Genomic DNA, 288,358 nt, shown 5'->3' with positions numbered 1-288,358 from the left:
GTCAGTTCAGTTCAATTTTATTTTCAATGTTTGCTTAATTAATTAATTAATTACTTGGCTTTATTTGGTTACCCATCTCACAATACTTGAATCTAGGTGGCAGAGCACCAGCACTAGCAATAGCACTTAGACTTATATACTGCTTCACAGTGCTTTTTTCAGCCCTCTCTAAGCAGTTTACAGAGTCAGCCTATTGCCCCCAAGGATCTGGGCCCTCATTTTACCTACCTTGGAAGGATGGAAGGTTGAGTCAATCTTGAGCCTGGTGAGATTCAATCTGCCAAATTGCAGTCAGCTGGCAGTTAGCAGAAGTATCCTGCAGTACTGCATTCTAAGCATTGTGCCACCATGGCATACAATAAAAATGATAAAATAGTAATATAAAAAACCACTTGACAATTAAAACACTAGTATGTATAAAATGCAAGGAGAACATTAATTATTACAAACAATGGACTCATCTCATCAACTCACCATTCCCTTGAGACTCCCCAGACCTGTTAACCAGCAAATGTTTGGTAGGAATAGGGTCAATCTCACCTGTGTGTGTGGGGGTGGGGGTAGGAATGATGTTCCACAGGGCAGCTGCTACAATAGAAAAGGTCTGTCTCCTGGGTCCTGCCAGGTGTAGCTCCTTGGCAGATTGATCCACCACATACTTCTCCTACTAGACCCAATTTCCCACCCATTCCCCATGTTTATATTTCCTCCTCCAATTAAATGAACATTTAGAGGAAAAATTTGCAATAGAGAAGTGTCCATATGTTATTAAACATTTGAAGAACTGTAAAATGGTTCTTAATTGATTCCTTTCTGAGATTCTGGACCTTAAATACCTGAGCTGGCTGAAGAGTGCAAAGATTGAACTTTTTGGAAGGGCACCAGCTTGGGGAAGGTTGGGGAATCAACGTGAGCCATCAATAAAATGTCTGTCATATTGCTATGTCTTCCCCTAGTGTCTTCCCCTTATATTTTTCATGCTTTTCTACTTGTGGAGGAATTGTGGAGTCAGAACAAACCCTATGGATGCCTTGGACTGCTATTTCAGAGGTCCATAAAAGCTGTAGATAACATGGCTACATTTCCACTTTGTAACATTACTACTTCCCTGATGTTTTTCCTCACTGTCAGCAGACCCTGCCATGGCAGGTGGTGCTTTGGTTTTCTCCAATGTGACAAGTTGGAGGTCATTTATGGAAGCCTCTAAAATGGCAGGTGGTATTCTTCTAATTCAGAGTTTGAAAGGGTTGCTGAGTGAACATGTTGAAGTGAAACCAATGACTCTCACGGCACATGTAATGCTTTGTCTGTCTGACAAAGTAAAATCCTCAGGGCCATGAAAGTCTGTACTACAGTATATTTATTAGGCAACATGTCCCACTTCCCTTGTGTTTACTTGTTTCTCCTTCTCCCTTCATAAATAAGAATTGCTTTGAAAAAATAAAAGCTTGATTCTTATTTTTTTTAAAGTGAAAATATATGAGCAAGAGTGCTGTTCAAGATGAATCAAAAAATGTTCCCTTTCATTATCCTAAGACTTTGAGGATGCTATTCTTAGAATCATAAAATTGCACTGTGGGGATTCTTTGAAGGTGAAGTAGTTGAAGAAGCCCTGATGCAGGGATTAGCAAACTTTCCAAATAAGAGTTGCACATTATCTTTGTACCTTGGTTGAGCACTGCATAGGGTGTGATTGATGACACTAGAACACGAAATATGACATTTCCATGGTTTTTGTCCATGTTAAGGAAAGGAATGATAAGCATTTTCATTCTTAGCAAAATACAAAAAAAGGTTAAAAAGTTAGGCTCACCAGCTATGGAGAGTTCTGGGATTCATTCCTGTCCTAAAACTATGCAGAACAGGAAAATTAAAAGAATAACCAATTGAAAAAGACTCTGGTCATTCAAGGGAGGACATGGAAGAGCTGTTAAAGAGCTGCACTCAATATGCAACAAAATTTGGAAAACTCAACAGTGGCCACAGAATTGGAAAAGATCAGTTTATGTTCCAATTCCAAAGAAGAGCAATGTCAAAGAATGTTCAAACTACTGTACAATTGAGATCATTTCACACACTAGTAAGGCTATTCTCAAAACCCTACAAGCTAGACTGAAGATGACCACAAATATAAGATAGATTTAAAAATAACAAAAACACTAGAGATCAAACTGCCAACATTTGCTAAATTATGAAAAAAAACAAGAGAGTTCCAGAAAAAAAAATCTACTTCTGCTTCATTCACTAAATTAAAGCCTTTGATTGTGCAGATCACAATAAACTGTGGCAAGTTTTAAAGTGATGGAATACTGAAATTGAAGCTCAAATACTTTGGCCACCTAAGGAGAGGAGAGGTCCTATTGGAAAATGCCTAATGTTGGGAAAGACTGAAGTCAAAAGGAGGTGGGGATAGCAAAAGTTGAATGGTTCGATAATAGAATAGAATTCTTTATTGGCCAAGAGTGATTGGACATACAAGGAATTTGCCTTTGGTGTATATGCTCTCAGTGTACATAAATGTCATCAATTAACTCAAATTTGGGCAAACTCTGGAAGAGGACTGGAGAGCCTGTCTTGCTATGGTCCATGGTGTCATGAAGAATCTGACATGACTTACTGACTGAACAACAAATGGAAGAGTGCTATTCTCAATGTTACACTAATAGGCTTTGAGAATAACCTTAGGAGAAAGGAGGAAGATTTGCAGATTAGACAGTGGTCTGGTAAATGATATCTCAGTCCAAAGGAGGGATGGAAATGGATAAAAGATCTCAAAGGGACCTTCTCTAGTTCTCTGAAAAGCAGGGAAGGAGGAAGTGCTTTCAAACTTGCAAGCTTTCAAACTGAAACCTTATAATAAAGATAGCATTAGTACTCATCGTTTTGGTTTCCTATGTGGACTACTTGAAGATTTCACACTAATTTATGGCAGAGTCCCTTGGGAGTGGGCGGCATACAAATTTTATTAAAGTTACAAAGTTACAAAGTTATCCCATGTTGAGACTTTACAAGCAATAAAAGGTTTTTTTTTTTTTTAACTGTGAGTACAGAGTGAGGATATTATCTCCCATGATATATTGTTCTTAGGGAACCTTGTTCCTCAGATGTAGGTATTATTGAGCTTCAACATGTAGACACTTGCATTTTGTGTGACTTTGCAGTTTCTCAATCTACTCCTCTTCTGATTTTGGTGTGGAGTCTTCTGGCTCAAGTGTCTCAATCTGACTTGAGCTATGTGCCCCAATAACCTCTATTTCACTTGTAAACCAATGCTGTGAAATGTCTATATTGTCTTCCTTTTCCTTTTACCTGAGGATAATGTTTTACAAATGAAGTACTGACAAAAAGAATATTATACCTTCAGCTATGACCGACCTTACTTCTGAAGCTATGTTTGACTGGACAGATGGTTTTATTCTTCTGCTTTGCTTTCCTTAAAGATAAGGGGACAATAGTCCTTCAAATATCCATTTGATGCTTTAAAATGAAACTTGTTTCAAGCCTCTTAACTATCCTTCTGATCAACATATCAGTAACTATCTCAGACACAAGTTAGCAGCGCCTATAAAAGGAAGCTAGTATACACTGAACATGTAGGTCAAGGCTGCCTTTCACATTCATCCTCGCTTCTGCAGGGAACTTCTAATCTCAGCACATGTGCTAGGTTTTTGTGATAGCTTACGAAAGAGGCTACTGTCCTATTCTTAATGACCTTCATACTGTGTTCCCAGAAGAACAAAGTGGTAAGGAATGTAGAATTTTAATTTTAAGAGGGATTCAACCATTTATATTCATCTCTGACATTTCATATTCATCTTTCCTGTTCATGAAAAATCCCCCATTTTCTGAATCTACCCTGGTTTAGTTATAAAGCTTAGAGTGCTGTTTTCTTCCAGTTCATTGGCAAAACGTAAGACAGGACAGGTGCCAACAGTAAGAAAAAAATCTCTTCCTCACCTCATGAGACTTCTCCTTCTGGAAAGCTATGAGGAACTAACTGGCTTGCTAAGTGGAGGAAGATTTACTGCAGTAAATCCAATAAACCCAGCCTTGATACCTGATACCAGCCTGTGAATGAAGAGACATTTGCCTATTTCGCATAATGGCCAACTACCGAATGTGCAAATGAAATGTTCGTCCACATGGCATGGGGATTATGTATGAAGCCAGACTGTGAAAAGCAGTGATATCACTTCTTCAAAGCCATATACTGCAGCTGGTTTGCAACAAAACTGGAAAGTAGAAAATAATCATTCTATTAGCCATGGGAACTGCCAAATTTGAACTTCAGTGGGTGTAAGAATGAACGATAATCCCATGGTGAGAAGGCAATTAATTAGTTTTAGTGATTTCATTTTAAAATGTAATAAAGATTCTTTTCTTTGTTGTGATGAATGTTTGGGAAGCTTCTGCTGGGTTCAAAAAATTCTGGAGAAGTCTGGTAGCATCTTTCCAACTAATCCTTATTTTTAAAAGACATAGGTTTTCATGGGCTGCAGCTTATGAACATGTATTACTTTCAATGCAATGTGTTAATTGAATAAGGTGCTGTTGGAATCTTTCTGAATTTTACCATTGTAGATTAACATCCATCCATCCATCCATCCATCCATCCATCCATCCATCCATCCATCCATCCCTCCATCCATCCATCTATCTATCTCTTCCATCCATCCACCCACCCACCCATCCATCCATCCATCCATCCATCCATCCCTCTATTCTAGTCTGTCTGTCTGTCTGTCTGTCCGTCCGTCCGTCCATCCATCCATCCATCCATCCATCCATCCATCCATCCATCCATCCATCCATCCATCCATCCATCCATCCATCTATCTATCTATCTATCTATCTATCTATCTATCTATCTATCTATCTATCTATCTCTTGGCACAGGGAATTAACTTCCATAAAGATTCCTAGAGCTGGGACTGTTTAATTATTGGGAGAATTATTGTGAGATAGTGAGCGGCATCTGTAGAAGGCTTAAGCTAGAGGAGGAGAGAATATTTGGACTGAGTACCCCAAAGCATAAGAATAGTCAAGGGACTTTGTAAATTGATCATAATGCAAGGTTTCTGATGCTGAGTAATGCAGTTGGTTCTCCTAGTTCTGCATGGTGTACTGTGATCTGCAGCAGATCTTTCCCTGCTATCATTTTATGTGGGGATTCTAGGAATCAGATTTACAACTGTGTATGTAGAATACCTATGCTCTCATCTTGATATACAGCCTTCACATGCCTCACACAAAAATGACAGCTAGTAATTGCACATTCATACATGCAAGCAACAATAAACAGTTAAGACATCAACTTTGTTTTTGAAAAGGAAGGAAGGAAAGAAAGAAGGATATTGTTTCAAAGTATCTTTCCTGATTTTTTAATACTTTCACTTCAACAAAACTGAATCCTTGGCTACAGTCTAGTGGATTGGATTGGATTTGGATTGGATTTACTTTATTTATATGCCGCCCTTTTCCCTGGGGGGACTCAGGGCGGCTCACAATCCAGGGGGAGGGAAGAACAAAACAAGTTACACACATAAAGACAATACATCGTTAAAAAGCGCAATAGTCATACTATTCGGGTGGGTAGTGCACCCAAAAAAGAAAGAAGAATCTTTATGTTACTGAAAAACAGATTCCAACTGAGCATTAGAAAAATCTTCCTAACAGTAAGAACTGTTCAACAGTGAAACCAATTACTCAGAAAGGTGGTAAGCAGATCTTTGTTGCATTATTCAAACCAGGCTAAACTGTCTTCTGCTATAGATGCTTTAATTTGGATTCCCGTAAGAAGCAGGCGTTGGAACTGATGCTCTAAGGAGCCCTTCCAACTCGGGTATTCCTATAAGGAGAACACTGTATGGTTAAAGATAAAGTTGATTAAACAGAAGCAAATCTGTTTTAAGTTCATATAGATCATGGTGGTTGAGGAATTCTGGGAGATAAGTCCACATATCTTAAAGTTGCTGAGATTGAGAAATACTGATATAGATGGCAGGTTTTTCTTTGAGACACAGTTTGGTTCTCACAGCAGAAATAAATCCAGCTCTTTAATACAAACATTTTCACCAGGAAGTAGAAAATATTCAAGAATTCTCTCCTATTTTTCTCTCCTTAGTTCAACTCTCTCCCTATAAAGGTTAAACCTGATATGATAATTTAGATAGAGGAAAAGTTCTTAGACTAGCTAACAAAAACAAACTTGTTATTTATCTTACAATATCCTTTTAGGATAGCTACTGTTTAAATCAGCAGTAGTGTGAAAGCTTCAGGCCCAATATATAACTTTAATGATATGCAAATTTAGCATCAGCATTTCCAACCATGAAAAATGCCATTATTTCAAGTTCTCTTCTCATCATCCAGTGAACTAGAGCAGCATTTCTTAAACTTTTCAGACAATTTTCTTTTAATGAAGAATATTTATCTGTTCCCTGAAAAAACATATTTGCATGTGGCAGCATATTACTCCGATGTTTGGAGCGAGATTTATTTTTAAAAGGTTTAGGGTCAGTATAATTTCCAGCTTATTTGGTTATTTGGTTTTGATTTTAGCCAGAGCTGAAAATCTACCTTCATAAAGGGATGTGGAAGGAAAAGGCAGCAAAATATTACGTGCTCCTTCACTTAAAAGCCCATATTCTCATCTAGCAAGTACTGTGTTTTACCTTCTGATGAGAAATGATGTACAAGTAGTCCTTATTTATTGTCCATCCCTGTTGGCCTTTCATAAAACCTTGAAAACATGGCTTTGCGCTCAAACCTGGGGCCCTGGATGTAAGTTTGAACAGTCTCCTGGCTGTAAGGTTGATAGGTTAGAACATGTCAAGCTGCCCTTTGTCTCTATCTTTTGTTTTATATTATGTAGTTTGTGATTTTTTTTTTAAGCTGCTTAAACTCACATAAAATTGAGGTGGTCAACTATATAAATTGTGTAAATGAATAATTTTAGTGATCATAATTGCAACCAGCAAAACTTCCTTGTTAAGCAAAGCAGACACTAAGTGAAATTGTCACTGTGTTTATGATCTTACATCAGTTTTCCTTTGCTTTACCAATCCGTGTAGGTTATAAATGTGAATATTGGTCATAAAGTTATTCCTAAACCCAAATGGTTGTTAAATAAGGCAGTTGTTAAACGAGGACTACAAATCATAGCAGCAAGGTTTGGATTTATTATTTCCTGCCTTTTTCGTGTAAAGGGGAAGAAAGTCTGCAAACTGGACTGGCTGGTTGTTTCAGAAAGAGATACTAGAGTTGTTATCAAAGCGAGAACCAGTTCCCAAACGACATTTGAATTTACAGATCAGTGCTTCCTTCCTTCTTCCTTTATTTTATTTATTTATTAGTTTGTCAAACATGTACATGATAGCAGGTATAAGTATGAACATGGACATGAACAAAGGAAATGAATACAAGTAAAAGGGGACAGTAGGCACACTTCGGTCTTATTCTTAGATCAAAGCCAAGAAAAACAAAGCAAAATCCAATCAGACCTTGGGAAGAAGGTTCTCCATGAGATTCACCACCCAGATGGTGGAAGGCTTTGAAGATCTGACTTTTCCAGGCATTGGTTTAAGGTGGGTAGAGCCCCTTATGGGTATGTGACATGTTTGGTATGTGACACAAACAGATTCACCATTTTGCTACTGTTATACACTATTTTTGATCTTCTATTTATTTGTGTTTTTGCTGTGAACCACCCAGAGTCAACTGGATCTGGGTAGTACCCAGTGAAATAAAATAAAAAAAGCAACACTTTTTAAATTTTTTGTCCCCTTTAAAAAAATAGTATACAGTGCTGTATTGTATTGGGATTTTTTATTTCATTATTGTTCCCCATTTATACTTTGGTTCATAATTTTTTGTTTGGACTCTATCTGGCAATTTATTTTCTTTTTTCTTTTTTTTTGCATAGGGTCCTTTAGACTAAAGCTGCTTGTTATATTTCTGTATATGAACCAAAGTGTTAACTACCAAGAGCCAACCAATTTCTTGATGAAAAAGTGATTTGTGAAAATATATGGAGTTCCCCATTTTTCCCTGCCATCATTTCAACTATCTTTAATGCATAGGGGGCATTTGGTGAAAATATTTGTCATCTACAAATCATAGAGTTTAATGAAAAAAAAATCTGTACAGAACCAAACTGGAAAATGCTAGTTTGAAAATAATTTATCACAGGAGAGAATGCAAAAACAGGTGGCTTTTTTCTTGAATACCACAATCCAAAAAGTATCCATAAAATAATATTTAGTTTGGAAGATGCCTGATTGTAAGATGGAAGTGCTGTCAGAAGCCCCTCCCTCCTAGAAGAATGAAATATTTTGGGAATTATTAAAAAGGCAGAATGTTATATTTCCCTAAATGAGAAATAGAGAAACATGTTTTTAAAGACAGAAAGCAAACTTTCTTAATAGCCCCCAGCAGATATTTTGTGCCCATTAAGAAAGATTGGGCCAGCCTATTCAGAAACTAGCCTGTCCCAAGCAAAAACTGAGGAGGCCAGCTTTTAGAAATAATCCATTTAGAAAGACTGGGTCAAGACAGAAACTCAGATAAACGAAAAGAAAAGGTTGACAAAATTAGCCCAGACAAACACCTAAGATTTGCATTTCCTGTTTTGCCTATAGAGCCAGCTACGACCCTTACATAACCCCTACATGACCCCTTAGAAATCTGTTCTGATCCCCCTTCTCCACTCGTTAACAGATGGCAGTCAGACAGACTTAAAAGGAAAAAACTTTATCAGCCTCAGCTCACGCTGGCTGCGAGCCCAAAAATAAACCTAAATAAAGTATCTGGCAAGAAGATAACAGAATGCAAAAACAAAGATCTCTTATGGCCAAACCAGGTGTACAGAAAGAAAGCAGATCACTTCTCCAAGTGCCTCTCACAAACAAACCACGACCGATGAACAATGAACCATGAATGAATGACGAACGTTGACTTCTGCCACCAGGGCGTGGCACCATCAGTCCTTTTATCTCCAGAAGACCACACTAATGAGCCCCAGCTGCATTGTTATTCCTGCATCCCGACTCAACTCACTGCAAACTTCTGCTGAGTCACAACAGAAATCTGACAACAGCCAATAGAATATTAAATGACATGTTCTTGCACAAGAACAGGAAGCTCAAATACAAAGCCCAAAGAAGGTATAAAAACCCACCTACTCTCAACTCCATTTTGTCAGCTGCCCAGAATCACATGTCATTTTGCTTCATCAATAAACCATCTTCTCCATCAGTCTCCATGTTTCCAGTTTCTTTCACCCAGCTTGGAACTGAACCAGATGGATTTTTCTACCAACAATGCCATGAAAAATTTGGTCACTATAACTTACCTAAAATCTTATTTTATTCACTATATGTCTCCCATTCATGTTATCTGATTCTCAGTTTCTACTAGCTGAAATGGTTAATTTGAGAACATATCTTTTGTATAGTTTATTACACTAGGGAAGAGATCATTTACAGGGACACATTTTATCAATTCATCAGAGGCTTCATTTCAAAGCAAGCTGGCCAAAAACCTTCTGTGACAGCATGAAATTACAGACTGACTTAGAACAAGTAATTGCTTTTGCATTAATGACCTAAATGTGACATTTTGAGTATATATTGTTAAAACCAATGTGAAAGAACTCGCATATAAAAGCAAACATCTGGTTCCCTCCTTAAATAGTTCATAAAAAGCTTCAACTAAATAATGTTTCATGAGGTAATCTTTCATTATTTCCAGAGATTAACATTATCAATGTGGAAAAAGAGATTATCATTAAGGGCTGAATAATTTACTTGGCTTGAATGGAAAATGTAAAAATGTGACTTTAATTGTGAGAAATACAGTGAAAGCCGGGCTCTCCCTGAGTATGAATGCTGATAATATAAATAAGCAGTTACCACCTAACAATATGTAAGGCATGTTGTGTCCATTAAGTGTGTTAAAAACAGGGAAAAGAAACACTAGACTTACATTGCCAAAGAATAAGATGGCTCTCATTTTAACAGGGAGCAAAGCAGGGGTGAAATGCTACCAGTTCAGACTGGTTCACCCAAACTGGTAGTAAAAAAATGCTAACGGTTCAGGTGAACTAGTATTTACGATGATCAGCTGTGACGTGCAATTTATATTAGCTAGAAAGTAGGATTTCCTGCTTTCTAGCTAATCTAATTCATGTGGCACAGTAGATTCTCCTTACCTTTGGAGGTATGCTCGATAGCAGGCTCCACCCCCCGACTTCATCACGTCCAGTTCTGTGCATGCGCATACACTCACATTTGTGAACTGGTAATGAAGGTAAGTAGATTTCACCCCTGGAGCAACCAACTGCTGTGGTTTCGGTCTAGCATTCAATAGCTATCCATCTAGCTGTGCTGTACCGAGTTTGAGCCAGCTAACGAAAGAAATCTAACATTAATGGTTTAATCCTAAAATAGAAATCTTATCCAGTAGAGATAAAGGCTGTGATTCCCAAATGGACTTTGGAGTGTTCAGACTACAATTCTATGCGGCTCCCCTTCCCCTTTGTGAGTCTAGAGTAGTTTTTCTTTCTTTTTCCTTCAATTCTTTTTGGGCGCATTGTAGAACAAAGCTGCAATTATGGCTGGGGGAAAGAGGATGAGGAACAGCAGGTCAGCATCTCTGCTGGTATGGATGTGTGTTTTAGACAGGTTACACTGTATCTGCAGAAACTTCCCACTGTGCTTGCAGCTCTTTTGCCGACTGGGGGAGGGAAGGGGCTGACTGTATATCAATGGTTCCAGGTCTCATCTCCAGCGTTAGAAGTGATAATGATGCAGATCTGAGACAGTCTGAAACCCTAAACAACTCTTGTCAGTTACTGTAAACAGAACTGAGGATAAAATGGTCTCCAGTTCAGACAGTGAGTTACTTCTGAGTAAACTTGATGAAGTATGAGTTGAAGTGAAACCGAAAGAAAAGCAAAAAAGAAAAAATTCCAAAAATCATTTCCCTTTAGGCTGATTTCATGATGTTTTAACTGAATTAGTATTTTCTTTTACTCCCTTATGTGGGTGATCCTGAGATGTTCTCACTTCTGCAGAAATGGAAATATGCCTTTAATGACTGAATACTTCTAAATTTCCTTTAAATGTAGCAACCAATACAGAGGGCATTCAGACTCCCTAGACTCCCTAACTATGGAAACCTGCGGGGTTCAAAATATGATGCCTTTTTTTTACTTTTTAAAAATGTTGAATGGGAAATGTATAAATAATCTGTGTTGGCATTAAGGCAACTGATCTCCAGGAACAAAGCAGATTTTCCATCTTTAATGAAACACGTACAGGTTATACATGAGTGCACCTAATATTTTCCCTTTTGACTCAACCGTAGCAAGCATCTTCTTCAGAATGACAAATGATGCTGTTGCTCTTAATTAGAACAGCTTCTCTTGAGAAGCCAAAGTATGGATATAGAACCCTTAATTGTTTGGGTTCACAAGTGATGGGAATTTAGACAATGTAGCTTGTGGTACATTGTAGTATGAAGACATATTAAAAACTTGGTGAAACGATGAAATCATAAATCCGCTTCTTTGGAAACCATATAAATAATAATAAAAGGACATATACGGCATGACTGCAGGATGTCTACAGGATGGGAGGTTAAATAAGCCAAGAGGGCATTGACAATTGTTCCACTGAAATTATGCCTTTTAAAAATATCCATTTTGCATATAAAAGGGATTGCAACCACAATGTTTTTTTAAACTTTTGGACCCCCTGTGAATGCCTCTGGTGGTAAGTTACTACTTTTTAACAATAAAGACCAGGTTGCAGATTCCAGCTATTTCATCTGAATTTCAATCCTACTGCTCCTTTGGCAGTGATATTTAATAACATGATGTTTCTGAACATGGAAGTCTTCCATTCTTTTAGTCATGATGTTGAGTAATCATCAGTAGCCTTATGCTCCATGAATTAGTCTAACCTCCCGTTAAAACTGTGTTAGTTGACACAATTAGCACCATGCAAAGCTTTGAAACACTGCTGTGATTCATTTAATCACTTCTTTGAAGCCACTTTGTAAAAGGAAGCAAAGCAGCAAAAACAATCAAGAGGCCTTGAAGAACTTCATGCTTATGGAAACACTACAGAGGTTCAATGGTTTTCTGCGGCATCTTGGGTTATGATAGTCACTCTACAATGTGGCAAAATAAGAATGATGAACAAATATTATGGTCCACATTCAGAGTCCTGCTTTGCCATATTCTCCCTATAGCACTTATAGCACTTAGACCTATAGCACTTATAGCACTTAGACTTACATACCGCTTCACAGTGCTTTACAGCCCTTTCTAAGCAATGTACAGAGTCAGCCTATTGCTCCCAACAATCTGGGTCCTCATTTTACTCACCTAGGAAGGATGGAAGGCTGAGTCAACCTTGAGCCTGGTGAGAATCGATCTGCCCAGCTGCTGGCAGCTGGTGATCAGCAGAAGTAGCCTGCAGTGCTGCACTCTAACCACTGCAGCCCTATGGCTCTTGTTGCAACCAGGAGGAAATTATGTTGGCCTAAGTCTTGTTGCCCTCAAGGTGCATCCTTGCTATTCATCTGGCACAAGTCTATGCTATGATACTTTCCATATAGTTTTAGCTCACAAGACCATAAGAACTGAAACTGGTGGTTAGTTTGGCTGAAATTCTAGCCCTGTCCATCACCATCCAACATATGAAAAAGCTCCTCCAGTTTGCATGTGTGCAGCAGTCTGGTTACTGCAATTTTATTCTTTTTCTTTCTCTTTGTTCCGAATGTCTCTTTTTATTCTTTGAAACAGTAGATTGATTGTTTGTCTATCCAGCCACTCAACTGCTTGGTGTCAACAAATGTTTGCGTTCTTAATGTCAAAGCCTTGGAAGAGATATTCAGATGCCATGATGTCTCTATATCTACAAAGTTCAGAATCATGCAAGCCAAGGTATTCCCTATGAAACTCCGTGGAAGCAAAAGTTGGACTTTAAAGAAGCAGGATAAGACTATTGATGCTTTTTAAACAAACTGATGGATCATTGAATAAAGTAACCCAGAGTTCTCACTTGAGGTGCAAATCACCAGGCTCGAAGTATCCTATTTCAGACATATTATACAAAGATTCAAGTCTTTAGAAAAGGGTTTAATGTTGGGAAAGGTGGAAGGAAAGAGGAGAAAAGGAGAATCAGCAGGATTCAGCAGGTTGGACTCAGTTATAATATAAGTACACTGTTTGGAGATTTAAAGAACAAGTTAGTAATAGATCATAATGGAGAAGGTCTATGTGGTTGCTTAAAATCAAAGACAACTTGATGGTACATAATCAATCAATCAATCAATCAATCAATCAATCAATATCTTGGATAGCCTCTAACGATTCTCTAGATGTGTACAGGTGCTGGATAAGTCCTGTTGAACAACTGGACTCTGAAAAGGGGGTCTAACTGTGGAAGTTATAAACTGATTTAAGAATATTATATGAAGAGAGGAAGTGAGCAGCCAGAGAAGAACTGGGCAGTGGAAAGGAAATTCCCTGTTATCTCAGGGACATTATCCCTGGTCATATGAGGCTCTTCACAATCAAAACCATCCCTGGTTTTGACATCAAGCATACTGAATAACCCAAAATATGCTGGCAGATTTCAGAGAGGGTAACATCATCAGGCAGGTTTCAGTGATACATGCCAGACTGCTGCTTCATCCACTGCCAAATTGTGGAAGCAGGTGGTGTTATCAGGGAGTGATCTGGAGTGAATCATCAACATCTTCAGACCAAGAGTGCTAGTAATTCAGGATGGGACAATCAGATTGGAAATGGAGATCACCACCAATTTGCAACTTCTCTTCTCTTGTAATGGCCTATGCCCAATGCAAACATCTGTTGGGGTGATGCTGTCACTTTCTCAGCTCGCAGACTTTCTGCTGTGGCAACTACAAGCCTTAACTCTGCTCTCTTACTCTTGGGATAATAAAAGGTGAGACTTTTATGGCCAGCCTACCAACACAACAGGGAGTTTCATTTATGTCTTGGATACTGTGAATATGAATTAAAAATGCTCTGTACAGTTGGAATAGATTTCCCTCCTTCAATGTTGACTGAATAGGTGCCAGTTTAACACTAATGTTGGCCCAAACTTTTGCTGCTTTAAAGTAACATAGCCACAATTGCCATTTGGTTCTGTGGCTTTCCTATCTCTGTAATGTATCTTATTCTGCTGCTGCTATTTTCATTAGCTAATTAACTAATATAGATTATTGCCAGCAAGACACAAACTTGTTACAACTGAGTCCTGCAGATGATAAAGAGGTTTTTTTCCAGAAGAAGCCATGTTGCCCAGCCAGGTATACCATTCCCCTGGCACCCTAGAAATCCCATTGATAAAAGGCAAGAAGCAATATCATCTCACAAGGGAAATAAATGGACATTCTTCAGGGTTGTTCCAAGCCTGGCACTCTAAAAATTAGAAGAATTGTAGAAGAATTCGAGCTTATTTTTGAAACAGTTGCTGAAAGTTTATATTTTTTGAGTGAACCCTTTTTCAGCATTTCTTCAGCCTATTTCTTTGAGACTGTCTACTAGAGAATTTGGAGGTTATTGTGTTATTCTTTCCTCATGCCAATATCTTTTCCTAGATGTGATTCAGAAGAGAGAATAGTTCTTTAAAAAGTTACTATCGCTGCTATTAGGTAAAAACTGAAAATTCAGGCATCCAGAAGCATCCTCATTAGAGCATATAGATGACTCTTTCGTTCTCCTGAATCAAATCTTGAATCTCAAAGCAGCTCAGATCAAATCAATTGCCCTCAAATCTTGAGGCATAAATATGAATTGAATCATACTCTTTTCAAATTTCAACTCTCCCATTTGAATTGAATCAGATTGATTTGCACAGACCACCATAACCTGAGGCATAGAACTTTATGAGTTCATTTTTATTTTTTCCTTTTTCCTGTCATGCACCAGTTAAGTTCCTGGACTGCTTTTAGGGGGGAAAATACCCCAAAATCCAGTTTTTGGACTTTCAGAAAGTTACTTCTGACAATTCCTAACATGATACGCCTGACTGCATTTCATGGCCACTGTCTGGAAATTGCTCTAGGATTTGAGAGAGAAGGTGAGGCTATGACTGCTTATGTAACAGTTTTATGCTGTAAATTACAGCTCAGAGTTGTACAGTTTATGACTGAAAAGATATAATGGCAAAATGTTCTTTGCAGTGCAGGGGAAAATAAGGTTTCTGGATTCCTGAACCTTGGAACAACTTAATATCAGGTTATCGAGACACCACCTTTTTATATTTGTAATTGCACTTTTTATTTACAAGGTATTTCACAATATCTAACTGACCTTGTCTGGTCTTGAAAAGTATCATTATATCTCATGTACTTGACTGAGAGACAACTAGAAATGTGAGATCTACAGAGTGGAATGAGAAGTTAAAAACTGTCTCAGAAGAAGACAATGGAAATTGTTTGCTTGCCAAAATAGTTGGATGGATCTGCCTCCCCAAATCAGGAGAAATCTGGCAGCCTCTTTTCCATCACCATTTTTAAAGGTATTTCTTGAGTTGCAGCTCATTTCTTCAGATACAAAGGGTGGCTAGACTTGTTGTGGCCTGCCAGCAGAGCTAGCAGCAGAGTCAGACAGTGAGGAGGTTGGGGAGGAACGTGAGCCAGTCCTGGAGGCTGGGGAAGGCTCAGACGTGGGCTCTGTGTCAGAGGCAGAAGTAGGGCCAAGGCCGTCTGGCAGTTTTCAGCTGACTTCGGAGCTAGACAGCAGTGAGACAGAGGAACAGCTGGACCCTGTTTCCAGTGTGCACATGCAAAGAGTTGCCAGAAGAAACGAACAGCTAAGAAATCAGGATTGACTTGGGAGTAAAGGCACAGGTAGACAGTGATTGGCTCCTCCCATAGGAAATAAAAGAGGAGCAAAAGGGGAGTGGGCTTTTGTAGGAAACAATTCATTCGTTAGTTCGTTTCAGGAGTGTGAAGTTCTATCTGTGAATCTCAGAGACTCTGTGCCAAATCTTTCTTTGCACAGCACTGCTTTTGGAAAATATTTACATGGCAGCTTTCCAAGCCAAATAAGGTCTGTGGTCATAAACTTCACCTTTGAAAGACTGTTTACCAGGTCTTTGGTGAATGTGAATGAGAGGAATTCACATTCATTTAATAAAAGGGGTTTTGTCATGACCAGAAATCTGCTTTGTGCTTTTTGGGGAAGCCTAGGCCAGAACAACACTGATACAGCATTTAAATTGGGGTAACGCTGGAGGGGGTGGGTGGGGGAGGTCAAAGCAACATATTAATGCAGTGACAGGTTACTTGTGAGAGTGAAAGTACCTTATTAATTAATAACTTTAATTAATTACAGGTTAAAGCTTTCCTGATGGCCTACCATATGGTAGTAAGAGCAAAATGCCAGTATTTCTCCAGAGTGTCACTCAAAGGCTCTGTTCAACATCACCTTGTTCCTTCTTTGGAACAAGGGCTCAGATGATCCTATTCAGGGACACATGAAGAAGTTTGTGCAACACCTGACAGAAAAAAATCATTCAGGTTTGCTCTCGGTTGGAGTCCAAGTATGGTGCAAGGCCCATTAGAGATCCCAGGGAATGGACTTCTTTGTTATCTGGGAGAAGTTTGATCCTGTTGGACCTGAGGAAGTGGACAGGGTCCTTGGGGCTGTTCGCAGAACTTCTTCCTTATTAGATCCCTGTCCCATCTTGTTATTGAAAGCTTCCAGAATGGTAACTTCTGAGTGGGTGCACTGCAGGAGGAAGTGTTCCCAACACCCTTTAAGGAGGCTGTGGTCTGCCCCTTCCTTCAGAAGCCAACCTACTAGATTTGATTTGATTTGATTTGATTGCACTTATATTCCCGGAGGGACTCAGGGCGGCTAACAAACTAAGGGAGGGAATACAGACAAGAGGAAAAAAAACAAACAAGCAAACTACAGAAAGAATTTAAAAACAGTCAACAGCCACACAATTCGAGCGGGGACGGGAACTCGTCAGCCCCAGGCCTGTCGGAACAGCCAGGTTTTAACGGCTTTGCGGAAAGCCTGAAGGGTGGTGAGGGTCTGGATCTCCACGGGGAGCTCATTCCAGACAATTTTCATCCAGTTTCCCAGTTTCACATAAGGTTTTCTGGAGAACAATTGATTGAAAAAGAGTATACACATTAGAAATAGTTCAAATAAAAATGGACACTTTAAAAAATATAGGGGAAAATACAGTATATGCAAAGTTCAGTCCAAATATTTTTGTCAGTGTGACTAACAATAAAGTTAAGCAAGACCTGCAAAGAATGAAATGAGGTATTTTGTGAGAGGAGAAGTGGCAGAATCACTTTCTGGATGCCTTCCAAAGCCATCTAAGCTTCAGTCCTGCAGCCACAACTCCTATTTGGGAGAAGCAATCCTTTGTTTTCTTTCCTAAATCAGATGTTGCAAAGGATAACAGGCCAATGCCATGCAAAGGTTTGTATTAAGACGGTTCAACCTTCTGTTCTAATCAGCTACGAGCTGCCTCTAGAGCTGGCGGACATGCTTCATTTAATTTTCCCTTTCCTTGTTGAATGAATTTAATTATGAAGCTAATTTTAAACCCCTTCTAGAAAATAGGAAAGGGACATGAGACATTACTGAGGTTTGGAACTGTCTGTTCTGTATCTGTGAGCCAATGGAAATTCATAGGATTTCCAAAATAAATACAAAATTGCATCTTCTATGTTTTTAGAACTACTTTGTGAATGAAATCACTTATGTTCACTAACTGTGTAGAATCCCATAAATTGACAAAGGGGCTATCTTATGATGTCATTGGGCTTGATTTTAACACCCTTTGTCTTGAGTAAATTTAATTTCACCCTATTCAATGAAATTATCCATCCATCCCTTTATTGAATTTGGACATTGCTCAAGGAAATCCACTTCTTCCTTGGGGTTAGATAGTAACAAGTAGTACAGCTGGGAATCAGAGCCCTGAGAGGTTCTCTTCCAGAGGTTTCCTAGCCTATAGAAGAGGGTAGAGCTCTATGGTGTCCAGGTTCCAATAGTCCCCTGTCCATAGGCAACGTACAACAAAAACTAGTAAAATTATTATAAAATAATATCTACAAGGCTAGAACTTCTGGCTTTTGAGACTTTTCTACCTCCAAATGGCTTGTGAACCAAAATTTTACTATGTTTCTGGATTCATACGACATATTAAGATGCTGATTAGTTCCTTAAATTTAATACAAACACACAGACCCCTATTTTCAATGTATTAACCATTATTGTGAAGGCTTTTCAAATGGATTCTGACCACACCTTAACAAGCTGTGTTACAATTGACTATAGTGTTCCATATTTCATTGCTAGAGAAGACTCTTGAGAGTCCCTTGGACCACAAAGAGATCAAATATGTCAATGCTAAAGAAAACCCAACCCTGGCTGTTCTTGGGAAGGACAGATACTGAAGCCGAAGCTCAAATGCAGTACTTGGGCCACCTAATGAGAAGAGAGGGCTCACTGGAAAAGACTCTGATGTTGGGAAAGATTAAAGGCAAAATGAGAAGGGGACAAAAAAGGATGAGATGGTTAGAAAGTGTCATCAACACAATGAATGTGAATTTGGCCAAACTCCAGGAAATAGTGGAGGATAGGAAAGCCTGTTGTGCAATGGCCCATGGGGTTGTGAAGGATTGGACATGATTTAGCAACTGAACAACAGTAGCATTCCATAAGTACCAGGTTTCCAGGGGGATATTTCAAAAGTTACTTTGCTGGTAACACAATCAGTGGTGAATTTCAAGTCTGTAAACTTGGAAGACTGTTGTGTAAACTACAGATAAAAGATTTGACAAAACTTCTAACAGGACTGGCTCAAAATGCTCAGCCATAGTGTGGACAGCTCACATTAAGAAAACATGACAGTGTTTTTGCTCAGTTATAATTTCAGGTTGCATATCTGAAGACCCATGGTGGCGAAGTGGTTAGAATGCAGTACTGTGGGCTACTTCTGCTGGTTGCCTGCTGCCTGCAATTTGGCAGATCGAATCTCACCAGACTCAAGGTTGACTCAGCCTTCCATCCTTCTGAGGTCAGTTAAATGAGGACCCACATTGTTAGGGGCAATATGGACTGTGAAGCAGTATATAAGTCTAAGTGCTATTGCTGTCTGTATTTCCTTTGCAAAAAAGATCCTAAATTTGACTTCAGAAACCCGACTTCAGGTTTCTTGATGGATTGCTTTTCTTTTTTTTTATGCTTAAAGTCATGCCAGTTCTGTCAGGTCTACCTCTCCTTCCTAAGATCATAGTGGTTCTGAATAGAAGGTGGTTTTATACCATTAGCTGTCACAAAGCACCCTGACCATGTTTTCATCTGTCATACATTAATTCTAGGTCATTCAATAGATATCCAGAGGAAACACATTTTTAGCTTTTTATGATTTTCCTGTGACAGTTCTGAGCCATTAGTCTGAAGATTTGCTGGAGTTTGGCAGATATAATGAGCCATCCCCTAAGGACTAATGCGTTATTGGCATAAGTTTAATTTCAGATTGTTACCAACATTATTCTGAGGAGGAAGAGGATTTGGAGGTTCTTTTCCCCTGGACTATAACACATTTGGTTTTGATCATATATACAGATACAAATCCTAGACTGTCATAATTGACCAGGAAAGAGTTTTACTGATTTTTGGTCAGAAGTGGGGGTGGGGGGGGAGACTCTTCTTATTCCTAAAGAAAGCTGCAGAAATTAACTTCCAAGCTTGATTATTTGTATCATCTCTGCCAAGTTCAGAAAACAGGTAGCTATTTAATAAATTAATTGTTCCTTCAAGCCTGCTGCTTTTAAAATGGGAAAAGACATGTGACCATTTAACATTGGGTTTTGGATTTTTTTAAAAAAAAATCAAATTGTGTCACAGAAAACATCTTTACACAGTGTCATCATTGCACTTAATGAGTAGTTTGATGGAGTGATAGACACTGGAAATTTGGCTTCTAAAGGGTTCTGTTTGAAGAATTCATATTACACTCAGGTGTTTGCTTCTAATGGTATGAAATTTTGGTTTTATTACTATATGAGATTCATAGGACAAAGAGTGTACTTAGTAGCCATATTAATACAATACAATAACAGAGTTGGAAGGGACCTTGGAGGTCTTCTAGTCCAACCCCCTGCCTAGATAGGAAATCCTATACCATTCCAGACAAATGGCTATCCAATATCTTCTTAAAGACTTCCAGTCTTGGGGTATTCACAACTTCTGGAGGCAAGCTGTTCCACTGATTAATTGTTCTAACTGTCAGGAAATTTTTCCTCAGTTCTAAGTTGCTTCTCTCCTTGATTAGTTTCCACCCATTGCTTCTTGTTCTACCCTCAGGTGCTTTGGAGAATAGCTTGACTCGCTCTTCTTTGTGGCAACCCCTGAGATATTGGAAGACTGCTATCATGTCTCCCCTAGTCCTTCTTTTCATTAAACTAGACATACCCAGTTCCTGCAACCGTTCATGTTTTAGCCTCCAGTCCCCTAATCATCTTTGTTGCTCTTCTCTGCACTCTTTCTAGAGTCTCTACATCTTTTCTACATCGTGGCGATCAAAACTGAATGCAGTATTCCAATATTGGTGTGTCACAATTCATTGTTAGTAAAGTATAACTTAATTGTGCTGTTCTGGCTGCTATTTTGACTTTTTGAACTTCCGCTTCTCTGTTTTCTCTTTTTCGGAGTTGCAGACTTGACAATGCTGAACAATAGTGCACGTGGTAAGCAATTCCAACTGATGAAGCACCATGTCTTGAAGCATTTCATGGGAAACATGAATGGGAAAATTTGATTGCTATCATGTCCTGCTTGGAAGTATCTCAACATTTTTTTGTTGGAACAAAATGGTGGACTATCTGGCAGGAGTCTTTTCATAGTGGACAAGGTTTTTGGAATTTGGAACAATTTTTTTTTTAGGAATTTGTTTCTTCTGACAGACATCTTTTTAAAACATTGGATTGAAATTGGAAAGGAATTTTGAATGAATCTTCCCCTTGCTAACTTTGTTCACTGTTGAACTAGATGGAAGCTCTTTTTACCTCTAATATTCTGAATAATGTGATACTGTTAGGAGTTTTTGTTCATCTTTTTATAAATACATGTAATAGTTATATCATTAAGAAAGAGATGACGTCAAATCCCTTGCTAACACAAGGTATACTACATCCACAATGTTTCCCCAATCTATTAAGCTAGAGATAAATCAAAAGGAAATCAGGTTAGATTGGTGTGAGTTGTTTCTGACAAACCCATGCTGACTCTTTTTAATTTCTACATTCTTCTCCAAGTTCACTTTTCCTTTCTCCATTTTAGTTCCAACTCAATGTAAGGACTGTCTGATTTTTAAACTGCTTTGAAAGTGAAATAGATAAATGTGTTAAATAATTAATATGTGAATTGCCCATTTATTCCTATTCTTAGTGTCTTAGTTATTAGCTATTTACTGATTTATAAGAGATAATCTTCCTTCCCTTCTTTTGGAGATTTTGATGAGAAACTGTCAAAAGCCTTTTTCAAGTCCAAGTATACAATTTCTGTTAGATGCCTGCAGAGTCATCATTAATTTTTATAAGCAAAAACATATCATGGCAGGGGATCCACATATATGCAGGATATCTAGGTATATAATTGGACTGACGCTTTGGGAAATTCAAGCTGTTTTGGCCTTTGCTTATGCAAAATCAGTGTAACAAAGGTTGCAAATTCCTGTGGTGATGGAAATTATCCTTTCTTCATTCTAGGGCACCTGACTATTAAGGAAACCATTTTATCATATCCATCTTTAACAGTAAAATAGATAAAATAATAATATTAGTACTGTACACTTGTTACTTCTTTTTATTACTAATTTCAGGCAAGCTCATTGATAATTAACAGCTTGTTTTATCCATAAATTTAGTAAAAAGAAAAAGTGAAGGCTAGAATTAATTAGAACAAAAAAAGTTTAAATTTTCCCCAGTGGCAATATATATTTAATAAACCTAATTTGATTAATGCTGGCTGTTATTTGTTCTCTTAGTGGTTGTTTTTATGACTAGCTAATATGCAGAGACTTAAAACATCAGACTTACAGTATGTGGACCAGAGATGGGTTACTGCATGTGCAGAAGCATTGCATGCATGAATGCGCAGGAGCGTGAGAGCAAACCCGTAGTAAAAAATTTGAAAACCCACCACTGATGCGGACTATTTGCTTGATCTGTGCAGCAGTGGTGGAAAGATTTTCACAAAAAAAACAAAATTCTTTCTATTAATTTCCTTATTTATTGATTTTCATTCCTTTTGCTATTTTGGTATCAAATTCATTGATATCTGTTGCAATTTTATTGAGCCATTCACATTATTGCAATTACACCGAAGTCACCATACTCTGTATCTGCACATCTCTGTATATGAAGCCAATTCAGAGTGAAGGCTTTGCATCCTCTCTGTCTAAATGGATGAATACTTTTAAAAATATTCTTCCAGTGACATTCCCAGGGATCCACCAGAGGAAAAGTCACATTTGTTCTCATCAGCCGTTTAAAGCTGTCACTCTACTCTCATTCTAACATGTGAATTAGGAATTACTTCAAAGAAATAGCATGCCATTGTTTACAAAGGGTAATCTTAAGAGTTTATATCAGTGGTGCATTTCAGCCGGTTCCATCTGGTTTTAGTGAACTGGTAGCGGTGGAAGCAGGAGGCTCCGCCCACCCACCCAGATGTCATCACATCCCGTTTTTGACATTCTGCCCATGCGTGGAAAGTCCTGTGCATGCATGGAAGTGACGCGCTCACATTTGCAAACTGGTAGCCAAGGTAAGTTGTTTTCACCCCTGGTTTCCATCAAGCAGGGATTCAATGACCATCTGGTTTGGAGTACTTCCTTTCACATGGCCCCAAAAGCACATCGTTCCTGAGCTGATGTACTTCAGTTTCTTACCTTTCCTAGAGTTAGAAAAATAAACTTGCTATGCACACCCAGGCAACACATGATGATCATGATCTTGCTTTTAAGAGGTAATTATCCACTGCACCTGTGGTCAGTCAATAATTGTTGGACTTGAAAGACTGTAAAATCAATGTTCACTTCAAAGAAGTTAAAATGTGTAGTAAAGGGAGAGCAGGAAACCTGAAGACCCAGCTCACCACACTCTAAAGCCATTGTTACATTTCTATTATTTTTATTTAAACTATACTTTAGTGTGTTAAAAAGCTGCTTCTGTATTAGGAATTGACAAATATTTGCTAGTTGGGGGTTATAGTTTATGATTTTATGAGTTCATGAGGTAAAAGTGTTCTATTTTTCCCCTGAGGATTTTTTGGAACAAGGGAAGATGGTATTAATTAAAATGGTGCTTAACCCTGTTTTAGAGTCATCCTACATTTTTCATAAGGGACACGGTGGCTCAGTGGCTAAGATGCTGAGCTTGTTGGTCAGAAAGGTAGGCAGTTTGGTGGTTTGAATCCCTAGCACCGCATAACAGAGTGAGCTTCCGTTATTCATCCCATCTTCTGCCAACCTAGCAGTTCGAAACCATGTAAAAATGCAAGTAGAAAAAATACGGGCCACCTATTTGGTGGGAAGGTAACAGTGTTCCATGCACCTTCGGTGTTTAGTCATACTGGCCACATGACCACGGAGATGTTTTTGGACAGCACTGGCTCTTTGGCTTTGAAACAGAGATGAGCACCGCTCCCTAGAGTCAGGAACAACTAGCACCGCCCCCTAGAGTCAGGAACAACTACAGTTTTCACATTTTTCCTGATTCCAAATGATAAGAAACTATAATTTAACAGCGCAGCCTGGGATCTCGTGGGGCCTTGAGGCTACCTGAGGTGTACAGGTCACAAGCTGCTAATTTCGATCAAGGCTTCTAAGTAGGCATGTTGTATGTAAATTTTCTCCATTTGGCAATGCAGAAGTGGATATTTTTCCATCAGAGTTATGAAATCCAAGCGGCCTGTGCAAAATGTGATTCTTAGGACTGTTGGTTATGGCCCCCACAGTTACTTCTTTTGCCAGAAAGAGAATTATTAAATATATGAATCATAATCCCTGACATAGCTTCTTCTATAAAAGGTGGACACAACCAGAGGAGACATAAGGTTGTTACTACAAAACAGGGCTAATACAGGTAGCCCTTGACCTATGACCCCAACTGAGCTCAAAATTTCCATTGCTAAGGGAAACATTTGTTAAGTGAGTTTTACCCCATTTGAAGACTTTCCTTGCCACAGTTGTTAAGTGAATCACTGCGGTTGTTAACAATCGTAACATCTGCCTTTCCCATTGACTTTGCTTGTCAGAAGGTTATAAAAGATGATCACGTGAACTTCGAGACACTGCAACCTTCTTAAATCTGAGTCAGTTGCTAAGTGTCTGGATTTTGATCACATGACCATGAGGATGCTTCACCAGTTGTAAGTGTGAAAAATGGATATGTCACTTTTTTCAGTGTCATTGTAATTTTGAACACTAAATGAACTGCTGTTAAATCAAGGACTACCTATTGTATATTGCATATACGAAACTCACTGAATGCTCTCATGCGATGGACAATAATTTCTTATTGGTGTCATCTTTTAACTCTCTCTATATATATATTTCTTTAAATGTGTTCCTCTTATATTTATTTCCTATTGTTAAATTTCAGGGTTTCCTCCCCCACTATTAATTGCCATTGTATTTTTACTTCAGTGGTATTATTGGTGCTTGATCATATATTGAATAATGTTCATGTACTCTTGTATTATAAATGAAGTTTTGGTAAAAACTGTATTGTATTGTATACTTTATTTGTATATAAACTATGTAACTGTTGGAAATCTCAGAAAGAAGCATAGAAACTTTTGGGGGGCTGCATGCAATCCCCCCTCAATTAAGAAAGAGGGCAAGTGAGAGTAATGAAAATGAATAAGAGCATAATTTTGCAAGGTGTATTCCAAGTGGTCAAAATAAATTCAGTTTTGTTTTGATTTAATATACTCTTGTACTTGTTATGAAAGAGAAGCTCTTGTTGACTCAACAGATTTAGATCAGATATGAGTTCTGTGCCATAGTGGATTCCCCCCCTCCAATTAAAATTGAATATATTTTGTCAGATCTGCTTTTAATAGGTCTTTTTTAAAAAATGAATCCATTTATAACAATCAACATGCAAATGGTCAAAAGGTGAGGGTTAAAACTCTCAATATCTCCATTTTATTCCTATTTTTAAACTACTACTTCTTCAAAATTGCCAGGCTTACAGGCAAGTTTGAAGAGGTACTTACAGGCTTTTTCATGATATCAGATCAATGGTGGGATTAGGAATGATAAGTCTTGGGAGATTTTTGGTACAAGAAGGCATTAAATTAATTTTGAGATGCACCAGGATATTTAAAGCGAAGATATTGCAATTAAAAACAACTTTATGAAGTTGCTGCTAGTTCCATGATCAATTACCCTACATAACTAACTTTTTAGAATGTTGCAATCAGCATTTTAGAGATCTGCTTCTGCTAGCTATTCAAAACCAGCTTTGAAAAATGTTGCCTTTTTTGACCTTGCGTCTTTCAGAGAGAAAAAGAAACCAACACCCCCCCTCCCCACTCTTTTTATTCCGCTCTTCATGCAAACCTGAAAACCTATTAGTAATGACTTTCCCCACCTTTTTTTTTAGCCTTTATGCCAAAAATATAGATTTAATCTGACATGAAACTTGCTAATGAATTTGGACAAGGCTGTCTCATTAGCTCTTTGTGCCTTTCCAAGCTTGCAAACTGGTGTTTTATAAGTTCTCAAGTCTTGGTCTCAAAGCAGCCTAATTGTGAGGGAAGCTCTGATAGGGCATCACGGAAGGACTCAGAGTGGTCTTATCTAAAGGACATATAAGGTGAGATATTTGCCTCGCCACACTGCTTTTTGGCCTTTATTTATTCCACTGCCTCTCACACTAGCAGGAGAAGGTAGGGCTGTAATGTCAAGAATATTAGTAGAGATGATGATCCAAAGAGAAATAAATGGAGCAAGATTTTTTTCCCCATTTAGCAAGAGTTATTTTCAATGGCCCTGAGTAATGATCATGCACATATTTAAGTATGTATATCACGGATGGGTTTCAACTGGTACGGCCCTACCAGATGGTGAAATTTAGCATGCCTTCCCGTATCTGTTGGTCAGGAGGCCCCGTACCGGAATGCTCCCTCCCCTCGTTCCCTCTTTCACTCACCCCGCCCATCTGTACCATCCTGCTGAAAAGTTCTCAGAAGAAGAACCAGAAGAAGAAAGAACTGGTGAGTGACTGGGGTGGAGTGGGGTGGGAGGATGTTGGGGAAGAGGGAAGAGGCAGAGGGGCTGGAAGTGTGTGTGCTGTACAAAGGCTGTGAGTTTTGAAAATGTCTGAGTGAATCCAGGAAGAGGGAAGAGGCAGAGGGGCTGGAAGAGTGTTTGTAAGGTGGTCAGTAATGTTGAAGACTGGCAAGGACAGCCATATTTCCTCTGTAAGTAGCTGTTTTATTGTTTTGTGTACTTATTTTATTCTTATTTAAGGAGTAAGTGCACAAAATAACAAATTTCCTTTTTTATATCTTCTTTTTATAGGTCATTCTTTGGGGCAAAGAATTCAGTGACATTGACTTGGCCACTCCCACCCAATAACATGACTGCCAAGCTACTCCCACTCAGTCACATGACTGCCAAGCTACTCCCACCCGGTTATATGACCACCAAGCCACTCCCACCTGGTCACATGACCACCAAGCCACTCCCACAAAACAGGCCACACCTACAGAATAGGTTCTAAATTTTTTGGAAACCCACCACTGATGTATATGTATATTTGAAAAGACAGAAAACATGATTATATTTTCCTAGGTAGATCCGGGTATCTTGAGAAAAGAGATCCAAAAATTCTTCCAAGTTTTCAGGACTTGAATTGGGATATTTTAAGATTAATTTGCAAACAAAACTCATACAAACATTCCAAACTGTAGGAAATGACTAGGCTGAGCCTAAGGGAGAGGTCAAAGACATCATAAGTCATGAGTTCCTGCATGCCACAAGAGCCCACCTCGAATGCCTTCTTAATTCCAGCTCATTTCCCTTGACCGTTAGATTGTTGCAGAGACCCTTAAATTTGCAATAAATCTTTATATAGGAAAGTGACTCTTCATCACAGTTATAACAGAGAAATAAAAATATACAAGACAATGAGAGTTTGAGACTTAATACCATACTAAAAATAGAAATTCAAAAATTGAGTTTACTTTCTTAGAACATTTTATTTTTCCAGAAAAAGCAACTGCCTGTATCATGTGTTGCCATGTTTCAATTTTCTAAAATTCCCAACTTCTTAAAATTTCCAGGCTTTCATCGGAAGCTATAGCAATAGCAATAGCAGTTAGACTTATATACCGCATCATAGGGCTTTCAGCCCTCTCTAAGCGGTTTACAGAGTCAGCATATCGCCCCCACAGTCTGGGTCCTCATTTCACCCACCTCGGAAGGATGGAAGGCTGAGTCAACCTTGAGCCGGTGAGATTTGAACCACTGAACTGCAGATAACAGTCAGCTGAAGTGGCCTGCAGTACTGCACCCTAACCACTGCGCCACCTCGGCTCGTACTACATGAGTTCTGCTCCTAGTTTCAAGAATTCCACAGCAAATTTTACCACAGCAAGGCAGTGGACTTGTGGCATCTGATTCTCTGTGTAGGTGACAAATGACACTTTTTCCTCGTGGAAATGTGTCTTCTGCCTCTAGCAAGAGTTTGTAGTATTATGTGAGCATAATAAAGGTGCCTCATTTTCAAGAATCTCATATGTTTAGCAATAGCAATAGCAATAGCAGTAGACTTATATACCGCTTCATAGGCCTTTCAGGCCTCTCTAAGCGGTTTACAGAGAGTCAGCATATTGCCCCCAACAATCTGGGTCCTCATTTTACCCACCTCGGAAGGATGGAAGGCTGAGTCAACCCTGAACCAGTGAGATTTGAACCGCTGACCTGCTGATCTAGCAGTAGCCTGCAGTGCTGCATTTAACCACTGTGCCACCTTGGCTCTTAGAAGGAATTATGCCATCTCTAATGATATAAGGTTGGATTTGTCATGGGTACTATCACAAGCATAAGGAAATTTGAGTGAGAAAAGTTTATAGAATTCTCCTAGAGAATATTTGCCATTGTCCACCATCACTCAATCTGCTTGAAATTTCAGACTGAGGAAGACGTCGGATGCAATGTATATAATGCTCACAAAAATCTGAAAATTAATCTTAGAGAAAGCTACACAAGCTTCCTGCAGATACTGTATGTCACTTGGCCATATTTTATATAACTACGGCAATCATTTTTTCATCATATTTATGGTTAACTAAACAGGGTATGAAATGAAGCAACAAAAATTAAATTACAGTGATTTAGTTATGTCGTGCTGTGTATATTTGAATTTGTAAAATCCTCCCTTAGTGCTTGCAATTTTTATTAGCAACGTTTTTTGTGCAACAGTCAAGTTCCAGATATTTTTTTTAAAAAAATTCCAGCTGTCAGTTACTTAGCTAGTATTGAATCCAGTGGTGGGTTTCAAATTTTTTTAGAACCTCTTCTGTAGGTGTGGCCTGCTTTGTGGGAGTGGCTTGCCAGCCACGTGACCAGGTGAGAGTGGCTTGCCAGCCATGTGAATAAGTGGGAGTGGCTTGGCGGTCATGTGACTGGGTGGGCGTGGCCAACTTGTAAAATGTGATGAAACTCACTTAACAATGCTCTTGCTTAGCAACCAAAATGTTGGCTCAGAAACTGGCATTTGAAGCACGCATATCTTAAAGCTATCAAGTTACAAGACCTTGCACCCCTAACCCTTTAGGGAAAAAAAAACCCAGGGGTGTTCAAACTTGACAGCTTTAAGACTTGTGGACTTCAACTCCCAGAATTCCTCCTCCAGTCATGTTGGCTCAGGAACTCTGGCATTAAAGTGTGCAAGTCTTAAAGTTATCAAGTTGCAAGACCCTTGCACCCCTAATCCTTTAGAAAAAACCCAGGGGTGTTCAAACTTGACAGCTTTAAGACTTTAAGGTTTAGATACAACTCTTAGAGGTGAGCGAGGCAATTGGTGAGCCAGCCAATCAGTGAGCGGCGGGCGGGGCAAGCGTGGTGCGGATGGGCAGGGGGAGGGAGCTGGAACCGGTTCTAAACAGCATGGTAGATTTGTGGAACCTCTTCTATAGAAGAGGTTAGAACTGGCAGGAACCCACCCCTAATTGAATCATATCAGTGACTGGATCCACTCACATTCAAATAAAGCGACATACAGTATCTGAATAAATCAATCCCCAGAAGGTATTGTTAGTTCATCCTCAGATTAGTGACTTGCCGAAAGGGGTTGTAGAAAGGAGAACTGGGAATAGAAAGACAATTTCTGCAACTATGCATTTATTTATAAAATATCCATTTTGCTTTTTCATCATGAAAATAGACCCAAAGTAGGGAATATTGTTTATTAAACTCTGGCATTCACTAAACATATTCTTCATACAAATTCTAATTAAGGTTCTCAGGATCTTCTTCTATTCAAATCCTCAGAAGATCTGGACTCCTAGATTTGGAAGCATTGCTCATAGGGAGATGTTGCAAGGCCACCCTAGAATGACAGCTGCTTCCCAGAATTGGGACTACAAATCCCATGGCTCACCAGGAAGTTTTTGAGGACAGCGGAAGGAGATGTTCTCTCCCCATAACTGCTGCCTCTCCAGGCAGACATTTTCCAAACTTCAGGCAACTTTTCAAGAAAAAAGAGAAGCAGAAAGCTAAATCCCAGGGCTAGGAAGCAATAGTAAGCAATGATGATTTTAAAAAAGCTACAAACTATAAGAGGCTGAAAAAAGTCTGTGGTAGAAAGAAGAGGCTTTATCACCTGGCATTAGGTCAATCTAGGAAATATGTATCAAATTTAACTAGAAATATTGGATAAGATAATTTCTATTTTGGTTATGTACAGAAAGAGACATCTTTGTGCTTTATGCTGTTTCTGGTCCCTACACAACTCTAGTAAATGCTGTGTCTCCTGGCCATCTCTGTAGAGCATAATTGCCTCTAAATATCAGCAGACTCTCATAATTTTATGATCCTCAAGAGCTTTCTATTTCCCTATGGACTTTTATTTATATTAACATGCTGTCTAATTGTAACAACTCTGTGTTTATCTCATTTACTATTTTTTTTCTTTTTGCAGGTGGCCACTTCAAATCAAAGAGAAATTTGTACCAAGTCAGGAGGTAGTGCTACAGATTTTTTTCATATATTACCCTTGTGATTTGCCAGAAAAATAGCAGCGTCTGTGTCAAATAGAGGTATACCTCACCTGTTGTCTCCCTCCAATCTTAGCTATGTGAGAGAGGTGTTCTCTCTCTTGCCAGGATTAGAGGGAAGCATCAAGTGAGGCATCCCTCAGATGGTAGTAGTAAGTCAAATTACACGTCGAGCAAAAGTCAGAGTTACAATGTGTAGAGTCAGTGTGTAGAGCCCTTACCTGGAAGGGAAGTTGGAGGAAAGATATGGAGGGATGTGTTACATATTAAAATGAGTAGCTGAAACTACTTGCTGAAGTTCTCACTCAAATCCGCTATTGAAGTGGGAAAATACTTTAATCCTATTGGTTAACTGGCTGACAGCCTCCTATAAAAGGAGCCCTGTCAGCCAGGCTGTTATTTGTGTTGTTCTGATGAACTAATAAAAGAGCTTTGCTTAAACGTCACTTGGCCTTGCTCCATTCTCGCCCAGAATCTAACAGGAGAACTGGGGGAGATAGGAGGAAGAGCCACAGCCTAGGGTTTGAATCTGAGCCCAAAGGTGGGATGGAAGTAGAGAAAGCATCTTAGAAGGGACCCTTTTTAGTTTTTAGGAGAGTAAAAGTGAGGAAATTTCCAGACTTCAGTTTGATGTCAGACCTTTGAGGTAATCCAGATAAGAAGCACCAAATATTAGTACTACATTTATGAAAAGTTAGAATAATAGAATTTTACAAGTTTGAAAGTACCTCTTCTCCCCTTACTTTCACTCTCCCCAAAACTAAGAGAGTTCCTTCTGAAATGCTTTTTCTATCCCATGCCTCCTTTGGGCCCAGATTTTGTTTATCAGGCTGTTGTTTAGGCTGTGGCTCTTCTTCCTGGTTTCCAAGGTCTTTCCGATGTACCATTATAGTTTCAGACCTCAAAAATTTCCCATTATGGACTCTGTGAAGTTGCTACAGGAACTGAATCACAATCAGTAAAGAGACAGGGTTAGATACAAACTCTTCACTGAACTACCTCGGTGCTAGATGTGACATTTTTTCAGGCTAACCAAAAAGCTTCACTAAATCTTCTGGAATGAAAGGAAGAACTGCTCCCATGGAGAAACGCAAGTTTTCCCAAGTTGTTAGTAACTTTTTTTTTTTTAAAAAAAATCAAATGCAGATATAACTGTTTATCCAGTGAGAAACGAACATGCTCAATTCTAGCTAGTTGATTGACTTCATGTAAGTTGCACATCCACCTTTGATTCAGTTTTTGATTCTGGCAACTACCTGAATAAGTCTCTGCAGGTTTCTTGGTAAGATATTTCAGACATTGTTTGCCATTATTTCTTTCTTAGGGTTGAGGGCAGTGGTGAAATTCATTTTTTTTTACTATTGTTTCTGTGGACGTCGCTTGGTGGGCATGGCAAGGGAAGGATACTGCAAAATCCCCATTCCCTTCCCATTGCAGGGGAAGGATACTGCAAAATCCCCATTGCCTCCGCTCTCCAGGGGAAGGATACTGCAAAATCTCCATTCCCATCCCACTCTGTGGCCAGCCAGAGGTGATATTTGCCAGTTCTCTGAACTACCCAAAATTTCCGCTACCGGTTCTCCAGAACCTGTCAGAACCTGCTGAATTTCTTCCCTGGTTGAGAGGGTATGAGTGGCTCAAGGTCACCCAGACTAAAACTCATTGTCTCCTTGTTTCTATCTTGATGCCTTAACCCCTACACCAAACTTATGTTTGATTTGCCATTGGAGAAATGTAGTGAAAGAGAAGGGACTGATTCATCAAACAAAATTGAAGCAAAACCACTCTACTATTTAGCATTTTAGTATGAAACTAAATTGAGGTTTCAATTTTTTAAAAAGTGGAGAGGTTTGAAAGTTTAAAGTTTTGAGAATACAGTTATTTTTCTGCAAAATAATGAAATGTAAAAGACTGGCCTCCCACATTGCTGGCTCAGCTGTATACAGTTACTATAAGTGAAGAACTCTTAGCTAGGTCAATATTTTAATTAGATCTATGTAAAAGCATACCAAGAAAAATAAAAAAATAAAATCTCAAGCAGTTTAACAAAATCATTTACCTCGGTAAGCTTTACATTTTTCACACATGAAGCACATAAAAGGAAGACCTTTAGTGTAATTAATGACACTCCTTGAAAGGATTGAGGCTTTGTTAAATAATTAACAAGTAGCCTTGTTTCATTTTAGAATATGCCAGTATAACTGAGTGTTTCATGTCCCTAAATGTTCCAGAAGCTAATAAATGTTAAAGAATGAGAAGGAATAATTTTAACTAGGAGAAAAAGCCAAATCTTCTCATAGCCAGACCACCAATCCGCTCTAAAAGAAATTAATAAGGCAGAAGATAAGAAAGATATTTCTTATTTTCTCCAAAGGTTTCAATCCTTCCCTGACCCACGGAACCACCTTCTATTTCTCTCCTTCATTCCCTGGATTCTTTAAAATACACTTTCATCTTATTTGGTGGACTTGGTTTAGCTGATTTTATCTTTCTGGGATCTCAGTGGGCCAAGTGTATCACTCTCTCTTACTTATTTCTTCAGCTTTGGTAACTTATTGTTCCTGGTCTGAAAAACCTCCTAGAGTTCAGGGCATGAGAAACAGCTGACTTCCAGGGAGATGATTGAATAATGGAGGACATTTACATGCACTGTTTATCACCCTGTAATTAACATAAGTATACAAAAAAACCTGCACTACAAGAATATTAATATGATATCCTTTGGCAAAAGGAATGTGGTTCTATTTTTTCTGACTTGACCATTTGTACCCTTTAAATCTGAGGAAAAAAACATGAGCTGGAGTTCATTCATTTGTGTCACAGTAGAGCAGGTGAAGATACTGGGATCCAGGGAGGCATTCTATTTTTTTATATTATTTAGTTTGTCAAGATAACACAAATAAATGAGTACAGTAGGTGACAGTAGGACGGACGGTAGCAGGGGTGAAGTTCAGCAGGTTCTGGAGAACCTGTAGCAGAAATTTTGGGTAGTTCAGAGAACTGATAAATACCACCTCTGGCTGGCCCCAGGGTGAGGTGGAAGTGGGGATTTTTCAGTATCCTTCCCCTGGCGAGAGGTGAGAATAGAGATTTTGTAGTATCCTTTCCCGGCCATGCCCACCAAGCCACACCTACAGAACAGGTAGTAAATTTTTTTGAATTCATCACTGGACGGTAGGGACACTGGTGCACTTATGCACACCCACTTATGGACCTGTTAGGAATGGGGTGAGGTAGACAGTTTGAGATTGAAGCTGTGGGAGTTTGAAGATGTTAACAACGGAGTCAGGAAGAGCATTCCAGGTGTTGACCGCTCTGTTGCTGAAGTCATATTTGCTGCAATCGAGTTTGGAGCGGTTTATCTTGAGTTTGTATCAATTGTTTGCCCGTGTATTATTGCGGTTGAAGCTGAAGTAGTCATTGACAAGTAGGATGTTGTAGCAGACAATTTTGTGCACTGTGCTTAGGTCCGACTGTAGGCAGCTTTAGTATGAATAGGGAGAAAGCCAGTGTCAGTTAGAACAATTTGTCAATGGCCATTGAGGCATTGGAGAGAGAACTGGTTAAGCTGCATAAACAGATGTGTGCCCCCTAAACTCCCCTCTGCTTTGAAAAGTAGTGAAAGATGCTTCCCCCAGCCAGTGTAGTGTAATGACTAAACCCCAAAGGTGTTTTTTTTCAAGAGACAACTGAACTTTCTGTTTTTTTCTTTGACGACATTTCGCTTCTCATCCAAGAAGCTTCTTCAGCTCAGAGCTGAAGAACTAAAGTGCTTGACAATGAAGGAGAGATCCAGGAGGATTCATGAGGAAGTTTATTCGGTCACTCTCTCTTAGCCCATCCTATCTCACACCGTCATTTTTATGGGGGAAAAGAGGATAAAGGAACAGTTTGTATGTTTCCTTGTGTTCTTGCACAAAAGGTGAAATATGAATGTAATAAATATGTAAGCCTTGAAATCAGAATCGATATTTCCTCCAAATTAGCATTTAATTCTTGGCCTAAAAGGAGGAGCTATGATATGTCATCCGAAGGTGAGAAACCAGATTTAAAAAAATCAATTGTCCACTAAAACAAATCATTTTTTTCCTATTAATTGAATTCCATTTAATTGGAAATTATGATGATATATAAAGTTATATATGAATGTTCTATTAATTAATCATTTTCACTGTCAGGAAACTCCCCCTTATTTCCAGGTTGAATCTCCCTCTCATGAGTTTTCACCCACTGCTTCTTGTCCTGCCCTCAGGTGCTGATGGAGAATAAATCGCTGCCCTCTTCCCTGTGACAGCCCTTCAAATATTGGAAGACTGTTATCATGTCTCCCCTGAGCTTTGTCTTCATTAGGCTAAACGTACCTGGTACCCTATTTCTTGGGGTCTCTAAGATCAGATTTCTAAAACTGGAGATATTTTTGGATTCTCTAATATTGGTGTATGGGAGAAGGAGGAACAGCATCACCTTCATACATGATGAAGCATGGTGGCGCAGTGGTTAGAGTGCAGTACTGCAGGCTACTTCTGCTGACTGATGGCTGTCTGCAATTTGGCAGTAGAAATCTCACCAGGCTCAGGATTGACTCAGCCTTCCACCCTTCTGAAGTGGGTAAAATGAGGACCCAGATCCTTGTGGGCAATAGGTTGACTCTGTAAACTGCTTAGAGAGGGCTGTAAAAAGCTCTGTGAAGCAGTATATAAGTCTAAGAGCTATTGCTAGTGCTATAGAATATTACTCTAAAATGGATTTTAACATAGAAAACTATGGCCAAGGGGCTAGATGTATGTTTTAACAGTCACTTTTTAAAAGTTACTGGATGGCTTGTTTTGTCTTAGGTTTCAGAAGATTTAAGGTGAAAGCAATAGAAGGAACTTGGAAGCCAGTTCTTTTTACATTGAAGTCACCATTTTAGAGCACTAAGTAAAACAAAATTAATTGTAACTTTTATTTTATTTCAACTTTTGTAATCTTATATAATTATTTATGGGTGTGTGTTCTGTCTGGTGGTTATCAAAGCAGACTACAGAGGAATTAGAAAACTTTTTAATTACTTTACAAATTTTGTAAACTTTAGAATGTATCGTTTTTAATCATTCATTTATATTGTTTTATTATGTTGTTGTAAATCACCCAGAGTCACTTAGATGAGATGGTGATGTAAAAACTGAATAAATAAAATGACTGTTATTTCAGCACTGAAGAGGCTTTTGAGGGTTGGGTGGGAGAGATGAATTGATGGTGGATTTTAATGAAGGTGTTTAAAGCCCATATGAATCTTAACATTCCTTGATACCGTGTTTCTCCAGAAATAAGACAGAATCTTATTTTCTTTTGACCCCCGAAATAAGCACTTGGACTTATTTTCAGGGAGATCTTATTATTATTATTATTATTTTTTAACAGAACTTTTTTTTATTTTTCTTTAAAAAAAAAAAACACAAATATGTCATCATTTGTCAATCATTAAAACATTGAAGTACAATTTTTTTTGTGTGTGTACCCCTCCCTCCCTCCACCCCCCCACCCCCCCTCCTCCTTCCCCCCCCCGACTTCCCAGAACCCGTACACGGTATAGAATTTTAACTAACACAGTCTAAAATCTATTGAGAAAAAAGAAATAAAGAAATTAATGACATTCTAGATTGACCTTAGCTTCTTCTTACTGAACTAACTTTAAACAATTTAAATCATTTCTGATCTTAAGCATAGGCTAACTGGAATTTCTTAGTCCCGTATTTATTTTGTATATAGTCAATCCATTTTTTCCAGTCTCGTTTATATCTCTCATTTGAATGATCTTTGAGATATGCCGATATTTTAGCCATTTCAGCTAAGTTTGTTACTTTCAATGTCCATTCTTGAATTGTAGGCAAGTCTTCCTTCTTCCAATATTGCGCCACCAACAGTCGAGGAAGCTGCTTCTGCTTTGCCAGCCAGGAGTTGACGCGGTAAGATTTGTCAATTTGCCAGCCTTGATTGGTCCCTGGTCTTCCCATCAGGCGGTCAAAAGCTTCCGATAGGATCTGTTTCAGGTTCTCCTGTTTCTCCTCACGCAGCCCCCTTACTCTTAATGCGAACTCCATTTGTCGGTACTGTATCATAATAATTTCTTTTTCAGCATTTTCCACTTTTTGTTCCACCACCTCTGTTTTCAATGTCAAGTTAGCATTGGCATCATTAAGAACCTCTAAAGTATCTTCCACTCCAGAAATATGTTCTGTTAATACAGTTACAAGACTCAGCATGTCGTCTCTAATTTTATCAACCTTAGCCTCAAATTTCTCATACAACTCCTGTTTAAGTCCTTTTATTTCACTTTTAATTTCATTTTTAATTTCTTCTTTCATTTCTTTTATTTCCTCTTTTCTCTCCTCTCTATTATCTCTAAATTTATCTTCCATTTTAATTGTCTGTGCATTAAGAGCCTCGCTTAGATTACTCAGAAAAAATTCTTTCGTTAACACATCCCCAGCAGGGGGCGTAGGAAGCGGAGGCTGCAGCTTTGTGCCAGGCACTGAGGATGTGCCCCTGGAAGTAGAGGGTGACGACTTCAAGTTAATATTTGGTTTTGAGGCCATTTCAAAATTTATCTGCCTGCAGTTAATAAAACTCTATTGCCTAAATAAGCAGCTTTAAAAAAAGAGGCTTTTATTTTGAAGTTTAAGGCTTGGCAAAACTTTCAGTGAGTAAACATTGTAACAAGACCATTCAGCAGATTCATCACCATTTAACTTCCAAATAAGCAAGGTTAATAAAGGAGTAAAATTCTTCTATTGTGAAACCAAAACAAATGATAAGCAATCTCTTTTGTTTTGCATTCTTTTGAGGGTTTGCATTGTCTAGCAAAAAGTGTTCGTTATTACCGGAGAAACCAGGCTGCTCGGCGCCATTTTAGAAGCCTCTGAGTAAATAATTTTTCGGAGGAGAAAAAGAAAAGAAGCTAAAATGTTGATAAGCAATTAATGTCCACAGTGAACGGATCCAGCTCGTGATAAGAATAAATCAAACAAAACTTTGATCAGAGTGGGAGAGACCTACTTTGTCCTGCACAAGGCAGTTTGAAGTTCCCAGCACGGACAGCCGTTCTGCCTTGGGCTAGCCCCCCTTTCCTTGCAAGCACAAAAGCTGCAAAAATCGAAGAGCATTTGCCAGCAAAACAGTTTCTTCTTTCCTTCTTGCCTGAAGGATAAGAAAACCTGATAAGACGTCAGATGGAAGATCCTCTAAACAGGTACGTAGCCAGGAATTCGGAGGCAGCTGATTTTTTGCTGCTTCCACCAGTAGGCTCCTCCCAGGAAGCCGGAGATCTTATTATTTTTGAGGTGCAGGAGGTGGCGAGCGTAGTCACCTCATGGCTGTTGCTGTGTTGCAATATTTTTGAGGAGGGCTTATTTTTTGGGGAGAGCTTATGCGCATGCATTCAAAAACCCAATTGGGTATATTAACCAGGGAGGCTTATTTTGGGGGAAACAGAGTATTTATGAATGCATCTAATTCAAAGGCTGCCCCTTCATTATGTATGATGACCTTAAAGTGGCCTGTTTGCCCAAATTATTTCTGACAATGAGAGAGCTTAGCTCCATTGATCTCAGCAGTTCAAAGAAGAGTCAGTCCATCCTGCTAAGATCTATTTTAGGATTTATAATTAAGCCCAACAAAAACCTCTGTCATTTTTCCCTCCAGGAGAGCCTTGCTGAAAACACTTGAGGTAAGAAAGGGAACAGTTATCCCAGCAGTGGGGATTGTATTCCATTCCATTCTGCTGAGATTGCTCAGTGGCTCATGTTAGATTAAAAGGAGGGGGTGAAAAGTGAGCAGAATGCTATTAGGAAACCAGGAGGAAAAGAGGGGATTAAAGAGCATTTAATATATGCAAGGAATTTGACTGAGTCAATGTGAATATTCTTTTACCTAGAAAAATACAATTAAGGGCTGTTGCTGACCCAGAAGAGTAGTCATGTGTGGTTACTATTAATGGGAAAAGTTGGTAGAGCTGACTAAGACATTTCCCCCACTAGTTTTATTTATTTATTTACACACAAAGACACAGAGACACACCGTACATAGCAATTTTATTAAGAATTATATTTATAGCTGAAGAAATGAATACATTTTTTTGAAAAACTAAAACCATAAAAAGTAAAAAGTGCAGAAGAGAAAAAAAGAGAAGTAAAAATAGAAAAGAAAAAAGAAAATTGTAAAGAAATATATGGTAATAAGGGAACTCCCACCTTCTTCATAAGTATAAGCAATTTTAGTAATTTATCACATTCTCTTAAAAGATAATAAAACAGAATAACAGAGTTAGAAGGGGTCTTGGAGATCTTCCAGTCCATCCCCTGCTCAAGCTGGAGACCATATAACATTGAATTGAATTGAATTTATTTCATTTATATGCCGCCCTTTTCCCCGAAGGGGACTCAGGGCGGCTCACAATCCAAGTCAAGGGAAGGGGTACAAATAAAGAATAAAAAAGACGAACAAAACAATACACAATTTAAAAAGCACACAACAACCATATCATTCGAGGGAGGGGGCAAAAGCTCTTTAGCCCCAGGCCTGTCGGAATAGCCAGATTTTAAAGGCTTTGTGGAAGGCCTGGAGGGTAGTGAGGGTTCGAATCTCCACGGGGAGCTCATTCCAGAGGGTTGGAGCAGCCACAGAGAAGGCTCTCCTCTGGGTGGTTGCCAGTCGGCATTGGCCGGCGGATGGAATTCGGAGGAGGCCTAATCTGTGGGATCTAATAGGTCTATTGGAGGTAATTGGCAGCAGGCGGTCTCTCAAGTACCCAGGTCCAATACCATGAAGGGCTTTATAAGTGACGACTAGCACCTTGAAGCGTATCCGAAGACCGATAGGCAGCCAGTGCAGCTCACGGAGGATAAGTGTTACGTGGGTGAACCAAGGTGCACCCACGATTGCTCGCGCGGCTGCATTCTGGACAAGCTGAAGTCTCCGAATGCTCTTCAAGGGCTGCCCCATGTAGAGCACGTTGCAGTAGTCCAGTCTAGAGGTCACAAGGGCATGAGTGACTGTTGTGAGGGCCTCCCGGTTCAGGTAGGGTGGCAACTGGTGCACCAGGCGAACCTGGGCAAATGCCCCCCTGGTCACAGTTGACAAGTGGTGTTCAAAAGTCAGCTGTGGGTCCAGGAGGACTCCCAAATTGCGAAACCTGTCCGAGGGGCGTACTGTTTGACCCCCCAGCCTGAGAGATGGAAAACTTGGCCAATTAGTGGGAGGGAAACACACCAGCCACTCGGTCTTATCCAGATTGAGTGCAAGCTTGTTATCCCCCATCCAGACCCTAACAGCCTCGAGGCACTGGCACATCACATCAACCGCTTCACTGAGTTGGCATGGGGCAGACAGATACAACTGTGTATCGTCCGCATACTAATGGTATTTTATCCCATGCTGTCGAATGATCTCACCCAGCGGCTTCATGTAGATATTAAACAGGAGGGGGGACAGGACCGAACCCTGCGGCACCCCATAATTCAGGGGCCTAGGGGTCGATCTCTGCCCTCCGACCAACACCGACTGTGACTTGTCCGAGAGGTAAGAGGAGAACCACCGTAGAACAGTGCCTCCCACCCCCACCTCCCGCAGTCGTCGCAGATTCCAGATTCTTCTTAAAAACCTTCAGTGACAGACATTATTAAACTGAACTTCTAGAACCATTCTTCAAAAATATTTATTTATTTTATATATATATATATATATATATATATATATATATATATATATATATATATATATATATATATATATATATATATATATATATATATATATATATATATATATATATATATGTCAAACAAGTGACTTTTGGCAGCAAACAATCCTAAAACAATTAAAAACAATATACAATATAGTACAAAATTAAATATATTTGCTAGCCAAGAAAAAAAAATGTCATCATAGATGTCAATATACTAGGAAATGAAGCCCCTTCATGGGCCTGGTCTTCAAGGCTCCCATCAGCTCTGAAGAGAGAATGTTCCAGAAGACAAGGACTACAGCAGAGAAGACACATCTCCTAGCAAATCACCCAACATTGCATGACTGACAGGACCAGTAGTGGGATTCAATTTTTTTTACTAACCATTCTGTGGGCATGGCATGGTTTGGTGGGTGTGGCTTGGTGGGCATTGCAGGAGAAGGATACTGCAAAATCCCCCTTCCCTCCAGGGTAAAATCTCTATTCCCTCTCCACCCCACTAACCTGCTTTCCAGCTCCGTTCTCCTGTGCCGGGCCACAGAAGAAGTCCCAGCCGATCAGCTGGGACTTGAAAGGCAGCAAATAAATGTGGGTGGGGCTAGCCAGAGGTGATATTTACTGGTTCTCGGAACTACTCAAAATTTCTTCTCCCTGTTCACTAGAACCTGTCAGAACTGGCTGAATACCACCTCTGGACAGGACCCATAGCATGCCCAACCTGCCAGAGTGAATTGGATGGGTAGAATTACTGGAAGAAAAAGCTTCCTCAGATTATCCAAGCCATGGAGGGATTTAAATGTGACAATCAGAACCCTAAATTGCACTTGGAAACAAACAGGCAATGCAGCTCACACAAGAGTGGTGTACCATTTACCACCCATGCAGCAACACCTGTTGATCCAAAGGTTACTAACAGCTCAAAAGCAGTTAACAAGCAATTTCTAAAAGAATACAAACTTTCAAAGGTACTGACTATAATTTGAGCACTTTGGCTGTTTCTTCATATTCCAGAGCTTTAAATCCACTGGAAACTGCTGTCTTGTCATCTCCCCATGATGAGCAACAATCTGGAGCACTTGTGGGCAATCTCAAGCCCTCTTCTTTTTCAGAGAGGAGTTTGAAAAAATCAGTCTAACTGCCAGCTCTTCATTCAACCACAGGTTTCAGATCCCCTTTTTGCGAAGCTCTCTTGCTCGCCATTTCTGCCTCAGAAGTCTGTTAATTCCCTCAAAAGTCGATGTACAGCATCTTCTAGCATAATCCATTACTGAGGAAATAAAATGCTTGTCTTCATCACTGCTGCAGTATTGTAACAAAAGCTGAATGACTCCAGGAGATTTGGTATTATAAGTCACTAATGGGATGCTACAGATCAAGCAGAGATGTTTTCCTATCAGGAACAGTTCTCCAGTTAGCAAACTCAAATATTCTCAGTTGGAAATCCCATCACCTGAGAATCTGCCATAGTGACGTAAAGTATGTGGCCTTGATTGCAGTTTTCCATATTCCTACTCCATTAGCTGTAGGACTTTGATTCTGTTTTTATGGTATGATGAACCTTCTGTATTAGGATCAACAAGATCCAAACACATATGTAAATAGTGGCTGACAGAGATACATTCCTTCTAAGCAAAATGATATCCATAGGAACAAGAAAAGAGAGGAATTATACCTAGATACTAGGGATGAAACCGTATATGGCAAAAACTGTTTCTGTTTCTTTCTAATTAAGCCATGGAAGGATCAGAGATGTTTTACCTGAATTCTGAAACTAGAGCAACATTAAATGAAATGAGGGCGACAGTGAACCCTAAAGCTTCAAATACATATTCCTATTTTAGAAGCCAGATGTATGATATGATGTGATGTGATGTGATGTGATATGATGTGATATATATGTAGGGGTCGCAGTGGCTGAGTGGCTAAGATGCTGAGCTTGTCGATCAGAAAGGTCAGCAGTTCAACTGTTTGAATCCCTAGCACTACATAATGGAGTGAGCTCCCATTACTTGTCCCAGCTTCTGCCAATGAAAGCACTGCAGTTCGAAAGCACGTAAAAATGCAAGTAGAAAAACAGGGACCACACTTGATGGGAAGGTAACCGCGTTCCGTGCATCTTTGGCATTTAGTCATGCCGGCCACATGATGACAGAGACATCTTCAGACAGCACTGCCTTTTCAGCTTTGAAACAGAGATGAGCACCGCCCCCTAGAGTCAGGAATGACTAGCACATATGTGTAAGGGAAATCTATATACATATACATATACATATACATATACATATACATATACATATACACATACACATACACATACACATACACATACACATACACATACACATACACATACACATACACATACATATACATATACATATACATATACATATACATATATCTACATGTATAAATATGTATAAATATGTATAAATACATATGTGTGTGTCTATTTGTGTGTTTGTGTGTTTGTTTGTGTGTATGTTTCTTAAACTGGGCAACTTTAAAATGTGTGAACTTCAATTCCCAAAATTCTATAGCCACTGCTGGCTGGGGAATTCAGGGAGTCAAAGTCCACACATCTTAAAGTTTCCCAGTTTGAGAAACATTGCTATATGTTGAGAAACATTGCTATATGTTGAGAAACATTGCTATACTTATGAGAGATAGTGTATTGTGCTGCAGCTATAAGCACAGGCATTGAATAATGTAAATGGACATTTATGGTGATCCCAATGTCAGTTCCTAAGATGCATGCATGATGTCCCCATAGTAACTCTGCAACAATGGCTTCATTTTGGTTACAGGTGAGTAGAGTCACAAACTGAAACAAAGGCACTTGGACTCTTGATGCCTCACATTTTATTTTTAAACCCTATTAGGAAAGGGACACTAGAAAAAGTAACAGGCCTTTCAGCTCTTTAATGAGATTTTCATAAGATAAAAAGAACCAGGTCTTAACTAGCCTACCTTATCACTAACTCCTGGAGTATTTTTAGCATTACTGAATCTCTTTTAACTCTCTCTGTAAAGCCTACCTTGCATTCAAAGATATATAAAAGAGGTAGCTTCAAAGATGCCAGCTGTATAAAATGTCATCATTAGCATTTATGATGTTTTTAGAGGATTTTTTATTTAGGCAAGGATGATTTCATTTCAGCATTGTTAAAAATTAATGATAAAAAGTAGCCCTCCTTTCCCTCAACTTCCTAGGAGAGAGGCATTTTCTTTCACACAATATTCCCCCCCCTCTTTGTGTGTGTGTGTGTGTGTGTGTGTGTGTGTGTGTGTGTGTGTGTGTGTGTGTGTGCTATTATTAGCACTAGGGAAGTAAAAGAGAACATTGGTTAAATGGCAGCACACCTGTACACATACAATGTTTCCTAAGCCCCTTTAAAGTAAAGCAGTTTCTGATTTCAGTTCTCAGGAAGGAGGAAAAGAAGGTCCTTAAAAGCAGTTGTCATGGTTATAAAATCCCCAAAGAAATGATAAGTCCCAATAACTCCTTGGGGAAAATAATGGCATTCTACAGAAGGAGCCCAAATCTATTTGCAGACACAGTGAAGATTATTATGACAATGTGAAGCACTATTCCATAAACACAAAATTATACTCATATCTCCATCTGTCTTCATTCTATGTCTCCAACATTTGCATATTGTAGAGGATTGGTCTCTTACTATGAAGCTCTTATGGCATCTCTGGACTCCTGCACAAGTGGATAGCTGCGTTCCTGTCAAACAGACAACAACTAGCCAAAATAGGGAGCGCCATATCAAATCTGGCACCAGTTAATAGCGGTGTCCCCCAACACAGTGTTCTAGGACCCACATTCTTTCTGCTTTACATCAATGACCTATGTGATCATGTTAAAAGCAGCTGTGTCCTATTTGCTGCTGATGTAAAATTATTTACCACCACTGACAATGCTGCTGTCCTACAAAGCAACTTTGACTTTGTGCCAGAATGGTTGTGCAATTGGCAACTCCAAATAAATGCTTTATCCTTCACATTGGCAATAAAAAATCAGAACACCAAATACAAGTTGTTTGGAAATGGATTCATAAATGACCCTCATTCTATCAAGGACCTAGGAGTACACATCTCAAATGATCTAAGTCCCAGAGCTCACTGTAACAGCATTGCCAAAAAGGCATTAAGAGTTGTTAAACTAATTTTGTGACGCTTCTTCTCCAGTAACATTGTATTGCTAACTAGGGCATACAAAACCTTTGCCAGACCAATTCTTGAATACAGCTCATCTGCCTGGAGCCACACTGTATAATGGACATTAACACGATTGAGCGCATTCAGAAGTATTTCATGAGATGAGTACTCCACTCCTCTACTCACAATAGAATTCCCTATGCCACCAGGCTTGAAACTTTGGGCTTGGGCTATCTGGAACTGTGCCGCCTGTGGTCTGATCTAAGCATAGTACACAAAATTGTCTGCTACAATGTCTTGCCTGTCAACGACTTCTTCAGCTTCAACCATGATAATACATGGGCAAACAATCAATACAAACTCAAGGTAAACCATTTCAAACTCGATTGCAGAAAATATGACTTCAAGCAACAGCATGGTCAACACCTGGAATGCTCTAGCTGACTCCGTTGTTACACCTCAAAACTTCACAGCCTCAGTCTCAAACTGTCTATTGTGGACCTCACCTCATTTTTAAGAGGTCTGTAAAGGGGGTGTGCATAAGCACACCAGTGTGCCTACCTTCCTTTCCTATTGTCCCCATTTATCTGTATTTACTTCCTTTGTTAATGTTTGTGTTCACACCCATACTTGTTATTTTATACATGTTTGACAAACAAACAAACAAACAAACAAATTATCCTGAAAGTCAAAAGCTTTTTATATAAAGTTCTAATTATGCAGACAAGAGAAGTTATTTAACCCCTTTTCTCTAACTATTATTCCAGTTATGACAGATCTGTAGAAAAATTATAGACCTACAGAAGAGTTCTCAAATTGGAATACTCTTTTGAGGAGGAGGAGGAACTAAAATGATAAATTGGAGTGGATCCTACTTTTGGTCTAACACATGATGAGACAGATCCAATATATATTCCCCCTTTCGTCATTCTATTAGTGCCACCATTTAAATTTTTCACAAGATTAATAAACAGATTGTTTTAGTGCATTCTGGGTAATTAAAATAGCAGTTCCCAGAATAATCATTCTCATTTCCCAGATGGACTAGAGAAGGGCTGTAAATAATAATTCAGTTCTTTACATGATAATAGACAATAGATTATATACTATATAGATGTAGATAGTTAGATATACATCAATATTTATCCATCATCCATCTTCCATCTTCCATCTTCCATCTTCCATCTTCCATCTTCCATCTTCCATCTTCCATCTTCCATCTTCCATCTTCCATCTTCCATCTTCCATCATCCATCATCCATCATCCATCATCCATCATCCATCATCCATCATCCATCATCCATCATCCATCATCCATCATCCATCATCCATCATCCATCATCCATCATCCATCATCCATCATCCATCATCCATCATCCATCCATCCATCCATCCATCCATCCATCCATCCATCCATCCATCTATCTATCTATCTATCTATCTATCTATCTATCTATCCATCCATCCATCCATCCATCCATAGATTATACAGATATATAAAATAACACATTGCTTTCTAGATAAATAGATGCATGGTAGATAATTAAGTCTTAAAGTTTAATTATTCTACCATCGTATTTTTACCATGTTGAAGAGAATCTTCCCAAAAGAAAAATTCTTATAAGAAGAAAATGAAGTTCGTTCCTCTAAGAAAGCAACATTTCCCTTGCCCAATCTCTTCCCCAACAGAGAGAGGGAGGGAGGGAGGGAGGGAGAGAGGGAGGGAGAGAGGGAGGGAGAGAGGGAGGGAGAGGGAGATGGAGATTGATTTGCCAGAAGGTAGTTTAGATCCAGTTTCTCTTAGTCCAGCCACCACAACCATGTACATCTGGAATATTTTATTAAGAATGGAACCACTCTACATCGTCTTCATTATTGATAGATTTTCATCTTTGTGATTTCATTTCATTTTGCTCAGATGCAATAAAGTTGTTCATTTCTGCTTTCTTTGCAGACACTATCTGCCCGTAATTGGCAGTCCATTTACTTCAAGGAGGTCAAATGATTTAAAATGCCTCTCTTCTGGCAATACCAAGGCAGTTGTAATTCTAAGTGATTTATTCAGCTGAAGCAAAAGGACAAAGAGGCAAACAAAACTGTTTAGTCCAGTACTGACCCTTTTCAAGGGAAACTATATAATTGTTTAATAATCCCCAGCATTTTCCAGGTAAATGGCCTGTTTACTTTTAATTACATAACCAGCAGAATGCTACTGTGTTTCTCCAAAAATAAGACAGGGTCTCATTTTCTTTTGACCCCTGAAATAAGCACTTGGCCTTATTTTCAGGGAGGTCTTATTATTTTTGAGGTGCAGGAGGCAGTGAGCATGGTAACCTCATGGCTGCTGCTGTGCTGCAATATTCTGGGAATGGCTTATTTTCAGGGAGAACTTATTTTCAGGGAAACAAGGTATTGTTAATACAATAGATGATAGAGAGATAGACAGACAGAGAGAAACATAAAAAAGGTGTACTGAAGTGCTGTTTTGTTTAGTTCAGAATGGAAGGGGGGATTTCAATGGTACCAGTACAGAAATTATCCTGCTTCCCCAGCCCACAGGGAGACCTCTCTGGTCCCTCTATTATAAGCTATCCAGGGACCCCTGATGGATTTGAGGGGGTTATTGAGAGCTCACACAATTCTATTCTATTCTATTCTATTCTATTCTATTCTATTCTATTCTATTCTATTCTATTCTATTCTATTCTGATTGATAGGTAGGTAGGTAGGTAGGTAGGTAGGTAGGCAGGCAGGCAGGCAGGCAGGCAGACAGACAGACAGACAGACAGAGAGACAGACAGACAGACAGACAGACATTGTCCCAAAAGTATTTTTTCAAGAGGCAACTGGACTTTCTGGTTTTTCTTTGAAGACATTGCAGTTCTCATCCAAGAAGCTTCTTCAGAGCTAAAGAACAACCTTGACCTGGATGACCAAGAATCTCCGTAGACAATTTAACATTATTTTGACAAATTTGCCCTCACTAGGCAGTAGAGCTTATTGTATAGCTCAAAGCCCCTCTTATATACAAAAAAAAAAAGACTCGAGAGATATTAACTTTAGCTTTTTCACTGGGGAAGTGTGCATGTATTCCCTTTCCCTTCCCTCCGTCACTGATATTTGCACAGCTGGGTCAACAACAGGCCAGAATTGAGCATAAAGGACAGGGTAACTACCAACAGATTTTTGTCAAGAAAGGCATTCATTTTCAGCTCAGAAAAATAAGGGTGGTGTGGTAGCTGAGGACAGGTTTCTTCTTGTCCCTGGCCTTTTGTTGGCCTAACAGCAGGCTTTCACCATTCAGGAAAGCAGCGGTGGGCTGTCTACAGGATCTTTCATAAGCAATCATCACTCTTTGTTATGTAGCTCTGAATTTGTTATTCAGCTCTGAAAAGGCAAGTTTTTAGGCCAAGTCAGTCTAAAGAAGGATGGTAATGGTGGCTGATGCGTCTTCACCGGTCATTAGTTCCTGTCACAGAGTATTTATATAATATCTGGCTCCCTGGCCATAGACTAATCCTGGCCAAAATTTACATTTTGGTTTCTCAAAGACTCTCTTGCCCCACAAACGAGGACTCTGTTTTTCCTCCGTGTTTTGTCACAGGATCATCTGTAAAGGGGTCCAATAAAGCCAAGATGATAGCTGTGATTCCGGTTTTCATCATACAGCTGCCAACGTGATATTTGTTTTAAATGCCCTCCCTCATTCACCCAACAGGCACCCTGCTTGAGAATGTATTTTTTTCCAAATTCCTCTGGGTAGGAATTCTCAGCATTTCCTTATTGTTGAATTTGGAGGCAACCTCCTCTTCTTTGGCTACCATTAAACTCCTTTAGCAGGGAAGTGGAAAGAAAGATGTCATTTTTAATTGATCTGGTTGTTTCATTTCCTTTATATTGATCTCATTGGTGCACTGCATTTCCTACTGCTGATTATTGGTTTGATGGAACCGTATGCTGCAAAAATAATATGCATCAGATGCAGCTGAATACCAAACGTAAAATTGAACTGGATCTCTTTGGATCAGGTTTTTGACCCCATGAAGCAAAACTGGATACTTTATGAAATGGCCAAAACTGAACTGGGATCTGTAGTGAAATATAATCCTAATCAGTGTTTAACAAAAATGAAGAGATGATCCCTAATATTGGAAGGAAATATTCAGAAAGAACTAATGTTTGGGACTGAGATCATCAATTGATAAAAGCAAATGAGCAACTTTTAAGCCAGTGTTTCTCAACCTTGGCCACTTGAAGATGTCCGGACTTCAACTCCCAGAATTCCCCAGCCAGCATTCGCAATTACATTTTCATCAATTATTTGGATGAAGGAATAAATGGGGAACTCACCAAATTTGCAGATGACACCAAGCTGGCAGGAATAGCCAACACTCCAGAAGATAGGCTAAAGATACAGAAGGATGTTGACAAACTTGAACATTGGGCACTATCTAATAAAATGAAATTCAATGGTGAAAAGAGTAAGGTTCTACATTTAGGCAAGAAAAACGAAATGCACAGGTACAGTACAGGTGGTACCTTGCTCAATAGTAGTAACTGTGAAAGGGATCTTGGAGTCCTAGTGGACAACCATTTAAATATGATCCAGCAGTGTGCAGCAGCTGCCAAAAAAGCCAACACAGTTCTAGGCTGTATAAACAGAGGGATAGAATCAAGATCACGTGAAGTGTTAATACTATTTTATAATGCCTTGGTAAGGCCACACTTGGAATACTGCATTCAGTTCTGGTCGCCACGATGTAGAAAAGATGTGGAGACTCTAGAAAGAGTGCAGAAAAAAGATGATTAGGGGACTGGAGACTAAAACATATGAAGAACAGTTGCAGGAACTGGGTATGTCTAGTTTAATGAAAAGAAGGACTAGGGGAGACATGATAGCAGTGTTCCAATATCTCAGGGGTTGCCACAAAGAAGAGGGAGTCAAGCTATTCTCCAAGGCACCTGAGTGTAGAACAAGAAGCAATGGATGGAAACTAATCAAGGAGAGAAGCAACTTAGAACTGAGGAGAAAATTCCTGACAATTAGAACAATTAATCAATGGAACAACTTGCCTCCAGAAGTTGTGAATGCCCTAACACTGGAAGTCTTTAAGAAGATGTTGGATAGCCATTTGTCTGAAACGGTATAGGGTTTCCTAGGCAGGGGGTTGGACTAGAAGACTTCCAAGGTCCTTTCCAACTCTGGTATTGTATTGCACATATGAATTAGAAGTGGGGTTTATGTTTGAGAGTGTAGTACAGAGAGCATAATCTACCTCAGCTTTCGCAAATACCAAGTCCTCCTTGAACGCACGTTATATAGGGAAACCACACTTTTTCACAAAATGTGTGAAAATGGACCCTTGAAGAATTGCAGGAAAATGCACTTAGCCAGTGTCCCAAGGTGGGGGGGGGGGCGCTCTGCTGTCAGGCACCCTCCTGAGTCACAGTTTCTGCTATTTAGTAGCATTGCTGATTTGAAACAGTAATCTCTTCAGGGAAAGGATCTTTTCTTATTTAATCGAAGCTAAGCTTAGCCTGGAAGGAATATTTGCCCAATTAAATTGGTGTTTCCTGATGCATTTTAATCTTTGTGCCGAACCCACTCTAATTGTGATTTTTAACCTTTTGTTCTGATTACAGTGGGGGAGGCTGTATGGCAGGAGGACGCAGTTTCCTTCCCACGAGACAAACAAGTGGGAGAAATATTAATGAAACAGTGGCGGTTTTGTTCAGCTTTCTAAAAAATAGCTGAGGTTAAACGGCTTCATAGGCTGAGGGTAAAAGGGATGAAATGAATTTACATAAGAGGGTGAATATAAAATTAACAAAAATGGAAATAGGTTGATTTTAAGGAGAATGTGGCCTAGTGGGGAGGTTAAAATGTCCCCACGATGGTTGCAATGATGTGATTGAAGCCCTGATGCTTTTTCCATGGGCTCTTTAATCATGCAATTGTGGCTGTTTCGATTACCCCCTTGGGCACCTCCACAGACAATGATGAGGGCTAGACTTGGGGCCACCATTTAGCACCATTGGACCCACCATTTAAAACACTCCTTAGTTCCTAGTAGCCCCCATATGCCTTGAGTCACAAGGATGTCTACACGCTTGTTCAATTTTCAAGGCACTTTCTGAGGGACACCATACTGGGTCCAGCACGAACCTCCACATTCAGCCTAAGATCTGCTTCTCCTGTGCCTTTTCTATTTCTTACAGTTTGTAGTTATTACACTTTGATTTGGTTTCAAAAGAGCTTGTAGTCTCAGCAATGGTGGGCTCCAAATTTTTTAACAACCGGTTGTCTGCCCTAATGACTGGCTGGGTGGGCGTGGCTGGGTGGGTCATGTGACTGAGTGGGCATGGCCAGCTCTATGTCACTTGTGTGGGTGGTGACTGTATGGGACAGGCAGAGTTGGGGAGGGAAACCAGGGGTCTCCGGTGGGTGAGTGGTGGGTGGGAGGAAACAAAGATCCAACCTGTGTGTGTGTGTGAGAGAGAGAGAGAGAGAGAGGGAGAGGGAGAGAGAGAGAGGGAGAGGGAGAGGGAGAGGGAGAGGGAGAGGGAGAGGGAGAGGGAGAGTCAGCGTTCCAAATATCGCACCTCCTACAGAGAAGAGTTCTCGACAATGGAAGAAGGGATAAGAACCTGTTGGGGCGTAGGTACACAGAGAGAGTGAGAGAGTGAGAGAGAGAGAGAGATTGTGTCAAGCTAGACTGGGAAAGCTGGCTGCACAAGGAAGAGAAGCTGAGAAAGCTGTTTTTTAGGGATTTTGGGCATTTGGGGGGCCATTTTCAGGCTGATTTTGGGGCTGATTTTGGACAGAAAAAATGTCCTGAAAATTGTTTGCTTTTTAGTCATTTTTGGGTGTTTTTCAGGCTGGTTTTCAGGCTGGTTTTGGGCCAATTCTTGGCCTGAAAATGGCCTGTTTTTGGTCATTTTGGGGCTGTTTGTTTTGAGCCATTTTCAGGCCATTTTGGAGGCAATTTTGGGCAGAAAAATGGCATGAAAATGCCCCCAAAATAGCCCCCAAATGGCCCGACAAACAGCCCAAAATGCCCCCAAAATGGGTGGGGCAGTGCCAGCTGGTGGTCCAATTTGCTGGTTCTCTGAACCGTGTAGAATCAGAACAACTGGTTTGGGCAAACCAGTGTGAACCAGCAGCAGACCACCTCTGTGCCCATCTCAGTGTAAGGTGGAGAGAATAGCAGGGCTGCTGCTATTCTGTGCTTGGGAGTGTCTTGGGAGAGGAGCAAGACAGCTTTCATTGGTTTCGTTCAATGTTTCAGAAGAGAAGCAACCAGTTCCATAGCACTTTGTGCAACAACACTTATGACCTTTCTCAAAGTAATAAAAAGAACACCAATAGAAGAGAATATGGGTAGCTCAGGGTTGAACTGTGGGATCCTTAGTGCTTTCTGGGATGGGTGATTTTCTTGCAGATACTTCATTACCAAACTAGGTAACACCATCAGTACTAGAAGGGTGTGGAGTTTGCTCTTATTTTTATATTCTAATGGCTCGCCCTGTCAGTGTTGGTGAGAGTGGTCTGGATGGTTCTTGATTAGGCTATTGTTTACTGTTTACTGGCTACAATACATAAAAAAAATCTTAGAAACCCACCAACAGACTATTACAACCATATGGCATCACTGAAGCACACAAACCAACCAAAGATCTCCAAAACATCCTAAGTAAACCAAAAGACCCAGCAGCCCAAGAACAAAAAACAGGAATTGTTTCTTCATACAGGACTATAACAACCACTTTACAGATTTCTCTTTATAGCACCTTGAAAGGCCAGCTTGTCTAACTATATCAGGAAATATTTCTTTTTCAATCCACCAAAATTCTATAGCTGACTTGCAAATCAAAACCAGAGACAGCTCAAATTGCCTGCATAAGGATTCTGTTTTCTAAAAGGCTTCCCAATAATAACTGTTTAACTGTTGCTTAAATCAATGGGTGTTCTTGGAGACATGGACTGCATAATGCCATTGAGCAGTACATTCAATTTATTGAATGGGCCAATGCAGCGGCTGGCTATCAGAAGGGCTTTTAGTTGTTAAAAATATCCACTTGCTGAGAGTTTTGGCTCAGTACCAGTAAAACAATAAACAAATGTCTGTAGATCAACATCCTTGACAAGGCTGTTAAACATACAGAGCCTTACATTTATTGATTACTGTGAAACTGGAGACAATACTAAAATGCAAAAGTGGCTATGTAAGGTGAGCTGTCTTCCCTATTCCATTGAAAAGCTGCAGAAAACATTGATACCGATTATCACAGCGGGTAGGGCAAAAGGAAGGACACCATCTGGCAGCAAGCACTATTGTGAATATACTTCTAACTATGGCAAAGTCTTGTCTCCTTTTGGCTGCTTATTAAAAATAAATTTGGTGGCCTTGGAGACTCATATCTGATCACCATCTTTGCTCTTGATCATCTTCCCTTTTGTAATAGTTCTGATGAATGGCAAATGCAAGAATCTTCTTGAATGGATATGCAGATGCCCTGAAAAAGTGTAAAGAAAAAGAATGTTTGTTTGAAAGCAAAACTCAATGGATGAAGACAGCATTAGGAAAGATGCTGCTGCTCAGTGGTAGATCTCATCCTTTAGAGACCCTTTGTCAATATAAGTTAGGGGTATCAAATATGCACTGCACTGAATGCTATGCAGCAACAGGGACCAAAAGCTCTCTCCATGCCATGGAAATGTGAATGCTCCGTTGGATATCGGGCATCTCCCTTCTTGACCAATCACAAATGATATCATTCGACAACATTTCGGTATGACAGCACTTATAGAGAAGATGAGAGAAGGCTACTCCGCTGGTATGGACAAGCCCAGAGAGCAGCACCTTCCACTTTGGTGAAGACTGCCTACCAACCAGAAATCAATTCAACCTTGAAATAAGGAGAAATTTTCTGACAGTGAGAACAATCAACTAATGGAACAGAAGTTGCCTTTGGAAGTTGTGGGAGCTTCATCACTGGAGGCTTTCAAGAAGAGATTGGACTGCCACTTGTCAGAAATGATGTAGGGTCTCCTGCTTAGACAGGAGGATTGGACTAGATGACCTACAAGGTCCTTTCGAACTCTGTTAATTTATAATCTCTGTAATCTGTAATCAATGGCCAGTGACCTTGTGGGCATCCAAAACAGAGATAGCAAGACATCATCAACAAAGATATACAAGCCACGGGCCTGCACCCTGGAGATGCAGCTGACCATGCAAAATGACATTCAATGATCCGAAAAGTGTGCCCTGCACCTGCTGGAATATGCTAGGAAGAAGAAGAAGAAGAAGTATCAAACATGTACTGCAAAATTCTTGATGACTGTTAGATAACAGCAAAGAGATCCAGAAAAGTAGCGCTTCTGGATTGAATTTACATATTCTTACATGGATCATATAGATCTACTTACTGTCATTGATCATTCAGATTAGACTAGTACAGTGTGCTTGTATGTGATTGTTCTAGAAAACGTCAGAAACTCCAGTTGTTGCAAAAGTAGCTTCCAGGCAGATTTCTTTTTGTTTTGCTTTAGCCAGAGCATAGTGCACAAATTCAGAACATATTGCAGCCATTTGCATTGGCTTGTTATTCATTGCTGGATATTATTCAAAATGCTGGTTGTTACACATAAAAGCACACATTGCTTTGGATTGGTGAACCTGAAAAATCTTCTCCTTTGCTAATGTGTTCATGCAGCAAAACTCCTCTGCCATTTCCAGCAATTTGGAAATGATGCTTGATAAACATTGCAAGCAATCATTCCAGGAGTTAGACTCAACTTTATGTGCGTGTGGAATAGACAGGAAGGGCATTTGTGGGGGAAATGATTGGATCTATCCATTTAATGTCTCTCTATTATTTTTCAATCTTAAATTGGTGCATCCTATTTCCATATCATAATAAGGACATACTGGAAAGAATATTTTACAGTTTTGCATGGAGATAATGAAGATTTATCAAAGAGTGGAATTGATACAAATGCTACAAATACTAATATTCAAGTGGAAATGTTGAAAAATAAGCATTAAGAGATATGGCTGCAAGTATATAGAGTGAAGCTGGGGAAAAATGTGAAAATATGAATATGATATAGTCTTCTGTGTTTAATGTTTGTGAAGACTACAGGTGAACTTTGGAAGAATATTGTTAGGTTCCACCTTTATCCTTTCTCCATCCCTGAGGGAAGATCAAGCTTTTTGTAGCTTTTCAGAAGATTGCTAAAAGGGTGGAGACAGTGGTGGGATTCAAATAATTTAACAACTGGTTCTTTGCCCTAAAGACCAGCTGGGTAGGCGTGGCTTGGTGGTCATGTGACTGTGTGGGAATGGCCAACTCAACATCACTTACATCGATGGGCGCTTCGCCTTAGCTGTTACAATGTAATAAGGCTTTACTGGAGAGCCAGTTTCTGTAAGCAGTTCAATAAAGATTAGGCTAGAAACAGCACCAGAATGTTTCCTTCCTGCCTTCCTTACAGGATTAGCCCTGTAATGTGAGAAAAAACAAATGAGATTTCTTCCAACAACCGGTTCTCGGAACTGCTTAGAAAGGCTGCGAGCTGGCTGAATCGCACCACTGGATGGAGACCTGCTGGATAATATTGGGGGCAGGATGTTCCATAGGGCAGGAGCTACTATGGGAAAAGGCTGCTAAGCACCCAGAGTGAGCCAATTAAATAGTAGGAATTCAAGGAAAGGTATTCCCACAATTTTTGCTTTATGTGTGCATTTTTATATGCATTTTAAAGCAATTGAATGCCTGCATGTATTTAACAAATGCCAGCAATTTTAGCTTATGTTTCCCTACTGTAAAGTACTATGCTCACTTTGGTGGTCCAGTTTAAAAAGTTATAAAAATATACCTTTTAAAACTGGAACACCAAAGTGAGCATAGTACAAAACCAAATGCATTTCATCTCACACGTGAATAAATTCACATGCAAATATTGATGTAATTTTCTCTGGCTTATCTATTTATGTCATTATTCAATTTTTGTGCATAGGTATAAAATAAGACCAAAATGGTTAAAATATATAAAAGACTAACTTAGACTTGTCCAGAAGTGTGCAACATCGATTGCATTCTGTTGCACAGTTATAAAGGCCCTCAAGAGTACATTGGGGGCAAGTGTACATGTGTGTGTGTGGTAGTCTGCAGATCGCTACATTCACAACAGACAGAAGTCATCAAGTATCCCCATTTATTCAAGCTATTTCTTGATCTTGCTGTACCCCTGCGCAGTCTATTTAGCAATTTCCACACTTCCCATTTTTCTTTGTGGCTGGGTGCAACTCCTCTACAGGAACCAGAGGTGGGTTCCTACCAGTGGTGAGTTCTGGATCCCGTTGCAATCAGTATGATTCAATGGGGCCCAGTGTTCTTACCTCCTGCGATGCCCCGCGATGCTTCCGCGATGCTCCAACTGCTCTGTGCCATATGCTCTGTGTGCGGAAGCACCGAAGAGCTCATATACAGGTAAGGAGGGTGGGTAGGAAGGTGAGCCCTCCAGAGCACTGTACTGGAATGGTACCCGGTGCTGCTGGCAGGCACTGGTACGCCCGTATCAGGGTGTACTGCCTGCAACCCACCACTGGTTCCTACTAGTTCAGACCAGTTCAGCCGAGTAGGTAGTGACTTGGCTGCCCACGCACCTGAACCAGTTCTATTGTGGGCAAACACCATCTTTATTTTTGCTTCTGCACATGTGCAGAATAATCTCCATTGCAGAAATGTAACTTTCCCCTTTTCTTGTGTTCTGTGCATGCACAGACCTTTTTAGGTGTAAATGTGCACGCTCGTGGAGTATGTGTTTGGCACGCACAAAATTTTTTGTCCGCCTAACCAGTAGTAATGTTGGTGGCAACCCACCCCTGACAGGAACTATCCAATGTTAATTTTTTTTGTAGCTTTCCAGAATTCCACTCTACTTTTAAATTTATTAATGCCTTCTGTCAATCTAAGGAAGCTTTTCCTAAATTTTAATCTCTGAGGAGCTGCTTAGTGGCTATAAAGAGGGCGCCATTAGGAAGATAATGATTTAAGCCTCCTCATATAGGAAGATTCTAGCCAAATTCATATGTTAAATTCTAGAAGGAAGTTAGAATTTGTATTATTGATTTGCAAATAAGTGCTTTCTTCCCTTACACTAACCTTTGTATTACATTGGCAGAAAAATAAATGTTTAATTAATGTTCAAAGAAGAAGAAAATTCCCTAATGTGTGATGGGGCACATGCTATTTTCCTAGTCACAAAGAAGCCAAAGCATCTGTCTGAATTGCTTAACATTTGTGGCACTACCATCCCTTTGTGATATTTAACTTTCTTAGCTTTTCAAACTTTAAACAAAGGGAAGATGCAATTTAGGGGCTCTTTCCATGAGGTTTATACGAAAAACAAGATGAGTGAACAACTAGGGACTCTGAAGATCAACGCAATTATATATGAACGACAATATCTCATGTATGAGTTCATGCACAAACACACATATACTCTTATTTTAAAAGGGAAAATGAGAGAGAAAAAATAGAAGTGATACACTAGGGAGAGCTATCATTTTAGTAAGTTATATTTTAGTGCTCTGCTAAAATCTAACTTGCAATTTCACACATTTTAAAAAACTTCTTGCAAATATAACATTTGTTTTAATGTTTTTTCTCATAATGTTTGAAAATGTCTTTTACATTTCTTCTGGGGATATTTTCAAGCTTCTGCCAACCTAGCAGTTCGAAAGCATGTAAAAATGCAGGTAGAAAAATAGGGACCACCTTTGTTTGGAAAGTATCAGTGTTCCTTCGGCATTTAGTCATGCTGGTCACATGACCACGGAGATGTCTTCAGACAGCGCTGACTCTTCGGCTTTCAAATGGAGATGAGCACCACCCCCTACAGTCGGGAACGACTAGAACATATGCGCGAGGGGAACCTTTACCTTCAAGCTTATGTTACAACTGGAGGTGGAGAAAGTGTACTGCTGGCATTGTCTTCTGTGACACATCTCCCATCATTCTGGATCTGACTATCTGAGAGACCGCCTCCTGCCAATAACCTCCCTGCGTCCCATCAGATCGCATAGAGCGGGCCTCCTCCGTATTCCATCCGCCAGTCAGTGCCGACTGGCGACCACCCGGAGGAGAGCCTTCTCAGTTGCTGCTCCGACGCTATGGAACAATCTCCCCGTGGAGATTCGTACCCTGACCACAGTCCAGGCCTTCCGCACAGCCCTTAAGATCTGGCTAGCCCGTCAGGCCTGGGGATAAATTTTCTTGCCCCTCCCGAATGCTGAGTGAATGTTGTGTTTTAGTACTTTTTGTTATCTCACACTTTTTTTTTTTTTCTGTATTTTGTCTTTCACTCCCCTTCCCTTACTATTGTAAGCCGCCCTGAGTCCCCTCAGGGAAAAGGGCGGCCTATAAATGTTAAATAAAATCTAAAAAAAAAAAAATTCTGGAACTTTTCTGACTGACCGTCATTTCTGATCTATAAAGAAAAAAAGCCTCTGGAGACTCTCAGGTTTCTGTATGCAAACAGAAATCTTGGTTTGGTTTTGATTTCACATCAAAACCCTCCAGTGGAGGTACTTTTGGTTCATGGGCTAAATGATTTCAGGTTAGCACTATAGTTAGCACTATGGTTTTCTATAGGTTTGCTCTACCCCATTCAAAACTGGTCTGCACTTGGCAGCTGTGGATGGGGAATATGGACAGAACAGTCACATCTTCTGCCTCAGTTGCAGCCGTTTCTGAATTGGGAATCCCAACTCACAATCACTGATATCCTAAAAGGTAAAGGTTCCCCTTACACATATGTACTAGTCATTCCTGACTCTAGGGGGTGGTTCTCATCTCCGTTTTAAAGCTGAAGAGCCAGCGCTGTCCGAAGATATCTCCATGGTCATGTGCCGGCATGACTAAATGCTGAAGGTGCATGGAATTCTGGTACCTTCCCACCAAAGGTGGTTCCTATTTTTCTACTTGCATTTTTACATGCTTTTGAACTGTTAGGTTGGCAGAAGCTGGGACAAGTATTGGGAGCTCACTCCATTATATGACACTAGGGATTTGAACTGCCAAAATACTTACCTTTCTGATCGACAAGCTCAGCGTCTTAGCCATTGAGCCACCACATTCTACTTTACCTCATTTAGGTTATGGTAACATATTCTGCAAGGGGGCTGGCCCAATTAGTGGAATGACTTATCTCCAGAAGTTGTTGGTGCTCGATCACTGCAGGCTTTTAAGAAGAGATTAAACAACCATTGGTTTGAAATGGTATAGGATCCGTGATGGGTTCCTATCAGTTTGAACCAGTTCGGCCGAATCGGTAGTGGCTTTGCAACCTGGGTCACTGGAACCAGCAGTGGGTTTGGTTTATTTCTCTGCACAGTTTGCTAGAATCACAAAGTATATTTTCCTAACTTGGAAAATATTAATATTTGAAAAATACAAAGGCAATTTATATAAGCCTTGTATTCACTTTTTGTATTCACTTTTTAGCATTTATTTTGCTTTGATATCTGTATTGCTTCAAGTTGTTCCTTAAGCCAGTGCTCACTAATTTATTTATATGCTACTGTTACAGAAGTTGCCAATTTTCTATAAGCAACTTTGTGATACAGATCAGCTCCCTGGTGCCAAAATAGCATCAGATTCCTTGGCTGATCATATGACATGCTATGAAACGTTTGGATATGGAGAGAATCATCTATGAAACACTTCCCATTTCTATTTATTATATAACCATAATTTATTCTTAGTAGTATTGTGGTATTATATCTATTTAAAGAAAAGGAAAAGGAATAATCTAACATTTAATGAAAACATGCAACGGAATTGATCTAGTAATATTAGGAATGAATCCACAATGCGAGGCCAGCAAATGAATTCCCTCTACTGCCATCATGTAGCTCTCCCTGTCATGTTACATCCTAATTCTATACAGTTTAGTTTTAATTGGAAGTAACATTCTGTGTATGTTCTAAAACAATTTATCCTACAATTTCACTACTCTTATACGCTCCCCCACCATTTTCGTCTAATTGCTGCATAATGAGGAGATAAAATAATCCAAACTAGCATGTTTAGTAGAATGTCATGCCACAAAGAATAGTGTAGTGTAGTGTAGTGTAGTGTAGTGTAGTGTAGTGTAGTGTAGTGTAGAGTAGAGTAGAGTAGAGTAGAGTAGAGTAGAGTAGAATAGAATAGAATAGAATAGAATAGAAGAGTTAGAAGGGACCTTGGAGGTTTTCTACTCCCCTGCTCAGGCACGAAACCCTATACTATTTCAGACAAATAGTTGTCCAATCTCTTCTTAAAAACATCCAGTTTTGGAGCATTTACAACTTCTGGAGGCAAGTTGTTCCAGTGATTAATTGTGCTAACTGTCAGACTGTTATGAAAGTCAGAAACATCTGACTAAGCCATAGCCAATTCCAGTAAATAGCCTTGAGCTAAACAACCAATGCTCTTATATTGTATTCTCTGCATTTTGAGACATATTCATAAGTCAGCAATAGTGCTTATATTTTGAAAACAGAGCTCCTGCCAATAAAAACTGACAATATTGGGCCAGACAGACCAATGACTTGGGTTAGTGTATGACAGGATCATATATATTTATTTGACATTGGGTCTATTCGATTATTAAACAATCTCCTCATCTGAAATATTTATGTACACACAAACACACAGACATACACACAGACGTTAAAAAAGGATGAGAAAGTTTATAATTATTTGTAGACCCATTATGTAACGGGAGGAGAATCAATCGGGTTTTTTTAATTATTATTTTCTTTCCGGCCTTTAGCCAGGGTGGATTATTTTTTGTATGTTCAATGTTAGATTTGTTTGATGTTGGGGAGGGGGGTTGTACACATTTTTTTTGTTACTATTGGATATACATGGTTCTGTTTCTTTTGTTCTATATTTTACTCGTTGATAAAACATAATACATATTTAGAAAAAAAAACAGAAGCAGCAAACATAACATGTTCCATTCTCCTGCCTTTCCTGAACTGGTTCTATTTCTTGGAATTAATGTAGCATCAGTCAAGAAAAAAATAATAATTGCATTGCTGGCATCAGCTAAGCTTCTTTTTTAGAGGCATTAGCAGCTTCAGAAGAGAAGAGCTTCTCCACACAGCTGAGCATGCTGGTTTTGCTTCCCTCAATAATTTTTTATTTTTAAAATTCTTTTCAGTTCAGACCAATTTGGGACACATGTCAGTGGATGGAGAGAGAAGCTGGTAAAAGAAAAGCTGACATTGAAAATAGGCTTGATCAGATCTGGGTTGAAGATTAAAAAATATTATAGAAAATTTTCCTCAAGTTGTCCCTACGAGGTAGACAATTGAGCAGAGTGTTTCACTTCAAGCCCTCTTCTTCCAGTTCATGTCTATGAAAGAGCATTAGCAGCCTACCCTCTGCTTCTCAGTGTGTGTTTGTGTGTGTGTATGCACACCACAAAGATACAACATGAAGGAGAGCTCAAAAATACACAAAGAGATGAAACATGTTACTTTCTCAGGCAGAAGAAAATACAAATACCTCCTATGGATGCTGCTGGTAAAGGAATTAGAAAAAAAAAATTCGAAAAGCCATGCTCAGCACGTATTCCTTCCTTTGTTTTAAAAAGTAAGTGCAATGCAGGCTACAAACTTCTTACAAAGTTTGACAGGTGGAAAATTCAGGACATATAAGGTAAAGGTAAATGTTCCCCTCGCACATATGTGTTAGTCATTCCCAACTCTGGGGGGGGGGGTGCTCATCTCCGTTTCAAAGCCGAAGAGCCAGCGCTGTCCAAAGAGGTCTCCATGGTCATGTGGCTGGCATGACTAAATGCCGAAGGTGCACAGAACGCTGTTACCTTCTCACCAAGGTGGTCCCTATTTTTCTACTTGCATTTTTACAAGCTTCCGAACTGCTAGGTTGGCAGAAGCTGGGACAAGTAATAGGAGCTCACTCCATTATGCGTCGCTAGGGATTCGAACTGCTGAACTGCTGACCTTTCTGATTGACAAGCTCAGCGTCTTAGCCACTGAGCCACCATGTCATATAATAGGAACTAAATCAATATTATGTAAGTCTGCTTAGAACCAAATCCACTATAATCATACTTAGAGCTGCACCCAACAAAGAAATGATTATAATATACAGAAAAATAGCTATAAGTTCTAAAAATTTTCACTTTCCATTCCAAACCTTGGCTACCTGAGTATCAGAACACTGGAGTAAAATGAAATCCCTCAACCCAGTAAAATATCTTCATGTTTATGAGCACTATCCCAGATCATTCATACCAAAAAGAATTTCCCTTTTGACCAGCAACAGATTGACAAGGATTCTGATTAATTTAACAGTAAGCCCTCTTTTTCACCTTCACCTTTATTTCAGAAATAAAGAAATCACTGGGGTGAAAATGGAATGGTGTGGGCATATTCTAAATCTGGTCTAGAAAACAAACTCCTGGGTTGAGCAAAGACTTATATTCCCCAATTTTATTTATATAATCTTCCTAAATCACAATCTCTACATGGTTTCAATTGCAGAGGCTTAGGAGATCTATGTGAAAATTAAGCAGATTGATGTTGCAAGTCTAAACTTCTCCATGCCAAAAATAGAAGAACCATGCTGTCATCAACTAGGCAATGGCCCAAGTGTCAAACTGCCTTCATTTCAGAAAATCTTCTTTTGGAAGAATGTTTTAGCCAGGGTGTCTTTCTCATTCAGTCACCTGAACTATAATTGGAATGGTAGAATTTAAGGGAAAAAAATGATTCCCGATTCATTTTGGAACAAGCATGCATCTTGTAAAGAGTCTGGTATAATGGTTAAGGCAACAGGCTGGAAATGAAGAGATTGTGAGTTCTAGTCACACCTTAAGCACAAAGCCAGCTGGGTGACTTTGGGCCAATCACCAGGAGGGCATGAGTTCTAATTCCTCTTTAAGTATGGAAGTTGGCTTAGTGACTGGGCCAGTCACTCACTCTCAGCCCAAGAAAGAAAAAAGCAATGGCAAATCACTTTCTTCAAAAAAAAAAAAAAAATCATGCCAGGAAAACAACAGGAATTTGTCCAAGCAATCAACAATGATTTGAAGGCATTTTTAAAGCACCTTGTAAAAATGCAATTTGTTTAATTCTATTTACATTCTATGATGCACCACAACTGCAAAGAAAAACAAAGGGCCTTTTGCCCATGGTCCCAAAGTCTTTTTTTTTTTCATTTCCACATAACAAGATGAACAGGTGGATAGTATACAACTGCAGTGCACTATAAATAACTATTATGACAGCTTCGAACAGGGTTGTCAAACTTAATTTAATTGAGCGCTGCATTAGGGATGTGTTTGACCTTGGGGGCCAAGATGGGTGTGAATGTTGTGGACGTGGCTGTGGTGGGCATGGCCAACTTGACATCACTGGTGTTGAGGGCACCTGTGGTGGCCACATACCAAGGCAGGACTTCCCTCAGACCCTCCTTCCTTCTCATTATAATCTCCTTCCTTCCTTCCTTCCTTCCTTCCTTCCTTCCTTCCTTCCTTCCTTCCTTCCTTTTCTTTTCCCTCCTCTTCATTCTTCTTTCTTTTTCCTTCCCCCCTTTCCTTCTTTTTTCTTCCTTGTTCTCGTCCCAGCTTTCCTTCTTTTTCTTTGTCTTTCCTCTTTTCCTTTCTCTTTTCTGGTCCCTTCTTGGATGCTCAAATGCAAAAGGGGAAACATTTCTTCTTTTGTTTTGTTTTTAGCTCGTTTTGCTAGCCTCTGCCAACGAAAATGGAGGCCCATCCCCAAGCTCCATTTTTGCTGGCAGTGGGCTGAAGGAAACTGTTGTGGTTGAAAACTGAACCTGAAAGGGCTGTGCGTAGCCTTCCAAGTGCCGTTTTCTCTGGCAGAGGCACCGCAGACCGGTCCTTCTCTGTTTCCAGGATGGCCTCGCAGGCCACATTTAAGCACCTGTGAGCCAGATACATCCCACAGGCCTTGAATTTGACACTCCTGGCTTAGAACAACTGTAAAACTGTCTTATTTTTCATTTTCTAGATCAGAAATGAAGCAGACTGGTTTGCAAAATCTCCCATAGGTCTCAGGCTGCAACGAGAATTAAATTTATCGAAGTTTCTTCTTTAGACTTCCTACTACGCCCAATCAAGCATCATATAGAATTAAACTGCAGGGATATCATTTGAATTTGTACATGTTTAGTCAGACAATTAATTGACCATTTCTGTTTCCAATCACAAAGTAAAACCCAAGTTAAAGCAAGTTCACGAAGATTGCCATCTTTTGATAATCACAAATCACTTCTCTAATGGTGCAAAATAACTTTAGTTTTGAATTTGACCCAAAGAATTGTGTCATTACTTTGGTTCATAACACTCAGCCATAGACCCAAAGATGGGTGAAATTCAGCCAGTTTGTAGCAGTTCAGATGAACCAGTAGCTTTGACGAACAGTTGGGAAGCGAACCAGTTCGCTCCGACAATCAGGCTAGCCCGCTCACCTGTCCCTCCCCTTTACTTACCTATATCCTCTCAGCTGATTTGCATGGCAGAGTGGATTGCCATGCCACAGCTGTGCTACTCCCCAGAAGTAACGTGGAAGGTATGTTTTGTTAAAACTGGTGATGCGCGTGGAGTGATCACTGAACCGGTTGTTAAATTGGCAGGATCCCACCACTGGACCCAAGTACTCAAACACACATATGCAAACCAACCCATGGGATGCATTATCTTTCCCACAGATATTAGCTTAACTGTTAAATACTTTTTCTGAGTCCAACCCTGAAGCTAAAATGTTACTATCCTAAACATGAAGTAGGAAGAAGTGGACATTCAAGGCATTCCACTTGTCCGTTTTGACCCCAGGAAAGTTCTTCTGAATGTTTCATAGTATTTAAGAAAGAAATATCACACTAACATATAGAACAATCTACTCTACTTGTGTTGGACTTCAAATGTTAGTTGGGCATGATAGAAAGTCCAGCATAAGGCAATAATAGGGAAAGGCCACTAAAGTACACTTCATTTCACATTTAAAATTTTAAATATTCAAAAAGCCATAGGAAATATTGTAACATTATAGGAATACATTTGAAGAATGGTATGAAAATAAATAATTGAGTATATTTAAATATGAAGGACCTCCTGGAAAGCTGCTACTGGTCATATCAAATAATTATGAGATTAGGAAAAAGGACACATAATTCAACCAGCAGCTCCTGTGTTCCTTTGGGAATAGGGATAGCAAAATGGGTTTGAACTCATGTATTCAGGATTAATGTTTGAGCATTGGTAAGATCTGAGCTGATTTTATAATGGAAAGAGGTAGAAGAATCATTTATGAAAATATGAGGCAAGCTTGGAGGAAATGATCCAAGACAACAACCACCTAAAATGTGATGATTTGTGAAATGGTAGGTCCTATGTCAGTCACAAGAACAACAATCTCTGGAACGAAAAATAAAAATAAAGCTGGAACTGTATTTTGGAGAATTAGCAGATCATTGGCAGAAATAGTAGATCATTGGCAGATTAAGATGAGTGGTATATTGAATTGGATTATGGCCTGGGCAAAGCCTTCATCCTGGCACATGATCTGCCACCACAATCACTGCTTCATTGGCTGTTTGGAGCAGCTTAATTTCCAGCTCTCTGTGCTAGCCATCTGTCTTAGGTGTTACCACGAGGAGACCTCAGAGCTGGGGTGGGCTTCAAAAATTTTAACAAGGGATTCTCTGCCCGGTTGCTGGGTGGGCATGACCATAGTGGGTGTGGCCTAGTCGGCATCCTGCACCATGGCTGGGTGTGTGTGTGTTTTTCCCTCCCCGGGCTACGGAGGCTTTCCTCAAGCCTCCAGGAAGGCAAAAATGGCCTCCCCAGGTTCTGAAGACCCTCTAGAGGCTAGAAACAGTCCCATTTCTGGCCTTCCCGAACTTCTGGTAGGCCCGTTTTTCACCCTCCCCAAGCCTATGTGCACATCCCACTTACCTGCATCCAAAACTGTCCTTTTGGGGACTCCTGGGAGGGGAGGGGATGGGTGGATGGGGCCAGCCAGGAATGGGATTTGGGGGTTCTCTGAACTGCACAGAATCTTAGCTGGAGGTTCTCCTGAACCCCTGCAAACCCCCAGCAGCCCACTACTGCCTCAGAGTAGCAATAGTGATTTCTCTGTGCCATGATTTTGCTTTGGTCAGCCTTATTTAAGCCAAGATTGTCTGCATTGACTGGCAACAGTTTTTCAGGGTTTCAGATTGGCGTCCCTCCCAACCTTACCTGGAGCTGCTTGAAATCTAGCCTGGAACTTCTATATATGAAGCTGATGATTTGCATTGAGTTATGCAACATTCTCTTCTTTTTGCTATGGATTTCTACCATTTTGATACAAAAGATAGTAGGACCTGTTGAAATCTAACAGAGAAATCTTTGTGATTAAGAACAGAGAGCAATATATTCCACTGTGAGTCTACTTACAGTGCAGAGCTTTGAGGAAAACAAGCCATCCCCAGCAAGCAATGCTTTTGAGAAGATAACATTGCCTGAAATACGAACTAGGAATCTGTGAGAGATGCTTACATATAATATTTATGTACATACATATAGGTTAAGATCTATCATTAGTTCCATCAAGTATATTGAAGAAGCGTGCATAAGAACTATCCCTACAAAACAATATTGCTTGAATTAATGATTTTTTTTTTAAAAAAAAGGTATTTTAAGACCATGTTTATAAGAAAAAAGTGCTCTTCTGCTATTTGTTATTAGCACCAGATATTTCTTATATGATAAATGTACCTTGGGAACAGGGACGTGCAGTCGGGGGATGCAGGGAAGACGGGGCCTTACCAGTGTCATGAGGAAAAGAAAAGAATTTTTAACATAATTAAAAAGGCTAAGGTAGTTGCTGCCAGACTCCAAGTCACAGTGACTCTGAGTCTCCTTAGTGCTAACTGTAGGGGGAGGCGAGAGAACTATGGGCCTCCTTTGCATAAGGAATTTTTCACCTTTTAACCCTTGCTCAGAGTTAAGCAAGGGTTAAAAGGCGAAAAATTCCTTATGCAAAGGAGGCACGTGATTCTCCCGCCTCCTGATCTGGGAGCAGCAAATCATGCCTGTTGCTTTTTTATTTAATTTTGTACATTTTCATCATGGCGGGCGGACAAGAGGAGAGTTGAACGACTTTCCACAGATGGAAAAGGTATGTGGATCAGACGGAGGGGGGGGATTCAAAATTATTGTAATTTAATTTGTAATTTTTTATTGTGAGGAATGTGTGTGTGTGTGTGTGTGTGTTTCTTTCTTCACAGCGGTGGGGTTGGAGGAGGCGGGGGGTGAGGCGGTGGAGCGCAGCAGTGGCAGGGACGTTCTTGCCGCTGTGTTCAACAGGCCAGGCATCTCGCGTTTATGTCCGCCATAAATGTGAGACGCCTGGCCTGTTGGACACAGCGGTGGCAGCGGAAGGAATGGGCTGGGTGGGCTGGCTGGCTGGGGAGCGGGGAATCATGGCCACACAGGTCCCGGCGGTAAGGCTTTAAAGTGGCGGCAGGGCCCCGGCAGCAGGGCTTTAAAGTCCCGGCACCATCCGCCATAGAGCTGCTGGGGCCCTGCTGCCACTTTAGAGCCCTGCCTCTGCGTCCCGGTGCTGTCCGCCATAGAGCGGGACCAGATCCCGCTCTATGGCGGACGGCGCCGGGACTTTAAAGTTCTGCTGCCGGGGCCCTGCCACGACTTTAGAGCCCTGCTGCCAGGCCCCAGCACCGTCCGCCATAGAGCGGGACCAAGTCCCGCTCTATGGCGGACGCTGCCAGGACTTTAAAGTCCTGCCGCCGGGCCCCTGCCGCCACTTTAGAGGCCTTTTAGAGGCCTTTTGCGCTTGCCTCACCGTACGTCACTGCTTGGGAATATTTTCAGAGGATGGGCATCATTATATAATCATTGTATGTTGGTGCCAACACCAAAATTAAATAGGTGAAATTTATAAGGATTTTTTTTTCAATTTTGAACCGGGGATTGGAAGCCGTTAAAGACTGGATGAGAGCAAACAAGCTGATACTCAACCCAGACAAGACCGAGTGGCTGTTGTGTTTCCCTCCCAAAAATTTGACCACCATACCATCACTCAGGCTGGGGGGACAAAATTTAAACCCCTCAGAAAGGGCCCGCAACTTGGGAGTCCTCCTGGATTCACAGCTAACCTTTGACCACCATCTCTCAGCTGTGACCAGGGGGGCATTTGCCCAGGTTCGCCTGGTGCGCCAGTTGCGGCCCTACCTGAATCGGGAGGCCCTCACAACAGTCACTCGAGCCCTTGTGATCTCTAGGCTGGAATGGGGCTGCCCTTGAAGAGCATCCGAAGACTACAGCTAGTCCAGAATGCGGCCGCGCGAGTGATCGTGGGCGCACCACGGTTCGCCCACATAACACCGATCCTCCGTGAGCTGCACTGGCTACCTGTTGGTCTCCGGGTGCACTTCAAGGTCCTACTCACCACCTATAAAGCGCTCCATGGTAGTGGATCTGGCTATTTGAGAGACCGCCTTCTGCCAATCACCTCCCTGCGTCCCATCAGATCGCATAGAGTTGGCCTCCTCCGTATTCCATCCGCCAGTCAGTGCCGACTGGCGACTACTCGGAGGAGAGCCTTCTCAGTTGCGGCTCCGACACTATGGAACAATCTCCCCGTGGAGATTCGTACCCTCACCACCGTCCAGGCCTTCCGCACAGCCCTCAAGAACTGGCTAACCCGTCAGGCCTGGGGATAATCTTATTTCGCCCCTCCCGAATGCTGAGTGAATGTTGAGTTTTATTGTCTAATTTACTTTGTGCACATTTCTTTTTTTGTATTGTCCCACACTCCCCTTCCTTTTTTGATTGTAAGCCGCCCTGAGTCCCCTCAGGGAAAAGGGCGGCCTATAAATAAACAAATCTAATCTAATTTTTAATCTGTTATGCAGTATCCATGTGTGTGTGTGTGTGTGTGTACACGTACACGTACACACACACACACACACACACACACACACACACACACTGTATATATGGAACAGTGACCAGTAATACAGTTGTCTTCATACTTACCCGAGGACAGATTTCACTGTATTTAATAGGACTTAGATGCATCAGATTGTGTTTCAAATAAACAAATTTCAGTGAATGAGGATATGATTACATAACACTAATAGCAAGCATTTTCCTAGAGTAGATTCTTTCTTGTTTTTACCAACAATTTTAAAACCTTTCATCCAGGTATTATAAGACGACTGCCCTTTTTCTCTTTTTTTTAAACAAAATTCATCCTTTTATTTTATAATAGATATTATAAATAATTGAAAGTGTGCATGCAGTCAACTGCATATTATACAAGCAATATCTATGTTAATAACTGTTTTCTTTGGCAGGCCAGAATCCAGCTGGACATGCAATATTTACATATCAAAATCCATTGTTCAGGTTCAAGTCATATTGAATGCAAGTGAAAATATATATTTTATATTTATAATTTATATATACACCTACACAAACTACAACTCTGCATTCATCTCTTTTTCTTTGGGTCTGTATCTATACAGACAAACAGAAACTCTTACAAAAGCTCTCACACAGACATGTGTTTGTATATCTGTGTAGGAGTATGCGTGCATGCCCATTTCACAGCATACGCTTGGTATACAAAGAAAAATAGGAATATATTAAAAGTGAATTTCATCCTTTTCTGATTCAGGTGAGACAGGCCTTGAGACACTAAAAATGTCCTGACAAGGTATTTGTGATGGTAGCTGAGGAGATAAACGTGATTTTGAAGATGTTGTCTGCGATGTGTTCTTTTCAGACAAGATTTTTAAAATGTCCGCCACCTGCTTCTCCAGGATGGCCATCCGGCTGCTTATTAGCTGGATATCTTCCTTGAGTTCGTGTTTGATCTCCTGGAGGGTAGTTTGTAAGGCTTGTTCTGGGATAGGGTAAAAGGGGTGTTTTGTATCTGGTTGACAAGGGCTGTGCTCTAGGGGGCTACGGTTCTCCCCAGCTTTGTCCAAACGAAGGTCACTTTTTGTGATCCCACTGTCACAGGAGTCTGTTTTCCTCAGTGGGTTTTTTGTTACATTTTCTGAGTCAATGTTCTTGGGGTCCTCTGACAACAGCCCCATAGACTCTGCCTTGGTGACGTTATTCCACTCTTCCTTTTTCTCTTCCTGGCCTGCCATGTTGTTCTTTAATCGAAGCCACCCTTTCCCATTGCCGTTTTTCATCCTGACAGGGCTGGTAACTTTGAGACATTTGGGGTCACCATTGCTATTAGGTTTGAGCTCTGTGGCATCCCTGTTGTTTGGTTTGACCACCTCATTGGTTTTCACATAGGACAATGATGTCTGGATGGGTGTAATTTGAGATACCGTGACCACACTTGTGCCAGTGATGGCAGCACCGTTCTGCATGGTTCGGGTGTCTACCTGGAGGGTATTCCTCTCAGGATCAATGATTGTCGTCCCTTGGTTCCGCATTTCCTTCTGCTGTTTGAATTTCTGGAAGAGCTTCCTGACAGGATGGTCCACCGGGATGCTCAAGGTCACTTCGTTCTTTTGTCGCAGGCGCTCCTCCTCTTCTTTCTTGACGTCACTGATTTTTCGGAAAATAATCTGGAATGAAGGGAAATAAACAAGTTATGTGGTAAGAAGGAAATCAACTTTTGTGAGTGAAGCAGCTATATCAGTGTTTCTCAACCTTGGCAACTTGAAGATGTCCGGACTTCAACTCCCAGAATTCCCCAGCCAGCGAATGCTGGCTGGGGAATTCTGGGAGTTGAAGTCCAGACATCTTCAAGTTGCCAAGGTTGAGAAACACTGAGATATATTTTCAGCATGAACATGAATATATTACAAGTTTAATAAGAGTAATGCTTCCTTACTTTTTTAAAAAAAAATCTTGAAAGTGAATTTAAAGATATTTGGCCAACACATTCCACAATCTGGAATGAACTCCCCGCAGGGATTCGGACCCTCACCTCTCTCCAGGCCTTCCGAAAAGCCGTCAAAACCTGGCTTTGTCGGCAGGCCTGGGGGTGATGAGTTCCCTCCCCTCTCGACATGTATGGTTGTGCGACTGTTGCCTACTTTTATTATTTGTATTTTGTCTTTTATGTTCCCCCCTTTTTCCCCTTTGAATTGTTCGCTGTCCTGAGACCTCCCGGAGAAGGGCGGCATACAAATAATAAAATACCAATACCAATACCAATACAAACTGGATGCTGGAGACGGATATCTAAATTTAGCTTATCCATTGTTTATAACTGTATAACCCCCCCCCCCCAACTTTATGTACTGCACCATACTCTGTTATTTTATAACCTTTCCTGGGGAAACTTAGAGCTTATTTCCCTTAATGATGACATTCACACAAAAGCGTAACAAGAAAAATATCAATTTATTTGGGACAAGTTCCAATGAAGACAGAAGAATATAAACATATAGGATTCTGCAGCAGATTTTGTAAATAGGTTGTGGTGCAGGTGCACTATAATTACACCTCTCTTGAGCATGGCCCAAAATAAACTCACCGTAGTAATTCCAAAAGCTAATGAAATACCTCCATTTAATACAAGGATATATGATAAATAGAGAAATTATAAACAACCTTACAAAGGTTTACCAGGAAGAAACTATAACTGAAGCTGGTAAGACTTTAGGCCCTGCTCACAATTAAATCTATTGGCATTTCAATAAGGTTGTACAGAAGGCAAGAGTGTTTTTGACGAGACCACAATGAATGAGTAGGATAGGAATCTGATATGCTGAAAGTTAATCCAGAATATCAGTTCAGTGATCAAAGTTGCCTTTGTTCTAAATAAAAGAACGAAAGCATATCAAATATAATAAGGACACAATGACAGCCTGCAGTTACTGCAATTGTTCGCAATAATTTAGGACTTCAAGTTATGCCAGTTAGAATCTATCAAGGAGGAGGAGGGGAAGGAGGAGGAGGGGGAGGAGGAAAAAGGGAAGGGGAGGAGGAGGAGGAGGAAAAAAAGGTTGATGCTTTTATCTCTTTGATATGACCCAAATAGAGAATAGACAGATATTCATTTAAGAGCTGCGTTTTCCTTCCTTTGACTGCTGTTTTCTGTAGTCCAAGCTGCAGGGGATAGCTAATAAAAATTTTAATTATATGTCACTCTCTCTCTCTCTTGCTACAGCTGGTGCTCTGGACACGTTACAAAACACAGTCATGTACTCAGCAATGCTAGAGTTTGCAAAAATAATATCAACAAAAATAACATGACACAAAAATATTGAAGTAATTTAGAAAAAAATGATGGTGAGGTTGAGGAGAGTTAAGAAAATGAGCAGAGGATAAAGAGACTGCACAAATTTTACATGTCTATGGAGATTCTCAGTCATCCAGGTCAAGCTTGTCCCAAAGGTCCTTTTTCAAGAGGCAACTGGAGTTTTTTTCTTTTTTTTTTTAAGACATTTTGCTTCTCATCCAAAAAGTTTCTTCAGCTCTGAGTGGATGGTGGGGAATAGAAGGATTTATATTCCTTGCAGGCTGCTGGTCATTTACATTCTTTTAGAGAGTTGTTGATGATACCTGGAGGTTTATCTGTGTCCTCAGGATCACCTGAGTGGTGTAAATGGGTGGAGTCTTATTGGAACTGCTGAAAGGACTGTGTTGTAGACTGAAGATAGATGATGTCATATCCCTCTTCCTTGTTGAGAGAGCACCGTTCAATTTTGATATTTATTTATTTAATTTATTTAGTTTGTCGAACATGTACAAGATAACAGTTATAAGTATAAACATGGACATGAACAAGGAAATGAATACAAATAAATGGGGACAGAAGGACAGGGATGGCAGGTACGCTGTTGCACTTATGCTTGCCCCCCTTTACGGACCTCTTAGGAATGGGGCGACATCCATAGTAGACAATTTAAGGTTCAAGCTGTGGGGCTTAGAAGATGTAACAATGGAGTTAGGTAGAGCATTCCAGACATTGGCCACTCTGTTGATGAAGTCATCTTTTCTGCAATCCAGTTTGGAGTGGTTTACCTTGAGTTTGTATCTATTGTTTGCCCATGTATTATTGAGGTTGAAACTGAAGTAGTCATTGACAGGTAAGACACTGTAGCAGAAAATTTTGTGTACTATGTTTAGGTCAGACTGTAGGCGGCGTAGTTCCAGGTTGTCCAAGCCCAAAATTTCAAACCTGGTGGCATAAGGGATTCTATTGTGAGCAGAGGAGTGGACTAATCGTCTTGTGAAATATCTCTGGACCCATTCTATTGTATTAATGTCTGATATGCAGTGTGGATTCCAGGCAGATGAGCTGTATTCAAGAATTGGTCTGGCAAAGGTTTTGTATGCCCGAGTTTGCAGTACAATGTTATGAGAGAAGAAGCTTCACAAGATTAGGTTAACAACTCTTAGTGCCTTTTTGGCAGTGTTACATTGAGCTCTGGGGCTTAGATCATTTGAAATGAGTATTCCTAGGTCCTTTACAGAGTGAGGGTCATCTACAAGGTCGTATCCACCCAGCTCGTATTTGATGTTCTGATTTTTGTTGCCAATGTGTGGGTCAGAGCATTTGTTAGTTGACATTTGGAGTTGCCAATTGCGTGATCATTCTGACACATAGTCAAGGTTGCTTTGTAGGATAGCAGCATTGTTGGTGGTGTTAAATAGTTTTACATCATCAGCAAAGAGGATGCAGCTGTTTGTTATATGATTGCAATAGGTTATTTATGTAAAGCAAAAAGAATGTGGGTCTTAAAATTTTGCCTTGGGGGACCCCACTATTAACTGGTGCCTGGTTTGATAGGATGCTCCCTATTTTGACTACTTGTTGCCTGTTTGACAGGAACGTTACTTTCCACTTGTGCAGTGATCTGGAATGCCATAAGAGCTTAGTTTTAACAGTAGTTTGTCATGTACCACTAAATCAAAGGCTTTGCAAAAGTCTATGTAAATTGTCTCTATTGCTTTATCCTGGTCGAGTAGTGTGGTCCAAATGTTTCTCCAGTGTAGGAGTTGCAAATTAAAGGACATTTTTTTTCCTGAAACCAAACTGCTTGTAGAAAGTAGATTGTATGTCTCTAAGTGGAGGGTGATGGGTTGGTTTATAATCCAATATAGATTACAATTGGTTTATAATCCAATATAGATATAGATAAGCTCTGACCCCTCTTTCAAACCATCAGTCTTCTCTGTCCAAAATGTGAACTTTGCTGTCTTCAAGAGTGGCCTTTTTAAATGTATAGTAGTTGGAGTGCTTAATCTTGTCCTGATGGGTTTGTTCTATTTTGTGCCATGCATTTATGAAGTGGTTGTTTTGTTTCTCCAGTGTACAGATCTGCAAAATAACCGCTTCATAAATGCACAGCATAAAATAGGAGAACAAACCGATAATATGTGCCATTGAGCAGTACTTGTCCTCAGCTTATTTTGAGCTGTGAAAAGCAGATTTTAGGCACTTGGATACACAACCAAGCATAGGATCTGCCAGTAAACAATATTTCCTGAGGCTTCACCTGTTACTTTATGGATTCAATATGATTTTTTTTTGCCACAGAGGTCTTCAGTCAACTCTTGACTTAGAACACATTGATTTTTAGAATATCTTTCACTTAAAATATGCAAGACTTCTGGATAGCAGAAGGTCGCAAATGGTAATCACATTACCCAGGGCACTGCAACAGTCACAATTGATGTCTCTTGCCAAGCATCCGAATTTTGATCATGTGATTCCAGGGATGCTGCACCAGCTAAAAGTGTGAAAAATGGTTATAATTCCCTTTTTTTCCCAGTGACATTGTAACTTTGAACTTTCAACTAGATGTAAGTGGGGAACTACCTGTATCCATGGTGTTCTTAGGACTCATCTCTAACACCAAAGTTCAAAAGGACCAATAGTCTTTCTATTTAACTTTTACTTCCATAAAATGTCACAGAAAACACCATTGGCTACACCATTCTGATCTTTGTAGGCATTGACTTATTACAACATCTGAATATTTTTCAAAAGTCCTTCAAAGCTACTCTCTCAAATGCTAGCCTACAACGGATTACTTGACTGTGGATTCATTAACTGTTGATGGATGATCCTGAAAGGCAGAAGCCACCTACCATTTCAATATCTCCATTGTCAGCTGGCTGTGGTACTTGTCATTACTTTAGTCTTTGTTATATTTTCTTCGAATCCCATTTTTCACTGTACTAGTTAATTGTTATTACTAGAGCTTGCAGTTCCTTTGCATTTTTGGCTACCAGAGTAGTGACATCAGCATAGTGCGCATTATTGATAGTTCTTCCTCCAGTTTTAAAACCATGTTCATTTTCTTTCAATCCAACATCCCTTAATATATTCAGTATAAAAATTAAATAAATACGAGAGAGAATACTTATCTCATTCTTTTGCCAATTTGAACTCAGGTTTTTTTCACCATGTTCTGTCAGCACTGTAGCTTCCCTTCTATATGTTTCGCATGACAACAATGAAATTTTGTGGGATTTTACAGCTTGATGTGATTGACACATAAAAAAAGCCTTTGTGGAATCAATGAAGCACATGCTGTCTTCTTTTTGATGTTCTCTGGCTTTCAATTATCCAGTATGCATCAGCAATAATGTCACATGTTCCTCTTCTTTTTTTTAAACACCAGATTAAACATTTGGCATCTCATTTTCATATAGGGCTGTAATCTGCATTGGATTATTGTAAACATTATTTTGCTAGCATGTGAAATTAAGGATATTGTACAATACTTCGTAGTCCATCAATTCCTATAGCCTTCTGATTTGGTAATTGCTGATTTAATGTAATCATTTAGTGCTAGAGGTTCTTGTAGATAAGAAACACCTTCTAAAATACCTTGGATATTAGCCTCTCTAATGCACAGTATTTCAGCATACTCCTTCCATCTTTCTTTGAACTTCTTTAAATTGGTTACTATCTATCCTTTAGCATACCAATTCAAGGTTGGAAACTCCTCCTCAGTTGAACACTTGTCTGTTTCCATCTTCAATATCTTTATAGATATTGTTGTAATACTGTTTTTTGTCTCCTCTAACAGCTCTTTGAAACTCTTTCTCAAGTTGCTTCCCAAATTTTTTGTCTTTTCTGACTTCTCTTCTTGGAAATTTCCATGGTTTGTTCTGACATCCAGTTTGCTTTTTTCTGTTTCTTCATCTCGTGCAGCTTTTCAGTTTATTCCACAGTTTATCCAGTCTTCTATCAATGAGGTTCAGACTTTGAAGTAATTCCTGATGTTCTCACTGAAAATTATGGCTATAATATGTTCAGGATCATAGTGTAGAAACTGATTTATTTTCTTCTTTTTTCTTGCATATGAGAAGTTGATGATCTGTTCTACAGTCACTACCATGTCTTCCTCAGATAAATGAAAACTAATTCAACCTCAACTTTAAATCCATCCTAGCACCAGTCTCACTTCAAGCAAAAGTTGGATAACCTGTGAGAACTATGTGAAAAAAGCAGCTTGTCCCTAACACAGGATGGTTCAATGGAGTTCAATTTGGGCTGCTCAGTGTAGTCCTGATAATAAAACAACAAAAGATATAACAGAGAAAGTCAGCTCTAGAAACTGGCATAGCACATAAAATATATTTTGGCATTTTTGTCTAGTTGTTGGTGAGCCTTTTTGTTTAGTTGTTGGTCAGCATTTAAAAATTGCCTTAGAACAAGGTAGACAGACTGTTCTGCTTCCACCATTGACCAACCACCTATTTCTGTACTTCAAAAAAATAATTCAGCAGCAGACATACTTCCTCTGCGGAAAGAAGAAATGGATACGATTAGGGACCTGGAAATCTATACTTCAGACTTCAAGAATTGAGATGAATAAGTGGGTGGGATCCTGATATGTCATTTACTATGTCAGTCCCTTTGTCATTTAATGTGCATAGGGACTTCTCTGTCCCCAAATAAACTTTTCCATATCATTGTTTCCAAAATTCTTACTTATTCTTCAGTTGCCTTAGTCTACTAACTCTTTGGATCCTGTTGTTATGCCAGACCTGATGGTAGATTAGTTAATTGCACGAGTCCTTGTTGGGTTGTCTTTGAGGATAGTATAGCCTCATACTTTCATTCATGCTTCAGAATTCAAAACTATGTTTCTTGGAGCCAGGTTATTTGAAGAATTGTCTTATCCCAGTTAATCTACTTGTCCCAGCAGAGCAGTGAGGTGGAGTATGTTAACGAAGTCTATTTTGTAGGACCAAGAAAAAGAACCTTCTCCGTGATGACTCCTTGCCTGTGGTTCATCATCCCCAAGGAAATAAGAATGGCCTCTATCTTGGTACTCTTTCAAAAGGCCATGAACACGTGATTTTGCCAATAGGCCTGAAAATGCCAGAGTGGTATGGAGCCCATCAAGTTTGATTGTTGTTGCCAGGGATGGGGTTCATTGGGTCTTGTATTTGAGATATTACTCTCGTAAGCTATAGAGTCATCATGACTAAGTTGGGCAGTGACATATTTTTTCTAAATAAAATAATTTAAAAAATTGGCTTGGACAAGCTTCCCAAGAGGACAACACAAAGTAGATTGTCCTCCTTTCCAAATTCATACATTCTTACATGGTCTTACTTAACATTTAGCACATACCCCACTTTTTAGCTCCAAACTATATTTCTAGAGAACCTTTGAAGTACATCTTTTTATTATGCAGTTTGTAAGGGTTTAAAGATTAAGTCTTACAAAAATTTAATTGCACACAAACAGGCGTCCACAAATTGATCTATAATCAAGATGGTTTTGCAATTAAAACATTACAGTCATGATTGATTTCCAAAATTCAATTGTTCTTCAGTAGACAATTTACAAGCATTATATTGCAATTTCTGCTGTGTTGATAATGTAATCTTGGGACCCACAACTCCATAACTGTGGGAGAAAAAAATTTACTTAAAAGGCCACATGATTTTAGTTGCTGCTGGATATGTTGGTTTAGTTTCATTTTCTGTCTGCAAATGAACACACATTTGAGTCATCCATCTTTTGTAACTATTCATTTGAGGCTTAAATAATAATAATAAAAAAAAGAAGTCAGTTCACTCCTGCTCACAAATCTCTTGGATGATGTTTAGGGGAATAAGCATCATTGCCTGATACTATAAAAATTATTCATCTTTGCTCTACCAATAGGTCTCATCAATATCACCAGAAATTCAACTTGAACCCCACTGTGCCAGCAGCACGTAGAAGCCATGGTTTCTGAAAGAAATGCCATCAAAATAATAAGAGGCATAAGAAAGAGATTTTGTGAATCAAAAATAGAATAAAGGCTCAAGTATATACTATGTTTTGAATACTGTGTTAGCTGGTATAGTGCTAGAATAAGACCTGTGTAGGACCTATCAAAGACCTATCATTGATTCTATCATTTCATATATTAGTGGTTCTAACTAAATATGTTCTGTTTAAATCTTTGTAAGTTTTATTTCAACTAAGTGTCATAGGCTCTATGTAGGCCAAGGTGGCATGCACTATCCACTCTAACACCATGATTGCATTAGAAATATACATCAGTTTTATAATGTTTGCATAAAGGGTCAATACATTTTCATGCAGTGTGGACAACTGTGTGATCTTGGGGAATGTAAAGGAAAGCAAGGGAGGGACATTTTTAATACCCGTAATTTTACAAGAATCTCATGTAGGATTATAGAGGTGATTGTTTAACAGATACTGTTCCCCCAAACATTATTTGTACAATTACATTGGTTGAAAAGAAACTTCTGTTGAGATGTTTCCAGCTAAGAAACTGTGCAAATGCAAGTTGTGAGAGAAAACCTCATTTGTGATGCATTATTCAAATAGTGAACTGAGCACGGTTTTGTTTTTGCAAATGAAATGCTAACTTTCCTGGACAAAAATAAGTAATCCCCATTATGTAACACAGATTATTGATGTACAGCATCAATCAACAGTTAGCATGCAGGACTGTTTAAAAGGTCTGGGCATTTCAGTTTTACAAAATGTACCAATGCTTAAACATAATGTGTTATATAAAATTATTTAGAAATGTAGTTACAGAACTGCTAGATACTGGTTTAAATAAAGATAAGGGGATTTCAAAATAGCATGTAAAAATTGAAAAAATGAAAGAGATACATTTTTAAAAAAATGTATATAAGATTGAGATCAGATTTACATAAGCTAAAGTTGAAATTCATCACATCCCCATGTTGAGCATTTTTACTGAAGCCAAATTGGAAAAGTTGTTGACAAAGGCATACACAGAAGCAAGATAAAAGCTTCTTCTTATTTTCCAGTCCTCTATTTAGCAATAGCAATAGCAATAGCAATAGCAGTTAGACTTATATACCGCTTCATAGGGCTTTCAGCCCTCTCTAAGCGGTTTACAGAGTCAGCATATTGCCCCCAACAACAATCCGGGTCCTCATTTTACCCACCTCGGAAGGACGGAAGGCTGAGTCAACCCTGAGCCGGTGAGATGTGAACAGCCGAACTGCAGAACTGCAGTCAGCTGAAGTAGCCTGCAGTGCTGCATTTAACCACTGCGCCACCTCGGCTCTTCAGAGTCAAACTACAATGGTGAGTGCAAGATTGTATAGAAAACTTTCATTCTTGGCTGCTACAACTTTTTCTGTTCTCTGTTCTACCCACATCATTGCAAGCCATGTATGTGCCACACCCTGGTTTATCTACAGAAGATGATAAAAAGAAAAATGGTGATCACAATTTATTTATTATGAAATTTATTTACCACCCATCTCATTTCAAAGCAATTCTGGGCAGCTTACAGTAATGGTACAATAGAAGTGCTGAATGTTTTTATGTGCATTAAAAATTGGTGAAGGATTGATTATATTGTCATGGCTGTCATCTTGATTTTTTTGATCATGCCTGTCAGAGGTGAAAAGGAGAATTTCTATGTGGTTAATGAAAAAAAATTACCAATTAATTCAGACATCTTCTGTCCATGCAGCTGATATGTGTGCAATTTTAAACCTTACATCTGTGTGCATTGTGGCTGAAAAATATTCTAATCTTTATTTGACAGAATATTGGTCCAGCATATTTTGCCTTGACTATCAGCAATCTAATTCTTTTTATGCAATCAAAGATAACTGTGTGTGGGATGACTATGCCCAGAGCTATAAAGCTGAACAACAACAACAACAATAATATGAGAAGTAAGTAAACAAGTCTAATGATGCCATTAAGTGAGGCAATAATGATGGGCTTGGTGGACTGGTTTGGATTCTTTTTTTCTTGTTATATTTTGTTTCATTATGTTTCTGTAAAAATTGGAGAACATTATAAAATGCTATTGGGAGATGCTGAAGAGGCTGAATAAAAAAAAGCAATTTTATATAGAGCCGCTGGCGTTAGAAATGGCTAGGAACGGTGAGAGGAAAATTTGGTTAATTATGCCACAGTTTCATTGTCTGCTGCTGTACACAGATTGACACAAAAGAAATGTTTTCCAAGTACCTAGGATTTGCCCAGAAAGAGGATAATACTTAATCAACCTTGTCGGGTTGCAAAAGCTAAGCAAGGATGAATCCAGGGAATATATATATGACAAAGAACCATGAAACCAGCACAGCACTCCATGCTGGGAAATCAGTAGGACATCCCCAAAAAAGGCAAGAACAAACCAGTTATGTAGTGCTAGCAAGAAAACTATCCAATTCTGTCCATGAATATAACTGTCAGGAGTTGATCTCAACTCAAGGGAGTCATTCCACTTTTGAATCAGGATTTATCATCCATGGAGCAATAATAACTGTAAGAAAAAGTATTTCAGTAATATTGTAATTGGTATTATGACAAACCTGCCTTTAATTGTGGCTTCTTGCCTGACTTATCCCTATACCCCTACTATTGGTTCAATTTATCCATTGTTTAAAATACAAGAAGTTAGGGACTCTTAAATAAAACTGAATGATGGTGGATCTCATGGCATTTTTTTAAAAAAAAAACTAAACAGCTTGAGTTTGCTTTGCTGACATTTGGTAATAGTTGAGATTCTCATAGATCAAGTGGCAGTATCCAAAGAAGCATGCTAAAGAACAAAAGAGGAAGAAGGATACTACAGAGCATTCACACACCAATACAGAAGGCACAGTTGGGATGCTCTGAGTTGAGGGCAAAAGATTCAAAGATCAAAGGTTTACTTGCTTTCTTAAGAAAGGTGAGTCTGCAAATGACAAGTCTTGGTGTTGGATGCCCACTGGAGAGACTGATGGCAGAATACTGGGAAGGAAAACTGGATGGAGGTTTGGAAGTTGCCTAGCAATTAACTGGATGTAGATATCAAATGGCTGCTGCTGATGTGTTGTTAGACTTAGTAAAGAATAACAGGGCTCGCAGAGCTAAATTGGATTGAAGAGAATTGTTTGGCACTATCCAAAGCATAATAAAGAACAAAAGAGGCAGAAGAATACTGTGAAGCATTCACACATCAATGCAGAAGGCACAGTTGAGATGCTATGAGTGGAGAGCAAAAGATGCGAAGATCAACGGTTCACCTGCTGGAAGAAATCCAGCAGACAACAAACTGTCAGCCATAATGAAGAAAAAGAATCACGACTAGTCTCCCTAAACTCATCCTTAACTTTACACTCATATGCTTACCTATATAATGTTCATATTTTTAATCAGCATTCTGGAATGCCTGTATTTTCTTATGAAATATTTGACCTGGGAAGAACTCAACTAACAAATTCAGAGAATATATAAAGTGATATATTGGATGTAGGAACTGATGTAGGAATACTATAATCTGCATGCCACTATAAGAACTAAGAATTATCTCAGCTTGTTTAATCAAATTCTCTAGCAAAATCTAGTATCATGCAATTCTATGAAAATAAGTCCTCTAATATTCAGTAGAGCTTATTTCAGGGATGTATGAATAAATTTACAGCTGCTGTGTTTAACTGGATTTAACTGGATTTTCAAGAAGTATATTTCCTTTGTCTCAATATTTTGTTTTTCATTTCAGATGTACATCGCTTTATGTTAATCAGAAATTATTTTAACACTGTACTGTAGGCTTCTGTTTTGCAGATGAGAGCTTGGAAATGGAAGCTGGTACGCTGATATGCAAATGATATACATAATGCATTCATGGCAAAATTTGCACTTTCTGAACTTCCTATTTTCAGCTATAGTATAATTGCATTTTCACCAGCAAATTGGCTGAGGGACCATAAAAATGGTGTGAGGTTATTCCAACTATGGAGAAGAAAGTCTACTAGCTCAAAAATATAATCACATAAATGGCAGATTTTTAAAAAGGGAATAATTTGCGTGGAATTAGATTAATGAGATTGGCTATCAAAGACTAATGGTAATTAAATATTATCTCCTGTATTAGAGGCAATATTATCTGAACACCAGCTGCTAGGAAACTTGTCCAAGAGATTGATATTGCATTCGTGTTTTGCTTGTAAGCTTCTTATAAGCCACTGTAGCCTCAGAATAATAGATTATTAGGTGAGAAAAAGTTTAGATAATAAACATATGCTAGTATTTAAGGCTCTTTTCCTCTAATTTCTTCACAAAATGATCATACAATTACTTGAGTTGATGCACTGATGATGTTACCTAATTTGGTAATGAAAGATCTGCAAAAAAACCACCAAGTTCAGAGACCACCAAGGACACCAGTTCAGCCCTGAGCTACAAATAATCTCTTCTATCGGTACCCGAGTTCAGTTGGAAGTGTGCCTGGAAGTTGCACTAACTCTTCAGCACCTGATAATTTATTGACTTCAAGGGATGGAAAGTTAGGGTTTCATTCTATCTCTCTATCTCTTCCAATTTCTTTGTGTACTTCTTGCTAAAGCAGTGATGGTGAACCTTTTCAGCACCAAGTACCCAAACTGGAATACATGTGCATGCGCGCACGCCGTAGCACCAAAATCTGAAGACCAGCTGGCCGGCATGTGCATGCCAGTTTTTTGGTTGTTTTGGGGGCTGTTTTCAGGCCATTTTTGAGGCATTTTTGGCCAGGAAAACAGCCTTCTTTTAGGCCATTTTTCAGACCATTTTCCGATGCTCCAGTGCCCGTAAAAAGCAGCTGGTGATGGCACATGTTCCCACGGAGAGTGCTCTGCATGCCACCTCTGGCACACCTGCCATAGGTTCGCCATCACGGTGCTAAAGTGAGTGAACTTTCTGTTTTTATCTTCACAGAAGTAGAATTATAGAACAATAGAAATGGAAGATAGATGTGTGATAGCTCAGTAAAGATGCTGAACTTGTCAGTTGGAAAGCTGACGGCTGGGTTCAAGATCCAAGTGCCATGTGATGGGGTGAGCTCCCATTACTTGCCCAGCTCTAGCAGTTTGAAAGCATGCAAATGCGAGTAGATAAATAAGTACCACTTCAGTGGGAAGGTAGCAGCGTCCCATGCATTAAAACCATAGCAACAATGCCAATCACAGCAATCTCTCCCCCAACCATCCCCCAAGAGAGAATGTCCTTCTCCTCTGACTATATTTTATCTTCCAGTTACAACATTTGGCCCTATGTCTATATGGTATTGCCAATCACCTTTTTCTAAAATCACTAAATGGAAATTATTTGGCGGTCAGAATGAGGAGATGCAAATAATTGAAAGGCCTCTGGCATGCTATATTCTAAGTTCCTTCTGCTTTGTTTTACCTATTTCTCATTCCATTAAGTAAAAAACTATAATGGAAGGACTAAAGTGTTACATTTTTTGTTCCTATTAAACTCTGTTTCAAATTGCTTTGCTTTTCAATTTGGTCTCTAAAGCAAACTATTCCATTATATGTTCCAATTGTCCCCTAAGATAAATTGAGTGCAATGCTCCTTGTTTGATACACCATATTTTTGCCATTAGATAAGTCGTATTAAATTATACAGCAACTTGGGTAGATAAGAGACTTGCTCTTGGTTATACAATGAAAATGGATGACAGCACAATCAGGCAACATTCCAAATCTTAACATTTTATTAAACATCTGCAGTCTTTCATGTTACCATTTTTGTAGACAGAAAATTGATTCTTGCAAACTAATGCCCCATGGATCATTAAAACGAATTGCATATGGAGAAAATCTGGGACATTTTTTTCCTGTAGAGTTGTAATAAATTTGCTTATTCCACCCCTTGTTTGGTCATGCCACAACTGTGCATTTGTACACAATAAGAACGGCACTGCCCTGTTCAATTAAAGAGAAGGCCAGCTGTCTGTGTTCAACATAGTAAGATAGACTTCCGTAGACTTCGCTACTATTCAGAAGGGTGCAAATTCAATTGATCCAGTCATTTTATCCTTCTGTTTGGAAATTATTTCTGAAGTTCTCCAGATGTTGGTCTCAAGGCTTTCAATGGCTCCAAGCAGCTTTGCTTTCTTATCATTTGTTTTCAAAGGCCCAAACATAACTTCAGCCCCCAAAGGTTTTTTTACTTCTGTAATACAATGTTAGTATTTATTCCCTTGATCTGGACCCCTTGGAAACATGAGTGGGATCAAGAAGCAGCCATATCCACTCTCACTAGACAAGAGGAATGAGTTTTCAAGACCTACCTAATTTTCAAGGCATGAAAGCATACTGATGGATTAACACCATGGTTAATTTCATACCCAACCTATAAGGTAGAGAAAGACAAATGTACAATTGGGGGGGGGGATCTGACTTTCTACAGAATGTGAAGTCTTCTTTTCTATGCCTTTGTCATAGTATTACTACTTCTTGCCTTGGAAACTAGCCAATTTTTGAAGATGAGTTTAAACTTATTATACTCAAAATTCTCCCTTTTCTTTCCCTATCTATTTTTCCCAGCAAAGTTGATGCACAAAATGTTTCCCTTAGGATCCAATTATACTGTGGTAAAAAACACATTGTTTTTCAAAGCCATTGTTTCTTACAGTACTTTGCACTGACATTTGGATTATATTCAACATTATCTCTGATGAATGTTCACATTTTAAGAAGCCTATTGTTTGAAAGTTGTTCCCAATGTAAGGGTTTAGCTTTCTTGCTACTAAGGTCATAATGTTACTGAGTCTTTTATTCACTAGCTTTGGCAATACACATGGTGGCAGTTTGTTTTGTTTATCCCAAATGCAACCTGATTATAGTACCCTTAAATTTCTTCTCTAAATTGGAATAGAAAACTAGTAGCCATGAACCTTTCATCCGAAATTCTTCTGTGATTGTGAGTTGGATGAAAAAAGGGAACATATATTTCTATGGGGAAGGAGATAACAAAAATGAAAACTTCATAGAGGCAAAATGACAATGTTTTTATATTATTATTTTCAATGTATCGTTTCCCAGATTTATTTCAGTGCTGCTAACAGTTAGCAGTAATAGGAGTCTATACCTATTTAGGTTACTATGCACACCCATATTTTTGCCTTTGCCTTTGGTGAGATGGGTGACGTTATAATTTGATTAATAAAAATAAATAAATAAATAACCTAGAACTACAGTGCTGATTGAAAGGCATGTGGCATCCCTAGGCTACAGAGACTGATGGTGAAACCTCCCACCAATGTAAATATTTGTGTTGTTAGAATGATTTGGAAGAATGCTCTTAAGCTATGGTGCCCTAGGCCGGTAGCTATTCAGCTTTAACTTTTACAGGCAATTTTAGAAATACTCATTCAATGCCTTTAATTGATAGGATGCCCCTAAATTCTTGCATTATCCTAATCACAATTTGTTAGAGAAATAATCACAATGAATCTAGTCAACGCTCTTTTTAAAATTTTATTTAGTTGAACTTCCTTTTTTAATCATGCAATTCTTGTTATTGTTGGTGAAAATGGAAGATTATATCTATTTTTTTTAATCAAAAAAGGAACCTAGTATATCTCAGCTTCTTTTATCACTGTACAATTATTATGATGAGTTACAACTTCACAAGGATGCTTCATAATGGAGAAGAGATGCTTGAGACAAGCGGTTATGAGTTTCACCTATTTAAAGCACGTTGTGTCAGTTTGGGAGCCTCCTCGGTCCTTTTATTGTCTTCAGAAGCCTATTTAAGTCTCAAAAAGTTCTGAGGGACATAGTTGGAGCAATATGAAGTTAAGCAGTGCATATTTTTCTCTTTAGAAAAGGATGGGTGAGATATTTCTTCACGAAGCAGGATCAAAGTCCTTTTTGCTTCCTCCATCATCAATCAGGCTGTCATGCCTCCAGACCAAGCCATGACAGCTGGTCTCTTCCATGATGATTTCAGGGATTCCATCCTTCACAATGGGAGATCGCTCTTCTCCCCATCATCCCTGGATTTTCCCCTCTCTATGCTGTCCCCTCCAATGCCCAGCTTTGCCACTGCCAGCCTCCAGACATGAAAATTCAGACAGGGAGAACGGAGTCTCATTCTCCTGTAACTGTACCAATGTGACGTCACCCTGGAAGTCCCTCCTTGGTCCTTTCAATGACTTCAGGGGTCTATTCAGGTCTCAGAAAGTTTTGAAGAGCACAGTTGGAGCAATATGAAGTTAAGCAGTGAAGATTTTTCTCTTTAGAAGAGGGTGGGTGATGTATTTCTTCACAAAGCAGGATCAAAGTCCTGTTTCAGTTCAATCAGCATCAAAGCAAAGAACCCCTTTAAAGTTCAGCAAAGACCAAATTACTGTCCTTAGCCAAATTCCTTCATTAGTTGCTCTTATATCATAATCTGACCCTGAGCTTCCCCTACATATATTACAGAATTCAGCTGCCTGAACACAATTATTATTGTCTAGTAGATAATTTTTTCCTCTTTGATTTATTGCTTCATTTTAATGGTCCCTGTAAAGAGAGTCTATAAGCACAAAATTTAATCAAATGGAAGCCTTTTAGTAAATCAAGAGCTGAGTTTTACTGATTTGTTTTAGCTTAATGCTTCATATTTAAGTTGGTATCAATTATTGAAATTAATTCTATTCCTTTACTCAGCAACAGGAATGACTAGTTTCTTCAGTGTGGAATTTACATTGGAAATCTCTCACAAAGAAGTTGGTTAAGGCTAGAGGCAGTGTCTAAGAGATGGATCTTACGTTAGCTTGTATGAATCAATTCTGAAAACATTTCAGAAAAATCATAAGTCTAACCTCGATTGAAGGAAGAATTGTGAATAATTAATGAGTCTTTTTCAAATGCCAGTAAAAGTAACAGAATTGCTTTGCTATATCTGTATCTGCTTAGAAGGGTTATCCGTGAAAATTTCACCACATTGGTAAAAAAAGCAATGTTCTCGAAATGTGATTTCCAAATCTGGATCAGTTCCATGTGGATTGGATCTCTTTGAGATACGTTTGCAATAGCCATCTGATCAGACAATAATATCACCTGGATAGCTTCCTGTCTATCTAAGGATACTCAAAAAGAAACTTAGGATCACTTGGCCTCTTGATCAGATCCTTGAAATCCTTCCTCTGACATCTCTTTCTCTGCAACTGGGCTAAAATGAGAATGTAGAGAAGCATCTGACAAATAATCTTGCTTTTTATACCAAGGATGCTCTGAGAAGAGGAGCTGAGCACTGCATTTTAAAAACTCCTCTTACAAAAGCTGCCTCCCAATTTCTGAAATGAGTTTTATTCCTGGTTTAAAAAAAAACCATTTTAATAAATTGTATTCTCATGGTACTTGCAAATTTCTTGTTTACTTTCTCCCGGTGTTTTTGTTCAACTTATTTAACTATTAATGAGGGACAATGTTACTGCTGAGGTTGTTGAATTTCTGATAGATGTATTTCCATCACCTTCAGGTATTTCCACTAGAAATACCCTGGCCTTCACCCTTTTGAACATAAAGTAGTCAAATGGGAGGCGTTCTACTTTGAAGATGAATAGAAGTCAATGTGGTTGTGAAATACTGAAAAGCAGAGAGGACTGTGTAATACAAGAAGGTAACAACCTAAGAAATATGATGTTAATTCTCCTGCATCAAATTGAATAATAAGGGATAGAAAAATGCAATTTTATTTTCTGTATGGTACTAGTTCTGTGTGCAGCAATAAGCTGGAAAAAAATTGCAACAAAATATAGGAAGAGAAACTTGATAGAGGACACATTTGGCTCCCAGATAGAATACTTCACCCCTTCTTCTTTAAGAGATTGATAAAAAAATTGTTAGGCTTGCTGTTTAAGCAAAGGAATGGCAAACCTCTTTCCACTTTGCTACCCATATTTTCCCATTACAGTCAGGCCAACTGAAAGTTAACATTACTGTACAAAAGGCCAATTCTAATTTGGTTGCTTTGTTTTACTAGGCTGATCAGCAATTCTGTAGGATCTTATCATTTACATGGTGGGCAGAAATAAATGATTAAGAGATTAAAAGAATTGGAAGGGACCTTGTAGGTCATCTAGTCCAACCTCCTGTCCAAGCAGGAGACTCTGTACCATTTCTGACAAATGGCAGTCCAATCTCTTCTTGAAAGCCTCCAGTGATGAAGCTCCCACAACCTACAAGAGCAAGCTGTTCCATTGGTTGAGAACAATTGGTTGAATGTTCTCACTGTCAGAATATTTCTAGGTTGAACCCTTGATCAGTTTCCATCCATTATTCCTTGTGTGGCCTTTGGGTGCCTTGGAAAATAGCTTGACCCTTTCCTCAAATAGTGGAAGGCTGCTACATGTCTCCCCTGGTCCTTTTCTTCACTAGACTAGCCATGCCCAGTTCCTGTAACTGTTCTTCATATGTTTCAGTCTCCAGTCCCCTAATCATCCTGGTTGCTCTCCTCTGCACTTTTTCTAGAGCCTCAACATCTTTTTTATAGTGTAAGGACCAAAACTGGATGCAGTATTCTAGGTGTGGTCTTACTTTTTACTACATATGTATTACTTTTTCCTGTATATTTTCCTAATATATACATTTTATATGCATGTTTTCATAGTGTGCAAGCATAGTGTAATGGCTTAAGCAGTTGCAATTTTTTGCAATATACTTAATGGTATGAATGGTATGTTTTCCTATCAGGTATTGTATACATTTTGTACATTATACATAGATGTGTGTTTGTGTACATACATACATGCATACATACCAGTGGTGGGATTCAATTTTCTTTGTACTACCAATTCTGTTGGCATGGCTTGGCTTGGTGGGTGTGACTTGGTGGGTGTGGCAGGTGAAGGATACTGCAAAATCTCCATTCCCTCCCAATCAGTTGAGACTTGGGAGGCAGAGAAAAGATGTAGGTGGGGCCAGTCAGAGGTAGTATTTACAGGTTCTCTGAACTACTCAAAATTTCCACTACTGGTTCTCTACTGCTGGTTCTCTCTCTACTGCTGAATACCACCTCTGATACATACACACATACATACATACTGTACATACATACCGTACATACATACATACATGCATGCATGCATGCATGCATGCATACATACATACATACATACATACATATTTGCAAATTATCATTATAGTTATATTTCAAATGGAGCATATTCTCTATTAATCATTTATACGTAGTTGTTCCTCTGGAATAAAAGGGTTCAATAGAGGAGTTTTTCTCTAGCACTCCCATGTTCCTTATAACTGTAACACCTGAGTAACAAAATAATGTCAAATGTCAGTTCCTTAACCTTACCCCTCCAAAATATACTTTCTGCATATTTCCTCTTCTTAATCAGTGAAAAACATTGGGTCTTTCAACTACAACTTGAAATCTCAAAAGCTCTAAATTATATAGCGTTGATATAGAAAAAGTTTTTTCCTCATACAAAAGACCTCTTTTAGCAGTTGCCCTGAAAAGTTTCTCTGTGAATAATTTGGTTGAAGTTGGGCGTCATGAAAAAAACATCAAATCAGTTCAATAAATATATAACAATTCCCAACCTGATTATTTTAGTAGCAAATGCTCTTTTCCCTCCTTTGCTTTGCAAAGGTTAATTGTGAGGGTCAAATTATATAGCAGAGAAAGTATTTAGAAATAACCAAAATACCCCAAAAGACAACCCAAAAAGGAATGTATAATAAAGACAGTGGGGATTTATAAAGAATGCTACAAGGGCTGTTGATAGGTAGGAAAAAATGAAATAATACTGATTTTTGTCATGTATAACTCCTTCATAATTTAGCTAGATTGCATCAATAGTTTATTACTTCCCTGAAAAAGACACATTCTGGGATGGAGAAAATTAATGGAGAAAATAAGAAAAGAAAAAGAGTCTATCATGGCAGTTTGGAATCTTTTTAAGCTTCTAATAACTCTTGACCATACATCTTGTTTACTATATGATATAGTATAATGACCATGAGTTTGCAGCCTCGGAGTATTAGAAAGGAATTTCCAGTGCAATCCTAATATCAGTAGTGACGCCCCAGGAACTTTTTCCAGAATTTCCCATCCATAAATCACCTACACATGATAGGTTTGACCTTGTCAAACAGTCAAACAATTGCTTATAACAGCCGATTTCCTGCAAGAGAAAGTCTCCATAAATGCTGAAGATCATATCCATCCAAACAGGTACCATCACTATAATTTTCCCTTCAGAAGGAAGCAGAAATGAAAGACAGGTGAGAAAATGCCTATTAATCGCTTATCAGATTATTCCTTGCTTCACATTAAGAATTCTTCCAGAAAAGTATTTTTCTTGTGTCTTTGTTCGGTGTATAGTAAATGGCAAGATCATAAAGTATATAAAGAGGAGCTATATTTATTTTGCTGGGATGCAGGTTGTGATTTCTTGTTTTCAAAGCTAACTAAAGCCTATGGAACAGTGATGAAAATAAATGAAATTTCTGTTTTTTTAGAAGTGCTATATTCTAAGCCCCAAGATCCTTCATCAATGGACATGGTGGAAAGGATGGTGGGAAGTCCAAAGGCTACAGGTTCCTTTATTATTATTTAAATAATGCTAGATAGAGTTTACTCATATGTATATATTCTGCTAGTTCTACTGCTATACTTATGGGGAAACAAAAATATTAACAATTTCCTGGGCAATGAAATCACAGTGGACTGGGAAAATATTTGGACAACAACCCATGCAAGCAGTGACTTGAACAAGAATAAAAATAAGGTATTTTCAATTGATAGAATGATGCCACTGGTATAACCCACTACATTCTTCAGCAACGTGTTTTTTTTAAAGAAAACATATACCACTGATCAAAAACAGTCTTGTTGTAAAACTGGAGCAGCAGAGAAAATGTTCCTGCCATATAACCAGAAACGCATTTTCATTAAAAAAAAAAAAGTCTTCAAAAGAATCAAACATTTTAAAAATGCATTCAGGATCTTTAAAATTGGAATAAAATAGAAAAGCAAAACACAAATAGTGTTCAGAGCTAAAAGATGGCAGGGAATATTTGATTAGTCTACTACCTGTTCTCAGTTCTGACTATGCAATTTCTCCAAAAATACAACATCTGCAATGAACTGGAGGCATTCATCTGAAGGCTCGGACAGTGAAGATGACAGCTACCACATGCGCAGTGACCACACCAAGCCGGCGTGAAAATTTGAACCATGTTTCCCGCCTTGTACCGGTTGTGGAGGAGACCATCTCAGAACATATTGCCGTTTCCGTGATGCAATCTGCCAATGCTGCGATCGAAAAGGGCATATCGCTAAGGTATGCAGAAGCAATCACCCCGTTACAACCTGGAAGCCCAGAAGCTGACCTAACCACCAGCAGAGGCCCAACCAAGGGGCAAGGCAGCCACTGCCATGGTGAACAGAAGGCAGCACCAGAGTCACCTACCACACATCCATAGGCCAAGTCCACACGAAGTGGCCAAAAAAGCTGAAAGTCACAGTCCTCATTGAGGACTCTCCATGCGAAATGGAGATTGACACTGGGTCATCCTTGACCATAATGCCTTGGGCAGAACTCAAGCAGGCGATCCCTAGCCTTAAGAAGCAGCATCTACAGGTTCCTGACATCCGCCTTCATGACTACCAGGCGAACTGAGTCCCCATCGTGGGACAGGGCATCTTCCGGATGAAATTCAAGACTTTCTGTGGCCAGCTACCAGTGATGGTAGTCAACGGAAACCTGCAGAGTCTCCTGGGACTTGACTGGTTCGAAGCCCTGGGTCTAGAAGTGACCGGAATCAACCATCGACTTGGCTCTACATTGGGGCATGCCAACGCTTTGAGTCGATGCCCACTGCCTGAACTGCTTGCAGACCCTACCCTGAGACTCCAGTCCTCCTCATTGACTGCCTAGAGTCTGGTCCTGTCTTGTCTAGTGACATTGCCCACCACTCTGAAAAAACTCCACCCTCAAACAGGTTTTGAATTGAGTGTGGAGGTGGTAGCCCAAGCCCTGTCGGGTCTGAATTAAAAATGTTTTACTGCAAACATAATGAACTGTCTGTAAATAATGGTTGCTTACTGTGGGGGGACGGGTCATTGTTCCACCCAAACTGTGTGTTGTAGTATTAGAGGCTTTGCACGTAGGGCATCCTGGAATTGTCAGGATGCAGTCTTTGGACAGGAGTTACATGTGGTGGCCTAACATGGACAGGGAGATAGAAGAATGGGTGGCTAGGAATCCAGACCAGCTCCCCCAGAGGCGCCCACTAAGGAGTGAGAGTGACCTCAAGCACTGTGGTCTAGGGTGCACATAGATTTCGCTGGCCCAGTTCATGGCCAGACTTTCATGGTAGTTGTGGACGCCTACTCGAAATGGCTAGAAGTAGTCCTCATGATCTCTACCATGGCAGAAGGCACTACGGCATCAAGGCACTACAGAGACTTTTCTCCACTAACGGCCTGCCTGATGTCTTGGTCTTTGACAATGGCCCCCAATTTACGGCTATGCAGTTCGAGACCTACTTAGCAGCGCAGTGAATCAGACCTGCCCTGGTCGCTCCATTCCATCTGGCCTCCAATAGTCAGGCAGAGAGAATGGTGAGATCTGCAAAAGAGGACCTATCCAGGATGGGCCCGGGAGATTGGCAAACATGGGTTGATCAATTCCTCCTCATACAACACATCATGCCAAGTGCTACCACTGGGAGAAGCCCTTCTGAGCTTCTAATGGGTCACCGGCTAAGGTCCCACTTAGACCAGCTACACTCAAACTACTCTGCCGCATCGCCCCCAGATTCGACAAGCAAAATAAGGAACTTTAGTGTAGGGGATTCAGTTTACTCTCACAACTACGCTGGGGGAACTCTGTGGATTCCTGCCACAGTAATAAGCATCATCGGACCTCGCTCTTACCTAGTAGAGCTTGAGGACAGTTGGAATTGGGGATGGCATGTTGACCAACTCCATGGCCGCCTCTCCAACTCCAATCTTAGGCAGCCAGAGGTAACTCCTGCACGAGTTAGCCAAAGCCCTACCCAAAAGGAGCACGAAGTCACTCCTTCCACAGACAACTCAAGCTGAAGGGACTGGGGCATTTATATGTTAGGGTTGCAGGCCCACAGTGAGCTCCAAGCGAACCAGCTCCAGAAGCTCCAGCCACGGCCTGGGAAAAGTTCCAGGAGCTTCCACCAGGCGAAGCCGCAAAGTCAACAAGTCAGTCCGACCTGACTGAAGAACACCCACCAACTGAACTGCGCAGGTCTGGGCAAGCCACTAGAAAGCCCGCCTACCTGCGTGACTACATCACAAGTTGGTTGATTCCATCTAAGCGGGGTGGGGTGTTAGATACCAGAATCAGTTACACTGGTTTACACCAAGGTCCTCTGTTCCAGTGGGAACAGAGATTCAACCTGATTGGTTGAAGGGTCTGACAGCTCCCTATAAAAGGGCTGCTGTCAGACTGAACCTTCGCTGGATTGTACATAGTTGTCTCAGAGTTAATAAAGAGCTGTTGTTGCCTAAGCCTGAGTGTGCCTTTCCTTACCCAATCTAACAAAGTTCATCTTCATTATCTAATTCATTCACAACTTTGGAATCTGAAACTTGATTTTTTCTTTACAAAAGGTAGTGTTTTTGGTCTTTTTCTTTAAAGGCAAAGAAAAACTGAAAACCAAGGCTATACTCTCTCTGGAGTTTCTACTGTTAACCAGAACTTGCAGAACATATGCTTAGCAGCCAGAAGGCCGTGGAATAAACCCAAGTTTCAGAGCAATTTGTTTTCTACCAACCTGGTGGAATTTACAATTCATATATTTATATAGTGAAAAATACATTCCTATCAAGAGGATAAGTATGCATCAGATTTCAGTTTTAAATTGCATCTGGAATAATGGATGATGCATGCATGCTATTGGACATCTTTATATTGCTCGTAGTGTTCCATATGCTGAAATAGAGATGGACTTCTGAGTACTCCACCAATTCAACAGCCACACACGCTTTGCTATGTGGATTTGCTTACAAATTTTCATAAGTGGAGATCTTTTGTGCCTACAAATGTCTACTCCCATGATAAAATAGAGTTGTAGAAAATAAATGAATAAATCTATTCCAGCAGTAAAATGTTGGCATTAATGCTCCATAAATCTGTTCATCGGTCTTATGAGAATTGCTCATGCAGACAATTTTTATATGTCAATTATTACTCTGTTTTTGAAACACCAACATAAAAAAAGAGATTTTTTTTCTCAGTGACATAAAGCTAAGACATCTCCCAAAGCAACCCTAAATAAATATTTTTAATAGATAATTCATGGATATAACATTATTTCCAACTGATAGAGAGATCTGTTGCTTGATAAAGTATGAAGATATTTTTGCAGTTGCTATTTTATTATTTTTGTCATATCTAGGTTACTCTTAAGAACACAATTTTAATTGCTTATACCAGTAACACTTGAATTCTTTAAGATGAGATGGAGGAAGCTTACCCTTTGAGTGAACTAAATGTACAATTTAAAAAAAAACAGAAGCCATGCCAAAAAATTCAGTTTGATTTAGTTTGCAGTCACATTTGATTAAAAATGTTACATTAATTCAGGGAATTGAATAAGTATGCATGAAGGGAGGACGAAGAGGAAGAAGAGGAAGATGAATTAAATGAGACAACATTTTAATTCCAACCTGATGTTCTCCCTGCATCTTTTTTCTACAGATTTCCTACATTTTCTCTCTTTCCTTCTTGCGTTGTTATATTGTTATAGACCACTCACTCTAAAACATTCCAGAATCTTCTGCTTACTCCATTCTTGTATTTTCTTGCCCAGAATTTCCTAGTAATAGCATAGTTCATCCAGTTATAAGCACGGGCCTTTCTACCTACTCAGTCTCCTTGTAACTAATAAAGGACATGAAGCATTCCCCCACAGATACTTCTTCAACATTTCGTATTCCTTCAGGAAGGATGGGAACCTTCTGACCTGCAGATCTAAATCAGTGCATTATACAATGCCTTTCCTTCTCCTCCCCAGTTTCACTACCTCTTTATCATTAATTTTCTCTGGTTTAGTCTCAACATTCATGAAAAAGCTTTTACTGTACTTTTGAGCTAAAACACATAGCTGACAAACTAGTCCCTTGGAGAGAAGCTTCTGACTTGAAAATTAGATCACTACTGTACAAAGAAACTTGCATGTAAAATTCGATTAAAGAGATCTTACCCGTTTCCTCAGATTGCAGGTTAGAGTGAGGTTCCTTGAGAAAGAGTTTGCAAAAGCTGTATAAAAGTCCAGAACTTTCAGCAAAGCTTCCCGTTTGATAATGTGCAAATCGCAATAGGTTAGGGCCCGTACGTTGGCACATGCGTGAGCCAGAGTGGTCTCTTTCCAGAAGATGTCACCAAAAACATCCCCTTTACCTGGCAAAGGAATGTAAAAGGCAATTAAAAACCAAAGTTTATAGAAAATAAATAAACGAATAAAAATCAACACTGTCATTTCTTAAAAGTAGAAATTCAACCTGCAGCAAGAAAAAGTGGCTGTCATCTAGGATCACTATAGATAAACAAGAAGTGAAATTTCTGGAGAAGGGGAGGCATCATCTAGTTAGCTTTGTTCCTTTATCACGAGGAAACTGTGAACAGTTTATTTGATAACTCATGATTTTTATGGTTACTCCCATCAAAGCTCACAGGTTCTAAAGTAGCTCTTCAGAATCAAAGGTTTGGGCTACAGCAATCAGCATTTGCTCTTTCATAAGTCTCCATGCCTAAATTAGTGTTTACAATAGGAAATCTAAGTCTTCATCATAACGACTGGTGGTTCTCATGTCTGTGCAATGAAATTACGAATCTCACGAATCCCTGCAATTTAAATAAACGTTTAAGGTACGCCACTGCGGGTTCTACCATTCAGACCACTGTAGCCCAAACTCTGTCTTGCAATTGGTGTGGTGCCTCACAGCAACCCTATTTGTCTGCTTTTTGGGCATGCCCCTTCTTAATACACCAATAAGTTGAAATCTTTTGCTTAATGTGTGTGTGTGTGTGTGTGTGTGTGCGCGCGCGCGCTTGAATCCGTGTGCACTCCTGGCAACTACTGCAAGAGTTTTCTTGGAATTTGTTTGAAACTGGTTTGTTGATGCCCTCTTCTTCCTAGGGCTAAGAGAGAGTGATTGGCGCAAGATCAGTCAGCTGGCTTCTGCCTTAAGTGGGACTAGAACTTCTGGTCTCTAGTTGGTACCTTAACCACTACGCCAAACTGCCTCTCAGTGAAACAGCAATAGTTAAAATGGCATTGCACTGGCTTTCTATGTTTCTCCATGTAGGGATAATTGATGTAGCAATACCCTGTTTTCCCAAAAATAATAGCTAACTGGAAAAGAAGTCCTAGCATGATTTTTCACAATGCTGGTAATATAAGCCCTAACCCCAGAATAAACTCCAGTTAAGATTGTCAGCCAGATGGATGTATTTAGTGCCATATTTCCCCCAAAAGAAGACCTAATCAGAAAATAAGTCCTAATGCATCTTTTGGAGCACAAATTAATATAAGACCCAGTCTTATTTTCTGGAAAACATGGTAGAGACTTTGCATATTTCTGTGCAAAATACTTACCTTGCATATACTATTAGCTAGATTGATATTCTCAAAGATTTCATAGCATTCATCCTCTCTCAGCTCAGTTTTCCTTTCTCTACCATCTCTGGCCTCATATCTGTAGCTGGCTCACTCACTTTCCAATAGCACACACACAGCTTTTGATAAACTTGAGTCAATCAAACTTTCTTATTATTACATTATTTCTTAAATAATATTAATCTTTCAGGTTTTTTTCCCCATACACATGAGCACCAGTCTCTAAAATATTTTCTTTAAAATGCTATCATCTTAATTCGGTGTTTCTCAACTTTGCCAGTTCTAAATGTATGGACATCAATTACCAGACTGGTTAGAGAATTCTGAGAATTGAAATCCACACTTTTTAAAGTTACCAAGCTTGAGAAGCATTGTTCTAAGTGTTTCTCTCTGTGTATGCATTCTTTCTGCTGCATTAAGCTATCTCCTATCCAACAATGTTCCTTCTCCAAGACTACAACTGAGAAGCTTTGCCTCATTTCTTCCTGAATGCTGTGTGCACCACTATGTGCTGCTATCCCGATCTGAGCTATTTCGGGGATAATTTTTTTCTTCTCAGCTTCCAGAGAGTCACTTGGGAAATACCAGATGGATGGCAATCTTACACTCTCAGTGGCAGCATGGAAAGCAGCCTCAAAAGCAAATTTTGCAGCTTCTGAATTATGGAATGAAACAAATGATTTTCCCCTTTATTCTAAGAAGAAATGTGCCCCATGAATTTATACCACAGATGTTTTGAACTATAACTGACCACTATGTTTCCTGACTGATAACTATCTTATCTTAAAGAGCCGTCGTGGCGCAATGGGTAGAATGCAGTACTGCAGGCTACTTCTGCTGCCTGCTGGCTGCCTGCAACTTAGCAATTCAAATCTCACCATGCTCAAGGTTGATTCAGCCTTCCATCCTTCCGAGGTGGGTAAAATGAGGACCCAGATTGTTGGGGGCAATAGGCTGATTCTGTAAACAGCTTAGAGAAGGCTGTAAAGCACTGGGAAGCGGTATATAAGTCTAAGTGCTATTGTTATTGCTGTCTTCTGAAACTTCTTGAGGTCACCTTCAAAAAAGTCTGACTGGCAGTATAATGTACCTTGTTTGCCAACCATTCATTCAGAGACCAATTAAAGTTATGACAATGCCAATTCAGATGAACTTATAACCATCCTTGAAGTTGCCGCCATCACAGTGCTCTTGCAACCATATAATCACCATTTGTGATCTTCACAGCCAGCTTCTGACATGCAATGTTCTGGTAGGAAGTTGCAGGACAGTCACAGGACATCTAACAACACTTCATGGTGATTTGCTTAATGACCTCAGTCAGAACTGCCGGAACTTCTATTGTAAATCAGGTGCAGTTGCATGATTGTTTTTTTAAAAAAGAAATATGACCACATTGCTTGGCCACAGAGCTGTCAGTCCCAAATGCAGTCAGTAAGTGAATGGTATCTGTACTAGTTAATACATCATTAAGGACTAAGAAAACTAATTGGCACTGTTTCCTACACTAGAGATCTGACAGATACTAGATTTCATACTTGTATGATTCTTCTGAAGATGTATGAAAATAGTGGTCATAGAAAATAAATAATTATTTATGAGAGGTTTTGAGAGAAACCCAAACAGGTTTCGTTTCTTTTGATTCAATGGCTCTGTTAAAAATAACTACAATCCCGAATGCTGCCAATTGGTCAGCTGCAAAAGAGGCATCTGCTTAATCATTTTTTTAATTAGAAGCCTACCAAAATGAAATTATGAGTTTGTGTTTGCACACAAGAAAAAAGTGTCATCATGCTGCAAAAATGATAAAATAGTCACTTGTGCCTGTTAGTCACTTGTGTCCGCCTCCTGCCAATTACCTCCCAAAGACCGATTCGATCACACAGGCTCGGCCTTCTCCGGGTTCCATCTGCCAGCCAATGTCGGCTGGCGACCCCCCTGGGGGAGAGCCTTCTCTGTTGCTGCTCCGACCCTCTGGAACGAGCTCCCCATGGAGATCCGGACCCTTACTACCCTCCCGGCCTTCCGTAAAGCTACCAAGTCCTGGCTGTTCCGGCAGGCTGGGGGCTGTTGAAGTATCCAGCCCCGCTTCATTTGTGACTGTTGTGTATTTTAATATTGTTTGTATTGTCTTATTTATCCCCTCCCCCATTTCATTGTGACCCGCCAGGAGTCCTTCGGGAGTGGGCGGCATACAAAACCAATAAACGAAACGAAACGTTTTCTAAACACTGAAGGTGAAATTATCAAAGAGAACATTATCCACTGAAGCTTTTTTTGGAAGTACTGGGTTTTGAGTAAATTAGTTACATGGAATTTTTAGTGCAAGAAAAGAACTTCAGGGGTTTCACGGTGTGTGTCTCTGTCAGAAACTGGGTCTTGTTATTGCTCTCCAAGGCTGATTCTTTTAAAACTTTCTGCCCTTCAAAGAAACAATAACTTCCACTTTTTACAAAAGAAGACAAATCCAATGAAATTCTCACATATAGAATGTGTTCTGGCAGTGAATTCAATTCAAAGGTGGCCAAGGACTGCTTGTATGTGTCCTGCCATTCATCAAATACTCAGTTCCCCAGTGTTCTGCAGCTTCTCTGACTTCCCATGAAAGAATGCCTCTGATTGGTTTTTATTTTTATTATTTTATTTTTTTGCTATCCAAGCTACCGGGGAAAGTCCAACCAATAAGATATTATTAGAAAACTATTTCTTCAAAAAAGTTAAATTTGGAAAAATTATCCACCCAATTGCTCTGCCCAGAAATCTGATGGTTTCCAAAGGATATTAATATCTAGCTTTAACTCCCCCATAACTTCATGACGTGGAATGTGGCTTTCCATCTTGAATTTCCCTTTGGGCTAAAGATACTATAAGTCTTCAACTCCTTTCTTTCTCTGTGTTTGTTAGCAGCTCCCAAAGCAGATCATTTCTCTGTTTCCCCTTTCTACTTTTAGGGCAGGGGTGTAAAACTCAATTTCAGTGAGGGCTGCATCAGGGCTGTGGTTGACCTCGGGGGGCCAGCTGGGCATGGCTGACTGGGTGTGTGTGGCCAATTGGATGTGTATGACCAACTGGGTGTGGCCAGCTTGATGCCACTCTCCAAACTTCTGGCATGTTTCCTCTTTGCATTGGGTAGAGTGGGCCGAAGCCGCACTGGCTTGATCTTTGTTCTTCACATTGATAGACCAGGCTGAAGCTACATTGGCCTGATCTTTCCTCTTCATACTGGGTAGACTGGGCTGAAGCCATGCTGGCCCAATGTTTCCTCTTCGCATTGGGTAGACCAGGATGGCCCTATGGGCTGGATCTGACCACATCATGGGCTGCATCCAGCCCTTGGGCCTTGCGTTTGACATCCCTGTTTTAAAGGCTGCTGTGGTGAAAGTAGGGAGGTAAAAGCAGATGCAGAGAAGGGAAGAGGAACAAGGAGAATGAAGGTTCCTTGTCTCTCTGGTTTCTTTTCTCCAGCATGTTTCCTTTTCCTTTCTAGCCAGCTTTTGAATTTGCTGGGGAGGTGAAAAAACAAGCAGCAGAAATTACTGATAATTGTGGAAGTGGTTTGTGGAAGTTATTCCATAAATTTGCTATTACTACATCAGTGGTGGGATACAACCAGTATGCCCTGATATGGGTGTACCAGTGCCTGCTGGGAGCACCAGGTACCATTCTGGTACAGTGCTCTGGAGTGCCCACCCGCCCAGTCTCCTTACCTGTATTTGAGCCGATCGGGGCTTCCACGCACGGGCCTGTGCAATGCTCCGCTGAGCGGCTGGAGCATCGCAGAGCCATCGCGGATGGCAAGTACACATGCGTGTGCTGCGTGCATACTGTGGAGGCATGGTCCCGTTGCACCGTACCAGTTGCAACAGGATCTGGAACCCATCACCGCCCTATATGAACCTTTAAAAAAAGGGAGGGGAGAGGTTCTGTACTCTCTAGCACCCAAAGAGAAATGGCAAGAGAAACACAGTGTCCTATGTTCAGATGTTGAGGGGTGGAGATGGTTCTGCAGAGAGCCAACTTGAGTCCTGCAGATCATCAACTTTCTTCAGAATCCTTCTTCTGTGTGAATCAGAACCTTCATATTGGGGGTTGTGTTCTGTTTTCTAATAGAAAATGCCATTTTTCTGATGGTTCACGGATCCTGCTTTGGTCTGCCTCAGGGACACACTAGAACTGCAATAGAGTCTCTATTGTGAGGCAATGCCCTCAACAAATGGTTAACAGGCTACCTCTGCACTAGGCAAGAAGAGTATGTGGATGAAAGCCTTATCTTTCTCCCTCCTGCACTAAAGGTGAACTTCTGAACTGGCCCTACTAACCCAGTAATCCCAGTGTTTGCTCAACCTTGGCAACTTTTAAGATATGTGGACTTCAGTTTCCAGAATTCAACTCCCATGCTGGCTAGAGAATTCTGGCATCTTAAAATTGGCAAGTTTGAAAAATACTGTATTAACACACTCAATTTTCAGTATTCTGTGTATGAGTCAGTGCAAACCTATCTCAAACTTTATTTCCAAACTCTGCCTGATTGAGACAGCCATCTCAAAAATGAATGAATGGGTGCCAGACTACACTATGGGTACTAGCTCAAATGCTTGGGAAGATGCCAAGACAATGAATATCACTTTCTCTATTGTCTGCCTATCTCATTCCACCAGCCCACTTCTATTTTATCTACTAAATGAAATAGAGTATAGTAGCAAGGGACTATCACACTGTACTCTTATGGAACCGAATCCTGCCCAGAAGTCACGTTAAAACAAATTAAAATAAAGTATTATAATACACTTGATATAATTAATGTATTTAATAATTTCCCCTTCTGTTACAGCTCAGCAGCAACTTTTTAGAGGCTCTTGAGGCTGCACATAAGTCTTTAGCAGAAAAGGGTCACATCCCCAGGGCCAGAAAATGTGCTAGAGGCACAGACACTGCTTTGCTCTAGTCCCCAAAAAGCGGGACAAGAAAAGAATTAAAAGAATGGATTGAAGCATACTTGGGATATTAACTTTCAAGGCTGCATCTGAGTCCTCCTTTTTTTTCAAAAGAGATCTAACTTTTTTTCAAAAGAGATCCAACCAATAGACCAAGGGCAATTTTATAAGACACAAGAAATGTATTATCAGCACTTTAAAGTACTGCTTACCAGGATGGGTGGGAGGGAGAGGGGGGGGGGGCTGGAGGAGATGGCTCATGCTGATCTGCCCTGCAGAGGCACATTTCTTTAACCTGCCATGGTGGCACTTCTGATCAGCCTCTACTGGGCACTACATTTTAATAATGTAATGTAATAATGTAGTTTAATAATGTAATTCTGCCACTCCATCTCAACAACCAGAAAGTGAGTGTCAGTTCTTTTCATGGCTTCTCTTTTCTGCCAAGTTTCAACAATCTGCACAACTCTGTGTGTAGAAAGGACTCCAGGGAAAACAGAGCTATAGGCTCTTATGGAAATTTGAAAATCAGCCCACAAGAAGGCATTGGTTAATTGTTTCCCATATTATTGTGACACACACACACACACACACACACGCGCGCGCACACACACACACACACACACACACACATAATGAATGTGTCCATTTAGTCATTGGGAGTTGAAGGAGACTTGTTTGATTTAATTTTTCAAGCATTTTGTCTACATTTTCATGCATAACAAACATCAAATAAAAAATAGGTCATGTAGAATAAATTATATAGATTATAGTGAGTATAGTAGGATTCTATGGGTTGATAAAAATGAAGGGTTTTTTCCCTCCTCCTGGTGTTGAAAGAGATTGTAAAATCTTAATGAGAAGAAAAGTGTTCTGAAATGGAGCTACCACTGCTGAGAAAGCTCATTTGTTGTAGTTGAGTAACATATTACTCAATTTAGGAAGCAATTGCAAGAAATACCTTGGGAGAAAAATTTGAAGAACAGGCAGATTCGTATGCTGCTATTAAAATAACTTCTAAAACAAAAAGTTTTAGAAACTGAGCTCAGGAGCTCAGGATAAATCCCATTCAAATATAGATCCTCCCATTCAAATATAGATCCAGTTATATTGTTATAGCGCTCCCCCAGTGATACGCCAGCATTAATATATTTTAGATTCTTCTACTAAGTGCAGTGCATAACATGTTTTGACAAACAGACTATTTTGTTTAAAGTACAACCTGCACATTTGTATTAAGGTAAACATATGATTCGTGTAAAATAGGACAGATTTTAGTGTTCTCTTTTATGCACATTACTGTCAAGTGTTTTCACATATCTCTATCAAGTAAAGATATAAAAAGATGTATATCAGGGGGCCACGGAAGTGGTGGGCGAGCACACATGCATAGCTCCACTTGCACGAGCTCCATTTGTGTGTTTGGTGGGTGCCCACTGCTTGTGCAAATAAGCTGAACATATGTGCATGCACCCGCCCACTATTCACACGGAACCATTTCCTCCCTCCCCTGCCCATCCACAAAGCCAGAAAGGTTGGGGAACGCTGATATATACAGTTGTATTTAGCAAGGCCTTCAAATTACCAGCATACTACATAATGCCGTAAAGCAGGGGTGTCAAACTTGATTTCATTGAGGGCTGCATCAGGGTTGTGTTTATCCTTGGGGGGCTGAAAGGGTATGGCTGGGGTGGGCATGGCCAGGCTGGGTGGGCATGGGTAGCTTGACACCCTGAAAACTTCTGCCAGTGAAAATGGAGCCCGGGAGCCTTCCGTGCTCTGTTTCTGCTGGCAGAAGACCGCAGGAGGCTGATGCAGTGAAAACAGAGCCCCTCCATTTTTTTTCTGGCAGAGGCACCGTGGGTCAGTCCTTCACTGTTTCCAGGGTGGCTCCACAGACCAGATCTAAGCACTCTGCAGGCCAGATTTGGCCCATGGGCCTTGAATCCCTGCCATAAGGTTCAAGAGAAGAATGGTGGCAGTCTACAAGATGGAATGTTTGCTGTTGACATTTGGTCATATCTCTAAAATTGTCTTTAATGCCCAAAATATGAAAGAAAGAAGGTAGTTTTGCTTCCCCCCCCCCAATTTAGCTAAAAGTCAAATGTGGGACTATTACAGGCTACTTGACTGACTAAATCAGGGCTGTCAAACTCCCAGCCCATGGGCAGGATGCGCCCATGCCTGGTTTAGCAAAGGGGAAAAAGGAGGATATATCATGTGATGCCACCATAATGACGTGAGTTTGCACTAGGTCAAGCAATGCCTTCAGAGTATTTTGGATCAAATTGCATCAAAGAACAGGATAGCTGTCCTTGCCACTATCAAGGTGTAGCAGTGGAAACAGGCCTGCTTCTTGTGGTCACCTTCCTTACATCTTACCACCGTTGTTTAGAAGAGTAACATGGCAGAGCGAGTAGACTCTCAACCATAGCAGATAATGAGGTTGTAAATCTGATGCAATCTGTTTAAATTTGCCTGAAGTTTTTATTTGGGTCAGGCAGCTACCTCTTGTAATACAATTTATAGGAGGACTCTAAATGGATATTTCAGAATGGATTTAATAGCTTTAATAAGAAGAACATGACGGATTGGGAATAACATAATTCCGCTAATGATTTTTAGATAACACCATGGCAGAAAGTAAACGATTGTCCTGCTGAGTTTGCTGCTAGATGCATGCTTTATGTACTGCTTTAAAATTTATTTATTTATTTATGTGGTTAAATGTAGTTATTCAGGAATTAACTGTTCTTCCTGTTCATAACCACAGCATAACAAAACTTGTCCTTGTTTTCAGTGTACTATTTCTAGATGTGCTTGCTTGATAATTAAATATTATTCAAAACCTAAAACAACAAATTTCTAAAATGTTGGTGTGCTGCAGCATGTTCATTTTCTCACTGAAATACACTACTTTCCTACTTGTCTGCATATCCTAGGATACTTTCTAAGCATAGAAATGAATAATAATAATAATTATTACTTTATTTATTTATTCCCTTACTACTCCATCTCACCTAAGTGATTCCAGGCGGTTTGCAACACCATAATAAAACCATATAAATACATGAAAATTAATAAATAATTAATATGATTTATGGAAAGAATTAATTGAATAAGCATAATATGAAATTAGCCTGGAAACAGCTGCTTGTCTGCCCATTTATGATATATAAGAAATCAGTAGTGTTGATCTAAACCAGGGGTGTCAAACTTGTGTTGTCACAGCGGCATCACGTGACGTATTCTGACTTTTTCCGCCTTGGAAACTGAGCATGGGTGTGGCCAGCACATGACACATGCGGCCCTCAGGCCACAAGTTTGACACCACTGATCTAAACTATTCCCAGGATGGTGCTGGTACCTACTCTACTCAGAAAATTACTGGCCTGATAAGCAATTTCTTTCTTAACTAGCTGTGATAAAGTAAAGGCAATTAACAGCAAAAGAGCAATTAGAGCCGTGATGGCGAACCTATGTCATGCGTGCCAGAAATGGCACACAGAGCCATCTCTCTGGGCATGCCAGCCATTGCCCGTTGCTCTTCCGGGTTCTGGTGCGCATGTGGTCTTCATACATGTGGGAGTGACAGATGCCAGAAGACGAGGTGACCAATGCACATGTGCGCACATCATAAACCGGAGGTTCAGCTTCCTGACATGCACATGCTCTTTTGGTTTTTGGCGCTCCCACACATGTGCGTCAGAGAGATGCTCTTCTGGTTTATGGTGCTCCCCTGCGCACCCCCACATGCTCCCGTTTCAGCACTCATTGCCGAAAAGGTTCGCCAACGCTGGATTAAAGTGTTGATTTTAGCTAATGGTCTAGATGTATTTAATAACACTTTAAATATAAGAATCCTTCCCATGGGTAAGCACACATATCTTTGCATTTGGAAGAAAAACAATATAAGATGGAACTTTGAAGACTGGGCACTTAAAGAGGGAACAGAGAGAAATGAAGTTTATAATTAAGGGGAAGGAATTTAATTGAACTGATTGGGAACTACGCAGGAGGAATTATAAATGCGGCTCCCGTGCATTTTGAATGCAATTTGCAAAGTAAGAACTTGCTGTTGAATTGAGATACCTTGAAATACATTGAGACACTGTACATCTTGACTACAGTAAAACAAAAATTGCAGGATAGAAAAATAACAGAGATAAGCAGTAGACATTTCCACGTGGAGATACACTGTTAACGAAGTGAATAAATAATTTAATGTAAAAATTAATGCTAAAACAACCTTATCCTTTAGACTGGGAATATAAATCCCAGAATTTTCACTATGCACTAGTTACTTGATTGGGGAAAGCTCTGTTAGATCAATAAATGAGCTTCTTGCTGACTGTCCTACGAAGTCAAATAAGATTGGCTTGAAGGTCTTATAAATGTCTAGCATATATAGAAGCTACACAACCTTTTGATTTCAATAGGGGTGTGACATCTTTAAACAAAGCAAGATCAAAAGAATTAGACTGACATCTAGAGCCATGTCACCGTCACCTATGACAGGAAAACTTTTCTGAAGCAGGAGGATTCTTCAAAGTTGTCTGGTAGCACAGTAGGCTTTTTTGTTTAAGAAACATGTGAATAAGCAGTTCAAAGCTCTTTTCAACATGGCAGCTTTCAAATATCTTTTGACTATACAGTTAAAAAAAACAATACTACATACATTTTTCATTGAAAATATAGGCACAAAAGCAGTTGAGATGCAAACGAGCTGCATGAAATTGATCCCTCCACAGTTATCCCATCAACCTCTTCCCCGGGTTTTCCTGTCCAAATTTTGCACTAAGTTTGCAAGGATGGCTCTGACATTTTATGCACAGAAAATAGGCATGGTATTTATGTGACATTGGCATGCACTCAGGGGTGAAATCCTCCCAATTTGGCCCAGTTCAGCCAAACTGGTAGGGATGATTGTCCTTGGTTCTGCGGACCGGGAATAAAATACAAAAAAGCTTCCAATGATTGTGTGGCTCAACCGTGAGCTGCACAATCGTTGGAAGCTTTCCCCCCACTTATTAAAGCATTTTTCCCTGCTGGTTCAGGCAAACGGGCTGGGGGAAATAATGCTTTAAAAAGCTTTTTAAAAAGCTTCCGATGATCGCACGGCTCACAGCTGAGCCACATGATCATCAGAAACTTTTTTTTTTACTGCCGGTCTGCAGAACCAAGGACAGTCATCCCTACCAGTTTGGCCGAACTGGGCCAAACTGGGAGGATTTCACCCGAGGGCATGCCAATGTCACATAAATACAATGCCTATTTTCTGTGCATAAAATGTCAGAGCCATCCTTGCAAACTTAGTGCAAAATTTGGACAGCAAAACCCAGGAAAGAGGTTGATGGGATAACTGTGGAGGGATCAATTTCATGCAGCTCATTTGCATCTCAACTGCTCTTATGCAGATATTTTTAATGAAAAATGTATGTAGAATTATTATTTTTTTGGAACAATTGGTGAACAGGCAGGGAAAATGCTTTAAAAAGCTAAAAAAACATAGCTGAAAGTAAAAAATAAAGTTGGCGATGGCCACCCAGTCACTTGAACCATCCCCCACCAAGCCACGCTCACAGAACCCGGGGGGGGGGATTAGATTTCACCACTGCATACACTGCTATGACATGATCTGGACCCAGTACAGCAGGCAGGGATATTTAGTGCAGACAATTTTTCCCAACACCTCTGCTTCCAAGATCTCAGAACCACTGAACTACGTATATCTTTCAGAGATCCTGGAGCACTGGGGAACTGCCAGAGGACTGGAAAAGAGCTGACGTGGTTCCCATTTTCAAAAAAGGAAAAAAGAATAGATCCAGGAAACTACAGACCTATCAGCCTGACCTCAATACCAGGAAAGATTCTGGAAAAGGTAATCAAGCGACGAATTAGCGAACACCTAGAAGTAAACAAATAGCCAAAAGCCAACATGGGTTTGTCAAAAACAGATCATGCCAGACTAATCTTATTGCATTCTTTGACAAAGTGACAAAATTAGTGGACCAGAGGAATGACGTCAATATAGTTTACTTGGACTTCAGTAAGGCATTTGATAAGGTAGACCATAACCTACTACTAGATAAAGTAGAAGAATGTGGGTTAGACAGTATAACCACCAGATGGATTTGTAACTGGGTGACCAACCGCACTCAACGTATAGTCCTCAATGGAACATGAAGGGAAGTATGCAGTGGAGAACCCCAAGGCTCTGTTTTAGGCCCAGTACCCTTCAACATCTTCATCAATGATTTGGATGAGGGAATAAATGGGCAACTCATCAAAATTTGCAGATGACACCAAGCTGGCAGGAATAGCCAACACTCCAGAAGATAGGCTTTAGATACAGAAGGATCTGGACAAACTTGAACATTGGGCACTATCAAACAAAATGAAATTCAATGGTGAAAAGAGTAAGGTTCTACATTTAGGCAAGAAAAACGAAGTGCACAGGTACAGTACAGGTGGTACCTTGCTCAATAGTAGTAACTGTGAAAGGGATCTTGGAGTCCTAGTGGACAACCATTTAAATATGAGCCAGCAGTGTGCAGCAACTGTCAAAAAAGCCAACACAGTTCTAGGCTACATAAACAGAGGGATAGAATCAAGATCATGTGAAGTGTTAATACCACTTGGAGTAATACCACTTTGGTAAGGCCACACTTGGAATACTGCATTCAGTTTTGGTCGCCATGATGTAGAAAAGATGTGGAGACTCTAGAAAGAGTGCAGAGAAGAGCAACAAAGATGATTAGGGGACTGGAGACTAAAACATATGAAGAACGGTTGCAGGAACTGGGTATGTCTAGTTTAATGAAAAGAAGGACTAGGGGAGACATGATAGCAGTGTTCCAATATCTCAGGGGTTGCCACAAAGAAGAAGGAGTCAAACTATTCTCCAAGGCACCTGAGGGTAGAACAAGAAGCAATGGGTGGAAACTAATCAAGGAGAGAAGCAACTTAGAACTGAGGAGAAATTTCCTGACAGTTAGAACAATTAATCAGTGGAACAGTTTGCCTCCAGAAGTTGTGAATGCCCCAAGACTGGAAGTCTTTAAGAAGATGTTGGATAGCCATTTGTTTGAAACAGTATAAGGTTTCCTGCCTAGGCAGGGGGTTGGACTAGAAGACCTTCAAGGTCCCTTCCAACTCTGGTATTATATTGTATTAAGAACTGTTCAACCCTTTGTATTATAACCAAAATTCCATTTCTTCATTATCAACGAATCTATTCCTTCTTGCTTTGTCTGCTTTTTATGCTGCTGCTGAAACAAATAATGGGGTTGAAGAAAGCAAACACACAGAGTGGGTCCCATTCATAGCTACTCAGCTCCAGTTTTACATATCGTAGAGGTCTCTGAGACTGCACAACTAATATCCACCATTTTCCATTGCAAAATTTTATAGAATTAAAAATAAGTTTTAAAGGGCGAATTAAGCTTCTGTAGATAAGGAAGTCTGTTGTTTAATCTGGGGTGCTGTTTTGAAAAGGTGTTTCAACTGAAATATCATCAAACGTATTATCTGTGCCTCCCACTTATGATATGCATCTGTTGTAACAGAAAGATCACAGGGCATTTAAAACAGTGGAAGCTTTTGTGCAACACAGTATGAACTGTTTTTACTCTCAAAACCTAATACCCAAATCCTAGCAAACCAGCCCTATACCAGTTAGCCACCCAAAACTATGGGTGCTTAAGGTCCCTTTGCATTTTAAGCATTTATTTCTTCAACTAATATGCATATTAGAAGTGTTATCTTAAAATTCTCATATTCCTCTAAATGCAGTGATAAGATTTTTTTTTTAATTTAAATGCAAACATATCTGAGAGTAAACTTAGACTGAATTATTACTTTTGAAAAGGATTGTAAAAAGAATGTGAAATACTGTGTGCCTAAAAGAAAATTTCAGATATATGCAGAAACAGGATGGATCAGACATATAAAATCAGATCAGACATGTCTATTGTGAGCCGCCCGGAGTCCTTCGGGAGTGGGTGGCATACAAGACAAATAAATACAAATACAAAATACAAATAAAAGGATACGGAGTAAAAAAAATCAACTAATCCATACATCCCTTTTCAGCACAGAAAATAATTATGCATTTAAGATTATTAGTTATAGCAATAGTAATAGCACTTATATATTGTTCCATAGTACTTTACAACATTCTCTGAGTGATTTGCAAATGTCAGCATATTGCCCCCAACAATCTGGGTCCTCATTTTACCAACCTCAGAAGGATTGAAGCCTGAGTCAATCCTGAATTGGTCAGGACCAAACTCCTGGCAATAGGCAAAATCAGCCTGCAATACTGCATTGTAACCACTGTACCTGTTTTGTAATGTCATTCAGATCTTAGTATTTGGATCACAACATCATTTTCTGAAGATTGATTCATTGGTAGTTTTGTTCCCAAGTTAGAAAAACAATGGATAATGCATTCAAGATTTTGTTTGTAATCAGTAATGCTCTTGGCAATCCTGCCCTTTTAGATTATTACCTCTTTCAGGCGTGTTTTAAACATTTTTAAACAAGATGAAAATTATATTTCTATTGCTGAATACAATATCCCTTATGTAGGAATACAATATCCCTTATGTAGGAATACAATATCCCTTATGTAGGCCTTATGTAGGCAATATCCCTCATGTAGGCCAGAAGGGGTCATTGCAAGTTTCCAGGCAAATACAGTAATTATGTAGAAGCTACGGATGGGCATTAGATGCAAAAGAGAAATAGACTTGTGAAGAAACACATAGAGAGATTATAGAAAAACACTGCACAGCTTTCCAAGCATTTGAAGATGAAGACTGATGCTAATGATGTTCAACGGGTAATCAAATCCTATTTGATGAGACTGCATTAGCAACAGCACAGTTTGCCAAGGTGGTCCCCAATGCCCTATGCTTCTTGAGGGACAGACAAAGGAATGGACATGTTATAGAGCTATAAAGAGAGAAAAAAAGGCCATCAAATAAGGAAGACTGATGAGCCTGAACATTCCACTTTGGCAGTTTCCTCAGTGTTCTTGCTATCCACTATAGCAGTGGTCTCCAACCTTGGCAACTTTAAGACTTGTGGACTTCAACTCCCAGAGTTCCTCAAGCAAAGCTGGCTGGGGAACTCTGGGAATTGAAGTCCACAGGTCTTAAAGTTGCCAAGGTTGGAGACCACTGCACTATAGAAGTTAGCACCCGCCCCTCTCCTAGAAAAGTGAAATATCCTAGAAAATATTGAAAAGGCAGAATATTATATTTCCCTGGATTAGAAATGAAGAAACATGTTTTTAGACAGGAAACAGACACACTCTTAATAGCCCCCACTTTCCTTAATGGTCCATTAAAATGCCCAAGTCAGTCTATTCTACATAATAAAGAGTTCTCCCCTTCAACTCCAGGGTGATTGGATTAAGGCATGATAGTATTAGCCTTCCACAGAAACTCACCACAAGGCATCTGGAAACTCAAACTTGGCCCCATGGAAGTCTGACAACCAATCAGAATACACTTCTTACACAGGAACAGGAAACAGAGAGGTGGGGCCGAACAGAGAGAATAAAGTCAGGAACTTTCAGCCCTTTTTTCTCTTTCTTCTTCTTCACCCAACATTGAAGCATTTGATCACCTTTTCTGTTCAGCACTCAAGCCATGTGGTCCTGTCCACCATTAAAAACCATCTTTCCAAGCAGCCTCCATGTCTCCAGTGTCTTTTTCCCCACTTGGAGCTGAACCCAGAAGGACACTTCTTCCAACACCACATAGTGTTCAATGCTGTCTCCTCTCCTTCTTTCTTATCCAGTAATTAAGTCATTCAACCTCTGTACTTTCAGGTATTGCACATACATACATTGTTTTGGGCAGGATAGGCAATTCTAATGTATGCAAAGATTGACTTATGCAAAACTTTGCAAACTTTTTGCAGCAATGTAATACATTACTAACTTGAGAAATGTTATATAAAGATTTTGGAGTGGTTTTATTTTTAAAAAATAATGGTTTTGTTATTTTATTCAGATAACAAGGTTGGAACTGACCCAGTTTTAAGATATTTAAATCTGTATGATAGACATTATGAATGCTGTTCCAAATAGGTTAAATTATTTTAAATTGTCCTGAATTAAATCCCACACTTCCACATTCTCCTATACACAGCTGTTTTTGTGCATCTAATTTGTTTTAATAACTTATAACTTTAGGAATTGTACTGTATTGTAACATATATAGTACTCCGTTGTACTATTGTATAACATAGTTTGACTTTATGCTTTTTATATATCACTCTAGTACACTAGAACAAAGGATAAGTTGAAATATACTTAATAGATAAAAATAAATATATAAAATTTATAATTAAAAAAAAATCATACACCAAAACCAACTGTACTTTTTCAATGCTTTAAAGATTTTTAAGGAGATATAAACATGTACTAATATGTCTACCACATTCCAGCCCTCTTGATATCTAAATCAACAAGTTTTGTTGTCTTATTCCTATGTTTTTCTGCCAACAGTGCCCAACCTATATGAGCTTTGCTCTCTAACTTAAATTAATCTGTCATTAGTCCCACAAAAGCCACTGTGATTCTTTCATGCTTTGGGGTTTTCCTGCAATATTGTGCAATTTAAAAAAGGCCCAGAAAGTGTTTTTAAAGATAGCAGCCAGTTTTAATCTATTATCCCATTTATATTTTAAGGGTGAATGACAGCATCATAGATATATAATGAAAACTGTCTTATGAAGGCTATAATAAGGCCTGATGGGAGTTTTTCTTCATATTAATATAACAAGGGGATTTTTTCCTGATTGATTTGTATTACTGTTAACTTGCATTCACCTCTGATGGTTGTCTTAATATAAAGTTAGGAGTGCTAGTCAGGGCTGTTGCTAATGCACATTTATCATGAATTTATTATTGCCTGAATTCAGAGTCTGCTGCTTGCTACAATTTTATTATTTAAGACCAAGAAATTGAGTTACATGAGCACAGAATAGCATGATAATGGATAAAATTGTAAGTAAAAAAAACATACAGGGAGGAAAATGCATGAGCTGACCTTAGGATCTTGGTAAGTTTATGTCTGAGATCAAGATATCTAAGAACTGCAACAAATATTTGACTCTGTAGGCTACACAAATCAATCCTGTGGTGGAGAGTTGGTTGGCGCATGAATCAGGGACTTCCACAATGCACATAAAAAGGAATGGGACTTTGATCACACACAATCATGGCTTCCATCATCCAGTTAGAATTGGGACAACACACGATTTCTTTTTCCACAGTTGCTCAACTTCAATTTGCAAGTCCCGGTATTTTGTGTTTTTTCTTGCTGTTTATCTTCAATTCGTACATCACCAGGTATTGCAATGTCAATGAACCATACTTTTTCCTTTTCAACTATTATTATGTCAGGTGTGTTGTGGGCCAAGCGCCTGTCAGTCTGAATTCTGAAGTCCCACAAGATCTTGACTTTCTCATTCTCTAAAACCTTCTGAACCTGATGTTCCCAGTGGTTTTTGCTGTACTCAAATCCAAACTTGTGGCACAATTTCCAGTGAATGATCTTAGCAATGCGGTCATGGCGTTGTAGGTAGTCAGTTTGTGCAATTTTGCTGCACCCACTGATCAAGTGGTCGATTGTCTCGTCTTTCTCATTACAGAGGCGACATTTGCTGTTGGTGGTAACATGTTGAATTTTTGCCGTTATGCAGTTTGTGGCTAAGACTTGTTCTTGAGCTGCCAAAATAAAGCCTTCTGTTTCTTTTTTCAGTGCTCCTGATCTTAACCAGTTCCAAGTTAGCTTTTGGTCAGCTTTGCCTTCAATACTTTTCAAGTATTGGCTATGCATAGCTTTGTTTTTCCAATTTTCAGCTCGCTTCTCAATTACTTCTTTCTTATATTCAGCTTTTGACTTAGTTGTCTTTAAAATGCTTCCTTTAGTTACTTCCTTAATAATTGGTTCTTTACCTTTCTGGATGTAATCATTCAAGCTGTGTTTTTCTTCTTCCACAGTCTGTTTCATTTATAGGAGTCCTCGACCACCCTCTGCTCTTGGTAGATACAATTGGTCAACATTACTTTTAGGTTGCAAAACATGATTCATTGTCATAAGCTTCCTTGTTTTTCTGTCCAAATTGTCCAACTCCATCTGGGTCCAGTCAATTATTCCTTCAGAGTAATGAATCACAGGTATAGCCCAGGAATTTATGGCTTTTATGATGTTTCCTCCACTCAGTTTGGACTTTAATATCTTGCGAATTCGTCGAATGTACTTGGCTGAAGTTAATTCCTTGACTTTATTATGCATTAAGTCAGAGGCTTCAAATACTTGTAGCCTTCTTCTGGTTTTACTGCCTTTATCATTTCTTCATTCTCAAGTTCTAGTCCATCATCTTCTATGACCTTGCCTGCTTTGGTTGCCATTGTTGCACATTTGTAAATTCCAAAGTGCATACCAATGTCTTGGCTAAATTTTTTTATTATTATAAAGCAACAACAGAATTGTATCACAGCGGCCAGTTGCTTTGCCGGATTTGGCATCCAGGGGCCTAGGACGTCATAACGTATTTTCGTAATATGTGTGCAGATCCAAGCAGTGTGGCTTTTTGCATTTGACTGATGGTGATTTTGTCAATTTTTAACTGTTTTAAATGTAACTCCAGTGCTTTTGGAATAGCACACAGTGTGCCAATTACTACTGGAATTACCACTGCTGGTTTGTGCCATAATCGTTGAATGTTGACTTTTAAGTCCTGGTATTTCGCGATTTTTTCATATTCCTTCTCGTCGACCCTGCCATCACCTGGTATTGCGATGTCTATGATTGTAATGTTATTTTTCTCAACCAGTGTGATGTCTAGTGTATTATGCGCCAGGATTTTCTCCGTTTGTATACGAAAATTCCATAAGATCTTGACCATCTGATTTTCAGTGTCTTTTTCAGGCTGATGTTTCCACCAGCTTGTTGCTGTTTTAATATTATAATTTTTGCACAAATTCCAATGGATCTTTTGTGCCACTGAATAGTGCCGCAATTTATAATCAGTCTGCATGATTTTTTTACAGCAGCTGAGTATGTGATCAACAGTTTCATCAGCTTCTTTGCAAAGTCTTCATCTGGCATCATCAGAGGATTTTTCGATTTTGGCCTTAATGGCATTTGTGCGGATAGCTTGTTCTTGCACAGCCAGGATTAGTGACTCTGTTTCTTTCTTTAATGTACCTGTTGTTAACCATAACCAAGTTTGTTCACTGTCCACTTTATCTTTTATTTTTTTCCAGAAATTGGCCATGCAGTGCTTTGTTCTGCCAACTCTCCATTCTTGATTTTATCACATCTTTTCTGTATTCTTGTTTCGTCTGTTGGGCCCTCAGTAGATTTTTGTTCTTTACTTCGATTAATAGATGTTCTTGACTTTCTTTTAAATAATCAGCCAGTGCATGTTTTTCTTCTTCAACTGTTTGCTTCACTTGTAATAATCCTCTGCCACCTGATTTTCGAGGCAGGTAAAGGCTATCAGTGTCACCACGTGGATGTAAACCGTAGTGCATTGTCATTAGATTATTATTATTATTATACACTTGTATCATAGTGGCTAGTTTATTATTATTATTCCTAAGAAAGTTGAAAGGAAGTATATTGGGAACTATGACACTTTCCTGACTACAGCCCTAATAATGTATTTGATATAACCAAATATATCTGAACAATGATCTGGGCCCAAGAAGCATCTAGTAAGCTCTCATTGCCTTGTCCTATATGTTCGAGCCTTGGAAGTTAAGACCAGCATCTTGTCTCAACTAGCAAGAAAAAGGTAATCTTTGACCACAAGATGTCTGTGTTAACTTGACTATCCAGGCTTGTGAGACCACAAACTTTTGAGGAGATGGTTTGATCTACTGGTCTGTCCATCCTAATAACCTACATAGCCACATGCCCAACCTAACAAATTATTAGGTTTTGAAGTATAAGGAAACTGAATAAAGACTGAACATTTGGAAGTCTCTCCTGGGATTTAATAACTATTAGAAAGAGGAACAGATGGTCTGGTTGATCAACATCAGTTTTTAAAGAGCTGAAAGTGATTGCTCTTCAAACACAAACACACATAGATATTTGCAACTGTTTCTGGTCAAACAGATTTTCTAGGTTTCATGACATTACAAACATAAACAAAATGGGACCTGAAAGAGACCCTTTGATGAATATTTTCAGAGGATTACAATTCCTTTCAATAATTTTCAGGGATTTTTGTAGGGCAAAAGTTCACAAATCCTTGATTTTATTCACCGCAGGTTTCTGACTGGTTTGGATTATAGATCTGATCAGTCGGCAAAACACAGAAGCAAAGAGAGGAAACCATAAATAGAAAATTTGTGACTATGCTAACGTACAGTATTATAGGCCTGTTACTGTCCTATAACAAGGTAAGAACAAACAGATCTACACATGCAGAAGTCAAGCTAACTACTTTATTATGTTCTGCCTATAATAAAGGAATCTTCCCAGTCTGGCAACTGTCCCTTGGGAACAATTAGACTTAACAGCCATCAGCACCCCAATCAACCAATAAGAAACTACACCCAACCAGGTACCACATACTGTAAATACTACGCATCATTGCTCTCACATCCCAGTGGAGAGACGTTCCCTGAGGATGGGCTCCAGCATGAGTCTGAAAGCTCTAGTCTCCATGACTGACCCAGATTGGATCCTGCAACATTATCCTGGGACATGTATATTTGCTTTAATTTGTGACAATTAGTAGATGATGATTAGACAATTGGTAAACTAATCAAGGAGAGAAGCAACTTAGAACTAAGGAGAAATTTCCTGATAGAACAATTGATCAGTGGAACAACTTGCCTCCAGAAGTTGTGAATGCTCCAAACATTGGAAGTTTTAAAGAAGAGATTAGGTAATTATTTGTCTGAAGTGGTGTAGGGTTTCCTGCTTAAACAGGGGGTTGGACTAAAAGACCTCTAACATCCCTTCCAGCTATTATTCTGTATTCTAGTCTGATAAGTTAATTAGATAAGGCTCCAAGGAATTCAGGGAAGGCTGTTTCCAGCCCTTTTAGAGTTGTGCAGTGACTCTAGGTTAGCTCTAGACTTTATTTTTTATCCTTCGCCTATCAGGCTGGGTGCTTCCCAATAGTTTTTTTTTTACTTTGTCAATGGGTTATTTATATGCATTAGGTATAGCATTAAAATATATGCATGTAATTTACTAAAACAAATTAGGGATCAAAGTCTAATGCATATAAAGAGACTATATAATGCATTAATAGAAATGGATTCAGAAACAGAATTAGTTAAAGACTGTATGATAAAGTGGGCACAAAATTTTGAAGAACCAATAATGTTGGATACATGGGAAAAGATATGGGTAAGAAATGTAAAATTTACACAAGCCCAAAATTTGAGAGAAAACTTTTATAAGATGTTTTATAGATGGCATTTAGATCCAAAAAACTAGCCAATATGTATCCGAATTTACAACCTAAATGCTGGAGATGTGATTGTCTCAATGCTACATACTATCATATATGGTGGACTTGTAAAAAGGTAAAAGCATTTTGGATAAAAATATGGTGGATTATGCAAAATGTTCTTTAAAAAAGGATAAAGTTTACCCCTTAGTTATTCTTGTTAGGTATAATTACTGATTGTACAGTTATAGAGACTAACTTGATTTTGCATTTAATAACCGCAGGAGGACTTTTGGTGGCGCAATACTGGAAGAAGGAAGATTTGCCTACTATTCAAGAATGGACATTAAAAGTAACAAACCTAGCAGAGATGGCTAAAATATCAGCATATCTCAAAGATCACTCAAATGAGAGATATAAATTGGAGTGGAGAAGATGGATTGACTATACTCAAAATAAATATGGGACTAAGAAATTCCAGATAGTTTATGACTGAAGAAACAAGGAATGATATAATTTGTTTAGAGTTAGCCTAGCAAAGAGGAGTTAAAGCACAAATGAAAGATGATACTAACTTTTTTAAAGTTTATTTTAGAATATCTTTGTTAAAGATTTATACCCTGTATTATATATATATATATATATATGCATGCAGGTGGTTATAGGTTCAGTACTTGCCATCTCCATATTAAAGCAAATAAAACACACAGAACAAAGTATGAAAAGAACTCATTAGGAAACAATATTGTTGGTAATGGAAGTAACCCTGACCTATAAGGAATCATTTAAGTGCAATTCAAAATGTTCCCAGAATTTAAGAATATATGTTTAGTACAACTGTTTCTATAACAATCTGCTTAACAAAATTGAGGGTTGAGTACAATACATCACCATTGACAGGTGACACCCTATTTAGAGCTAAAAATGAAACTTCCCTGATACCAGTGGGCCTCTGCACAATGAGTGTTGTAATATAGTTCCTTGTGTAGGTGTGGGTCACCCATGGCCCAGTTCATACCAGGGCATGCAGAGCCACGCTGAACCACACAGGAGAAAACAAACTCCTAAAACTCCATAACATCCTGATAGTTCATAACATAACATCCTGAGATGTGCCCTACCAATGACGTCCAGGATTTGACCATATATAGACAGAACTTCCCTGAGCAGTAGATTAGAAATTGTACTTTTACAGGCTGTTTGTAATCACATGCTATTGCTCCTCCTGCCTTTGTCTTATCTCAATAAAAGGGGCTCTCAGACCCCCAATCTGGGTCGCTTCATCCCGAGAAAGATCGTGTCCTGTCTTTTCTCCACATTGGCCTCATGGACGAACCACGGGAACATCACATTTGGTAGCAGAGGATGGTTACGGTACAAATGAGAAACTTCATCATGCTAGATGAGTTTATTCCATCTTGTTCATCTCTTAGAGCTCCTAACCTCAATTGCCTTTCTTTTTTGGCCTGAACTGGAGATATATAGTTGGGTGTCATCAGCATATGAATTTCTATGTGTTTCTAGGTGTCTATTATTGTTGAATCCTGACAAATGTCGAAATAAGTTCCTACAATTTTTCTTGGCAAGATTTCAGACATGGTTTGCCATTGCCTCCCTCTTCTTAGGCTGAGAGAGAATGACTGGCTTAGATCACCCAGCTGACTTTGTACCTAAGGAGGGACTAGAATTCATGATCTCCCATTTCTAGTCTGATGTCTTAACCACTGTACTAATTTGGATCTTTTATATTAGTAATACTTCATCCCTAATCAATGATTGACTTTACCAAGTGGCTTCATGTAACTATTAAAAAAAAAGTGGGGGGAAAGCATTGAGACACCTGAGATTGGAGTGCCAATGAACTCAAATTCTCCATCCTCAACACTGTGGAACTATACATTCTGGAAGGAGAAGGCCTACTGTAGAATGGGGCATACAACAGTCCAAAAGGATGCCATAATCGATAAGATTGAAAGCTGCTGAGACAAAAAAGTCTCAATGCTTAGGGGAGAATGGGGGAGCCATTTCTTCTGAATCCAAGATATGGTTCCCCCATCCAGTTGTATTGCAGTTGATCCATAAGAAGATGTTCTGACCTAGGCTTCCTGAGAAAGCATAAATCACAATCTTAGTCCCAAAAACCCTCTTTTATTTATACAGTTGTAAATTATGGTCATTAACAGTCTGCAAGTCTTCACAGTCTGTGAAGGTTCTGACAGACATCTGTTCGAGTTGCTACAGTCTTTCAGGGGAATGTTGTTAAACACCCACCTTATCTCCCCTTGAATGCTGCCAGAGACCTAATTGCCTAATGCAGAGCGATGCCAAACATAGCACACAATCAAACAGAACTTTTCAGTTTGAACTGAACTAATTGCTTCCTGTGAAAGCTCACATCCCATTCACTCCTCTTTTATTTCTTATGGGAGGGGCCAATCATCTACAAGCCTTACTCCCAAGTTGACCCTATTTTCATAATTGTTCTTGCCTTCTGGCAGCTCTGTGCATGTGCATACTGGGAACAGGCTCCCGTTGTTCTTCTACCTCACTGATGTCAGACTCCGGAGGCAGCAAATAACTACCAGATGGCCTTGGTCGCTTCTCTGCCTCCAATGCAGAGCCCTCGTCTGATCCTTCCCCAGACTCCAGGACTAGTTCATGTTTCTCCCCAACCTCCTCACTGTCCGAATCTGCTGTCAGCTCTGCTAGCCACTGGTGGGCCCCAACAGAAGGACCAGTGCAGTTTTTGTCTCATGCTCAGGCTTGAACTCAGTCAGGAAGGGTTCAGCCATGACTTTTAATAGATGAGTATGTTTACAATATGCTCACTATGCTAACTATGCAGTAGTTTGCAGCTAGTACCTTGTAAGAAAGGCAATTCCACCAAAGGAATGTTTAGTATATTTAAGATACTAAGCAAAACTGAGATGGAACTTAGCCAGAACTGAAGACCTCAATGAGAAGCGAAATTACTTCAAAGAAAAAAACCAAGAAAGTTTTGAAAAGCACCTTTGGGACAACCATGACTTGGATGATTGAGAATCTTCATAGGCAGATACTAAGCAAAATACAGGGAGTCCTCTGGGGTTGCACTGTCCCTGGGGTCACATGATCCACTTTTGTGACCTTCTGACAAGCAAAGTCAATGGGGAAGCCAGGTTTACTTAACAACCTTGTTACTAACTTCACAACTGCAGTGATTCACTTAATAAATGTGACAAGAAAGTTCATAAAATTGGTCAAAACTCACTTAACATATATCTCACTTAACAACAGAAATTTTGAGCTCAATTGCGGTTGTAAGTCGAGGACTACCTGTATCTCAAAATCAACTTTACCACTGGCAAATGGCTTTTTTTGTCTCTGAGAAGTAACACTTAGCATAAGATAACTCCAGGAATAAAAGGTGCTATTATTTGATCTCTTCTCTGCTATTTCATTCAGCGTAACTCAAGGATGGGAGGAGATTTCCTCATTCATGCATCCTCTGCAGCTACTCCACTGGTAACCACTTTTATTCTGTTGTTTGAAAGACAAACCAGCTTCATGAATCACTGCAGCTAAGCAATTTGACAAAGTACGATAGGAAAAGGCCTAGTCAAACTCTTTATTGCGCAATTCCCTTTGAGATCAATTTATATTTTCTTTCAGAATTCTTGGTGACATAATAAGTAATTCACAGGATGGTTTACCCAGGATGATGAAAAGAGTGAAAGGTAATTAAAGCTGCTCCTAGTGAAGCTAGGATGGACTGAAATTCTTACCAGTCACTGATCAAATAAAGGTTGAAATGTTAAAATACATGGGAGAAAAGTAAAATTATTACTGTTAAACATCAATATAAACTATTTGCTCTTTGATTTGTTTCACTTAATATTACTTAATAAATCATGCCATATGCTTTCTGCAAGGATATCAAGGTGCCAAACCAAAATGGTCTGCTGCCGTGATGGCAAACCCATGGCACGGGTGCCACAGGTGGCATGCGAGGTCATATCTGCTGGCATGCAAGCTGCCAGCTCCAGCGCACATGCGCACGGCAGCCACCTGATTTTCTGCCTTTCGGAGGACCAGGGGAGGCCATTTTTGCCCTCCGCAGGCTTCCCAGAAAGCCTCCGGAGCCTGGGGAGGGAGAAAATGGCCTCCAACAGCATCCCGAGGGAAATACCAAGCTCAGCTTGGAGGCGAGCAGTGTGGCTCACATGGGGGGGGGTGCGCACATGCGCATGTGGGGGCACACTTTACATTTTGGTTGCTGGCATGCACATGTGCTATCGCATGCATGCGCTCGCATTTTTGGCACCCAACAACAAAAAGATTAGCCATCACTGGTCTACTGTATCTTTAAAAAATAGTTTGTCCTTGTTAAATTGAGCTCTTGCTAGGCTTGGGAGAGCAGGAAGCCATGGCACTACATAAAAATGTTACATCTGAATCTTGAGTCCACAGGTGTCAAACTCGCACCATCACATTGCTGTCACATGACGTATTTGCGGAGCTGAGGTGGGTGTGGCCTACGTGTGACGCATCCGGCCCGTGGGCCGCCAGTTTGTCTAACAATTCTCTCTTTGACTATGCTTTAGGAAGTCACTGGCTGTTTTGCTTCATTATCGCTAAAGAGCTTTTCTTGTCCCAATAGATCCAGTACCACAGAAGGTCTGGGTCATCCAAGAACAAGCCACAAAAGCGTTATGGAGAACCCAGGCTAGCTGGAACTTTGAGGAGATAATCAATATGGAAGCAAAGGTGAATGTGGACATGCTAAAGGTATAACAACCATGCATGTTCTGCAAAAAATGAATTTATGGATTTTGCCTCCCTAAGATAAAAGAATGGCCAGTAGCTTAGATGTCTTTAGCAAGAACCACTAATTTAAATGCAATTGGGTGGTAGCTAATTATAGACTGCTGTGCAATTACTGCAACTAAAATCCTTTTCTTTTTCTTCCAAGTGCTTATGTAACAGAAGGAAAGTGTTACAAGTGTATATATGTCTCCAATCCTTTGTTTTGAAATAGGAAAGTGTGATATTTGGCCTCCTAGCATCATTTCACAACACAGAAGAACATGAATTGCAGCCAAAGGCAATTTGGAGGAAGGCTTCTGACATTGGGTTTAAGGCATGTTTGGGAAGGCTAGGAAGCATAACTGAACACTATTTAATAAAGACAATGGTAGAACTATTGACTTTTTCCTTTAACAGCAATTAATTGGTAACAGGTTACCTAGTGATGTTGAAAAATAATAATCTGGTCTCTAACAAAGTCCCAACACTGTACTCTATGTCACTTTATCTTTAAAGGATGTACATAGTTAATGCTTGCTGAATGTTAAATTATTCCATATATCAAAAGAAGCAGACACCTTTATTCAATATTCTCTAAAATTTACTAGTCTTAATATGTTCCCATAGCAAACTGTAGCAAAGGAATTAATAGTAATTGGTTAAAAGTCAGCATTTAATTGGCAAAAGACCTTTAGCTGGTTGATAGTAAATCATTCCCCCTTAAAGTATAGGCATTAGTTGGTTGTTATCCCCAGAAGCAACAGCTATCTAATATATCAAATCAATATGAACCAGTAGTGGACAATTTTGTCTAATTTTGATCTTAGTTGGTTTCATTCCAACTCTACTTCATTCAATTTCCACATCGATCTGTGATTTAACATAGATACTCAAATTTATTCCTTTCTGTTAAGTTTCCCTTTTTGTGCACATTTTAACACAATTTGCCCTATTAGGCACTTTTTTTAAAAAGAAATTTCCGCTTCTGCAGATATATTCCATTCATTCTTTGCTAATTGCTTGTAGATAAATGGGACTCTAAGAAGGATGTGACACCGTTCTGATGCCATTTTAGAAAGAAGGATGTGTACTTGAAAGCTTTAGATCTCCACATTCTATCCAAAGCATTTTATTCTACAACCATCTTAGTTCATATATTTTCTAACAGGATGGAGTATTCTCTGTCCTCCCAAAATAAGAATGAGTTGGAAGAAATGTTCATCTGGGTTTAGTTCCAAGTGTGGAGAAAGACACTGTAAACATGGAAGCTGCTTGGAAAGATAGTTTAATGATGGACAGGACCACATGGTTTGAGATCCTGGGCAAAAGAAACAAGCACATGGGTGAGAGAGAGAGAAAGAGAGAGATTCATACCCTCTGTTAGGCCCTTAGAGCTTCCTGTTCCAGTGTAATAAATGTATTCCATTGGCTGTCAGACTCCCAGGGGGTAGGGGTCTTAGTTAAATTTGTAGGCTGTCGATGTCCCAGGCTTGGTTGAGCCTTGCTGGGTGATGTAATCTTCCAAGGTGTCATGTGGTGAAATGGGTAGAGGGCTAATCCTATCATGGCCCGAGGGCCATGTCTTAATCCTATCACCTTGGAGCTGAAGGGGGGAGGGGAGCTGCTTTGTCTTTACAATCATTTTTCTCCTTTTCTCATCCAGGGAAATATAATATTCTGCCTTTTTAATATTTCCCAGAATATTTCATTCTTCTAGGAGGGTGGTGAGTGCTAACTTCCTACAAATGTGACATTATATATAGCAGAAAATGTATCTAAACAGTCCAGCTTTGCTTGCTCTTGTACAGATTATACTCTTATATTCATTCTTTTTTGTTTTTTAGATGGGTTTCATGTACAGTAACTACAGCATGGTAAATGAAAGTAATTGTAAGAAACAGGGTGTAATCCATCATGGACTCTTGGGAAATAATAGGGCTAAAACAGTTCTAAGAACTAGTTTCTATGAAGAGCCGCATTATCTGAGGAACATGAGTGAAGAGTACTCTTGTAAGACCAGACACTAAAGTATTTACAGCCATGATTTCTTTCCACATTTTTTCTTTCTTCCATCATCTTTTCAATTTCTTTCATTTTCTCATCATTTCTCCCTTCCCTCTCATCTGTTCCACCTCTTCTTTGTTGTCATCAGGATGACAGAAAAAAGAGAAGGATCTTTCTGGAGGGAAGATTGATTGATTCCTTGCAGATGGTTAAAAGTATATTGAGGATCACCAAGTTTACTAAAAGAGAAACCAAATCACCTCAGGACACAGACTGACTTTGCTTGCACAACTAATTTTAAAAATGAGAAGATCAGATAAGGATGATTCCTGAATCCCACCTGAAATCAGCTTCATGAGGGAGAAACAGCACCATGTGAGAGAACTACATCCTTAAGTAAATATTTTGGTGCTCCCTGTTTTGAAAAATGTTTTATCAGGGCAGTTAACATTAGGATGATTCTGCATAATGTTAGATCCCAGGATAACATGGCCTCTGAAGTCTTGAATGCAGCCATCAAAGTTTTTCCAAATTGCTCATCAAATTGTAAGTTTTGAAATGAGGAAATGGGATATTTATTTAATATGTAGGGTTATTTAACACCAGTGACGTGCAGTGAGGTTTATGGCTGGTGAGGCACTGACACAGGGGTTTCAAATTTTTTTAGACTTGTAGTCTTCAACTCCCAGAATTCCACAGCCAGGCATGCTCAGTTTCAATTTAAAGTGACAGCATTTGTTTTTCTCCTTTGTGAAAAAGTTTCCTTCATTCTTTTTCTTCTCCCTCCCCTTCTTTCCTCCCTCTCTCCCTCCCTCCCCCCTCTCTCAAACAGACACATGCACACAGAGAAGTTGGATTGGACTATCTCTCATATGCCCTTTCCTCTCTCACTCACTCTCTCTCAAACAAACACAAACACAGAAGTTGGATTGGAGCCGATCCCAGTCTTTGATTGCAGGCGGAGCCACATTGCCTTTTCAAACTTGTAATCAGTGAAGCTGGGCTTATATAGTTTTATCCAGGGGTGTGTGTGTGTGTTTGTGTGTTTGAAAAGACAACGTGGCTCTGCCTGCAATCAAACTACATTTGGAGAGGGATCTACACTTGAGGATGAAGTTTGAATTCCTCCCCCTCCCTCTGACCCACACATACCTTTTCCAGCTGTTTCAGACAGGATTTCAACTCTGCTCTTGCCTGTCTTCATGAAAAGAAAAAAAATGTAAAAGGAAAAAGGTAAGAGCTGAGGTCAGGCTGAGCTAGTTGCTGCCAGAATCACCGTGGATGACTCTGCTTAACTGTTTAAAAAGCAGAGTCATCCACAGTGACTCTGGCAGCAACTAGCTCAGCCTGACCTCAGCTTTTTCCTTTTACATTTTTTTTCTTTTCATGATGACAATGGTGAGGCTCTGCCTCCCCTGCCTCCCCTGCCTGCACGTCCCTGTTTAACACATAGGTTTTAAGCATAATGACTGTATTTAATTGATCCATCTAGTTTTAATTAAGTTTATAGTTAAATGAATTAAATCAATCTTAATATTTATTCTTGGCTCCTTACTTTGGGAAACAAGTTATCAAATGTGGCCTTGGCCCAAAGAAAGTTATGGTCTAAAATTTCATTCCCTATGGGTGGATTCAGCCGGTTTGAACTGGTCCGGGTGAACCGGTAGCTCTGACGATCAGCTTAGAGTGAACCTGTTCGCTCCAACAATCAGGTGGACCTGCCCATCCACCCTGACGCTATACTGACCTATATTTCCTTTGTTTGAAGCCCAACTGATAGGCACAGCAAAGCAGATTGCCGTGCCTCAGCTGTTGATTTAACAGGGTTGCAGTATAAGGTAAGTTTTTGAGCTGTTTTCAAACACACTGTGCGCTCACGGAGCGCACTCAGCAAACTGGTTGTTACACCAGTTGAATTTCACCACTGGCATTAACAGTAAGTAAAGACTATCTCATTTTACCCATTGTTAAATCTAAATGAGGTGGGTGTGTTTATTTTTCCCTATGAAAATCAATATTATGCCAAGCAAACAATTCACAGCTTTTATGAATGAATTATTTCTGTTCTGATGGATGTAATTTTAAAAGGATGTCTCTCATTTTGATGGGATGAGCAGAATACTTTGGGATGTTTCCTTGGGGAGGCTATTAGTATATTACACACAACTTCATTACAACAGTATTAGCAAGCTCATACAATAGCCAAGCCTGTTACATTTCTAGCTAATTATTATATTTGAGCAAGTCATGGGCAGGAGAAAAGTAACATGCATTCTTTTTTTCCCCTTAATTGCAATTAATATTGTGCATAATATAAACAATAATAGAAAATTATATGCAGCTCCTAACAGCAATTAATATTTGCATCTAGGTGATCTTGTGCCCATTATTTAGCTTGAAATAATTATGCTCTCACAATCTACTCTCAAAATGTATGAGGGCACAAAGAAGGGTTTTAAAAAATGACTCTTACTAATAGAGTAAACAAATTTGGGATGAACAGAACAGAACAGAATAACTGAGTTGGAAGGGACCTTGGAGGTCTTCTAGTCCAACTCTATGCTCAGGCAGGAAAATCTATACCATTTCAGACAAATGGTTGTCCATTTTTTTTCTTTAAAATGTCCAATATTGGAGCATTCACAACTTCTGGAGGCAAGTTGTTCCACTAATTAATTGTTCTAACTATCTGGAAATTTCTCCTTAGTTCTAGGTTGCTTCTCTCCTTGATTAGTTTCCACCCATTGCTTCTTGTCCAGGTGCTTTGGAGAATAGGCTGACTCCCACTTTTTTGTGGCAACCCCTTAGATATTGGATCATCACTATCATGTCACCCATGGGTGTGGTGTGGGAAGTAGGCTGATCAATTTTTGTTCCTAGTTTCTAATTGCTGTTTCAGCCCAAACCCTTACAGAATTCTTGTGGTTAAAAATCAATGGAGAAAATTCAATGTAGGCATTCATGAGCTTTCAGGGAAAAGGGAAGATATAAATATTTATGTTATATAAAAAATAAATAGGAATTAAGCCCAATAGCTAAGTGGGAGAAATAGATTCAAACACTGTCTAAACTTTTGTAGTTTGTAATTTTGTCAAAAAGTAAACTCATCAATGGATTTTACCTATAACAACATTTCTAAATAGAAATTGCTAAACGAGAAGAACTGGGCAGACTGCCTTGACATTTTAAACAATTACCTCAGAGGAGGATTCCTACCAGTTTGGACCAGTTCGGTCAAGTAGGTAGTAACTTGGCCTGCCACGCCTCTGAACCGGTTCTCTCGGCGGCATTGTAGATGCTGCCATCTTGTTTTTTTGCTTCTGCGCATGCTCAGAAGCATTTTTTAGTGCTGTGCATGCACACATATCACACATTAAGTGCACACCCACGCAGTGCATCCATGAGCGAACCGGCAGTAGCAGCAGCTGGAACCCAGCCCTGGGTTACCTTATCACATTACATTAAAGTGTACCAAATGCCCCATTGGTATCAGAGTAATAGTTGCCATACAAGATGGCCACCACATCTTTATCCTACCTAAGATGGCCACCACCTCCTCATCCTGTATGACTTCTAATGATCCTGAGACAACAAAGCAGAGGGCATCTACGCTTTCACCAGCATGATAGATAAGGTCTCCAGGAGCACAATGGATCGTCTGGAATTCCACTGCAAGTGATCTCAGGCAGCCATCGCTAGCTAGCCGAAAAGCTGGATGTTCGTTAAAAACCTTCCGATTGAGATGTACACAAATATCCGCTCTCATGTCCTTGGGACATATTGAAAGGACCTGGAGGGAGAGGAAAAACATGACAATGAGTGAAATTTAAACAGACAGTATAAAGGTTAACATACATACATACCTATTTTAATACATTATCTTTGTGATAGTGGCAAATATCTGTAGCTTGGGTGTAGAAACCAACCCACAAGCTCAGAGAATGAACCGCCACCCTCATACATTTATATTGTTTAAAGAGCTCCAAAATACTTACTTAGTCAAATCTTTTTAAGGCAAGCCTGTATTACCTGAACATATTGTAATTGTATAATTTAGAGAGACTACAATAGATGATTTTTCTAAATGCTTCCAGAAAATTATTACAAAAGAAATGTTGGAACCAAGAATTTGAATCATTGTGCATATATTTTGCAGAGAGTACACTTCTTTCCCATATACTCATATAATCAATGTGAAACTTGTTATAATTTAGGATATACCAAGGTTCACATTGATTTTAAATCCCCATTGTTTTATTTTATAGTTGAATTGCTTTTGTTGTGCTCAGAATACTTTGTTTTTTGGGGGTGCCATATACAAGTTTTAAATGAAACAAATGAAAACATTTAACACTTAATTGAATTCAGCAGGACTAATTTTCATATGATACATACAGTAAATATTTGGATAAATAACTCTATTTCCTAAATCTCCCAAGCCAATTTGTTTTTAATTATTTTCTTTCTTTTTGTATAATGGATTTCTTTTTAAGAATGATTTCAGAGAAAATTGCAATTAATCAAGAGCAGATTAATAGCATCAAAACAATCTAAGAGATGATTAAAAACAGAAGCAGCACGAGTAGGCTCTTAAAGGAATGCCTGAAAAACAATGTTTCAATTAACAGAAATAGAATCTACAACTTAATTTATTCACCGATCCTAGGATTTGGGATAGACACAGAAAGAAACAATTGTCCAGTAGTAGCCACAAACTGCTTTGAGGGCTCTTCATTCTTACATCTATGATCTTCCTTTGCCTATTGTGCTTTTCACTGTAAACCCGTACCTTACTGACATCACTCTGCAGATGTCTGCAGATGTAACATTTTTTTTCTTCCTCCAGATGGTTAGGTGCCATCATATTGGGCTTGGCTCCTAGTGGCTTCATAGCTAAATGCTGTGTTAAATGTTAAAATTCACTTCTGCAGATAACCATACTTAATTCCTGACACAAAGAAGCCAATGTCATTTGAGTGAAATTGGCAAGAGTGGGGACTATCTAGAGCAGAGGTCTTCAAACTTGGCAACTTTAAGACTTGTGGACTCCCAGAATACTCCATCCAGCACAGCTGGAAGAGTTGAAGTCCACAAGTCTTAAAGTTGCCAAGTTTGGGGACCCCTGATCTAGAGCCCTCCTATGGTAAGTAGTGCTGAAAACGTAATGCCTACACTAGGCTTTAATATAAACCCAAAATATAGGGCTATAGTAGTATTTTTTTTTAAAAAACATTCTATCTTTTGAAAAATCCATGGCTTCTTCCCTCAGAAGGAACCACACAATGTCAATGCACTGCAAGGAATTCTGGGAAAAATCTGGAATAATCCCTTACTCTTCCTACTTTTAAAGAAGATTGAGCAATTGTAGACTAATGAATTAATTTCTCTTTAAGCAAACTTAGCTACTTCGATGAAGAACTGATGGACATGAAGTTTTATTTCATGCCTTATTTCTTTTAGAATAGGTATGTCAAATTCGATTTTATTGAGGGCCACATCAGGATTGTGTTTGACCTCGGGGGGACAGAGTGGGCAATGCTAGGGTGGGTGTGGCCAACTTGACATCACTTGTGTCAGGAGCACCTGTGGTGGCCCAAATGCTCTGCCAGAGAAAACGGGCTTCCAAGCTCCATTTTCAGCTGCGACAGCCTCCTGCAACCCTCTGCCAAAGAAAGTTCCATTTTTACCAGCAGAGACACCATGGGCCAATCCTTCACTGTTTCCAGAGTGGAACTTTCTTTGGGCCAGATCTAAGCATCCTGGGGGCCAGTAAAGGTTCCCCTCGCACATATGTGCTAGTCATTCCCAACTCTAGGGAGCGATGCTCATTCTGGTTTCAAAGCCAAAGAGCCAGCACTGTCTGAAGACATCTCCATGGTCATGTGGCCGGCATGACTAAATGCTGAAGGCGCATGGAACACTGTTACCTTCCACCAAAGGTGGTTCCTATTTTTCTACTTGCATTTTTACATGCTTTCAAACTGCTAGGTTGGCAGAAGCTGGGAAAAGTAACGGGAGCTCACTCCATTATGCAGCACTAGGGATTCGAACCGCTGAACTGCCAACCTTTCTGATCAACAAGCTCAGCATCTCAGCCAATGAGCCTCCACATCCTTTATATAGGACAATATAGAGGACACTGTAACAATTAGTCTGGTGTTATGTCACATCAAATTGCTGCTGGAGCAGAAAATCTGGGGTGAATATAGGGATTGTACTGGTCATCAGCCACCATGTATACACAGGGACAGATCTGTCTATTTCCAATTTGTATGTTTTCTCATTTTTGAAACTTTGAGTTAATTCTGTTCCATTTCTGTGTATTTTAATAGGTAATGACCATTTACACCCTAATACTAACATAATTTTCCTGATTATACCATATTTGTACATTTTTCGTAAGCATGCAATCTTCTCCATTGTCAATTCTTGCATTTGAAATGGCCTACTGGAAGCCACACTGAACTCTCTGTGGCTGTAGTAGACTTTAAGAAGTTAGGAATGGATTCTTGCTCAGTTTTGACTTCAGTGAACAATTCCATTTTCCACCTCTCTGAAAAAATTAGATTTTGACTTCACTGTTCTATGATGTGGGAGAGGAATTGATGTCTGCCATGGATCCATGCTTTTTTTTTCTGTTCTTGCACAAAAAGCTGGAGTTGTTAAATAGGAAGGAAGATGTGGGTAGGATAGAAACATACAGTGTGCTGTAGTGGCTAAAATCTTGGAAGACTAATATTTCAGTCCAACCTGGGGCAAGAGTGGGCAAATCATCACCTCTCAGCTTCATAGAGCTCTTGTTGTGGGTGAAGTAAGGGAGTGCTATAACTGTCCCTTTCAATAGGGGGGCAGAGCAAGTGAAGGAAAAGAAGACTAAGAGGAAGGATGGTTTTTCAATCTCCAAAAAGTCATTTCCAAAATTGTCATTTGCACATTACCAAAGGAAAACAACAGTGGCAAAGATTTCCATTAGAATGCACATTTGAATTAATCTATAAATTCAAATTATGGTTTGATTTGAAATATAATGCGCATTATTACAGCAGAGCAGGCTTTGTTCGTGTCAATGAAATGACTGCTGTTCTAATTCTTGACAGATAATTTAAAAGGCTCGGCTGTCTATTTTAGGTATATAAGTTTGAAAATGAATTTGGACTAGACAGTCCTGCAAATAATGTCTTCAAACAGACGTTCTATTAATTAGCGTATGGCTGGTCAGTTAGGTATCACAAGATAATAGTAGGATTCACTTTGCCCATTTTGGGGACAGAGTTCAATCTATCCAAATTTCATTCAGATTTTAAATAATTTTTTTAAAAAAACAAGCAAACAATTAGACTTGCAGTCTAATTACTTGCAGGTAGACAGAAGTTGCATTGTATTATCTTTAAAAATGGCAAAAAGATCCCTTATTTTGTATGTTTCTGAAGAGCAGAGGCACTTTTTTGAAATCAGCTTCTGATTTCTGTATAATCATCTCATTTGGTAATATGTTTAAAGTAAGAGCAGTAACAATTTGGAGTAACAGCTGGAAGATTTCCTTCCTGCCTTTGATTAAGTTGCAGTGAAATCCTCAGACTTGCTCCCACTTGGACCCAGACAAAAATAGTTTTAATCTCTACATTCAACATTTGCTTACAGCGGCTCTCGAAATCACAAGGCCAACTAGCATTCCTTTCTCTTCCTCCTACTGACATTTCAACCTTATGTACTGTATGGAAGCTAAAAGGGAATTGTCAATCCTCTTTAAAGTTCGCAAACAGCTTTTTCCTTCTTAATGTTCAGTTTTCTTTCCAATCCACCATTGACAAGGAGGTATGTGTTTCAAATTAATCTCAGCAAATTCTGCTTCAATTCCCAGTCAGTCTGGGAGATGCACAGCAAGACAGAGCACAGAAACTAAGATTGACATTGATTTTGAATGTATGCCTTGCAGGGTTGTTGGGATTGATCTGCTGTTTCTCTCTCCAGTGGTTTCGTGTCTATACGAGTCTGGAATTGATATGAAACTAATTAGTTTCTGGATAAATGTTATCCATGGTCCACCCCAATGTATTAAGCACACTGTCTCATAATTTTTCCCTCCAGGGGAACCCATTTCACCTCCAAAAGTCAAGCAAGCTGCCATGTTCACTTCTCAAAGCCAGGTACTGTGTACTATTCAAAGGCCAGTTATAATTGCTATCAAAAAGGCTGTTGTGTAATAATTTGGTGCATAAACATAGTTTTGCACTCAGAAGGGGTAGGGATTAAAAAAAGGAGCAGACCTAAATTCAGATGGAAAAGTTTTGAGCTTTTATATCTTTCAGATTGTTTTTCCCCCAATCTTTCACATTAGTTGGTGACTTTAAAAAAAACCTGCATGAAAATTCCTGTTTTTTTTCAGATACATTATTTCGCTCATGCATATATTGCATGCATTTTGATCCAATCATCTTTGTAAATTATTCTTCTTTATTCAATTATATGTTGTATATTTTTTCACTATTATCTTCCTTTTTCTACTTCTTTTCCCTAATAGACATGCTTGCAGTTTACCAAACATTACAAAAATGAATATTTGTTTGCACAGTATGGGTTTTGCTTTATCTCTGCTGGTCTCCGTTATATTTATCCCCCAAATCTGTTCTTCAAAAGCAGGTGGGAATTCATAAGTAGTTGTAAAAGGCAGGGTTAAAATTGAAAACCAAATAATTTTTGGTGTCCTCCTCAGAGCATAGATTATATATAATCCTTTTTATTAATTCGGTTTAGGATAGCACTACAAAATTCTGAGGTATGTATAGGCTGAAAGCATATGAATATTGAGTTCTGCTATAAATTTTCTCTTGAGCTTCATATGACTATTTCATCACTGTATCAATTTTAACAATCAAGTGTAATATACTAACCAGTATGTTAAAATCAACACCTCCCAGTTAGTACCTATATTCTTTTATCTCTGTATGATTAAACAGTTCAGATAAAGAAGTGCAGTACATAGCTAAAATAATAGACATTCTACTGTTCAACTAGTGTGAGAGTGTGTGTGTGTGTGTTTGTGTGTGTGTGTGTGTGTGTGTTTATTCTCGATTTATGAAGATTGGGATTGGAATGTCCATCATAAATCATCATGGTCATAAACTGAGGCAGATCAGATTTTACAATGATATTTACAATGGTCATTTAAGTGAATCACTGCAGTTATTAAGTGAGCATTGTGGTTGTAAGTGTGAACCCATTCTTCTGAATGGCCATTTTTTGTGGGGACAACAAAAAGGTCACAAATTTGACTGCAGGACATTGCAACATAAATGTGAGTCAGTTGCCAAGCTCCAAAAGTAGAAATAATGCAACCTTATGGTAGTGTAGACCTTATGGTGGTACTTTAATAGTCATAAGTGGAAGGACTATTCATAAGTTCAAAGACTGAAGTTTTTTCAGCACCAATCACTAATCAAGTGGTTGCAAGTCAAAGACTACCTGTAATTTAAGTTGCTTACAGAGGACAATATTCAAAGAGTTGTTCAATGAAAATCTCTGTTTAAAAATATTCTGGTTTTGAATAAATTAGTTTTAAACAAACCTACATGGAGAAAGATCAGAAGCTTTGCAATACCTGGATATCTGAATGAAGAGGCACACAGACCAACTAGCTGCAGTTTCCAAATTACTATATTACTGTGATTGAAATAGATATATTCTGTCTAAATTATGGTAATTGTAAGTGTTCTTGTTTTGACAATGATGATGATGATGATCATTATCACGAATCAATCAACTGCCAGATAAAAGCCTCCAGGGCACATTGTTAGGGACAGATTTTTTTTCTTCTTCCCAGCCTAAGGCTAAGAGACAGCCACTCAAATAATTTCTGTGCTAAGAGAAAGATAGTTCCTATCGCTCATCTCTCCAGTCATAGTCCAGGACCTTGTCTACTATCCCATGCTGGCTCTCAGATAGAGAGAGATAAAGATAGACAGATGTCAATTCATATTTTCTTCTATTCTCTTTGTTTGATGATGCAGAAGTAGCCCTTATAAATATGCGGCATTCAGAGGGAAAAAATAGGAACGATCTGCCGGGGGGGGGGGGGGGGATCACTTCTTTGCTTCTTCATCTATGTTCCTCTTGAGATTGAGAAAGCAAGCTTCTTATCCCAGAGGAAATGAATCCAATATTGTTTTTCCTTTCCTTCAGCATTTTCTAAACCCAGCCCGGCAGTTTAAGATAAGTGGCTGGAATAGCTGAGAAACACCCAAAGAGAGCAGGGACAATAAAAAGTGAAAAGGAAAAGTGGACAGTAAGGACAACCTACATAAAGAGATGCTGTAATTAGGGTGGGACATAGCTGACAAAAATATGTTAAGATGTTTATTGTTGTTAATTTTTAATTTTAATGTTTAATGTTTAATTTTTTAATTTTAATTTAATTTTTAATTTTAATGTTTATTGTTATTGAGCCGAGGTGGCGCAGTAGTTAGGGTGCAGTACTGCAGGCCACTTCAGCTGACTGTGATCTGCAGTTCAGCGGTTCAAATCTCACCGGCTCAAGGTCGGCTCCGAGGTGGATGAAATGAGGACCCAGACTGTGGGGGCAAGTTTCTGACTCAATTTGCTAAAAAATCTGTAAACCGCTTAGAGAGGGCTGAAAGCCCTATGAAGCAATATATAAGTCTAATAAATAAATAAATAAATTATTATTATTATTATTATTATTATTATTATTATTATTATTATTATTAGGATTCTAAAGATACATAATTCATTATATTATTTCAATACAATGCTACTTGTAGAGTATTGACTAAAGATTATTAATCTTTTAATGTTTAGGTACCTTACCCCAGCGGTCACCAACTGGTAGTCTGCGGATTACTGGTGGTCCACAAGATAATTTTGGTGGTTCGTAGAAAAATTGTTTCCATTTTTTATATTATACTAAATACTATTTATCTTTTTTTTAAAAATCATATTAGTGGTCCGTGGGATTTAAAATTATGGATTTAGCGGTCACTGAGGTCCAAAAGGTTGATGACCTCAGACTTAGACCATTAAAGGAAACACACATTCTGGTAGAGAACAGTTCCCTGAGGATGGGTTCCAGCACGAATCCGAAAGCTGGGAAGACTTAAAACTCTGGTCTCGGTGACCGAACCAGATAGGATTCTTCAGCCTTATCAGGGGACACGTATATTTGTCTTCATTCATTAAAGGAAATGTTTGAAATGTTCACAATATTATTTTCTTTGTTTGATTGTTCCAGGTGGCTAAGAAAATTCTAAAAAAATCAATTAAGGGTGACTAGAAAACAAACTGTACAATTAAGACCACACAAATCCTTCTAAGGCTTTGGTCTTGCAGACTTCTTTCATTTTATGAAACTGGCTGCCTTAAAAGCAAGGCTATAAAAAGAGCCATTTCTCTTTCGGTATGTGGTTTAGGCTTGACCGCAAGCAAACAAAACTCTTCTAAAAAGTATTTGTTCTTGTTAAAAGAATTGTGGTTTCTCATTTGGAAAAAAATAGACCTTTTACACTGATATAAGTCTGTGGGACCAGAATGCAAGTACCATAAAGTAGTTGGAATTGCTGAGTTTAATAGAAACATTTTATGTTTACAAAGAGACAGACTCTTTTTTGAAATTATATTTGCACTAATTTAAGGAAAAATCCATTCCTAAATACTATGGTTTTCTAATTGTTTCCTTGGCAGTGAGAGTTTGGAAAGGATAGGACATTGATTTCGTTTAATTTTTAATACTTTTTATATACAGCTTCAATTTTTTGCTACAGTTGCCTCTTCCCAAACTATAAAAGAATAGCGATACATATCGAGATCCATATTGTCATAGAGTTAGGAAAATAAAACAATATACAATGGAAAGAAGGAAGACTTGTTGAAAAAAATAAATACTTAGAACCAATAATGGACAAAAAAAATTAGAGGGAAAACTGCTTCCCAACGGCTGCATATTCAAAAAAGTATGAACAAAAATGCATATTTCGGCACTACAGAAGGACATTGATACAAATATTATGAAGATATTTGATTATCAAATTCATAAACTGACGAAGAATCTGAACTGAACAAAATGTTTAAATAGTAAATGAGACATACAAAATGGAATTGACATGTTTGTCCATCCCTTAGGTTAAACGATGAAAGAATCTGATTTCTGCCTGGGAACACACTCAGTGCCAAGTAAAGCTAAATGGACAATAGGGAGACCTGATTTAAGGTCACATCTAATGTTGCTCATATTGTTTTTTCTATACTCCATCCCCATCCTGGAGATCTATGGCTTCACTAAAATAAAATGGTAAATTGTTTACCATGTAACAAAGAGCTGATCCACACAATCAACTTTCCCCTGTTCCAACACAGGCCACTGATAATTTCTTGAGGACAGTACAGCATAACACTGTACTTCATCACATGCATCCCAAAAGGAAAACAACTAATTTTCTACTTTTAAAAAAAAAGACTTTTTCACATTGCAACCTAATGCTGCTTATCTCTCACGGATAGCTGCAAATGAAGCCTCCTTAAAAAAAACAACCTCTTTCTAGGATTTCATCTCATTCTTCCACTTTGGCCATAAGGAAAGATCTGTCTTTTCTTTTTCTCTTTTTTTAAAAAAAGCCACATGAAAGCTCTAATGTTCTCTTTCTCCTCCCTTCCATCCATCATCTATCCATCCATTGAAATCCATCAAGGGAGGACTATGAAAAAGGGGTTCAATCAGAAAATCATTAAAGCTGTTCCATACTTCCTTTCTCTCTGGACCTTTCCATCACGATAACTCAACTTAATAAAGAAGCATGCAGACTATTTTTTTTTCTTACCAGCTACCTTAATTGTTGCTCTCATCTGAGCACACAGAGTTCTCAGTTCTCTGTGTTATGACCTATTTTTCCATAGTTAGAGATGTTGCCTATTAATATTTTACTTGCTGTCAAGCATTTTTCAATTAAAGTTAAGAAGTTCATAGCCAAGGAAAGTGTTTTCACTGAATTAAGAATACGGTAAACATTCTTATATCCATTTAAGAGATGTTATTTGAAGAGCGTATTTGGCCATTTCGCCAGTTTTTGGTGAACTACTTCAGGCATTTTAATTTATTTTGATTTAATTTTTTATTTATTTATATCTCACCTTTATTATTATTTTACAAATAACCTTTATTATTTATTATTTTACAAATAACTCAAAGCAGCAAACATATCCAATACATCTTCCTCCTCCTATCTTCTGTATAACCACAACCCTGTGAGGGGAGTTAAGCCAAGAGAGAGTGACTGGCGCAAGATCACTAAACTGACTTTCATAGTTAGGGCAAGACTTGAACTTGCTACCTCCTATCTTCTAACCTGGTACCTTAACCACTTGACCAAACTGATTCTTAAAATAGGGTTGGATTAAAAACAAAAAAAAACCACCTTAAATTCAAGATAACGGAAAAGCAGGGGAACTTTTCAATTTAATTTTGGTTTCCAAATAAATATTTAGATGGAAATGAGATTGACTGCTCTCTTGGATCTTCCATGAAGCTTATTGGATGATATTTGCCCCTCTATTATGACTTAGCCTAGCTTTCCATGCTGGTTTGGTGTAAAAACGAAATAAAAATTATCTACTTTGTGACAAGATGGGAAATGTATGCACCCACTAATGGCTTTCTTAAGGTTTTATTTATTTATTTAAGGTCTATGTCATGATTGTTCTGGATAGGATCAAAATATTAAAATAAATAGAAAAGAATCAAACATTGGCAGCATCATTAGAAAATAGATATGATATCTTGTTAGACTGTTTTGATCACAGCATCTAACTAACAGTTCATTGTAAAATAATAGATTTTCCGGGTCTTGTAGATCATGACTAAATATGATTAGCCATGAGGTACAAGATATGACAATGTAAGCTTGAGTTAAATTGGGAAACAATAGAGAATGAAAGATTAATTTACCACCCCGTGTATTCACATCTAAATCCAAATCACTTTCTCTTTTACACATACACACATAATCACACCCAATAAATTGCTGCTATTATTTGCAAAAAGGTATTAGAAAGCTGTTTGTTTTGTATAGTACTCCATTTTCCATGACAGAATCACAGAAGTGGAAAATCATCTATGATATGATTCACAAGATATACTGTACTAAAACCAAAGAATCAAGCGTAGACTCCATATTAAATAGTTATACTTTATTTATTTATCAAACTAAAAAGCAATACCAGAAGTCTTGGACAAAACTTTTACAGGGTTCAAAGATTGAGTCCACTACCTCATTGCTTATTTCATTTTTTGGAGTGTAACTGTTGGTGTTTTAAACAAAACTTGAATGTAGCACTTGGCTCAGAACAGTTTGCTCATTTCTGATTTAGAGTAATCCTAAAGCTACAATCATTTCTTCATAAAATTTGATTTGTTTCCTTATGGATACCAACATGTAAACTATTTTAAGAAGATCTACCTTTTATTGGCCAGCAATTGTTTTTAAACTCTCACATTTCTGATTATCATTTTTCTGTCACCATAGGAACCCTGCTGCAAAAAGTTTAAATATAGTTTTTTTTTCTATTTAAGGTACATGTGATTGCTCCCTAATCCTTTTATTATTTGAATTGTAAAGAATGGAATTAAATTTGTAATAACTGAGCAATGTGGTGCTGAAATGTATTATCTGAAGCAGCATTGGATGATACTGTAATGTAATGAATTTCACTGTAAAGAATGAGCTTACTTTTGAAATAGAGATTGGCTGTGAAGGTAGAAGGACTTGTTTTCATGGCTCACCGAAATAAATTCCAGCTAAATATTGCATTGCATTATTTTTCCTATGCAGCTATGGAGAAAGAATAAGCATGCAATTATATTTGCTTCATGCAATGACTTTGGGAACGCATAGTGAATGAATGGAAATGCCACACAGAATGCATACTATATGACTTTACCAAAAAAAAAAAAAAATGAACAAAACAGCCAAAAGCATCACATATCTATTGCCAATAATTGAGATAGAATGCTTGAAGGAAAAGTTATGCAAAAGAATTTTATAACAAAGAAGTTATGGAAAAGGCTAAAGAAATATGTATTTTGGTCCTGTTCATTCCATGCTTCATCTCTTCATGTTCCCAGGAAAAGTTTGAAAGAAAATTTTAGTCTGTAACTATATTGGATTGATGGCATTGAGTACCTGATACCAGTAGTGTGAATCAATTTCTTTTTTTATTTTTTTTTAATTTCTATTCTCTTATATATAGTTACAAGTATACATTCACATAGTTATTATTCTTATTTATGTTTATCACTTTTACATATTTGTTTTTACATATAAAAGGTTAAAGTGCTAAAGGTGACATCTTTGGGTTTGTAAATAGCAATAGCACTTTGACTTATATACCACTTCATAGTGCTTTTACAGCCCACTTTAAGTGGTTTACAGAGTCAGCATATTGCCCCCAACAATCTGTGTTCTCATTTTACCGACCTCGGAAAGAGGGAATGCTGAATTAACCTTGAGCCTGGTGAGATTCAAACTGCCAAATTGCAGGCAGCCCGCAGTCAGCAGAAGTAGCCTGCAGTACTGCACTCTAACCACTGTGCCACCACAGCTCTTGAATGCTGATGCAAGGCTACTCATTTTTGTCTACATTTTCACTTTGAGGCAACTATGCAGAAAATACCTGAAGGGCAAAAGAAGTAGTTAAGACAGGCTGCTCCCAGTATGTACTGTACAGGTGTTACTCTCGACCACTTTGCTTCATGAATCTGGTCTGTATGTGTCAAGCAAACCATCTTTGAATCGCATCACCCATGAGCAGCAAAACCATAAGAATTCAATACTATTTTAAATGTCTTATATTGCTTCTAAACTCTATTTTTATATTTCAGCCCCTTGTTTTTGAGTCATGCATTCATCATAATCAAAAGATTTCAAAAATAAAAATGAAAATTGCATGTTTACACCACTCCCTTTGTGTTTAGCATATTATCTAATGTTCAAATGTTCTACCCCTGGAGTTTCACTCACACATTCGTACCTTCTCTGTATCGATCCCTTTCGACATTGACCATGTGGAGACAATATAATCCATGACACGTTCACTAAGGCCTTTGGGGACTTGGTATAACTTTAAGAAATCCCTCACATTGTTCAACATCTCATGGTAGCGATTGGTGTTGGCGTACATTTGTTGGAAAATTGTAGTGACGTTTCCAAAAATAGTTGCATAAAGAAGAGCTGGAAGAGATCCAAAAGAGTAATTAAAAACTAGCAAAGAGACACAAACTGCCAGCAGTTTAATCAATGCTAAAGCGTCCTTCATTGTTTCATCGAATATTTTGGTTGCAGTCAATTTGATGCTGAGCTGAGCTAGGAAAATATATTAATCACAATTCTGGAGCAAGATGCAAGTGGAGATAGTAGATTAAGAAAACACATGAGGAAGGTTATTTAGAGTGCCACAAGTTCGCAACAGAGCCATCAGATATTCTATAGCTCTCAGATCCTGACAGATAGAACAAGACCTAAAAGATAGAGCTTGGCAGGCCAAGGGCTTAGATCTGATAGGCTAAGACAGAAGTAAATGATGTACAGATCAATGGGAGAACATAACGGGGCTTACTCATTCAGTGGTAGAATCAGATAAACATGGTAAAGCAGAATAAATGACCCAATTTCTCAGTCCAAATTGAGCTTTCTGCCATTCACACTGACTTTCCATTCTGAGGTGATGTTTCATTTTCTGGAACTTCAGGTCAGAGGAAGAGTTATTTTGACATCCCTGGGTATTTGTGGAAATCTTTCTGGTTTATTTAATATTATTGTTCCTTCTCACCTCCACCCTCTCCCTGTCATACAGGAAGATACAGTGAATAGTTTACTACAAATATTTGACCACTGTAGTGAACTTACATGTATTACAAGTAAATGGTATGAAAATAAAATCTGAACGTAACCAACCATGTGTGAAGGTACATATTGAACTAGTTTAGACATCTATCACCTCTCCTTGAAATAATAGCATTATTTAATTGAATGGATTGTTATATTTCTAACACTGTAAAAAGGATATTGTTATCATTTCAAGTTAGGAAGTTGTGCATTGATTCAGAGGTCCCTGTCATCAGGGTTTCAAATAGGCATCAATTTATGACTGGTCACTTAACAATCATTTAAGTTATGGCAGACTTTCACAAAAGATACTTAGGATTTGAATTCAAAGTTCCAACAGCTGGCCCCCTCCTAATGGTCATGCGACTGCACTTGGGGCACTTGGCAACCAGCTCTCATTTATAGCCAATTGCAGCATCCCATAATTAGATGACCAAGAGCTGTTGTGGCGCAGTGGTTAGAATGCAGATACTTCCGCCGACTGCTGGCTGCCAGCAGCTTGGCAGTTCGAATCTCACCAGCTCAAGGTTGACTCAGATTTCCATCCTTCTGAGGTTGGTAAAATGTTGTTGGGGGCAATATGCTGACTCTGTAAACTGCTTAGAGAGGGCCGGAAAGCACTTAGTGGTAATTGAGTTTATGTGCTTTTGCTATTTACATTTTTTGCTTGAAACCAGCATTTATTTCTAGTTTCTAGCAAAAAAAAAAAAATCCCAAACCATAACGAACAATAGGTTCACTTAACAACTGCAGAATTCACTTAACAAACACAGCATTTGCTATACAACCAAGTTCACTTAACTACTGCTGAAAAAAGGTTGTAAACCTGAGTGTGATCACATGATGACCTACTCATGACCTCCATGAATTGTGGTGGTGCAGTGTTTAGAGTACAGTACTGCAGGGTACTTCTGCTGACTGCCAGCTGCCTGTAATTTGGCAGATCGAATCTCACCAGGCTCAAGGTAGACTCGGCCTTCCATCCTTCTGAGGTCGGTAAAAGGAGGACCCAGATTGTTGGGGGCAATATGCCTCTTAGAGAGGGCTGTAAGTGCTATTGCTAAGTACTATTAATGACCAACACAACTTATGATTGTAAATGAAGACTCAATTATGGTTCTATGTCAAGGACTACCTATAATAAAGTACTGTTGAATATAAAGTTTGAGAGCCACAAAAAGGGAAACACGTTCTTTTTTTCTTCTTTGTAGTCTTATCATTATAATTTCTGCATTTGAATTGGCAATCAATTGTTTTTTTCCTGGTTCATGCCACTAGATCACAAAAGACAGTTATGTGAGGGTCATGCTACCTAAATACCCAGGGCCCACCAGGACATCTGGAGAAAGAAGAACAGTCATTAATGGAAAGTTTCCTCATCTGAGATTGTATCATCTGGGAAATAAAGTGAGCTATTTTTCAGATATATAAACTTCACCTTCACCTTCACATTTTTCTTTTGTTCACCAATTGTTTTGTTTTGACCTTGCACCTCCCCTCCCCTGTGGTTGTAAGCCGCCCTGAGTCCCCTCAGGGAAAAGGGCGGCATATAAATCCCAATAAACCTAAACCTAAACCTAAACCTTTGTCCAAAAATACTGAGTTTTTCTTCTCTACTCTCAAAGATTTTATGTGCTCCTTGGGGTATGTTAATTGCAATTGATCTCTAGGAAATGTAATTTTTCAATAACTGCTTCCACTTTAGACAAATGAAAGTCTTCTCCATTCCCCATGTCTTCTACCTTTGCATTTAACTATTGCATTCCTGGGTTATCATTAATGGGAACCAAGTACAGAAAAACCAACAGATTATATGCATGCAAGATCTCCTAAAGGACAAGGTGACTCGGTGGCTAAGATGCTGAGCTTGTCGATCCGAAAGGTCAGCAATTCAGCAGTTTGAATCCCTAGCACTGTGTAACGGAGTGAGCTACCATTATTTGTCCAAGCTTCTGCCAACCTAGCAATTCTACTTGCATAAAAATGCAAGTAGAAAAATAGGGACCCATCTTGGTAGGAAGGTAACAGTGTTCCATGCACCTTTGGCTTTTAGTCATACCACGGAGATGTCTTCGGACAGTGCTGGCTCTTCGGCTTTGAAACGTAGATGAGCACTGCCCCCTAGAGTTGGGAATGACTAGCACATATGTGCGAGGGGAACCTTTACCTTTAAACATCTTTAGTAACTCCTGGACTTTTTCCAGCAGCATTGATCTCACTTGTCAATGACCTGTAGTAGGACAGGAATGGAGTGTTGTAACATTCCTAGTCCTGCTTGATTTCTCAATCTTACTGGTTGTGATATCACTAATCATGGATTTCCTCATGTTGGGAGTGAGAGTTTCTCCTTCTTCCTTCATGATCAATTCCAGCTGCTACTGGTGAGGGAGATAGACGGAGCCCAAAGCTCTGCTTTGTGGTCACTAAGTGAGCCCACCTGGTGAGAACATTCATAATTTAGTCATCTACCTTTCCAATGACTACACTACAAGGAACTGTACTAAAAGACTACTTTGAAGCTACCGCTAGTTTAGAATACAATGACATGAGTCATTACTGGTCTTTTTTAGTTTCCTCATGTAATAACTATAATTTGTAAGTTGTGCTTGTTGCCAATTGGCTTTTGGGTGCCAAATAGGTTGCTGGTGATGCACATAAATATCTCTATGGTTTAGAATCTGGATACCTTGGTTGTGTCGTTCTCTGGCTATTTCTGCCCATCCAGTAAGATGGCTCACCCTTGGTCCCATCAGTAAGGCAACATCATCTATGTCTGTTCCTGCCTTCTGAAACATGCTTCCACCCTATGTCGCTATAAGACACAACCTTACTGTGCTTTCGTAAAGCTTTAAAATTGAAGGCTGAAGTAGTTTTATACAGCTTTGTAATAGTTTCCTAATGGTTTCCTAATTAGGACTTCTGAAAATGATATTTTTTGGCACTATTGAAGGGTTTTTGGGGATGAGGGTTCTTGCTTTATTTTATTTGATATAATCTGCCTAGGATTGCAAATTGTGATTAAAGGAATCTCTCTAAGATTGATGTTTAAACCAATAGCAAATGTATGAATAAAGCTCCTGAAATCTATGAGCCTTTATTAAATATAATGGCTGATTTCACATAAATTTAAACAGTTCTGTCAAAGACACAACTATTAGCATTCCCATAACATTCTAATCTTAATTAGTCTATCGATAGCTTAGCATACCATGCAAAAACAGCTCATTTAACTAGGTTACACACCTGGAACGAGAAGTAGAAACTAAAAATTACTTTAATACAGTAGCCAAATCAGCATGCTAGATGAATCCACCTCCCGAGTCAAAGTCTATTCGATCATATAAAAATAAAATCATGGGGAGGTAGCTATCCAAAAATGACAGAGGCCATGTATCACTGTAGCCAATTTAAAACATTTGTGACTGTCATTTTTGTCTCTCCTCATTAAATTTACTAATGCACTTTATATCAAATTGACACTAGCATGCTAATTTCATTCTCTCTGTCAACCCACTTGTCATGTTTCATGAGTTAAAGATATAAATATTGCAGCGCTTCCTGTATTATCTAAAGTCATGGATATAAAAGAAAGTTGGTCAGCTCACATTTGAATATGAACTTGGCAGATCTACATTTCCTGAACTCACTGAATCAGCAGGAGTAGTTATCATATGAGCTATATTTTTTTAATTAGTCAAAATCTCACAACATTGAAAATATTATCAGTCTTACCCAGAAATCTCATAATGACCTTTGTGAGATTATATGCTTAAATCACTGAAGATTCTTACATGGAAATTCAGATCTGATGAATCTGGGGATCTTACAAGATACAGTCAGTTTTCACACTTAAATTTAATTTAACTGGGGGGGGGCACATGGTTTTTTTCTTCTTGTTTTAGTAAAGGAGTCAATTGATTTCTGATGCCTTATGTAATTATTTATTTTCCCCACCCCTAAAATGTTTATTTAGATGAGAGGCCAAACCACACTGAAGAACATTTATTTTGCAGTCAGTCACTGGGACCAGAGATTTAGTCTTCTGAGCTGGTCTTGTGACCAACCCAGATTGGATCATACAACGTTATCCTGAGATAGTTGCCTTCATTTCTGAAAATTCATTTTATTGACAAATGTTGGTGTTGGAGGCCCAAGGACAAAGTCAGGAGAGGGGTGGGATTACAATAAACCCTCTTTATTGGCATAGGCAAATGAATCCCTCCATTTAATTGGTTATGGTTTTTTTAATAAATGTAATTAAAGATCTTATAGAACATGTAAAAACTAACACAAGCTAATACAGAGGAGGGAGGGAGGGAGGGGGGAGAGGCAAATATAAGTACACTATAATATATAACTATTTTTTCTATTACCAATTTTTTTCCTAATCATCAAAAACATTTTTCTTCATTTATGAAAAAAAAAGTCTACAAGGGTTTTCCAGCCATCCATAAATGCAGACATTGTTTTTCACTGATGGAAAAATGTTAATTTAGCCATCCATGCAAATGCCATCATCTTTACAAGCCATTTCTCTATTGTAGATCTAATCGGCTATGTTCCATCGGTTAATTGATTTGATTAATACCATTTTGATATTCTATTAAGGGACAAGATAAGTAAAATAATATTTTCCTACACAATAGGTGTCCTTACTAAGACAATAATCTTTTGTAATATACCTATCTTAGATGGTTTAGTTTCCTTAGCTGCTATCTACAAATCCTTGGCTCAAAGCTTTAGCAAATAACTATTCTTAGCCATCTACTATTTCCAGTGGCCATTTGGCTACATGGCATTTTTGTGGTTAACACCTTCACTTATCATGCTACTGCCTTGCTTTTACTGCTACAGTTGCTTTTTCTGAATCCACAAAACATTCTAGTAACTTATTATGTATTATGTTATCTAATATTTATTTATTGTTAACTCATTCCTTCCAGTGCATGCTGACCAGTGATTGGCTTCAAAAAATTTTTACTACCGGTTCTGTGGGCATGGCTTGGCAGGCATGGCAGGGGAAGGATGCTGTAAAATCTCCATTCCCACCGCACTCCAGGGGAAGGTTACTGCAAAATCCCCATTTCCTCCCGATCAGCTGGGATTCAGGAGGCAGAGAATAGATGGGGGTGGGGCCATTCAGAGGTGGTATTTACTGGTTCTCCGAACTACTCAAAATTTCCATTACTGGTTCTACAGAACTGGACAGAACCTGCTGAATACCACCTCTGATACTGACCTTCCTCATCTATCAACAGGAAGACTCAAATCCAGGAAGCCCCCACAGACATTTGCACAACACATAAATGACCCCACAAAAAAAAGTGACTGTTGTGAGGGCCTCCCGGTTCAGGTAGGGATGCAACTGGTACACCAGGCGAACCTGGGCAAATGCCCCCCTGGTCACAGCCGACAAGTGGTGTTCGAAAGTCAGCTGTGGATCCAGGAGGACTCCCAAATTGCAAACCCTGTCTGAGGGGCGTACTGTTTGACCCCACAGCCTGAGAGATGGAAAACTTGGCCAATTAGTAGGAGGGAAACACGCCAGCCACTCGGTCTTATCCGGATTGAGTACAAGCTTGTTAACCCCCATCCAGGTCCTAACACTGGCACATCACATCACATCGAGGCACTGGCACATCACATCAACCGCTTCACTGAGTTGGCACGGGGTGGACAGATACAACTGTGTAGCGTGCGCATACTGATGGTATTTTATCCCATGCCGTCGAATGATCTCAGTGCAGGGCTTTGAACTACCACATCAGCAATGGACAATCCTGAATAAGATTTGCACCTCACGTGGCATCTGCCAGGACTCTCTATATAAATGGGGTATAGTACCCTCCCCTCAGTATGATTGCAAGGTCCCATATCAAACTGTAAATCACATTGTGATCAGCTTTAATCTGTGAGGGTATATACCGGTCCAGTATCTGATTTTTTTTTTAATATAAACAATGCTGCGCTTCAATGGTTAGATGGCCTAGAAGACATTGCCATTTGAATATAGCTCTTTCTAACAAGTATATTTTATCGTGTTCCACTAATCTAAATGAAATGTTAATATGTATTGCTAGTCCATGTCTGATGTGTCATACAATGTATGTATGTATGTATGTATGTATGTATGTATGTATGCATGCATGCATGCATGCATGTTTGTTGGTTGGGATTTTCCTAAAATCTCCCACTCCCATGTATTTCACAAGTGTATCCCTCCATGTGGATATTCAACTGATTTGATTAAAACCTTTACACATCTGTTCAAATTCTGTAATTAGTACTCAGTCTTAGGGATTAAAGGAGTCAACATACTGGATTGAATCAGATTAAAGGTCCAACTCTGAGGCCACTTAGCTGTTCTCTGCCGTAAGCTGTTTACTTTTTGAACAGAGTTCAATTAGAGTTGTTTTATCAATTACAAAGTAGCCATAACATCAATGGCTATTAAAAAGATATTTGCTGTTTCAGCAACTTTAAATTGGTTCTTCAGAAAGGAAATAGGAAATATTTTGTTGAAATCACTGTCTTTTGTTATTTTCAAGAAAAGCACATAAACAAATTTATACAATAATCATTTAAAAGCTGTGTGGTTCCTAAAGTGTGCCCTGTAGCAAAGCCACAGGGAAACTGTGGACAATTTTAAATTTTTGAGGGAAATACAGTGGTAATCGACATTGTGAAAACATTACTAAGGCACTAAGCGTACCATGAATCAGGAAAGATTGAAAACATATATTTATGAGGAAACATTTTTGTTTCTTGGAATAAAAATTACATACAGATCAATCCTACATTTACTTGGACATATGAACCATTGCATTTAACAGGTACTTTAACGAAAGGGTGTAATATTCCCTTTCTTCTTTTTAAATGTCTTACTTGCTATGATCTTTTCTTTACCAGCTTCTCTGCTGAATCACCCATTGGGGGGTCTCTGCCAAACCAAAGTAATACAATACAATGCAATAGCAGAGTTGGAAGGGACCTTGGAGGTCTTCTAGTCCAACCCCCTGCTTAGGCAGGAAACCCTATACCATTTCAGACAAATGGCTATCCAACATCTTCTTAAAGACTTCCAGTGTTGGGGCATTCACAACTTCTGGAGGCAAGTTGTTCCACTGATTAATTGTTCTAACTGTCAGGAATTTTCTCCTTAATTCTAAGTTGCTTCTCTCTTTGATTAGTTTCCACCCATTGCTTCTTGTTCTACCCTCAGGTGCCTTGGAAAATAGTTTGACTCCCTCTTCTTTGTGGCAACCCCTGAGATATTGGAACACTGCTATCATGTCTCCCCTAGTCCTTCTTTCTATTAAACTAGACATACCCAGTTCCTGCAACCGTTCTTCATATGTTTTAGTCTCCAGTCCCCTAATCATCCTTGTTGCTCTTCTCTGCACTCTTTCTAGAGTCTCCACATCTTTTCTAAATCATGGCGACCAAAACTGGATGCAGTATTCCAAGTGTGGCCTTACCAAGGCATTATAAAGTGGTATTAACCCTTCACGTGATCTTAATTCTATCCCTCTGTTTATGCAGCCTAGAACTGTGTTGGCTTTTTTGGCAGCTGCTGCACACTGCTGGCTCATATTTAAATGGTTGTCCACTAGGACTCCAAGATCCCTTTCACAGTGTATAGTGCAAAGGATTGTGGGAAATCTTTTAGAGCAATATGCCCAATTCTGGTCTCAAACAAAATAAATTAACTTCAAGATTTCGCCAAGCAATGTAAAATGGAAACCAAGAATACATACGGAGTACTATTTGTGAAATTAGAAGAGAAGATGAAGGAAAATTTGAGAGTCAAACAATATCCACACCATCACAGCAAGAGTAGTTGAAGACTCGCTCCACGCTGTTTGTGTCCTAATTAGAGTTGATCCAGTGAAATCAATAAGCCTTCAGTAAAGGATGATTAACTTAAGCCTCATTGATTTCGGTTAGATTATTCTAAGTAGGATGGTATCTGCATCAATGAGCACCATGGCCTTAATTTTAAACTCCATAAAATTAAGATCTATTGAATTAATATTTATGCAGCTAAACAGTTTGGACTGCTAATATTTAATTTGCAAATGTTCTGCACTGACATCTCTGCTCTCTAATCAGGTCCATTTATCATTTTCTTCTGATTCAAAGTTTTCAAGCAAGTTACAGTTTGTCTCATCAAGAAAATGTCTTTTGGATGGCTACAGTGACTTTCATGAGGGGCCTGCAAAGTGTTAGCAGATATAGTATTGTATGTATAACTCCAGGGAAAGGTGTTCCTTGGATTCTCTGTTTTGTTGACTGTGGATGGAAGTATGAGAGATCCTGATAAATATCTTCTGATAATGTTTGAGTTTCTGATCAAGAAAACTGAAAAGATTGCAATTAGAATCCGGGGAAATTTACTTCCCCAATTCTTTGTTTGTACTTGAACAATTTTGGGATCTAGCATGAAAATTAAAATATCATATTTTCTCTCTATCTGATTTTGGGTTTCCTCCTTGAGCCTTTCAAATATTTATGATGATAAATATTTGCTCCCTGGCAGTAGATCTCAATTACTTAATTTTAAGGCAAAAAAAAGAGGAATATTTGGCAACTTTAATCATTCTTGGAGTAGTAGATCTGTTGTTTTCAGCAAGGCTTCTTTAAAATCCAGCCTTTCAATAACCCATGTGACTAAAAACGTCAAATAATATTAAAGTTTATTCCTGTAGCAGGGCTAAGGATGTGTAAATCTTCAAAGGGAGGCTTCACTTTGATGTAAGTTCACTTGAGTAAAGCAACCCCTTGAAGCTGCTCCATGAATTAACCTGTCTTCTTCCTTTCTAAAAGCCAAAATGAGCTGAAATGCTTCCAAGCCCCACCTCGTTCTCCTCTGAAATTAGTAAAAGCCAAAAGTGGCTTCAGCTTTCACAACCAATGTTCTCATCTGCAATTTCCTCTCAAAATCTCCCAGCGCTTGCAAAAGACAGAAAAGGCTTCTGTGGATTCAAAGCACCTGCACTGGAGATTTTATAAATGACAGGGGGAACCAGTGGGGAGGCAATTCAGGGGTGGGCTGCTGGGGGGTCGCAGGGGTTTGGGAAAACCTCTAGCTAAGATTCTGTGCAGTTTGGAGAACCTCCAAATCCCACTCCTGGCTGCCCTCCCTTCCCAGGAGTCCCCACGCGGCACGTTTTGGATGCAGATAACTGCAGGGTGCACGTGGAGGCTCCAGGAAGGCAGAAAATGGGTCTACCAGAAGTTCGGGAAGTCCAGAGAGCAATGTTCCCTTTAAATTTTTTTCAGTGTGGGTGGAAAAGTATAGTGTTTGAGCGGCACATTTTCATGCCTGAGCACCTGAATTTTTTTCACAGATGTCACCCAAGACAACAACGAAATAGGTGTTATATCAAATCAAACTAATAAAATTTTAAAACAAATAAAATTGTAAACAAATAAATTTAGAAATAGTTGTTCAAAAGCAAACTCACTACAATTATCTTTTCAAATTCATTTTGGGTTAAATAAAAAAGAGCTTTGAAATGAATATATAAATGGCACTTAATACTGGTAATATTAAAATAGTAAATGTTTGATGTACTTCATTTTAATGAATTTCACTTGATATACTTCATTTTAATATATTATATGCAATTTGCTATTTTAAATGAGTAAAATGATTAAAATCCAAATGCATAAAGTCTCATTCACATCTAACAGTTTTTTTCCATCATTAATTTGTAAACTCAAGGATTTATTGCCTGTCTGTTCAACAATGCTTGCTGATTGTTTAAAACATTGTGCCAATTTGTTCCTCTCTATACAAGTGGTTTCAGTAACCTACTACTACTGAACTCTGGGAGACAATTCTCCATATAACTAGTGATAGTAACTAGTGACCCAAAATATCCAACAAAATTGCACAGATAAACTGACAGATAGGAAGTTTAATTAGCTTAAAAGCAAAACTATTCTCAATGACTTTGAAAATCTCAATGAGTTATCAAATATCATGTGATGTCACATGGCCGGCAGGAGACTCAAAGATAGCTGAGATTGCAGCCAGGAGAGGTAGAACAAGGAAGGCTTTCTTGAAAGAGAGAGATGAGCGAGGAAACAGATCCTGCTTCTTGCATTTGGATTCTGTGGCACAGTCGCTCTAGGTGGGAGTTTAGGATCGCTGCCACACCGCCCTGGATTTGCCAATGCAAGCCTCAAGTGGGTAGCCTCGAGAGAAACGGCGGCAGTGAGCCTCCTGCCTTCACTTTCTACCTCGTTGCGGAGCAACTCACACTCGGCTTAGTTAGCTCGTTCTTGGTTCGCGACCAGCCCCCACCCCCACCCCTTGTGGGCTTTTATGTGTTAATCAAGGCATGGATGATGGAGAGGAAGGGAAGCCAGCTGCTTTCACACAATACGTTTATCTCAGAGGCTGAATTAATCACGCGGGTCAGAAAGACATGGAACTTTCTTTCAGCGAGTTTCGGCCAATCACTCCCTCCCCCCCCCACACCCAACGAGACAAATTTAGCCCTCTTAAACTTGTGCGAAGGCAGCTGTGGGCAATGTTCCCTCTAAATAGTTGCTCCAGGAAGCCCGAGCCACCACAAGCCCTCAACCTAGTCACTTTGCTGCCCTGCTGCACCTCAAGACTCCTGTTTAGCTGGAGGGGGTTTCAATCGTGATTGTGCAGCCGCTCTGCAGACTGCAGTCCGTGTCCGGCAAATGACACTGCACGGCAGTTGGAAACTGCTGCGCAGTGTTTACTTTCCATGTGTATGGCTGCGCGGCTGCGCACCTTAGAGGGAACAGTGCCAGAGAGAGCCTCTAGAGCCTGGAGAAGCTCCAGAAGCCCCCTGGAAGCTGTTTTTGCCCTCCCAAAGGCTCAAGGAAAGCCTCTGGATTCCCAGGAGGGCAAAAACACCCCCCCATACACACACATACCATGGTATGGTGTGACTAGGCCACACCCACCATGACCACACCCACCCAGTAACCAGGCAGAGAACCCCTTGCTAAAATTTTTGAAGTCCTCCCCTGATCAGGTTGACAAAAAATATTATGTCTAATATTTCATCAAAGAGCATTATATCCCTCCTATACTTCCCCCACTGACTTCGTTTGTCAGAAGTCACCAGGAAGATTACAAATGGTGATCACATGACCTCATGATGCTGCAGCCATTGTAAATAAATGTCAAATGGCCAAATTTTGATCACATAATCATGGGGACTTTGCAACAATTGTAAGTATGAGGACCAATCACAAATCACTCTTTTCAGTGCTGTTGTAACATTGAACAGAATGGTTATAAGTTGAGGACCATCTGTAGGAGCATTGCTGTGATCACAGGCCTCTTTCTTGGCTCCCTTTAGATTCACTGCTTTAAGCTTCTTACAATTTAAAAAAAATAAGCTTCTTATAATAAAAAAAAACTTGGAGGGGGAGTTTGCATGCTATCAAAGTAAACCATTCTGTAATATCATCTTGACTTTCAGTAATGGCTCTCTGTTCTACATCCTTAGAAAATAAAAATAAGTTAGTAAATGTGCCCCATTTTTCCTCCAAAATGTATTTATCTTCCCAGAACAATGACATTTAAACAAGGGTGAAATTCAAATTTTTTTACTACCGGTTCTGTGAGTATGGCTTGGTGGCCGTGGCAGGGGAAGGATACTGCAAAATCTCCATTCCCTCCCCACTCCAGGTTAAGGATACTGCAAAATCTCCATTCCCTTCCCACTCCAGAGGAAGGATACAGCAAAATCTCCATTCCCTCCCCTGTCCAGGTTAAGCATACTGCAAAATCTCCATTCCCTCCCCACTCCAGAGGAAGGATACTGCAAAATCTCCATGCCCACCCCACTCCAGGGGAAGGATACTGCAAAATCTCCATTCCCTCCCCACTCCAGGTTAAGGATACTGCAAAATCTCCATTCCCACTCCACTCCAGGGGAAAGATACTGCAAAATCTCCATTCCCTTCCCACTCCAGAGGAAGGATACTGCAAAATCTCCATTCCCTTCCCACTCCAGGGGAAGGATACTGCAAAATCTCCATTCCCTTCCCACTCCAGGGGAAGGATATTGCAAAATCTATATGCCGGCCAGAGGTGGTATTTGCTGATAGTATTTGCTGGTTCTTCAAACTATTCAAAATTTCCACTACCGGTTCTCCAGAATCTGCTGAATTTCACCGCTGCATTTAACCATTTGCCTTCTGGGAAAAGAGTGTTTCATGTTTAGGTACAAATGCAAGGTGACACATGTTGTGACAGGGACACCACCTATTTATGGCATTTGTTTTGTGAGTATTCCCACAGTATGAATTCTAAACATGTTCATTGATCCCAAAAGCTTGTGCACATAAAATAAAATAAAAACCTACTGATTAGATAACAATTCCATAAAACATTGATGTTGATGGTGGCTTCCAAAGATATAGACAGGCTAGGGCACTCCCTAGTTACCGCTGTTACCACTAAGTTCTAATTAATCAGAAAATTGATATTTCATCATTGTTGCTGGCATTTGAAAAGAAAAGGTTTTGCTCAGGATTCATTCTGCAGTACTGCTTTAAATAGGGTAATAATACGATTTTTTAAAAGATTGCAGTTATGTATAAAGCAAGCAAATTGCTTTCAGTAGTAAGTGTATCATCATAACCCTCAAGGATCCCCTTATGTTTTGATGCTCTGAAATATGCACTCTAAATTAATACTATTAATATTAAAAACCAAATAGCACCAAGTTTAATGTGCAGAGAGTTTCATTTGAGGTATTTTAAGCTGAACCATACATAACAGGGACCGATTAACAAAATGCCCCTGCTAGTGCAAAAATAGAATGGGGGGCAGAGGTGGGTTACTAATTTTTTTACTACTAGGTCAGGTGCACTTGCATGCATGCATGGCACTTCTGCACAGAAGCATCCGGGTGGGTAGGCGGAGCCTCTCACCGCCGCTACTCCTGGTCGGCCGATCTGGGCCCAACTGGCAGCAACCAACCTCTGGGGAGATCTCAACAGATTCACAACATGATTCTTAAAACTATGATTCTATAACTCTTTTAACCAAGAGTTAAGTGAGAGTGAATTCTAATAGTGCTTACAGTACTTCCAGATAAACATGTATGATTACACTCTAAAGAATAAAAACCGGGATGCAAAATTAGTTCACTAAAAGTAGAATTTGCAATTCAGATCCTATATTGCATGGGTGTCAAACTCACCATGTCATATGATGTTTTGTGACATTTTCCCCATTCGCGGAGCTGGAGTGGGAGTGGCCTGCACGTGACGCATCTGGCCTGCGGTCCGCCAGTAAGCGGGACACCCCTGCTTACTGTATGTCAGTGTTTCTCAACAAGTTTAAGATATGTGGACTTCAACTCCCAGAATTTCCCACCCGGTTTTGCACTGAACGAACTCATGTTTAGATGCCATGAAATCATCATCATCTTTTTACGACCCCATAATCCCTTGCAGGGTGGAATCTGGGCAACTGAATGTAGCTGAGAGTTTACTGGCCAGATACCCTTCCTGTTGCCAATGCGGAGCAGATATATTCTCAATGTGCCCAGAGGAGGGGTGGGTTGCTAATCCCGTTCCAACCGGTTCGGTTGGAATGGGGCCGGTGGTGTCCTCGTGCACGCGCGCAGTTCACGCATGCGTCTTAGCGCCTACGTGATGCTCCAGCTGCTCGCAGAGACTCGCGCAGGTGCTGTATGTGCCATCCAGCTGCTTGCGGAGAATCGCGCAGGCGCTGTATGTGCCATGCGCCTGCATGGAAGCGCAGAAGCGTTCAAAGACTGGTAAGGAGCGCAGGTGGGCAGGTGGGCCCTTCGCCGTTCCCGGAAGTTACTTACTTCCGGGTTCGCCGACCAACCGGTTCGCGGGGACTGCCGCAAACCGGTTGAAACCCACCCCTGGCCCAGAGGGAGAAATTTCTGTCTCTACCTAGAATCAAACTCACAGCCTCCTGAAATGTGCACTCTAAATTAATCCTATTAATATTAAAAGCCAAATAGCACCAGGTTTGAGTTGAGAAACACATATGTAACAATAATTAATCTTGCCTGATTTCCTTCAAAAATATCTCTGTCCATCTCAGCATGGTATGAATTCAAAGATATTAGTTGGTATTTAATCCCAGACTATTCTACAAATTGTTCCTTGTTGAACTCTCTAGTTTTTTTTTTTTTAAAAAAAATAGGTGGTTGGAAACTTTTATGAAAATCAATCAATCACCAACTTGGGCCAAAGAACAGATAAGCCACAGAGAGTATAAACCACTCGCTGACTCTCCATATTTTACCTAAATGTGCCACACGTTTCAATCGTTAGATATAGCCACTTTTCTAAAGCCACAACAAAAAATTGTACGTGTAAAAATGATTTTAAATGATTGAACCTTTTCAAAAAGATATGTACAAGACAAGATCCTTCACAAAATTAACCCCAGGTTATGTCTAATAATAGCTTATTCAGTGTATTTAGGAATGAGTTAGTTTGTCTAAAAATCTTATAGTGGATAAAAGTTTAGGATTAACAGCATACATACCCATATTTTTTGGAGTATAAAACGCAGAAAGGTTTTGAAGAGGAAAATGTAAAAAAAAAAAAAAGTTTTTGCACTCTGCAAACCTCCCCAAAATGGTCCGTTTTTTGCAAAAGCGTGCCCATTTTTTTTTTTAAAAAGGCATGAATAGCTCTTAGGAGGCTTGTAGAGTGCTCCTGAGGGGTGGGGGGCCAAAAACGAGCAAAAAGGCCTGTTTTTCATGAAAACGGGCCCATTTTTTGTCAGAAAAAGGGCATGGATAGCCTTTAGGAAGCTTATAGAGTGCTGCTGGGAACTGAGGGGTGCAAAAAGGCTGTTTTTCACTCATTTCTGCCTTCCCCAGCCCCCAGGAGCTCTCTGAAAGCCTCCTAACAGCTATACACAGCCATTTTGGTGAAGAGGGTGGAGTTTTGGGAGGCAAAAAATGCTGGATTCAGTGTATAAGATGCACCCAGATTTTCAGCCTCTTTTTTGTGGAAAAAAGATTCGTCTTATAGTCCAAAAATACGGTATTTGTAGCTTTTTAACAATATAGCTGTAGTCAGTTTGTTCTTTAGATGAAACATACCAAGTTTTTTTTTAAATCTTCATAGGCTTTAAGGTTCCAAGCTTTTTACATTCTTTGTCACATTTCTCTGAATCTTTTTTTTTTTTTACTGTGGTGACAGAAATGGACAAAATGGGGATAGGTGTTAGCCAATGAGAAACCTACACACCAAGTAGACAACCAAACATTGAGTAATTATATAGGTGAATCTTTGCTCCTGGTCACAGAGATACAGTGATCATAAGGGATTCATATGCTTACATTTTATCTTATTGCAATGGATATTAAAGGCAGAGGAAGGAAGAAAAGAAAAGAAAAATTCCCAAGGCAGACTTGCTGCTGGGGGATTCTGTGTATGTATGTTTTGAAGGTTATGGGGGAAAGACAGGCAAACAACTCTGAAATAGCCAATTAAATGATTCAAAACATCACAACATATCTGTATCCAGTGGAACTTCATTCAGTTGATTGGATATTTTCCCCAAGCCTTTTGGTGAGCTACCCTCTAGCTGGAAAGGGGAGATTAGCATCACTTGAGCATTTCAATTCTTCCCTCTTTAAAGCAGCACAAGAGCTACTATAGTGTAATTTCAGATTGGCTTATGGGGTACTTCATAAGGAATGCATTTCTTCTGTTAAGTTTCTTCCTTCTTATTCAATTTGTGTAACAGGTAAGCATGAAAAATATGTTGTAACCACAAGATCAATGACTGAAATAACTCTGTGCCTCATTTCTAGCTTCTTTCCCAGCTCCCAACCTTACTACAATTATACATGTTCAATTTTCCTTGCCAAAACAGTTGCTCTATATCACATTACCCTCAAACGGCACTTTAGAAATAATACGCACACAAGTATTTAACCATGTCTGACTGTTTCCACTCGCCGGAAGGAAAGAGCTAAGCTCAGTTCTGAGCCCCAGGTCTGCATATTTCTTTCACTTCACCAAGATGGGAGAGTCCATACTGGCATCTTCTAGTGCCTCATGGCAGCTGCTACTTCTATTGAATTAAATAGCCCTCACGTCTATAGACAATGATCATACTTAGAGCAGCAGCCATTGGGTAGTTTTTATACTTACATTTAATGTAGAGACTGCTTCATTCTGTAAATGTTGCAATGGGGCAACATTGCATCTAGTAATCATAGTCAAAATGATGGCAGTTCAGCATCCTAGTTGAAATTTCCCCACCCTTTACTGCCTGATCTTCAAAATACTATAGATTAAAGACCTGAGAAAGTCTTTCAAAATTAAGGCTTGGCTTGCAGTGTCTGCAGTGTGTGGAAATTCCATAATTGGAAGTGAGAGAGACCAACCAACCAATAAGAATTCTTTTATTCTGAAACATGGCACCAATCCATAAGATTAAGGTCATGAATCCACACTTCAATACAGCAAATCAGAATGGGTGCCTTCCAAAAACTTTATAGCCTTGCAAAGTGCTCACAGTCACAGACTTTCTCTTGCTCCTCAAGTTGTCATAAACAATGTAGAATCCTACAACTCAACACCCACGTTTGAAGAAACATTGGAAAGGAGTGTGTGTAGAATGGGCTAACTGCCACTATTATGAATAGAGAGCTGACCAGTCATTTTTATCTTATGAAACTCTGCCTACCAGAGCAATTTTAAATGGAATGACTATATTCACTTTCTCCAATTTACTTCTTTTAACTGGTCAACTGTAGTGATCCTCTATTTTATTCTAATGTTTGCTGTCATACTTCTATATTGGTTCCATCAACACAACTATGAGTTCAGTTGAGAGCTTCCAATACTCTGAATGTGGGATCAAATCTTTAAATTTTGCAGAATGGGGACAGATTTCAGTCCTGAGAATATGCAGATTCCTGCCCTACATCTTTCACCTGCTGGCCCAAATCTTTATGTTGTTGTTTTTTAAAAAAGGTGTGCTGTGAGGCAATTCACTGTTCGACTTTTTCCCCCTGTAGTGTGACTATCCCTTTAGTAAGAGGCACAGTGGTTCAGTGGCTTAAAGTCAGTGGAGAAAGTCTTTGTTCTGGCAGTTCAAGTCCTAGCACCATGTGGCAGACTGAGGTCCCATCACTTGCCTCAGCTTGTGCCCACCTAGCAATTCGAAGACATGCAACATATGAGTAGATAAATAAGTACTACTTTGGTGGGAAACATAGAAGCATATGAAATTGGTGAGAGAGGACTACTTCTATAGAATGCATGCTGATTCTCCTTCAATAAGGCTCTATTCCTTATGTGCCTCGGGTTTTTTTTAATCTTCTTTTTATCATTTCCATCAATTGGCCTACAATAAGCATTAAGATGACTGGTATACAGCTTTCTTAATCTCTCCTAGAGACCTTTGTAAAACATTGGTGTCATGCTGGCTCCCTTCCAGTCCTACTGAACTGTACCAATCTAAGTGGGTTCACTTAGTGGGTACCCCTCCAGCACCGGGCAGGGGGTTCTCTATCAGCAAATTCACATTTAAATTCTTTAGAAACAGTGGCTTCTTGAAATTTGGTCTCTCAAAATATCCTAGAATATCTTCTCTTGCTAGACCAATTTGCTATGATTGTTTCAATGACATCCCAGAGAAAGTCAATACAAGCTCATATCTTACAACTTCTGCGGTAATAGCAGTTAGACTTATATACCGCTTCATAGGGCTTTCAGCCCTCTCTAAGCAGTTTACAGAGTCAGCATATTGCCCCCAACAACAATCCGGGTCCTCATTTTACCCACCTCGGAAGGATGGAAGGCTGAGTCAACCCTGAGCCGGTGAGATTTGAACAGCCGAACTGCAGAACTGCAGTCAGCTGAAGTAGCCTGCAGTGCTGCATTAGGTAGGATGGGCTTAGGTAGGATGGGCTTAGGACACCTGGGCTCCACGAAACCCAAATTATTTGTCAACTTATGTTAAAAACTAAAACAGTGTTAAAATCCCATCAACCAGTCATTGGAAGTGGTAATGGCATCACATTTGTCAATTTTAATTTTTAATATAGTAAATATCAGTAAATATAACCCGTCCAAACCAAAGCAATTTTGAGGTCCTCCATAATTTTTTAAAAGTGGGATCTGATCCTAAGAGAAGAAAAATGTAAAATTACTATGATTTTCTGTAACTATTAAGCTATTTTAAGGGTCTTTTTCCATCATCCTCAATCATCCATTGGGTATATTCTAAATATAAAAATATTTCCATTGATTACTGATTACTATTAGTACCATAAAACTTACATCAGATCGTGATCACTATGTAGGATTAAATGTAGCATTGTGTGCTATCTGGGTGGTTCCAATACCAACTTTTTCAAAACACCATCATTTAAACTATCTAAAATACGGGATTCTCTGCCATGGCCTGAATATAAATGCTCCCATTTTATATTAAGGTAATTTAAGTTCCCTATTATTGCTTCTCCTTGACATGCATGCCTGATCTCTTTCAATTTCTCAATATAGCCTTCAGTGTTTTTTGTGGGAGACAGATTATTCCTAGATCTAATTTACATTTGCAGTCAGATATTCCCACTCATAATAATTCTATAGAGAAATCTTTTCTTCTAAAGTTTTTTTTATACGTTAGAATTGTTATTCGTCTTGTCAAAGAAGCGCAATATATCCTCCCAGTAAACCCTTTCCTGTCCTTTTTATAAACTTTATATCCAGGTATGATTATATCCAATTCATTATTTTCATTCTTCAAGGTTTCTGTTTTACTTTCTATGTCTGTGTTAACATTCATAACCAAATACCCTAATTCCCATTTAATTGGGTCAGAGACTACTAGCACAGTAATATAAACACATAGGCTATTCTTGCCCCAAAGTTATTGGCATCAGTCCTTTTCATAGCCTTTTGTCTCTCTTCTTTTTCTTAACAGATATGGCCACCCATGAGCCCATTTTCAACCTTGATCTTATTCCTTATAGCATTTCCTAAAATATCTATTTTTTGTTTCTTCCATTCAATTGTGTCCATTCAAATATGTCAGAGATTACCTAGACAGGTTCCTGCAGTTTTCTTGGCAAGGATTTTCAGAAGTGGTTTGCCATTGCCTCCCTTTCTAGGGCTGAGAGAGAATGACTGGCCCAAGGCCACCCAGTTGGCTTTGAGCCTCAGGCGGAACTAGAACTCACAGTCTCCCAATTTCTAGCTTCATATTTTAACTATTACATCAGACTGGCTCTCAAAATATCCACACCCTTCCAAATTAGATACTTTTCAGTACCTATTGCCTTTGTGCAGGAATCAGTTTAAAAGCTGATCTGCTATATTTTAATTTTTTCCATTTTATTGGAGTCTTGGAAAGAAATAATGCGTAAAGGATTGGAAGTTTGTCAATCAGTAGGATAGGATAGGATAGGGTTAGGATACAGTAGGATAGGATAGGGTAGGGTTAGGGTTAGGGTTAGGGTGAGGGTTAGGGTTGGTTTAGGGTTCGGGTTTGGGTTAGGTCTGCATTTTACCAACCTTGGAAGGATGGAAGGCTGAGTCAACCTTGAGCCATTCAGGATTGAACTCCTGGCTATGGACAGAGCGAATCTGCAATATTGCACTCTAACCACTGTGCCAGCAGTAAAACAATTCATTAATGGAATGTGGAGTGTGGAGTGCAGAGTGTGGAGGGGAGAGGAGGGGAGGGGAGAAGAGGGGTGGGGAGAAGAGAAGGTTATGGTGAAAGAAGATCGCAAAAGAAAGCTTGAGCTACAAATGGACAAATTTTGCTGGTGCCTATGAAAAAAAACTTTCTAAAAAAGTGGGAGAAGCAGCTGAGCGGCAGATTGCAATATTGTTTGCTGTTCCAATCTAAACTCCCCTTCCTCCTCCTGTTTGGTCATCTGATCAAGAGGGTAACATATACAAATATAGATTATATATTGATTTTGACCTCTATAAATCTTCATACCAAGCAGACACGACCACCTTGCAATCTACACACCCATCATAAACCCATCTGTCTATATTTCTCATGACTGAGTTACCCATAACTAAAAAAAACCTTCCATCCTCCAGAGGAGAATCTATTTTCAAAAGAAACTGGATTCATCAACTAAAAACTGGGCCTCTCCTCTCCCTTATCCTTGAAATGATGTCCTCCTCCCACTCATTCTCCCCAGCAGGAATGATCACAAAAGGTCTTATCTGTATACTTCTCTATCTAAGCCACTTCGGTTTCAAGGGAATAGATTGGCTTGCTGAGAATCAGGATGTTATTGCACTGTAGCACGCAACCACAAATTATGCCCAACAGGCAGACAGTCATATATCAGACAATTTATGTAATATTCTTCAGAACCTTCCAAAGAAATCTCTGGAGATGTTTCACCAAGGAAAGAAACCTCACTGCAGGTAAATTTTTGTGAGAATGCTGACATTAATTTTCCAGGTATGAATTTCCTGATTCATCAGGGTTTCAGCAGAAATAACATCACTGAAAATAAATATAGCAAACATGTCTGCCGCTGTGCCAAGTGTGAACACAAGTTTACAATACTATATATTGTGGGTCAACTAAAATGCCTAGCACAAATTTCACTGATTTCCCCTTGTATTAAAATATAAACCATGTGCTTTACATTTAATACATCAAGAGCCGAGGTGGCGCAGTGGTTAGGGTGCAGTACTGCTGGCCACTTCAGCTGACTGTTATCTGCAGTTCAGCGGTTCTAATCTCGCCGGCTCAAGGTTGACTCAGCCTTCCATCCTTCCGAGGTGGGTAAAATGAGGACCCAGACTGTGGGGGCGATATGCTGACTCTGTAAACCGCTTAGAGAGGGCTGAAAGCCCTATGAAGCGGTATATAAGTCTAATTGCTAATTGCTAATTGAGTATACTGGTAAACGCTAGTTCAGTGATGGCTAACCTTTTTGCCATCGTGTGCCAAAAGCGCTGGGGGTAGCACAGGGAGGTCATGTGCAGGCGTGCCCACACCCATAATTCTATGCATGTGATCCCCGCACACATGCGCATGTGAGCCCCCCATGCATGTGTGCATGACCCTCACCCTCTCCCCGCTATTGGCTCGCGATGGACCTATTTTTCGCCATCCCCAGGCTCCAGACGCTTTCTAGGAGCCTGGGGAGGGCAAAAACATCCCCCACCCCCTTCTAGAGGCTCTCCAGAAGCTTCGGGAGGCTTCCATGAAGCCTCCAGAGGGCAAAAATGGCCCTATGGGCAACCTAGAAGTCTGTTCCCGAACTTCTGGTTTGAAGATTGGGTTGTTTTTCACCCTCCAGAAGCTTCAGGGAAGTCTCCGGAGGTGAAAAATGGGCAAAAATGAAGACCGAAGTCAGCTGGCCAGTGCATGCATGCGCACTGGAGCTGAAAGGGCAATGCCTTGCATGCCCTAAAAAAAGGCTCCGTGTGCCACCTATGGCACATGTGCCATAGGTTCGCTATCACAGCACTAGTTTGTTTTTCAAAAGTGCACAGCCTATAACAGATTTGCATGCAGATTCAAAACTCTTCTGCAAATTGTCACAACATTGTGATTTTATTGTGGCATAATAAACAGGAATTTAATACATGACTGGAGAATAATTCTTATTTAACTGCATTAGACTACAACTCCAAGTGAAAATAAAATTAGTTTCAATGTTTGTTCCGATGAAGCTCATTACTTTTGGCCATTGCAGACTTCAGTATCAGAGGTGGGTTGCTCCCGGTTTGTCCCGGTTCTGCTGAACTGGTGGTGGAATTCAGGCTTGGGTCATAGAACCAGCAGTGACCCAGGCCTGCCACACCCCAAATCGGCTCCCTCGCTATTGCTGCCATTTTGGCTTTTACTGACTGTGCATGCACAGTTCACTGTAAATTGTTCTGCGCAATGCATGCACGTTGCAAACTGGTAGTAAAACCGGCAGCAGCCCATCCTGTTCAGTATGCTACTCAAAAGTCAAGTGCAACTTTTGGATTGGGAAAAATAGATTGTACACCTTTCGCTTGAATAATCAATATGGCTACTAGTGACTGATGGACATCGCAGAATGCTAAATGCATCTGAGGTTGTTCAGCAACAGAAGCAAAGCACTTGATACATGACATTTTTCTTCTCCTATTCTTTCTTCCCCAGTATATACATTTTTAGAGCCCCTCAAATACTGGTGTAGCTGGTCACAGGGGAAAGCCTCCGAAATGAAAGTAGCTTAATTTTACTAGAACTGGGTCACTAATAAAGAAAAATTAAGCCTGATATTAATTGGCTCCAGTTTCCAAGATACAACTTCAGGTAAAAATTGCATCAAAATAATCCAAAATTGGGGGAGGGGGAGTGTGTGCGATTATACTCCATAACTTTTCTGCAAAATGTGATATAGCAATGAGAATGGTGGCACACCAATCATTATAAATTCATCTTTTTATTGATTCCATTAACATAACTTTCCATTCACAATGGTTTTTCATGTAACATTTTCACGCTTTAGCTCTAACATCAGATTAACAAACTCTAACATCAGATTGAATGACAAGGTTCCATCTATATTCGGTATCTAAACTGCGCTTTTTGTCTTTTCTCTTGTGAACTGCAGTAGAAATAATCCCTGGGGAGATTCCAGCAGTAATTGGCAAACATGGACAGACTCCATTTCCCTCAGTAACTTTTCTCTCTTCCTGTGATATCCTGGTGGAATCTCTCCCCATGCTCATCACTCACTGCCCCATAGTTCAAAAGGAAATAGTCTAAACACGAATGTAAGAATTGAATTTTCAGTGACACATTTGCACCAAGTGCTTTATAGGACCTAAGCAAATTTTCGACGTGTTTTTCATAGTCATCTGCCTTGCTGTTCTCAAAGGGAAGATAAATTTATACACTTCCATGTGGTACCATTTTCATTGTTGTACCGTATTTTGTTGAGAATGTACAAAGTGTCATGATCATTAGACACCTCCCTCCCTTGTGGGCAAAAATACTTGCCTCTGTATAAATCTTTATTGTGAAATATCTTGAAAACTTTAGCCAGCCAGCACCTTTATACCTGTTTTCTAATTCATCTAGTGGAAATATATAAAATTAACACATTTTATCTCATAGTTCAATAATTTCCCAAAATTTGTAGATCAGTGTAATCAGTAGAATTATGTATTGAGCTGAGGCTCTCTCTATCCCTTCCTCCCTCAGCCTCCCTCCCTCCCCCTTCTCACTCGTGTATAGGATACATGAGCACATTTATTTTATATATAAAAGCATAGCTTATTTATTTGTTCTGCCATGTGGCTTACTGTGTCAAAAATGTCACAAATAATAAGTTTGGCACATAGAAAGATACATGGTGCTTTTCTTGTTAGATAGCTGAAAAGCCAATGGGGTCACTATGAACAATTTCCATCAAAATGTCCAAGTGGGCAGTTACATCAATGCAACCATCATTAACCAACTGTTGGGTTTATGTAGCATTTTGTGCTTTTAATTTCTTCCAGCAAATACTGCACATTAACTTCAAGATGTTTATTTTTAAGAAACATTGGTAGGAAAAAAATTTCCTTCAAGCAGTCATTAAAAACCAACAACTGCCTTATTTAAAATTAGGCATAAATTATGCTTACTAAAAGCAACTGGGATACCAATACACTTTATACGTAAACATTTTATCAATAGGCTTCTACTCACAATAAAATCTATCATGAGTGGACTGGTATTTCAGTAAGAAATACTTAGCACATTGCTAAGAGATTTCTGGTTTGACTTTTCAGAACTTTCAATGTTGGAAGAATCCCATTTTTTTTTTTAAAAAAAACCCTCTTCCTAGGTTAACTTCTATACTGATATCAAGCACACAAAACATATTAATTAATAGATGACACTTCAGGGTCAAAAAGATTTGTAATGAAGGTAAAAAGGTAAAGCTTTTTAAAAAAATATTAATTGAACTGATGCATTTACCCAGTAGGAAACAAGTTCTGGATTAGACTGATTTCATAATGCTATATTGATAATCATGCTTAGCTACTAATAACATTGTTGAAGCCAATAAAGCTCGTTAAACATTTTTTATAAATGAAGATAATTTTTTGGATACTGATTAAAATGGTTGTAAATGCTTGTAAAAATTGAAGCTCTAATAGGTGTGCATGATTTATATGGCTGACCTAGAGTGGGAAGCATGCTCGTTTTTATTTATGTGTTTGCTTATTGTGTAGAGAACATTTTGTCTGATAATAAATCATTTTCATCAAGCCGGAGAACAGATAATTTTGCAACAACAAAACAATCATGACTATGAGATATAAGTATGGCTAATTACTGCTCTGATGAGCTTTAAAGAGATCAAAAAAGGTTGCACTGGGGGGGATTGGAATACCACAAAAGCATCTTCACAGAAGTTGTCTTAAACTGTCTTTTTTGTGTGTATTTCATATTTAATGTCTAAGAGGTGGCAGATGATTGTTCTTGCTTTTGATTGCTTAGACGCATGAACATATGGCAGCTGCCTCTAGTAACAACAACAACAAAAAACCCAGGTAGCCAAACTCCAATGCTCATGAAACTGTTCCAAGAATGCACATTATATAAACAAACGGATATTTATAGACACTCTTTAAAAGCACATTCTCTTGCATGTGAGGAGAGCTAGGAAACAGAGGTGAAGTCTCCAGCAGGAGTTATATAAAGCTGGATAGGTGAGAGCTGCTTGGCCACCAATTAAGGCAGTGAGCAATTTGTTGTTTCTTCACCAGCAAGAAGATGGAGGGAGAAGGAAAGAATCCCAAAACTTCTCTGGAGGCAGTTATGATGGAGGGACTCTCTGTTGTGGATAACATACAAGTATATTGCTGAGGGATGGGCAGAGAATTTCGGCTAGTCGACAATCACATGCTTGCATAATGCTGTGTAAATGCTGACCTTTGCCTGAAGTGCCATCTCATAATGATAAGAGCCTGATAATCCAAATTTTATATAACTCTCTCTCGCATAATCTGTAGAATTACAACTGAAATCTGTTCTCCCTTTTATCTTTTCTCATAATGCACTTCCATTTTTTTTAGGTGTATCTTTTGCAGTTTTTGATGACGTCGATATACAAACGGGGTCTCTACTGAAAAGTGATTGAATTTAGTAGCATGCCAAGCCTTTTGAAATAGGAAGGAATTTTGCTCATCTGATGAAAGCAGAATCCACGATTGAACCATGAGGATTTTCCAAATACTAAACTACTTCTCATAAGGGATACATCTTAGTTTCCTTCCAAATACATTTAAGTGGTTTGGCATTATTCTTCTCATTCCGATGGCCAAAGAAACAAGCATGGAAACAAACAAAAGAAGTGGCCACTTTGATATCAAGCAGAAAGGTCACTTATTTTTGATATCCCTGGATTGTTTTTTGGCTGCAATAATCTTTGAAATGGGATGCGGTGGCTCAGTAGCTAAGATGCTGAGCTTGGCTATCAGAAAGGTTGGCAGTTTGGCTGTTCGAATCCCTGGCGCCGCATAACTGAGTGAGCTCCCATTACTTGTCCCACTTTCTGCCAATCTAGCAGTTTGAAAGCACATTAAAAATGCAAGTAGAAAAATAAGAACCACCTTTGGTGGGAAGGTAACAGCGTTCCACTTGCCTTTTGCATTTAGTCATGCCAGCCACATAACCACGGAGATGTCTTTGGACAGCGCTGGGTCTTTGGCTTTGAAACGGATATGAGCACTGCCCCCTAGAGTCAGGAACAACTAGCATATATGTGCGAGGGGAACCTTTATCTTTACTAATGTTTGAAAGGTGACATCTCAATTTATAGTTCAAATAGTTTGCATTACTATTTGCTAAACAACACCACAAGACCTCATAACAGGATTTCCTCCATGTTTTAGAAGTTATTCTAAAGTAACTCACCACAACACTTGGCTTGTATCTACATTTGCAAGCCAAGTTAACCCACCTACTAATTAGCAGCTCACATTATTTTGGGATTATTATTTTTATATTCAAGATTTTCTTATTATTATTCTCAGTACTCTCATTACTTTAATTATACATTAACAGCCTTAGTGATGCAGTGGTTAGACTGCAGTCCTGCAGGCTACTTCTGCTGACTGCCAGCTGCCAGCAATTTGGCATTTCGATTCTCACTGCCTCAAGGTTGACTCCACCTTCCATCCTTCTGAGGTCAGTAAAATGAGGATTCAGATTGTTGAGGGCAATATGATAACTCTGTAAACCACTTAAAGCACTGTGAAGTAGTATATGTCTAAGTGCTATTGCTATTAGCTTTATATTTCACCTTTCTTCCAAGAGTTCAGCTCATACTTCATGGGTTCTCCCTTCACTTGATCCTCACAACAGAAGCCCTGTGAGGAAAGTTAAGAGAGAATGGATTTTCATAGATGAGGCTGGACATGGATCTGGGTGTTTCTAGCCCAGTGGTTCCCAAACTTTTTCAGTCCACTGCTCCCTTGGTGCTACAAACTGATCTTCAGTGCCCCCCACCCAGTGGTGGAATTTAAAAAAAATTACTACCGGTTCTGTGGGCGTGGCTTGGTGGGTGTGGCTGGGGGTCATGTGACTGGGCGGTTTGCATGACAGAAGGAAGATAGTAACAGTAAAATTCAATTTAAAAGCCTTTTTAGTTAGTGTTAATTCAACAAAATTGTTGAACATGATCCAGTGATGCCAGGTTTTCAAAGTCTGACAGTCCTTTATAAAGAACCTTAATAACTAGTAACTTAGTAAACTCAGTAAAATTTAGTAACTATTTCACTGTTCAGTAAATTCTTAATGTGATGGATGGGCTTGATGAAGAGAGATCAGTTTCCCAATGTCTGGTTTTAAGTCACTTAGCAGGAATCTTAAATCACCACATTCAGTAATCTGGAGTCAATTTCTTTGCTTGGAGAGAAGTTGGATGACCACACTGAAGCCACGTTACACCAAATATGATGTTGGAAATGCAACAAGGAGCTTCCTAATCACTGTCCATAGTGCAGGATAGCGATCAGAAATTTCTTTCTGTAACCAAAACTCTTGGTACGATTTCTTAAACTTCGGCTTCAGCTCAATGTCATTTTGCAGCTCTATGAGTTGTTCCTCCACTACCCCTTCTTCCTCAGTATCTGAAAATGGATTTATCACCCAATCTGGAATTTCCATCAAAAGAAGATCCTGATATCGCTCAGACATATCTTTATGAAGCATGTCCAAATGGTCACAAAAAACTTGAAGATCATCAACTTGTATCCCACCTTTCTCTTCTAGCTCAGACAAGCTCGGAAATTGGTATAGCTCGTGACAGCCTATATTGCACTTGAATAGAGTTAACTTTGAAATAAACGTATAGATGACAGATTTGGCCTTAATAAGATTGACCTCATTTCCTTGCAACTGCAAATTCACTTCATTGAACTTTGTAAATAGTTCTGATAAATAAGCAATGTCATGCCTGATCTCTTTGAGTTCACCACTGAGCAAAGCATTCTTGTCTTCAAAAAACTCCACAACAGTTGGTAAGTGGAATTTCCTTGTTTTTGAAAAACTGCTCAACAACATGAAATATTGACTCCCCTTTAATATCTTTTTTTAGTTGCCTCGCAAATAACAACTCTTGAGTCAAACTTTCATCTTTAATAAAGCGCACATAAGCAAGAAGCAAAGATTCATTGCCTGGCAAAGTTGATTCATCCAGCTGTAATGCAAAGTCTATTTTCCGTAGTATGCTGCACAATACATCTTCCACATTCTCAGTCATTTCATCTATGCGTCTTTGCACTGAATTGTTGCTGAGAGGAATTGTCTTAATTATATCATATGGTGACTTATGCAAAACAGTACTCAGAACCTCACCAATGGCTGGTAGGATGAGTTCTTCACCAATAGTATTTGGCTTTCCAGACTTAGCAATCAGCAATGAAATGTTGTATAATGCACGCAAACCATCAGTGTTTTTTTGGGAAGCATTGTAAAACATGTGTGACAGTGTTGGGCGCTTTTGCAAGTTGTCACGAAGTGATTGAAAAAAAGTTAGGTTCTTGTCTGCCTTGTCAGGATGTGCCTTCTTCAAATGTTCATTCAATCTGGAAGGCTTGATTGCCTCATTAGAAAAAACTTTTTCACATAGTAGGTACCATGGCAGCTGCTGGTTGGATGGTGCTGATATAAATCCATACTTCAGATATTCCACACTATATTGTCCACATTTCTTCTTTGATTTTTCTACTTTTGCCATTTCTGCACTGAAAATCAGAATACTTACAATATGTGTGTGGCCACATCTGGCTCAAGGCTTTGCTAAGTGAATAAATAAACCCTACCAACTCCCTGCCTGCCTTCTCTGTGCAAATAAACCAGGATGTTGCTCTTTACTCTGCAGCAAAGCAAGGATTTTGGAGCTTGATGTCTACAGGGAGATTCTCAGTCATCCAGGTCATGGTTGTCCCAAAGGTGCCTTTTCAAGAGGCAACTGTACTTTCTGGTTTTACTTTGAAGATGTTTTGTTTCTCAACCAAGAAATGTCTTCAAAGAAAAACCAGAAAGTACAGTTGCCTCTTGAAAAAACACCTTGGGGATTTGAGAAGCATGATGAGATGACCAATTAAATAAAGTTTTGTTTTACAAAGTCATTGTGGGCACATTGTTTGCATTGGTGTAATTAAGAAAGCACCAACATTTGCTTGACTTATTTGATGAGATTATTGAACGGTACCTAGGGATTCCCAATATGGAAAGTGAGAATGGGAACATTTTAACAGATCTATATGTTCTTGGGTTATAATTTTCACTAAACAACCATGGGGATGGAAAGGGAAATATAGACAATGGAGTCCAATCCCCTTCCTCAACAGTTTGAAAGCAAAGAATAACTATAGCAAAATGTAGCCTTTTACCTCTTTGGGGAATCATTTTCTTTTTTTTAATTATTATTATATATTTTTTATTTTTCCCAATACAGCTCATGCAAAGGGTCATCCACGCGTACATTACATTTTCCACACTTTTAACTTACATATTTGTGATTCCTTATAACTTCTTTAAGCTAAACATTTTTAGTACAAATCAACGCATTGACATATATATCACTAATGCAGTTTCCTATCTCTTCCATTGACATAATTAACACCTTAACTCCCCCACCCTGGATTTTAAACTTAATGCTAGGCTCAGCTCTGCAAGGGAGAGCCCAGACAGAGGGAAATAGCCTGGGAAAAGAATAGATACCTTGGCTGGGGCGTGCAGGAGGTAGCTAGAATAGAAGCAAAGGAAGACTCACCGGGCAGAGATCTGCTGGGCTGTGTGGTTGACATAAGTGCGGGTGGAGCCAGTCAATGGTGCATTTTACTGGTTCCCCGAACTGCCCATAATTTGTCCTACTGTTCAGGAGAACCAGTTAGAACTGGCTGAATTTCACCCCTGCCGGAAGTGCTCAGCTGACTGGCGGACAACAGAGCCCTAGGCAGAATTGCGCCCTGCGATGGGGCCACCTCCAGCACTCTTCTGCCACCTCCCTTGCCTCTTAGTGCCCCCTGCTGCCCCCCTTGCCTCTTAGCACCCCCTGGCACCCCCCTTGCCTCTTAGTGCCCCTCTAAGACATCCTACCGCCCCCCCAGGGGGTGGTACCACCCACTTTGGAAACCACTGTTCTAGCCCTAAAGGTAACATCTTGGCCACTAAGCCACACTGTGAGTCCATGTCTCAAGTTCTAATGAACATTAATGGTTGGGATTTATTACAGAGTCATGCATCATAAAGCACAGTTGTCTGTCAATTTAGAACTAAAAACCGAAAGTATCATTCATAAGTTAGTGCAAATATTGTCTGGATGTTCACAAACAGTTTGTCAGGCCTGCAGTCATATTCCTTTTAGGATCTTTTGCCTGCTACACTCTCTATTATTTTCTATGCTGTTTCATTAGTGGGGTAATTGGGAGGGAGAATAGTAAGGAGTAGAATGTGTTGTTGTCAAAATAAAACATTCCTTTCTAGAAGCCCAAGGTCATTCTTTGTCTCCGTACCTCTGCACCTGACCGGAACTAAATGGGTGGAAATGTCAGTGTGGCAGTGGAAGATTGGGCCATGTGATGGAGTTGTGGATGTGAGGCAAGATCATGAACTTTCAACTGGGTGGAAAACCCAGGAAACTTTCAGATTTGGGTTTGCCACAGATGTACCAACATGTCTCTCTTATTAAATTGGAACTTTGAGGAAAACTCTGCCTTGGACACCAATTTAATTCTGGATGATATTTGGAACGCTGTCACAGTTACTGTTTTCTAATGGCCATCAAGATTTTGAACTCCAGATTTAGTAATTGTAGGTAGCTCCCTTCAAAGCGTTTGCTTTTGAAATAGGTACCAGAAACTTTCAGTGTCATTGAATCCATCCTGTTCACTAGAGATCCCTTCAATAATTGCTGGTTATGGATTGGGATCTAAAAGAAAAAACTAAGAGATATTTGTGGAACCCTGAGTTAACTGCCACCTCTGAGTCAGGATGCACCCCAACAGTCTCTTAGCTTATGACTCATTTTCCAAGCTCAGCTCATTTCCAGTAATGGGGGAGCAGTAAACAATGGGCTATGGAGAGATAAATCAAAGGGAAACAGCTTCCCTCATCAGCAGATACCTTTTAATCGGACACCTGGAATATTGATCTAATAGAAAACTGAGGAAATAATAAATGATACCTTAGCCGAATTCATGAATGAAACTGACTATAATTACATTAAAATCACTACAATGTGTCCCACCTATTTTGGTCATGTTATGTGGGGGAATTCCCTAAAGAAAGCAATTATGTTTGGAAGAGTTAGCAATAAAAGAAAACCAGGCCACCAAAGAACATGGTAATAGACACCAGTCAAAAGCATAGAAAACCTTGTTGCAAGATTGGAGGATGTGGAGAGACTTGGTCTGTAGAATTACCAAGAGTCAGACACAACTGAATGGATAACATCAGCATCAGCATCACCACCACTACCACCATCACATTAAACAAATGTGTCTGTAACACATTTTATTTGTCGAGATATAAATCATCCACAAATAGCAATAACCACAGAGAAGTTCCAACAATTCTACCCCCACCCCCCAGTGTGGTCCTGCCTTTTGTTGAATGAATTGACTAGATTAACCTGCCTCCCAGTTGCAAAGGTTGGGGTGGGAAAGCTGCAAAGGTAGACATAGCCACAATTCTAAAAAAAGAAGAATTGCTACTGTTCAAAGAAATCTGGAGTAGCCAGTGGACTCATTGTAAATTGCCCAAAATCAAGAATGACCTGTGGCATTTTTTTTTCAAATGGAGTTCTTTATTGTTTCACACTTATAGACAAAATCTTATCAGACTGAAAGCTTTACTATACACATTACAATATATTCTATAAAGAATTAAGAAGGGACTGTCTTCATTCTCTCACACATCTGGATTATGTTGCCTCTTACTCCTCTGGAATGCATCCACTTACTCCTGGGAGCCACCTGCTCATCATAGTGTTTCCACTTTCCATCATAGTGTCATGCATTCCTTTAGAACAGATTGGCATATGAAATGTTGGGCACCTTCAAACAATTTTGTCAGTTGGGTGCATTCCCTTGTAACATTTGTTTCCAGAGAGGCTGGGCTAGTCCTGCCTAGTCCATAGAGGATAAGGGTTTAGTCATTGTACTTATTAGCTGGATGCCCAGCAAAAATTCCAGAAACTTGTCATTTTGCTAACACCAAAGGAAGAAAGCCAAGATGAGATCAAATATTCAAGTCTAAGGAGAAGGATTAATTCTACTGGGAAATTTTTAATTGGTTTTCAGGACCCCTGTCTACTAGGCTAGAGCAAATTACACAATTAATATGCAAGTATGATTTAATTACAAAGCAGTTCTGAAACCATCTCAGTTAATTACTTAGCATGAAGATTGAATGAAAACTGTTGACTTTTCCTCCACAGTTAATAAATAAATATCCTTGACATTTTCCCACTAACTCAAAAATACTTCTGCATGTTGGGAATTTTGCTGAAAGATGCTGGAATACTCTTGCTGGAAGCTTCATTTTCTCTCCATCTCAGATGCTGTGCTACTTTATGGCTGCACACACAATACAGAGAGAGGGGAGCTAAATAAAAGCCTTTTGACAGTTCTGCTAAACTTATCACTTACAGTATCTGTTATCTAAATGGCTTTAAACATATCACTTAAACAGCAGGAGAGAAGAAGAAGCCCGGGATAATGTCTCTAGTCAAACTTTGGTCATTTGGGCCCAGAAGCAGCCACATTTTTCATGCCCTGTCATCTCCTATGTCATATACTGTATAATAATCCATCTTCCAATTTTACTCCATAACATCAGCCTCATGGAATAGATTGGGCTGAGAAAAAGAAGGTAGACTGGTATTTCTATCAGTAAATTCATAGCTGCTTGCTGGCTTTGCATTGTCCCTTTTTTTTCATCTCCACGTGTTTACACTTGATTGTTCTCACTTACAAATGACTCTCTCATTCTCTGCAATTTCACAAGTGATAGGTTGTGAACTTGGTTACTATTGATTTGGCTTAGTTATTTTCAAATGTTCTTCTGCAAGACCTCTATCCATCTGCCTCTTCTTACAGACGCAGTTACTGTTGAAAATTAAGAAAGCTTATCATTCTCTTCAACACTGCTATATTAACCAAGAATGGGTAAAAGGCAGCTGGTCAGGAGTCAGAGAAGATGCTGATTAAAAGAATGGAGCAGTGGTGGGTTTCAAAAATTGTTCGAACCTACTCTGTGGGTGTGGCCTCCTTTGTGGGAGTGGCTTGCCACCCATGTGACTGGATGGGAGTGGCTTGCTGCCCATGTGACCGGATAGGAAGATGCCGATGACACTTGTCAGGACCACCTTAAATTACCTCACACACAGCACTGGCATGCATAAGAATATGATGTAAACTTGTTTTTTAAAAGGCATCTTTGGTTTGCATTAAAACAACTTTAATACACGCAATGTTCTGATTGCACCACAAATGCAGTAGTCATCCTTACCTTTCACCGAGGCACTAAGTTTTATAAATATGAGCATGATAGTGTAGAATAATCATATCCAAGGACCAGTAGTGAGTTTCAAAAAATTTTGGAACCTCTTCTGTAGGTGTGGCCTGCTTTCCAGATCCATTGGTGGAACCTCTTCTAACCGGTTCGGTAGATTTGATGAACCGGTTCTACCGAATAGGTGCAAACTGGTAGGAACCAACCTCTGGAATGGAGCAAACGATTTTTGTTGTTGTTCCAAGAATGGAGAATCTCTATTTAAGCCAGGAGCTGGCAACTCCCTTTATGTAGAAGCCAAAATATTTTTCTTGTAGCCCTAATGCGGTAACACATTCACTCTCAATTCTGAAACTGCAAATATCACAAAGATTGTAGCTCTTGCCTTACATATGTTTATCTTACTTAAAAAAGGAAACCCCTGGGGGGCGAAAGTAGGAAACAAAATATGTCTTTCCCCATATGATTGATGTAGTCCTGCCCTTAAAAAGTAAATAATAAACTGATGGAAGATTCTGAAACAGGATGAGGCGCTGGAAAAAAAAGTGGGGGAAGAGAAATCCACTTTATCTATCATGCAGTTTCCAAAGCAGAATATCAAAGCTTCACCTTGTCAATCTAAACCCTGCCCACTGTTAGCCTCAGGTGTATCTGCAGGGTATAGTCAAAAAAAGTTAAGATATGTGATTGACATACTGTGGCTATATGTATGGCTCTTCACAATAAGACACATAAAATCAGATTATCATAGCCATCATGTTTTTGTAGGCTGTACCCTACAGCCCTCTGGTTGGCATGGAAGCTTCCAAAATGCTATCCACGTGCCATTTAGATAGTCATACTGAAGGGGAAAAAACTTCCCTCTTTACAGGATCAGGATACAATCCAGGGGCAAAATCCAATAGGTTGTGACAGGTTCTAGAGAACAAGTAGCAGAAATTTTGAGTAGTTCATAGAACCGGCAAATGCCACCTGTGTCTGGCCCCCAGAATGGGGTGGGAATGGAGATTTTGCAGTATCCTTCCCCTGCCACACCCACCAAGCCACATCACGCCCACCAAGCCACGCCCACAGAAATGGTAGTAAAAAAAAATTGAATTTCACCACTGATACAATCTCCATTTTATGGGCAGCATCATGTGAAGCAGAAACCTTCAGTCCCTTTGCATCACTTGGCCAAATCTTTTTTAATTGTGCAATCACTTCAATGATCCACGAACACAGAAAGTTTCAGCCGCCAGGCTCTAAAACAAATCTAATTAGAGGGAACCCAAAATAGGCAGTTAATCAGAGAGGTGCAAATTTCAAAACGCTGCCATTTTGGGAAATCTTTAGAAGATAATTTTCCACTGCAAAGCAAGTTGAATTATCTTTCCTAGAAATAATTCCTCTCATTGTTATGTTGTTGGCTCTTTTTTTGTTATTTCCCTTATTCCCACGGTAAATATGAAATCGAATGGGTTGTGCTTCATACTCTCCATTTCTAAAAAGTAACCTTGCTGGAGGATTTGGTTTAATGAGTTTAATAAAATATTCCTTTTGGGGGGTTGTGGTTATACTGTGCCTAAATTGCAGCAAAAGAAAGCTTAGATAGGCAGTCTCATGACTCACAGCCACTCTAGCTATTAAGAGTTAGTAAGCTTTCTCCCAGGATAACTCTACTCTGGTTCTTTTGCTCCCTTCCTCTTTTTCTTTTCAGGCCTGTCAAAGTACATTAAGGACAGCTACCTGAGTGAAAGCTGTTATGTCTTTCACAAATTGCTTGATCAGTCATATTCCTCCCAGACCTAAGTGGCTGTTAAACTTAAATATTCACATGATGTTTGTATATTTAATATTTTAATAGCTCTAAGAATTTCCTGGCTCCACACAATGTTTTATGCTTCATCAGTCGCAAGACATAGAAAGCTGAGAATAGAATTTCAAATTTTCCACAATGCCCTGCCAGTTATGCTTAATTAATCATTGCAAAGGTAATTAAATTGGTTTCTTGGCTGCCAACTCTTCATGTAGAAAGGCATTCTTTACTAAGGACTTCCTCAATCTAGATTAAACTCTGCCATATATACTACATTTTTATAAACTTCCCTTTTTACCTGTCTAGTCCAATTGTGACTTGAGCAGGGTACTCCATATCTGTTGTTGATTTGTAAGTAGGGATGTACACCAGGATTAATACCAGACCAACAATTAAATGGTAAACAGTACCCCAATCAAGAAACCACGAACACAGACAAACAATCAAACAAACTCCCACCACCCTGAATGGTCAAGGAACTAGTGAAGATGTCACCTAGTTGGGTAATGAAATGTCAAACTCAGACAGCACCAAAGACTCCACATTTCAACCCTGAGCTACAAATATTCTCTTCTATTCATAGCACACACACATGAGAACAAAATTCTATCAGTCTAAATTGATACCTTAGGCATACTTCCAGAGTATGCAGCTGCCAAAAAAGCCAATGCAGTCCTAGGCTGCATAAACAGAGGGATAGACTCAAGATCAGGTGAAGTGTTACCACTTTATAATGCCTTGGTAAAACCGCACTTGGAATCTAGTTTTGATTGCCATAATATATAAAAAAAAATCTTGAGACTCTAGAAAGAGTGCAAAGAAGAGCAACAAAGATGATTAGGGGACTGGAGGCCAAATCATATAAAGAGTGGTTGCAGAAATTGGATTTGTCTAGTTTAATAAAAAAAGAAGGACTGATAGCAATGTTCCAATATTTGAAGGACTGACACAAACTAGAGGGAGTCAAACTATTCTCCAAAGCACCTGAAGGCAGGACAAGAAACAATGGATGGAAATTAATCAAGAAGAGAAACAACCTAAGGAGAAAGTTAGAACAATTAATTAGTGGAATGAATTGCCACCAGAAGTTGTGGAGACTCCAACACTGGAGTTTTTAAGAAGAGATTGGACAACCATTTGTCTGAAGGGTTTCCTGTCTGAGAAAGGGGTTGGACTAGGGGACCTCCAAGGTCCCTTCCATTTTTTCAGTTTTAGCTTAGCATTCTATACAATTGTATTCATGTTTTATGACTAAAGGCAAACTTAACGGGTTATTGCTTTTTCATTAGAATATATTATAGAATATACTGCAGTTTTACAGCATTTTACCCTTTAATTAAGGCTCTGGAATGACGACTCATTAGATTTTGTTGGCCTTCTTAGTTTCATTTTTCACAGGCCTTGAAGATAGTTTACCTATGGGATAAACTGTGCATTTCAGGAATAGCTCCTCTTTAGATAAATGTATCCTCACAAAAGTTAAAGATCCTAACAAAGGAGGAAAGAAGTCCCATATATGTAATCATGCTGATATGGAAAGTGGATGACTAGTGGGTAAGGGGGTAGTATTCCATTGGAGGGACTGACTGTAATGTATATACTATATGATAGGTGATGGGAGGGCTCTCTGTAGCTGTCCACCTTGTAGCTTTCTGACATTGCTCTTGGATGGATAATAAAGCACTTAATTTCATGCAATTGCCTGTTTTTATTTTTATTTTTAATTCCAGCTCAGAACAAATTTGGTTAAGTAATAAAGTTCCTACAAAACCATGGTTCAAACCATTAAACCATGATCAAGCCAACTCTAAAGACAATTCTCTTTCTTTATGCAAAGAGTTCTAACTAAGCTATGTTAGGATATATTCAGCAGCTGCCTTTCCTCTAGGTTCAGTCTACACCAGTGGTTCTCAACCTGTGGGTCGGGACCCCTTTGGGGGTCGAATGACCCTTTCACAGGGGTCGCCTAAGACCATTGGAAAACACATATTTTTGAAAAAAATACAGAAAACATAAAATAATTTTATGGTTGTGGGGTGGGTCACCACAACATGAGGAACTGTATTAAAGGGTCGCAGCATTAGGAAGGTTGAGACCCACTGATCTACACATTCAAGGGGTGAATGCTTTTGCTAAAAAGACACAAAGCCTATTTTAATGCCTAGAGTTTTGCAGCAAGTCTCAAAAAGGATAATTTTTCCAGGCATTTGGATACGATGAGCAAATCCATTATCTTTCTTCTCAGAAACTATAAAGGCTTAAAAGGAAAAATGAACACGCTGGCATTGTCTTCTTCGCTGCAGGATGAATTAAATAGTTCAGTTGAGCATTTCCTTGAATGTGAATAGCACATTTGCTCGAATGCTTGTTGTGCAATCCAGATCTAGAGACTGTGATTAAGCAGGACTAACACTTGTCACACAAATAAGCATTTGAATTTTCAATCAGACTCCCATGCTGAACATAGAGTATGCAAAGGGTAGGCAGAACTACTATATCATCTTCTACTTCATCCATTTAACGTATTCTATCAGGCAATCTACAGCAAAGGATGAATGTTCTAAGCATGAAACTCACCCCTGAAGAGGTCTTTTACAATGTCTTGAAACCTTGTAAAAATTGTTGCAAGTTGAAATTTTTAACCTGCCACAAAATTTTAATTAGTAAAAATACGTAGAACAATTATATTGACTGTATTATTTTAATAGATTTTTGCTTAATGGAACATTTAAAATTAAGATCAAATATAGTTTTTCTAGATCTTAACAATTTATATATCATAGCTTTGCCTACTTTTCAATTTGACCTCTCAAAGGCCATTCAAAGGCCAAGTGTGGTCATTAATCCCTATGCTAGAGAATTGCCAATATTTCATGGAAGTCTAAACAATACTCAATCGAGTAACACAAAAGCAGAAACTCATACAATATGTAAAGAAAGCTGAAGAGAAGAGATTACATCCTATTTTATAGAGGATATAAACCATGATCAATTTTGATGGCTAAATGCATTCTTGGTTCCCCCCCCCCACACACACACACACTATTCTGGCCTCACACTCTGTTGAGGAAAATGCAACAGGGCACATCCCTCTTCTGGATGGGGCAGATCAAAGTGGAAGAGAGTAGGATAAGGAACTCTGTTATGGGCCAAAATATTTCTCCTAATTTGTAACTGTGTGCATCACCTATCATTTTATAATGGATTCTTTACATATTACATATTTTATAAATTATTAATAAACTGTAGTCTGTCTTTTCTGTCCATTTTAAATCTTAAATTTGTCCTACGGGGAAAACAAAAACACAAACCCCCACAAGACAAAGTATAAAACCCTTTTCCATGTCTGATATGGGATGAATACATTGATATACACATAATAGAATCTATATATACTGGTAAGTATCTTCTCAATATAGTACATTCATATCTCTGATAAATATAGAGATACCATGAAAGGTCCATGTTTGACTATAACTGAACAACAATCAGTTTTTGTGCTATTTCCTTTACTTGAGTGTAAAAACTCAAGCAATGTTTAAACAAAGTTATCTTAATTCAAAGAAATCTATCTGCAAAGTATAGGGTTTTTTTTCAAATGTATATAAAACCATTAAACTCAAAACCATGGTTTAAAATTATGTAGGACTCAGTTATTACCGTAAGTGATACCCAAGCTAAAAGCTTATCATAAATGATAAACATAGCAATAATTTGGCTACAAATATCATTCTGGGGATGTGTGGTGATTGAACAAGAGATTGATGGGATCTAAGTCACAACAGGTTGAGAACCATTTTTCTGTAAAATAGTATTGGTTAATCACAGTGACATTAAACCTTTGCTCAATCATTTGATCTCAATCATTTGATCCAACACAAATATAAATACACACAATTGAATCCAATGAAGAATACTTAAGATATTGAAAAAAAATTCTGAACAATTTTTTTTGTTAAAACGTTTTGTTAAATCTAAATCTGTCCATTGTAATTCTTATATGGAACTCTTTAAACTTCATGGATGCATTTTCTTATTTATCTTCATTTGTTACTACATGCATAACTACTTCATATGCATTTGAATGAGGTCTTAATCAGAGCCATAATATATACAAAAAAGGATATGCATTAAACTTCCCCTTGCCAGAAACGAACAGTTAGAAAACCAATGTATTATTCTATTTAATTATATCTTATATCCTTTCCCACTTAATTAAACAATGGGAGCTATAACTTAAGACGGGCTTGGGAATCAATATGCGTATTAGGGAAGTATGACTCATATGTTCTTTGTTCACATATTGCTCATCATTCTAGAATATTCTTGCTAATCTCCAGAAATTGGTACAATGCCCATATTGTGCAATATTGCCCATGATGTGCATTCTCTGGTTCCCTAGAAGATCTGCATGAAGCAATGCCAGAGACAATTGCCTGGATAGCTGAATTGGACGTCCAGTTATGAGGCTACTGCCATACCCTCAGAGGCATTTTGTATGAAATTACATGGGTTGTGGGTTTATGTTTACTTCTCTTCTGTCATGTTCTCATAATATACTAAATAATAAAAATAGGTACCATACGTTCAGTGCCATTCCAAGCTTGAACGGTTGCTAAACTGTTAAACAAGGATGACCTGTAAAACATTATTCAGAGGTATTTGTGTTAAAGTTCTAACTAACATAGAATCCACATCCTCTAATTTCTGTTTTCACTTTCATGTCAGGTGGATGGGAATATTAGCCCAAAAATCATAGAATCCAAGGGTTGGAAGTGTCATGTAAGGCCATCCCATTCAAACTCTGTTCAATGCAGATTACAGCATCCAAAATAGATGGCTGCCTAGACTCTGCTTGAATTGATCCAGTAAAACAAGCCATCACCTCTCTGGCTAATTGTTCCATTTCCAAACCACTCTTAGTGTTTGAAAGCTAGAAATCTAGCACAGGTATCCTGGAATGCTAAATTGTAATATTGTTAAATTGCATTATATGAGCAACTTCCTGGTACATTAGATTGCTGATTACATACTCCGATCTTCTAGAACTAGCTCTCTCCTTGCCAAAGGCTCACAGAACTTTTACTTCATAAAAGAGAATGACGCTGGTTTCATATCTTTTTTCTGTTGCAGCAGCAGCCTGCTGTGTTGACAGAATAATCTGAGGCCTATAATTGAAGTGCAACAGTGCAAAGCTGAGATAGAGTGGATAGAAAGAATCCTTTGAACAGCTCTTTCTCTATTTGCAAACTGAGGTAGATACAGGGAGTCCCATGATTGTGTAAGCCCCGATTTATGTAATTTTGCCATTATATAGAATTCAATATGCATAGAAATGGGCTAATACAAAGATTCCAGGAAGGACATTTTTGCATAATGCTGGGACTGACCGCAAGTTCAGGATGGTGATTGCAAATGAAACTGTGGAGTGGTCCAATCCTTACAATAAAATAAAAGCACTTCTTTAACCCACATTTGCCTGCATTGAAGCAACAACAGATGATACACAACAGGGAAAGTGTGGTGAGTAGCTTAACAATCATGAGTGGAAAGCAAGGGATTGTGGAAGCAGATCCACAAGAAACTCAATAAAATGCTCCTTTGAATTCACTGTTCTCCAAATCACTGACTCTGCAAAGACAGATTCAGGTAAGAAATACATGTACTTGTAATTATTTTTTAACTTTTGTAACAAGGTCTCAAATTCCCACCTGCCTACTTATACACATCCCAGTCCACATATTCTTGAAATTCACAAAGAGCTAAGTAAGTAACTTCAATCTAGCTAATCCCTCTGGGAACCAAAAGGCAGGAGAAATATCTCAGCCTGAAAAAAACTCCCAATTTAGGCATAACTGTCTCGATCCTGAGCTGTTCTGGGGAATCCATTAGGAATATATTTGGAAATTCATTAGAGTGATGCTTTCAGATGCCCTGCCTGTCTGGTGTCTGGAGATGATTGAAGATCAACTGCATAAGGAAAAAGGAAAATAAATCCTAGCAAGTACTGGCACGAACACTCAGAAAGATCGGCCAGCAAATCCCATCTATGTTATCCTAGCATAGCTAAGACATATTAAGAAGAACATTGTCTTGTTCCATAATGGCCCATGCCAATGTTGGCTTTCTGGGAGTGCAGGTGGTATTCTGCCGGTTCGGACCAGTTTGCCTGAACCAGTAGTGGAAATCTGCCTACCCGGATTCTATTTCATCCTATTTAGGGACATTTTTTGAGCAAAGTGCATGTGCGGAAGGCCAGGCGCATGTGTAGATGGGTACATTTGCAAACCAGTAGGGAAGGTAAGTGAAAACTACCCCTGCCTGGGAGCCTTTAAAGAGTTGATAATTTCAACCGAGTCACATAATCTCCTGATTCAGTCAAGGTAGTGTGCAAATTATTTGTAATCTACATACAGTGACATCTTAATATATCTGACATCATCATAATTTTACTTGACACCTGTATCTCAGAAGGTTGGCATAGTCAATATTGACTAAGAAGTAATTTATATTGATCAGTATAAATCTAAGATTGAACAACCTACCCCAAGGGGGGGATTCATGTAGCTAGCAGAGAAAAGCTGTTCTCTAGCATTTACCATGTCAAAAAAAAACCAAAACACCTCAATCTGCCTAGTGGTAAAAGCTAGACCTCAATTTTTGCTTTATTGTGGGCCCAATAGCAAAAGAAAGCACAGGACCATATAGGTTGGAAACAAGTGGAAGAAGCCTTCATCCTGCAGTGGATAAACAATGGTTAAAATGATAGTGATGATCAGTGGTGGGATTCAGCCAGCCTGCACCTATTCGGGAGAACCAGTTGTTAACTTTCTAACCAGTCTGGAGAACTGGTTGCTGGAAGAAATCTCCTCCCCCCCCCCTCCACTTTTCAAGGCTAATCCTGTAAGGAAGGCAGGAAGGAAACATTCTGGTGTTGTTTCAAGCCTAATTTTTATTGCCCTGCTTACAGAAACTGCCTCTCCGGTTAAACCTGATTACATTGTAACAGCTAAGGCAAAGCGCCCATTGACCTGAGTGATGTTAAGTTGGCCACACGGTCACATGACCACTGAGTCACGCCTACCCAGCTTGTCATTAGGGCAGAGAACCGGTTGTTAAATTATTTGAATCCCACCACTGGTGATGATGTAGAGGAATGTAAACCAAAAAAATAAACAACAACCCAGAAACAAAAGGGAGGCTCCAACCTTCGTAGGAGGAAGAACCATAAAGAAAAGTACTACTCAATAGTAGTAACTGTGAGTGAGATCTTGGAATCCTAGTGGACAACCATTTAAATGTGAGCCAGCAGTGTGCGGCAGCTGCCAAGAAAGCCAATACAATTGTAGGCTACATAAACAGAGGGATAGAATCAAGATCATGTGAAGGGTTAATACCACTTTACAATGCCTTGGTAAGGCCACACTTGGAATACTGCATTCAGTTTTGGTCGCCACGATGTAGAAAAGATGTGGAGACTCTAGAAAGAGTGCAGAGAAAAGCAACAAAGATGATTAGGGGACTGGAGGGTAAGACATATGAAGAACGGTTGCAGGAACTGGGTATGTCTAGTTTAATGAAAAGAAGGATTTGGGGGGACATGATAGCAGTGTTCTAATATCTCAGGGGTTGCCACAAAGAAGAGGGAGTCAAGCTATTCACCAAAGCACCTGAGGGTAGAACAAGAAGCAATGGGTGGAAACTAATAAAGGAGAGAAGCAATTTAGAACTGAGGAGAAATTTCCTGACAGTTAGAACAATTAATCAGTGGAACAACTTGCCTCCAGAAGTTGTGAATGCTCAAACACTGGAAGTTTTTAAGATGTTGGATAACCATTTGTCTGAAATGGTGTAGGGTTTCCTGCCTAGGAAGGGGGTTGGACTAGAACGGGGTTGTTCCAAGGTCCCTTCCAACTCTGTTATTCTATTCTATTCTATTCTATTCTATTCTAAAACAATGGACATCAGAAGTCCAGAAAATGTGATTTGAGAAAGAGCCTCAGACAGGATCCTCCTGCCCCGTTTCTGTCAGAAGCACCATTTAAGGCACTTGAAAGGATTAGCCAGGGACATCCCCATTGCCTGGGGGATGCCCATGGAGGCTCCTTTCATGTCCCTGTCAAGGAGCTGGAGTGAATGATAGGAGCTCACCCGGCCACACAGCAGCACTCATATCTCAAACACAAGCTTGCTAATCTCCAACCCAACATCCTAACCATGTGAGTCACTGTGCTCCTTATTTTCACAAAGATAAAAGGACAGAGGGGAATCATATTCAGACTTTCAAGATTCTGTTACTGTACCCTTATAATTAGTTTCCTAGCCTGGTTTACCTTGAAGGGCCTTCATTAAAAGCAACAAGAGTTGGGTTAAAAAAATGGCTGCCCCACAGTTCTTCCTACTCCAGAAATCAATTCAGTATATGGGAAGTGCAGTTTCCTGTATTTCTCAATAACTGCCAGGAGTGAGCTGGCTGACTCCCAGCTTTAAAATCTTTTGGAGATGTGGATTAAAACTATCACAAGGCTGCTTTCACCACTGTCAGATAATGGAACATGAAGTCAGACTATAGTTTCTCTGTAGCATAATCCATTACCTTCCAAACCACCAAGGAAGAACTTAAAGCAATAGCAAGAGCTATAAATAGGAGCACAGTAATTTTAGATTACTCATTTTGTGTTGTTATACCAATAGCAGCATGACTTATGATACAATTGTTTAGAATTAGCAGTTGTACATTGCTCAGGCTCAGAAACAATGGACTTTTTATGTACCTGTTTTAATCGACATTCATTTATGTTAAGTTTCTTAACTTTTTAATCACCCCTTTTCTTCAAGATCTGTTAAAATGTAATACAGCATTGTCCATCCCTCACTTTCTTTTTCTTTAACTACCTTGTGTGATAGATTAAATGTAAAGGCTCCCTCCAGGTAAGCTTGACTTTTGTTTAATATCCACGTAAGAGCCGAGGTGGCGCAGTGGTTAAATGCAGCACTGCAGGCTACTTCAGCTGACTGCAGTTCAGCAGTTCGGCTGTTCAAATCTCACCGGCTCAGGGTTAACTCAGTCTTCCATCCTTCTGAGGTGGGTAAAATGGGGACCCGGATTGTTGGGGGCAATATGCTGACTCTGTAAACCGCTTAGAGAGGGCTGAAAGCCCTATGAAACGGTATATAAGTCTAACTGCTATTGCTATTGCTATTGCTATCCATATATTTCTGCACAAAATTACACAAGTAGTTTATTATTGTGTTCATGCAGAGTTTTTTAAAAAAACACTTCTCACTCTAGCTTGGAATCAATCCTGATTGTTTCCCACCCAATTACTAACCAGTTGTATTGCTTAGTTTTTTATTAGATCAGCCAAAGTCAGCTAAAACTGCCATCATTAAAACTTAATTGGCCTGAGGTCACTAAAGCCAACTGCATATTTGAATCCAGGTCTCCTAGTTGTAACCTGCCACTCGAAGCACAAGCTTTCCTTTATATGCATGGCTTTTTTTTTCATTCGTGTTCCACAGGCAACTTTTAACTTGCAGAAGCACACTGCGCTCATGTGCCCTCGTCGTTCTTTAGAGAACTGTCATGGGGATAGATTGTTATTTGATGCAATAAAATGGAGAAACAAGCACATGAGAATCACAGCCGGCATCACTCTAAGACAGAGTAGTTCATGCATTGCTTTAGCAAATACTTTTATGCACTCAGTGGGCCATAAAATTGAGCCTTGAGCTTTCCTCATTGAATGCAAGAGCATTAATGCAATCAGGGGGTTCAGTTTGTAAAATATCCAATGCTCTGGACATTGTTGACTGATGCTCATCAGTTTTAAGGTAATGGATGGTAACTTATCAAAGAGATATCCAACTCACAACTAAGTAGAAATTTCCTGACAGTGAGAACAATTAATCAATGGAATGGCTAGCCTTCAGAAGTTGTGGGTACTCCATCAGTGGAGATTTTTAAGAACAGATTGGACAGTCATTTGTCTGAAATGGTATAGGTTCTTTTGCTTGAGCTGGAGGTTGGACTAGAAGACTTCCAAGGTCTCTTCCAACTCTGTTGTTCTGAGTTATTTAGGTCTAGAATCAAGCTAATGACCCTTTTGGCCCTTGCAGTACCAGTGGCATATAGTTCTGATTGAATAGTGATGAATATTCTTCTGAACTGCCCTCTAATGCGGTTTATAGGTAACCCAGGAATTGACTTGCATGGGCATATTAGGTAGAATTGGGCAAAGGCTATCCGAGTGCTATATGAACATCTAGGTGGAAAAAAGGTCCTAGAATCCTAAAGACTCTAATTTTTCATCCACAAGAAGGTGAAAGTCTATTCCAGTCCCTGCTTCCTAACCAGGAAGATCTCAATATTGTCTAGATTAAGAATCCATACTGTATGAAGTGCTTGCTTTCATTTCTTAATTACATTTCAAGTATATACTAAGAAAGGATTTTTTAAATCCTCTCCTGCTGTTCCAGTACCCTGATATAGAATATCCTAATTGAAAATATCCTAATCTTCCGATGACTCCCTCATTAAGCCAAACAGTATTCATAAGTAGAACAAGTTTAATCTTACACATGGAAATTGCCAAGAGGGCAACTTGAGCTTTTAAATTGTATCATTAATCATGCAATTGGTTCAGCCATTAGCTCATAAATTCTATCTGGTTTTATTTATTAATTAAAAAAACACCTTCTTTCTTCCCATTTCACTCTGAAAACATAATGTAAAATTCAGTCCCACTTCTGGGTAAAACTAGATTGAATGAAACATTTCAGATATCATAAATCCTGCAGAATTGTAACACCCTAAGATGTTATTTTAATACATTATGAACAGTGCATTGCTGACATGATTTCAGATGAAACACTGAAGACAAGAAATGTGATTTGGTTTGGAACAGGGGTCCCCAACTGCCTGTCCATGGCCTGATAGTGGGCCACAGACCATTGGGAACTGGGCTGTGCAAGCGACAGGCGAGCACATGAAACTACATTTGTGTAAGCAGCGTGCACGCACAAAACAAACCCATCTCCCCCTCCTGCTGCTGCCAGTCCACAGAGTTGGGAAGGTTGGGGACCATTGGTTTAGAAAACCACGCTGTGTGTGTGTGTGTGCGCACGCGCGCGCATGTGTGCTGGGAATCCCCTGCAATTTTGCATTGTAAAAATTTACTTCGGCACTAACGCAATTTCTCACCTTCTAAAAGGGAGATCCAAGGCTTCTGTCCTCTGTGTGATTTGTGTGTAAAATGAAGAGAAGAAACTTTGGGCCTTAACAAAAAGAACCTATAGGGGATAAGAGAGGTAAACGGAGTCAGTCAAGCAGGCCAGCACAAGGCTTTCAAGAAAAACCCTAGGGTTTTCAAGGAAATGCACGTACCAGATGTGTAGTGTTGGCTCACTGCTTTCAGCTATGTACCTTTTTCCTTTACATGTTTTTAATTTATTCACCTTAAAGGTAAGGGTTCTTCTCACACATATGTGCTAGTCGTTCCCAACTCTAGGGGGCAGTGCTCATCTCCGTTTCAAAGCTGAAGAGCCAGCGCTGTCTGAAGATGTCTCCGTGGTCATGTGGCAGGCATGACTAAATGCCGAAGGCGCATGAAATGCTTTTACCTTCCCACCAAAGGTGGTCCCTATTTTTCTACTTGCATTTTTACATGCTTTCGAACTGCTAGGTTGGCAGAAGCTGACAAGTAACTGTAACACATCCCGTTACACAGCACTAGGGATTCATGCCGCCGAACTACCAACCTTTCTGATCGACAAGTTCAGCATCTTAGCCACTGAGCCACTGTGTCCCTTATTCACCTTACTATTTCTTATTTCTATTCTATGTGTACAGCCAGTTTGGCACTGGATTCAAAACTGAGAGGCCATCAGTTCTAGTCCCACCTTAGGCACAAAACCATCTGGGTGATTTGGGGCCAATTCTGTTCTTTTAGCCTCCTCCTTGGAAGAAGGAAGCCATGACAAACCACTTATGAAAGCTTTTGCAAAGGAAACTACAGTCCAAGCAGAATCAACAATTATTCAAAAGCATATAAAAAGAAATGCTCTATAGATTGTTAATACCCAAAGAGTTTGTATGTATGCCTGCTTCACATATCCATGTTTGGCAGGAGCTGATTTTACTTCTATCACAAAGGGGTGATTTTGCAAGCATGATTAAGGCAGCCTTTATATCAGCCCTGGGGCAATGTTTTTCCATGAAGCTTGCTCATGCGTCCTGCTGAGTTCTCAAGTGTAAACTGAATGATAAGAGACCTAAACAAATTTGTTTGTAATAAAACCAACCGCTGTGAAAATCCTGTATTTTAAAAGAGGGCTTAGAAATCATTTTCCAATCCTGGATTCCATTACATCATTTCACACTGTTGGTTTAGGAACTTAACATTCCTGGAGATAAATGTAGAGATATTATCTTTTTTTTTTTTAAAAAAAAAAAGATTAGACAATATCCATAGATTTCACAAGCTTTCCATTTTCTTGCAAGATCTCAACTAATTTGTAAACATATTAAGCTATTACTTTAAAAGAAAACAGTTATATTGCAGAACAACTGTTTGCTACAATGGGAATATAATTGAAAAGAATGGGAATGAGACTGTTGTTTGATACCTAAGTTTGCGTTAGCAGAAAAACAAGTGCTGTACAAGGAATTGAACAAAGCCAGTGGTTCACATCCAATGAAGCAATTAATTGCCCATTTGAATAAGTGAAATGCTAAATTTGCACATTAAATAACTGCAGCAATCTTGCATAGTATCTCTGCTGGGTATTTGGTGTGTTTTTTTTAATCCAGTCATAAAAGAAGCTGTGTAATCTAGATGCATGAATGAAAACCTTTGTTTACAAAGAAGTGCTATTATAGGCATTCTAGATATTATCAGCAGCATAAATTTGGTCACACAAAAGTCTCCTGGGAACCCCCATCACTATTTATTTAAATAAACAATGAAGAATTATCATAGCTAATATTTTTACCCATTCCTCCAATCCATTTCTATTTACTATTTCTTTCAGTTCACTTGAATACATTTTCTTAAAGAAAGCTCATAATAATAACATATGAGCTTGGGCAAAGTTCTAGATGCGGAATCATTTTAATTACAAGAAATCTTGCACTAACAGATGTATAGCTACACATCAATGCCAATAATAAAATATAGCAATCAAAAGTTTGGAACATTTTAAAGAACTGTAGCTCCAATACCATTCAATATATTGTTACTTTCATATGTAGGCACATCATAATTTGTTGCTTATTTTTATTTATTTGAGAATCAAATGAGTTTTGGTAACCTACACCATGCATATAAAATAATAAGAATAAATATCCATATCCCACTGCCAGTCTCAGTTACAATAATAAAGATTTTTTAAAAAAAAACAAAGTCAAAAACCATTTTAAAAATAGAACAATGAAAATAAGATGACATCAAAATTAAATTTTAAATATAAATTTAAGAAAAATGCAACCAAAATAATTTAGTTTTTACATTTTCCAAAAAATCTAATCTGCTCTCTATTGGAAAGATAGTACGAAGTATTGGCACTGCTCCTGAAATTGGTATTTTCTAGCTTCAGCCAAACCTAATCATTTGAAAGTGGGGCGTTATAAGTAGTTTCTTCCTGGATATTTCAATAGATGGATTTCTTGATGTATTGGAATCAATAAATAGAGAGATTCCAATGTCATAAACACTAATTTATGACATTAGAATCAGTCTATTTATTGATTCCAATACATCAACAAATCAATCTATTGGTATATCCAAGAAGAAACTACTTATATAACTACATAAACACTGGTTTATGACATTGAGAAAAAGCAGATAACAAGAATCTGAGCATACCAATAGCAATAGCAATAGCAGTAGACTTATATACCGCTTCATAGGCCTTTCAGGCCTCTCTAAGCGGTTTACAGAGAGTCAGCATATTGCCCCCAACAATCTGGGTCCTCATTTTACCCACCTCGGAAGGATGGAAGGCTGAGTCAACCCTGAGCCGGTGAGATTTGAACCGCTGACCTGCTGATCTAGCAGTAGCCTGCAGTGCTGCTTTTAACCACTGTGCCACCTTGGCTCTTACCAGAAGCCCAGTGGTGGGTTTCAAATTTTTTTAGAACCTCTTCTATAGGTGTGGCCTGCTTTGTGGGAGTGGCTTGCCAGCCATGTGACTGGGTGGGCATGGCTAACTTGTTAAATGTGGTGAAACCCATTTAACAACGCTCTTTCTTAGCAACCAAAATGTTGGCTCAGAAACTCTGGCATTTGAAGCACGCAAGTCTTAAAGCTGTCAAGTTACAAGACCCTTGCACCCCTAACCCTTTAGAAAAAAACCCCAGGGATGTTCAAACTTGACAGCTTTAAGACTTATGGACTTCAACTCCCAGAATTCTTCCTCTCTCTCTTCATCTTGATGATGTGCAGACGGGTGGGGGGAGGGAGCTGGGACAGGTTCTAAACGGCACTGTAGATTTGTGGAACCTCTTCTATAGAAGGAACCCACCCCTGCAGAAGCCTTTCAACTCCTTTGACACCTGCCAATTCTCTGATCTGACTTTATTTTTAAAAAAATATTAATTAAAGAACAATAAATGAGAACCAGGCATATTGCAATGTTTTAGCATCTGTTGTTATCCTGACTTAACCCTAAACTGAAACATCCAGTCCCTAAAATAGGATTCTTGGAATGCTCCTACAATCTCTATCATCCTAAACAGGATGCCAATTCCCTATGCAATGCATTATCTTTGGTAGTATTAAGTCTTAATTTCTGAGTGGCTGAAATATGATCCTAGAGGAAGCTTGTATTATGATAGATATTGTAAGACCTATGTTTGGCCCTGGCCCAGTTTATCAAATATCACTCTTAGGCAATCACAATGAAGAATAAAGAAAACATAAAATTAAATTACTCTGCCTATTAGAAGCTGTGCAAGAGTCAAGTTTAGCCATTCGCCAATATAAGGCTACTTTTTTCTCTGACCAAGATTTTTACAAGGACTTGTAATATAGTTTACATTCCTTTGGGTATGCAAAATGGAATGGATCCATTTTATTTTCAAATTTCTGTGGCCATCAGATATAAATGAACTATATCTCTCATTACTTTCTAGTCATTCTGGTTAGATAATATTGAAATCCAGCATGTGTTCATACTTTTAAACATTTCAAACACCTTTTAAAACTTTGTAACATTCTAATTTTTAAAATATCATTTTAATACTGTTTTTAATTTTAATACTATTTTTATCTTTGTTTTTAACTATGCTTTTTATACTATTATATTTTTTTTTTGTAAATCATCCAGTGTCACTTAGCTCAAATGGGCAGGGTAGAAATTTGATATACAAAAAAAAAAAATTATCATAGAGAAAAAACTGAGACTCAGGTCTACGGGGACTCAAAATTAGAAGAGGTGGAGAGCAGAAGTTGAATGTTCTCTAGAATGAAGAATGATGCCTAGAACTCAAACTCGATTCTGCATCTATACTCGATGTATAGATTGGGAACTTTTACCTCAGGTTCAAGGCAATTCTTATGCCATCCAACACCCACATGCAAAGTTCCTGTTTGTGTTTCAGCACAATCTTGTGACTGAAAGTGACTGAAATTCAAGGTACTGTATTTTTCAGAATATAAGACACACCTTTTTCTCTCAAAAAAGAGGGTGAAAATCTGGGTGCATCTTATACACTCAATACAGCATTTTTGGCCTCCGGGAACCTCACCCATTTTGCAAAAATGGCTATGCATAGTCTTTAGGAGGCTTCCACGGTGCTCCTGGGGGATGGGGAGTGCAAAAATGAGTGACAAATGGGCTGTTTTTTGCTCATTTTTGCCCCCCAGCCCCCAGGAGCATTCTATAAGCCTCCTAAAGGCTATGCATGCCCTTTTTTTTGACAAAAATGGGCCCATTTTCATGAAAAACAGGCCTTTTGGGGAGATCTGCAGAGTGCAAAAACTTTTTTTAAAATTTGCCTCTCCAAAATCTTAGTGTGTCTTATCCTCCAGTGTGTCTTATACTCTGAAAAATATGGTAATATAAATCACCAATGTGGTACTGCTAAAAAGCATTCACAGAGCCCAACATTTCAAGTAAATTATTATTATTCAAATGTTCCAAATAAGCTTGCCCAATCTCTTGAGATTTCAGTGTACAGTACACAGAAAAGCTGTCAGAAGAATATTGATGTGGTCAATATCTTGCAAGATTTGTGATCTCAGTGTCATTTCTACTTCTCACAATTACAAGAGACCATCATTACACTGACACTTATTGCCTCAAAATAGCATGAAGAGCCTAATATGGCCATCACCATTAGAAGAGGCTGAGACAATCTTCCAAGGAACAGCGGGACCTGGTGCCATCAAGACTGTGAATTGAAAAAGGACTAAGGCCAGAAAGTGCCAACATGACTCCCTCAACAAAGACCTTTGGCAATCTGGTGAAAGCCAAAGACGTTTGGAAGGCTTTCAAGGACTACTTCAACATTGGTCATTCTTGTGTAATTTTTATTTATATGTTTTCTATCTTTGTTTATCTTCTACATTACCCTGCATTTTACTAATTGTAAGGTTATCATTGTAAGCTGCCAAAAGTATGAAAATATTTGGCAATATATTAATAAATAAACTAGAACAGGATCAATTTCAGCCCCATTTGCTCCCAGCCCATTACAAAAGTCCTCTTACCATAGTAAAAGGAGCCATTTCTCACACCCCAAATTTGTAGCAAGACTCTTGGTTATACTAAAAGCAGGTCAAGAAAGACCTTCCCGCAGTTCTTGAATGCAGCTCTAATTGCTTGTGCTGTTTCTTCTCCCCAGCTAATCAAGCTTCTCACACCACGAGCCTATAATGCTTTTGACATTCCTTGTATCACAGAAGGCACTTAGCCACCTGCATAATAATACGGAACTTTTTAAAAAAATTAGAAATTACTAGACTGGAAATTATATATGACGGGTGTGCTTTCTTCAATCTTTTAGGAGCAATATATGCCATAGCTGTCCCAAATTTTTAGAGCAATCACATTTTTTAGTATTTATAATGCCATCTTAAAATGTCAGTCAATAGGCATGCCTTAGAATTTTCTTTTCATGATTCCTTGACCCCATGTTTTTCAGAAAAGGGAAGATTTTGGGGGCAAGTCATCGATCTGAAATTTTGAAAGGGTAGCATGAATGCCACCAAAAGTATTTGCAACCAACCCAGATCATATCAAAATGATGATAGTCATCCGGAGACATAACAATACAAATTCCACATCTACATATTTATATTAGAATTAGAATGACAGGGATCTTGGAGGTCTTCTACTTCAACCTCCTGTTTAGGCAGGAAAAACTACACCATTTCAGACAAATGGTTGTCCAATCTCTTCTTAAAAACTTGTTGGAGCATTCATAACTTCTGGAGGTAAGTTGTGCCACTGATTAATTGTTCTAACTGTCAGGAAATTTCTTCTTGGCAGTTACCAAACTTGTTTTGTTTTTTGTGTGGTTTTTCTTATTTTATCACTTGCTTTCCCCGCTCCCCATAACAAAAGCATCCACAGAAATGGTTAACATTCTCAAAATGGTGGGCACAACTAGGCAATCAAAGCTCTATCCCTTTTTAACCTGCATGCACATAAAAAGGAGTGAAACTTCAATCATCCTGTCCCAGATGATTGAAACCATCATTTTGAAAAGGTGTCTTACCCAAAGTGTAAAAAAACAGGGGTTTCAGGCCTGCAACCATCTTTTCTGTTGGATCTTTGGCCTGCCGCACATTCTATTATTCTACTATGCATTTTCTATAATGGGAAAATGGGAAGGGGGATTGTACAGAGTTAGATGCTATGTAGCTATAATAACAATTATTTCTAGAAAGCCAAGGTCATCCTTTGTCTCTGCACCTCTGCACCTGACCGGAACAGGATGGATGGAACTGTCAGCATGGCAGTGGAAGATTGGACCATGTCATGGACTTGTGGGTGTGGGGGCAAGATCTTGAACTTTCAACTTGGTGGGGAAAACCGAGAAGCTTTCAGATTCAGGTTTTCCCAGATGTGCCAACATGGCTCTCTTAATAAATTGGAACTTTTCGCAATACTTTGCCTTGGACTCTGATTTACTTTTGGATGCTATTGGAACCTGGTTCTTTAAGCCAAAGTCTTACCCACATATATACTTACAGAGTAAGTAGTAAGTAGTGACCATAGTCAGAATAAATTTAATTTCAAAACAACCAAGACAATTCTATAAATATTAAGAAACAGGCCCAGCAAACTGAAGAAAATTTATGAATGGAGGAGAGAGGGAGAACCAAAGCCAGACACCCCAGGAAAACAACAAGAAGCCACTGCTGTCAATAGAAACAACCCAAACACTCCATCCAAGATCAGGTAGGTCTAATTGGTTTCCATGCAATAGGGTCTACTTAGGAAAATTTTCTATCTGCCAACTTATCCTTTACATCCAAGGATCCTGGCCTTGAATTGTAATATGACTTAGATTTCTATATGCTGTTCTATCACAGTGGCAATGAGAATTTTGCTGGTGTCAGGGTTAAGAACCGACTTCAAGATCATGTGTCTCGATATCAGTCTTGGAAGTAACAGAAAGTTGTGGCTCTGTCCCTGAGTTTTGGTCAGTTCCAAGCAGTCTTTTTTCTTCAACCTCTGGATTCATCCCTGGGGATTAACACAGATTGTCTCTCAAAATTGGTGCTATAGGCAATTTAGCTAGTCCTCAAATTTCTGCCATCATACACTAAACACTACCCTCAGAATACATGCTATCTTTTCAGATTCTCTTTGTCTTTGTTCCTGTGGGCACTCTTCCGAACATAACCTCTGGACTGCAGCCATTCACCATCTCTTTTCTAAGAATGCCAGGCTTCTCTTTTCAGTCATAGGGAGATTCTTGTAATTGAAGATGATGCTAGACCTGGCACTGGCTTTGTAGCATGTCTGTTTCCTGTTTGTTAATTAAAAGATTCTGAAAATTGAAAGTCAGCTTTCAGTAGAATGCCTGGCAGGTGGCATGTGATGTCTGCCCTTTGGTATAGACCAGTATTCCTCAGCCTCAGCAGATTTAATATGTGTGAACATTATCTCCTAGAATTCCCCAGCCAGCATGAAAAGAATTCTACTATATAGATGTATATAGTATAGTAGAATTACCACTGGAATACCACTAGACAAAGTTGAAAGGATCACGTACCTCGGTTTTAATTTACACAAAAGCTGGGGCATGATCAGTAGAGTAAAGACAAGGATAGAGAAAGCTCGAATGGCATCCTTCAAAATGAAAAAGGTCTTCTGCAGACACGACATACGCCTAAGACTGAAAATCAGGCTTGCCAGATGTTACATCTTTTCTATCCTGCTGTGTGGAGTAGAGAGTTGGTCTCTGACAGAAAACCACTTGAAGAAACTAGAAGCATTTGAAATGTGGATTTTCAGACAGCTGTTACGTATAAGCTGGGTTAACAAAATCACAAATGAGGAAGTGATAAGCCACCTGGAAAAGCCAAGGGAAATCATCAGTCATTAAAAAGTGAAAGTTTTTTAAAATGACTTTGAAAATAGGATTAGGGTTAGGATTAGGGGCAGGGGCAGGGGCAGGGCAGGACAGAATAGGTTTATTTGGCTGTGTGATAAAACACACAAGGAATTTGTCTCTCATGCAGAAGCTCTCATTAGTGATAGAATGATATATAAGTAAAATAACAACCAACCAACCAACCAAACAAGCAAACAAAGTTTGCTTCAAATAACTGAAACTCCTAAGGTTGCTCTGAAATAAAAAATGAGGAATCTCATACGCACTTTCACAATGATCATAAAAAGGAAAGGCACTACAAAGTGTATATATCTGAGGAAGAAGCCATAATGAATGATTTATTTCCCCAAAGCTTCTAATGTTGGTGATGTGGGAGAAGGAAAGTGTATGTGTTTGTTTGTTTGTTTGTTTGTTTGTGTGTGTGTGTGTGTTGAAAACAAATTCAAATGTACAGAAAGTCACCCAAATTGTAAAACCCTAAGTGGATGTTTATATACTATAATCAAAAGGAAACTATCCATGGGGGAAAAATAAAAGAAAACAAACTTGGGGACGCTTTGGTGATCCTAGTAATGAATTGGGAGGGGAGAAAACTTTCTGGGCTTCATATTATTCATATTTGGAGAGGACTTGATTAAAAATGCAAGCTTATATCCTGAAGGGTCTTTACTTTTTTTTTGTTCCCTGATTGTATTAAGGAATTGCTGCAATGCTGCAAGTGCTGTAAAAATACAAGAATGCTGGCAAAGGAGAGGCTTGTAATAGGGAGGTTGAAAATACCCTTTAAAGCTATGCTTCCTTGCTTTATTTAGATAACAAAACATGCATAGATACCCTCCAGATTTGAGGCTGAAACTCCCAGAATTCCAAGCCAGTAAAGATACCAAGTTGGAGAAGGCTAGCTTAGGGCATCTAAGCTGATGCGGCCAATTTAGTTTCAATTGCTCTTCCTTGAACAGCAGCTTGACCTGAATACATTAAGAATGAATGTTTCTTCTCTGTTCCATTTATTCTGAAACTTTGCAAATTGCCTCTTCCAAGTAGCAGACAACAAGGGGACTGAGCTTAATATTAAAGCTCACATTCATTCAAGTTAATAAATGGTCATTTTTCAAACCATAACACTTATGTGTCTATGGAGATTCTCAATCATCCAGGTCAGGGTTGTCCCAAAGGTGCTTTTTCAAGAGGCAACTGGACTTTCTGGTTTTTCTTTGAAGACGTTTTGCTTCTCATCCAAGAAGTTTCTTCAGATCTGACTGGATCCTTCCATTCCCCACTATCCAGTCGATGCTGAAGAAGCTTCTTGGATAAGAAGCGAAATGTCTTCAAAGAAAAACCAGAAAGTCCAGTTGCCTGGGGTGGAGGGAGAAGCACCTTTGGGACAATAACACTTAAAACACTGGCATATTTCTATTTAGAATATTTTCCAAAGTGTAGAAACCATCATGTTTTAGTAATGGATTTAGTTCAGGATTCCCATTAATGCAAATCCATTCCTAAGATGCTTTTAGTGCAGACTGGGAAGTTTTTTCCCTCCCTCTGCAAATTCCCTGAATGTTATTTAAAAGGAATGGGGACCACCTGGAATTATGTAACAGGTAATACAGGAGACTTCCCCCATCCCCCCCCCCCAACAGGAATTTTGGCTGGAATATCCTTCTCTCAAGGAGAGAAGCAACTTAGAACTGAGGAGAAATTTCCTGAGAGTTAGAACAATTAATCAGTGGAACAGCTTGCCTCCAGAAGTTGTGAATGTCCCAACACTGGAAGTCTTTAAGAAGATGTTGGATAGCCATTTGTCTGAAATGGTATAGGGTTTCCTGCCTAGGCAGGGGGTTGGACTAGAAGACCTCCAAGGTCCCTTCCAACTCTGCTATTGTATTGTATTGTATTGTATATGGTCCCTCCTGTAAATGAAAAAGCCTTCTGTTCATAGAAGAGATCCACTGGATCCATGCCATCATTCTTACCAAAAACCCCAAAGCAAAACTATGGAGTGATTATGTTTTATGAAATTCCATAGCATATGGTGTACATTAACAAGATTGCATAAATTGGTAATTATAACTTCAGTGGCATAAAGAAACAGTCTTCATCTGTTACCGTCTAAATGAATTAGTCTACAACTTCTATAACCCCATCAATATGGCCAAACCTCTTTCCACTTCACCTGTAACTTTTTCAGACAGAACCTTCCCCATGATCAAACATGACTATACAAACACAACAAAACAAAGGAAGGTTTTCATCCTTTCATCTGACCTAGCCAGACTCTCTTCTTTGAATTCCTCCCAAAGGCTAGGGCAGAAGAGACGAGAGAAAGAGAATGCATGCTTTACTCCATTTTACAAATGTTGCTTAATCAATTATGGTGAGACCAGGTTTTTCTCAGTGCAGCTTTGTTTACAAGCTTTGAACATGGCATGTTTACATCAGCATTTGGCACAATGTATTATATGGCAACAGATGCCTTTAGCTGGCTTATTCATCACTGCGTTTTCGGAAGAAATTCAGTGACCCTGTGCAGCATGGAATTTAATTCCTGACACAGCTGAGATCTCAACAGAGAAAAGCAAAATGCAAAAGAAGGGCTGCAAACAGGGCAATGGTTCTAGCCCTGCATTACAAAAATATTTTATATAGCAACATCACCAGAAGAAAGATAAGAGGAACAAATAGAAAACAAGTTTTTTTTCCCAGCAGTGAACCTGCCAATAAGTAGTGAACTTCAAAAGAGCTGAGCCTAAATGGGCTGATATCAGAGGTTTTGTATGCGGGACAGGACTCACAGCTTAATGGTACTTGTAGGAAGAGAATATTTGTGTGGGTGAACCCTATGCTTCCATACCTGATTTTTAACTTAATCCAAGGTAAATATCTCAACTGTTTCAGAGATTAAGAGAATTGAAACAGGAAGTTGGCAATAGCACACAGGACAAACTGGATGGCTGAATGGACAAAATTTGCTTCCTGGGAAGCAGAAAAGAACTAAGAAACTTTGAAATTCTTGGTGCTGCCATAAAACGGAAAACCATTTGTCTGAAATAGTATAGAGCAGGGATGGTGAACCTTTTTGGCACTGAGTGCCCAAAGTGGAATGCATGCACATGTTTGCGCACAGGAGCACTGAAAACCCAAAGATGCACATGCCCATGCCAGCCAACTGGTGTTTGGGTTTCCGGTGTGCATATGCCTGCCAGCCAACTGATCTTCGCCTGCACTGGAGTGCTGGAAACCCAAAGACCAGCTGGCTGGCACACACATGCCCACTGGCCAGCTGGTCTTCAGGTTTCCAGCACTCTGGCATCTGTGAAGGGCACACCTGAAACCAGAAGAACATCTGGCAACAGCGTGCATGCCCACAGAGAGGGCTCTGCGTGCCACCTCTGGCACACGTGCCATAGGTTCGCCATCATGGGTATAGAGTTTCCTGCCTAAGCAGAGGGTTGGATTAGAAGACCTCCAACATCCCTTCCAATTCTGTTATTCTGTTAAAATAAAATTCACTGCCAGGGTTTCCCCAGTTGAACAAACTTGATCCTCATTGTTGTCCCTAAGGTGCTTTTTTAGGAAGCAAGTGGACTTCCAATTGGGACAACCATGACCTCGATGACTGAGAATCTCTACAGACTTTCCCCATTGCTGTGTTTTATCTGCAATGGGCCAGGTGTTAGAGATGCAGAGAATTGAAGAACATCTCAGTGGGACTTGCAGGTGTCCCTTCATTACTTCAGTTCTTCCAGGTCCTTTATCTCTAGCCTAGATCATACTCAAGTGAACCATCAGGATTCCATACAGAAGTGGATCTCCATGGGCTTCAGTTTCTTCAGCTAGGCTATAGATTGCTCTGGAATTTGTGTTGGTGGATCACAATATGCCGTGGTCAAATATAAACCAGCTTCTGTTACCAATTTTAACCCAAAATATTTTGTTTCTGACTGCACAACAAGCATTTTATTCCCCCCCCCCAAAAAAAACATTTTCCAGATATACAAATCACCTTGTGGGGATTCATTATACAAATATGATATATTCCTTTGTTCAAATTGTCCTTTTGAAGAAAAATTAGTGCAGCAGATCAACAATAAATCTGAGAGTACCACAGTCATATGTTGTTCAAAGTATCATATCTAGGAATCATCTTGGTTGCTGCTAGCTGCCATAATGATGAAGAACAACATTATCAGGTGATTAGAATAGATATGGGTAGTAAGAGTAGGAGAGAGGGTAGGAAGGGAAAGAAAAGAGGAGGAGATGGAGAGAGGATGGGAAGAAGAAAAGAGAAAGGAGAGGAGGAAAGAAGAAGGGAGAGGAGAAGGGAGGTTGGGAGGAAAGGAGACGGAAGAAGAAGTAGGGTTGTTGTAAAATATGATGGATGTACGGGGTGGCAGGAAAGCGACCCCAATTATATTTTTAAACTTTTAAATGAATTGTGATAAATGTTAAAAGATAACACATAAATATTAACAGTACTTAAGAGAATGTATATTTGTGAATGTATATATGAAAAATAAAAATAAAACTTCGGGATTGGGCGGCATATAAATTTTATAAATAAATAAAATAAATAAATAAATAAACTTTTAAAAAAAGAATAGATACTTTAGCCCAGCTCAAACTGCACACTTTTTGAGACAAACCAAAATACCTTTAACCCCAAGCAGTTATTTCAATATTTTCAATAATTGGTGACTTCAGTTTGACTTCCATGAATGCAGCCCGAGTACAGTATTTTCAACCTCACTATAGTGAACCTTTTAAAAAGAAATAAATACAAACTTACACAAGCCACTAAATGCTTGCATGCACAGAGTGTGCTTACACTGCATAAAGCCGTAATGCCACAGTATTTTTAACATCCTTCTTTATCTCTGAGGCATGTCACCAAACTCATCCTTCCTCCAGATTTTACAAAGAGGGTCACACAAATTCTTACTAAACCAGAGCCCAGTCTTGCATGTCAGTATCTTTTTTCACATTACAAATAATCCTTGACTTGCAACAGTTCATTTAAGTGACACTTCAAAGTTACAACAGCACTGAAAAAAGTGACTTATAACCATTGAAACACCCCCATTGTCATGTGATCAAAATTCAGACTTTGGCAACTGACTCACATTTACGATGGTTGCTTAAAAGTCATATGATCACTTTTTGCAACCTTCCGACAAGCAAAGAGAATGGGAAAATCAGATTCACTTACTTAGTTAAAGTGATTTACTTAACAGTGATGGCAGGAAATGTCATAAAATGGGGCAAAATTCACTTTAAAAATGTTTCACTGAGCAACAGAAATGTTGGGCTCAATTCTGGTTCTAAGTTGAGAACTTCCTGTACATAAGCACCCGTTTCAACGTGAGCATTGGAAATGGACTTGAACTCCACCAGGAATCAATGATAGCCATGTTATTTAATCTTTTCAAACGTGTTTGTCCCCCACCACCCAAAAAATCTAAATATACTCCAAGCAAATATACTATACCCTGGGATCCTTGAAAACGAAGGCAAATATCATAGAAAGGCTTTATTGTTATGTCTACAACATAACATATGACATACATGTATACACTTTTATAAAGAAATAAAGTTGTCACTGATATTTTATGAAGGCAATTGCAAATGATAGAAAAGGCACCACAAGTTATCATAGTGGCTTCCCTATTCTCACTAAAGCTGCTGGTGTTCTGGATTAGTAGACATCTGAACAGGCAAAGGAGGACACAGGCAATTGGAAAGAAGGAGGACAATTGGGGGAAAGGAGGAGACACTATTTTATTTTGACATCTGCAACAAAAATTATAGCAAAAAATTGCAAAAATGTACTTAGGCCTGCATGTATTTGAAATTAAGTTTTCCAGCATCAGAAATGCTGTGTTTTTTTCCCAATTGCAATACTGTAATATTTACTCTATTGTGAGTAAATATACTGTAAGCAAACTTTTCCAACAAATCTTTATTTTCAAGAATATATGCTAGTGAGGGCATAGTTTGGTTTGGTCTGGTATCCAAGCTTGTGGATTGATTTCCAAATCTTTCATTACCAGGCTAGGTAACATCTTCAGTGGAGATTTGCGGGGGGGGTCTGTGTTCTTCTGTTTATAAGGGCTTTGTTTGGTCAGTAGGTCTTGGGATGGGTCAGGTGTGGGTGTGTCAAGTGATGGTCTTGTGATAGGTTAGGTGCGAATCATCAGTAGGAGTTTTGTGATGGGTCTTGTGATGGGGAAGTTTTATCAGGTGAGGGTCATTGGGAGGTGGGGGGGTTGCATGGGTTGGTTGAGGGTTGGTGCTGTCTCTGGTTGGCTGTGTGGTTGATTTGGATTTGGAGTTTGTAGGTTGGTGGTAGGTCAATATGTTTGTTGATGGAATTGCTTGTGGAGTGCCAGACTTCGACTAACTCATGAGCGTGGCGGGTGGTAGTGTGATTTTTGTGTTACACCAATCTAACTGGTACTGCTTGGTGTCAGTGTGCATAGAGATTAAGGATTTGGGATTTTAGCATTTGACTGCCAGCCAGTGTTCCTGGATATACGCTGGTTGATATATGCTACTGATAATATAGAATCGACAACACACATTTCAAATTTCACTGTAGAAACAACATGAGAAATTATGTGATCTACAGATTATAGCAATCATGAATTTGAAGGGGTTGAAGTCAATTGTTAGAATCAGGAAATAAATCAAATAATGTAAATTCAAGCTATTGTGTCAGGAAGAAGCAGACAATTTACAAGATTATAATACACAAAAGTTTGAATGACTATTGTTGTAAAAACAGTCTTCTGCCCTCCAAAAATCACACACCATTGAAAAAACTAGATAATATTTGCTTTTAAGGTTGTGCCTGCCAGATGGAGGACATGAGAATGAAAAGGAAGACCTGTCCTCCTTTTGCCTGACATCCAGTAACCCTATGCATGATACCATTCTTTGATTTTATACCAATATAATATTCCTTTTTGTGACTTTATTGTGATAATATGAAAACAACAACCCCTGGACCAGCAGACATAAATACAACCTGAAACAAATACAAAAACCATTTACTTACATCCCACCATCATCATGGCCACAGAGAAAATCTTCTCTCCATCAGTGGTTGGAGCTATGTTTCCAAATCCTATTGTTGTAAGGCTTGTCATGGTAAAGTAGAGAGAAGTTATATAAAGTGAATCTTTACTGGGTCCGCCTTCCCACTGCCCTGATCCAGTAGCGTTGTACCGATACGGTGTTCCAATACTCTCTGCCAATTGGCAGAGCCAGCTGTCATTCTTGAGGGTATTCGTGATCTCATCAATAACTTCATAGTCCCCAATGCTATACCAGATGCACGCAAGCCAGTGGGCCACTAATCCAAAGACACAAACCAGGAGCACCAATACTGCAGCGCCATATTCCAGATAATGGTCCAACTTCCTGGCCACACGGCCCAATCTCAGGAGTCGCACCACTTTTAAGGAACTGAAGAGGCTGCTGATACCCTAGAAAGGAACACAGATCTTTACTTTCTGCAAAATTATAAACATCCTTTGAATATATATACAGTACATATCTACCTATCATCTCTATGTACTTATCCCATCAAGCCATTTCTTTTCAGGATAAGCGACATTATCCAAAAGTTAGAAAACTATGAAATAGTAAACAAGGAAATTAAAGAAATATAAAAAGAACAGGGAAATATAACTTCATCTTCATGTTTCCAACATTTTGTACTTTCCAAATGATCCACCATGTCCATTAACCACTTCTCATCTCTCTCATTTTGAAGTTTATGTCAATTTTATCCACCTACTTTCTCAACTCATTTACTCTTGCTTTTCATATTTCACCTATTTCCCATATTTCTTCCTTTATTTATGTATATCTTGCAGTTGTGCTCTCCATATTCGCTGTCAGAAACAGCTAAGTCTAAAATACATCAATAATCCAGACGCTATGCTGTATCATAGAGTATAATCTAACATTCACAAACTAATCACCCCATAATTCTTGCATTCACTCTTGCCTCCTTTCACCTGTAAAAGGGAACAAACATTAGCCACAGATGTTGTCTTTGAATGTATATTACAGACATTTCACAGCCACTGCAGGAGCAAGTTATATTTATATTTTAATGTTTTTCCAATTATATACACATCAGGCAACATCATTTTTCAATACTGTCATATTATTGATTTTCTTTTCTTTTATTGTTTTTCTTTTATTTTCTTTTTAACAATTGTCTGAGTAGAGAACTTCTATACAGTTTTATTTATTATGTTTTAAAAGCATTGCAATTGGCTTTCCTGAAAAATGTTAAAGATTAATAATACATCGATTAATAATGAATACATGTATGTAGTCTATATAAATACCATACAGTGATATGTATTTTACAAGAAAGTGTAAACCATTATTTAATATATATGCTAGAAAAGAAATAAAAACAAAATTGAAACAGCCTAAAATAAAAAGGGAAGGAGGAAAACTTTCTTTTCATTAATTATTTTATGAATGCTAACAATTAATTCCATTCTTTGACATACTATTGCATTCCTATATTCCCCTCTAAAATATCCCTTTCAGCATTATCTTTTTTCAATTTCATCCCAAATGATTTCATAATTTTTATTTTTGTTTCAGTTATAATGCCAGAACTCTTAGTTTATATCTTTTCACCCTCCCAAAATATTTTTTTGTTTTCTGTAAAAAATTCTCTGCATTTTAATTTTAACCATTCATTTTTAACCATTCTCCAATATACTTGCTTTCCTCATCCATACCCTCTTACTATTCATTACTCCGCCAAAGACACCTTTTCATATTTTCATTGGTATAACTCCATAATTTTCTGTGGCTTTTGGCAACACAATTATCTTCGTTCTATTCGAAGTAAATTCCATACTCTCATCTCTATTTTCCATTTCTCTTCATTCTTTTGGGAAATGTATCTTTCCTTTGAGAGTTTACACTTTCTCTTCCTGCAGTCAATTTACTTCCCACTAGTGAGACACTAGGACTCACTGCCTTAGAAAAGTGAGGAAAATCCTCAGGGATGACTCACACCCTGGTCAACACTTCTTTACTCTCCTACCATCGGGGAGGAGATATAGAAGCCCAGCCAGTTGTACAAACAGGCTGAAGAACTGCTTTTATCTGTGGCTGTCAGATCCTGAATGCAACGTAACATCATAAGTATGTAATATAATAGATTTTCAGGGCCGGCGCAAAATGTTCATATTCGTGCAATATATTATAATGTAATGTTACACACATATACGTATAGAGCAGTGATTCTCAACCTTCCCAATGCCGTGACCCTTTAATACAGTTCCTCATGTTGTGGTGACCCCCAACCATAAAATTGGTGTCTCAGTTCCTAAAACCATCAAAAATATGTGTTTTCGGATGGTCTTAGGTGACCCCTGTGAAAGAGTTGTTTGACCCCCAAAGGGGTCCCGACCCACAGGTTGAGAACCACTGGTATAAAGGATTGTGTATTGTTAGTATCATTTATTGGGTTAGGGATTTTCTTTCGTTCACTGTGAGTTATTGATATTTACAAATTAGAATAATAGAGTTGGAAGGAACCTTGGAGGTCTTCTAGTCCAACCCCCTGCCTAGGCAGGAAATCCTACACCACTTCAGTCAAATGACTATCCAACATTTTTTTAAAAACTTGTAGTGTTGGGGCATTCACAACTTCTGGAGGCAAGTTGTTCCACTGATTAATTGTTCTAACTGTCAGGAAACTTCTCCTCAGTTCTAAGTTGCTTCTCTCCTTGATTAGTTTCCCCCCATTGCTTCTTGTCCTACCCTCACGTGTGTTGGAAAATAGCTCAACTCCTTCTTCTTTGTGGCAACCCTGAGATATTGGAACACTTTTATTATGTCTCCCATAGTCCTTCTTTTCATTAAACTAGACATACCAATAAATACCCATATGTATTTATGTTGAGGGGAAGCACTAAAGAATGCTCAGCCAATCTCATTGTACACATGTTGTGCACTGACAATAAAGGTTGAATTGAATTGAGTTAAATTGAATTTATTTTGGCTTTCTTCCATTCCATATTTTCCAAAAGTCCATTCGCGACTCTATGAAAATATGACAAATCCCACATTCATAATTCCTTTAACATATTTATATTCTTGTAATGGGTTGTTAGAATAGCTTTTGGAGACAGGAGGAAGAACTGCAGCCAGGGCAATGGTCAGACAGGAGCTACCTCAGTTCATAAATGGGAGTAGCATCTCAAAAGGGACCTTCCCTAGTTCTCTGGAAAGTAATAACAAAACAGGTGAGTTTTTCAGATTTACAAGATTCTGTTCTTGTAACCTTATAATAAACGTAGTAGTAGTGGTCATGGTTTTGGTTTTCTACCCGAATTGCTGACAATCCTTCACTAAATAAATAAATCATTTTTTTACATTTACTGTATGTTCATTCCTTTGCAGTTATAGCAATAGCAATAGCAGTAGACTTATATACCGCTTCATAGGGCTTTCAGCCCTCTCTAAGCGGTTTACAGAGAGTCAGCATATTGCCCCCAACAATCTGGGTCCTCATTTTACCCACCTCGGAAGGGTGGAAGGCTGAGTCAACCCTGAGCCGGTGAGATTTGAACCGCTGAACTGCTGATCTAGCAGTAGCCTGCAGTGCTGCATTTAACCACTGCGCCACCTCGGCTCATCAGTTAATACATACATATAAAAAAGATTTATTCTTCAGTCACATACTATGTTAGAAACATGCCTTAGACACTTAGAAAGAAGTCACCATTCTCATTTATTCTTAGATCTCCAAATGAACTGTTCATTTTTTCTGTATCCTCTTTTTCATTCCATCCATTCATTCATAATATACCTAATAGAGTATTTTTTTCTCCTGATTTCACATTTATTCATTCTCTTGTCCAATTTCCCCCAAACACATCCTTAGTTCTTCTTCCTTTATCAACATCCCTTGGAGCATAACATGGCATCGTTGACAACTTATTCTTTCTTTTGTATGATCAGCATGCAGGAGCATAAACAAAATTCAATGGTATTCCAATGATGCACATGCTACTCTTTGCAGGATCTTCAATCTAGAAACAGTCTTACACATCAACACATTAATGCCTGCATCCAGCAATACTAAACATTGCAAATTACTAACAAGCTATCGATACACATATAGCAATAGCACTTAGGCATATATTGCTTCACCCTGCTTTTGCAGCCCTCTCTAAGCAGTTTACAGAGTCAGCATATTTCCCCCAACAATCTGGGTCCTCATTTTACCCACTTCGGAAGGATGGAAGGCTGAGTCAACCTTGAGCCTGGTGAGATTTGAACTGCCGAACTGCAGCTAGCAGTCAGCTGAAGTAGCCTGCAGTACTGCACTCTAACCATTGCATCACTTCGGCTCATTTTCATTCAAGTTTGTAAAATAAAAGTCTTTGTTTACTCTGTTAGCTACCTGGATTGACAAGGTTTCAAAAATTTGCACCATATGGAATCAACTTAGTTTACATTACTATTTTGCACCAAAACTTTGAGACACTGTTGAAACAAAATGGACTACATTCAGTTTAAAAATGCTTGTCACCATTATCATCCATTTCATTGCATTTTTCAGACTAGCTTGTTTTCTTTTTGACAAAATAGGTGGGGAGATGTACAGAGGGAGTCTTTAAGTTTCTGATTTGCTTCCCTCTCTTTCTAAAGCAGCGATACTCAACCTGTGGTCGCGGGCCCTTTGGGGGTCAAATGACCCTTTCACAGGGGTCACCTAAGACCATCGGAAAACACATATTTTCGATGGTCTTAGGAATCAAGACACCAATTTTAGGGTTGGGGTCACCACAACATGAGGAACTTAAGGATCACGGAATTGGGAAGGTTGAGAACCACTGTTCTAAAGGGTGTTGCTTTTTTTTTTTTTAAAGGATGCCTCAAGTAAGTAAAATTCACATTGTCTAAAAATTGGTGCGGAGGTTAGGCATATAGTATATAAAAGCCGGTTTTCGAAATATTAAGTTGTCCCCTTCCTCTGTTCAATCATTTTGCATTCACAGAAACTAAGCACTTTGCCCTGAGTGGGGTATTTCTACTGCTGTTATTGAGAAAACATATGAAAAAAATATGATGTAGATTCTCAGTACATTACATTGCACAAAGAAAACCTGCAAAAATAAAATCCAATTGTGATTTGTCTGAAATGGTATAGGGTTTCCTGCCTAGGCAGGGGGTTGGACTAGAAGACCTTGAAGGTCCCTCCAACTCTGCTATTGTATTATTGTGATCCATGTAGCTCAGGTTTGAATTGTGGGGTTCTTGGTTTTCTTCTTGTCATCTGGTAATGAAATGTTTGCAAGTAAAAAGGAAGCTCAACCCAACACCAAGAACCCAACAAAATTAAATGCATTCTCCTCTTTTTGTGTTTCTTCTTGTCTATATTACTTCATAGTATGTAGTGTTAGAGTACTGCTTCTTAGGATTGAAAAAACCCTCACTATTACCATAAAGAACTACACCAAACCCATTTCTTCCTTCCCCTCCTATTCTTTCAACTGGAGTATACAGTAAGTGTTCTTTTTTCTTAAATGCTGCTAGCGTTAATGAAGTGTAAGTTTAGAGCAATTAACCTTCCATTGATTTCCTTTTAAAATTTCTGAATAGTTTCTGACAGCTGTAACACATCTTCCACCTATGCATATAAAAAGTCAAACCTGTGTCCAGCCAGTGACAGCTGATTAGTCTTTGCGGCAAGTCACATGTAGCCCAATACATGTGTGTGTGTGAGTACAGAAAGGGGAAGTTTGCTTGAATGTTATTGATTTGAGCTTCAAAGTCCATATGTTGTATAGTGGATAGTATTGCAGCATTAAGCAAGAATTATGGATTCTTAATATAAAGAGGTGGGTGTGTATTGTGGATGGTGTGTAGATAGAGAGACATTTGTTCACTGTTCTATTCAGCATCATTCCTATCTCAATAGAGAAACACACCAACAAAAGCAACAAAGGAATCAGCAGCCAAAGACATTTCATTTAACAGGAGGCAATGAGGCATTTATTCTCTCCTTGCCAGGTTTAAATTGTCATTTTACACACACCATTATCAAATCAGTGTAATCAAAATGTTCAGTAATTATACCATCAAGCTACAAAATATATACCTTTCTTTGGTCCAGGGACTGAAGAATTTACAGTCTTGTAGAGTCTGGAATGTGGAGGCTCTGAACGGCATCATGCTCCTTGTGAAGCCTCTTATCATAATATATAAAATTAAGATTTAGCCACTAGAGTCCACCAGGATATATCCTGTCTAATGAGGAACCCTGATACTTCATCAGGAAATGTACATAAAAGGAGCTGTCACGTTGTAAGGAGAATTTAAGATTAGGATGGTCTTTTATTAGTAAAGGGAAAAAACAGAAACAAAGAAGCAATAAAATGGACAAATAGAAACTTAAGATTCATCTCCGCTAAAGGTTAAGGTGACATTTTATTATATAAAAATGGGCTTGAATACTATGATCAGATAATTTGCATTCTTCCTGCTCACTCTCATGCCCTGTTGCTGGAAAAACATCAGGCCCTCACTCTCCTTACTTACTCCCTTCAGCATTTTTATGTATTAATGAGCTATTCAAATAGAACCGGAGTAGGCAACATTGTGCACTCCAGATGTTCGATGTGTCACCTCTTATCAACTTCCAGCAATAGGACTAATGGCAAGGGATTGCTTGAGTTGGGGTCAAAAGCTCCTGGAACACACCTGGTTGTCTACTCCTGAAATAGAAGATATTTTCAACTAGAGAACTGTCTTCAAAATATTTGGGCATATGCATACGCTGTTCCTGATGAATGATTGTTAAGAATCCTTGGCTTCTCCCATTTAACAAGATTTCGGATAGATAATCACTGAAAATCATATAATGTAAGTCACATCATGAAGCATATGTTGGTGAGAATTGTATAAGTAAATGTAATTTTAAATGAATGAATGAAGAGAGAGAGAGGGAGGGAGGGAGGGAGAGAGGGAGGGAGGGAGGGAGGGAGAGAGAGAGAGAGAGAGAGAGAGAGAGAGAGAGAGAGAGAGAGAGAGAGAGAGAGAGATTTCAAGATGAGCTACTTATGAAAAGCTTAGTCCCAAAACCGCTATGAGCTGTTTAATCCTTCTCTTATTATGTTAATGTTAGCAGTATATAACTTTGAGGATTCCTGCCCCTTATACACAGAGTACTTTTCAAGATACAGGGTTCTGCATTGATCATGCATACTTATAAAAACCAATTATGGTGTAAAATGTTGTTGTTCTTGCTTTGAAAAACCAAATTTCATCCTAGCTAAAAATAAATATTCTTGTCATTCACAGTCAGAATTTACTTTCAGACACAAGACTTGGTATAGACAATTGATTCCAAACCAATTTATTAAAAGTGCAGAGAAACCTGAGCAGTATAATGGTTAAGGGCTTGATCAGAATCTAAGGACCTGAAATTCAAGTCTACTTTCTATCACTTCTATGACTAATTACCACCTCTCAAAGTAGTGTACTCCAGAAAAAGTAAGAATTGAAAAGCAAAAAAATAATAATCCATTTACTTCATCTACATTTAATCCATTTAATCCTTCTACAACTTCCAGATGGGTATAGCAATAGCAATAGCAGTTAGACTTATATACCACTTCATAGGGCTTTCAGCCCTCTCTAAGCGGTTTATAGAGTCAGCATATTGCCCTCAACAACAATCCGGGTCCTCATTTTACCCACCTCGGAAGGATGGAAAGCTGAGTCAACCCTGAGTCGATGAGATTTGAACAGCCGAACTGCAGAACTGCAGTCAGCTGAAGTAGCCTGCAGTGCTGCATTTAACCACTGCGCCACCTCGGCTTTTTGGTATGAACCCGAGATTAGAAATCAGATTGTTCATGATATTAATATACATTAAGAATACCAAGACAGATCATGTTCATCTTAATTTTTTAGGGGGATAAATTGGTTTAGAGTTTAGGAGGATGGGCATTTATTCACAAGAGGTAAGCCACTGACTTATCCTGAAATTGTTTAATTTTGGAAGATGTTACCATTTATTAATATAATGCCATGGATCCTGGGTAACATAGAGAAGTCCTCTGTTTGAACAAATATCTAATCCAAAAAAAGTTTAAAGGTAAAGGTATGTGCTAGTTGTTCTGGACTCTAGGGGGTGGTGCTCATTTCCATTTCAAAGCCGAGGAACCAGCTCTGTCAGAAGATATTGCTGTGGTCATGTGGCCGGAATGACTAAACGCCGAAGGCTCACAGAACTCTGTTACCTTCCCACCAAAGGTGGCTCCTATTTTTCTACTTGCATTTTTACATGCTTTCAAACTGCTAGTGTGGCAGAAGCTGGGACAAGTAATGGGAGCTCACTCCATTACAAGGGACTTGGGATTCAAACCGCTGAACTGCCAACCTTTCTGATCGACAAGCTCAACATCTTAGCCACTGAGCCATTGCGTCCCTAAACAAGCTTATAAATTGAAAATATCTGCAAACTTAAATAGGTAAATATTATCTCACCTGAACGTGCTACAGTTTATCATGGTTCATTTTGAATAGGGATACCTGGACCTGGACACAATATCCTGGAGTTTGACCAAGACCTAGATGATTGAGAGTTTCAGACTAAACCTCAGGAGAAATGTCTTGACAATACCAACTATCAGCAAATAGAACAGACCGCCACATTAAGTGGTAGGTTCTATTTCACTAGACATTTTAAAATAGAAGCTAGATAATGATCAAGCAGATCAATAATGAATTGTAACTGAACAAAAGAACTATCTCACCTTTAAGTCACTTAGAATCCTAATGCCTAAATGAGCAGCTGAAAAAAAATCCATTGACATCTGTTTACAGTCTATATATTTACATCTATAGCTTGATTTTAAAAAGCTAAATAGAATCTTGATAAGAAATTGTCAGAGCGAAAAATAAAAGGATATGAAAATATATCCCGTTGAATACAATAGTAACCTCCATTCACTGCCAAAATAACTATGTGGCTTTATCTATGAGGTCACTAAGCTAGGTTTAGAATCTAGTCAAGCTAGTTTCAAAGGAGATGTTATATAAACAAGTTGTAGACTTTTTTTCCTCTATAAATGATATATTCAAAATATTCAGGAAAACTCAAGAAGGGCATATTGCAATGACCAGAAAGGGCCATCTTTTATATGAGCCCACCTGTTTTTAAAGTCTTTTGTCCCTATTGTGTTACACCAGCAGGTGTGTGAATTGTTCATAATATATTTGAAACTACTTTGTAAACAATTGCTATTGTCTCTTAAAGCATTTCCTTTCTTCTTCTTTTGAGTTTAACACAGATTCTGACTGTCTCATCTTGCTGTTTTCCCATTTCATGTTCAGTTTCACCTTCCTAAGCCTGTTGTCCCTTTAGGGTCCTCTCAGCTTGTTCCTTTTCAATTGTTATATTTTTACTTTCAACCCTTTTTCTTTTTCTGGTCTTATTCATCTCTTTATGTCTCGGCCAATGACAGTTAGGGTCCAGAAGGCAGAGCCAATGGTAGAAGGGGAAACTCTATTCACAATGCAGACACATTGGGATATCTCATCCAGTCACTTTCTGAGATGCCACCTCTATCATTCATCAAATTTCCACAGGCTTTTAAAGACTTAAATTAATCCCTGCTGCCTTCTTTACATCTCAGGCTGTATTTTGATTACCATCCTGGAAATGATCCAGGGTTTATGCTATCTCCCCTCCCCCTGATCCTCCCATCAATTCCCTGTTGTGTACAAAAACAAATGTTACAAATCAGCATGCTTGCTGTCAGCATTTGTCTAAGGCTGCACTGAAAAACGACTATTTTATTTCCTGAGCAAAATTCCTTTCTTTTTTATTTCTTCTCCTATCTCCCTAAAATACCAATCATAAATATTTCTTCCTGCAGCTTCAAAGACAGAACTATACTTCAATTAGACCTGGGATTAATTAGGATGTCTCCCACAAAGCACATGCATTTTAATAACATGAATTCAACATCTGCTATTGATAAATATATAAATTTGAGGGGAGGTGAATGGCTACTTCCATTCACTGTTCATAGACCTTTTGGGGGGGGGGAGTTTACCAAATAGTAGCCTAGGCTAATTACATTTTTTCTTCACTTCTGGCACATCTCAATAACACATTTTTAAAAGATGTTTCCATTCTTTGTTTATGCCCTCTTGCACATCCAGTGATTAAAATTAAATTAAAATAGCAGGCTTGCTTCTTTTGAACTAAGAATCTCTGTTATCAAATCTCTGTTCTAGAACTTAAGAAATAAGAGTTCCAATCTCAGGATAGTCAGAGGCAGGGAAGAAGAGACCAAGTATATATATCAAGTAAAACTGAGGAGGTTCCACCAGTATATCTGTTAAAAATAATGGGAAGAGATTGTCAGAGATAGAACATAGAAAACAGGGTTGGAATGGACCTTGGAGGTCTTCTAGGCCAACCTCCTACTCAAGCAGGACACCTCATACCATTCCAGACTAATGGCTGTCCAATCTCTTCTTGAAAATCTCTAGTGATGGAGGAGCACCAGAGGGTGGGTTCCTGCTAGTTCTAACCTCTTCTATAGAAGAGGTTCCACAAATCTACCGTGCCATTTAGAACCGGTTCCAGCTCCCTCCCCCTGCCCGTCCACACCACGCTTGCCCCGCCAGCCGCTCACTGATTGGCTGGCTCATCAATCACCCCACCCACCTCTAAGAGTCCTATCTAAACCTTAAAGTCTTAAAGCTGTCAAGTTTGAACACCCCTGGGAGGTTTTTCCTGGGTTAGGCTCATCAATCGCCCCACCCACCACTAAACCTTAAAGTCTTAAAGCTGTCAAGTTTGAACACCCCTGGGAGGTTTTTCCTGGGTTAGGGATGCAAGGGTCTTGTAACTTGACAGCTTTAAGACTTGCATGCTTCAATGCCAGAGTTCCTGAGCCAACATGATTGGAGGAGGAATTCTGGGAGTTGAAGTCCACAAGTCTTAAAGCTGTCAAATTTGAACACCCCTGGGGGTATTTTTCTAAAGGGTTAGGGGTGCAAGGGTCTTGTAACTTGACAGGTTTAAGACTTGTGTGCTTCAAATGCCAGAGTTCCTGAGCCAACATTTTGGTTGTTAAGCAAAAACGTTGTTAAGTGAGTTTCACCACATTTTACAAGTTGGCCATGCCCACCCACCTCATGGCTGGCAAGCCACTCCCACTCAGTCACATGGCTGGCAAGCCACTCCCACCCAGTCACATGGCCAGCAAGCCACTCCCACAAAGCAGGCCACACCTACAGAAGAGATTCTAAAAAAAAATTGAAACCCACCACTGAGGAGCACCCACAACATATGGAAGCAAGTTGTTCCATTGTTTAATTGTGCTCCAGTGAACTGTGAAATGAGCAGAGCGTTGGACTAGAGGACCTATTAGACACCTTCTTTCATCTCCACAAAGCATCCATTTTGCATACAGAAGAAGGCACCAGTTTCAATCTTGGCACCTCCAAAACAAGCTAGGAAAAACAACTGCCTGACAAGGAGACGTATTTACTATCCTTAAATGCAATAAATTGACTGAATCAAGGTTCAGTTTTGTATAAGGCACTATTGATCCTACTGACCCTATTAGAAAAAGATTGTTGGTGTACAGTACCTCTGGGTCCAAGCATATTTTATTCCCAGCACCCTCATGCTTAAGTAGAAACATCTCAGTCTAAAAACCTGGAGAGCTTCATCAAATAATATGTCAGAAGTATAAAATATGCAATATTTTGAGAACTGAGACTACACTTGTCTTTTGTTTTTGAGATCATACTCCAGAAAATGACCAGAGCCCAGAAATGGAATAAATCTATTTTAAATGTAAGTTTAATTAAAATGAAATTGTATGGATGAAACATATTCATATATGACTACATTTGTAGTCATATATGATAATGTATTTGTTCAGATATTATGTAATAAATAATGTTTTAGTTCCTGCCTGAGCAGGAGGTTGGACTAGAAGACCTCTAAGGTCCCTTCCAACACTGCCATTCTGTTCTATTCTAGTTCTGCCAGATTAAAATTTAATCAGGCAGCATACAGAGTTGCATTTAAGAATGAGATTTCCTACAGGAAATTCTTACCAAGCTTAACCAGTGATGTAGAATGATCCACAGTCAAAGGAAGAGAAGCCCCCTCCTCTCCTTTGCACATAACATTCTAGTGTTTAACCATTGACAGCTAAGTTATATATTTTAGGCCTGACATGAAGATAGTAGCCCATAATATATTCCTTCTTTCAGATGCCATATCTAAGAATTCACATATCATGCTGCTTTATTATAGGGTGTGTGACCCCTTCTAACCCACTTAGCAATGGTTAACACCCATAGGTGGTATTCAGCTGGTTAGCAATAGCAATAGCAGTTAGACTTATATACCGCTTCATAGGGCTTTCAGCCCTCTCTAAGCGGTTTACAGAGTCAGCATATCGCCCCCAACAACAATCCTGGGTCCTCATTTTACCCACCTCACAAGGATGGAAGGCTGAGTCAACCCTGAGCCGGTGAGATTTGAACAGCCGAACTGCAGAACTGCAGTCAGCTGAAATAGCCTGCAGTGCTGCATTTAATCACTGTGCCACCTCGGTTCTCTCTGGTTTGGGTAAACCAGTAGCAGCAGCTGCGGGAGGCTCCACCCACCCGCCGCAATGTAATGCACGAGAACTGCACTTGTGCAGGTGGTGCGCATGTGCAGATGTGTGCGCTCACATTTGCAAACTGGTAGGGAAGGTAAGTGAATCCCACCGCTGATATCACCTTATTTTCAGTTCTCACTTTTGCATGACTTCATTCCCATTCCATCCCACCTGCATATCAATTTATGAATTATTTTTGTAAATCTACTGAGAATGCATTTGAAGTGCACTGAAATACATATTTTTTTTAAAAAAAAAATCTCTTCCATAACCACTGTTCAAATATTCACCCGGAGAAATGTAATAATGGGAAATATGCAAAAACTAGTCAGAAACTTAATTCTAATCTGTCCATTAATTGTATCAAAATGTGCAAAGATCAAATTCTTCCATCAGCCCTATTCTCAGGTTGAGGCCAGAGAATTATGTTCTTGACAGCATTCAAATCACTTAGGAGTTCTCCCACCAAAGACAGCATTTATTCTCACATGTTACGGGGGCTGACCAGAACTGACAATTTATTCTGGCATCGTTATTTCAAGTGCTATGGAAAAGAGAGCCATAGCATTCTTTCTGGTGAAATTTATATCACCAGAAACGTATAGCCTTATGATTCTGTCACCCACAACCATTCATACGACTAAAATGACTGATAATGAAGATAATCTTAGGCAATGTTGTCTGAAGACACTACAAAAAAAAATCACTCACTCCATGTCAATGGCTGTCAGTGACACTGACATCTAATCAGCTAGCCTTCCTTGCCAATATGACACACTAACTGCCTCTGCTGAATTGTGTAGAAATAGCAACAGGCACCTCATTGTTCCCTTCAGCATGATATTACATCAGTCATTTCCATATTTTACTGCTAAATGTTAAGCTTGGTAAGGAAGCCACGTATAACTAAGTGAATATAATATCTATATGGTATTTTACTGAGGAGACTCCTGTTGAAAGGGTTGTCAGAAGATTCTGCACTATTTATTATTGTATTAATGTGTGTATTTATATCCTGTCTTTTCTCCAGGAATCAAAGGCAGCTTACATGTGGATCAACCAGTATTTTATTCTCCTAACAACTTGGGCAGAGAGTGACTAGCTCAGTCATCCATTATCTTCCCATAGCTGAGGACAAGCATGAACCCGATTCTCCTGAGTTCTAATACAATCATGTGGCCACTGTACCACTTTGGGTATCGTAATATTGAAGACCCATGTTATTTAAAGATCAATTTAAGACACAGAGAGGCATAAGCAGCTGAGATAATAGTGGTCTTGAGCTTGTGAATCAATAGTTAAAGTCTGGAGGGGAGATAGACCAGACATGCTTACTTTAAATTACAGTAATGCTTTCTAATTTGCATCAAAAGATAGAGTGCATAGACAAAGTTCCTGGAAATATGTCCCCTTTTGTATATCTTCCTGGAATGCTGCTCCTCTTTTTTTTTTAAACAGTGCAGAAAGGCAAGTCAAAAAAGAGGCATGTTTTATTGCATAACACTTTAGCTACACAATTATTACTGTCACCAATTCATCTCCATTTTCGGTAGCATGCTGTGATCAGTGCTGATAAACTTCTTGGTTAAAGTCTTTAAGAGAAGCAAATTTTTTCAGTAAATTACAGTGAACGTTAATACTTCAAAGCTAATTGTGTTAGCTTCCATTTATAATGTTTGTCCTAATGCACACAGGAAACATTATACTTTCATCATCTGCTGAGAAAATGAACCAAGCTATGACTTTATCCATCAAATCGACGACAGATAGCAGAGTCTCTGAAAATGTATTTGTTTTAACTAATTCAGGCCATGAAAATAATTATTCATCTATAAGGCAGCCCACTTGGCCAAATGCAAAAAAGTATACCAAGGAAGAAAAAGAACAGAGCTTTATAATTATAATGAAGTGGCATAGCTACCTCATAAATAATAAAAAAATATAATCTTATCACAATAGAAGACTGTGACTATATTAGCTTGCCCAGATTCTAGACTGGAATTGGCCAGCCTTTCAAATGAGTATATTTCACTCTTCAAATTATGGAGTAAATAGAGCATAAGGTCACCTAAATGAGACAAAAAGGAAGTTTACAGAGTAGAGCCAAAGATTTGGAGGAACACTTTTGAAGAACCTTTCTGATTCTGTGGCTTGGACATCTCAGAATTTTGGTGCAGCTGCCTTAAAACTCCTCCATAATCTTTTGAGTATGGATGTACCTACACAGTCCATCATACTGAACTGGAAAGGGTCTTGAAGTGACACTGTCATGATTGCATCTCACCTATCCAAGTTTCATGAACTGGCAGTCTGGCATAGCATTGGTGGGAGGGAGAGAGAAAGATTGGAATGTAAGGGAAAACTGGGTGGATGGATGCCCAGCTGAGCTGGGTGAAAAGCTACAGTCAGCCAGGATCAAGTGACAATATGCAAAGCTGGGAATTCCTGTTTTCTAAACAATATACAAACACCTGATTGGACATTGGCAGATAACTGGGGGATGGCCAGGTGGGAGGGAAGAGGGAACTTTGGGTTGTGTGCATGGGAAATTCAGCTTAAGCTAATTCTGTAACCATTTAAGCTTCAATAAAGTATACTCTTGGCAAGGCAAATGCCCAGGAGTCTCTTTTTGCTAGATGACTGAGTGGGACAGTTGTGAGTCATTGATTTTTCCAATAATGTTCCCATCTGAACCTCCGAGCAATAGGTTCAGAGGAGCAGTTCACAAACCCCCTTCAAATGCTTTGCACAATCCTAATATCATACCTTATCCAGGGGTGAAATCCTTCCAGTTCAGCCCGGCTAGGCTGAACCGGTAGGGATGACTGTTATTGGTTCTGCAAACCAGTAGTTAAAAAAAAGAAGCTTCCGAGGATTGGGCGGCTCAGCTATGAGCAGCACGATCGATCGTCAGAAGATTCCTCCCTCCCCCCGCTTTTTAAAGCATTTTTTTCCTGCTGGTTTGGATGAATAGTCAGGAAAAAAAGGCCTTAAAAAGCAGGGGGGGGAGCTTCTGATGATCGCATGGATCAGCTGTGAGCCGCACAATCATCAGAAGCTTTTACCCCCCACACACACTTTTCAAAGCATTTTTTTCCTGCCTATTTGCCCAAACTGGCAGGAAAAAAATGCTTTAAAAAGTGAAAAAAAGTTGGCCACGCCCACCCAATCACATAACCCCCCCCCAATCAAGTCACAGAACCAATGGCAAAAAAATTAGATTTAAACCCCTGACCTTATCTAGTATGCCCCTTGATTCACTGTTGTTAATGGAGGTCTAGCTCAAGATATCTCCATGCCACAGTTTACATTTTATCAAATCTTCTTGCGTAGGGTCACTTGGTTCCAATATTCTGATAAAATTCCATTTGGGCTACTGCAATATGTTGTTCTTGAGATAGCCTTCTAGAACCACATAAAGACTTCACTTAGTCTAGCATACAATGTATAAAGGTGTATTTGATAAAGCCATATCATGCTTCCTGTTTTTCTCATTTTCTGAGTCCCTGTTCATTTCCAAGCTTTTACATACATCTGACTTTGAACCCACATGCCACCATTATCAAAGTAACTGAATAATTGCCTACTTCATGCCTGAACTGCAACATTTGGTGTCTTGGAGGTGAGATTCGGTGTTGGGGTTGAAAGGATGTTTCCATTGGCAGCACCCAGCTATGAAATGACCTCCTCTGGGTCATTCCCCAGAGCATGAAAAATTTCTTCTGAACTTAACTCTTAACATCTGGCATCAGGTCTAAATCAATTTGAGCCAAGTAACGTGTAATTATCTAGTTTAACATGGCTTGCTGAGCTAATATACTCTGTATGTTTTTAATTTATTATAATTCCTATTGGGAGCACTCATGAAAAATGTTACACAATAGATATAAATGTATTTAAGCCCGAAATGCTTGATTTTTTATCATTAAAAATACTTCCTTATACAATCAAGCTATATTGTTCTCCAAAATCCCTAACGTGCCAGTGGAATGGAAGAAAAAGCCATCCTTTCACCTATCATGTTTATTTGTCTTTCAGTTTTCTTTTGCAACCTGGTTGGCCCTGGATTTGGTGGTTCTTTGTTTAGGACTTTCTCCCCTTCAGTCTTTTTTTAGGGCTCTGCATATAATAATTGTATAAGATAAATTGAACAGGATAATGACTGTTGCATTATAGAGAGTGGATGTATTACTGAAACCACTAGCTGAAAAATCAAAAGAACATTGTCTCGTAAAGTTCATGGCCTTCATTGTCCATAAACCAATGCTCAGTGTGACAAATAGAGAAAATGAACATGAACTCTGTATAAAAAAGCAAAATAGGATTCAACTGGTATAAAACAGACCTAGGATGATGCCTCCCTCAAGAGGAATATAGCAATTAAATTGTACCACTTATGGAACAAAAAGAGAAACAATGGGGAAAAAGGAAGCAACATTCACTGCTCTTCAGAAATCAAAACAGTGATGTTCCACAGAGGAACCGGATTAAAACAAGGGGAAGAATAAACTAATAAAAGCACTACTGTTATTGTTGCCTCTCCAGCCAAGGAGAAGTTGGATGATGGTATCCAAAGCAAATTGCAGAACTTTAGAAAAGTTATAATTATAGAATTGTATAACCTCTGTTTCAAAGACCAACTCACTCAAAGCATTGTCCTTTTGGAATAGAATAAAATAACAGAGTTGGAAGGGACATTGGAGGTCTTCTAATCCAACCCCCTCCTTAGGCAGGAAACCCTATAACGTTTAAGACAAATGGTTACCCAATCTCTTCTTTCAAACTTCCAGTGTTAGACCATTCACAACTTCTGGAAGCAAGTTGTTCCACTGATTTAACTTTAGGAAATTCCTGACTCTTCTGCTGAAAATTTTCTTCTTCGGGGGATTGCACAATGTAGTACTTGATACTAATACTCAACTTGGCATTTCAGTGGGCAATACCATCTTCAGTAGCATCTAAGGAAAACTTAGATGACAGGAAGTGGCCACATAATGCTAAATCTTTGTATTTTAAACAAGGGTAAAACTTTCTATAGTCTGTACAGTCAAATTTCTATCTTAGACTTCAAAATTCTGCATATGAATAAACCCAGAGAATAATTGAATACTGAATTGTAGAACTGCTGTCAAGAAAGCAAAAGCCAAAATGAATTGATTAGCAGCTGATGTTTAAACCATTTCAGTAATCTGTCTGAAATTTTGTAACCAATGCTTTATATATTACAAGCAAAATACTGTGCCAATTAGATAAAAACATTAAGTTACGGTTATTCTGTCAATTAAATACCAACAGGAAGTACAATATCCATTTAATCACTGAACAATTTTCCCTGACCTTTTTTTACTAAATAGTCATTAAATTACAAGTATCCATGCCATACCCTGAGGTAGCAACACTCACAGGCAGCAGATGGAATACAGGTAGTCCTCAGCTTACAACCATTCATTTAGTGACCATTCAGTTACAGCAAAACTGAAAATTGACTTATAACCACTCACACCTGTTGTAGCATCCCCACAGTCACTTGATCAAAATTCAGGTGCTTGGCAACTGGCATATATTTACAAAGATTGCAGCATCCTGAGATTATGTGATTACCATTACCAATCCTACAAGAATACCAAAATATTGTGTGATTGTTTCAGTGCTCTCATATAAGATTACACTAACTCGGCCATGAGAATATCAAAACCGTTGCATGATTTCAAAAGATTTTGGCATTCTCACACAAGGTCTCACAGTATCTCGGAAAGAGGGAGCCAAAATCTGAGGAGGTTTTAACTGGAGGAGGTTACGATCTTTGCAAGATTTGGAGTAATTTACAGAGAACTCCCAAAAAACTATTATTTAAGATTACTAAATAATGTTATAGTGGCGAGATATATAAATTTCCAAAACACTGGCTCTTATGGTAACTTTCTTCCTATTTTCTTGATCTCAGCAGAAATGAATAACTGCATACTATAGTACTGAACTGTAGATTTCACACATTTTCCTGCTTTTTAAAAACCTATTTATATTTTGGGGGGGGGGCTTTAGGCATGTATGTGTCTATATACACCTGTTACTTTGAACAATTTTCTAAACGTGTACAGTTCTTGCAAAAGATTGAGTTGCTTCGCACAATACTAATGCAAATTTTGGATAGTATAGTAGAAAATCAGACACTTTCTATGAAATTTAAAAATGCACCACTTCGGTGGGAGGAAAGCTGGTTTAGCTTCAGGGTTAAAGAAATCTGTCAGACTCTGCATCTGCCGTGAAACTATCCATAGCCCTAGTTGAGAGTGACTGTTGTTAACCAGATTTTAAAATGGTCCCCATAAATGGGCATTACAAAATAGAACATTTTTTTTTAAATAGTGCATACTGACACACAAATGCCCAAAGCCAGACGAAATATAAATAGGTTTTTAAAAAGCAGAAAAATGTGTGAGGAATCTACAGTTCAGTACTATAGTATATAGTATAGCTTTGCTTAGAAAGGAGAAAAATCCTTATCATTTGTTGTGACTCTTCTTACGTTTTATGTGTTTGAAGTTAATCCATAGGATAGGATTATAAAAGCTTTAGCTGGCATTGTCATGATCAGATTTTATAGGCTAATTATTTGCTTAGTGTGGGTATATGTGGGTATGTATATATACACATACATACACACACAGAGTACCTTTGAGCATAGAAATTTCTAAGAGGACAGTGATGACCTGAGAGACCGCCTCCTGCCGATTACCTCCCATAGACCGATTAGATCTCACAGGTTAGGTCTCCTCCGGATTCAATCCGCCAGCCAATGTTGGCTGGCGACCCCCTGGGGGAGAGCCTTCTCTGTTGCAGCTCCAGCCCTCTGGAATGATCTCCCTGTCAAGATCCGGACCCTTACTACCCTCCCCACCTTCCGCAAAGCCATCAAGTCCTGGCTGCTCCAGCAGGCCGGGGGGCCTGTGAAACATCCAGCCCCACGGAAATTATGAATGTTGCGGTTTTTGTTTTTAAAGTGTTGTCTTTGTCTAGTTTTCCCCCTTCCCTTGTCTATTGTGAGCCACCCTGAGTCCTTCGGGAGTGGGCGGCATACAAGACAAATAAATAAAATAAATAAATAATAAATAAATGATGATGATTTATTTATTTAAAAGATTTGTGTGGCCACTCATCTTAGGGCACAACTCTGCTCAGCTGAACCAAAAACCATAAAAACAACAGAACTTGAAAACCAGTTGCTTCCATGTTCTTTCTAGAGATGCCTCAACAATGATCTCCAGACTCCTATTCAGTGATGGGTTGCAAATATTTTTACTACCAGTTTGGGCGCACTCCCGCATGTGCGCAATGCTTCTGCGCATGCACAGAAGTGTCCAGGTGGGTGGGGCCTCCTGTCACTGCTACTACTGGTTCGGCCGAACTGGGCTAAACCGGGAGCAACCCACCACTACTCCTATCACTCTGTCCTAAGTACAGGTACCCCTCAACTTACAACAGTTCATTTAGTGTCTGCTCAAAGTTACAATGGCAATGAAAAATGTGACTTATGACTTTTCATAGTTACAACTTTTGAGACATCCCCATGATCATGTGATCAAAATTCAGATGCTTGGCAACTGGATCATATTAATGACTTTTGCTGTGTCCCGGGGTCATGCGATCAACTTTTGTGACCTTTTGACAAACAAAGTCAATGTGAAAGCCAGATTCACTTAACAACCAGGTTACTAACTTAATCAGCTGCAGTGATTCACTTAACAACTGTGGCAAGAAAAGTTGCAAAATGGGGCAAAACTCACTTAACAATTGTCCTGCTTAGAAACAGAAATTTTGGGCTCAATTGTGGTTGTAAGCTGAAGACTATCTATACCTGCGTTAGGAGACATATGTTAATGTCCTTCCAGAAGACTAGAAGGATAGGAGCCTAGTGGTAGGGGTGGCCACAGGAAAAAAAAGTGTACTTTTTAGGACCTTGATTAATTGGCTTTGTTAAGGCCCTTCAACTTGAAGACTAGGCAACCTCCAGATATTTAAACTGGCCATGTTCCCTAGGATTGTTACTTCAATAGTCCAAAGCACATAGAGATAGCCAGGATACAAGCCCTGGTATATATAAATGATGGCTTAGTAGTAACCAGATTTATTCAATATTGCCAGTTAATATTGCTCACCGCATTCTGGCACATGAACTGAATTAATTAATAAGTACTTTGTAAGGAAATTCGCCAATTTCATCTTACCATTACAAAAGAAGGGAAATTATCTATCCACATTCTTCATACAACCTTAACTTCTTTTTCTCCGTGGATTAAAATGCCTCTCTGGAACCAAGAACATAATCCAGGGCTTTAGACAGCTGAATGGTTTGTATTAAATAATTAGATTCATGTTTGCCTGCTCTCAACTGCTATTTTCCTAATGGTTTAAAATAGAATTTGACATTATGGGCTGATTTTAAATGTAGTTTTCAAATTTTAATGTACTTTTCAACTCTTTTATATGTGGAAGGCAGCCTTAAGGTTTGCAACAGAAATAGCTCCGCAATAGATCATGGAATTACATTCTTAGATAAGGCTTAGATAATGGGTGGATTTTGTGTATGTGTGGCCAAGGGAAGAAAAAAAATATTTTAGCCTCCAAGCAACAGTATCTGAAGAGGGAGAGGTCAGATCTGCAATATGGTGGGAAATCAAAGTTCAATTTTTTTACATATAGTTTGGAAAATGAAGGGCTTGGAACACAGCTCTGCATCTACCCTCTTGTGAATTTGGACTCTTACACAAATAAATGCTTCTATCTCTGGGAACAACAGCAGCATGGAGCTGCACCGTTAGGTAGAAATGAAACGTTTGCATGTTTTATGTGTGCTTTATGTTTTATGTGAAAATCATGCCATCGACATCTAGCAATTATCCAGTCAATTTCAATGATGTTGAAATTGACTGATATTTCAGGTAGGGCCATTGGAAGTTTATGAGCAACAGATTTGCATTGCTATTGACCACATTCAATTGATCTGGTGACATTATGCTCAGCAAAAGGCAGCGTCAAATTACATGGATTTTGATAGCAATTCTTCATTAGACATCCCACCCCAGTGAGTCCTGAAAACTTAGTAGCTAGGATAAGAAGCTCCTAGCAGTAAGCACTATGAAAAAAGATTAAAAGCTCCTAGGTATTAGCAATTGGACTATAAATAGCAAATGAAAATAAGAGGAATAATAATAACAATAACAGTAACAACAACAACAACAACAACCCTACTTGGAACAACTTATATCCTCCGATGTTACCTTAACAGTTCCTAGGTCCTTGGTTAAGACTCAAGCTGTTGAGCTATCAACCAGCCCCAAAGTCTGTGAATCTCACCAAAGATTAACTACATCATCATCATCATCATCATCATCATCATCATCATCATCATCATTATCATCATCATCATCATCGTAATATTTCCAAAAACTGCTAACAAATTGGATAGCCATTTGTCTGAAACAGTATAGGGTGAAACAGTACAGCATGACATAGTAGCAACATAGATACATTGGAATATCTGCAAGAAATACCATTTGCATGCAAGCAAGAATTGGTGGGACGACAAATAGCAATAGCAGTAGACTTATATACCGCTTCATAGGCCTTTCAGGCCTCTCTAAGCGGTTTACAGAGAGTCAGCATATTGCCCCCAACAATCTGGGTCCTCATTTTACCCACCTCGGAAGGATGGAAGGCTGAGTCAACCCTGAGCCGGTGAGATTTGAACCGCTGACCTGCTGATCTAGCAGTAGCCTGCAGTGCTGCTTTTAACCACTGCGCCACCTTTGTCTACAAAGTAGACAAAGTAATAGAAAAGGAAGATGTTAAATTGTTCTGGGACACCTGAATTCAAACAAACAAACACCTGCCACATAACATTCTAGACTTAACAATTGTCAATAAGAAAGATTTTTTAAAAATCTGGTAATGGACATTGCAGTCCTGGAGACAGCAGAAGAGAAAAGAAAGAACAGAAGAGAATCACAAAATATAAAAGCCTGCAAATACAAGTAGAATGACCATGGCAAAACAAAGCAAAGATAGTGTCCATTTGTTATACGTTTCTTGGGTGCAAGCCCAAAGCATTCAGAGCACCGTCTGAACACTACTAACATTGAGAAAACCACCAACAGTCCATTGTAAAAGGTAGCTTTACTTGGAACAGTTTACATCTTGTGATGATACTTTAACATCATCAAACCACAACATCTGCCTAACCCAAGTCTTTGGGAAGGACTCAGCAAGTGGATAAAAATTTCAAATCCAGTGTCATCTGCCTGACTGTGCTACCAACCTTCTAATACTAATTTATTAAACTCTGAACACCTGTCAAAATGGTGCTTTTAAACTTGACATTTCTAATCAGGAGTTAATAGTTGCAAGGTCATGTTTGCAGATGACACCAAATTATTTAGAATGGTTTGTGATTAAAAGCAAAATGCAAATCCTGAGATATGAAAGACTGGAAGGTTGAATTTTATGAAAAACACTTAAAAGAAATTAGATATGTTTAGTGTAACAAAGCGAGGACTAAGAAAAGATACAACAGCAGCTTTATTGATTTATCTATACATCTATATATCTGTCATCATCTATCTATCAAATTTCTACACTGCCCATATCTTCTAAATTACTCTGGATGGTTTACAATAAAAAAAGTTTTCAGATATTTTGAGGGCTTTCACAGGGGACTGTTGATTCATTTTCCATAGCTCTGAGGATAGAACAAGAACCAATACAGAGAAGCATTACAAATGTAACATGATGGCCAATGTCTCCAAAAACTGCTAAAGGGGATTGTACCAAGGTATGTAGAATAATGCTAGGAATAAATGCACATTGCACCCAGAACCAAGTGCAATTTGCCTTTCAATAGGAGTTGCAGGGATACCCGAGCACTACTGCACTTCTGCCATACTTATGAGTTTCTTATGAGTTTCTTAGAGGTATTTAGTTGGCTATGAGTGAAAGAAGAGGGCCTGTAGCAGGGATGTGGGGTGCGAGGTGGGGTTCAAAAAAATCCAGCCTTTGGCTGCAACGATAAATTCTTGAATGTTTCCCATAGCAACAACTTTCTGAATGGATCAATCTCATGTTTTCAAGATTCCAATATTCCTCTGATCCAAGAAATGTCTGCCATTTTTGCTTCAATTTACCGTAAGTACATGTGCTACTCGGAGACATTAAAAAACAAGACATGGTTTTCTTTTTTGTGATATCAAAGTCTTAGAAGGCTATAAGATCTTCCATGAGATGTCATTCATCAAAGCTAAACAATATTATGCAAATTTGATCATCTATGAAAACTATAACAACAATGATCAAACAGATTACAGTAAAGTGATATTGCTTACCTCATCTACATTCTCAAAGGCATTGATGATGTCATAAGGTAAACATGACAAAAGGTCTATCACAAACCAGGTTTTCAGGTAATTCATCCTGATGAGTTTGGGATCAGATATTACCTCTCCACCAGGTCCAACAAAGGTAGTATGAAAATTCAAAACTATGTCCACCAGAAAAATAACATCTACCACACTATCCAGGACCAACCAAGCAATGTTGTTCTGCTTTGTTTTGAAGGAAACGTTGTAGGGAACCATAATGGCTGTGTAGAAGGTGAGAATTAAGATGACCCAGTCCCAAGTGGTCTTAAAAGCACAGTAGTGTAAAATTATATGTGGCGGAGTCTTTGGGGCCTCTTGCTTATATTGTGGAAGGATATCAGATCCCAGCTGGAGAACCTTTGACAAAAGAGACACAGATATTAGGACAATGCAATGACAGGCAAACTCATGCACTGCAGAACAGATAAAACAAATTAGAGATGAATTAAAATGAAATCATTCTAAGCTTACTCATACTCGACTCTAGCGGGGCAGACATTTTTTGACATTCTTCATTACACCTATGCAGCACCACTACTCCATGATTTATATTGGTTCAGAGTAGGCTTCCCAGTACAATTCAAGGTGCCATTCATCACCTAAATAGCTCTCCATCACCTAGGCTACTTGTTTGGCTGTCTTCTTCCAACTGTTTCTACTTACCCCAACAGATTTAATAGAGAGGACATGTATTAATGATAGTTCAGGACATCTTGAGTGTTATTGTCAGGGGTGGGATTCAGGTGAATCGGTAGCTCCGAATATCAGCTGGGAGCGAACTGGTTCACTCCGACCTTCGGTTGGGCCCACCTGCCCCTGCGCTATACTCACCTTTGTTCCCTTTTCTGAAGCCCAGCTGAGCGGTACATCAGAGCTGATTGCTGTGTCTCAGCTGTTTTGCACCGGGGCTGCAGTAGAGGGTAAGTTTTCAAATGCACTGTGTGGGCGCAGAGCGAAGTACATGCTCGGTGAACCGATTGTTAAACCGGTAGGACCCCACCCCTGGTTATTATGATGTTCTTGTTCCATTCTCCCCAACTTTCCATTGTCTCCTTCCTTAAGCCCTTTGTACCACAGGATCTTTTATGGTACTAGATCCCATAATCATAAAAGGTAACACTTTTCCTTTTATGTTTCAATGAAATCTTACTTCAGCTAATCGAGAGTGTTTATGGATCACCTCAGCTTTGTTCATGGGAGTTAGCTGCTGTAGAACACTCCGGCTGTTTGTCAGAGCTCGCGTCAAACGGGCAAACTTTGTCCAGCCTGAGGAAAGGAGGAAAAAAAGGTTTGGGGCCATGAATGACCATGACTCACCTATCATTTAGGAAACAAAAAAGCAAAGCAGTTTACAATGTTGATGATGTTATTCCAGTATTGTTCATGCTGTTCTACACAGAATATTTAGGGCTATAATTAGATAATTACAGTTACTGTTTGGTGACAATTAAAATATTTGTGAAGTGACAAAAGATATATTATTCAAATTCAGTTCAGAACAATTTGGTATCATTGAAATGCAGAACTAGTCGAATAGTAGTTTGTGACAATATATCCAACATTTTTCTTCGGCTTATGATTATATAAGAAATAGAATAGAATAGAGCTGGAAGGGACCTTGGAGGTCTTCTAGTCCAGTCTCCTGATCAAAAAGGAGACCTTTTGCCCATGATGGTGAACCTATGGGAAATGTGCCACAGGTGGCACACGGAGCCATTTGTTAGGGCATGCGAGGTGTTGCCCTGTCAGCTCCAGCGTGCATGAGCACACTAGCCAGCTGACTTCAGTCTTCTTTTTCAGCAGCTTTTTGCCTTCGGAGGGTGAAAAACGGCCCTACAGGCAAACTGGAAGTCACCATTCCCAAACTTCCAGGTTGCCCAAGAACCATTTTTCACCCTCCAGAGGCTTCAGGGAAGCCTCCTGAAGCCTCCAGGGAGCCTCTGGGGTGGCAAAGGACACTGTATTCGCCTTCCCCGGGTTCCTAGAAAGTTTCTGGAGCCTGGGGAGGGCAAAAAAAGCATTTCAAAAGTGGGGGAGGGTGGGGGTCGCATACACATGAGCGCGGGGGTCGTACGCATAGCATTATGGGTGTGGGCATGCCCGTGCACAACCCACCTGTGCTCCCCCTGCTTTTGGCACCTGATCCAAAAAAGGTTAGTCATCACTGCCTTTGCCATCTCAGACAAAGTGGCTTTCCACTCTCTTCTTAAAAACTTCCAGTGATGAAGCGCCCACAATTTCCAAAATTATTTTCATTAAACTAAAATTACCCTTTTTTTGGGGGGGGGACCCTCAAAATTTCACTGGACCTACAGGCATAAAATATAAACATACAACTGGATCTAGTTAGTTAAGCTCCAGTTTGTTCAGTCTGGACTGAATACAAAGGCTTGCCACTTTCACATATTTCCAACAGTAACCATGCCAAGAACATTCCAGTAGCCTTTTTGATCTAATCCAGCCACCTTTTCCATTGTCTTCCAAAGCACCAGAAGGCAAGAAAAGAAACAATGGATGGAAACTAATCAAGGAGAGAGAAGCAAGCTAGACCTAAGCAGACATTTCCTAACAATGAGAGAAATCAACCAATGGAATGGCTTGCCTCCAGAGGCTGCAGGTGCTCCATCACTAGAGGCTTTCAAAAAGAGACTGGACAGCCATTTTTCTGGTATAGGGTCTCCTGCTCCAGCAGAGGGTTGGACTCGAAGACCTCCAAGGTCCCATCCAACTCTGTTAATCTATGTTCTATTTCTTCCAACTTTGTCAAGTATGATAATTTTTTTTCTATTCAATAATCTACTTTGATGACAGGCCCCAAGATGTGAGCTTTTCCTTGCTGATCATCACCTCAAGGGAGCAATCTTCCTTTATTTACTCCAGCACTAATTGCTGGAGTAAATATTAAATTTCTCCAGTTTACTGTTTCTGCATCCATAATTCAGTAACATTTATCTTTTTTTCTGCATGATTTTTGTTAGTGGCACACATGCCATAGATTCGCCATCCCGAATCTAGGTGGTGTACAAGATAAAAACAAAGAATTCCACTAAACTAAACTAAAAAGAAATAAAACCATTCTGTGACTCAGTAAAGCCATGAAACTGCCAATCACATACACCAGTACCAGAACCCCATGCTAACTTCCCAACTTTTTGATCTAAGAGCCAAATCCTCACAGCTTTGCAAAAAGCCAATAAAGCCAGTTAAGTTAGGGTTGTCTATCATTCAGGAGGGAGGCTGTCCTATAAAGCAAACACTTAAAAGAGGAGGCATGATTCCAAGGATCTGCAAAACATCACTGTTTTATTGAGGGTACTTGGAGCATGCACATTCTGCCAGATCTGGTGAGTAGACAGAAACCATTGGGGAGAAAGACCCTTGCCACACCTTGAATTGCACCCAGACGCCTAATGGAAACTTGTGCAGTTCACACAACAATAATGCCCTCCATGGGGGTATATAGAGGTCAGTGGTGGGTTTCAAAAAATTTTGGAACCTACCCTGTGGGTGTGGCCTCCTTTGTGGGAGTGGCTTGCCGGCCATGTGACCTGGTGGGAGTGGCTTGCCGGCCATGTGTTTTCTCTCTCTCTCTCTCTCTCTCTCTCTTTCCTTGCTTTTGTCTCTCTGTCCCTTTTTTCTTTTTTTCTTTCATCTCTCTCTCTCTTGTTCTTTCTTTTTTCTTTTTTTTATTTCTTCCTTTCTTTCTCTCTCTCTGAATCTCTCTCTGTGTGTGTGTGTGTGTGTGTGTGTGTGTGTGTGTGTGTGTGTGTGTGTGTGTGGCAGTGGTGGGTTTCAAAATTTTTTGCAACTTCTTCTGTAGGTGTGGCCTGTTTTCCGGGTCCACTGGTGGAACCTCTACTAACCGGCTCGGTAGATTTGACTAACCGGTTCTACCGAATAGGTGCGAACTGGTAGGAACCCACCTCTGATAGAGGTGCATCCAGAACTATGAGTGCCGCTGTATTCTGGATGAGCTAAAGCTTCTGAATGGTCTTCAAGACCAGCCCCAAGTAGAACACATAACAGTTGATGTAAAATACTGTTATAAAGTCTTTATTTAGAAATACTTCCTTTCCTCGAATCAGCCTTGCATTATAGGAACAAGAAGATAACCAGTAATTCCAGCACAATGCTATATGCCATCTATGACTCCTCCATTTGTCTGAATTATCTCGGCTTAGTCAGCTATTTTGAATTTTTGATGACAGATGGTCGGTCAGTCAAGATTTATTCCCATAAGTTTAGATCATTAATCTGCATAGTGATCAGATTAAAGCTTTCAACATTTTATTCCGTGCTGTTAGTATAAGGAATGACAGAATACGCCTTCATTTTGCCTCTTTTCTTTAATCTTTCAGTGCTTAGGCAATGATTCTGTTTAAGTTGACATATTGAAGAAAACAATTCCTATTATGTATCTGCATGAAAAATGCAGCACTAAGTCTGCAGTCTACCAATGTAGTAATGCTACTACTAATAGATCCCAAAATCCATTTTCAACATGAAAAGCATCCACTGGGCACTGGAGATCAGTAACAACAGCATTTTCAAGTATTACTGCCAGATTTTTATTAGACAAAGATGAAACCAGCAGATAAGTTACATAACTGATGTGTAATCAAACCAAGTACAGATAATAATAGGCATGTAAAACCTAATAGATAATACTGCATTGCATTGAATATAGCTGGATATCCATCCATCCGTCCTGCATATCTCCCCCCCCCTCCCCATATCTGTGTTCATTGTATTTTGGATGAGCTTATATACTGAACCTATATGGCATATCTGGTTTTAGCTGTGTGCAATTCATGTACCTAATCACTGTGGTTTTCAACGTCTATGGAGATTCTCAGTCGTTCAGGTCATGGTGCTTTTTCAAGAGGCAACTGGACTTTCTGGTTTTTCTTTGAAGACATTTCGCTTCTCATCCAAGAAGCTTTTTCAGCTCTGACTGGATGGTGGGGAATGGAAGGTTTTAAACCATTCTTTACAACTTAATGGAAAATGACATTTTAACCAGTGTCAGCATGTTGACTCCACGTTCACTTGTGGAATCAAACATAGAACTTTTGGACACAACCCACTATAATAACTATGGCGATTCTTAGTGAAAAATTGGACACGGAGAAACAAGTGAAAGATATCAGCATGCTCAGGAAAACCCTACAGTTTTCAGTAAAGATGTACTAGGTATGTGTGAAAATGAATGAGTGAGCAAATGAGTGGGTAAGTTAATGAATAAGTGAATGAAAGAATGTACTGTGTCTCTGAATTTATCTTCAAATCTCAAAGAGAAGATCTATGGAGATGTTCAGTTATCCAAAGGTGCTTTTTCAAGAGACAACTGGACTTTCTGGTTTGTCTTTGAAGATGTTTTGCTTCTCATCCAAGAGGCTTCTTCAGCTCTGACTGGATCCTTCCATTCCCCACCATCCAGTCGGTGCTAAAGAAGCTTTTTGAATGGGAAGCAAAATGTCTTCAAAGAAAAAAACAGAAAGTCCAGTTCCCTCTTGAAAAAGCACCTTTGGGACTCAAAGAGAATGGGGCAAGTCTTGGTATACTGACACTGAGAAGTATGTTGAGAAAAATGGCATGGCATGTTGGCAAAGAACATTTATGTTTAAGATTTTTTTAAAATCCTGCCTCTATTATTTTCATAAATAACTCAAGGTGGAGAACATACCTAATACTCCTTCCTCTTCCTATTTTCCCCACAACAACAACCCTGTGAGGTGTGTTTGGCTGAGAATGGCCCAAGATTACCCAGTTGGCTTTCACGACTAAGACAGGACTATGAGCCAAGGTGGCGCAGTGGTTAAATGCAGCACTGCAGGCTACTGCTAGATCAGCAGTTCAGCGGTTCAAATCTCACCGGCTCAGGGTTGACTCAGCCTTCCATCCTTCCGAGGTGGGTAAAATGAGGACCCAGATTGTTGGGGGCAATATGCTGACTCTCTGTAAACCGCTTAGAGAGGGCTGAAAGCCCTATGAAGTGGTATATAAGTCTACTGCTATTGCTATTGCTATTGCTATTGCTATAATTCTCACTTTCCTGGTTTCTAGCCTGGTGCTTAAACCACTAGACCAATGACATCTAAACTTTTTGTTGCTGCGTGCCAAAAGTATGTGCACCCATAATGCAATGGGCATGTGACACCTCCCTCACTGCTCCGCGCATGCGTGTGTGACCCCTTTATACATTCCATCCCACAGAGGGGTGCATGCACCCCATGCACGCACCCCTCTGTGCTCCCCTGCCTCCATGCATGTGCACGCATCTCCCGCATGCGCCCCCCCCCAGCGCTTGTACGGCAGAGATCCAAAAACCAGCTGGCCAGCGGGAGGCGCATGCGCATGTGCAGTGGAGCTGAGCTGGGTCGACAGCTTGTGTGCCTGCAGAGAGGGCTCTGCCATAGGTTCGCCATCACGCCACTAGACCAAACACAGCTAGCTGGACAGATCCTGCAGAATTGTCTTATTGGGAGGTGAAAATGCACTACAACATTTTGTTGCAGGTCCAACTTGTTTCTGATGGAGATTAAATGGAAGGTTATTGCAGAAAGAAATGGGAATGGAAGATTGCAAAAAGAATTTGAAATAATTTTTGAGAATAATCTTAATATAGACACAGATAAAAGAATGGGTTAGAATGCAAGTAAAGCTTTTAGGACATTTTATACAGCATAATAGCAAGCTCAAAAAAAAGAGAAAGAGAAAACATAAGCAATGTTAGATGAAAGAAAAACGAAAGAAGAAAAGTATTTAATAACAAAAAGCAGGTAATGGATAGCAATTTAAGTTGTTAGAACAAGAGCATGGTGAATATAAGATGAAATCAGGAGCACAATTGACTACAGAGGGATTTAATTTTCATGGTTTTGTATAATGGATTAATAGAAAGATTCAAGGCAGATAACAGGAAATTTGGAATTGAGCAACAAAAGACAGAATTTTGAAGATGAATTATGTGCAAACGATGAACATGTAATTGCCCAAACTTGCCAATCCTTGCTGAAATTTGAAGTGAAGGATGCACAAGTGAAAGAATGTATGATAAAATAGGCTAAGAATTTTGACATAGCATATTGTTGGAACAATTGGAAAAGTGGTTGAAAGGACTGGAATTCATATTGTTATATAATTCAAAAAAGAATTTCTACAAAATAATGTAACATTGGTATATGACTCCTAAAAAATTATCCAGAATGTGAATGTGTACTTCAAATTTATGCTGGAAATGTGGGCAGCATGAAGGGTCATTTTATCATGTCTGGACTTTAAAAAAAAACCCAGAAAATCTTGGGTTCAAATACTTACATTGATTCAAAGAATGTTAAAGACTAAGATTCAACTGAAAACAGATTTGTTCTCTTGGGCACTAATGACAGACAACTAGAAAAGAGCTTCAGAAGACCATGTTTCTATATGATCACTATTATGAGACTACTATATACGCACAAAAATGAAAAGACTGTTAAAATTCACAATGGGGGAAATGTTAATGAAGATGATGGAACTAGTAGAAAATGCACTTGTTTGTTTGGAGAACAATTCAACAATTACACTTATTAGTGATTGGAAATCACTTCTGGATTTCTTGCTGGAGAAAAAGAATTGATTTCTGATTTATGGGTTTGAATATTAAAAAGAGTAGCTTACAGAAGAAGAAAAGTATAATGTATCCTTGGAGAAGGTAAAATATAAATGCATTTATAACTACTGGAAAAAGAAATTGAAAGCCACTTCTTTATAAACTGTTTTCTTTCCTTTCCCTTTCAGCCTTTCCTTTTTTTTTCTATTTTCTTTCTTAGTTACTAATTTTCAACGTTCTTTTCTTATATTTTTATTGTTTTTAATCTGGTTGAAAACATATATATATATATATATATATATATATATATATATATATATATATATATGTATGTATGTATGTATGTATGTATGTATGTATGTATGTATGTACGCACGTACGTACGTATGTATGTATGTATGTATAGCTGATAACGGATAAGAGCCTGTGGCCTAATGGCTAAGATGTCTGCCTAGTATGTAATATAGCCCAGGTTCAAATCCCAGTAAGGGTATGGCTAGCTGATGAGAGCTAAATAGCTTGAAATAGATCTATACTAGTCTCCCTTTATTTATTTATCAGCACAAATACAACAACATATGTGTGTGTGTGTGTTGTGTGTGTGTGGTCTAATTAAAAGTATACATCTTTGTTAAGGGATTCAAATTAGTTTAATTAAGTAAACCAACCGATCCATCCAATAAAAATTAGATACTGTTGAAGCATATTCTGTTCTCCACACTCAAAACACTAAACTAAGTGGTCTTCCTCTGTTCAACTGCTATTGAATAGTAGCAGCTGCTAGCCCCAAGGCGCTTCCATCTCAGTGGTAGAAAGCTGTTGGCATGGTTAATATGTTCAAGCCGAAAGAAACATTCCCTCATTTAACATTTTAGCTGCTCAAATTCATTGTTCCAGACCTTTTGCAGGAAGATGCTCAGGAGGTGGCATCAACTTGACCTCGTTTTGACAAGCAGATGCAGAAGCAGGGACTCACCCTAGCCTTGAAGGGGAAAATCTCTCTCCCCCTCTTTCTCCGCTCTTTCTTCCAGTCAGAAGCCAATTGTGCTCATTTATACACTCTTTCGAATCAATGAGCCATTCTGGAATTCATTTCTTGTGCAGTGGTTTGGCAGGACATAGAGGGAAAGGTTATATTCCCAGCCTTTCTTGTTCATTTAGGCTAATGAAAGTAAAATATTGTGCATGACAAAATTTGATAAAGCAATCTTGCCATTATGTCATCCTGACTTTACCATAGAATGGACAACCTGGAACTGTGCCGCCTACGGTCTGACCTAAGCATAGTACACAAAATTGTCTGCTACAACATCCTACCTGCCAACGACTACTTCAGCTTCAACCTCAATAATAGATGGGCAAACAATAGATACAAAGTCAAGGTAAACCGCTCCAATCTTGATTGCAGAAAACATGACTTCAGCAACAGAGTGGTCAATGCCTGGAATGCTCTACCTGGCTCCATTGTTACATCCTCAAGCCTCCACAGCTTCAGCCTCAAACTGTCTACCGTGGACCTCACCCCATTCCTAGAAGTTCTGTAAAGAGGGTGTGCATAAGAGCATCAGTGTGCCTACTGTACTGTCCCTGTCCCCACTGTCCCCATTTATTTATATTCATTTCCTTTGTTCATATCCATGTTTATGCTTATACCTATAGCCAAGGTGGCGCAGTGGTTAAATAGCCAAGCCTATAGCCAAGGTGGCGCAGTGGTTAAATGCAGCACTGCAGGCTACTGCTAGATCAGCAGGTCAGCGGTTCAAATCTCACCGGCTCAGGGTTGACTCAGCCTTCCATCCTTCCGAGGTGGGTAAAATGAGGACCCAGATTGTTGGGGGCAATATGCTGACTCTCTGTAAACCGCTTAGAGAGGCCTGAAAGGCCTATGAAGCGGTATATAAGTCTACTGCTATTGCTATTGCTATTGCTATTATCTTGTACATGTATGACAAACTAAATAAATTAAAATAAATAAAATAAAATAAAATAAAATAAAATAAAATAAAATAAAATAAAATAATAAAATAAAATAAAATAAAATAAAATAAAATAAAATAAAATAAAATAAAATAAAATAAAATAATAAAATACATACATACATACATACATACATACATACATACATACATACAATCATAAGGTTGGAAGAGGCATGGATGTTCTCATAGTTCAACCATACCATTCAGAACATACCATCCAGGGCAAATGGCAATCCAACTTTTGCATGAAAACCTCCAGTGAGATAGCAACTATCACTCAAGAAGGCTGTTCCATTAACCTCAGGCGCTATGGAGAAGATAAGACATGCCCTTCCCTTGGTTTCTTCTCTGAATATCCTGTTTATGAAGTATGAGCAAAAAGTTTGAACAGCTTTAACCCAGCACAAAGAAAACCAGCCTGGTTTCCTTTTATTTACTTTAGTGCTTCAGGAACCATCTATTATTTTCTGATGAATCGGACAGCCCTGAAATTATATCCTTTTTTCTAGGCAATAACCTCAGGCCTTCCGATCAGAAATATTGTCAGATGGCCTGATAATATCAAGGCAGAAAAGTTAATCTGTTAAAAGACAAAAAAGCAACAGCAACCCAAGAATGATTTCCCTATTTTGAATTCCCCTCATACTCCTATTTATTGGATTACATGCTATAACAGAGAACAAATTCTGGGCTCAGTTGCTTTTTTCTCAACACTGATTTTTCACAAACATTAAGATTATATTCAAATATTCCAAAATGAAATGCCTTTTCAATGACAGCGCATGGACAGTTTATGGATGCAAATGGGAATCAGGAAAATAAGAAATCTGTTGAAGAAAAAATAAAGCTACTATATACTCACGTTTAACTGAAACAAAATATTGTGAACTTTTATAAATTATTTTCCTTCTTCCAAAATAATGTTAACCCTTCACATTGACAGCTATCCAAAGGAAATTAGGATGGAAAGAAACTTTGGGAAAGGGGTTTTCCAAGTTACACCTGTATCCATGAAAAGATCCATGGCCATAGATCTACCACATACAGGGTCCACACTTTTGGAATATCCCAATTGGGTTATAAAGGATAATACAGTACATGGGGAAGAAATAATTCACCTCCTAGTCTGTGTGATATGAAATGTTCAAAGTAGCACAAACTTCAGTTAAGTTAAGCAAACTAAATATTACTTGTATTTATCCAGGATTGGTAAGTGAGTTTAGACTATTTTGAGGATGTTCATTCTATGGGTTCCAGGAACTGAAATCACATTGAATTAAATTACATTCCCTTTAAAATTACGGTACTTTCAAAATAGTACATATAAATAAATTTTACATGAAAAAACATTGGATCATATATGGCAATATTTTTTTTCAAACAAAAACGAAAATCCTGAAACTCTGGTATTCTAAACAAAGTAAGATGTACAATGGAAAAAGTAAATTTCAAGAGCTTTAGAAAAATATGCACCATGAGAATATTTGTTTCAAAAGTTCAGTCTGATGGCTAATTGTATTGTCACTTTTTCCAAATTAATCCAATGATCTAAACTGAATCAGTTCAGTTTGGCTGTTGAGTGTGATGAACTGAAGCAATGTTGAATTGAACTGAAGATTTCTGATCACCGCTAGAAAAACTATTTGTATTTTTTCTCAAAGATGTTCAGAAGCCCAGGACAGACTGTGGCATTTGCTTTTGGTAAATTTCAGCACAAGCCTTTTGATTAAGTCTCAAAACAAGCCAAACATAAAAAGCCCTTGTAGCAAAGTCATGTATCAGACCATGCATCTTGTCATTATACACAGCGATAAACTATTCTTGACTGTACTGTCTCATTCTGACTACATTCTGACTGTCTCATTCTGACTATCAGATCAGATCGCATAGAGTTGGCCTCCTCCGTATTCCATCCGCCAGTCAGTGCCGACTGGCGACTACTCGGAGGAGAGCCTTCTCTGTTGCGGCTCCGACACTATGGAACAATCTCCCCGTGGAGATTCGTACCCTCACCACCGTCCAGGCCTTCCGCACAGCCCTCAAGAACTGGCTAACCCGTCAGGCCTGGGGATAATCTTATTTCGCCCCTCCCGAATGCTGAGTGAATGTTGAGTTTTATTGTCTAATTTACTTTGTGCACATTTCTTTTTTCGTATTGTCCTACACTCCCCTTCCTTTTTTGATTGTAAGCCGCCCTGAGTCCCCTCAGGGAAAAGGGCGGCCTATAAATAAATAAAACAAAACAATAAATAAAACAAACAAACAAAACAGACTACATCTATCCCTTTGGCTTCCTATCTTCCTCTAATCTGGAGCCCTTACAACAAGACCAATGCCTGACATAGGACTCCCATGTTTATATAGAAATAGTAGTATGGGTAGGAAGAGAAGGTGTCCAAATTGAGCCAGACCTGTAGTTTGAGAAATTAAATATTCAATTTTCTCAGTCTATATTTTCTTACTCCAGGACTCCTAGGGTATATTGTATCCCATCCCCTTGTATTTATTTTCATTGTGTTCCTTTGTCATTTTTATTTTTATTCTTCTATTATTTTATTTCTGTTTACACACTTTTCATTTTTCTTCCTTTTTGTTATTGTAAGCCACTTAAAGCAGTCCTACAGAAAAATAGGTAGCAAATAAATTTAACAAAATAAACAAAGTAAATCATTTCTTCCTCTTTTGGCTAACAAAAGTATGACAGGGAGGGTGGGAAAAGATTAGGTAGATCAAAAATTTGAGAAGCAGGTGCACTCTGAATTCAAATTCAGAAACCCCTCTTTTGCAACTGCAAGCTATTATGCACCTCCCCTCTCCCCCCAATACACACACACACAGACACACACACACACACACACACACACAGAGGCACTCTCAGGGTAAACAAACTGCAAATAAACAAACATCACTCTGAGCTATAAACCAGTTCTGTATTTTTATAGCAATAGCAGTAGACTTATATACCGCTTCATAGGCCTTTCAGGCCTCTCTAAGCGGTTTACAGAGAGTCAGCATATTGCCCCCAACAATCTGGGTCCTCATTTTACCCACCTCGGAAGGATGGAAGGCTGAGTCAACCCTGAGCCGGTGAGATTTGAACCGCTGACCTGCTGATCTAGCAGTAGCCTGCAGTGCTGCTTTTAACCACTGCGCCACCTTGGCTATTTGCTTTGGACATCAAACTCTCTCCTTCAGATCAGATTTATTAACCAAACAACCAGCTTTCTAATAATGGATAACATTAAGTATGTCGGAAGTGGGGAAATCTGTTCTGAGCCAAAGACAGTGCCGCATTTTTGTATAGGAGAGAATCAACTTTGTGGTGTTCATTCTAAGACACTCTAAAATGGAGGTGAAGACCAACAGATACCCAGATGTTGCTGAAAATCTTTGGCAACCTGACTAGTAGTGGTGGATGAGTTTGAAAGAGTCTCATTTCTCTCTATAATAAACTAAGGTTGCAAGCTCCCTGTCACAAATGGAAGACTGAAGCTGGAACATAACATTTTGCATCAGCTACTAATTTGTAATGCAGAAGACTAGCCTTTCTGTGGTCCAAAGAAACAGACTGAGATAAGTGGGGAATTGAGCCAATGCTTCCAACATCTGGAGCAGCAGCCACCTTATACGTTTCAACATCTCTCTGTTGGGAAGTGTGAACTTCAGTTTCTCTCTGTTCTAAGGCAGTGCCTTAAAAATTGCTTTGCTATTTTCAAGGCTGATACACCAAGTTTCTTCTTATTGCCTTATTATTAGCAGGTTTGCTTTGCCAAAAGGCAGTCGTGACTTATTCTCTTCATAATAAAACATTAGCATAGGTCTATTGAGTTGCAATTAACTTCTTTGTCATGGCTTGTCTCATTTTTGAGTGAGGAAAATAATGAAAGCATTTAAATCAATGTGTCAGAGTTGCATTTGCAATCATAATCAGTAGCAAAAATGCTTAGGTTAAAAATGAAATACAGGATCTAAAGACTCTATAATTTGCCTATTGATCTTTGTCCATGCGAGTGTAAGTGACACCACAGACATGAAATAAGTCACTCTGCTCATCTTCCAATCCATCATACAACAATTAACAGAAATGTAAACACACCAGTAGGTATACCGGTGGAAGTAAAGCACAGTTAGATCATGCAAGCTTAGATAGGAACAGCTAGAAAGCAGCAATTGCAACAGGAAGAAAACAAGAATAATAATAGGGAAAATAATCCAAACTTTTAAAAATCTTACAAGCGTTATAAATACATAATATCTGTCTTGTTTAATCAAAGCAAGGATTCAGCTCACTTAATGCTCTGTTTCCAAATGTGAGTGAGTGTGTGTGTGTGTGTGTGTGTGTGTGTGTGTGTGTGAATTCAAGTCGGTTTTTGACTCCTAATACCTGCCAGACAAGTCCCTATAGTTTTCATGGCAATGTTTTTCAGTATTGGCTTGCCATTTCCTCCTTGGTCTTAAGACCAACTAGCCTTGTAAGTAAGGAGGGATTAGAATTCACAGTCTCCCAGTTTCCAGCATTCACTATTGTGCCAGTGGTAGGATTCAAATAATTTAACAACCAGTTCTCTGTGCTAATGATTTCTTCCAACAACCAGTTCACCAAACTGCTCAGAAAGTTAACAACCGGTTCTCCCGAAGTGGTGCGAATTAGCTGAATCCCACCACTGTATTATACCAATCTGGTTCTTTGTATCAGCTGTAGGACTTCTCTCCTCTTTTATTGTTCATTCACAGTTGCAGTGTGAATCTTCTGGGACCAGCAAGCCTACCAACAAATCCCTTGATCGCTTCCAGACTCTCTGTTCCATCTGATTTTTTTTAAACAAAAGTTTTATTTTTATTTTTAGTTAACAAAATAACAATGGGAAGCAGGCCATACATGATTTTAAAATTTGGAAGAAGAGAGTGGTTGAAGTTCAGTGCTCTGATCAAAAGTGTGTTCAATTGTCCAGGAAAAAAGAAAAAAATAAAGGTCAAAATATCCAGGAAGCTGGAGAGCTTAACAGGAAGCAACTTCACTAATCTGCCTTCTGATAAATGGATGTTTTGTGTCTGACTACACTCATCAAGGGAGAAATTCTGAAAGAGCTATATATTGTTCCAATCATGCTCACCAGTTTGTAACAAGAAAGAAGGGTCAGAATGAGTAGTGTTTATGGAAACCACAGTTGACACTAGACAATTTCTTCTTCTGAAACCATGGCAACCATGAGCGCTAGATACAATATTTTTAAATGAAAGTTTGGATTCTTGAAATTCTAACAGGGCTCCCTGGAACACCTAAAGAGAAAGGCTGGGGGTTGTGCAATTTTCAGACAGACTCAATGCACCTGTGTCTCTTTTGCTTCTGATAATAGCAGAATACATACAAATTCAGCAGGTGAAGATTTTCTCTAGCATGGAGAGAGTGGAAATCATGACCTAAAGTTTGTGACTGAGATGACCTGAAGCAAAGGAAGAGGTTGAATGGGGCCTGCCTTTTGCAGAAGAGTGAATTCACATTGCTTTGAAAGAAGAAACAGCACAAATAGTTCATTTGGTAGCTTAAATGGGACCAAGTCTCACTACTGGAAGAATCTGAAACTTTTCCAATGATGGAGCACCTGTCAACAGGCCAAAGGCAAAGTTATTTAGTTTCTCTGCCAGTAGCTAGTTATCAGCATTTGAAGAATAGCAGGGAATACTTCAAACCATCCCTGACATTCTACACGATGGCAGCTCATTAAAATCACAAATTACACATTTTCAAATTATCACCCCATTCCATTATTTAAACAATGCACCATTTTCTGCTAAATGTTTTCAGGATTGACTAATATCCATCAATTGGGTCTGCACATAACATTTTAGCCTAGAAACTAAGAAGTGGCTCCTTCTCTAAGTTGGAAACCTTAAAGAAGCATCATCTAGAGAGAAGTGGTGTGTTGCAGAAGACTCATAGAAATTCAAATCTGTCAGGGGGAGAAAGGAATAAATGGGAATGCAAAACTTGCCCAGTGTGGACTGAGCTTACTTAATGGTTAATATGGTTGACAGAATTTGCAAGGAGGTGAAAAAACAAGAAGGCTTCCTACTTACCTCCTCTTTTTACTTTTGACACTTATGGAGATAAATTGCTGAATTTAATGGATCCTTAATATGACTGGAAGGAAACCTCTTATTTTACTGTTCTTGGATTTTCCCCCAAAGAGCAGGCAAAAAGTGTGGATGCCCCATCCTGATTCCCCTCTTTAACTTCAACATCATCAAGGGATAACTTGCGTAGCTAAGGAGTCTCATCCAAACTGAAGACTGAAATTCAATCTACAGTATTCCACTGACACAACTTTCAGTGCAAGGAAAGTCCCTTTGCAGCTTTCTATTGTGTTAATGAATGCACACTTTTGGTTGCAGAAACACATATTATGAGCAATTAGGGAATTATGAGCAATTAGGGATTAGGGAATCCAGTGACGCACAGGTATGTGTGATTTGGCTTTAGTTCACCATTAACGCATCTGGCATTCTTTGCTTCATCTGCAGACTGATTCTATTATAGAGATGTTTCAATATTTCACTAGCATTATCCTCTTATTTTTAAGCAGGAAAAAAATGAACAAACATTTCTCCAGGGTAAAATATGCAGCACTCCTCCTCTGGAGAATATAGTCTGAGAAAATATATATTTATACTACTGTGAAAAGCTGAGTAGTAATTCTGTAATGCTCTTTTTTCCATTTTATTGGAATTTACAACAAGAGGAACGATTCAAGGTAAGCTCTAATTGAAAAAAATAATAATTTGTAGTTTAAGTCCTATTGTTTCATAAACTATTTAATAAATAATTGCTTCTTTCGTGCTGAAAAAATCATTTTGTTTGTCTATGTTTATTGTTACTGCAAATTTTCTTTCCACTAACCATACTTTTAAATCTAATTCTATGTTAAAGGTGATGTTTAAATTAATTTAGAGAATGTGAGGAAGAAATACTAATTACGTATTTTTGCTATAACAGAAAAGTCTAAAGGAAGATATTGTAGGCCTTTTGTATTGAAAAACTTTTGTATTGTGTAGGTGGTATACAACTCTGTCAATAATTGCTAGGGTAGACAAATCATATAGTAATAAATGCTGGAAATTATATTCATTAGAAGAAACATTTTACCATATTTGGTGGACAAGTTAAAAAAAAAACCTCAAAAGTCCTGGAAATGAAACTCCAATTCTTCTTATAAGGCAGTGATGCTGAACTCTTCTGTCCTCGCATGCCAAAATTGTACTTGTGTGCGATAGCCCCACACCCACAATGCAATGACCCCACCCACCTACACCTGCATGTTCAACCCTCCCCCCCACACACACATGCATGTGTGACACTCCCGACCCCCGGTGCAGCTTTCCTGAAGCCTCCTGGGGAGCAAAAATGGCCTCCTCGGCCTCCTGAGGCCCTCCAGAGGCCGGAAACACACCCATTTTTGGCACCAGGAGACTTCAGGGAGGGCCTCCAGAGGGCCAGGGAAGGCCGTCTTCACCCTCCCCAGACTTCAGGAAAGCCTCCGGAGCCTGGGGAGGGCAAAAAATGGGACTTCCAGAAGTTCCGTTTTTCGCCCTCCCCAAACTCCAGAGGCTTTCCTGAAGCCCGGGGAGGGTGAAAATGGCCTTCCTGGCCCTCTGCAGGCCCTCCCAGAAGCCAGAAATTGATTGTTTCCGAACTTCTGGTTGGCCTGTTGGGCCTGTTTTTCGCCCTCCGCAGGCTCCAGAGGCTTTCCTGAAGCCAGGGGAGGACCTCTGGAAAGCCGAAAATCAGCTGGCTGGCAAATGCATGCACACTGGAGTTGATGGCTCGTGTGCTGGCAGATATGGCTCCATGTGCCACCTGTGGCATGCATGCCATAGGTTCGCCATCACGGTTATAAGGCATACTTTCAAATCATAATAACATATAATGATCACATCTTATTAAGATATATCTTCATGGCCAAGGATAAACTTAGCACAACTTTGGAAAAGGGATACATTACCAATGATTAAGTTCGCAGGCTAAAGTCTAGGAGATTGTGAGTCCAACTTAGCCATAAAAGACAGCTACAGGACCTTGGGCCGGTCACTCTCTCTCACCCCAACCCACTTCTTAGTGGTGTTGTTGTGAGAAAAATAGGAGGAGTAAAGTATATGAAGCATGTCGGCTTTCTTATTTATAAAAATAATAAGATAAAAAAAAATCTTTAAAAATCGGACTGAGATATTAAACTTGGAGCATGTAGTTCCCTAAATAAATGATGCAGAAGTGCAGCTTTTAGATTGCCTTACCTAAAGATATATTACTGTCAGACTGTAAGAAATATGCTTGACATTTGCAGAAGCTGTATGGAGCTTTGCCAGGTCTACTACATTGTCAGGCTCAAGGGACTGAGATGTTTAGATTTTTTACATAGATACATCATTCAGTCAATTACTGAATTATGGAGCTTGCTAATGTTTTAGTGCAGAGATCTTCAAATTTGGCAACTTTAAGACTTGTGGACTTCAGCTTCCAGAATTCCCCAGCCAGCATATCTGGCTGAAGAATTCTGGAGATTGAAGTTGACAAGTCTTAAAGTTGACAAGTTTGGGACCCCTGTTTTAATGAATGGAACTACTTTATACCGTGTTAGAGAATTCATTCATTTAATCTAGTACAGGTAGTCCTCAACTTAAAACAATTCATTTGGTGACCATTCAAGTTACAACGGCATTGAAAAAAGTGACTTAGAACCATTTTTCACACTTATATCCATTGCAGTATTCCCATGGTCACATGATCAAAATTCAGATAGTTGACAACTGACTCATGTTTATGGCAGTTGCAGTGTCCGGGGATCATGCACCATTTTGAGAAACAAACTCAGTGGGGAAGCCAGATTCACTTAACAACCGTGTTACTCATTTAACAACCACAGCGATTCACTTGACAACTCTGTCAAGGAAGGTAGTAAAATGGGGTGAAGTTCACTTAACAATAATGCTGTTCACTTAGCAACAGAAATTTTGGGTTCGATAGTGGTCACCAGTCAAGGACTACCTGTATTGTTTGTTGCATATGACAACAGCTTTTCAAGAAGTGGCTAAAGTAGTGGTTCCCGATGTGGGGCCCATGCCCCACAGTGGGGCAATTTGATTTTTAATGGGAGCAATTCGAAAATGAGCTACTAACTGAATTTTTGAAAGCCAGCTAATTGTTCTTACACATTTGTGATGAAACAGCTGTGTTTCATTTACCTATTGTTGTCTTTGTTAAAGTGCATTTCCTAGGACCTGGTCTGATATCCCAGCTGTGGGGGAGGGAGCAATTGCCATCCAATCAGATGTTTTCTCACTAAAGATCATGGGACTAGCAGAGAGTCAGGCCTGCACCCATCTTTTCTTGTGAATCTTAGGCCTGCCACACTTTCTATGATTCTACTATGCATTTTCTATTGTGGGAAAATGGGAGGGGGGATTGTAGGAGTGAGATGCGATGTAGCCATAACAAAATTCTTTCTAGAAAGCCAAGGTCATCCTTTGTCTTTGTATCTCTGCACCTGACCGGAACTGGATGGGTGGAACTGCCAGCATGGCAGTGGAAGATTGGACCGTGTGATGGACTTGTGGGTATGGGGGCAAGATCTTGTACTTTCAAATGGGTGGGGAAAACCGGGAAGCTTTCAGATTTGGGTTTTCCCAGATGTGCCAACATGGCTCTCTTAATAAATTGGAACTTTGAGCAGTACTTTGCCTTGGACTCCAATTTACTTTTGGATGCTATTTGGAATCCTGACACAGAGTCTCTCTCTCTCCTCCCTCCCTCTCTTTCCTGTAGGCATTGCTGCTGGGTGGTTGCAGGGAGAGCTGCTCTGTGAGGAGACAGAGTGGATGGCTGCTGGGGGAAACCCAGAAGTGAGGATACAGAACCAGGACCCAAGTTCGTTCTTTTATTTTTCGCTTTCAAGGATGCCATGTTCTTCGGAATCTTGTTTAAACCAAGTTAATGGCCTTTTAGGCTACCTCTGCACAAGTAGGAGTTCACTTTTTGAATAGTAAGAATTATATGTCATGGGGGGGGGGCATCAGGGTGGGTTCCAGCTTCTTCTACTGCCAGTTTGCTCAGTGACGTGCTTTGGGCACGTGTAGGTTTTGTACGCATGCACAAACACTTCATGTGCACTACACACACATGCGCAGTAGGTTAAAAAATGCATCTGCGCATGCAGAGAAGCAAAAAACAAGATGGACCAATAGAACTGGTTCAGGGGCGTGGCTGGCTGAGTTACTACCTACTCAGCTGAACCGGGTCGAAAGAGTAGATACTCAGCTCTGGGGGGCATCAGGATTTTAGAGGTGCTTAGGTGGGGCATGGCCAAAAAAAAGGTTGGGAACCACTGGGCTAAAGGATATTTCAAATTTGAATGTATCAGAAATCCCAAAAAAATACTCAACTTAAAGTGATCAGCATACAAAGCATGTCTTCCTCGGAGCCCTCCTTTATTTATACTGAAATAGTTAGTGAATGCCAAGACTCTTGGTAAAAAATATTTCCATGAACACAAGGGACCTCTTCAAGACATTCAATCTTAGTTTGTAAAGTAAAATTATTATTATTTCAGGTTTGAAATTTATATAATAATATAATCCAAAAGATTGGGTAGGAAGCTTGCTGTATGTCAGCATCAATATTTTAGTTTCACTGAATTTTTCATTGGAACTTATTTTCCCCATGCATAATGAATACAGCCTCATATTTATACACTGTTTATCTACCATGAGATTGTGGTATTAAGGTTATTTATTATGTATAAGTCTGGTGTTGCTAATTTTCTTCTCATGTGATAAAATATAGTTTCCTAATTACACATCCCATACATTTTTTGAGTGATTTTTCCACACAAATCTTCCTTCTCCCCAATTCTTATATATTCCTGGTACACTGCACATAATCCTCTTGTTCATCCTCCCAAGCTATGTTCTGCTGGGAAGTTTCTAAGTATAACAGTATGACAATATTGTTTTCAGGAGACAGAATATGAATTATGCAATTTCCAGAGTGTACGAACTGCCAAAAGAGAGTTTCTTTTGTTAGATATTAGCATTCCATGTATTAGTTCAATTACTTTTTAAGTCTGTCACATACAGGAGTGATCCAAACTTGGTGCCTTCTATAATCATAAGACTTGGTCGGGACTTCAGAGTTTTGTGGTCTCAAAACATCTGGGGGTCATTAGGTTGTGGTAAAGCTGTGCCAGGCAATTGTTTTGTCTTAGTATTTTCACTCTAATTTTAACACAGTGGTCCTTTGGAACTTAATGATCTCAGCTGCACAATCTGTGATTCTTAAAGTATAGACTCCAGGGGTTGAGTTTGAAATTTACTCTTTTGTAGACCTATAACCCTTCCCAAGCAAGAAGTTTAAAATTAGCACACAGACAAGAGGATTGCTGAGAGAGTTTAACTCAGAAGACTGCTACCTGTCAAAGTAAACCTTCCTAAACTTGATGCTGTCCTTATATGACTGAAATTGTTCATCACTTTTTTTGCAATGTCAGAGGCTCTACTCTGGCATTATTGATTTGTTGAGCTGAATTTAAGTTTAAGCTGAACTCTAGTTCTTATGTCATTTAGCCTGTCCCTGTTGTTGCTTCCCATGTTTGTATTGTACCAACAGAGGGATTATTATTTTTTAATAAAAAAGGGATGCCAAATGAATAAAGTCTAACATTATTAGAGGAATCCATATTTGAGAATTCTGTGGTGTGCAATGCTACAGTAGAAGAATCCATTTTCAATAAGTCAATAACATCAATCAATTTTAATTCACTTAAGGAACAGTAAATTACATAAACCATAATTAAGAAAAAACATTGTTCAGACTTGCATCAGCTATTGCTTCATTTTCACTGTAACAACACATAATATAGTTACTATAGGGGTGAAATCTGGGAGAAGGTCTTTCATATAGTAACTATTTACAATTGCAATGATGAACTATTTCTCTCTCCAGATCCACAGTCAACCAGATTTTAGAATACCTATCTTGCAGAAGAAGAAAGGATATTATTTAGTGTATGTATGTATGTATGTGTGTGTGTGTGTGTGTGTGTGTGTGTGTGTATATATATATATATATATATATATATATATATATATATATATATACACACACACACACACACACACACACACACACACACACACACACACACACACAATATATATATATATATATATATATATATATATATATATATATATATATATATATATATATATATATATATATATATATATATATATATATATATATATATATATATTTTCAGCATAGATAGATGAGAGAGAGAGAGATAGACAGACAGAAAAATAGAATTTCCAATTTCTGGGAATCTGTTTTAAACATTATTTTCAGAAGTACCTTTGGTCGAATCATCTTCAATAGGTTGCTTGAATAAAGTGATATCTTTAAAAGTGCAAAGAAATAACACCACTTTGTCATGCTCATTTCTTATCGGTGCAATTTGCATGTAAAACCAAACAGGTGTTCCTGTAATTGAAAAATAAATAAATAAAGCACACATCACATCAAAAGGAGTATGAAAGCAGGCTCATCATCCTAATGATCACTTATCGTGTTTACAATGAGTTGTTATTATAGTGAAAGACATTTGAGTGCCATTGAATAGAATGGGAGAATTAGTCACTGAAAGAAATAGGACTTAACCATTCTTAACTGGGCAAACCATTGTAGTAATAATAATAGCAATAATAACAGTAGACTTATATACCGCTTCATAGGGCTTTCAGCCCTCTCTAAGCGGTTTACAGAGTCAGCATATTGCCCCCAACAACAATCCGGGTCCTCATTTTACCCACCTCGGAAGGATGGAAGGCTGAGTCAACCCTGAGCCGGTGAGATTTGAACCGCTGAACTGCTGATCTAGCAGTCAGCCTGCAGTGCTGCATTTAACCACCGCGCCACCTTGGCTCATTGGTAATGAGTAATGGGTTTGATCTAAGAAATTAGCCTTAATTTTGAAATCTGCAAAAAGATGGGACTGCAAATACGGGCAGTAGCTAACCCTTCTTCTCTTCCTTTTCTGTCTCATTCTTGAATCTTTGCTTCTAGACAAGGGGATCTGGAGGATTGAAAAACTTAAGATAGTAATCACAACCACACAATCAACCACACCATCCCCCTTTAGTCAAAAAAAGCAATGCTTTGATTGCATGTTGACAGCTACCATCATGATTTTTTTTGACATTCCCTCCATATCTTACAATCTGAGCTCCCTTTTCTTTAGTAGAGGTTGCTATGTCTGTTGCCTGGCATACAGATCAGTGTGAGGTTGAAGGTGGGACTCAAATATCTCTGGCTGCCAATTCTATAAATCTAAGTATGTAAAAAGATCATTGTGGAATTAAACTACATAATCTAATCTAACCCAGCATTCTTTTTCTGACAGCCTTTCATGTGGATTCCAGTAGGTGCTCAGAAGGTGGACTTCATCACACCATCTGCTATTTAGGGTAGGCTTCCATTCTGCTTCCCCTATAAAAATGTTGATTGAAACTTTTTTAATCCTCACCACTATAATGGCATAATCTTATGACCTTTATTAGAAAGCAATAGAGAACCTCTTTCTGGAACAAATGTACCCATTTCCTAAGCATTTTGAAAATTATGTTCCTTTACGTCAAAGAAACCATCTGTAGCCAAAGGAAAAGAGACCTGAAAATGATGTAGGCCAGGCAACCAAAGTCATGATGAACTATTTCAAAACTCAAACTATGTATGAATATAAGCTTTACACTTTTTATAGACAACCAAAGTCAATAGACCCTCTGCTCCCTAGCCATGTGGTAGCTACTTATCATGTAGTTATTGCACATAGGGAGTCTGATGACTCTCAAAGGGAAGACATGGATCGACATCAACATCACTGCACCATTTGCCCAGTGGTTTTTTGCCTACAGATGTATTAATACTTTTTGTTAATTGTCTAACCTTTGTGCTGATCTGAGCCATCATTCCTTCATTTCTCCAGCTTCTGCCACTACCACCATTGCTAAATTTGGTTTTGTTGTGTCAGCAAGAGAATAATCCCAAACTAATTCCATAAATTTTCCAATATTGTGTTAGACTAGAGAGAACATGGAGAACAAATGGTTCTGGAAATTCCTTCCAGTTTCTTAATAGCTCTACTTTGGCCGACATGATTACAAGGGAAGGGGTTTAAGAATTAAACAGTCAATTGCATTCTGAGCTGCGGCTCAACTACCTCTCTCATTAGGATGCATGGGGGAAGGGTAGTTCCTGTTTTTTCCCCTCTAAAAATCTGACCCATCTTTAGAGTCTTTCTTTTGCAAACTCCTTTCCCAACCAATATAGATGGCCTCCAGACGGTTCCAGCCTGACACCAAGGTCGCTGCATCCTGGGGATGAACTGCTATCAAGTTAACACCTCAGAGTTCTCAAAACACCTATGTGCAATTGTATTGGCTACCGGTGGACCAGTGAAGAGGGGGGAGGTTTAAATTGGTAAGAATAGCTTAATGTTTTACACAGGAATTTTAGATTCCACCTGACTTTTCTGAAGTCACTTTCTCTCAGTAAAAATTCCTTTTGATAACTAATTGTTTCAAGAGTCATGCTTTCCTCAGGGGATAGCTGAGGCAGGTCCTTACATCCTGTTTGATTCTGTTTACAGACCATTGTCCTTCTTTTAGCCAGACTGATAAAGTTCCCTCTTTACAGAATTTCCTTTGAACATCCCATTGGTTTGGAAGAAATAAAAAAGGAGGCAGCTGTAATTCAGCATCAAGAACATATTGAGACTCAAGATGTAAGTTATATCATACACTTTTGTGTGAGAGAGAAAGGGCTGGTGCATATGTAACAGGAAGAGAGGGGGGAGGGGGGAGGGAGGGGGGAGGGAGGGAGGGAGGGAGGAAGGAAGGAAGGAAGGAAGGAAGGAAGGAAGGAAGGAAGGAAGGAAGGAAGGAAGGAAGGAAGGAAGGAAGGAAAGTTGTTTTATCCACTGCAGCCAAAAAATTCCAGTTTGATGTAGTGTTGTCTTTTTTATAAAGATAGATTTAAATTTCATAAGCAGCCTTGACAACCTGCAAAATGCTTTGCTGAGCTGCATAGCTGTGTAATTATCTCAAAATTGCAAAACTTTGAGATCAGTTGAGGAATTGCTTTGGAGTTATGATGAAGTGCTCCATCAGAGACTCTTGTCAACCAAAAACAACAGCATTAGCCAATGAAATTGTATCACTATAAATCACATTAATCAAGAAGACAGCAACTAACATAATGCTATCCACTTCAAGCAGTGTGAAAATTCGGGTAGGGCATTATCAAAATACAGGAAATAAGACCTCCGCGATTTCTGCAGATAAGACCTGTTATGCCCATTCTTGCTTAGGGTATGAAAAGTTAGCAGCCATACTTTGTAAGCAGGTTCAAAAAACTGGAAGGCACCCTCAACAAGAACTTTACTCAAGAGCCAAATGATTGTACCAAGCAGTCACATCACTTAATTTCACATGAATGTTATTGTTCACAAGATAATGAAAAACAGCTGTGTCATGTTCAAAATGTTTGTACCAAGGATGCTCAAGATGATGCCGTGACTGTAGCTGTATTAATTAAGGAGCAGGAGTGTGAGATGAAAGCTAATTTTAAGACTATCCATAATCGAAAAAGGGCATATTCTATTATATATATTCATAGGCACTTTCTTTCAAGTTGTTGAATCTACAACAAAACATTCATCCTGCTTCAGCTGAAGTGGGTTTGTGCAATATAGTTCTTTCCAAAGAATACTTCTAATCATTGTTATAGGAAAAAGACCTGGAAGTTTTTTATTAACTGATTCTTACCATTAGAAATCAGTGTCTGAGGAAGACATACCATTTCCACTAGTCTGGTAACAGAAGTAGGTTTTCCAAAGTATTCTCTGGAGAACCGGGATTGTTTAAAAGGAAGCCATTGTCATTTCATTTGGAAATGCCTTATTGATTTTGTGAGTCTGTTTCAGAGAAAGAATTCTCTGAATGTTGCAGACTCTGATTCCAAAAAGCTTGAGGTATTTTTAGTGGCCCCACAAACAGTGGTTGTTTTTTTTTTCATTATTTTTTTTTTTTTTTGCCCAACAACAGGAGTCAGTTCTGCTGAGAGATGCTGGTGAGGTGGGGGCTAAAATCTTATCTTGATCATCTCTATTTACAACTGAAGATTTTCAAAACATAAAAGAACAAATTGTATATTAGGCAATGAAGTTCTACAATCTGCTAGCTCCATTCATTTATTCTACATGACAAGATTTTTATTGCTGGGAAAGTAGTTGTAGATTGCTTTCCTTTTATCGTCACAAAAGTTTGAGGACTACTGTCATACACAGCCTTCTTCCCTTTGTAAATTGGCCATAACATGCTCACCAAAACTATCATTTCCAAGGCAATTGGGATTGAGGTAACAACTACACCTCTCCAAATGTCCAGTTCTTGACAAACCCAATCACCGTTTTTCCTTGAACTGGACTTTCTACGTCTGCCAGAGTTTATAAATTCAGAGATTATATGTATTTAAAATATTTCTAGTAATTTTAATTCATATATTTACTTCAGCTTATTTTCTGTAGTTTAATGAAGAACGTAGTTTCAGAAAATATCTGAATAAGTCTGAGCCTCTGAATTATTACAGCAATGAGGGCGTACAAAGATAAAGGATCTCAGGGTGACATTGGATTTTTTAATGATTTCTACAGATGTTTGAAACTACATTTAACCAGAATAAACACAGAGGACAGAAGATTAGTTGAGTTCAATGGTAATGCACCTATTTCCATCACAAGAACCAAGTTGATGTTTCCCATTGCCTTTTTTCAGAATTTTTCATTTTAAGTAGCCTGAGACCATGCCCTGCTTCTTTTACCATGATTTATAGTTAGAGAGTTGTTTCTTAAATTTATTACTATAGTATCCATTAGTAGCAAAAATACAGGGTCTGGACAGAAATATAAGCAAGAAAACCTCTTGATCAGGGCATGCCATACTAACACCCCCAGTCCAATTTTCCTGCCAAAATCAGTCAGCATTCAATGATCATTAATCAAACTTTACAATGCTTTTTGCCTTTCTTTCTTTTCCTCCCTCCCTCTCCACCCCTCTCTCTCTTTCTTTCTTTCTTTCCCCAAATACTTTTTAAAACATTTCTGCACACACTTGTTTATTGTGACGATACTTCCCTCTTGGGTGCATTCTCTGTTAAAATCAACAATAAGTATGTTACCAGCATATATGATCATTTCAAAGGCAACCAAAGTCCACATAATTTCATATACGTACTGTTCTTCTTATACAAAAGGACTTCAAAGCAATTTGATTCGTAGTTGTCAAATGTCTGTCTAACTTTTTCAATCGTCTTCTTATCTGTGAGTTCCCCATACATAAAACTGGAGAAATAAAAGAGAGAAGAAAAATAATTTGCTTTATGGTCAAAAATAGGCAACCTGACATCCTTACAGACATAGTTATGTTTTAGATTGCAACATAATTGCAGCCATGTATCCTTAACTGTGATTTATACTTTGTGCGGTTCATCAATTATAGTTGCAAAATTGTTATGAAAGTCCATAAAGGGAAATGTAGGTGGCAGAGACCTTTGATGCAGGAAAAGATTTATATCACTTAATGTACCAGATGTTCTGGGCATAGGAAGGGAGGGGAAAATGGAGGAGAGGATGGAAGGGAGGGAGGGAGGGAGGAAGGAAGGAAGTGAGGAAGGGAGTGAAAAAAGAAAGAAGGGAGGGAGGGAAGGCAACAGATAGAGGGAGGGAGGGAGGGAGGGAGGGAGGGAGGAAGGAAGGAAGGAAGGAAGGAAGGAAGGAAGGAAATATTTTCTCAACAGTCCCCACCTTTCATTGTAAATACAGGATTCAGAATGCTAAAAATGACATCTTATCAACTGTATATTGATTTTTTAACCCTGCATTTTTTACTGTTAAGAACCAAAGCAGAATATAACTATTTACAACAAATATTTTAAATACAGTTAGAACTGCCTCAAATACTGCTGGTTTAAAATCATAAGGCAGTATAAAAAACTGTATGACGCAGAGCATCAACAGCAAGGCAGACAAGAAAGCAGAGCAGTACAAACTTAACCCAAAGGATGGGTGATGGATATGTGTTACCCTGGTGCCCAAAGCTTACCAAACTCTGTGCCAAACATAACACAATAGCAAGAAAATTCCAAAACCACCACACACACATATACAAAAAAAGCCTCATCCTGCTATATGGTACAATTTGGAAAGCAGATGCCCCCCCCCCCCCCCAAATTCCACCTAATTCATTCTGATGTTTAATTTTCTTTGGTCAATATCACAAAACAGCCTAGAACTGCATAACGGCAGCACTCAAGTATAGGCAAGTAAGTAATTAAAAGATTTCAATAGCAATTGCACTTAGACTTATATACCATTTCACAGGGCTTTACAGCACTCTCTGGGTGGTTTACAGAGTCAGCATATTGTCCCCAGTAATCTGGGTCCTCATTCCAACAACCTCACAAGGATGGACGGCTGAATCAACCTTGAGCCCACCAGGATCAAACTCCTGGCTATGGGCAGAATTAGTCTGCAATACTGCATTCTAACCACAGCCCCCCTTTTCTCAACTATGTATTCAGGAGCCAAAAAAAAGGAAGTTCATTTCATCGAATAACTTAAGCCTTGCTAACTGAATTTCCACTCATTTAGATGAATCTGTTTGAGGATAATTGTCGCTAACTTAAATGTCACTGAATAACTCCAGCTTGTTTCTTTTCTTTTTAAAAGAATTTCTCTCACTTTTCCTCTCTTTAATTTCTTCCCTTTCTTTTTAATCTGTGGAAGTCATAACTGTGACCTCTGTGACCTTTCTTGGATATTTTCCTACAGATTATTCTGGAACAATGCTGCACCAGCAGAAAGTGCTGGCAGACACTAAAACCAGTTCTCCATTTGTGGACTCCAGAAAGATATTCCACCCTAATATTATCTGAGTGTGGACCCTAGAAGCAATCTGAATTTGAATCTGAATCTGAATCTGAATCTGAATCTGAATCTGAATCTGAATAGGATAGGATAGGATAGGATAGGATAGGATAGGATAGGATAGGATAGGATAGGATAGGATAGGATAGGATAGGATAGGATAGAATAACACAGTTGGAAGGGACTTTGGAGTTCTTCTAGTCCAATCCCCTGCTTAGGCAGGAAACCCTATACTATTTCAGACAAATGGTTATCCAATCTCTTCTTAAAAACATCCAATGTTGGAACATTTACAACTTCTGGAAGGAAGTTGTTCCATTGATTAATTTTTCTGTCAGGAAATTTCTCCTTAGTTCTAAATTGCTTCTCTCCTTGATAAGCTTCCACCCATTGCTTCTTGTCCTATCCTCAGGTGTTTTGGAGAATAGCTTGACTCCCTCTTCTTTGTGGCAGCCTCTGAGATATCGGAACTATCATGCTATTATGTCACCCCTAGTCCTTGTCATCAAATTAGACTATAAATGGGGACTGAAAAAATGTAGTCTTCTTGATTTTTTCCTCTATCCATTTCTTTTCAGAATAGATGGAAATGAAAACTGATGAGCTTCATTTAGTCCATTATGAAATGCATGCAGATTTATTAAAAAGTAATATAATTGGTTTCTGAGCAACTATTTCTTATATCAATCTTCCCCAGTTTGATGTCTTCCAGATATATTTGCTGCTTAGAAATTATTACTATTTGAATATTTAAAGTGCTTTTGAAGTTGCTCTGGGAAAACTTTTGTTTTAAAAAATACTTATCAATTTTATATACTAATTACAGTAATAAGATATATCCCAAATGTTCTCAGATAGCATAATTGTTGAATTACCACATCTGGAGAGCACCAGGTTGCAAAAACTTTCCTTTACCATAATGATTACGAATTTCTGCAAGGATCTTCCTGGAACCAATCAAGGGCACCCATTGAGACTCACCTGCAAGTGCTACTTTTCTGCATGACGTCAGCTCGATGGTATCCAGAGAGTTTACAGAAACCGTCATTACTATAAACTACAGGCCAATCCACAATCTGAGCATTGCCCAATAAAAAACTTGATTCTAAAGTGAAAGAAAACAAAACAAAATTAATTCCTCATGTAAAGAATTCTTCCAGTTATTGAAGATAGCATTCTACAATGATGACTTCCAGAATTTTTAAAGTTGCAGAGGTAGAGAAATACCGCTCTAGATCAGTGGTGTCAAATTCATGGCCCATGAGCCAGAAGCATCACACGCTGGCCACACCAACCTCCGGTTTAGCAAAGTGGGGAAAAGTCACGCTACATCATGTGACAACAATGTGACGCTGCACGTTTGACACCCCTGCTTTGGATCATTGTTTTAGACTACCATTATATAGTACTGGAAAATAGTGTTAGAAGAAGTGAAATAGCAGTAGCACCTAGACTTATATACCACTTCACAGTGCTTTTTACAGCCCTCTCTAAGTGGTTTACAGAGTCAGCCAATTGTCTCCAACAATCTGGGTCCTCATTTTACCCACCTCGGAAGGATGGAAGGCTGAGTCAACCTTGAGCCTCATGAGATTCAATCTGCCAAATTGCAGGTAGATGGCAGTCAGCAGAAGTAGCCTGCAGTGCTCCACTCTAACCACTGCACCACCGTGGCTCTTATATTAAGAAGATGTTTCTGAGCATAGGTATGAACTATGAAGTAACTGTTCCCAACAGCTGCCTATTAGAGGATAAGATTAATATAATGGTTTTGAAGAATGAAATAAAATGGGGCAGCAACAGCAATAGCAATAGCAATAGCAGTAGACTTATATACCGCTTCATAGGCCTTTCAGGCCTCTCTAAGCGGTTTACAGAGAGTCAGCATATTGCCCCCAACAATCTGGGTCCTCATTTTACCCACCTCGGAAGGATGGAAGGCTGAGTCAACCCTGAGCCGGTGAGATTTGAACCGCTGACCTGCTGATCTAGCAGTAGCCTGCAGTGCTGCATTTAACCACTGCGCCACCTTGGCTCTTGAGAGCAAAAATAAAACATTCCTGACTAATCATTTGATTATGTGCCATCACGTTGACAACTTAGACAGATTTTCTCCGTGGTGATCTGTCCCTAACCTGATCCTTCAAATCTTCCAATGGCATTCATCCTACTACCTTTCTTCTGTTTTCTTCTACTTTCCCACTGTTAGAGCCTTTTCCAGAGAATGGGTCTCTATATAATGTGTCTGAAGTTGGGTAATTTGAGCCTTGTCATTTGTACCTTGGGTGAAAGCTCTGGGTTGATATGTTCTCTAATCCATTTGTTTTTGTCTAGGCTATCCATGGTATTCTCAGGAGTTACACCAAATTTCAAAAGCATCTGCATCAACTAAATAATTTAAGGTGGCGAGGAAAACATAAAAGCATGATGGCTAACTAAATCTCTGGGTCACTTCATTTCATTCTGAGAATGAATCCCATGAGCCCTTGGGATGGAACAGCCTGTCTTTTCTATTACTTTAAAGTTCCACTGTATGAATGAACAGGGAAGAAATTAAAATGGGAAGTGTGTGGGAATACAGGTGGTCCTCAACTTACGACCACAATTGAGCCCAAAATGCCTGTTGCTAAATGAGACATTTATTAAGTGGGTTTTGCCCCATTTTATGACCTTTCTTGGGTCCACTGGTTAAGTGAATCACTGCAGTTGTTAAGTTAGTAGCACGGTTGTTAAGTAAATCTGACTTCCCCATTGACTTTGTGTCAGAAGATCAGAAAAGGTAATTATGTGACCCTGGAACACTTCAACCATCATAAATATGCCAAGCATTTTGATCTCATGATCATGGGGATGCTGCAACAGTTGTAAGTGTGAAAAACAGCCACAAGTCACTTTTTTTTCAGTGACATTGTAACTTTTAATGGTTACTAAATGGAAGTTAAATCAAGGATTATCTGTATATTATTGAGAACTGGACCTCTCATATAAATGACTCTTAATTCCTTAATCCAGGAGTCAGCAACCTGCGGCTCTGGAGCCGCATGTGGCTCCTTCATCCCTCTGCTGCGGCTTCCTGTCCCCTGTCGGCTCCACAATTGATAGGGATTTCAGGTACGACAGATAGAGGAAAAAGAATGCTGCACAGGAGGAGACTCTATGGTGGGGGAACCGGACTTCCGTTTGGCTCCAGATTGAACGGGGGGCTTCCAGTTAGGACCTTTTTACTTTTAAAGTCCTACATGGTATCGGACCTGGTTACTTGAGAGACCGCCTCCTGCCAGTCACCTCCCAAAGACCTATTAGATTCCACAGACTAGGCCTCCTCCGAATTCCATCTGCCGGCCAATGTCGGCTGACGACCCCCCGGGGGAGGGCCTTCTCTATGGCTGCTCTGGCCCTATGGAATGATCTCCCCGTTGAGATCCGGACCCTTACTACCCTTCCGGCCTTCCACAAAGCAATTAAGACATGGCTGTTCTGGCAGGCCTGGGGCTGTTGAATTATCCAGCCCCATTCGAGGTTATGACTGTTGTTGAATTTTAAATTGCTGTTTTCTATTTTTATTATTGTACCCCCTCCCCTTTTTATTGTTAGCTGCCCTGAGTCTTCCGGGAATAGGGTGGCATACAAGCCAAATAAATCAAATCAAATCAAATCAAACCTTTGTGGCTCTTTGAGTGTTTAAGGTTGCCGACCCCTGCCTTAACCAAATATAGTTGGAAGTGGGCCTTCTGTGTTTTGTTCTTTCATTGAGGAACTTTGCTCTGTCTGGAAAAATTCCCAGAGGAATGTCCCTTTGCTGATCTTTAGGAAGCAGGACTTGGATGTTTCTTCCCTAAGTTTTCTTCTCGTGTTTGAAGCATAGCCAGCTGTTCTCCTTTTTGCCTCATTTTGCATTTCCTGTCTATTTTTAAACTGTTGCTTTTTACTGGGATTTAATTAGTCATTTTTAAAATGTTGGTCTTTTGTAAGCTGCCCTCAGAGTCTCTTGGGGGAAAAGAGAAAAAAGCAGCTAGTGTGTGAAATTAGAATAAATGAATAAAATAAAATAAAACTAACTACGTCAGATCATCAGTAAAGGGAAGTCCAGGGGGAGAGGCCTGCTTCTAAAAAGTTGCACTGGTTTGAACTAATTAAACCAGCCCTGGTTTTTTGTTTTGTCCTTTGTTTCTTTCTCTCAATATATAACAGAACAAAACATCTATATATGCAGATGTAGCAATGAAGGTATCTAGGCCATGGGTGGGCTTCAAAGATTTCAGCAATGGGTTCTCTGCCCAGGTGCTGGCTGGGCATCGCCATGGTGGGCTTTGCCTAGTCGCCCTCCTACACTATGGTGAGGGGTTGTTTTTTCCTTCCCCAGGATCCGAAGACTTTCCTTGACCCTCTGGGAGGGCAAAAATTGCTTCCCCCCGGGCTCCAGAGGCCCTTGTTTCCAGCCTTCTGGAACTTCCAGGACGTCTGCTTTTCCCCCATCTCGAGTCTCTGGACGGGCCCTGCACTTACCCGCATCCAAAACAGGCTACATGGAGACTCCCTGGGAGGGGAGGGTGGGGCCAGTCAGGGGTGGGATTTGGAGGTTCTCCAAACTGGCCATAACATTAGCTATGGGTCAGTAGTGGGTTTCAAAATTTTTTGGAACCTGCTCTCTGGGTGTGGCCTCCTTTGTGGGAGTGGCTTGCCAGCCATGTGTTCTCTCTCTCTCTCTCTCTCTCTCTCTCTCTCTCTCTCTCTCTCTCTCTCTCTCTCTCTCTCTCTCTCTCTCTCTTTCCTTCCTTTTGTTTCTCTGTCTCTTTTTTCTTTCATCTCTCTCTCACTCTTTTTCTTTCTTTTTTCTTTTTTTATTTCTTTCTTTCTTCCTTTCTTTCTCTCTTTCTCTCTGTGTCAGTCTATGTGTGGCAGTGGTGGGTTTCTAAAATTTTTGGAACCTCTTCTGTAGGTGTGGCCTGCTTTCCGGGTCCACTGGTGGAACATCTTCCACCAGTTCAGTAGATTTGACAAACCGGTTCTACCGAATAGGTGCGAACTGGTAGGAACCCACCTCTGCTATGGGTTCTCCCAAAACTGTAGCAGGCCACCCCTGATCTAGACCTAGTGGTTTAGATTTCATACTGCCTGCTTTCCATTCAGGACTATTTGTCTATGTCCTTTTGTTGGAGAGACCTACAAGAATTCTTTATTTATTTATTTTTTGAGAAAAAGTGGGTTATGCTTTTGGAAATGTCCCAAAGGTGATTTTTCAGAAGACAACTGGACTTTTTATGTTTTTTTCTTTGAAGACATTTTGCTTCTCTTCCAAGAAGCTTCTTCAACTCTGACAGGGTAGTGGAGAATCCATGAGAAGCAAAACGTCTTCAAAGAAAAACAAGAAAGTCCAGTTGCCTCCTGAAAAAGCACCTTTGGGACAACCATGACCTGCATGACTGAGAATCTCTACTGACTTTTCAAAATGGTCCTTACAGATAGTTTTTGCACTAAAATTCAATTTTGCGCTGAAATAAGACCACTAGTTGCTTTTCTCATATGCTTCTTAAAACTTCAAGTATTCAGTTATTTGCCCATAGCAGTTCTTAATGCCTTCCCAGTGTGTTATTGATCCCAACACATCAGGCTGAGGAAGGCTAAATTGCCCTCTACTAATGTACAAATTAGAGAACAAATAATATCTTAAATAAGATAGAGAAAGCATGCTGAACATGATTTATCAAATTCTTACTAAACCCTTAGTAATAACTCTGATTTGAAGGCTCTGTGATCAAAAGGGAGGGTGAGCTGACAGTGGCAGAATCTGCAACATTCCAAGCCACTGCCCAACTCCCACTCCTCTAGGAATGCCCTGGAAAAAATATTTTGACAATTTTATATTCTATAGTTTACATCTAAATCTGGTCCATTTTCAAACTCTCACTTTCTTTTACCAGCTTCTCCCTTCATAGAAATTTTGGTTCCATTCCATTCTGTTTCCTGAGGATCTAGTTATGGAAACTTCCAAACCTCTTTATGGGTCCCCCCCACTCATTCTCTTGGTTTAGAAATAATAAAAAGGGCTTTAAAAACATTATTTAGCATTCCATAAACTGGATGCCTTCCAGATTTTGGTCTACAATATCCAGAATTCCAGTGGAGCCCTGCTGAGATTTCTGAAAGGTAAGTCCACATACTTAGCAAGTGTGGAAGTTGCATTAGTTTGATTTAGTGCTTCCATTTTCAAGAGAACCAGCTTAGGAAAAGCACTAGTAATTACCAAGCTAGCTCATTCTTTCAAAAGATGAAGAAACAGAAGAAACAAGTTCATTGGAAACCAGCTAGAAAAGACAATCAACATTTAGGAGGTGAATGAATAGAAATGCTTTGAAAAATTAACTACCAGAAGTCATTTCCTTAAAGTATAGTGGTTAATACAATGTGAATTCTTTTTCTGCTGGTTTGTTCTACCTTCAGCTATAGGGAAGAAGCTTCAGACTAGCATTTTTGTTGTCTTCGCTCTTCCCAAAAATACTAGAAATGGTGTCAAAAACTAATGACGTGATAAAGGCATTGTTCATTGAGAAAAAAAAGATAGATCACTGCCCGCTTCTCTTCAATTACCCTTGAAATGAAGGACAGAAACCCCCAGATGTCAGGCTGAAGCTCCATCACTACAATTAGTTTTATTTAAAAAGGCCATAAACAAAATTGTATCACCTTTGCTAAAATGTTCACCAGGCTCCAAAACCTTTAGAAATTTCTCTGACCCTTCAGAATATTACCCCCAATGCACACTGTTTCCATGACTAAAAATGCCCTACAAATTTCAGGGGCAATTGAAGAGAAGAAGCCAGAACATCTGGTATTCAGAAGCAGTACATGTCTCATGCTGAATAGTCTTTTAAGATCAACTTGACTTCCATGAATTGGCTTCAAAAAACATCATGATGGTTGCTAATGGATTCTTGTGCACAGAACCACGGAGAACTGTTAGCTAGGCCCACCTCCTCCTCTGCATAGTATCTCCCAACCCATTAATTTGGACATAGAGGCAAACAGTGGAAAAATTGCTGCATTTATGTGGATTCTTCCATGTTTTAGAACAAGAGCTCACAGCTTTCAAAGCCTTGGGTGAAGCTCCCAGAACCACATCACCCTCACCTGCATCAACTTCACAACGTTTCACATGAACATGTTCATGAAATCACCAGGAACCAAGTTCAGTTCAAAGGCGACTTGACAGTTCCATGCCCTACAGCTCATCGCGTGACAAAAATTGTCAACCCATCATTCAAAACTAGCTGACATCAAACTTCAAGCTGTGCAGGGAGGAGCCTGAAAGCATCATAGATTCTGTTGACCTTCATCTTCCAAGGCATGATGGAAACACAACCGAAGGTTGGAAGTAACAGTAGAGGTGAGACCCAGTTGTAAAGCCTTGCTGTCTGTCTTACTGTGTGAGAAAAACAGTGGCTGAAAAGTGCTCTGAATTAAATGCCATTCTCACTTTTTGTGACAATAAATTCCAATCAGTAATTACAGCTTATTTGCTTGTCATACATTTTCTGCCAGTCAGTTTTACTACATATTTATTGACTTGATTTGTCTCTCTTCATCTGACAGGGACTTTCAAGGCAGCAAAATAAAATATCAGGAAGAGAAACAAAATAAAGTCTAATTGAACACGATCCCACTTGCTCAACCTTCCTCAACCACATGCCCTCCAGAAGTATCCAAGAATTCAAAAATCAGAGCACCAAAATCCTTAGAGATTCTGGGTGCCCTTCAATCTAATGTCAGAAACCCTTGATCTTTAAGATCAGCTTGAGACTGCTGGATTCAAACTTTTATTGCAGTTTTCCCTAATTGGAAATCCTCATTTGGAATTGGATGCTAGGTAAGGATGATGGAATTTGAAGTCCAATACATCTGGAGGACTGTAGAGGATAATTAATATGAGCTATAATGATACCCTACAAACCACCTTCAACAGATACCCTATTCAAAAAAATATTTGCTTTATTGTATCCCAACCAGAACTAACTATACAGTATTATGGTTGAACAGTATACATCCATGGTAATGAATGCAGTGCTGATAAGCAGTCTCAGTTCTACTTTGGCAGAATCACAGAATGTTTTTAGCTAGATAGGGTCTCATAAGATAAAAGGCTGTTTTTAAAAATGGAAAACCATTCCAGTTTGAGCCCTGGAGATCAGCACTCTCAGTAATGTCATCCTGGCATCTCTAAGCAGATAATTGTGCCATTCTTCTAATAAACTAAAATTAACTTTTACAATAATTCCAGAAAATGCAGAGGCCTTGCAGGTTGGATCTCTTTTTAACAAGCTTCCACTCATTACTTCTTGCCCTACCCTCTGGTGCTTTGGACAATAAGTCATTCCCTTCTTCTATGTGACAGACCCTCAAGTATTGGAAGACAATACCCCCCCCTCCTGTTCCTTATCTTCAGTAGGCTAGAAATACTTGGCTTGGGGATAGGAGGTTTGTGGGTTGATTTCTGAACGTTTCATTACCACACTAGGTAACATCTTCACAGAATTTAGGGAATTACCCTGAGTTCCACTAAAGATGGTATCTGGTAATGAAACATTCAGAAACCAATCCACAAACTCAGAGAAGGAACCCTCATCAGGGGTGGTTTCCGGCTTCTTTTACAGCCAGTTCGCTCAGGGACGTGCTTGATGCACACGTGAACATTTGATGCGTGCTAGACACACATGCACAGTAGTGAAAAATTGCTTCTGTGCATGTGCAGAACAAAAACCAAGATGGCAGCACCATAGGCCTTACTTGCAAATTTGCTGAGTTCCCCTTCTATCCCCTTGTCAAGATCATTATGAAGATCTTGAAGCGTACTGAAGACAGAACCTTGAGATACCGCTCTGTGTTATTCCCTCTGTGTTATTACAACAATAGATGACAGAGTACTTTTTCAAGCATTGACTTCCAGGGTATTCACAGAGGGTATTAAAAGTGTCGACGTAGCAGTCACAACTGTGTAATTAAAGACTTGCTTCTTTTTAAAGAACATCAATGTAATGCATACATTTTGGAGAGGAGAGTGGAAGGGACATGAGATCTAGTTTTAAATCTGCAGGTGGATAACTGCAGTAATTAATATTAGACTGACTACCAAACCAGGCTTAAGAAAAATATTAGCATTTTAACGTATTAGCATGCTGTAGATACAACGACTACTGCAATGCGCTCTACATGGGGCAGCCCTTGAAGAGTGTTCGGAGACTCCAGCTGGTCCAGAATGCAGCCGCATGAGCGATTGTGGGTGCACCCCGGTACACCCACATTACACCTATCCTCCGCGAGCTGCACTGGCTACCTATTGGTCTCCGGATACGCTTCAGGGTGCTAGTTATTACTTATAAAGCCCTACATGGTATTGGACCTGGGTACTTGAGAGACCGCCTTCTGCCGATTACCTCCCACAGACCAATTCGATCCCACAGATTAGGCCTCCTCCGTATTCCATCTGCCAGCCAATGTCGACTGGTGACTACTCAGAGGAGGGCCTTCTCTGTGGCTGCCCCAGCCCTTTGGAATGAGCTCCCCGTGGAGATTCGGACCCTCTCCACCCTTCAGGCCTTCCGGACGGCCGTGAAGACCTGGCTGTCCCAGCAAGCCTGGGCTTGAGTCCCCCCCCCCCACTCGAATTTGCTGTGTCTGTTGTGCTTTTAAACTGTTTGTATTGTCTGTTTGTCTTTGTCTCACTTTTTGTAATTTCCCCTCCCTTGGCTTTGTTCAGCCGCCCTGAGTCCCTTTGGGGAATAGGGCGGCCTACAAATTGAATAAAATCCAAATCCAAACCCTTCCAAATAGTGCATTTATTCAGCTGGACAACAGCTCTGAAGTTATTCTATTCATCAGGCAAGGATATTTCTATTTGAATGCAACAATAATTAAATACGTTTTCAAAAACTACTCGGCTGAAAATTTAAGAGTTTTTTAATGTGTTCTTCTGCTTGTCTTAGTTTTATCTCTATCTTTTTTAAATGAATGGTTTTATGAATCTGACTCTACAGTGTCGAGATCACTTTGCTGATGGATGAACTAAAAGGGTTTTTTTAAAAAATTACTTTTCAGCCAGGTGCTTTATGTTTGTACTTCAGTCTCTTTACAACTATAAAACATCAACCTCAACCTTATAAAGACATCTTTTTCCTCAACCCACAAACACTTAGAGCAGCATGTGAATTTGTGTGTCACAGTGAAAGTTACATCATGACCAGACAGCACAAAACCTAGATTTTTCCTAGAAAATTAGTAAAATAACCTTGTGGAGTTATTTTCCCCTTTATTAGAAATTTCTAATTAGTATTGCTGAATAAATTCAAGGAGGAGGCAGGAAAATAGGAAATTTCAAATATTTGTTGAAAACATCAAACTGAGGAAGCATTTTTTCATCTTTGGTGGACATGTAAGAAAGCTTAGAAAATATCATGCTCAAAATATTGTGTATTTTGATATAGAAGGTTTTCAAAGTGATTTAATTCAGAGAATTGGGGAAGGGGCTTGATGGACAAACATATTGAAACATCTTATTGGATCTGGTTTTTATATAGCAATAGCAATAGCAGTTAGACTTATATACCGCTTCATAGGGCTTTCAGCCCTCTCTAAGCGGTTTACAGAGTCAGCATATCGGCCCCACAGTCTGGGTCCTCATTTCACCCACCTCGGAAGGATGGAAGGCTGAGTCAACCTTGAGCCGGTGAGATTTGAACCGCTGAACTGCAGATAACAGTCAGCTGAAGTGGCCTGCAGTACTGCACTCTAACCACTGCGCCACCTCGGCTCTTATATGATAACAGCAGTGAGACATCAACATTACCTGAGAAATCAAAAGAGAAACTTGGGCCAAATATTCACAACCATGTTACAAATGGTATGGAACATTCCTCCATTATATGAGTGAACATTCTTCCTTCTATCTTGTTGTTGTTGTTAGTTGCGAAGTCATGTCTGACCCATCACAACCCCAATGTTCCTCCAGGCCTTCCCATCCTCTACCATCCTCTGGAGTCTATTTAAACTCAGGCCTACTGCTTCAGTGACTCCATCCAGCCACCTCATTCTCTGTCATCCCATTCTTCTTTTGCCCTAAATCTTTCCCAGCATTAGGCTCTTCTCCAGTGAGTCCTTCCTTCTCATTAGGTGGCCAAAGTATTTGAGTTTCATCTTCAGGATCTGGCCTTCTAAAGAGCAGTCAGGATTGATCTCTAGGACTGACCAGTTTGGTCACCTTGCAGTCCAAGGAACTCGCACGAGTCTTCTCCAGCACCAGAGTTCAAAGGCCTTAATTCTTTGGCACTCAGCCTTTCTTATGGTCCAACTTTCACAGCCATACATTGCAACTGGGAAAACCATAGCCTTGACTATATCCACTTTTGTTGGCAGGGTGATGTCTCTGCTTTTTAGTATGCTGGCTAGATTTGCCATAGCTTTCCTCCCCAGGAGCAAGCATCTTTCAATTTCTTGGCTGCAGTCCCCATCTGCGGAGATCTTGGAGCCCAGGAAAATAAAATCTGTCACAACCTCCATTTCTTCCCCATCTATTTGCCAGGAATTGAGATGGCCGGATGCCATGATCTTAGTTTTCTTAATGTTGAGTTTCAGGCCAAAATTTGCACTCTCCTTCTTCACCCGCATTAAGAGGCTCTTTAGATCATCTTCACTTTCTGCCATTAGAGTGGTATCATCTGCATATCTGCAGTTGTTGATATTTTTCCTGGTAATCTTAATTCCAACTCTTGATTAATCTAGCTCCACCTTTCTCATGATGTGCTCTGCATATAAGTTAAATATGCAGAGCAACAGTATACAGCCTTCCCAGACTCCTTTCCCAATTTTGAACCAATCAGTGGTTCTATGTAAAATAAATCGTTCTATGAAAACTATATTCTTTTCCTCTTTCATTTAAGATCTGGGCAGGACAGCAGAGGAATTAGCATGAGAAAGAAAATCAGAACAGTTAAAAGAAAAATGTAAACATGGGGTCTTTTCTTGTTTAGAAAATGAATAAGATAAGGCCATCTGATGTGCTTTGGGTAGCCTGGCCTTTATCAAACAAACAAAGGAATCCTTGCCAGCTAGGGAAATTGTAGCATTCAAGGAACTTCATCTGCCACAGCCAACAGATCTCAGATTGGCTCTGAAGCGTGTGTTTTCACTCTAATGTGATTTCTTCCACCTCCTCCAAGAAAGCTATGCAGATCTGGATTTTAAGCTCCTGGTTTTGTATAGCCAAGCTGTCAAAATATTGTCAGCCACACACTTCGGCAACAGAGCACACGAAAACCAACAGCAATTCCTTCCTGTCAAAATACCTTTCTGAGAAGCTCTTGGAAATGCTCAAGCTGCAAAACAATAGGCTAAATTGCACAATCCCATATTTTAATTCTTCTCATTTAAATGGTACGGGGAGGGAGAGGACATCTGTACATTAGCTAAAAATAACTCATTTCAATCATTCATCTCAAGGCCTACTACTAAGAAACCACCAGGGAAATAGGTCCATCAGTTGTTCATGCACTGTGTAATTATTTTCTTCAATTATTCACTAGCATTATTGCACAATTACTCTGTTTCACTTTTTTCTAAGTTAGTGGGCATAGTGTGGCTTCTTGTGACCATCACTGACAACGTCAGCCAACCTCTTGTGAATTTTTTTTCCCACTGGCCAATGACAGTTCAGGAGACAAACGTGTAATTTAGTTATATAGTATAATCCTATTGAAGCCTCATCTTGAATGCACTAAGACTTTTTCAATTAATACAATTTGCAAACTTACAGACTAAACAACGTTTAAACAACATGTACATATATGTATACATACTGGTATACATATACACATACACATACAAGCAAATGAATTGTTAATTAATTTCAATCTACATGTATGTACTTGTAATAGAAATAATTCATATCTCTCATTTACACATCACAGAATACATTCACATGTTGCTGCTTTCATTATGTCAAGTGGCTTTTTTTTCTTTTGAAATGGCATAGAGTTTCATGAACTTTTATTTTTAAGATTGCTTATGAAAAAAAAATATTTGGACCTAAATTAAATCATATCTTGAGTCAATTCATTGAATGTAGTGGGGCTTCATTAACTGTGACTATAGAAATCTTAAACCCAATTAATTTCAGTGAGGTTTAACAATGGACCCAGCCCAGTGTTTACTTTTCTATTTTATAACTTTTTATTTGAGCAAAATATTTGCAAAACAATCAATCAATTTCATCCATTAACTTAAGTGATTTTTGTTTTGTTGTGCCTTTGAAAGCTGTTGGCAATCTAAACATTAAAACTAGACAAATATCCAGTGCATCCTGGTTTTTAAACATGATGAGATTTGATGCTGCTGCAATTCCATATTTACTTACTTTAGAGAAAGTCCTAGTAAGGAATGAGTCTCCCTTTTGCCTAGACCAGTGTTTCTCAACCTTGTCAACTTGAAGATGTCTGGACTTCAACTCCCAGAATTCTTTGCACAGGGAGTCTCCTCAATAATGGACTATAATGATAACAGTGGAGCAACCTACTTCATTCTTACAATGCCATCACCTCCTATAATTAGAGGGATAGAAGTCTAATGCAATTAGAAGACACCTGTTCAAGGATGGAATGGGACACCTTGCCATGGGCAACTCACCCCAACCAACTCACTCTGGCACAACTTGGCATGGCCAACTTGCCATGGAACAACTCATGGTGGGACAATTCAGGAATTCAATTTAATTATTTAAAATTATTAAAACATTATTTTATTTTTTCTCATTCCCATTTTATTTTGTCCCTGTTTTGGCATCTTTTCTTTAATGATTCTATTCCATTATTTCTTCAATATTAGTGTAACTCTTGTCCGGCGGCGAGTTGCCCATGGTGAGTTGGCCACAGCAAGTTGGGCTATGATGAGTTCCCCATGGTGTGTTGGTTACAGCAAGTTGGCTATGGTGTTTTGCCCATGGCGAGTTGGCCACAGCAAGTTGCCCATGGAGAGTTGCCCATGGCAAGTTGGCATAGACCCATTCAGGGAAGCATTTAAAATTTATAAGCAGCAGCCCTGAAGTCATATGAACCTCACTGAAATAAATATCAACCACTGCAAGATCTGACTATCCAGTCTTCTGGTTGCTTGGATGTCAGGACTTGCAATGGGTCCAAGAGCAATGGGTTCATTAGTGTGGCTGGTGCTCCCAGTGGTAGTGATCCTCCCTTTACCTTTTAGCAGCACTTTATTATGTACGCTAAATATGTTCCACTTGCACAGACTCATTTTCAGAGAATCTTGCTCTCACCAAAGCCCAACAATATATTTCAGAGTGTTACAGACAACCTTCACATCTCTCTTGAGCAGGAGCCAAGGAGGTCTGCCAGCTCTCTAGAATGCCAGCAGTAGCTGCCATGCAGTGATGTCAAGCCTCCTTTTGCCCAGACTTCAGTCAGTGAACTCTGTTGCTATTGAATGACATTCTGCAAATGTTTCATAGAATTTAAGGCTTTGGATTTTCGATCCTGGAACTGATTCTTTAAGGCTGCTCTAACTGTCCCATTTAAAAGGTGGCTCGACTTATAAGGGGTTTCTTTTCTTCCTGCTTTGAATTTGCAATCTGTACAGGAAAAAAGGGCTGCCTTTTGTGCACATTATTGAAAAAGCAGCTTCATTTACATCAGTAGCAAAGGAAGAAACAAAGGGGTTGAATGTACAGACTGTTTTAGGGTTAGTTAATTGTTTATTTACTGATACATTCTCTTTATCCAGACTTCTTTAAACAACTTCCCTTCACCCCATTGTCAGAGATTTGTTTTCTTTGTCTTCTTACAATTATCAAAGGATGAAATGTTGAATTTAGCCAAACTGCGCTGACATGTCCTCAGTTTCTGTGGGAAGGATCCTCAAAGAAAGCCTGAAGGCAGCAGGCAAAAACCAGCCTAAACCATTAAGGTTAACTGGCCTTATGGGAAGGATCTCAGAAAACAACAACAACATCATCATCATCATCATCATCATCATCATCATCATCATCATCATCATCATCATATTTTATTCATTAAACATGAAACTCAGTTAACTGAACATTCAAAAATGCATCACATATACCATTGACTGGTGCTAACGGTTGATATGGGTTGCTGCCAGTGTTCTAAGTATCAACCAAGTACCTTCTTAAATGTTCCGAATAGCACAGTTTTTTGCAGTTTCACTGGTGTTATTGCAAGAAGCTGCAATTTGTTGATGTATTTTATAAAATTCTTGGACATGGTACCAAGTGCCCCAATGACAATGGGTATCACTGTTACATGTTTCATCCATAATTGGGTAGTTTCGATGGCTAGGTTACGGTATTTCATGATTTTTTTCTGTTCTTTTTCTTTGACTCTGGCATTTCCTAGTACAACAATATCAATAAACTGTATGCTTCGGCCCTCTACAACTATGATATCTGGCATTCCAAATGATGATCCATCTGTTATTTTATGATGATGATGATTCATGGCACAATCAGCCAAATGTTCAGATAGGATTTGACATTTTTATCCAACCTACTAGCTGATAATCTGGCATTGCCCAGGTATTTATTTAAAGGGGGACATGTCCGGATCAAACATAATTTCTAATGTTGGCTTTTCCCTCTTACTAGAGGAAGCCCCCTTGTGGAGTACTGTGAAGCCATTACCATGGCAACTCCATTGCACTGTACAGTAGAATCCACTATGGCAGTATGGCACAACAAGCTGTATCTTAACAGAACACACACCCTGAAGAGAGAGGTGGGGAGAGAGAGGGGGGAGATCAAGTCCTTCCAAGGACCTGGCATAAGCAGATCTGGATGTTTGATGCTATTACAGATATTATCAAAGGGTGTAAGCCACCAAGTAAAGCCACCTTTTGCAATTGACTGATGATGAATTTCTTAATGCCGATTGTGTTCAAGTGGTGCTCCAGGTGTTTTGGGATTCCATCCAAGGTGTCTATGACTATTGGTCTACCTTTGCTTACTTTTGTCACAGTCATTCTATTTTTATTTGTAAGTCTTCGTATTTTGTTACCTTTTCCAGTTTTATTCTGTTCTATTCTGCTATTTCCAGATACTGCCACATCTATTATCCAGACTTTATTTTTGTCTTTCTTGTTGACAATTGTTAAGCCTGGGTGTTATGTGGCAGATGCCTGTCTGTTTGAATTCTAAAGTCCCAGAGCACCATTATTAAAATACATATTACTGTTTTATTTATAATTATTGATGCTGCTTAGAAGCAGCAGGTGTAGGATTTATATGCTGAAAGATGGGTTATCGGGAATCATACCAATAAATACATATTTTGTTTACCCAAAACAACATTTCCCTTGTAAAATTATTCACTATTTTTCTGTCACTATGCCACCATACTAGATATCTTCCTGATATAAAGAAAATCCAGGGAATGATTTCCCTCACAATCACTTCCTTTGGCATTTATTATAAATCTGGAAAGCCAATAAGACTATAGAGCACTGGAGAAAACAATGAAAGACTCATTTTCTCATGTTCGCATTCTCTCACACTTTGTACAATAGCAGTGGAACTTAGACTTATATACCACTTCATAATGCTTTCCAGCCCTCTCTAAGCAGTTTACAGAATCCGCCCAACAATCTGGCTCCTCATTTTACTGACCTCGGAATGATGGAAGGTTGAGTCAACCTTGAGACCTGCCAGGATTGAACTCCAAGCTGTGGGCAGAGTTAGCCTGCAACACTGCATTCTAAACCCTGTGACACCAGGGATCCTTATAACTTAAACTTTCATATCCCATCTATAGGAGAATTCCAGGGCAACTTGCAAGACTGGAGAAAAGCAAATGCCCTGATTTTCAAAATAGGAAAGGGACATGGAAAACTACCTACCTGTCAACTTTGATGTCTACACTGGGAAAAGTCCTTGAAAAGATGATTAAACAGTGTGTTTGTGAGCATTTAGATAGGCATGTTACAATTAACAGGAGTCACATGGATTTATCACAAGCAAATCATACCAGATTAACTTTAGCTTTTTCTTTGATAGAACTACTGGCTTAGTAGATCAGGGTAATACCACATGCCTACGTCAGAGTCTCTAATGTTATTATTGTAAATGGACTCACAGTTGACTGAATGATTGCATCCAAAGAATGTTTATTAGTGATTCTATTTCATCTTGAAGGGAATTTTCAGGTGGAGCACCACAGGGATCTGTCCTGGGTACTGTTCACCTTTTCATCATTGTCTTGGAGGAGAGAGTTGGGGAAGGCTAACACAAAGCTGGTGAAGGGAGGTTTGAAAAGCGAGAAGATTCAAAAGGATTTAAATAGGCTTCGGAGTAGCAATAGCAGTAGCACTTAGACTTATATACCACTTCACAGTGCTTTACGTCCCTCTCTAAGTGGTTTACAGGGTCAACATGCCTAGGTAGGAAACCCTATACCCTTTCAGACAAATGGCTATCCAACATTTTCTTAAATACTTCCAGTGTTGGGGCATTCACAACTTCTGGAGGCAAGCTTTTCCACTGATTAATTGTTCTAACTGTCAGGAACTTTCTCCTCAGTTCTAAGTTGCTTCTCTCCTTGATCAGTTTCCACCCATTGCTTCTTGTTCTGCACTCAGGTGCCTTGGAGAATAGTTTGACTCCCTCTTCTTTGTGGCAACCCCTGAGATATTGGAACACTGCTATCATGTCTCCCCTAGTCCTTCTTTTCATTAAACTAGACATACCCAGTTCCTGCAACCGTTGTTCATATGTTTTAGTCTCCAGTCCCCTAATCATCTTTGTTGCTCTTCTCTGCACTCTTTCTAGAGTCTCCACATCTTTTCTACATTGTGGCAACCAAAACTGAATGCAGTATTCCAAGTGTGGCCTTACCAAGGCATTATGAAGTAGTATTAACACTTCACATGATCTTGATTCTATCCCTCTGTTTATGTAGCCTAGAACTGTGTTGGCTTTTTTGACAGCTGCTGAACACTGCTGGCTCATATTTAAATGGTTGTCCACTAGGACTCCAAGATCCCTCTCACAGTTACTACTATTGAGGAAGGTACCACCTATACTGTCCTGTGCATTTCATTTTTCTTGCCTAAATGTAAAACCTTACTCTTTTCACCATTGAATTTCATTTTATTAGATAGTGCCCAATGTTCAAGTTTGTCAAGATCCTTCTGTATCTTAAACCTATCTTCTGGAGTGTTGGCTATTCCTGCCATCTTGGTGTAATCTGCAAATTTGATGAGTTCCCCATTTATTCCCTCATCCAAATCATTGATAAAGATGTTGAAGAGTACTGGGCCTAAAAGAGAGCCTTGGGGTACTCCACTGTATACTTCCCTCCATGTGTGCGGTTGGTCAGCCAGTTATGAATCCATCTGGTGGTGATGCTGTCCAACCCACATTCTTCTACTTTATCTAACAGTAGGTTATGGTCTACTTTATCAAATGCCTTACTGAAGTCCAAGTAAGCTATATTGACGACATTCCTCTGGTCCACTAAATGATAGGATGGAAATGATTAGGAATAAAAGGAAAGTTTTTGTGGAGAAAAGGAAAAGCACAAGTGTGATGCAGAGAAGTTTTGGTTTTGAAGTATTACAGTATGTTTGCAAAGAATCTGAGTGTTTGTGTCAACCACAGATTAAACATGAGGCAGCAGGATGGTTTAGCTGCTAAAAGAGCAAAGGCCGCCTTGAGTTGCATTTACAGAAATCCAAATTATGAGAAGCAAATGTTCTACTCTACTTTGTCTGTCCTCATATAGAATACTATGTTCTGTTCTGAGAACAGAAAGGACAGTAATAAATTGAAGGTTGGGGAAAGGGCTACCAAGATGGTTAGGCGATTGGAAAGCAAGTCTTATATGCAACAGTTCTTATACCTATTCTTATACCTATTATCTTGTAAATGATTGACAAATCAAATCAATCAATAAAATAAATAAAAGTTAAAAGACCTACTCATGTTTATCCCGTAGAAGAGAAGGCTGAGAGGAGATGTAATTGTACATTTCAAGAATTTGAAGATTTGTCACACACTCTTCAAATATTTGAAGAGGACATGGATTAATCCTCTATTGCATCATAGGGTAATCATTATGCCAACTACAAGGAAGGAGATTCAGGCTATGTATCATGAGGAATTTCCTAACTGAATAAGCTACTAGCCAACACCAACAGGTTGCGATGAGTTCTTCATTTCGCTCATTCAAATGATAGATGGTTCATCTGTCAAAGATACTCTAGTGGTTCTAGAACAGAGGTCACCAACCTCAGGGGCCACTAAATTCATAATTTTATGCATATCCCACAGATCACTAATATGATTTTTTTTAAGATAAATAGTATTTAGTGTAATATAAAAAATGCACATATTTTTTCTGCGGACCACCAAAAAATTTTCATGGACCACCAAAAAGTGGTCCATAGACCACCAGTTGGTGACCACTGTTCTAGAGAGCTCCTACCTGAGGAGCTAGTTAAAATAAATGTTCCCGAAGCAACCTCTTTATGATTTTTGATTTTGAATAGCTGAATCAGGATTACTGCTCCAATGAGAAACAAACTACAAAAAAATAATCTAATGTCCAGAACAACAAAAATAAACCATCATCTAAAGCCATCTCATAAATTTCATCAATATTATTAACTTTAATATAGAGGTACGGTAAGTTGGTTTCTTTGGAAACTGATGTATTTTTGCAAATCTATAATGACCTATGATAGCTACCAATCATCTTTAAAATGTTATGATTAGATGCATGAGTAACCAAAACTCTCTCCTGAATTGATATCCACTTCACAACCTTCATATGCCAAGGTCTTTAGCAGGAAAAAAAATCTAATAAATATTCCCAGAAAGGATAATAAAGAAAGTAAAAAGAAATCTAGTTATATCAAAGGCATTTAGAGTCAAATAATGCATTTAACCTGACTATCTATGTAGAAATATATTTGATTAACAAAACAGTCTAGATTTCTAAACCATCTCTGTCAACAGATGGAACTCAGCTGTGTATTAGAAGGCATATTTTCTCGTGCTAGCAAAAGCTAGTTAACCCGCATTCAGAACCAATAAGTCTGCATTCCAAGATCTTCATCAAATCTCATTTGTAAATATCAGGTTGTACAAAATTGCCAATTCTTTTCCAACACTTCCAATCTACTATTGTTGTTCGGGTATCTTTCCCTACACCACTGCTAATCTATGTTATAAATGAAAACTTACTTTAAAATAAAATAACTCGATTGGTCTTTAAATACTTCAGAAGCAAACAGGCAATTTCCTATAAGGACCCTTCCAGGGATGGGTTCCTACTGTTCACTCATGTGTGTTATTCAAAGGTGTGAATGCTGCCATTATACTACAGATTTATTTATTGTGCATTGTCTTAAATGAATAGAAAGAGACATGATTTACTATAGATACACATTGAGATTGAATCTATTGTATGTTAAAAATGGCTGTCAGGCCAAAATTTTAAAAAATGAACTGTGTACCATCTACACTATTTTTGTAATTCTAAAATTATTTGCCAAACCAGCTAAATTCTTCACTTTCCCTTAAAAATCATCACTCATAAAGTGAGTGACTTCTATATTTAGAAGTAACATTTCCCAGAATTCTATTGATCCTTCTGTTTATACCACATAACATCTGAGATTTTTCTGTTTATACCATATAACATCTGAGATCTAAACCTTGCCAGAATATATTTTTGATCCTGTCAATATATTGTTGACCCTGAGGACTGGCAAGTTGTCTAATTCGAATCATTATTTTAAAAAATCCTTCAGATCCAATTCCATTTCACACGCAAGGATGTTTTTCTATCTAAAAGTCACTTCCATATGTGAAAAAATAAATCTTTTGCTAAGGAAGTACCTTGAAATAAGACAGGATCTAGTATAGATTGGAGCTTGGTGAGTTGGTGGCTAAGGTAAAATTTAAATGGAAAGATAGCCATATTAGATATCCAGAAAGATAAATGGAGATGTAACCAAACTAGAGAAAAGGAATGTGACACCTCCAGATATTAGAGTATCCATCAAATGCATTTATTTATTACTATTTATGTTATATTTTTGCTGATAAAGAAATGAAAGGAGACTAGTATAGATCTATTTCAAGCTATTTAGCTCTCATCAGCTAGCCATACCCTTGCTGGGATTCGGGCTGCTTTGGGCTGCTTACATATTAGGTAGTTGTATTAACCTCTAAGCCACAAGTTCTCCTCCCTTTATCAGTTGAGCCAGGGGAGTGATTAAGTGTTTTTTCTTCTGTCAAAACATCAGGTCTGCCCAAATATGGGAGGGAGCATACTGCAGAGATACAGGGTGAAGAACAAAAGAATGTCAAGAAAGAACTTCTAACCTAATCCTGATTTTTTATATGTGGAAATGGTGCCAAAGTAGGGAAGACATGATTATACAATTACTTTTTCACAAGAATATTTTTAATCAGCCAATTAATGAGTTGCCCTATTCTACCATGGATTCATTATTTTTAACCTCCCCATTAGTATTTGAAATATGGGCATAATATAATACAATGCTTCCTGCATTTGAATGCTTCCCCCATTCCTATTTGAAATATGGGCATAATATAATACAATGCTTCCTGCATTTTATATATATAAAAATATATAAATATATAAAATGTATAAATATATAAAATGTAAAATATATAAAAAATGGGGAATATATGTGCAGCACATAAAAATTATGTCTATTGTTCCTTCTTGACAGATAATTCATTCTTTTCCTGACATTCTGTCAATTAAAGTCAGAGAAGTTTGAAATAAAAAGTGAAAATAGTTTGTCCATGTTTGATATGAACTAAGATATTTCATGAAAATTTTGAATATTTCTTCATCAATTATTTTATTTTCATTGCCTTCCATTCTATTTTTTAATTACTACTTTTTAGAATTCTAAATGGGAGAGTTAATATTCTATAGACAGGGGTATCAAACATTGAGGGCTGCATCAGGGTTGTGTTTGACGTCAGGGGTGGGAGGGAAGCATGGCCATGATAGGTGTGATCAGCTTGACGTCACTCATATCAGGGCGCCTGTGGTGGCCCGAGCGCTCTGCCAGAGGAACCGGGACCCTGAGCTCCGTTTTCAGCTGTGACGGCCTCCTGCAACCCTCTGCCAATGAAAATGGAACTTCCTTTTCACTGGCAGAGGCAACACGAGCCAGTCCTTCACTGTTTCCAGAGTAGCCCCACAGGCCAGATCTAAGCACCCCATGGGCCTTGAGTTTGACACCCCTGCTACACACAAAGAGACATCACATGCACATATGTATTATACACACATACAATATATACCTATATTTCAGAAGTTACCTAGAATTTTCAATACTGAACCATTGCTATAACTAATCAATTTGATTCATTGTGCATTGTGTGACAAAAGAAAATGTATTTTTCAAAATTATATTCACGTAAAAAGAGATTTAAAAACACTATGTTCAGCGATGCTGTGGCATAAATTCCCTATAAAAAGGGGGGAAAGTAAGAAGCTTTAACTTTCCATGAAGTAAAGAAGAAGAGTGAATAATCTTGGGATACCTTGCAAAGTACAGCTTTTTATCTGTATTCTTTCCCAAAGTGTGGAATATATTTTGCATTGTTGCATCATAAACAGCGACCCCACATGTTTTTCAGTTCAAAAACAGTATCTACCAAAAAAATAGTTCATAAATGTATTTTGTGCCTCTTCGATAATGCAGTAAACAAAGCGATGTTCAAAATAAGTAAGTGGAAAGTAGGTCAGCACACACTGACTCCAGCATGAGAAGGTAAACTCAGATTTCATTACATCTAGAACGAACATTCTTTGATGTTATGCTTATCAAAAATGCCCCTTTCTAATTAATGATTGAAAGAGTTTTCTAAGTTCTTCCACAATAAAAATTGTGATAAGTTCATTTCAGATGGATTCCATGCTTACTTCACAGTGATGGTAGCAATTGTCAAATATGGCCAGAGATTTCCCCAGAAGATAAAATGATTGTGTGCTTCTCTTGACATTGGAGCAAGCACCCAACAGATGGAAGCCTTGATAACAACTAGTCTTAGTCATTAGAGACTTCTACTTAACTTACTTAGGGATCAGGATACATATTCACATGTATTGTCCATTCTTATTTGTTTTAATTGACAATAGCTCTCTTTATAGGAAAACGTATCACCTGTTTGTGATATATTATTTTTCTCCCAATGATCTAGCCCAAGGGTGAGAAACTCACATCGTCACGGCATCGTCACATGACATGATATCCATTTATCATCTATCCATAAATGCCTTAAATTATGCTCCATGTCATGGTAAAAGACAGCTGTATTATGGTTTCATTGTAGGCCTAATCATCTTCAGAAAAACTATCATAATATTCTATTACCTTAAAGGACATTAAACTACCATCCCTTTTACCATGTCATGGTAAAAGACAGCTGTATTATGGTTTCATTGTAGGCCTAATCATCTTCAGAGAAACTATCATGTTATAATATTCTACTACCTTAAAGGACATTAAACTACCATCCCTTTTACCATGTCATGGTAAAAGACAGCTGTATTATGGTTTCATTGTAGGCCTAATCATCTTCAGAGAAACTATCATGTTATAATATTCTACTACCTTAAAGGACATTAAACTACCATCCCTTTGCTCTGCCCTGTTTGGCAAGTTTCTTATGAAAACTGCTAGAAAACCAGATTCTGGACCTTATCAAAGTTAAATTATGGTATGTATTGTTTCAGTTTGTTACAGCAATGTTTACTTTATTTGTTATATTCCCAGAATAGGAGAAACATGCTTTGGACTGAACCTTCTTCCATTGCGTTCAATGAGAAAGTAGATATTAGAAAAATTACATACACACTCATATGCAGTACCAATAAAAAGATGAATAAAAAAATTGGAGGAAAGTAAACTAGCCAGCCCCCTTCTCCCTTTCTTAAGTCAAGCAGAATTTCACTTCACCTTTCAGTTTCTCCTACCTATTTTATGGGATTGCTCTGCCCAAGTTTTACAAAGCAATGTCTTATTAGAAATGTATCGCTTAGCATGGAATCATTTTAAAGCTCCTTTGGGTGTTGTATGATGTTAAAAAAGAAATCTTAAGTACATTAAAAATAATACAATTTCATATCCATGAAAATATATTTACCAGGGGAAAATGGGGAATTAACCATTGCTTAGTACAAACTTAGAACATACTGTATTATTCTTTTTCTTAGGCCAGCTTGCATCAACATATACAACACAACACACACACACACACACACACAATTTGTTATTACTTTAATGGATCAATGTGGCATATCTTCAATCATGCATGAAATGAAGAAGAGTGAACACTTCCAGATATCTTGCCAATATTTTATAAAGCAATGTTCTTGTATTAATTATCCTAACAGTGGAATTAAAGACAAAACCTCACAGCCTTTTTTTTTTTTACAGTACATTTTTAGAACACACTTTCCTTGAGGCTTGTTGAGTTTGCACCGTGGTCTTACAAGCACTGGAACACTCTTGGACAGAACGAGTAACTTTAAATGTTTACAAAAACACTAAAGAAGAGGAAAATGTTACATATAAAACAAAATACATAAGTAATATCAGATAACCAGTAACATTGTTCATTTTCACAGGGTGGCTTAGGTTCAAGTGGTTCTCAGTTACACTGTTCATTTGGCCTCTAAATTTGCATCTTTTTAAACACATTAGGTTTTCACACTTGATGGACTTAAGCTAGTCACTGTTTTTTTCAGTCTGTTCCATTTTTCAAACCTGTGGTTAAAATCTGTCCCATGCTCTTTGGGGAGAAAGTTGGGATATATATAGTTGTGCATTGTTTAAAAATTATCACACATCTATTATGAGCACTTTTTCTAAAAGCTGATAGCTATTTTGATATTCTCACTACACAACACATGACAGGTAATAATTGTGCAAACTGTAATTTCAACCAGAAGCCAGAACAAACACACTAGTTTTACCATCAGCCTATATACATATTGAGATAAATAGATATGCTTCTTGCATATTTGCTTTAAATAGCTTGATAAAAGAAGTGAGGTTTGGAGAAAGAGAGTTTTGTTTCTTGTTCTAACCTAGATTTTATTCCCAATTTAAATTTATTCAGTTAAGACACTGTGAATACACAGGGAGAGGGAGAGAGAAGGAGATGGGTTGATAAAGGTATAGATACAGTATAGCTATAAATATAAAGACTCAAAGACCCATTATGAAGTAGTGAAACTTGTCTAAATCTGGAGGCATGCTCCTTATAATCCATATGTCTTAAAATTATTATTGTTTGCAGAAAATTCAGGGAGAGGTGAAACTGCCATACACAGTGAGTATTTAACTTTTTCCAACAATTTCTACTTCAGAATTACAGAACTGACTTAGAGCTTCTTCAAGCATTTTGTTTTTTCCAATGGAAAAAATGCTGGTTGCTATTATTGTTGTTTACATAAGATGCAAAATTTAGTTGTAGTCCTACATTTACTATCTAGTGAAATATCTCATAGAATTTAATGAGGCTTACTTCAATGAGGTTTACATATGAAAAATGCACAGGACCCTACTTTAAATCAGCTTTTTCCCACCCTAGCGAAACATATATTCCAGTGAGCAGATTCCCTCTCCAAATATATACCTCAGTCTTGCTCAACCTTAAGTATTTAAAACATATCCACTCTAACAGCCTTGATAAAGTCTGGCTGGGTTGATGGAAGTAAATGGGGATAGTGTCAGTTGGGTACAAGACATCTGAAAGATGATGAATTGGGAAAGGTTTCCATGGTGGCGGGGAACAAACTATCTTTTCTTTTCGGTTTTTCCTACTGATAGCCTGCTAATCACCATTGGCTAAACAAGATGTACATTAATATGGATAATAATAGAGATATAATGTGAATACAAAATCATCATATTTATATTATCTATCAAGAAAGTAACTCTTGAGTTGTTGGAAATCCTATCACAGCTAACCCACTAATACATTTTGAGAGTTAGTGTTTAACGTATTTAAAAGTACAATATGATAATCCTAACAATAAAAGTGCTGATTAGAACTCCATCTTGTAGAATTTACCACTTTTTTCAGCGTCTAACATATTCCATTCAAGTCCAGAAGTGATAAAATGCTTTTACAAACACTTTAAGAACTTTAGGGGCAGTTCAATCCCTCCCCTGGACTATTGCAGGGGCCAAGGGAAAGCCGAGGAAGAAGAAGAGACGACTTACCACTTGAGCGTCTGACAATGTTCTCCAAAAATGTATTCTGTGGTGCCACCAGCCCCCTTTTGCCCCCCGGCATCCTCCTGTGCCTGCAGAGCTGGGCTCTGGAGCCAAGAGGTTGCAGTGGGGCGGGCTGGGTGGATCTCGGAAGGTCTCTTGAGCCCAGTGCTGTGGAGTAGCTGTGGGAAGATTGATGAGGCAGTTCATGGTAGTAGCGCTCCAGCAGCTGGTAAAGCCCAGACTGTGGCAAGACTGCGCTCACAGCTCAGAAACTGCAGCCTCGGAGGAGAGTGCGCCTGCGCGCTTGACCCGCTCTTGCTCTTGCCGCCGCTCTTACTGCCCCAACGGGCAGGCAACATGACCAAGCCTGCTTTCCGAAGCGACAGCTCCCGAACCTGCTGCAGCTGGACGGAGGATCAACCCAAACCAGAGTCTGGAGCTCAAGGTTTCTTAAACGGAAGGGGTGGATAAGCGGGAGATGGGGATTGTAAACGATGTATAGAGCAGTTCCCTTAAAAAACGAGGGAACATTAAACGAATTGTCCGACTTTTCGGCTTGTCAAGGACCGAGAAAAGAGAAACGATTCCCGTATTCCAGCATTCCTCCGGCTTCCCTAGAGAAAGTTTTCAAAGTGGTCTCATCCCTAAAGGTTCCATCGAGCAAGTTCAGGACCCTGGACAGCTCTTAACTTGCCTGCCGGTTTCGTCGCTGGCCAAGCGCTTTTCCGTTTCCTTCGCTCGCTGCTTCTTCGCCCGTTGCCCTCGTGAATCTGGAGTCAGCGGCGCCACTGGGTCGAGCCAGGGAAGGGCTGAGCGGTTGCGATGTGGCCGCGCGATGAGCCTCTCTGCACATCTGCCTGGGACTCAGAGCAAGAGCCGAAAAAGCCCGGCGGAGAAGCCCGCTCCACGCGCAGAGACTACACCAGCCCTCTTAGCAGAAAGGCCAATGGCTGAAGTGAGAAAAGGGGGAAGGCTTCGGAGAGCAGAGCATTGCCAGGAGCGGCCCGCTCTCCAGGGGCGGGGCTGAGCTGTCCCGTTTTCCCCCTTTCCGCGTGGCCCTGCGTCCCCCGACTCCTTGACCTGGTGGCTCGAAGTGTCCGACGGAGCTGTCCAGCCCAGATCAATACCGCCCTGGTGCAGCTCTCCGCCAGGAAAGAAAAGGCTAAATAATTCATAAGAGCCGGGCGTTTGTTTCGGAAAGGGGGAAAATGCAGAGGTGGAGGCGAATGAGAGAAAGGCGAAATGAAGAGCGAGTGGGGGCGGAGGCGGCCACTGGGTTCACTCGGATACAGAGGATGGAGTAGGCGGAGAGGAAAGAAAAGGCCAACTTTCTTTTCTGTTTCGGGTTGGAGAAAGTTGGAAAGGAGCGACAGAGACGCTAGAAAAGGGAATCGGCGAGGCTGAATCCCTTCATCCTTAGCCCACCATCGCGAAGTGGAAGCTCCGTGTTCCAGAGCAGAATGACTCTGAATACCACGCAAAGTGAAGACAACCTAGGAGGAAGGGCTGGATCCCTTTCTGACTCTCCTTGAGGGCTTCACGGAGGCATCTGACTGACTTATGTCACAGTACGCCTCGTAGTATTCTCCGTATTTTAAATTTTGGATATGGAGTCAACACATACCCCTTTATATTTTGAAGGGAGATCTGTTCAAGTAAATAGGTAATGCCATAGACACGTTTCAGCCTTCATCTTCTGCATTTTCTGAGGACTTGCTGGTTTTCACAATGATTTCTCACAAGTGAAGACTATATCTTACTAGCCAGTTATGGAGTATCACACAATCATTACGTTGGCATCATAAAGCCTATATGCATCACTGATATATTGGCATAGAGATAGTTGGGCTATTTCTAAAATCACTAGTGAAGAAATGGTATGTCTTCACTGGGGTGTTTTCTTCAAAATAGTATGTAATACTATTACCTGGAAGCAAATGGGATTTGCTCCCAGGTTAAGTTAATAATAGCTTGAAGCCTCGATGGACTATATGATACATGTTTCTTCTTTTTTACCCCTGCCTTGTCTCCGAGAATCCTTTCATTTCTTCGGTGAAAAAAATTAAAATCTATCAACTCTGTCGTTTGTTTTAAGATTGGTCTCATTCTAGCTCATTCTCCATCTCTTGAAGAGTTCTCAGCCTCCCATCATAAAAGAGAAGATTTTAAATCTGACCCCTTGAAGTCGCATTCTTAGTGCTAAAGAGATCATAGAGAGTAAATCAAAAGAAGCTCCCAGAATTTCAAATTCTTTTTTTCCTCCCAGTTGTTACCTAGAGAAGGCAAAAACTGAACCTGGGACATTCTGCATGAAAAAAGATGTGCTCAGTCATTAGCCACAACAATTGAATGTTCTTTATAAATAATCAGCTTCATTAAAGACTTAATGGCTGAAAGTATATGATTAGTTCTACCTTGGTTCATTTGGGCATTGTTTTCTTTTGACACATTGTATCAACTTGATCCATTTGGCTAATGTTTCCTAAAAGTCAGAAAATGGATTCACTTAGAAACAACTATGTAAACATTGTCATGCACATATCTGGCAGTCTAACGTACCATATAAGACAGTTCTTACACCTTGGCATGCAGATTCTCTTGTTAAAGTGTATTGAACGTAGCCTAGAGAAATGGATAAATGCTTGATGCTCCATTCTGGATATAATTCCAAATGTAATTCTAGATATAATTATTAGGTATTTGCAATCCCAATGGGCACAGCCTTGATGGTTTTTATCATTTGGTTGTCTATTAAAAGCAACATTTAAATAGATGAAGCATTTATTTAACTGAATGCATTTTTATAGCCTTTCAGAAGCACGGTGTATTTCAGACATTCAGGGATTAATGCACTGCAATAATATTTTGGTGCCATTCTTTTTTACTACAGAATGTTGTGTATTATTTGGTACATTTGACCAATGAACTAATTGTAAGTGTCTGTGTGTAATAAAATTTTCCAGTGGCATAATACAACTCTAAGACGAAAGGACAGATTGTTTGTACTCATGTATCTATGGAGCCTTTTCCAAGCACTGGAGTAACAATTACTATGTTTGAAAAGCGGATCTTCATGTCCCAAACATCTGGTAAGTGAAAAAACAGCTTTCAAAAGATAACCTATCAGGAGTTGGAATAGAAATTTGCAACCCAAAAACAAAATTATATCCTTGCACTTATATCTCTATTCTCCACTGTGCATTTATATAAGTTGTGTAAATTTGTTTTGGGGACTGTTTTTATTGTGCCTGCAATAGCTAATTGGATAAAAATCAAGCCTCAGAAGCAAAAGATTTTGGGATGCATGCTGTTGTATATTATTTTCCTTATTGTTTTTAGTGAGAAACTCAATAGATGTACTATAGTTCTTGTTTAGCAACTGGCTTAGTGACTGTTCACAGTTATGATAGTAATTAAAAATTAACCTTGCAACCAATCCTCACATAAATCTTTGCAAGTCTGTAAAGCAAAAGAAAGCTGAAATAAATTGTAAGCACAGTTGTGGTTTCACATAGTAGCTTCCTTGTTTAATTATCATACTGCCAGTCCCAACTATGGTAGATAAATAAGGACTATCCGAACAACTTGTTAGAAAAAGTAAATCATTCATGTCACTTGTATAATCGAAAGCTTCTGTACTGCCATCAGGAAATGTGCCCATTCTGCTTTTACTTGAATGACATCCTTATATTACTTTGCAGATAACATGGTAGTGGTCCCTACTCAACAATTATGCAGCATTGAACTTCCCTTTTATTAATCTTTTATATCAGATCAGTCACTAACTTTTGCTCTTGACTCAACTACGCAAGAGGCTGTAACCTCCTAGCTTTGGACTACTAAATGATCATTGGATCCTCTCCAGTTTGTTGGTTTCCATGGAGAGGGCTTTGCCTTAACAAAACCCATATATGCAGTCGCAGAATCTGGAATAAAGTGATGAAATGTGAGCAAGGTAAAATGATGTTCTAGGTAAAACATGATTTCCCAGATCGAAGCAAGTATTCCCAAATCAGGGAAATGCAAAGATCATGGCAGAGAAAGTATCCAGGTCTAATTAGAATATTAATACGATTATCAAATTTAAATCAGATTTAATTAAAGTAAGAACTATTACCCAGCTGACAAATTTTATACAAATTTTATACATTTTTTTATTTTTTGGGTAACACGCAAATTTGAATAATAATAATTCTGAAGTTTGCCGGTTAATTGGCAACTAGAATTAGTTCTGGTTTCAGCCAATTTCTATTCTTTTTAGAATGACACTGGTGACACCAAAAATTAAAGTAAATGAATGGAAAGTTGAAGCTGAATGCAAAGGCAACATAAGAAATGGAAATAAATAAGTGATAGCAATGGGCAAATGCACATTAACAAAAGGAAATAATATTTATTTGTAACCTTTGTCTACTATTTCCCTTTTTAGAAATCTTGTTTAACTAGATTAGAATTGATAAGTGTCATATAACTTTCAATATATTAATGTATCAACTATATACTCCCTGCAAGTGCTCATCATGCAGATTGTGGCATAATCGTCAGTCTGGAGGAAGAATGAAAGGGAGAAAGGTGGATTATGTAGGAGAACAACCATTGTTATGTCAGGTGTGTTGTTGTTGTTATTATTATACAATTGTATCACAGCGGCCAGTTGTTTCGCCGGATTTGGCATTGGTTACTAGTCGGGCCCCACCCAGGGGCCTAGGACATCGTAATGTATTTTCGTAATATGCGTGCAGTTCCAAGCAGTGCGGCTTTTTGCATTTGACTGATGGTGATTTTGTCAATTTTTAACTGTTTTAAATGTAATTCCAGTGTTTTTGGTATAGCACCCAGTGTGCCAATTACCACTGGAATTATCACTGCTGGTTTGTGCCATAGTCGTTGAATTTCAATTTTTAAGTCCTGGTATCTTGCAATTTTTTCATGTTCCTTCTCAGTGACCCTGCTATCACCTGGTATTGCGATGTCTATGATTGTGACCTTATTTTTCTCAACCAGTGTGATGTCTGGTGTATTATGCGCCAGTATTTTGTCGGTTTGTATACGGAAATCCCACAAGATCTTGACCATCTGATTTTCGGTGACTTTTTCAGGCTGATGTTCCCACCAGTTTATTGCTGTTTTAATATTATAATTTTTGCACAAATTCCAATGGATCATTTGTGCTACTGAATTGTGCCGCAATTTATAATCAGTCTGCGCAATTTTTTTACAGCAGCTGAGTATGTGATCAACAGTTTCATCAGCTTCTTTGCAAAGTCTGCATTTGGCATCATCAGAGGATTTTTCGATTTTGGCCTTAATGGCATTTGTGCGGATAGCTTGTTCTTGCGCAGCCAGGATTAGTGACTCTGTTTCTTTCTTTAATGTACCTGTTTTTAACCATAACCAAGTTTGTTCACTGTCCACTTTATCTTTTATTTTTTCCAGAAATTGACCATGCAGTGCTTTGTTCTGCCAACTCTCCATTCTTGATTTTATCACATCTTTTCTGTATTCTTGTTTTGTCTGTTGGGCCTTCAGTAGATTTTTGTTCTTTACTTCGATTAATAGATGTTCTTGACTTTCTTTTAAATAATCAGCCAGTGCATGTTTTTCTTCTTCAACTGTTTGCTTCACTTGTAATAATCCTCTGCCACCTGATTTTGGGGGCAGGTAAAGTCTATCAGTATCACCACGTGGATGTAAACTGTAGTGCATTGTCATTAGTTTCCTGGTTTTTCGGTCCAAAAGGTCCAAATCAGCTTGTGTCCAGTTAACTATGCCAGCTGTGTATCTTATAACTGGTATTGCCCAGGTATTTATGGCCTTGATTGTATTTCCACCATTCAATTTAGATTTCAAAATTTTCCTAACTCTGTTGGTGAACTCTCGCCTGACAATAGTTTTTACTTCTCCATGCTTGATGTTATCTAACTGCAGTATGCCTAAGTATTTGTAGGCTTCATTTTCTTTGCATTTAATTAGTTGGCCATTGGGCATTTCAATTCCCTCACATGCAGTGATTTTGCCCCTTTTTATGGATACAGTGGCGCATTTTTCCATGCCAAACTGCATTGAAATATCGGTGCTGAATACTCGTACTGTATTTGTCAATGATTGGATTTCTATTTCTGACTTTCCATAGAGTTTCAAATCATCCATATATAGTAAATGCGAAATTTTTTCAGCTTTTTTGGCTGTTTGGTAGCCTAATTTCATTTTTTTTAAGATTACTGATAGTGGGATCATTGCGATGATGAAGAGAAGAGGTGAAAGTGAATCACCCTGGAAAATTCCTCGCTTGATATTAACCATTCCGTAGCTCTCATTCCCTACTGCCAACTCAGTTCTCCATTGTTTCATTGCCTTTTCAGTAAAGGATGTAATATTTTTGCTAATGCCAGTTGTTTCTAAGCATTTTATGATCCAACTATGTGGCAGTGAGTCAAATGCCTTTTTGTAATCAATCCAGACCATATTCAAGTTCGTTTTTCTGTTCTTACAATTTTCTAATATCATTTTATCAATTAGAAGCTGATCTTTTGTGCCCCTGCTCCTTCTTTTGTTGCCTTTTTGCTCTACTGGCAAGATGTTGTTTGTTTCCAAATAATCCATCATGTTATCTGCAATAATGCCTGTGAGTAATAATAATAATAATAATAATAATAATAATAATAATAATAATAATAATAATAATAATAATAATAATAATAATAATAATAATTATTATTATTATTATTATTATTATTATTATTATTATTATTATTATTATTATTATTATTTAAAGGAATTAGGACATTCTGTAGCTTTCTTTTTCAGAGCAAGAATACCTATGGAATAATGATGAGGCTGGCAGTCACAGCTATTCAATCTTTCTTAACATCTTGACCCATTCCTGCCTCCCTTCACTGTCAGGATTACAAACCTGGTTCGCTGCATTCAAGATGTTGTGGAAACCATGTCAATGGTTATTAATGAGCAAAAGTCTCTATCAGCACATTGCTTCATTTCATTTCACCTCATTTAGTGTGGCCATCTGTGTTTGTTCGAAATCTGACCTGCTTTTTAGGTATTCACTAGCTATTACATTCAGCCCCAGGAGAGTTTGCATACCAATTGACTACCTCTAGCCGAAATGACAGAGCAGAAAGAAGAGAGATAAATGTGTGTGTGTGTGTGTGTGTGTGTGTTTGTGCAGCAATAGTGATTCTACTTGTGATCACTGAACTCCCTAAGTTCAGTTCAGCATAAATTCAGAATTTATAGATCAAAGGCCTTAAAGATTTCTCACCCAAATGAGAATATTGAATCTCAAGTCTTGAAATTGAAAACTAATTTAACCAGTAGTATTCCAGTCAAGTAATTTCACTATAATCAATGATTTTGCCAAACTGAAATTGTTCAAAATGAAGCATAAAGTGTTCATTTATCAGACATTTCTTCTCTTCATCATTCACACACACAGCAACTTGATCCGTCTAAAAGCTGACAATTAATGTGAAGCTTTGTCTTGTATTCAAAGCAAGAGAACTCCTTTTCCAGGAAATAATACTTTATTTGGATTGTTTCCTGCCATGGACTTCGGAACCAACCGATAGCTCTGGAAGATGGGATAGATTTGGCTACCCTATCTAGTGCCTTCCTAATCATTGTTCAGCTGGTGATGAACACTATACATACAGATATATATTTAGGTTGCTACATTTCATCCCCTTCAAAAGCTAGAACCAAATATGATTGCTATGACTTTAACACAAAAATGTGGAGAGAAGGTTAAAAACTAGGGATTCTTGCTGCATGCCCAATATTCATTTGCCCTTGCCTGTCAAAAAATAAACAATGTGTCTGTTAGTGCAG

At 39.1% G+C, this 288,358-nt stretch overlaps 1 protein-coding gene and 1 pseudogene across 2 annotated transcripts; both read right to left on the bottom strand.

The window, feature by feature from the left end:
• Positions 1 to 68,572: 68,572 nt before the first annotated feature.
• On the bottom strand, positions 68,573 to 280,653 carry KCNH5 (potassium voltage-gated channel subfamily H member 5). 2 transcript variants are annotated; one of them, XM_014063810.2, is made up of 11 exons: positions 280,520 to 280,653; positions 255,209 to 255,332; positions 252,537 to 252,643; positions 247,600 to 247,728; positions 226,774 to 226,889; positions 225,588 to 225,980; positions 201,570 to 201,999; positions 139,290 to 139,489; positions 126,795 to 127,047; positions 94,678 to 94,874; positions 68,573 to 69,851 (listed from the first exon to the last, which is right to left on the bottom strand). In XM_014063810.2, the coding sequence occupies exons 1-11, from the start codon at positions 280,590 to 280,592 to the stop codon at positions 68,907 to 68,909; spliced, it is 2,967 nt and encodes a 988-aa protein (XP_013919285.1). In that variant the 5' UTR covers positions 280,593 to 280,653; the 3' UTR covers positions 68,573 to 68,906. The 2 variants fall into 2 exon arrangements, with proteins under 2 accessions (XP_013919285.1, XP_087583581.1); XM_087727455.1 differs by having other exon boundaries at positions 226,804 to 226,889.
• LOC148049774 (uncharacterized) lies at positions 71,970 to 74,351 on the bottom strand (annotated as a pseudogene).
• Positions 280,654 to 288,358: the final 7,705 nt, after the last annotated feature.

The sequence above is a fragment of the Thamnophis sirtalis genome, unplaced genomic scaffold (assembly GCF_051295495.1).
Source record: "Thamnophis sirtalis isolate CommonGarterSnake01/CBP01778 unplaced genomic scaffold, rThaSir2_p1.2 scaffold_1, whole genome shotgun sequence".
NCBI lineage: Eukaryota > Metazoa > Chordata > Lepidosauria > Squamata > Natricidae > Thamnophis > Thamnophis sirtalis.
Note: the sequence above shows the minus strand (reverse complement) of the source record. Positions and strands in the feature narration are given on the sequence as shown.

Bases quoted from the DNA above. Each gene is read 5' to 3' on its own strand.
- KCNH5 (XM_014063810.2), bottom strand. From the start codon at position 280,592: ATGCCGGGGGGCAAAAGGGGGCTGGTGGCACCACAGAATACATTTTTG. The intron at 127,048-139,289 runs GTACGAATGTGT...CTCTCCCTCCAG, and splicing joins AAGGGATCGATACAGAGAAG to GTCCTTTCAATATGTCCCAA. The intron at 69,852-94,677 runs GTAAGATCTCTT...CCTTCATTCCAG, and splicing joins CCTGCAATCTGAGGAAACGG to ATTATTTTCCGAAAAATCAG.